Source organism: Anabrus simplex, chromosome 10, assembly GCF_040414725.1.
Source record: "Anabrus simplex isolate iqAnaSimp1 chromosome 10, ASM4041472v1, whole genome shotgun sequence".
NCBI lineage: Eukaryota > Metazoa > Arthropoda > Insecta > Orthoptera > Tettigoniidae > Anabrus > Anabrus simplex.
Genome location: NC_090274.1, coordinates 43,661,675 through 43,905,467, shown reverse-complemented (window position 1 = coordinate 43,905,467; position 243,793 = coordinate 43,661,675). Strand labels below are relative to the sequence as shown.

Here is a 243,793-nt window from a genome sequence, read left to right as displayed (position 1 = left end):
GCCACACTGTGCTGAAAACCTGCAATCTAATATCTTGGAGCTTGAAAAGAGATGCAATAACTACAGTAAAAAAATTAGCATTTACAAGATTAAAGTGATTCCAGTAGGGAAGAAACCTAAGAGGATGGTATGTTAGGTCGGGAACACAAAACTGAAACAGGTGGATCATTTCAAGGATTTAGGTTGTGTGCTCTGCCAGGATGGTAGTGTGTTAAGAGAAACTGAATCGAAGTGAAGCAGTTGAGGTTGCAGTTTTAACAGTATTCTGTAAGAAAGAAGTTGGCTTTTGGATGCTATATTCACCATACTGTATGGGAGTGAAAACTGGATGGACTCAGGATATCTTAATCATAAGTTGGAAGTAACAGACACAAACGTAGAGAGAATGATTGCTGGTACAAACATGTGGGAACAACAGCAGGAGGGAAGAAGCTGCACATATAAACTGGCTTCGATGGTGGAGTGATGCGAGGCTAACAGACTTTGCCAAGGAGGGTAAGAGAAGCAGAGGGAGGTCAAGACGACTATGGTTAGACTCAGATTTTTATGATCTAAAGGTACAATGCAGGTAACTATATAAGGCCAGAGCTAGCTGCAGACAGGAAATTGTGGATGCACTTTGTTAATTCACAGAGGCTTGCAGACTGAATGCTGAAAGGCAAAATAATCTATAATAAAGCTGTACGTTGAAACCACCCCTTGAATAATTCCAGATTTTATGACAAGGAACAACTGCAAAATATACGAGTACATCTACCATGAATGACATTTTATTTATTTATTTATTATCTATTTATTTACTTATTTAACTCCTTCTGGGGCTCAAAATTAGACAGCTAGCTCAGAAGTATGCGAAGGGCATACCAGTATTTGTCTGAAGCAAATGAAAATCTAGCACTGGACTGGATATGAATTACTCAGTCTTAACCTCTGAGTCCATGTACATGCAAGACATACTAAGAACAGCTTTAGAAATTTGCTTGCAAGGTGCTGAAGAAATAATAAATGCCACAACAGACTTTTCCATTCTGTTTATTGTCTCACTGAGAACTACACAGTTAATACATTAGAAAGAATACATACCAATCATATGAAACTATTAATCCCAACAAGAAAAAAGTTTACAATTACAAATGTATTAAAAAATAATAACTTACTTGCCTCAGTGATCTTTTTACATAGCCTGCTTACATGATAGTAAAATAACTGTAAATGACAAAATAAACAATCGCCTGTCTATGAAACAGGGGACATGAAAGTCCAACAGCGGTGAGCTGTGATTGGTTGCTTCAGAACGCAATCGCCTGCCCATTAATGACAGGGGACTACAAGTCCAACAGCACACTGAAAGCTGTGATTGGTTTTCTGTGAACGCAATCGCCTGTCAGAAGAGACAAGGGACTTCGCGAGTCCAACAGCGCTTAAGCTGTGATTGGGTCTCAATGGACACACAATCGCCTGTTAACAAAAACAGGGGACTTGGGCAGTCCAACAGCTTATATGGCTGTGATTGATTTTCCCACCTGCCTGCATTTTATCACCAGAGATACCGAGCGAGTGAGTAAAGAAAGAATGAAAGACAATCGCCTGTCATAATTGACAGGGGACGATAAAAGTCCAACAGCTTTGACGAGCTGTGATTGCTTTGTACTACCTTAGGACCTCAATGGAATGCGTCTTCATAGGTTTACTGTTATTATTATTATTATTTTGCCATCACCACAACTCACTATCAATGCACAATGTAACAATTCACTTAAAAAAGAACAGGGAATAGGAGTTAAGAGATATTAAAGAAGCTTAACTTTCTCACAGCTAGATTGGCAATTATTTTTGTGTGTATGTTTGTGAATCCAGAAAAAGCCAAAGCAGCTTACCTATATACAGGAAGGATCTACTATAGAAAACACAGGCAAATGCTAACACAAGCCCCTCATGTCAAATGATTATTAGCTCAAACCATACCCTTTACTTGGCTTTCTTGCAGTATCAGAAAGTAGTATAAGAAGAAGCAGAATAATAAAATATTGTAATTTTGCAAATACCCAATTCTGAATATTGAACATACTCTTAACTTTCTTATTTACATCACTTTCGAATTATTTATCTGCTCTATAGGTGGGAAGACTTAAGCAGGCAAAAATTCTTATTTTTCTAAATTTTAAAACGTTGAGGAGCTTACGTGAAATATTCAAGAGATGCAAGGATCAACGCATGTGAAGTTGAGAAAATAGTTCTTCAAATGACTTCACATTATCACCGTGGGATTTCTCTTTTAATTATTCTCTTAAAATCTTCATGACTATTAAATTTTACAAGCAAGCTATCTTGTATTACTCACAGCATGTGATTGTAGTTCAGTATGTAGCAACTGTTCGGAAAAAATTGTATGACTTGCTTCCCATATTAAAAGTTGCACTTGCATTAAAAGCAATTCCCCTCCGCCGAGTTTATGAGAAGTAATCTATTTATTTACAATGTCAATTACCAGGGTTGACAGCCATTTTAATAATCCCAACTATTTTATTAATTACAATAACCTAGAAGAAACATGGCCATAGTAATGTCAAGATATTTTCCATGATACTGAGACAACTTCTAGTAAACTATATCCTTCCACCACATTTCCAGTCCTCCTTGTTAAAGATTAGAAACAGACATCTTTAGAATTCACAACCTAAAATGTACCCCATCATCCAGATGTTTTGAACATACAAACAGGTAATATTCCTATTAATCCTGATAGTAATAGAATTACATCTATTCTGAAATAATTTTAGTTAGTTTTACCACTATTTGAGGGTTGCTAACAGGTTCTTGTGCCAATGAACAGAATTAGTTTCACTTCTTTCATCCAAGTACCTTAACTACTACGAGGCTAAGCCAGGGTCGAAACTGCCAACTTGGGCTTAGAAAGCTAGCAATTACAGTAACATCTGAGACACGCAGTATGACCGTCTCAATTCTGTTATAAACAAACTAAAAGCCACATTGCTCATTATACCCATCAATTTGATAAAACTAATTAAAACAGGTTCAGTATGGGATTATGCAAAATCTTGAAATCATACTTCAACCTGTTTGAAAACCTATGCAGAAAGAAAACAATTCCATCTTGGAATGTAAGAATGGGGTTATTCTCTTTGTACTTTCTTCCTTGGTACTACACACTAGTATTATACCTATCTTAATAGCATCTTTAATAGGGAAGAAATGCAAATCTATCTTAATAATGAGTCATTCTTCTTGAAAATTATTTCTAGATCTGAGTATAACCCCACGAAGGTGAGTAAAGCATTATGCTGCTTGGCCTTTACATTTTAAAAGCGAGTCAAACCATTATGAAATGTCATCTACTTTGTAAGTTACAAATAATAGCAAATAGAATTATGAAAGTAATATACATTTTTTTTTACAAATCAGCAATACTTTTCTTTTTTTTGCCTGAAAAGTTTGAGACAGGTGGTCAACATTCTTTTGTATCTAGTAAGTAAACTGATTTAATTTCATTTCAAATATTCCTTACATGTAAGGTATGCAAAATTCTTCCAGTGTAGTTTCTAACTAAACATAAACCTTGCAAGCAACTGCAAAGTTCATTGCTATAACAATACAGGAGAACTAGGTTCAAAAATTTTTTTCTTTTAAAGTGAAGCCTGTAACACAACCAATCTGTTTTCTAATTTTTCCTAATTAAAAACTGATTCCAATTTTTCAACACCTGCACACGTGCATTAATTAAGTTGTGTCTTGCAAGAGCTACACACAGCATACGCCAGAGATCTTAAAATTATGGGTGGTGTCACTATTAAACCTGAAATACTTATTTACTTCCATATATTGTCGTTACTCTATTTAAGGGACGTTGTGCAGTCAGACCCACTTTATGGTGTCTTCAACCACACTTCTTGCATGTTTACTTAAGAAGGCAGATGGTAAAGTAATGGATATTTTTTTAAATTTTTACAAAATATTTAATGAATGAATGAATGAATGAAAGAAAGAAAGAAAGAAAGAAAGAAAGAAAGAAAAAAAATATGTAGTAGTTTTACCTATTTCAATACATGAACCGAATCTCTTGAGACATTTCTCCCATTGTGATACTAACTGGAATATGCTTTGTTCATAGAACTCTGTTCCCGTGAGTAAAGGCATGTGCAGACGACTGATATCACTCCAACATTTCTTCAATGTTTCAAAGAGGTGAATGTTAGAAGGTTCAGGGTCTGGACTGTACTGTATGGTGGATGATCAAGTACCTCCCAGCCACACTGCTCAATTTTTAAAAGAACAGAACCAGGAATGGCGAGGCGAGCAGTCATGAAGAACCAGTGAAAAAATTCCTAGGAGGTCAACACTTTGGTTCAGATGAAGAAGTGAAATCGTTCATACGCAAGTGGCTATACTCTCAGGGAACTTGTACAAAGGAGACATATTTAACTTGGTGTCATGATGGAAGAAATGTCTTGAGAAACTTGGATCATATGTTGAAACAATGTGAATTACTTTTGACCTGCCCTTGTATTTGGGCTGGGATATGAAAATATATCCTGAAGACTTCCAATAAAACTAGCAGGACACAAACAACATACGGTGGAAATATCACTATCACGACAACAAACAAAACTTTATCAACTTTGGCTTTTGAGTCCTCTCGTGCTATATAAAGTTAGCATGCCAGCTAAGAAACTATCACAAAATCGAATAAGTCTCCAGATTTTCTCAGAAATTTTTGTGTAAGTCCCTAGATTTTCTTATAATGGTGTATGAAGTCAAAAAAGGATGTTCCCCCTGTGCCTAAATTACTTTCTTTACACCTTGTGTTACAAGACCAATAATACCAGTATATATGGAAATGACACACTAACACCATCGGAGCAAAACACAAGCAGCAACTCTCTAGACTGCAGAACTGAAATAGGGGAAAGAACTTATTTTATAGCCTGATTTATAATTGCTTGGCAGTGGGAATGCAAGTGACTGGAACAAGTAAGCTTGTTTCAAGTACAACACCCAGGGAATTCAAACAGGAGCAAATTTTTTCTCTGAAGCCATTTCTTTCTAGGTTACAAAATATTTTATTATAATCATCAAGAGTTTATCTACTTTCTGTATTTTTTAGGAACCTGAAATTATCTTGGCAGAGTTCTTTCCCAGGTCCAGTCTTAACCAAATCAAGAAAGTTATATGAGGCAGAGTATTATGTAGTCGAGACCCAATAAACAATATCCAGCTATTAGTGCCATTTGTATATCTGATGTTAAAAAATTCAATAAAAATAGAGACACTAGACTGAAATCTAATTACGACATTCTAGTTCATTAAGTTTGTAAAATATACCCAACTTAAAGCTCCATTTCATGTTCGATAATAATTTATTTCTAAATTCTGTTCCCTCCAAGTGGAGGCTATGTACAACAATGTCCAAAAAGCATCCAGATACAAAAATGAAAATTTAAAAAAATAAAAAAAATTAAATGATAAAAGAATAGTTTTATAAACATAAAACTATCCATGGGACATGATAATCTTTCCTATTGTTAAACATTTCACATTCCCTTAGTTTCTTCTGGTATTATGAACTGATTATCTTGCTGAACATACAGGACATGTGTATGATTATATTTAGGTTTATTATGTAAAACTGTCAATGATGCCCTTGCAACATGCAAATATGCATAAAAATTAATGAATATATAATGATCTGCTCCTCTTCTGTATTAAACACTGTGTGGTGATTTTAAACATTCCTATATTTAATTTATTTGAGGTATGCTCTTATACAAAATGAAAGGATAGAATTTTAATAATTAAGCATTTCAACCAACTGAAATTGTAGTTAAGTAAAAGAAGTAATCAACCCTTTGAGTGCCAATATTGTTTATAATAACGAATGATATCATCTATTTCAAAACCAAGAAATGGACTCAGTCTCTGTGTGTGTGCATGCACAAGTACGTGCTGCCAAAAATGATCACATTCAGACTGTATCTCAGGGGATAAATGCAAATTTTGAAAGATTTTATGTGCTGTGAATTTGGAAAGTGCTTAGTTTCATTCACTTTTTGGACTACCAAGCACAAAAATAAATTTCAGAAGAGAAGGTTTAAAGAAAAAGTAATTACTTACTTGTCCCTCATATTTAGATTTTTGGAATGCTCAAAAATAGAATAGAATGTTAAGACCGGAAAAAAAAAAAAAAGTAAGAAAATGGCTAACTTCAATAACTAAAAAATTAGGTAGGTTTATCCGTTCCTATGAAATTTCATTCAGCTGTCAAATAGTTGAACAAATATTAAAAAGAGGTAAAGGAGGAATATAAGTTGTTACTATGCTTTTCAACACTGGACATATTTTCCTGGGCTTGGAAAGCAACACAAATCAAATTTTTATTCTCATCCCAACTTCCTGCATCACTGCAACTGTGATTACCCAAGTCATACCAAACAAAACAAACATTTTCTTCTTGAAACTACTCTTGCTCCAGGTAAATAGTAAATTAGTCAAAATAGTTCCTTCACTTACACCAAATGACCCAATGCCTGCCTGTAAGTTACCAAAATCAACAGTATCACTACCTATGCCTTCCATTAGTTCCTGACTCGAATATTTCTTGCTGTCACAGCAAAGTGGGAGGAAAATGAAAAACACCAAGACGAAGAACCTACTGTCCAATAACCCAGCCTGACACTGATACGACAACATGAACATGTATAATACCACACATTTGTGATTCATCAATTTACTAACATAACAAATAGGCAGGAGTCTTATACAACTTGTGAAGCAATACGAAATAATGTATCATGCATATAAACATGAAATAATTCCTGCTTTAACATACTTTATAGCTGCTCCACATTCAACATGGTCAAGTCTAAATGCACATCTTTGGATTTCCCCTTCACAAACATGTCAAGAACAGCACTGTACATCAGACATAAATATGATTAGCAAACATCTATACATAACACACCTTATAATGCAACACAATTATTATAGTTTTGCCAAGATTTATGAAAATAACTTTACCATGAAGTAACACAAACTCAGATTCTTTCCGGTGGTACCTAGTCATATAATCGATACTCTTATAAACTTCTACCTAAACCTCCACCCATTATTCAGCTTTTGCTGAGTTTAGCTTTACATGTGAATGTAACTAATTTCGTCTTAACAGAATAAAAGACTGATATAAAAAAGGTTAAATAATTACAGATTCAACTATGACTGACTAAAATAAAGGAAAAAAAGTATTTTTTATGTCATTAAGGAGACAATAATAAGAAATATACAAGTTAAATTATTTCTAGTCCAGATTTCTACCAACCTCATTTATGTAGAATCTGGGAAAACTGGGTGTCTACTCGTGTTGTACATAATCTAATTTGTACTTTAAAAAATCTGACTTTTAGGCTCCAATAAACTGTAGACTATGTATCTTTATTTAAAAAAGTGTTTTACAACACACGTTATTATCCTTGTACTGCAGTCATATTTTAATTAAATTCCAAATACTACCTAAGAGGTGATTAATAAAAATGAGTATTTCATGGCCATGGAGAACTAGACCAGAAAAACGCAAGATCACACAGAATAGCATCGATTTATGAGAGAAGCAAAAAAATTCTTGGCTCACGATAGTCACGAGTGTAACGACTAGAGAGAGATTCTTTAACAGTTAGATGGTTATAATAATGGTGAGATAGAGAGTCAGCGATTCGAACCCTGTGTTATACAGCATAATATCCAATAAACTGGTATACTTGGAAGTAACTTACAACATTAAAATATTAAGACAGTGAGGCATAGACACTGGGAAACAATATGAGTTTCATGATTTACACTATTTGTAAAGTCATTTCCAATGTTTTACTGTAAGAAACAAGAACAAGGCAAAGATTGTGCTGCATTCTTATTGTAAGTATCCAGCTAATAAATATCTACTAAAGCTTTAGCTGTGAGAAAGTTGGGTTCAACCACAATATAGACTATGAGCAACTGTGTTAAAAGAAAAACACAGGCAATTTTTATAGAATATATGTATATACCAACTGAATTGTCAAGCACGAATATAGATGCATTACCTACAGACTGTACAATTAAACAGTTCAACTACTGACGATGAACAGATATAAAATCCGTAATAGTCTTGTTCTGAATTCGAACAGAGCACTTTTTCATATTTTCCACTACACTACGCAACATCACTTTTCCAGTAGAACCCATTATACGAGCACATCCTCACACTCTGATATTTAAAAAGAATATAAATAAATATATTGATCTTCTACATTTTATAAAGCAAGCAGATGATGAAGAATATCCTTGTATGGCTCCACAATACTCGAAGAGTTTTTCTTTAAATTTATTAGTTTACAAGTTCAATGTGATCACTTTGTTTTTATAAGTTTTAATGCTCCAGGATCAAATATGCTAGAAGAAAAAACAACAATAACAGTACCTGATCGAAAAGTGCAAATTATTCACCTGCTGCCTTTATATAATTACACACACACACACACACACGCACTCATTCACACAAGCCTGGGTTAAAAAAACCCAAACAAACACCACTTTGCCTGCAGCAACTTTTAGAGTGTATATTGGGCAAGTATTGGTACACCCATTCAACCTCTACCGATACTCTCAGCATCAATTATGATAACTTATTCATACTAAAAATAATTTTTCACGTCACTAACAGTAAATGAGAAGTCATGAGTTGTACTTGTGAATATTATAAATTCACTTGGAGAAAGAACTTCATGTATCCGCTAGACAAGGGAGGATATTGAAGGCTGCACTCATGCAACTAGACTAACACTAGAATGTGAATCTCAAAGTACCTGTTGACAATGTTATAAAAATGCAAATTCAATGACTGGTTTAGAAAGTAATCTTTTAACATTAATATACGGTGCTACCCAGAATTTCTGAAAATTTGAATATCCCAGATGAACTAGTGATACGTAATTCTGATGCTATGTGTCCATTGGTGTGTGTTTCAACTATTAGTTGCCAAACAGTCCTTGTAAGTGTTTCAGAGTTTTGGTGGTTTTTTTTCTAAACACTGTGTTCTTGTGTTGTTTCTGCATATTTCAAAATGGCTGATGTTAATGACCAAAGAACCCCATTGCTAAACAAGGATTTTAGTGACAAGGCATTAAACAAAGTATGAACATTTTCAAGTACTGTATTAAGTCTGGAATCTGTGGAAGATGACAAATATTTGGGTCGACCATTGACATGCCTAACTCCCAAAAACGATCATGACAATGCGCCTGCACATACCTCGCTTGTTATGAGAGACTTTCTGACAAAACCTAAATTAATGATCAGCCCATTTTACATTCCCGTACTTGCTTGATCTGGTGCTCTGTGACTTCTACCTCTTCCCTCAATGATATTCTGGTTGGCGTTTTGACTCCATTGAAGAGATCCAAGTAGAATCCCAGGAGAAATTGAACACATTGAAGCCAGAAGATTTCCACAAGTGTTTCCAAAAATGGGGACAATCTCTGCATTCACAACTAGTGTGATGGTGGAAATTACAGGATAATGTACGTATTCGTGATTTTATAAGTAAATTCTCCAAAGTTCAGGCTAGCACCTCAGATATCCTTTTTGAAAGCACTGTCTTAATATCAAAGGAAAAAAATTCTACTCTTAACACCAGAGAGACACTATGTTCAAGTAATAGTCTTCAATATTTCCATGCTTAATCTTCCTCCTTTCAGTTTTTAAATAAGAGAAATGAGCAAACAAATATTATTCAATGCAATCTTGACAGATAAATTCAAATCGATGTTGTTCCTATTTATTTTATAAATTTAGTCCCCTTTCTTCAAATTTTAAAAGTCCTAATATTCAAATATAGAGTACCAAAAAGTGTACTTGATTATATTACATTTGGAATTTCTGCCTCATTTATAAAACCTAATTGCACAATATCATACACGAATAAATGAAGTATGTGTTTGGAAAATGTATGTAATAGTTTTGATGTAAGGTGCTTCTATTAGAAAAATTCCCTTGTAGTTACATCAAATTACATCAAATTTTAAAAAGTAATAATTCAAAAGATATTTGATTAATGCGATTTCAAGTCAACTGCTTCAGGAAGAGGAGCTCCTTTAGGTGGGAGCTGGTTCTTCAGGAGAGGAAATGCCACTGAAATCCAGCAGGCAACATTTGTCCTCCAGGCCAGGGGGTGGTTGCAAAAGGCACCTGTTCCCTAGGTCAGGGGTGGCCTCATTAAAACCTGGTAGCAAGGGATAAAATGTGTTTGTGCGTGGTGAGCCCATTATAATAATAGCCTATATGAAGTGCCGAAGTGGATCAGGGCAAGGAGAGGCGAATAGAGGTCAATGATCCACTGCCCGACCTGGGAGCTTCCTGGACAAGGGTGATTGAAGAAGAATAATTCAGAAGACACCCTAAAGGCAGATAATATTTCAACTGTAAGTTGCCTACGAGTCACACCAACCGTAGGTAATAAATTGTCAGGGTAAGAAAGACAGCCATAACTCAAAAATTTTCATTTGTTTCGTGGCTCTATCCTAATCACAAAGAACCAGTGTTCCCAAACTTTTAAAGCTTAAATATCAATAAATCATTATTTATACTTTCATCATACTAGAGTTTGCAGTTACTTCTGTATGCATATACAGGAAGGTGCACCTAACTATCTTCTGTCTAGTTTATGATAGCGATTGGTGGTTTTCACGCCGGGGAAAAACAATAATGGGCACATGAAAGAACTTGTATGTATCCCGGGCTTTAATAACCACCGAGGCAATGATCCTAAGCTGCTTTATCAAAAATGGAACTACACCACTTGTCTCGTACAACCACATTCAGCAATACAATGATTTCCACTGTCAGACATGTGGGACTGTTGAAGAAGTGTGTTAAAGTGCACATAATTTCAAATTTGGTGCCATCAGGAGTTATTACCCATAGGTCAAAAAGACAAGTGGTACGTACAATCATAACTTGTGTTTAGATTGATCCCCTCATGGCTTGTAATTGTAGACATGTTAATAAGAGTACTACTTACTATAGACCAACGGTAAAGCATTTTTCAATCTTCATTATTAGAAAAGTCTTGCTTGTGAACAGACAAGATTTTCTTCTGAAGATGTGAAGCAAAGTTCTCTGTGAAATGTAAATAATTTCACCTTGTTTTTTGACATGGCAAAGTCCAAAAGCTTATTATCATATCTTGTGTTGATATCACAGGGGAGAGTGAATATACAAACAAGCTTTGATGCATCAAATCATCCTGCCTTTAATGTTCAGAATGTTGGTGCCACATCTGAAAAAAGGCATGCACTTCAATATTATTTTTCACCGGTGTTACTCATCTGACTGTGGAAATAACTGCATCCTAGAAAGTGGCAGCGTACGAACAATATGTATACAACAGAAATGTGTACAGTTCCATTTAAAAGAAACCCAACTTGGTACTAATTAAAGCATGAGACATACATTACATATTCTTTCATGTGCCCTTTATTGTTATTCATCTATCGCTATCTTAAACTAGTTGGGGAGACAGATGTGAAATGACATTCAAATTTTTAACTATGGAAAGAAGAGCTGCAGTAAATTATACAAGATTTTAACGTTATTTAAAGCATAGATGAAAGAGAGAAAAATACCTATTTTAAACAGCAAAATTCAGTTGATATCTCCATATTCCCCAACATATAAGAAATATGTCTCGTGATTAATTACTTACTTCCAATTTGGAAAGTAGATGAAGAAATAAATATGACAGAAAGCACCAAATGTGTAAACAATTATGCTGTTAATATCAGCCACACTTCAAATACCTAAGCAGGTGCACTGTGTACAATCCATCCTACTCTAAGAACAAACAAAACAAGAAACAGATTGCTGTGAACAGTTTTCATGTAATCTAAATTCCCAAACATGCAGGCAAAGTGTCAAAATATTAGCTTGAACAGGAAATTATCACACTCCTGGACACAGAAAAATACTGTTTTAACTTGATGGATGCTAAAAAGGATTAATCTTAATTGAAACAAATAAACATCAAGTCATGAATAGAGTGACAAGAACATTAGGAACACAATGACAAGTCAGTATGAGAAAAAGGGGAAAGAGGTGACAGGAATTACTTCCAAATCTTCATATACAGCTGTCTTTACATACAAGGGTTCCCCCACCCATCAATCCCATTCATTCTTAGCCCCGTGATGAGCTCATTTGTGCTTCCCAGCTTCATTAGAAAGGCAGGCTTCAACACTCAATGAGGAGCTATCTTGATAGATTCTTGATATAGGGAGTAAAGGATAACAAGGAAGCCAGATAAATACAGGGAGAGGTAAGAGAGAAAAAATAAAAATGAAGACAGGTGGTTAAAGATAACAAACAAGGACAAACACAGAAGTAGTGTTTGATTATTTCTCTTTTTTCATGTCCCTAGTTTTCTATGCACGACGAACTGTCGCTTGTTTGTCCCTTTTCATTACTTACACTGACAAATTAGGCTCCTTTTCCTCTTCTGTGTTTGTTATTGTCCCCAGTCTATTATTAACAGTGTTCATCATTATCTAGTTCTCTTCCTTTTCATTCTATTTATCTAGCTTTCTCCTTATCATACACTTCCCACAAGATCTGTCAAGATGACTGCGCAATGAGTACTGAAGCCAGTGTTGCTGGGTATCCCAATTTAGACAAGATTCTTCCCACTTTACCAGTGAAAACCTGACTCCCAATTGAAGCGGTTGAAACTGGTAAAAATCCTGATTACCCCAAAGCAGACAATATTTCACAATGTAGTCTACTTTAAATTGTCCATTATAATAATGTGAGGTTTCAAATTAAAAGGTTGTACTGTAAAGGCAACAACTGACAATGATATGAAAATGGGGCTCACAATGCAGTACTTCATCAAGTTCTGTGGTAGTTTGAGAAGAGTGTGACAAACACCTTTCTCGAGGAAGAGGAGAATGTTGCTGATCAAATAAATAATTACGATGTACCCACAAAGTCTTTTTAAAAGACTAAATTCCTAGGAAAATAAAAGCCAAATATATATACACTTGGATGTCAATGTAAGGTAAATTATAATTTTTTAAATAAAATGGCAAAATAAATCTGAAATGAATCGGAGAGGATAAAATGGAAGGTAAGTTAATAAAATAACCTAATTTCTAGAAACAAAATACAGAGGCAAGAAGCAAACAGCACCAAAACATTCCCAAAGAAGTGACGTTACATGAACAGAAACAGATGCTGGCATTCTAAATTCCATATCTAGAATTAGGATCAAACTTTTAAGACCGTTTCCCTCAAATGATGGGTTCTGGTGCTTCCCAATATCAGTGGTGCCAATATCTCTCATGCAGAACAAGGAAAAGAAGTTTTGGGAATAACTACTGCAAGCAGTCCACACCAAAACAATAGACAGGCAAATAAATGTTCCTGTAACTCCACAGCAGAATGTAGATAGGGAAAAGGGAGCAAGCAATAGCAACTATTTGCAAACAAAATATCCAAGATGACAGTCATGAAGATGTTAAAAATCAACCAAGTCTCACCATTTTAAATTAGTTTAATTCAAAACGATGGTCTAATAATAAGAAACTTATTTCCAGTACAAAAAAAAAAAAAGACTAATCACAAATGGGGGTAGGGTTGTTGCACATAACAAAATACAGTTGAACCTCCATATAACAAAGATTAATGTAAAAATAAAGTCTGCATTAAGCAATATTTCTGTAGGGTCTCAGCAAATTTCCTACCATAATAATGTTAGTTGTTAATCATTACAGCGATGAAGCCATTTCAGAAATGCCCTGTTGTAACAATGTGTATCTTGATGTTTTAATGGTCACTGCGGATATACAGGTATGCGTAATGACCCGAGCATGCTGGGAATTTCTATGCATCGCTTGAAAGCGTGAAGTACACAACCTTTAACAATTAGCAGTCTTCCAAGTTATTTTCTAGTGCGTGGAATAATGTAGGTATGGCCTCCATTCAATGCAAGTTTAAATAAAAAATTAGCAGCAATTGAAGATTTAAAGACAGAATGAAACAGTGGTTACAAAAATAAAAAAAATGAAATGTATTTTGACAATATTTAAAATTTAAAAAAAAGTTATGAGTGAAAATTAAATTCTGTGCAAAAGCAATTGAAGATGACATTTTCGGATAATGTGGATAGTGCTAAAATACAACGGTTTAACAAAATGAGGGCTCCAAATGTTCCTGTAGAATTATCTGCCATCAACTTGCCGAACTACTCAGAGGTATGAACTTTTTATCTTTGCTATGGGTTTTACGTTGCACCGACACAAGCAGTTCTTACGGTGACAATGGTATTGGAAAGGGCTAGGAATGGGAAGGAATCAACTGTGGCCTTAATGAAGGTGCAGCCCCAGCATTCTCCTGGTGTGAAAAAGGGGAAAAAATTCTGCCTCCATGGGGTTTGAACCCACCACTACCCAAATGCAAGATCACAGCTACATGACCTAAACCATGCAGCCAACTTACTCGGTGGATAAGAACTCTAAAGCTAGCAATGTCTGTCTACAATGCTTTAAGGACAGACATGACATTGTCTTCAAAGATGATCTGCTTGGGCCCCAAAATATTGTTATACGGAGGTTCAACTGAAATTACAAACTGACAAAAAAGCATTGTGAATGAGTATTAATTCAAATATTCATACAATCACAGAACCTGCCTAGTTTGACCATGTATTAAAACAATGGGAGTAGAATTTAAAAAATCAGCTGAGTTCATCATCATTCAAAAATCACCTAAACAAGTCGAATGAAAACAACATTTCCACTGAATCTAGATATATACACCACAAATAGCTAAGTCTTTTAAAACTACAGCAAGTACTTAAATTTCTACAAAATTTCTTTGGTTCAATTTGAGATTACTGTATTTCCAATAGGCTGACATCATCGAGATACATATTTCTAAATACTGTATTTACTCGCATATATCTCACCATCACATATATCGTGCACCCTAATTTTTGATATGGAATTGAAAGAGAAAAGTAATATCACATTTGTTTTTATCCATGTGTGAATATAAGTATGACAAAGAACACACACACTGATATGCATGCCTTTTCTCAGCTCGAGGTCGAAGAATCTCCCCTTATCTTAGTTGCAACGCTCTCTCCTCTGTTTGGTATAAGGAAGGCAAGTAGTTCTGGATCCTAAGGTATTCCCTAGCCTAAAGAGCTAGACAGAATGTGATACTGGTGAACTGGCTGCAGTGTGTGAAACGTAAGTCATAAGATACCGTTATCTGTTTTCAAACATGGCTTCATTTAGAAGTGATTTATGGAGAAACATTCAAATTTTAAAATTTGAGCGATTTGGTTCGCGGAGAAATAGGGTGATCGTGCCACAGGCCGAGAATTTAATGTGCGCTACTGAAGAAAACAAAATTGCTCTTGAAAACAACAAATCAAGAGCGACAAAGCAGGGTAATAGCCATTCAGAACAGAAGGCGAACTGCAGCTTGAATTCATGAAGAGGAAATTGAAACGGCAAGGGAACATATTCGGCTACAATGTTTTGTACTTTTGTCAATATTCAATAACATTTTACAAAACATAATAAAATGCAATGTATTTGGCAAAATTATGAGGTTTTATTACAGTACTTTTAAAAAGTATTTTAATTCTAATAAAGTTTAAACTCCTAGCATATTTCTCACCCTGATATTTAAGCTTGATTTTTCAGAAAAAGGCAAGATATAGGCGAGTAAATATGGTACTCTCTTAATTTATTACACTAATTCTCTATATAAGGCAGGTATTATTTATTCAACCATAGCCAAATGAAACACTACTGGTATATACAGATCTCTGGGGAGGATAGAAAGATAATGAGAGAGGCATATTTCCCTATACTGAAAAGGAACAACTGTTAGTTCTATTTTCCCTGTTCTTTACAAAATAATCACATTTCTGAATTTTGCCTGTGAAACAGAAAACAAGATTATTTTTACAAATGAATCAAAACTAACTTGGGAAGAAAACCAAGCCCAAGAATAAAGGTGCAGTTTTAAGGAGAAAACTAAGAAGGTGCATGTGGCAGAACACTTCTAGGTTACAGACAACAATCTACTCAATGAAAACATGCTTAACATAAAATTACCTGAACTATTAATCAGAGCAATACCATTTTCAATTTGATCAAATGAGCCTTTCTTAAAAACAAATCTGATTCATACCATTGTAATATCCCATCTACCTCACTGGCCACAGAGGTATTTACAGTTTGAAAAGTGTAAGAACTATGTCAGCATCAGCAAGCCTGAGTCAAAGTGAAAACAAATGTACAATATTGAACACATTTAAGCTCATAAGTCTTTAGGCTTTTTCAATCGTGAAATTACCAGCGTTTCACCCCAGTGTAGCAGTGAATGTACAATATTGTTAAGAACAATTATCCTATTTGTTTCTACCATTGAGAAACTGTCCAATGAAGGTTCACACTTAAGGATGGCCGAGTGTGATTTTAGCACACGGCATTCAGTTGTGCACACAAGACTTACATGTGATCCATTACAAACACTAAAAGCAGCCTTTGAATTCACAGCAGAACTGGAAACTGAACTTGGCTAACCAGGTGGGAGGTTAGTATGCTGAACAAATATGGAGGTTTCCCATTATCACACCAGGCAAATACTGGGGCTGAACCGTAATTAAGGCTATGGTCACTACTTTCCCAATCCCAGCCCTTTCTCATACTTCCATGGCCAAAAACCTTTGCAACATTAAACCATTAGAAAAAAATAAATGTGGAGGTTGTTCATAAGTCATGGCATTTGGGAACATGGGAAGTACAGTATACATATTAACAATTCTGTGTCACTCTACTGATTGCCACCAACAGATGGTATCTGTCTGCTTTAGTGATTAGTTAATAATGCACAGAAAAGTTACTGCGCTACCGGCCGTGCTCCAACGTGTGAATAAAGTTGAACAGCGTCATACGTGAACATTGCTGTTCTCCATGGCAGAAATGCACGTGAGGGTCGTACGGAGCTAAGAGAACAACGTTGGGTGATACATCTTTGCCGTATCAAACTACAGAAGCTTTTATATGTAGACACACAGCAACTGTTTGAACTGTCGCACAGCAGACACCCCGCGGCAGTTATCGAAAAGTGGTTAACAGAAGAGAGGTGTTGGGCTTTCCAACTATTTCTCTGTTAGCCCACCTGGTGGTCCTGATAGTTAAGGCATGAAGTCTATATGGTCTGACACCGTAGTTAGCCAGTTCAAGTCCCGTTGGTGGAAAAAATTGAAATATTGGCTGGGTAGGAGAGGTGGTATACAATTTCTAATCACTGGATTGCATGACAAAAGCCTGGATTAAATTCCAAAGCTCTCCGCAGTGCTCATATGAAGTGAGGGCATATGATGCTGATGATGGTTATTTGTCTGTCAGATGGAGATGTTAAGCCTCGAACACACCCCTTGGTGATATTTGACAGTAGTAAGCCATGTGCTGGCAGTATGTGAAACACACTCCATTCCTACTATCATATAGCCTATCACATCATTCATTTCATCTCATTAACTCCTCTGATGAGGTTGAGTTCAGGTTATAAAAACCGCTACGAAGATTCATCTCATTTCATACCCAACCGCATAGAGAAACGGGGCAAGGGTTGCACATACGGACATATGTACACATATACATACATATAGCTATTTCTCTGTTGAAAGTGTTTGGAATTTTACAACAGGACTTGCAGATGTGCAAGATGTGTGTTCATTTTGTCCACAATAAAACAATGAATTCTATTTACGTATCTTTTGATTGCCTTTTGCCATTAGCTCCTTCACTGGAACTCAATTTTTTGCGAGCACCGAGATGCACATACCAGTGACCTTCAAACGCATTTTACCGAGCTCGATAGCTGCAGTTGCTTAAGTGCGGCCAGTAGGTATCCAGTATTCAGGAGATAGTAGGTTCGAACACCACTGTCGGCAGCCCTGAAAATGGTTTTCCGTGGTTTCCCATTTTCACACCAGGCAAATGCTGGGGCTGTACCTTAATTAAGGCCACGGCCACTTCCTTCCCACTCCTAGCCCTTCCCTGTCCCATCGTCGCCATAAGACCTATCTGTGTCGGTGCGACGTAAAGCAACTAGCAAAAAAAGAAAAGCAAACACATTTAGTGGACTGAAAATGCAACTGCCTTATTGGAAGATCTAATCTACTTGCAATTAATTATAAAATGACCCTCACATACGGTTTCTCCAACTTTTTAAGTCCAAATATAACCTTCCCCTAGATATATAGGCATGTTACTGGAAGTGGCACGTCATTCTACTTTCATCGAAATTTGAACTATAACATAAGAAATTTATGGCAATTATTATAAAATTTATCTTAGAAAATTGTTATTTTGACTAGATGGATATCTTATATTGGACTTGTTCAGTTGTGCACTTCACGCAAAGTGACAAAACACTTATATTTTTATATATTTTTCACGGGCTAGATTCATTCAATTAAAGCATTTTACAATTTGAAAAAAATACAGTATATATAATTGGAATTTTATTGGACGACATATTACAGAGTTTCTTCGACTTGATACCACATACATCACCAGAGATCATTTACAAGCCAATGTACAACAAAATGGATTGTTGAATGGACTTTTCTCTGTCCTTCAAAAATCAAACTATCTCTGTCAGGTTTGAATTAGTGATAATGGGCTCTACAGTTGTCAATATTGAGGTATTCAGGTTTGGAACCCAAAGACTGCTATATGTTTTACTCTAATACCTTACAAAGCCAACGACGTGGCCACACTGAAATACTGGATCCCTTAAGATCTTTGATGTTAAGCAACAATGGACATGGTTGCACATGGATGGGTAGCCATGTGCTCTTGGCTAGAGTGGAAAGGAACTAGCCACTCTACTGCAAGTATACTCTGACTCAGTGTCCATGATCAGGAACCTCTGGCCCAGCTGTGGGCAATGACTAGGGGCATGATTTTTTCGCATTATTTCGCGAAATATGGCTGACCCCATCGCTTTAATTTCGCGTTTATCAATTAATTCGTGAGATTTGTGAATTATTTATGTGAAATATAGGTAAATGAAGAGAAACAATACTGATAATCATTCATTGCTACTTATTTAATCTCGATTAGACTAATATAGCCCTAATCAAGATTACATAACTAATTACCCTTTCAGTCTATATGGCTATCGCTTTTACCCTATATGGCCATACCATTAAGGGATTTTATAGATTAATACGAAGCGATACTTCTGTTGAAATGTGAAATCCTTATTCTGTCTTGTTTCCCATCACGCGCGTGATATTGGAACACAGTTTCAAGATCGTTTTTTCCATGAATTTCACTGCAGTTTTGCATTTATAGCAAAATAAGTAAATTTCACTTTATACTGACCTTGCTGCTTTAATTCACTGTAATTCGTGAAAACAAAATCATTAATTTCTTAACCAGAATCATATGATCCGTTAAGATATCTCAATATCGCTTCAAAATTATTTTTGTCGCGTTTATCGTTAATGCGAAAATATTATGCCTCTAGCAATGACCAACTTATCGAAGTTGGATAAGTCAATTGGTTTTTATTCTTATTTGATGCCTTACAAAGGGGTATGTATTTCTTAAACAACTGTTGTATTTACAATAAAGGATCAATTAACTTCAACAATTTTAAAAGACCATCTATATGAAAGTAAATCATTTAACTGAAAAAGTTTATTCAATCTTGATGCAGACCAAGTCAACTGAATGGGAAATTGAAGACAATGTAGGCATTTTTCCATTGCTAAGGAATAAATCTACAATTTTTTAGAGATGACTACAGGATACAATGGCAAAAAATTGCTTAAATATACAAGCTACACAAAGATGACTCATTTCAAAAAATCAACCACACTTTCGTTGTGAAAAAGACCTAAATGATGATTAGTAGTTCAGGTAGAACATCAAATTAATATCAAGAATCACCAATACCTATGTGTTCCAGAAAGAAATGTGACGTCCTTCAACATACAAACTTCCTTTAAATGCATGTAGCACTCTTGAAATAGCAGTACTAGATCTCTGAACTTTGCAATCTACAAAATAACACTAATACACGCAGAAACACACACCTAACTAGAGAAGAAAAACTTGTGCCGGGCACTAAAGAAAACTTACAAAACCGAAAGTATGTGAAATGCATATGAAAACCACATTACAATTATTCAACACATTTAGCATACATGCTGCTTAAAATGAAATCAACAGGGGGAAAAAAAAACTAAGACAAACAAAAACATTTATGTCATTTTGAATGCAATAGCTTAGCATCACAGCTTTCTTTCAAAACCTTATCCTGATCGGCTAGTCCATCTCCACCCACGGAACAGTAAAATTTTAGGTAAATAGGAAGAGACACATAGCCAATCTTGACATCATTGAGAATGAAGGAATGGTAGGAGAGGAGATAAATGTTTTATAGGACGTGTTTCTTCAGCCTTTTCCTGAACTTTATGAATCCCTGATTAATATTCAGCAAGTTGAATAGCTTAGAGAATCTGTTAATACGCCCATACCAATGAACAGAACCTAAATCTTTCCTTAATACAGAAAGTAACAAAATAGTATGTAGCAAAAGCATTGTATGGTCCTAAGACAGACGCAATAATGAAGACAAATAGTTTCATTGTTTTTGAAAGAGAGAATAATAATAATAATAATAATAATAATAATAATAATAATAATAATAATAATAATAATAATAATAATAATAAAGAATGGTGATACAATATTATTATTTTCCATACAGCAACTGTTTTAAAATAAACAATGATGATACTGCACTACACAAACTAAGTGCTGGGCTACCACTAAAAGTACACACAATGAAAATGAAGATGCTTTGGTGGATAATAGGCATTTCCCTATTTGAGCAGATGAGGAACGACACCATCAGGCAGTGTACTGGCATGGTATTAATCATAGAGAAGTTCCATTAAAGCAAACTTTGCTGGTAAGGACATGTTCAGAGAGCTGCCCTAACAGTGCTGCAAAGACAGTTTACCATCTGCAAGTAAAGGAAACAAGGTCACGAGGATGACCCGAATGAAGATGGCAGGATACAGTAAACCAAGATAAAAAAAACAATCTACAACCAGATAGGGAGATGACCGTGTTAAGTGGTGTAACAGGATCAATAAAGCAGACACTGTACCAGTGGGAAAATGCTGAGGAGGAGGAGGCCGATGATACTGCCAAGAGGTACAATTTGTATGCTGGACAACATACAGGTAACTGAAGACATGGACCACAAGCAAGTAAAACATTACAAATAAGGTTCACAAACAAATGCTACATAACTGATTCTAGTAAGATCCGGAATGGATGAAGAGCCATGTTTGTAAACCGAATTAGGATCGTTTGTTTTCCCCATGAAGATTACAGTCTTGCTACAAGACAGATCTGAGACCTCCCCGTTAAAACTATCTTATAAGTCATGTACTGAAGATTCACCTCGAGATCATTTCTAGCTGACTCTACAGACGATGTGAAACAGAGATTGGAAGGGAATAATTTGGTTTCAGGAAGGGAATGCGTTTAAGAGATGTTTTCTTTACCCTTCAGGTGTTCGCACAAATTTGCTAAGATCAACAGAAGGACATATTCATCAATTTTGTAGATTTCAAGAAAGCCTTCAAATATGCCAAAAATCTTACATTAATAAAAGATCTTAACAACATGGATCTTGACAGTAAAGACTCAAAGCTTTTGAAGAATCTCTATTGGCATCAAACTTCAAAATAAGAGTGGAAGGGACCATGTCACATGAAACTGGTATCCGTAGAGGTGTGCATCAGGGATGTGTTCTGTCTTCTTCTTCTCTTTATTTACTCAGAGGTGATATTAAAGGAGACTAGTGAATGGTGAAATCAACACCAGATATGCTGATAATACAGAAGAGCATCCTGACCAATATATTATGATAGACCAGTCTCAATTTACAACAGCTTATGAACAGCTCGGGACTGAATAACATGTACCGTAATGATCGCCAACCTTCATTAAGGATGAGGTGGAGGAGGAAAGGAGATTAGGTGTTTCTCACTTCTATCCTTGAGATACTAAATGTACACCTTTCATGAAAGACCTGAAAGTCTGGGTGATGTCATGAATTCAGGGAGGAATACACGTCACATGTGCATACCAAAGTTCTACATTTAACTGTAAACATTGACTTCTTACCTTAAGCTGCTAGTCTAAGTTCTACTACTTCCAACTGTGCCTGCAAGCGATTAATGGAAATAGAATTTTGCAAAACATCTTTAACCCTCTACAGCGTCTTGACCTAGCCAGGTCAAAAACCAAGTGCAGACATAAAACTTAAATGGTCTCCAGGCTTTCAGATCTTCAGCAAGAGGTGTACATGCACTCTTCATCGCCATGAATGAATAAATGAATTTTAATATTGGAAGTTTTACACACATTCCCACCGATACACTAATATACAGATTCCAGGGCTACCTCTGCATCTTGCTGTGGCCCGTGCTCAATGTGCGTCTATTTGAAAACAATGATACGGATTACAGCAGGTTCTTGAACACAGGCATACCTGTAACCTCTAGAGCGCACTTCCTCATTAAAAATTATTACATCTTTTAAGGTTTCGAATTTAAAATTAGTATAGAAATCATTTCAGATAAATTGATCTCTTAGCTTAAATGAGACTGAGTGAGAAAGAAAAACCATCACTTGATTTTCTTGAAAAATTGCCAAATATGAGGGCTGGGCATAAGTCATGACAATTGTAAGGTAGGACCATGCACATGTAAGAGAAAAAATAGTTGCCGTATGTCCTGGAATGCATGACACTCACAGAGCAATGGGACTACATTAGTGGGTCAGGCTCCAAGCAGAACAGCTGTTATAGATATTGATTGCCATAGGGAACCTGAAATATTTGTTCTGAATGAGTAAATTCAGAATTTCAATATAAATTTTCCATTATTGGAAATGAAAATTTTTCCAGATAACTCATTCTTGGTTGCCAGCATTTCATCCCAGTGTGCCACTTTGGGCTCATCAGTTGGTAAACAGCACACCTACCAAGATGCATGGCTATTGGCACACTAGGGCAAAACGCTGGCAACCAAGAATGAGTTAGCGGGGGGAGGGGGTTCAATAATGGACAATTTATATTGGAATCAGAATAGCTGTGTCAAGGCAAGAACAGTGAGCGCACATCAAACTAGCTGTTTACTAGGGTTGCAATGCCAAAGAATGTTGTACAGAGTTTGCAGAAGCTGTGAGGAATAATGTCTTTCGTACCGAACTGCTGCGAGATGGGCAGCAGTATTGCAGGATGGACGTGAAACAAGTATTGGCATGGAACGGTCTGGAAGACCTGTTTAAGTGTCCAGACTGATGTGTCATGTGTAATGCATGGATGTGTACAGAAAATGGACACTGCTTGCGTTACAAGCCGAAACAGGCATTGAAAAATGAACCATCCACAGAATTTAAGGGAAGATCATGTGTGAAAAACTGCATCACGGTGGGTGCCTTGTGTACTCACGGACATGCCAAAGCAAACACTGTATACCATGTGCTCTGACCACTTGGTACGCTACCGGCAGGAATGTGAGCAAATGCTGGAGAGAATAGTGACCGTGGATAAATTTTGGGACAAAGTGTATGAGCAAGAATTCAAATGCCAGCCTGCAGAATGGAAAGATGCAGGATCACCATGAAGACAGAAGATCCGGCAAAACCCTTCCCCTGTGAAGCTGATGGTCATTGTGGCTTGCAACATCAGAAGTGTAGTTGCGTACAACTTCATTCCACTGGTCACAATGGTGACAGCAACATGCTACCTTCCTGCTGAGACAGTTACGCAGTTCCATTAGGGATGAATGCCTGACTCTTATCAAAAATGTCCTTTCCATGACAGTGACACACCGCATGCAGCAGAGGCTGTACAGAGGCAACTTCAGCACTGAGGGTGGGTAGTACTGGAACACTCGCCACACATGTCTCTGAGAGATGGTATGGGACAAGAGAAGACATTGCCAATGCTGTGAAACATACGACTGCAAAATTCACTCATGGTGAGGCAACTGGTATCAGTTGTCTCCCACATCATTGGCAATTTCTTGTGTACAATCTAGGGGACTACTCTGAGGGGTTACCATAAAAGTTCTGTACTCTGAAGAAGGAAAAAAAAAAAAAGGGGGGGGGGGGAAGAAAAAGAAAAAAATACGAACAAGAATTTCAAAGCTGATAGTTCCCTCGTTTTGTATCATACACCTGGTAAACCTACTCAGTATTATTCATACATTCAATGGCACCTTACACTCCCCATTCCCATATGTATATTTCTATCTATCTGGTAGATCCTACATACATGCAGAAAAAAGAAAAAAGAAAGGAAATAGTTGCCATGACATGCCCGAACCCTCTTTTATTATATTTTCATGTCAATATTTTGAAACAAAACATAAGTCATGTGACAGTTCCTTCTGAGAATGCTTGTGCGAAATTTTACGAAATTCTCGCCAGTGGTTTAGACGGAGTGTCGTTTCAGAAGTCAGACATCATTTCATTTTTCTTTATAGAGATGCCAACACAGTCTAATATCCCAGAAAAAGATTAAAGCTTGTCAGTTGACATTGGCTGTGAAAACCTCCATCACTGCAGTAGTTACAACCATATTACATTAACAAAAAGTAAAGATAAATAAACGCACAAATCTGCTCTCTAAAAAGCTCGGTTACGAATATACTAATACAATTGGATTTTGAAAAATGAAAATGTGCAAGAAAAGTTAAAAAAGCAATCGTGAAGGAAGATGTGCAGCACATCCTGATCAACGAGGCTCATGCCATAATGCTACACTATCAACTTGAAGTAGAAATAAAGGACAAAAATTAATTTTGAAAGAAGAGATATTGGAATGTTCCCAACAAAGAGTTACAGTGTAAGGAATTTCTTTTCTCTTAAAGCAAATTAAAGAGAGAACACCAACACGATGCACACTAACCCAAAACCATCTGATGTTATTTTAAGATATTCCAACCCTTACCTGACAACTTTTAAACAGGCTCCCGATTTTCAGAATAGTTACGACATGCTGGTTAACACAGTCTTCTCTATGCAAATTCCTTGCATTACAAACTAAACACACACCAAGACTAATGGAAAAAATGAGAGATTCCACTGGTTTCTACCACATTCACAGACTATACAAAAACACCAGCAAAAATAAACACAGCACTGTCGTATAACAACTTACGAGCCACATGACGCAAAGCAACATTTATTTGCCAGTGGTTAGGCAGCAAGGTTACTAGATAAACAACCATAGTCCAAGCCATTCAAATTTTCCTTTACAAATAGGCAGGATATTTAAATTTAAAAGAAAATTGTTGAGATTCCACTCTCATAATAGAATTTCAGATAATTTTCAGTGGGGTGAGGGTGTATAAGGGGGGAAGAAGGGGAATAAGCAATGCAGGATTTTAGGATTATTATTAAAAGATCATACTAGTGAATACATTTCTCCTATTTTAAAGCTGAAGCTTCCATGGTCTGTTGAACTACAAGGCAACTGATGTACCCCTACTTGATCCGAGGGAATCAATCTCCGCAGTAAACTAAAATTATTTACACAGGTATAATTTAAGAGTAAAGACTTCCGCTCACAGGCCGTGGGAATCCCCAAACGAGCACCAAATGGCTTGTATCGAACTTGGCGTGATAAAATGTCCTGACAGCTGATGCAGCAGTTCACTAGTGTTGTGAGGTTATCATCATGATGGTTAAGTGCACTACAGTGCAGATAATATTTTTGGTCGAGTGTTTTTTGCACAAGAAGAAGAAACAAGTTAAAGGTGCCTTCGAAAATTCTGTAGACAGTTTCCCAGTTTTACAGTACCATCAAAACATGACATGCAACAACTTGTTCATAAGTGGCGTAGTACTGGTTCCATCCAAACCAAACCAAACCAAACCAAACCTCATGGCACTACAGCCCTTGAAGGGCCTTGGCCTACCAAGCGACCGCTGCTCAGCCCGAAGGCCTGCAGATTACGAGATGTCGTGTGGTCAGCACGACTAATCCTCTCGGCCGTTATTCTTGGCTTTCTAGACCGGGGCCGCTATCTCACCGTCAGATAGCTCCTCAATTCTAATCACGTAGGCTGAGTGGACTTCGAACCAGCCCTCAGGTCCAGGTAAAAATCCCTGACCTGGCCGGGAATCGAACCCGGGGCCTCCGGGTAAGAGGCAGGCACGCTACCCCTACACCACGGGGCCGGCACTGGTTCCATAATAATAATAATAATAATAATAATAATAATAATAATAATAATAACAATAATAATAATAATAATAAAAAACAGCAAAGGAGAACAGCTATCCTACAGGTGAGGTTAGATGATATACATGCAAAACTGCAAATCAGTCCACGTAAGTCACTTCAGAGAGTAGCTCAGGAAACTGGTATTTCACATTCGTTCCTTGCCCCACCTGATTACCTGATCTTACGCTACTTGACTTTTTCTTCTGGGGTCAATTAAAACAGGCAGTGTATGCCCTAAAGCCTGAAAATCTGGATTACCTTTGACAACTGGTCACCGAGGCATGCTAAACCATTACACCTGACGTTTAAAAATGTCTATGTCTTGCTGAAATCTTGATAAACCAAGGGAATCAACATGTTGAGCATTTGCTGCGCTGAATATTCAGGGTATCCTGCTTCCTACCTACAGGCCACCATGTCACAGTCCAACCTGGCTACACAACATCGGATAAAAATGTTCCTTTCCAGGACCAAATAAAAATTCACTTATTGGACCATGTATACATGAGGCCATATCAATGTATTGTAAGTAGCATAAACTGAGGTGGGGGAAGAAAAAAAGCGGGAAAGAAGAAAGTGTACCAGGCTGCGAACTGAACTTGTTTTTTGACAGCTTGGCTCCACAACAGCAGCAATGCGTGATTTAGCCACCGTAGCTACAAAGAGCTGTGGTGAATGACTGGCATGGATGGAATCTGTTCGTAGTCCTAACAGACACTTCCTATCCAAATGTAAGATAGTGTTATTCGCAGCTGTGACAGTTTTAAATAATCATTATAGTTTGCGCCACTGAAATGACGACACTAATGATTTAATCTATATTCTTATATTCTCGAGCATGAACTCAACGGTATAGTTGTACTCAGGCAACATACGATCAGTTACCAATGTTTTCAGGTTGGCTATTATATACAAGTTCAATGTGTTGTACCATCTAAAAAAATAGTGGTGGTGGGGGCATAGAATGGCTATTACTACCTGTATCAGATAACTAGAACCATGCACACTCTAGAGCTGAAATTCAGTTTGACTGATATTGGCAAGGATAGCATAATAGGGTGCCATGTTCACTATCAACTGTCAGGAAACATTCTCCTAGGAGAGTTCTCTTTTTTTGTTTCTTATAATTTTCTTTATGTTGCACTGACACAGATAGGTCTTATGGCGACGATGGGATAGGAAAGGCCTAGGAGTGGGAAGGAAGCGACCGTGGCCTTAATTAAGGTACAGTCCCAGCATTTGCTTGGTGTGAAAATGGGGAAACCACATAAAACCATCTTCAGGGCAGGGTTCGAACCCACTATCTCCTAGATGCAAGCTCAGCGATGCGCGCCCCTAACTACACGGCCAATTTGCCCGGTGGAGAGTTCTTTAAAACGTCTTCTGATGAAGTCTACTGTAGTGACTGAACTTACAAAATAACAAACAGATGTTATCTTCATTGATCACAAACTAGAAACACTGATATAAATCACTTAACTAAATCTATATCCCCAATTCTGAGCTGCCATTTTGCTGATTTTAATCATGTAAAAAATCCCATGATAATCCCACTCTATAAGTAAAGAAAATGCTCAAATAGGAACATTCAAATATTAAAATAAACCACAAGATGAATTTTTACTACAACTAAAGGCTATTTCCAGTGTAATTCCCTTGTTCATCAAATGAATTCTAATATCAAGCTGAACTTAACTCTCCAGTCACTCTTTCGTTTTTGGTACTTGATTTATGTTGTACCAACACAGACAAGTCTTATAGTTACTTGGGAGAAGGATGAAGAGGTTCTGGGAGGAGAAGAATAAAATGCAATCCATGAAGGAGCTGTCCGTGGTCCTACAGAGGCCGTAACGCAAGAAGAAGAAGAAGAAGTTACTTGGGAGAGAACAGGGCTAGGACTCTGAGGGAAATGACCGTCACCTTAATGTAAGATACAGCATCATCATTTATCTGCTATGAAAATGAGAAACCACAGAAAACTATCTTCAGTGCTGCTGCCAACAGCAGGGTTTGAACCCAGTATCTCCCGTAAGCAAGCTCACAGTTACACTACTCATACCACTTAGTCAATCTCACTCGGTCCAATCTCTATAAAAATCAAAAGAGCAATCTTCAAATAAAAACTTGTGAAAATATCGGTGAAACTTGGAGGAATTCCCCGCTCAGCAATAAGAAGACAAGAATAAAAGTCTTATCCTAATCACCATTTGTAAGACAGGCACATTTTCAAAAGTATCGCTAGAGAAGTGCAACCACCACTTTAATCTGATTTCTAGCACAAGTTTAAAAATGAACATTTGGAAAGCTAAAATATCAAGTTTCTACATGTCAAAATACCTTCCCACATTGCTTTAACAAAATCAATAAGATAAACTTGGAAAATTCTCAAAATAAGAAATATTTTCGAGGGTCTGAAATCTAAAATCTGGGGAACTAGAAAAACACCTAGTTTATATGAAAAGACATCTACCAGGAAATTATGAAACAGAAATCACAGCAAGAAACTGTTGTCCTAATTAGTATTTAAAATAAGAAATAAATCAGAAATTAGTGGTGTTTAGTATGTACAGAAGACCCTCTAAAATCTGACCTCAAGATATCCGATCATCCGCCCATGGATCTAAACGATCATCAAACCATTAGCGCTGTTCTCCAAGCTGATGTTAAAGATGATGATACGGATGATAAAGAAGGAAACAAACTCTATGGCCAAGGAAGGGATTGAGGTCACCCTGAATTACAGTACATCAAACAGCACCCCGGAGCAACTCCTATGGATGTGTTGTGTGTAAAAGAATGGAGGGATGGATACAAAAAATCTAAAATGTCTAATCTGAAAAGAAAAAAATTACAGCCAAGTGAGTTTATTTCTAATTTTCTAAAGTAATTTTTATACAGTACTGTAAATTTTAATATTTTATCAAACACAGTGTAATGGCCTACAGAACTACTCTTTTTTTTTTTGGTGTTCATTAGACATACAAAATTTTTTATGTATGTAACTATTATTTAAGTCGCAGTGTTATGTAACATTTTTTTAAAATATACTGAATAACTGTTTGGCATTCCACTGTGTTAGAATAAAAGTTATTTGCCCCTTGGATTATCAGACTATTTTTGTGTACCAGCCAGGTTCTGTAAGTGACCGATACGAGAGGGTCTACTGTCTACATAAAACTATAAACTAACTTTTAAATTTAGAAAGGAGTTTTAGGTATCATTTCAAATTAGCTATAAAGATCCCATAAAAATGTGCTGACAAAGTCCTGTATCTCTCAGAACACAAGACCTGAGACCTGCTGATCCCCAGTGGAACATTAAAAAAAATTATAATTGAAAAGAAAATACAACGTGCATTCCACAAGTAATGCGACCAATTTTTTCTGACGCAAATGTACACAGCAGCGTGTTCTAACCTGCTGGGCTAGGTGGAAGGGGGTGTTAGCTTCAAACGCTCTTTGACTCATTCGGCAGCGAGCTGCCGGAGAGTCAGGACGTGCGTTTCCGTCAAGCCCGTTTTGAGTTCATGTAACACGGCACAATGAATCGTTCTGTAGAGCAACGGTGCGCTATCAAATTTTGCGTTAAACTTGGGAAGTCCGCCACCGAAACGTTTCCATTACTTCAGTAGGCCTTTGGGACTGATTGCTTGTCCAAATCACAAGTTTTCCGATGGCACAAGTCGTTCATGGAGGACCGAGAGGAGATCACCGACGAACCTCGCAGTGGACGGCCATCAACCTCAAGAGTCGACAAAAATGTGACGCGTGTGCACGATTGTTTGAACTCTGACAGACGGCTGAGCCTTCAATTGATAAGCACAAACTCTAAACATGGCAAAAACAACCGTTTTCCGCATTGTGACTGAAAAGGAGGGTCTCGCGCTGCCGAAGCAACATCAAGGACACGTGGAAGTTCATCACGACAACGCGCCGAGTCACAGCGCCTTCATTGCCAACGACTTGATGGCCAGGACCAACACCCCACTGGCTCCCCAGCCTCCTTACAGTCCTGACCTGGGTTCCGCTGACTTTTTTTGTTTCCTCGGTTAAAAGGAGTCATGAAAGGAAAACATTGGGACACGATTGAAAGAATCCAGGCGCATGTTACATCGGCTCTAAAGGACATTCCGAAAAGGCCTTCCAGGCATGGAAACACCGCCTCCAGACGTGTATCAATGCAAGAGGGTGTTATTTTGAAGATTTTTGGTTATTTGTACAAATATATTCAATAAATGATTTTTTTATGAATTTGGTCGCACTATTTATGGAATGCACCTTGTACAGTATTAAAGCACTAGTCAATGATATAATGCCACATCACAGTACGGGTGAATCATTTAACACCATAATTACAGGGTCCACACCAGAAGACAAATAAGTTTTTTTTTGGAATGGCACACATGGCTCCCAATTATGAAGTTTGTTAACTGTAATTCATTCTCAATTGTAAAACATTTGGTCCCCATCAACAAAGTCTAATCAGACATTTGGTTTCGTCTGAAAGGTCCTTTCCAGGATGTCCCAGCCAGAACGTCCACTCGCCAAGAATGTCCAATCATAAAATGTATCTTATGGTGGTAACACATATTTTTGTTTTAAGAGGAGGTACAACTTGGCAACCATCCTCTCTGAACAAATTAAATGGAAACAAAAATAAAATAAAAATAATTTATTCAACAAACAGATTCGAAAATGAAAAAGTAACACAACAAATATTTTATAAACGTGAAATGGACACAAGTACATCAAAAGGGAACACAAATTCTCGGAGTAACAGAGCTCTAGAAATTGATAAGTGCTTGAATGATCCACACTCACACATAAAGCGAATGACATGATTAGCAGTTTTGTCATTGGCTAGCACGAGTTTGAGCAATTCCTGCAGGTCGAGGTTCCATCTTAGGCCAGAGAGATCATTGCACTCTGTGAGGATGTGAGCCATGGTGAATTCGGCACCATCTGAACACACTGGGAAGGTCTTCCCTCTTTACGAGATAAGAGTGCAAAGATCCTCCTATCCCCTTATCCAGCTCCAGCCAGATCAGGGAATAATAAAGTGAAGAGAATGGCAGCATAGGAGGAGATTACATGAGAAATATCTCAAGGATGTGGACAGCTTTTATGCTAATTACTATTCTGTTACCTGTAAGTACACACTATCAACAATGTTCGATTTACGGCTATCTTTGCATGTTGTTGTTATTAATATTATTATTATGGAATTCCTAATATTGTTTTCATGTAATAAGATATGAATTTCAGTGGCACTGATATATTTTTTTTTTTAATTTCATGTAAATGCAATAAAACATAACATCTGTAAATGACGTTATGGCAGTAAATACGAGGGCAAGTCAATAAGTATCTGCAATCAATTTTTATAATTTATTACAAAAAGAGTACATACTTTTTATTGATATTTTTCAACATCGCTTCACAAGCTTCGATACCCTCTGCCAAAAAGTACTTTGGTTGCTTAGCAAGCCATGTATGTACCTCTTCCTTCACCTGTTGATCGGAGCTGAATCGACAGCCTCTTAGAGCATTTTTAAGTGGACCAAACAGATGATACTCTTGACAGGACGAGATCGGGACAGTGCGCAGGATGCTCCAACACCTCGAAAGGCAACATATGCAACAAAAGAACTCCTTCCAACAATAATTGACCTCTGCGTTTCTTGCGAATTGCAGGTTTCAGCTTGTTTACCAGCTTATCACTGTAACATTCATTGTTTCCCCCTTTTCCTGATAAAGTTCCAGGATTGGCCCTCGAGAGTCCCAAAACACTGTGAGCATCACTTTTCCTGCAGAAGGTTGACTCTTAAATTTCTTTTTGACTGGGGATTTGGGATGCTTCCATTCCATGCTCTGACGCTTACTCTCTGGTTCGAAGTGGTGCATCCATGTTTTATCTCCAGTGGTGATCCGTTTCAGAAACACTTCACCTTCGTTAGCATGACGATCCAGTAGGTGCTGACATATTCTCACACGATCGCACTTCTGTTCTCCATCGCGAACAGATTTTGTGTAAGTTAAGTCTATTATCCACGATTTCATATGCAGAACCATAGCTAATGTGCATATGGTTTTTCACGTCATCAACATTCACTCGTCTGTTATTCAGGATCATATCATGCACTTGTTCAATATTGGCATCAGTTATGGCTGTAAATGGATACCTGGATCTTTCCTCATCCTTCATGCTCGTGCGACCCCTTCTGAAATGTTCAATCCACTGGTAAACACTTCGCTGTGTTAAAACATTGTCCCCGTATGGTGTTGAAAGTCTTCTATTTCTGCTCCTGGTACACCCTCAGAACACAAAAAATGGATTACAGAACGCTGTTCTTCCTTGGTGCAGACAGAGAGTGGTGCTGCCAGCTTTACATTGCAACAGTGCAAGCTGTACTGATCTGATAACGCTAAAACCTACCACAGACGTAGAAAAGTGCCATATAGCGGCTGGTGAGCACACAACGCCATTGAGCCAACCTAAAGACAATTAGAGCAAAATTGCATATACTAACTGAATTGCCTACGTACATTGCAAAAATTATGTTTAAGGTAACCACATTAATCTTTTCCCTAAGTAAATTATGCCTTTTTGCGTGATTCTCCCACTATTAGCCCAAGAGCCACAACTGCTGCTTGCCTCTTCTCCATTTTAAAACAAAATGCCATCAAACCTTGACAAATCTTTCCAAATCTTGCCAAACCTTTAGCAATGTTGAACAATCTTTCACAACATTAGACAATCTTTCCTTGAAGTATTGAATTGAAAGAAAAAATTGATGGTGTACAACAGGCATTAGAGATAAATAGGAAAGCAAGGAGCAAATCAATGCCAAACTTCTAGAGGGTCACATGTAAATTTGTCCCACTTCCAGTAAATATATAGTAGGAATCAACCATTTTGTAGCTGAAACTGTAAGTATGAAAAATGCAGAGAATGGTAATAACATGGAATAATAACTCAAGGTAATAACACAAAAATAAAAACTAACCCTTCAAAAATTCTGGAAGATTTAATTGCTTTTTGAAATCATAATAGTCTTTGATAATAAATTTACTTTATTGAATTCCTTTTATAAATCTTTAATGCTCTAAGAGGAGTAGACATCATGGCCGGAGCCAAATAACCAGGACCTCATCGACAGGACTAAATGTTTGACCGAACATTAGAGACAAGACCAAACAAAACCTTACCGACAGGAGCAATGTATGACCAGACATTTTGGACAGGACCTGAGGCTAAATGTCCGACTGAACATTATGGACAGGACCAAATATCCCCTACCTAAAGCTCATTGTTTCTTGCAACAGCAGCCTATTCTTAAAATGCTTATTAGAACCAGGTATGTTCTAAGACAATCTTCTTCCACTAGTTGACAGAAGGAAGAGGAGAGGAATGTTCTTCCAAGCAGTTTGATCAAGTGTAAGTTGGGATCAGCAAGAAGGAAGAAAATAGGATCATGGAACAACAAAGCTATATTGTGTACATAGGCTTGCTACAGAAGCAACAATGCAAAATAAAAATTATAAAAAATTAACAAAAAAATTAAAAAACATACCCACCCTTTGACAGTGGCTATCTTTATTATATAAAATGCACAGCAACACTCCAGTTTTATATTTCATTTTACAAGCAACATCTTTTAACACACAGTGCATAACAACACCTAGCTACTGTCAATTATTAACAGACATATTTATTGCATAGTTTCAGGAGGGCCTCATAAAGGAGTACCAGCTCAATAAACTACATCTATGTATAATAAGAAAGTTGCTATTACATTAACACGTTCGATGATTCTACCCTTACACATAAATGACTACAGAACTATTAACAAATAACCCTGACGTTCCCAAACATCAATCACTTTGTACTTTGTCCTAATCGTCCAGAGCCGTGTTTGAAAAGTAGAAATAAAACAACTCCCTAAGAATGCTACCGGCAAAACTTATAATAAATGAGAAATATTGAATTGCTAATACCTATAATACCAGCCTACAATTTAACTTTCATAGAATGCAAGTCTACAGAAAATGATCTTAATATTTATGGGAGAAAATTACTTACAGATATACTTGATGGAGAAATCAAACAAGGACTGGAATAATGATTGTTAGAGGAGGATGTTTCTGATGGTCAAGTAATACTACTTGAAGGAGTGAAAAGTTTTTGCTTCATAAATCTAAAGACGCTGCATTGCATTGTCCACTTATGCTAGACTCTTAACCCATATCTTTTTTGGTGTATTTCACAATAGAGTTTTTAATACTCTCATTCCAAAATGCCTACAGGGTTATTTTGAAGAATAACAACGAATTTGGTATTAGTCCTCTGATGGGTGATACCGGTAGCAGGAAGACGAACTACTATTTATAGAGAGCATGACACAATCTTGGTTCGTGCCTTCACCAATTCAGGTCGTGTGTCTGATAGATTGATGACTTCTTGAAAAATATTCCCTATGGAGTGAAAACTGTTGCTAAAAATAAATCAGTGGCCGGCTGACCATTATTGTAAACAGTAGTGCTTGCACCTGTATGTTACTCCGAACCTTGACTGATGTTCCAGTTGTTTAACGATTAGTGAACCTTCTGAAGACAAGTCGTAACAAAGAAATGCCTGGAGAGACTGTACTGAAGCCTGACAGTGTCAGACACAACATTGTGTTACATCGAGCAGGAAGCAGAAGCTATGCTGAGTGACAGTGTAATTATTAAATTAATGTAGTAATGGTCCACCTTAGTTATTCGATGTTTTACATTAGGGCTGAAGATGGCCAGCCCCGGCTGAAACTAGTCGCTAATAAATGTAATTTAGAATATTACATATAGTATTAAAATGTGGACTATTACTACATTAATTTAATAATTATATTGTACTTACAATTCAATACGGATCAGAACAATGAAGTTTATAACCTATGAGTGACAGTGTGCTTCTTACAAGGAAGCCCAACATTGTTGCTCAAAACAGACACTATTTTGAGACAAAAGACTCAGGCCAATTTCTATAAAATTTAAATTAGTGTTTCTTTTCAGTTTGGTAAAACTGGCCCACAGGTACATGCTTTGTCTAACCTTCATTGTCCTTATTTAACATTTATTCATGCAGTACCTTTCGACTGGTTCTATTTTGGTGTAATCCAAGTTAACATCAGCCCAAATTACCTAAAAATTAACAGGATCCTAGTGTGTGTATAAAAATAAGATCTAGATAACAAACAAATGGTTCGTAGTGTGTATTACTGTAGCTAAGAACCATGGGCAACAGCTGAGTGCCCTAGAAAATGGTCCTGAGAGACGAGATACCAGTTTCTACAGAATAGGAGTGTAAGTCATGGCCCTCCTTGTGCTGAGGTAGCTAAGACTATACAAACTACTGGTTGTCACTAACCTGTTAGAGGAGAGATTCTCATTGAGAGCATGTGTGAGTAGGGTAGCATCATGCTTCACAGAATTTTCACCGAGCATGCTCAGAATGTCTTAAGCAAGCCTCACACCTATGGGAGTAATGAGTTCCAATTCCATTTGACAAGTGAAGGCTTCCTTGGAAACAACTTGGCGAACAAAAAGGAATCGCATTGGGAGATCTTAAAAGGTTAATGGACCGAGCTCGACGGCTGCAGTCGCTTAAGTGCGGCCAGTATCCAGTATTCGGGAGATAGTAGGTTCGAACCCCACTGTCGGCAGCCCTGAAAATGGTTTTCCGTGGTTTCCCATTTTTCACACCAGGCAAATGCTGGGGCTGTACCTTAATTAAGGCCACGGCCGCTTCCTTCCCACTCCTAGCCCTTTCCTGTCCCATCGTCACCGTAAGACCTATCTGTGTCGGTGCGACGTAAAACAACTAGCAAAAAAAAAAAAAAAAAAATGGGGCTTATGGAAGAAAGTAGAACTAGCAGAGTCAGCAAAAAGGATGCATGTGGATGTGTTAGGAGTTAATGATATTTGGTTAAGGGTAGAAAAGCGAGGAAGAGATAATAGAGACTATAAAGTGTTCTAAACAAGTGATAAAAAGGGGAAGGACTGTTCATCAGGAATACTACTGCACACAACATAGTTTCCGCCAGGGCAAGTAAATGAGCCAATGATGTGGGTGCATTTTGCTGTTGGAGGAGTTAGGATGAGAAACGTTTCAGTGTAATCACCATGTGAGTGTGCAGATGAGGATGAAGTTGACAAGTTTTATGAAGCGCTGAGTGACATCGTAAACAGGGTCAACAGCAAGGATAGGATAGTGCTAATTGATGATTTTAATGCAAAAGTTGGAAATAGAACTGAAGGATATGAAAAGGTGATGGGTAAAAATGGGGAAGACATGGAAGTTAATAGGGATGGGAAGTGTTTACTGGACTTCTGTACTAGTATGGATTTAGCGGTTACAAATACATTCTTGAAGCATAAGGTTATTCACTAAAACACATGAGAGCATAGGGGCACCACATCCATAACAGACTATATTGTAACTGACTTTGATGATGATGATGATGCTTGTTGTTTAAAGGGGTCTCATCGAGGCCATTGGCCCCTCATGGTACGAAATGAAATGACAAATAAAAAGTCCGAAATCATCCACCGACCAAAATAACAAATGTCATGAAAAATGAATGGATGGATATGAATTTAAAACAATCAGTGGACCCGACCCAAAAACTATCATAAAAATAGTATTACTGACCAAGGGACCACTTCTAAAGTACAATCCTGAATCGAAGATGCTTGTTGTTTAAAGAGGTCCAAAATACAGGTCAACGACCCCTCATAATGGTACTCATCGCAAGTAAAGTAGATCCATGGTATTTGTCATGTTGGGGTACTAATCCAAAGTAGCGTAGACTCACGGTGTTCCACACGATGGTACTACTCACAAGTATTGTACGTCGTACAGGTAACGGAGACCTATGGTGTTTTCTCACATAATGACAACACACACAGGCAACGCAAACCAATTGTGTTCCTCACCTAGGTGTACTAATCACAGGCGCCGGTATTCCCGTGGTGTTCCCCATATAGAAGGCAACACAGGCAACAGGACAAGTGGAAGGAATATTTTGAAAATCTTTCTCAACGTAAAAGGAAATATTTCTGGCAACAATGAATAACCATGCTCATGGGGAGGACAATGCTGTAGATGAAATTATGCTTGAGAAAGTGGAAAGGATGGTAAAAAAAACTCCACTACTATAAAGCAGCAGGAATAAATGAAATTAGACCTGAAATAGTGAAAGAGTGGGAAGGCAGGGATAAAATGGTTTCACAGAGTAATAAGATTAGCATGGAATGTTCTTAAAGTACCTTCTGATTTGACAAAAGCAGTAACTGCACTACACTGATGACCTAGATTTTTTTTGCAAGTTGCTTTACGAGACAGGAGTGCTGCTTTACGTCGCACTGACACAGATAGGTCTTTTGGCGACGATGGGATAGGAAAGGCCTAGGAATGAGAAGGAAGCGGCCGTTGCCTTAATAAAGGTACAGCCCCAGCATTTGCCTGGTGTGAAAATGGGAAACCACAGAAAACTATGCTCAGGTCTGCCAACAGTGGGGTTCAAACACACTATCTCCTGAATACTGGATACTGGCCGCACTTAAGCAACTGCAGCTATCGAGCTCAGTACTCTGTAAGAAAGAAGTCTGTTCCCAAACGAAACTATCTTTACATCGGTCTGTTTTCAGACCAACTTTGCTTTGTGGGAGTGAAAGCTGGGTGGACTCAGGATATCGTACTCATAACTTAGAAGTAGCAGACATGAAAACAGTGAGAATGATTGCTGGTACAAACAGGTGGGAACAATGGCAGGGACAGAGGCTAAGTTAAGAATGAACTCTACTGATGAAGCTTTATGTACAGACTGACTTCAGTGGTGGGTTATGCAAGGCGAATGGAGGAAGACTGATTACCTAGGAGAATAATGGAATCGGTTACGGAGGGTAAGAGAAAGAGACCGCGATTGCTAGACTCAAGTTTCTAATAATTTAAAGATAAGATGTACAGAAGTAAATGAGGCCGCAGAGCTTGCTACAAATACATGATTGTGACGGAGTTAAGACAACACTGAAAGGCGTAACAGTCTATAATGATGTATGTATTTATGTATGTATTCTATGTATATAACATAAATGCTATGTATGTTTTCAATCTATATAACATAAATGCAATTGTCATTATGATTCTTTAAGAAAGTGTCACTGCCTCGTTTTGGAATGATGCAGAATAAAAGTCCAGTATTTATAAAATACAGTAATTATCTTTTCATTTTCTTAATTCTGAACAGACTAATATAAGTTTAGCAAAAAATTAATACAAAAATTGAGAAGATATGGGTTAAGGATGTCCGCTGTCCTGAAATGAACATTTCAAAAACACGAATCAATGTTTTGAAATGTGACGGAGCTGGCAAGGGGGAGAATTTATTTCTACAATCAAACACTGAATAGTTATATGAGATGAAGAAGCTGCTGAATTTAAAACAATTAAGTTCCCAGATAATCATGACTCATCACATATAGCCCATTGTTAGTAACCGTAGATGGGCATGAGGAAGCAGAACACAGACTCTGAAAACCTCTCAGGTTACCAAAATGTATTTGTTTCTACTAATTTATATTTTAATGATGTTCCAGGAGTAGAATGATTTAATTCACTGCATTATGACATCTAATGTTTAGGTGTTGCTTTATAAACAGAAGCACAAACATGAAGGTTTCACAAAAACCTCACTTAAGTTTCATAATTTTCTACTCCCCAATCTCCTATGGGGAACAAGTAAACTGGTGAATGAGAATAGGCAAATTTGATAGAAGTCTATTAGATCTAATAAAATTGAAATAGTCCAGGGAGACAACAGACAGATGGGACTCTTTTTAAAAGCCAAGGAAAAGGCAATATAATAGATAAAATTAGCCCATATCACGATTTACGATACATTAGAACTGCAACTTCTTCCTTCATCTCGTAGTTTTTCTCCTACCAATGTATTTAAAAAATTTCTGAAGGAGCTATAACAGGATTTAGGTACATTCAATCTGAAATGTCTTCCTTCATATTCTAATTTTTCTTCTACCTACGTATTTTAAAAATTTCTAAGTGACATAGAAGGTGGTCACGACTTCTGGAGCAAGATATTCTTTTATAGCAAACAAACTGGCCTACCTTTCCAATCTTATCCTACAAGGAAAAATACGACTAGCAAACTTCCATTCCTCACACAACGTTAAAGATCAATCAATATTAACTTGTTTAGATCTAACTATTACTTTTAATTATATTTATGAGTATGCAAATACAAAGTCAATCAAGACTTACTCATGCAAGCCTTCCTACGTGCAACCCCGATTGGTACCATCATTTACGATGAATCAAGGAGAAGATAAATTAAAAAGAAAAGTAACCAAAAAGTAAATACAATTACAGTACAGTAAAACCCCAATTTGGCAATTTATATAGTTAGACTTCGCTCACAAATGAATGTTAACTGATGAAGGTAAGCTAATACGCAATATCTTACAACATGGTAACCATGGGCCAAACTGAAGATCACATCTTGATTTAACACTGATTTTCAAACTAATATGAGAACTCAAACTTTTTACATGAATAAAATCCTATTTATTACACAATAGCACACAGTCTTTTTCTCTTCTAATTGAACTCCAGCAGTTCTCGAAAAGAAAGCACCTATTAAACAAACACCCCTTTCTAACCATGAACTTCCATAAACGTGATTGTTCTTAATCCTGTTCTACTCAGCGCGCTGATGATTAAGGCAAGAACACCCACAGTGCTGATATATTAGCTCTGTTGTATTCAGCTGTTTCGGTCATTTTTAGGGCTACTAGATGACAACAGTGGGTTTTGACAGTAACTTACCACATTAGTTTGCATGGCACTTTGCCAAGTCCTATGAAATATATTTATTTTCAGCAAATTAATTCTGTTGACCGTCAAAGTCTCTGTTGTGGTGGTTTGAAGTTTGTTGTTATGTGGATCTGCTTTTTCTTGGCTTATGAGTAAGTTAATTTGTTACTTAAGACATGCCTTTAGTCACAGTTTTTCAGTGTTTCACTGATATTTCATGTGCAAGCTGTGTTTCCCAGAACCATAATTTGATATATATAAATAATGAGAATGCAGACCGAGTATGTGGGGCTGGTGGATGACGACGTTACTGGCGGAACAGCGACAGTGAGAGCGAGGAAATTAATAGTGCTAGCGAATTGTTGAAGCTTGTGATAAGGAAGCACCTAGAAGAAGCTGGAAGCTGAGTAACAATGGAACAGGCGTTGAGAATCTGGAAATGGAAACTACTAGTATCTTTGCAGGATTATATGAAGGGTGCAACTGGCGCACACCAGTCATGCTTGAGTGTAACAGTGTTGTGTCGATCGTGAGCGAGTATGAACAGCCAGTCGTGAGTCCGTGAAGAGTCATTCATTAGGAGAGAGTCCTACAGTGAACTGCGTAGGATTCCACGGGGCTTGTGAACTATTCTGGAACACTGCGTCACGAGAAGCCAGTGTACAGTGTGATTGCCCACGATCTTGGGTAGAAACTGTGTCGAATGAAAAACTCAAATGCGAGTGAACTTGTAATTAACTGTACATCATAATTCACCAGAGAGTAACACATGCTAACTCTTTGTGTAGTGATATTCATATTACTCTACTTATGAGCGATTGTGTGTGTGTTTTTCTTTTCAATGGCAAGGCCAAGTTCAAGGCTGAAGGATTCTCAAGTGCTTGAATATTTAGATACCATACTTTAGACAGTGACTATTATTGAAAATGATTACGATTATGGATATACCCCTATAGTCACAGGGTTCACAGTGGGGAAAAAAAAGAGATGGATGAAAATGACTTGAGCAGAGAATTACTAAGCTTCATACTTCTCAAGTGAATTGCAAAACACAAATTACACAGATATCAAATTAATTAGAATTAAATTGTCTTTCTATCAGGTTTAACAGTCAAGAAGTCACAAAAAAGACCGCATGAATTTCTATTGAAAAACGATTTTAATTTTTCAGAAGTTAGTAAATTATTTTGATGTGGTACTTAATACAACCAAGGCTATTTGTATAAAATGCTTATTGTATTAAGTAGGGAATTAGTGATTTCTTTTTACATCTCAATGTGTGTTTGTGTAAGTGACAATTTATAAAATACCTACAAACAAAAAGGGCTGAAATCCTTCCAGAAGACCCCTGCAGATAGACCGAATCCAAGAGGGTTAATATAAGAAAGAGAATTTGCATGGATGACATTAATTCCTTGAAAAACACAAAATTGTTATAAAATTACTTGTAATGCAACAAAATATCATACTGAATGAAGTGAAATATGCTCATGAATATAGAACTTGCAATGATTTTGTAAGCTAAATGGCACTGAAATGAATGTTCTTTCAGTAACAATACTAAAGATTTAAGACTTGTGATTGTGGTGATTTTAAGAGAAAAAAAGAAAATTTTTCAAAGTTGCCGACAGCGAATATTAAATTTTCTGAAGTGAATTTGTAGACTATTCGAATGTTAACAACGAAAGCACTAAGACTAGCATTTTGAGTTATTTTCTCAACAACAACAACAACAACAACAACAACAAAACTTAAATATACGAGAAGCAAAAGAGTTCATATAGAGCACCGATGGAAAGGAAATAAAAGTGAAAATTTTGCACTTTAATCCAAATATTAAAAGTGTCTAACAAGAACTCTCACAATAACCTCAAAACAAGTACAAATTATATTTATATCCACTACGTTCATATTCAACAGTACAATCCATGTACACTCAAACAGCATGAAAAAAGAGATTACCTGCCTCCAACACTAACCTTGAAATGAATAGTTACAATGAAAAAAAAGAGAGAGCCTTCCACATCATTCTACCTTCTATGCGTTGTTTATGTATGCTATGTTATATACTTGTTATGTTCTAATATCAATTAGCTTCATCTTTTTCAAACTAAATCTACCATAGCACCCATGCAACGTGCATCCCAATTTAGACAGAAAACAATGAACTGGGGTTTTACTGAACTTCAGTAATTTTTAAAACTTATACAGGATAAATAACATAAAATAAAGGAAGGATAGGATTTTTTAAAATTACCTGTACCTTTTTTTAATATGTAACATCCAAACAAGTGGGTCCGTAATAATTTCAAAATAAAAATAATAAAAACAATAAAATTACCTGTTCAAGACAAACCTCCCAAATCACACGAGTAGTCTCAAAATTAATACCACCACATGCTAAGTGCATGTAACAAACCATAATATATAATATACTTCATACTCACAATTGACGATAGCACAGTCCATATTTTCTTAGTGTTTACACAATTAAAAAAACTCTGATAAGTAATTTGTGTAGTGAAAAAAATAGGTAAAAAATAATATTTACCTGTGAAACACAATGTCTTGCATTTACGCATTTTGTCGTCACTTCCTGGATAATATGAGGATTTTGTATACTCACAGTGTCCGTACATTTAAAAAAAAATACTGTAGGTTCATTTACTGTTTCGATAAACAGAAAGATATTCTGGCGGCTGATGATCGTAGCTTCTCGCACTCGTCCGATCCAAACAAACAAGAAGAAGTAGTAGAAGTAGAGAGTAGCGTTTGGCATGCTACAAGGTGCACAGGGGGAACAAAGGGTGGGGGGGTGAACCAACCTACGGGCCACCAGACCATAGGAGCCATAGCCCCCCCAACAAACCTGATCATCTGAAGCGAGGATGCATCATCGGCGTCAGCATGGGGGGGCCGTGAGGGAACCCCATGGGTGGACCGGGTGCGTAGTGTGGCATGCCACCTGGCGGCAACGGGCTAATGAGACCTGCAACAGTGAACAGTTTGATTCAATCCTGAGACACTAGCAAATCACAAATAGTACAAATTTTTTAACTAAATATTTTTTACAGAAATAAATACACCAGTCGGAGACAATAAAACCAAATGCATTCAGGCAAGAACATTAGTGATGTAACGACTGCTCGACATAAAACTTCATAATTCTCCAAGTACCAGCATTTCCAGTTGTACAAAAACTGCCCAGGAATAATTACAGCAACTGCGTACATTTATGCTTACTAGATATATCAAGTTTCGTGAACATGTATTATTTACTAAGGTGAGATTTATTTAATACAATAAACACTATTTACAGCTGTAACTTTGCATCTTTTTCAAATATTACCAACATGTCATGAATTCACAATAAAATCTTCAATAGCAAACAGTCTGTCATATTGACAATTATTTCAGAGTCTTGTTACCTGTTTAATTAATGGCATTTCATCATTTATCCCAGTTGATAGTTCCATACTCCAAGGGCAAAGCTTCTTATCATGCAAAGAAACAACTTCATATTTAATAATATTTGTTTTACGTAATACTATCCACTTTTACGCTTTACGGAGATGCAGAGGTGCAAGAATGTTGTCCCAGAAAGTGTTCTTTCATGTACCAATAAATCTACTGGCACGAGACTGACGTATCCGAGCATCTTCAAATACCACCAGGCTGAGCCGGGACCAACCCCGCCAACTTGAACTCGGAAGGCCAGCATTCTACTGCCAGAGCTACTCAGCCTGGCCATACTTAGTTTTCAAAGTTAGTCTTCAGAAGCAATGCACTAATTATGCTGATTAATATAATTATCGATATATGAGAAGCTTATTTCTGAAGGGTCAAAAAGTAAAGTTTTACAGGAGAGAGAGGAAGGGAAAAAAAATTCTCAAAGTGTAAAATTTTACGTGAAAATTCAATTTAGTAGTTTTCTTTCTGTTGAAACTTCTACAGTTTAAGAAATATCCAAGAGAGAGAAAAAAAAAAGGATGGATTTGTTATTTTTTTGGCACAAACAATAAATACTTCTATTTAAAAGTCATACATTTCACTGCAGTCATCAGAAAACTCACTGTATTTAGATATAAAATGATCAAAATGAAATTATTTACAGTGAAGCCACAGATTAGTTACATAACCAAACACTACAATGCAAAATAAACATAATGTTCTGTTACTGCTGGTCATGTGGCCTGGAAAAGGCTCCTCATTGGATCAAGGAATACGTTATGTCTTGGTCAATTCACCCCGAGAGACTTGGTACTTAATGGCATTAAACGTGATTTTCGAGACCTTGTTTAACAATTTGGGCCACTTTCAAGATTTTAAAGAACGAAGAAACAAAATATACACAAACACCGAAAGCATATGAAGCGTAATCAGGAAAAGGATAACTTTTTATGCTTACCTCTTCAGATTGCCAGCTGAAAGAATCCCCTTGGTTGGTGGAGATTCATAAGGATATTTTAATTTATGGAATCACAGAAACATTCACTCAGAGGACCACTCAAACGCAAACTTAAGACAGGTTCATCAAGAAGAAATCCCCACTAAACTGAAAAGGCATGCAAATAGCTGACTCTTGTCAGCACAGTTCAAACCATAGTGAATGAATAATGCTACGAATACCTCCAGTCTATCTTATCAGCCACACTAATATCTAATGTTGCATCGCAATCGTGTGATGTTACATGAAAAGCATCTAATGTTACTTCACTCAGCATGGCCTCCATGGTGCTCATTTGCTCAATTCTGCTTCCAACTGACAACAAAAGGAGCATACGTAGTAGCTTTCATCAAATCAGCCATTACTGATTCGAGATACTTTTTAGAGAAATATGCCTTACAGAACGTCTCTAGTTTCCTGGGTCAGGGGATTGAATAAAAATGGTCTCAAGTCAATATATTTAATGTTTAAGGAGTTACAGAATTTTTCACTTTTTCGGTTAAGTTTTTCCATGAAACCATTTGAGACATCTTGGAATCCAAGCAGCCATAGCTTTTAAATGATGTTAAAGTGAGGTACAAGAAGGCCCTAGTTCAAGAAGTTATTTCTTTCCTCGAAGGAAATGAAACCGAATATACTCCTAGCCATGCATGTTTGTAACACAGCAACTAGTCACAACGGACATAATTCGAAACTGCTTTGGCCAAGCGGGTTTTGGTGCCATTTCAGGAGTTTTTAATGAATAAGACATTACTGATGACATTGATGAAAACTGGGGATTGTATCAAATCAAAGGACACAAGTGCAACAACATCTAAAGAGTTTGTCACTTGCAACGATGATATCCTAAAGTCGGCACCACCAACGGATGTAGAGGACCTTTGTGATGATGCAAAGAAACAAAATACAGAGGCACGAGAGGAAGAAGAGGATCCAGCAGAACCAACTTTTGAGGCAGCAGTGGAGGAACTGGATTTTGCCCACCGGTACTTCTCCTCTAACGTTGATGAAGGCCTCATCAAACTTTCTTCTTTCTGTGAGACATCTGAGCAAGAGGAAGCAAACTACCCTACTGGACTACTTCAGAAGTGAAGGTTAGAATGTTCGTTTTAATGGTTCTCATGGTTTATGTTTTAGAAAATTTTAAAAATCTTTTTAGGCCTATGTTCCTTCAAGTTGCAATTGCATGTCAGTAATATATACTTCCATTTTTCTTACTGCAGGTGGTGCTCCCAATAGTTGACAAAGGAGTTTGTTAATTCTGCTGTTTTGTAAATATTTGCTGTTATTTTTGTGTTAATTTGACTTTTTAACATACATGTTCATTTACTATTTCTTGACAATATGGACATAATATAAGTTAAAGAGACAAATGCATTATTTCTTGTGATATATAGCCCATTTACAATGAACCCCTCTTTAAAAACACCCTTTTTATGAATGTAATTTGTTAAAGGGGCTCTGTTGTATAAAGAAGACTGTTGAATAGAGGAAGGCGATATTGTGCAGAACTAAATATCTCCCCCCCCCAAAATTTTTTTTTTCTGTCCCAAATTTCGCATAGAATGTCCCCAACAAAAAATCAGAACGGCAATGAGCTGTATATTCTCCACTGAATCAATGTTGTTACTAAAAAAATGTGTCTTCTTTCCTTCTCAATACTGGGAAGATAAGTACAATCAAACAAGAGGTGAATATACTGAACTGTTAACTGAAGTTTGAAAGCAATAAAATATAGAATAAAATAAAAATATTTTATCATGCTAAATAAAACGACCAAATGTCTTACCTTAATTATAGAGCAGCTAATTCAAGACTGGCAGGGTTGGCTAGCCTCCCAACATCTTTTCTATTACATTTAACCATGTCATGTGAAGTAATCAGAAAAATAGGAGAAATGTTATGCATAAGTGGGACGCAGAAATATTATAATTGTTTATGCTTGGGTAAGAAAGCTGACAGGAACGAAATTCATATACAGTGAAACCTCGTGAAGACTTTTCTGCAGGGAACAAGGAAAAAGAACGTGTGAAGAGAGAAAACGTACTAATGAATATACAAATAAAAACTATCCAACAGGGATACGGAAACACTAGGTACGATTTTTTCAGACATGACGGCATTTTACATCGTGTAACCACAGGTACACTGAAAAGTACAGGCCTATCTACGATTTCTTTAACCCTCAACTGGTATCATACAATCTTGCAACATAACTGGTATCATGGTGTCCATCAGACTCCAGAAATGTACTACTAAACTATACAGTGTTTTCTTATATTTTGGTCGTTTATTGAACTTAATTACTTGAAACATATGTTTTCAAACATGTCACAATGAAACTTAGGAAAAAAGACATTAACAAATCCAGAAGGAGACACCAACATACTAAAATGCCGAAACTACGGAAACAGTGGATCTTCGTATTTTTCTCAATATTCTAGAAACATAACTTTTATTAAGGATTATGAACTTCATATTGTTGGTCCGTATTGAACTGAGATAACATATAAATAATGCACAGTAGAGTTTTCCACCTATTCAATACTAAGTTGTATTTACAATATTTACATTACATGGGACTAGTTTCAACCCTACTCGGGGTCATCATCAGCCATAAAACATAAACAATATTTGGCGATATCCTAAAACATGTTTTCTAGCAGTAAGAGTCTTATGAAAATATAATTTTACAATATGAAGTGTGGTTGAAATGTTGCAAACGAAAATGAAATACGTGTGATGTACAGTAGGTGAGTAATAATTAATACAAGTACATTATACATGCTAAGAGTTCTGGAACAAAAGTACAAATAAGGTGCTCTGTGTTGTTAAAATTTATAGACTCATGGAATTCAGTAGGTCCTGGTGATACATAACGGTTGTGGACCGAGTGCTATGGCAATAAGAATGAACACAATGTAAACTGACACATATATAAAAATATACAAGTATGTACAATGTCTTAGTAACAAAATGTGTAGTTGATACTCTCTAGAAGAAGAGTCGACTATACACTGTATCAGCTTAAACGGAGAATTTGGCAATTGATGTATTAAGTAACCAAGCAGTGTTGTTGGGCTGCATGGTTGATTGTTGTGCAGAATGTGAAACTTTTTGAATTCTTATTCCGTTCTCCACTGATGAAGGTTGCAGCCTAAAATATTGCACCAATGTCTTTCTTTTGTATGTACTCTATCAACATGTGCTTAGATGACAAATCATTGCTCTTTTTCCGTTTTTGCATTTTTTAAGTAAGTACCATTTTAGTTTCTTTTTTGGTGCAGTTCTATGGTAGAAATGTTAAGCATCCGCAATTGCTATCTTCAACTGTTGATACACCAAATGCAACACTGGGGGCATGGCCAACTTTCAGACAGTGTTCAAAAACAATAGAGCAACCCATCGACTGGGTTCAATGAAGGTTGTCAACATATGCATGACGTCCTACAGAATGGCCGATCATCTGTCGCCACAGAAAATTTGGTGTGTGTCAAACAACAGTGTTTAGAGGAGATGAGACAAGAGTATTCCACATTACTCCTAATTCAAAGTAGTAATCCTTGCAGTGGAGGCATTCATCACCACCAGTGAAGAAGAAATTCAATAGACTGTTTCCAAAAAAGGCATACACAATTGTTAAGGGTCTACCAATTCAATGCACTATTTAATCAGATAAAAGACATTACCTGATAGCAATTATTAGTACATATTTCATCCACCTAGTGGAAATCTTCAACTATAAAATATAAGTACTAAAACATTATTACATTTAGATTATTAAAAAGAGAAAAATGGGAATTAAAACATCGAGAGGGAAACTAATGCATGACCCATTAAAACTGTGGAATGAACAAGCAAATTAAAATACACGAAATAGAAAGTACGAGAGGGGATCAAATATAAACGGGATTTTATTTTAATTAAAATTCATTTATTGAAAAACACAAGGCAATTACAATTTATTTTTCCACATAGTTTTCTGCTTTGGAGATGCATTTGTCCCAGCGTATAGGCAACTTTTTGATGCAATCATCGTAAAAAGAACAGGGTCGTATCACCAGTCAGTGGCGCACAAAGTCTTCCACCCTCTCATCAACTTCAAATCGTCGCCCTCCTACAGCTTCTTTAAGCGGGCCGAACAAATGGAAATCGCAGAGCGATAAGTCCGGGCTGTAAGGAGGATGATCAAGTGTAGTCCAGTGCATTTCCTGTAGCTTGGAGACAGAGCTGCAGTATGGGGCGGTGCATTGTTGAATCGGTTGGTCTCGTCTTTAGCGGCGATATGCAACTCTTGCCTTGTTCAACAACTCACAGCAGTAAGCAGCAATGATTGTGCGAAGCTCATGCAAAAAATTCATCAGAAAAAAGCCTCGCCAATAAATAAAAATTAAAAAACGGTTGCAAGAACCTTGCTAGCTGACAGTTGAGTCTTGGCTTTCACTAGTGCTGCCTCCTCTTTCCTCTGCCACTCCCTTCTGGCTTATTTGGATTCAGGAGTGTAGTGGCGGACCCGTGTTTCGCCGCAGGTGACGATCAGACTCAAAAATGCATCACCTTCTTCCGCAAACCTTGCTGTAAGCATCTGACAGACCTCCAAACGCCTCAACTTCAGATTTTCGGTCAAAAGGGAAGGGATCCATCTGCAACACACTTTACGGAACTGTAGGTCATTTGTGATGATTGCTTGACAGCTCCTATAACTGATTTTGACTTGTTCTGTAATTTCTGATACTGTCGCCTGTCAATCATGTTGCTGATTTCCACACATTCTCATCCTTCCTTCAACCAAGCAAACACATGCGTCCTTGAAAATGTTTGATCACAGAACTGTGCAGTCAATCTTTGGTGAATTTCCGCCGCCGTAACTCCTTCACGAGCAAGAAATTTTATAATGATGCGTTGCGCAGTGGAGGGGTGCACCTGTTGCTCTGACACTGTGATCGTTACTGAAGAAACAGCGGGAAATACCTAACAGCACGCTCTCCCCACTCCTAGTGGTCCCGCCTAAGCATAGCAGAAGCGTGGGGCCAGTCCTACCAACTGTTGATGTTCAGGAACAAAAATCCCTTTTATATTTGATTGACCCTCGTACATCTAGCAAGTTGTAAAAATATCAAATGTGACTGTCAATTTTTTTTTCCTTGGGAAATTAGCATGGAGCAGATTATATTTTTCAAGTTCTGAGCTACAAATGTTACCTGAAATACACAAGCACTCACCTAAAAATGATGTGCCAGGATGCCTTATGATGTGTACTTGCTCGAAGTCAGATGTAAAAAAAACCTGGGATATTCTGCCTAGTATTCATTGAATTTTTTTAATACTATCCACAAGAAAATCATGTAAGTATTTACACTTTTTCAGCCACTACCACTTTTAATACTTGTGGACTCCCAAGCATAACGGGTAGAGTCCCCATTTGCACTATATGCACTGTAAATGGGATCTCTTTTCACTGGTCCACCATCTTTCTTGCTACACATGGCACATCGCTTTAGGTTACAGCCCACAAGTCTTTCAGTAGCGCTCCGGGAGGACTTGGATCTGTCTGATGTGCTGAAGATAAGAGGTTCATTTCTGACATCCACTCATTTTTTAGTTCAAGAATAACGGAAGATGTTACACTTTAACATTGTCATTTTCTTGCTAGAGTTTTCCTTACAGATAATATTCAGCACCATTCTCACGAAAATGGAAAAGACAACCTCCTTTCAAAACATGAGTGTCCAGCGCTCGTCTAGGTAAATGTATTATATCTGAACCATTAACACCCCCATAAATTTGTTGTACTGGTGTATAATTGTTGGTTTTGTTACCTCCTTAGAGGTCTGTTCTTTCTTGGTTTAGTGGTAGTTTTGCTTTCGGCAATGGAATGCGTAGACAAGACCAAAACTAGATGTTTTTTAGATTTTTTCGCTCGGTAGCCAGCTAGCAGGACCTCATCCTTACTGAAGTACCTAGCCTCACCAATAGCAAATTTACCTTTCAATTCTGAAGGGATATCCTTCCTGTTTCGCCAGAGAGTACCTGAGAAGAATGTACCCTTAGGAACAAATGCTGGGCCAGGCTGATCGTAGTAAAGAAATTGTCCGTTACCAAGTGATAGCCCTTTATTAGGTAGTTGCCTATCGCCAGTAATTTAGTCAAGACAAGAAATGCTAGTCCATGTTTCCACTTATTTTTCCTATTGACATTGCTTTTTGCTCCGCGGCAGCTATGTTATATTGAGTCGCATAGCATCCAGAATTTTATCCCCATTTGTGATGTTTTTTGTTTGGAAGATACTGCAACAAAGAAAAATTACATTCTGTTTCAACGAGCGACTCATCTATACTATGTTGGCGGGGAGTGTAATTATGTCTGAACAAATTGTTGGTGTGATCCACCACAAGAGTACTGAAGCGAGCACGTGGGTGATATTTCTCATGGCCTGGGGTAAACAACGAATCATTATTCACAAGGTGGAAGGAATTCAGTACTGTATTAGCTGGAATCTGTTCCTTGAGAACATCTTTCAAACCATGGGATGACTCGAGAATCAGTGTTCCAGTATGAAGACATTGTTAGTCTGCATGCAATTCCCATCTCTAACAATACAGTGATAAAACCTTTAATTTCCTTTAGAGTAACAGGTCGCCGCTGCTTTATGCGAGAATTCGGCTTCAATTGTTGTGCTGACCTCAAGAACTGAGTAACATATCTATTAGTTTCTGTCACCGTTAGCTACCACAGAGCCTGAGTAAAGAAGAGAGAAAAATACAAAATAGGTTTCGCGTTGCAAGGCAGGACATGCTTTGGACCTGGATTTTCCAAGTAGGCAGGTGGAGGGTGATAACAAGTGTCACTTCCTACGGAAAACTCCTAAAAGACAGATTTTTGGGGAGCATTACTATTATCCCTGCCACCACCACCACCACCACCATCCTCCTCACGACCGTCATTTGCCCCATCACTAAGTTCGGAATCCTCCAAGCTCTCAGATATATTCGCAGCACTTACTCGCATGGTTCCCGCCATAACCTCACTATTGTCAATGTCCAAGTCATCATTCTCAAATCACTCCCATTAACAGGGTAAAGTGTTCAAATAATCCACTGACTCATCATCGTTCGCGAACACATCACTGCCAGCCTCATGCCTAACTGCCATTTTCACTAGCTACTCAGCAATACTTCATAAACCATATGCCAAGTTCAAGCACTTATAAAACCCGAACAAGCAAACGTAGTGACAATCTGTATGCAATAATGAAAATGTTGTGTCTTTATTATCCTACAACAAGCTTTTCCATCCATCAATGAAACAATACTCCGTAATTAGTTTTTATTAAGGCACTCGAGAGAAGAGGGGTCAAATCGTGCTACCGGCAATTTTAGCGGGAGTTGGGAGGAGTGTGATAGTGCTCCTCGGCACTCTGTGTTCCAATCCAGGTTTTGTTTATTACACTACTCCTGACAACGTTCAACCAACTTAGTCTGGGACACCTCCTTGGCCCTCCTTCCTTCTATCTGGGTCTCAATCGTCTGTGTTGGTATCCTCCCGCCCTTCCATTCCCTTAACATGTCCAAACTCATTAAGTTTATTTTTCTCCATTCTGTGCCTGTCTCCAATTTGTTTTTTACATCCCCATTTCTTTCTCTATCCTTGTCTTTCCTATCATACTTCTTAAAAGTTTCATTTCACAGGGCTGGATTTTATTCTCTCTTTTTGTCAGTATGATTATTTTCATATATTTCAATTTATATTCTTCCTTCAGCCACACATCTGAGTTTTCGTTAAAGTTAGTAACTGTAGAATCTTCTCATATATCTCATCATCATTTCCCCTATCCTAGCTGACAAAGGTTGGGGGCAAATAGGTTCCTCTACTGTAAAAAACAACACATTATTAAACAAGGAATAAATTAATAAACAAACTAACGGTGTGTATTTTTATTCCTTGTCTAACAATGACCTTTTTTACAGGTATGTTATAGTGTAATATTTATATTCAACTTGTGTGTACGACAGATTGAAATACTATTTAAGTTACATTTAACTATCTAGTTTACAAATGGAAGCCTCCAGTAGACAATATCAAATAGAAATTTCCATTAAATCTTCACAGATGTTCTGCATTAAAAATGTTGATCAAAATGAAGCTGAAGCATCTTAACAAGATCCATTTTACCCCATTACACATCAAAGAGGAAACTAGACTAAGATGTCCAAAATTCTGAACATATACAGTGCCAATTAGCAAAAATATAAATTTATGAGTGAACAGTGGTGAACTGTCAAACAAAATTTTAAAAGCTCATGCAAGGTACTGCAGAGAAGTTTATATGAACAGAAAAATACCTTTTAATTGAAGAATGTGATCAACAAGCAACCAAAATGTGAACCTGGAAGAAGAGAAGAATGTAGGCTACTTACCTGGAGGTAACCCCATGGGGGGAGGTCGCATCATGTTCATGTTACCTCCAATCATGGCAGGGGGGCCGAGAGGCATTGCGTGTCGCACGATGGGAGGCCCTGCCATTGGAGTCATTATAGTGACACTACTGACGGGTGGAGCCATCTGTTGGACAGATACTGGCACGGCAGCAACAGCCATAGGAGGCCTTGGCGGGAATCGGGGCATCATAGATCTTCGATCCTCCTATAATGACAAAAGTATGCAAGCCTTAAACATAATTCGTATCACAAAATGTGCTGCTGATCAACAGTAACATACTTTATTATTTTCAAAGCTTTCATGATAGAAAATTTTAACTTCTGTACTTAAGAGAATATTCTATAACACTACGAGAATTTTTTAAATATTAGTACGGTATTCTTCTGCAATGTAAGTGCAGCAACATTCTATCTTGGTACAAAATGAAAGTGAAATACAGAGCAACATGAAATAGTTATTTTTTCTAATCCAACCTATAAAACAAAGCTGCAGAAAGCGAAAAGTGAACATTTATTATATCATACACGTATTATAATCAAAATGAATACATAATTATCAGATAGTAGTCTCAAAATACAACTGACCGTAAGATGCCTGGATTACATCTGGCTCAGAACATGACAAGTTTTCTTACTGGAACTGCAAACTTTCGCCTTCACCTTGTTTTATAATAGGCTCAGCAACAATACACTGAAACCCAGCATTGCCAAATCCGTATGGAGTGTCATTGGAGCTGTTCACATTGCCTCCTGCTTTTCAGTCCATCTCACACTTGTCAAGTAGCAGTTGTTATGTTAAATATAATACTGTCTTGCACATGATAAATTTCATATTTGAGCCAGTATTGTCAAAAAGGATTAACTTATGAAAATCTTACCAACCTTTACAATACCACAATCGTCTTTATTAACAAGAGTATTTAATAAAGACGATTAAGATACATCCCCAGCATGTGCCACGCGTGAAAATTGGAAATCATGGAAAACCATCTTCAGGGCTGCTGATGGTGGGATACAAACCCACCACTTCCCAAATGCTAGTTCGCAGCTACTCACTTGGTCCACGGAACCTTTTCCCCCTTCTATTGATTCTGTAGTAAAGACCTTTCACTAAATCACTTTCTTCACACTAAAGGGCTTAAGAGTCTTTAATAAAGACAATTTTGGTATTGTAAAGGTGGAACATTTGTTGTTAAGATTTTCACAAGTTAATAATACTGTTTATTGCTATTTTGGGCATGGAGTAGTGGTGAACAAGTAGAAGATTCCCAACCTAGGGCCTTCTAATTCAGTTGAAATACCACAATACTCTCGTCAAAGAACGCCAGCCAACAAGAAAGTGGAAACAGAGTAGCACTGCAATACACGTGTTGCTATGTGGCTCACGAGAATTGTTACTTAGACGAGGGGATGGGAAGAGATTGTCTAGTTCTGAGCCAGACTATACACTTAAAAACATTTTTTTTTTATTAACTTATTAAGAAAAGAATATTCATTAGGACATATTCTCTATGGACTATTGTATGAGTGTTTCCTTGACAACTGCTTTCAATTGTATAAAGAATTTATATATTTTCTCTTGAGTATTTTGGTGATTGGTGATGGTGATTATTGTTTTAAGAGGAAGTACAACTAGGCAACCATCCTAGAAAAAATGGAAGGGGTCCGACACTTCGAAAAATGAAGATATCGGCCAAAGTAAGACAAGGGCCACGAAGGGCATGAAAATGAAAGACTCCCTAGCCCTCGCAAACCTAATAGCGTCGGGGTCGGAAAAGAACAAGAGTTGACCAAGAGAGGTCAGATAGGATAGACGAAAGTGAGGATCCCGGCACAAGTAAGTGGAAGCAATGCCAGGACTCAGCTAAGGACCCCGTGGTCGCCAACCCACGCTCCAAAATTCAGAGCCTATGGGGCCCCTTTTAGTCACCTCTTACGACAGGCAGGGGATACCGTGGGTGTTATTCTACCACCCCCACCCGCAGGGGGGCTTGAGTATTTTGTTTTCAATGTTATCATTTAAATCTTCTTTTTAATTTTAAGGACACTTCCTCTAAAGCATTGATACATTGTCAATATATGAATTTTTCATCTAAACAGTGTTATGTGGCTGAAGATGTTAATATACGAAACATGTACCACTTTTAACCAATAAGTTGCCTTAAGCAATTAATGTATCGACAAGGTGGAAAATAAAAAATTACTTAGTTGTGAATATGCAGCTATCGAGCTCAGTTACATGGATTTCATCACAAAGTATGTAGAACTGTGGGATTCCATGAGCTGGATCCAGTATGTGTATGTAGACACTATGAAAAACTGTGTGGAGAGATACCATGCTGTCCTGTCCTTTTCATGTGACCATACCATTACAATCTCTTCACTTCAAAGCTCTCCAGCAAGCTTATTTCCAATTTAAGCTGGTGACATCCACATTCCTTATTTCATCCATTTTTGTTTTTTGTACACTTGAATGGAGGAACTTAATTTCCGTTGCCTGAAGACGACTTTGCTGATCCAATAAGTGTTACAACTTCCAAACCATACGTAAGTATAGGTAACAGATATATTTTGTACAAACTTATGTTGGAAACTAATGAAAATGTTTCATGAAATAATCCACAGTGTGATAGAATGTGGAAGCTTTCTGTATTCTGTTGCCAATCTCCTGACGTGTGGTATTGTCTACAATATCCATCTCCTCATCTCCAATTCTTAGATAAACAACAATAATGATTATATTATTATTATTATTATTTACAATCAATTAACATCCTATTGTATTTTTAATCTTAAAAAATGCACAAATTAATGTAAAAATAAATCAATACCACGCAAGACTTTTCTTTATGATACCCTGAAAAAGAGAAAGGGGGGAAAAAAAGGCAGAAACTGAAGTTTAAAAGTACTGTATATAATTAGGAAAGGAGCTCCCCCCTATGGATCAGTGGTAGTGTGTCGGCCTCCAGATCCCAAGACAGAGGGTTCAAACCCTGTTGAGGTGGTTGAAATTTTGAAGGGCAGAAAAAAATTAATTTAACACTCATGTAGTACAATGACAGCATGTAAAAGATCTCTAGTGACACGTTCAGTGTTCACCCCACAAAATTCATTAAAACTCGGCCAGAGACGCCCAAGAGATATTCGGTTTACTCCACCATCCAGTAGGGCTTGAGTAAAACTGAATGTCAAAATTGGTAGGCAAGCAGCCAGATAGCATCAAATGATAATGCCTGCACAGGTTAGCTGAGGCCATATGATGATGATGATGATTATTATTATTATGAAAATGGCCCTGCAATCTCTTACCCAGAGGCCCTGGGTTCGATTCCTGGCCCAGTCACGGATTTTTACCTGGACGTGAGGGCTGTTTCAAGATTCTACGCAAGAACAATAGAGGAGCTATCCGACAGTGAGATAGTCACCTGTCTAGAAAGTCAAGACTTACAACTGAGACTACCTGTAGCGCTGACCAGGTATCACCCTGAAATCTACAGGCCTTTGGACAGAGTAGTGGTTGCTTGGCAGATCAAGGCCTATCAAGACTGCAGCATCATGGTGTATGGTTTCAGTATTATTAGGATGATTCATGTTCATGATCATTTGCTCTGGAGCAAATTTCGTTCCTTTCAATTGCAGGAAGAAAACCATAATGGGCCAAATCCATCAACCGTCAAAATTGAGTTAATGCCAATTATCAATTTATTTGTGATTCAACTTTATGTCTTTAACTGGGCTATCTCCATAATGCCAATTATCATTATGTGCTATAAGAATAAAAAATATCAACTAAACTGAACTAGCCGCTGGAGGTAGTGCCGTGTTGGCCAAGTCCTCATGACCATCTCTTGCATCCTCATAAGTCACATGATGTGTAATATCATGGGAGCAGTCAGCCACAAGGAGGATGTGAACAACATTCCTAGTTTAAAACAAAACTATTTCTAGAATCTGGCCATTCATATTTGCCTAATGACGAGAGATTTTACTCCCAATGAAACCTCAGAACCTAAGGTAAATGCACTGTCCATGGTAGAAGAGTATCCAACCTTGGAATGTAGACTAAATAAGCCCTTTAGTGTGAAGAAAGTGATTTAGTGAAGGGAATTTACTACAGAATCAATAGAAGGGGAAAAGGTTCAGTGGAAAAAGTGAGTTGACCATATGGTTTGGGTCACGTAGCTGTGAACTAGCATTTGGGAATTATCTCACCATCGGCAGCCCTGAAGATGGTTCTCCAAGATTTTCCATTTTGACACCAGCCACATGCTGGGGATGTACCTTAATTCATGCCACAGACACTATCTTCGCATTTCCAGCCCATTTCCATAGTTGCATCGACTAAAAGCTTAAGCACTATCTATAGAGGCCATAGATTGTCTGTTTCCTTCTTTTTAAAACACTGCCTTCTGTATTTCGTATTAAGTCTGCACATGTTCTGTACACGTGCTAGTAATGGCCAGCTATATTCGCCTATCCACTATTATTTATTATTTAGCGTATGATGAATACAATATTATTTACAATATATACAACTACCATCTCAAGCTCGTAACTAAAGTTCCATGTCAAAATTTAATAGCCAGAGAAGAGCTTCGTTTGAGACACAGTTTAAGTCCTCAATAGAGCCTCTGTAACTACGCAAAGGACACTCAAATGCAAGGTGTTCCACTGTCTGTTCCCCTTGTCCGCAGTCACATTGCGGTGATGTCTTCCATCCCCATTTGAAGAGAGTGGCTCCACATCTACCTTGGCCGGTCCTAATTCGATTTAGCATCCTCCACTGCCGTCTGGGAAGAGAAAAACCATCTGGGCACTTGCATGGGTTCTCAATGATGTGGTGATGTGGTAATGCGGATTGCTGTTGCCATTGTTCTTTCCAGGCGTCCGATACATTAAAGGAGGTGTCCTGTAAATTCATTGCAGTACGCCAAGAAGGGTGTCTGGATTTCAGTCGTTTAGCTGGGGAAGCTGCTATGTCAGAATGAATAGGAAGGTGAGGATTGTTTTCAATTTTCTTCCACAAGTTAAGCAGTGACTGTGATCTTCTTAGGGATGGAGGTGGTATGTGGCTTAGGGTGGGAAGCCAGTGTGTGTTAGTTGGTCGGATGCATCCTGTAATGATACGCATTGCTTGGTTCAGCTGGGTGTCTACTAATCCAGTGTGAGCACTGTTAAGCCAGGTAGAGCAGCAATATTCAGCGACGGAATAAGAGAGTGCAAGAGCAGTGGATCTCAGGACTTGGGCATTAGCGCCCCAGGATGTACCTGCCAGCTTTTGGAGGATGTTATTTCTGGTCTTGATCTTGGCTGACACATTATAGAGGTGATTCTTGTAGGTCAAGGACCTGTCCAGGGTGACTCCCAGGTATTTTGGGTTACTACAATACTGTAGATTCTCTCCTTTGAATGGTATGGTTGGTTTGTACCCAGCACTTCTATTCCGCAAATGGAAGGTAGACACAACAGTTTTCTTGGGGTTTGGTCTAAGGTTGTTGTGATAAAAGTAACTGTCTAGAATCTTTAAGTCTGATGTAAGCGTCGACTCAGACTCATCGAAGCGTTGATGTTGGGCAACCAATGCGATGTCATCTGCGTAGATGAATTTTCTGGATTTAGTTACAGGAAGGTCATGTGTGTACAGGTTGAATAGAAGAGGGGCCAATACAGAGCCCTGAGGGAGTCCGCCATTTATCTTATGTACTTTACTTCTGGAGTCTTCGGAAAAAATCTGGAAGTACCTATTACTCAGCATGTTACTGAGTAATGTGGAGAGTTTCAGACAAGGGATGATGCTGATAAATTTGAGAAGGAGCTTATCTTGCCACACGGTGTCATATGCAGCTGTCAGATCTAAGAAGACGGCCGTGCTTACCATTTTGTTCTCAAATCCATTTTCAATATGGGTAACTAGTGCTAAAACCTGTTCTTCACATCCTCGTCCAGGTCTAAATCCAGCTTGCTCGACTGGAATATGCTGGTTTATTGTCGCAAAAATCCTGTTATATATCAGCCTTTCCATAAGCTTCATTGTAACACTGAGTAGTGCTACTGGCCGGTAACTCTCAACTTTTGTTGGGTCCTTAGATGTTTTCAATACAGCTATTATTTTTGTTTTCTTGAAGACTGAAGGTAGGTTACCTGTCTCTAGTATGTTTGTGAAGAAGTTAGTAAGCCATTTAGCAGCAGCTGGTCCAAGATGAAGAAGGAACTCTGGATATATACCATCAGCGCCTGCCGCTTTGCCAGGTTTTAGACTTTCTAAGGCCTGCTTAGTTTCTTGTAGTTGAAATGGGGCAGAGAATTCAGAGGATCGTTGAGCCGAATGTTTCTTTTCCTTCAGGAGGTGCTTTACGTGCCTTCTATGATGCTTTTCAACTGAGACCTTTGAGGTACAGATCATATGCCTGGCCATGTCGTCTAGACTGATGCTTGTTTTCGGTCTAATTTTGCTATTTGGTGTGTCCAATTTCCTGATCAGGCTCCAAGCTTCTCTGCTGGAGTGAGTGAAGTCTAGGGACTCTACTGTTTCTTGCCAAATTCTCTTCCTATTTTCATCTAGGGATTGTAACAGTTCCGAAGCTGTATCTGGGTCACCATTGGCCTCAAATTCTTTGAAGAGCCTTTCACTCTCCTCGTTCCAGCCAGGGATGTATTGTTTACGATATCCTCTTGGGATACATCGTTTTGCTGCACTTTTAACCACACCGATGAATCTGCTGTAGTTACTATGAATAGGTCTTATCCATCGCAGGTTGGAGTCAATCTGTTTAGAAAATTTTTCCCAATTGGCTTTTTTAAAATTCCATCTCTTTTTCGGGCAGGAGTGAACGATGGGCACAAGCAATCCAGACTGGATAATTATTGGTCTGTGCTGACTGTGAGGAAATTTGTTGAGCACTGTGCGTCGTATGTTGCTGAGTGGGTGTTGTGACTGCGTTACAAAACAGAGATCCGGGGTGTATTCTTTGTTCCATCGTGCAGAAGAGAAGGAAGCCTTATCCTTGGCATCATAGATAAGCTTAAGGTTTTCAGTTTCCATCCAGTCAGTGAGCTTTTCCCCATTACTGTCATTCTCTTTGTATCCCCATAGTGTGTGATGGCTGTTGAAGTCGCCTGCAATTATACTTGGATTTTGCAGAGATGGAATTGGTGGAGACGGCCAGGGAGTTCCAGGAGGTTTATATACGTTAACTACTGTCAAATCACAAACTTTGATTGAGGTAGTAAATATTTCATTATCTGAGAAGGATGGCAAGACTTGATAGTGGGTAATATCACTCCTCACATAGGTGGCAATCCCATACTTTGCGTGATTAACTGCGGACACTAATTTAAATCCTGGAATTCTCCCTCTGGATTGCAGCTGGAGATCATTTTCCGTGTGGGTTTCTTGAAGCAGGATGATATGAGTCTGGTGTTCTTTGAGAATCTTTGCTAGATGTTCACACTTTGCTCTGCTTATGCCCTCGATGTTAAGCTGGCATATTTTCATTGAAGGGCCAATGTTACGAACTTGAGGGCCCTGAGAAGGGCCTCTAGGTATGATTCTTCTCCATTTTCCTTGACCGGGAGGTCGTATACGACAGTTCGGTCTCATCTTATTCTGATGTTGCTCACTTAGCACCACCCGGGGGACATGTGTAGGGTAATTTAAGGTTAAACCTACGGACATGAGCAACAGTGGCTGATAGGTGGCTTACAAATGTGACTAGAAGTATAAGTACGCTTTATTACGCTATGGGCGGGATGTGCTCTAGTGTTGGATACTGAATGGATGATTCGAAGCAGTGTATCAATTCATTCAAGTGTCCGAGTGAATCGATTCACAGGAACAGCGAGCTCACGGCTGTGTTCGCAGGGAGCTGAGCTTCCGCTGCAGCGAGACAGTGAATCATGGCACACCGAAAGAATCGTGCGCACAACACAGCTCAGTGAGACACAAGATACACACGGCTCCTTACTGGCACACTGACATTGGCGGAGAGCCGAGCTTCCGCTGCAGCGAGTCATACAGTGAGCCATGGCACACCGAAAGAATCGTGTGCAGTCACGGATCAGTGAGACAACACACACATGGTTCATTGCATTCACTGTCCTCTTCTTACAGGGAGGTTTAAATAAGAGATGGATTTATTTGCAGTGTTAAAAAGGTAGTCTAAACACAATTCTGAAGTAGCTAGTAAGTAGGTAGGTGATTAGGTTATACTATTTATTAGTTTAATGAATCTTAGTATTATAACTCAGTTGACATTTGACAATTAATTAAACTCGACTCCAGCCTGCCGTATGGCTACGAGTCATGCTCATGACCACTCAAAAGTACCGGTTTTATATTGGGAAGAAGTATTCTCTAAGTTCGTATGTCACATCGTTGCACAAGACTTCAATAACATGTGGACAGTAAGTGAGCCGAACTTAATCAACAGTATATATGTTTAATGTTGAATCAGAAAACCAGTGGGCTACTGTACATCTCGGGTAGCCTATACAAAATATGACAATTTAAAAATTCCTCTGCTGATAGAAAAATACTTATTTTCAAAAATGACCGAGCGAGTTGGACGTGCGGTTAGTATCGTATAGCAATGCGCTTGCATTCGGGGGAGGGTGGGTTCGAATCCCACCGTCAGCAGCCGTTAAGATGGTTCCGTAGTTTCCCCATTTTTACACCAGGAAATCCTGGGACTGTACCTTAATTAAAGCCATGGCTGCTACCTTCCTAATCCCAGACCTTTCCCATCCTGCGCTGCTGGAAACCTTCGATGTATTAGAATGACTAGCATTTTTATTTCTAAGAAAGAAGTTCATGGTTTGAGGACCAGATGGCAGCAGTGAGCATTGAATGCTGTTGCTGCTGTCTTACCAGTACCTACTACACAGATGCAGTAGGAGCGGTGACTCTAAAGTGCCGTGAATCGGATCACTGTATCAATTCAGTAACGTGAACGGAATCAAATGAATCGATTCAGTAAAATGAAACAAATGTCCCATCACTAATGTGCTCAGCTTCCACAGTATGCACTGCTACACTATAGGCGAAAGAGGGTTAAGACTACCTAGCAGCCAACAGCGTGTGAGATATGGTCAGTTATACGGTTCTTGACAGCAAGGAATATGTCACTGGCAGTGTTTCATCACCAGATCTGTTAAATTTACGGCCCCAATACTATAAGTGATAGAAAAGTCCATAAGTGGGGACGAGTATTCAAGGAAGGCCGGGACAATGACTATCCGGGCGGTCATCCTTAATCAGCGATGATATTGTATGTGAAGCTGACACCATCCTTTGCGCAAACAGTCACAATTTCCCCTCTCACATTTCACTTTCCATATGTTTCAAGGTCAGTTCTCTATAAGATTGGGTCAGAAAAGCTGGACAACAGAAAGTGCGTAATTGGTGGGTTCTGAGGAGGGTGAATGCTTCATATACCGTGGACTGACAGGGTGAGAAACAGAGAGGTGCTGAATTGGACGGGCAAGGAGATGGACGTGCTCTACAGTATCAAGTGGTAGAAACTCCAATATTTAGGCCACGTGACTCAAAACAACAAGTACCCCCTCCAGCAGCTAATCATAGAAGGTAAGATCGAGGATGGCGCAGACCAGGGAGGAGGAAGAGCTCCTGGCTCAAGAATTTGCGGGAATAATTTGACTTTGTGTCTCTGTTTCGAATGGCAGCCTCGAAAGTCAAGGATTGCAATGATGATTGCCAATCTCCAATGCGGAAATGGCACGTGAAAATAAAGAGATGAGCTAGTGCTGTAACATTTTTGACTTGATACTATGATGAAGGTAATGCCTTATTGGAGCACAGCCATAAGGGACAAAATATGGGTGTGTCACATGACCACTGGATCCAAGCCACAATAAATGGAGTAGCAACACAGATTATTTTCAATGAAAGTGAAATCCATGCAGACTTTCTCAACTTGCGAGATTATGGCAAGATTATGTTTTGCTAGTGGACTTCATGCCGCCAGGGACAAAGATCAATGCAGTTGTATATTTTGCGACCTTGATGAAACTTTGCTGTACAAGATGCCGTAGCCCTCTGTCTACCAGAGCATTGTTGCTTCATGACAATGCAAAACCTCACTCTGTACACTGAATTGTTTGGCTGGTAGCAATTCAATCGCCTTTCTTTTAGCCCTGACCTTGTGCCTAATGACTACCACCTCTTACTTCATATGAAAAGATCAAAGGAGCATTTCCATACTAACAAGGAAGTGAAAACAATGGTTCAAACATGGTTCTTATCGCAAGTGGCAGAGTTCTATGACAAGGGTTTACAAAATCTTATTTCACAATATGACAAATGTTTGTACAAAAATGGGGACTCTGTAGCTGAGTGTGTGTATAATTGGATGAAACAAAAATTCCCAAAAATATTCAGTAATTCTCATTTTACTGTAAAACTGTCTTTAGGATTTTAAAAGGCCCTATTTCATTATAAAACTGTCTTTAGTTTTTTTAAAAAGGCCCTAGTATTTATTAGCATTTACAAACCAGATAACCTTTATGTTTTGTTCTGTAGTGAATAATGTATAAGTTAACTGCAATGTACATATGTTGCATTCTTTGTAATCTCTTTCTGTGATTTATAGGAGTTAAGTTTTTATTTAATAGCACATGGCCAACTATGGTTCTGAAACCTTCAATTTTAGTCCATCTTTCTACCATAACCATGTTCCAGTCCAGACTACATTACCATTGCTGTTCACACCAATGTCCATCCACCATATACAGGGTCTTACCAAATCCCTTGATGGTTCAGTGGATCCAAAAACCGGGGGTTCAGATCTGGGAGAGGCGGTCAGAATTTTTAAGGGAAGAAAATAATTCACAGCCACAGGTCACACAACCGAGTTCTAGGGTGAAATCATCAAACATCAAAACTGAATAGATTAAAAGAAAAGGTACCAGAAATTATTAAGTAGAGATTACAAAATGTTCTGTTGTTGTAATAAGCAAAATAGTGATTTTTCCTAGGCATTCTTATTATATCAGAAAAATAAAACATGGAATGTGTACTGATTAAAGTGTTAACATGCAAAAATTGCATATTGTAAAATGTTGCATAAATGGAGAAAGCCGCTATGCGTTTAAGTCTTAGTATTTTAAACTATTGTTCATGTGAAATTATTATGGTTTTAATGAACAAATTATTGCATATAACCGTTTCTTCCTGTACACAAGCACACTTTATCATCCTCTCTATTCTGCAAGAAGGCATTAGCTCAATTTTCTTTGGACAAATAGCTTGAAAAAATGAACTCATTATAAGGGTAGAGCATTGTAGCTCAGTTATAAAACACTATGTACATCTTGTTGCTTATCCGTGGAAAAAAAAAAAAAAAAAAAAAAAAAAAAAAAAAAAAAAAAAAAAAAAAAAAAATCAATATCAATAAAATTCACATTCACTTAAAAGTGTCAAAGCTTTAACTTTACCCCAAAATATCTCGAAAGTAATAAAAACGAGCGAACACCTTCTGCACGAAGATCTTCAATTATCGTACTTACTGTACCACTACATAATATTTGTCCAGAATGGTAAAAATTCCCTCTTCTGTTAGCAAGTAGGTAGGAAAAGAGTAATAACCTAAGTATCAAGTAACTTATATAGTTTTAATTCAATTCTATTATTTCAGAAAACCAGTTATAATATTAGGATATTCCTAAGTGCAGATAGTTCTTCCAAATTTCAACTTCCAACGCCCATTTTTGTTTCTGTTTGGCCGTAGTAATAACCTTTTATAATTAGGATACGCCTGAATGCAGTTCAAAATTAATGTAGTGTAGTTATTACCGTTGCCAAAAGACCTATCAGTGTCGGTGCAACGTAAAGCAAAAAAAGTTATTCTATTAGAAATTAGCATGCATATCTTTTATATTTCAAGGCATTGGCTTTTGCAGACAATGTGGTGATATGGGGTTGCACTGAGGATGAAATACAGCAAAAACTAGATGACTGGAACAACAAATTTAAGGAGTTTGGCTTAAAAATTAGCCCTACAAACACAGTAGCCATGAAGGTTAGCAGGCAAGGAAGTATGAATATTATGCTGGATGGAAAGAAGATAGAAGTTGATCAGTTCCAATACCTTTGCAGCACTGTAACTCAAGATGGCCATTGCTCAGATGAAAACAATAGGATTCAGAAAGGAGCTCATTTGTGCCATCAAGTCAGGAACCTCCTCTAAGAAAGCCAAATTCCTTTAATATCTAAGAAAACTTCGTATCAGGCCTACTTTGTACCAATAACTACATCAACAGAAGGGATAACAGCAGACTCCAGGCTGCAGAAATGAAATTCTCGAGGTCAATGCTGCAGAAAATGAGACGAGATCCGGAATGAAAAGGTCCGCAAAGACACCCAAGCGAAACCAACAAAATTCTAGCAACATCAAAATTGAGATGGTTTGGTCACTTGAAGAGGATGGATCTGAAGAGGGTAAGCACGAAAATGGTTTGACAAAGATCTGGTGGAAAAGTGTTCAAGGGGCAGAGCAAGGACAACGATGGATCTCTCAAATAAAAGATTATTTGCAAGGAAGAGAAGTGGAATTGTTGATGATTATGATTTTATTACTTTAAAATATTTGTCTAAGAGAAATATCTCTCTAGACATTTAGCTCTTACTACAATTCTATTGTAATTAGAATAGGCTTAAATGCAGTTCAGAACTGTAGCATAACTATTCTTATTAGACAGTATCTTGTTTGCCTTTTCTGTCTGCAAGTAGTAGTAGTAGTAGTAGTAGTAGTAGTAGTGTCTATAACTGTACGTATTTAGGTGTAGTTATTAATTTCTGCAATTGGCCTCTTACTCCTAGTATTGCATAATCAAATTGCATTTAACTAGAATAACTGCAGGGTAGTTATTCTATGGATTTATTTCTTGACTGCACTACTGTCGTGAAATCTTAGTGTAGTATAAATTATTTCCTCATGCTGACATATTTACATACGTCTATTCAGAGAATATGTTTATTTTTATTTCTGTAGACATTTTCATATTATTTCACATTTCTTTTGAAGAGATAAAAGAATGGCTGAGAGAGGCAGGTGTAAGGACAGTGGGTGAGAGTGGGAACTAAAGAAGATGAGGGAAGAGATAGAGTTTGAGAGACAGAATTGTAACGTAGCACAGGAATTAAGATAGGTCTCCGTTAATCAACGTACTGGATATAGAATTTAAACAGAAACAAACAAATGTTTATACAATTCTAAATATTTTGAGTGTGATTTGATAGAATCTGATAAACTTTCAAAAAAAAATGTCATTCTATTTTAATTAAGTTGTTTTCTTTTTCAGGTAGCTTGTAAATTTATTAATTCAAAATCAGTTTTTGCAGACTGAAGAACGTAACAGTTATAAATTGACCGAGTCGAAACAGAAAAGAGATGGGCTTCATATATCACAAAAGCTATTAGGCACAGAGAAAGCCTCTAAGCTAGTGTTTTTGTTTCAAGTATTTAACAGTAATGTGACAATGTAAATGTTATACAGAAAAGAAAAGTGAAATAGTGTTTAAACATATAGGTAGTGGCAGGCATGATAAGAATTCTCCACAAAACGTAAAGAATTTCACCTTGTTTTCTTGACATGGCAAAAAGCTCAAAAGCTTATCATGTCTACAGTTATGGGCCATGAAAGCAACATATAGGCAATTATTTAATCTTTTGATGTTTAAATCATTCATAAATCATAAACCAGTAGCGCATTTTAGTTAGAATATTATGTAAAAGTGACTAATTATTTTGTGCTTCGTTTATTAACAGTGTAAAAGCAACATTTCTGTGTGAAATCAGTCATTGGTCACTGGAGTTCTCAAAATAAAATTATTTGTGATTTAGCATTTAATCTCCCAGTAAAACTTGGATAAGAGTGTAACTTATTATTTACCCTTTTTTTTTTTCCCTATTAGCTTTATGTTGCACCGACACAGATAGGTCTTATGGCGACGGTGGGATGGGAAAGGCCTAGGAATGGGAAGGAAGCGGCCGTGGCCTTAATGGCCAGCATTTGCCTGGCGTGAAAATGGGAAACCAAGGAAAACCATCTTCAGCGCTGCCGACAGTGGGGTTCAAATCCACTATCTCCTGGATGTGAGCTCACAGCTGCGTGCCCCAAACCGCACGGCAAACTCGCCCAGTTTACTCATCTTTAAACTGAGAATAAGTGTAATTTCAGTGTGGGCGGCCTCGAAGCCACACCACTCATGTTCGACCCTATGCATAAGGCCGGCCCGCTCTCTATTCGCCTGGGCGAAGCAGCGGTCAAATGGAAATTATGAGACGATTAACCTGGAGTCTTCTGCCTCGCGAGGTTTCTGGATGCATTCACCTCAGATGGTTCTGGAACGATTGGCCCAGGTATATATAACACTAGATTGACTTGCCAGTGAGTTACTTCAGTTTGTGTTGTAAGTTAGCAGTTCAGTTCGAGTAGTTGGAGTCGAGCTCAGTGTTAGCTCAGTCAGTCAGTGAATGAGTGCGAGTCAAGAGCAGCAGTCTGTTGGAAAGTCCGCCTGTAGAACCAAGGACTTGGTCTGATGACTGTCGTCGTGGGTTGTCTCTCTCGTGCCAGCTGCTGTGAGAGGACATCGTGTGTTCTGGTGCAGCATGGAAGGACACAATGGATTTCAGCAGGGGCCTTGAACGATGTTTGACCGGGCGAGCAGACAGCGAACGACATCCTGAATCGCGAAACTGATGTGTGCAGGCTGTGAACTGTGACAGCGGCAACAAAATAACTGCGACAGTGATCTGCCGGCCAACGTTCTGATGGCGACGTTTTTTCAACCAATGGGACTCGAACCGGCTAACCATGGTGTCAGGCCTTTTTTAGACTTGACGCCTTAACGGTCATGGCCACCAGGCAGGTACGATTTGTTCTGGGTGATTTCCGAAAAGTGTGTTATGAAAATGTTGCAAAGTTTGGGCTGGAAACACCTGGGAAAAAGGACACAAGCTGCTCGACTAAGCAGTATGTTGCAAGAAATCAGCATCATTTCCCCTATCAAATCTTATTTACATTAAATCAATAAAAGTAAACTTCCACCTGTTTGATATACAGTATATGTATATATGCACCAGTATGTATATATGCAGTATGTTCCGAGCAGGCAGTGGACAGATGGTGTGGAATAACGTTAGTAGACAAAAAAGGTTGGGTGGTGTTTTTAAAAGTAAGGGAGATCACAATATGAAAATACAGTTGGAATTTAAGAGGACTAATTGTTAAGTCTTGACCTCATTCATCCAGCAAGTTCTTTAAAAAATATTATATTTACATTAGAACAATGCCACACACTGCCAATCAGTTCACGATTGTAATAACGGAAGTTCCTGAGGATTAGTAGTTAACCGACTGGCCAGATGCCCCCCCACTTACATTCCTGTGATTATTACATGTGTGACATGTTGAAAGGAAGTGCACATCCACAACCCTGACACAAGAGAAGTACTACAGGGGAACATTCGGCAAATGGCGCTGCTGCTGTAAAATGGATTTCAAAGTCTATTCTTTTAAGAAACACTCGTAAAACATTATTATGTCTGAATTTTGAAGTTTCATCTGTTTCCACCTATTTGATATCTTACATTCTGACCCGAGGAAAACAAACTATATCTTGGTATCTAGGTTGTTTACATAACTGTCTCTGCAAACGTACAAACAAAATCACTGATGTCACTGTACAGTACTTTCTTTTTTGGAAACTCAGTGGATAATATGCTGGATGGTCTGATTCGAGGCACCACAATCTTAGGAAGTGTAGAAATATTTCCCATTTGTAGTGGAAATTGGCGCAGTTAACGTTGACCGATCGTATCCTGTTGAAAGTAGACCATATTTTCCCAGGAAACTCAAATCCAGGTGGCAGCGACGAACCAATTCATGGCAGAGTTGACTCAGGACTAGTATCCTGTCTTTCCTGCCATTCTTTAGTTGTATTAAGGTTGGTATTCTTCAATTCTATTGCTTCCAAGATGAAAGCCCCTGGGTCTCCCTTTAGTTGCCTTTAACAATAGGTAAGGGATGCAGTTACTGCATTCTACCACCTCCACCCCACAGAGGGAAACTTGAATCCCCATAGTAGTAGTATAAAGAAAACAAACGCAACAAATATATCACGGAACAACACTCAGAAATGGGGGTCACTGTCCTAACCCACTGATACACTTGGACGGATGTGCCCGTCCACCTGTTCAAGAACAGTTGAGCACTTTGAAGGATGTGTTCGTCCCTACACCTGTGTTGTTTCAGTGTATTGTCATTTCGTTACTATGCTACCGAGACTAATTGTTGTATTTTCTTGTTGTTATCGATAGATCGAAGATATGTAATTTGCGCTCTCTAGCGCCTTTTATTCCAAGGATAACTTGGTAAAACAAAACGAAATTTGTAATGTTTTGATGATCCTGTAAACAAACATGGCGGTGGTGAATGAAGTAGATATTCGATTCTGGTTTGACCAAAGTAAAGATGAAAATGATTTGTGGCTTCCGAAAGTGAAGCAAGCACTTGCAATGAATCGGAAAGTTCCAGCGATGATTCTGACAAAGATTCCAGCTCATATACAGTAAAACCTACTAGAAATGGACTTGCATCTCCCACGGGAGCTGTAGCAGTTAGGCCTAATTCAAGTAGCGAGTGGATTTGGACTAATTCCAATAATCAGTCTCCTGATGTGTATAACAATGCTCTCTGCAACATAAATTCTGTCTTCAAAAGATGTCTTGGTGAAAATCCCGGTGAATTAAGAGGTTAGGAACGAATTTCCAACACCCCAGTTTTGGGGTAATGTTATCAATGAGACCAATTCTTATGCTTGTGAATTTCGTGCTGCGAACTCCTGATCTTCCAGAAAGTTAGAAGATGAATGGTTACTAATAACTGCAGATGAACGGAAGGACCATTTTCCTTCCAAAACTGTCATAGTTTATTAGCTTCATTAGCCCCGTATTGATAGTTTAGAGCTGTGATTTCCAAAATTGCATCAACTCAGAAGTAACCAGTTCCTTCAGGGCGCTGCAGGATCTGCACAGCACGTGGCCTTTGCAAAGAGTCATCGTTTGAATGCCACAGATGTGGTGTTGCCCTTCATGTGGAAGAGTGCTTCAAGTTCTACCACGCTCAGATTGACATCTAACTTTATGAAAAGACTGGAAATGGAAAAACTCGTGTGTATATATTTGTTTGTATTCCTCTACAATAAATCTGTATTAGAGTTAAGAATCACTTGAAAAATAATGGTGTTCCTGTAATCATAAAAAAAAGGGGGAGCAAAAGGGTTAAAACACAAGGTGAATGAGTTAACATGCCAGAATCTGAAAACACAGAGTTGTCACATTCAACAGCTTCAAATGCCACCACTCTCAGCCAGGAACAAACCCACTATTTTGGAAACAGAACAACAGACCTTCCCAAAGAAGTCAGCAAATATAAAATGAAATCTCTCAGTTTTCCGCTTCTTTACTATGTGAGCATTTGAACTAGAAACCAGCCACACCATGTTTTTTGCACAGCTTAATGCGAGGGTCATGCGCGCATCTGTCCTGGTAAGCTTGGTAGTGACTCAGTGCCTAGTGAAATACACGTCAGTGAGTTGTGTACTGCTCTGTTTTGTGAAATAAATCATGAAGTGCACTATGGCTCAGTACACAAGAGTTATTCACCCCCACGATGTTACATCAAGACATCAATATTCTCTTTTCATATTTTCAAATGATACTTAAGTGCTATGTTCTTCCGTGGAATTATCTATAACGGAAATACCAACATCAACTTGGTCGTTTTTAAATGGACTTATAGTAATTTCCACTCTAGCACAAAAGATCCTTTCCAAAAGAACAAAGATGACCTAGCCACCATAGATCAACTGGATAGAGCAATACAGTGAAACCTTGTTAGTGCGTTCCTCATTAACATGTTTTCCCGCTTAGCACATCGTAAATTTGAAGTCCTGATTCTCATCGTATTAAATCTACATAAAAATACCTCACATAGCACGTCACAAATTTTTGCTCTTACCGCTTAGTACAATCAAATTTTTCCTAGCCCTGAAAATGTTATTTGTCATCACTTGTAGAAGGAACGAGATTTCCAACTCGGGTAAGAGCCCTTGCTGCAGTTACGTGATAATGGAAAAAGGCCTTGAATTCTTGAACTTCACAGGGTAAATTGCACCTTTGGGGAGCAAGCCATTAGCCTAAGAAATGCTCAGTTTTGCTTGCCGGTTAGCAGTGAAACTGCAGAATTCAGTTGTTGGGACATGAATCTATGTTAATGTAAAGATTCCATTTGTAAAGAAAAATAAATCGTATTGACAAGGTGGACACCTCCAAAAATTGTTTTGAATAAATATTATATGACAGTTCAATACGGACCAAGAACATGAGATTTATAACGTAATAAATCCCATTAAGTCGGAAAAAAATCTTATCTAGTGTTTCCATATCCCTGTTGGAAAGTTTTTCTTTGTGTATTCAGTAGTACGTTTTCTCACTTAACACGTTCTTTTTCCTTGTCCCCCGCAGAATCATCTTGATGAGGCTTCACTGTAGACGTGACAACAGGAGTTCGTAAGTTCAGATTCCACCGGTGTCCGGTTGGCCATTTTCGCTCTGTACTTAACATCTCATCAATATGTACTGAACACGACCTAACAGGTTGAAAGTTTATTTAGAGTACAATGCAGTCGTGAAAATTCAACACACATTATTTCACCAACTACTTGCTGTCAGTTTATCTCATGTTCTGAGTGACTGTGGAAGTGAAGGCATTACAGTTCAGAGGACTATTTCAGTTGAGGACCACTTGCTTCAAGCGATATATGCAGAATTCCATGTGAAGTGATTTTTTTTTTTTTTTTTGCTAGTAGTTTAACATCGCACTAACACATCAAAGGTTTTCGGCAAAAGAGGTACGGGAAAGGGCTAGGACTGGTGGGAAGGTAGAATTAAGGTATAGCCCATCATTTGCCTCGTGTGAAAATGGGAAATCATGGAAAATCATCTTAAGGGCTGCAGACGGTGGGATTTGAACCCACTACCTCCCGAATACAAGCTCACAGCTACAGAAACCTAACCACACGGCCAACACAAGCGGTGATTAACTCAAGTGAAACAGAAGATTTCAGGCGACAGGAGAGAATCGTGGATAGTGTTGTGAATCAGACAGACGGATGGACAAACAAAGATGATAACAGAAGGCTAGAGTACATAATATTGGCCTTACTTATTTGCTAATGACGCCACAATTATCCCGAGATAATAGACCGTTTCATAAGTGACTATTTTTTCAGATTCTTGCACAGAATAGTTTCTGAAACTGTGCATCATAAACCTCAGAGGTACGTAAAATTTGGCAAGGGGTTCGTCATAAACTTTGATTGTTGAAACAGAGATGCATGCCAGAAGACTGAAGGGAGGATCAGACGTACGTACGTACGTTCGTGTGTGTGTGTGTAGAAAGACATGTCGCAATGCAAGGCTTTATGGGAGGTAAATAGCCGACTTCCTTATGACCCGTGATAAGGGAGTATTCTTTGCAGAGCACGTGCACTCCTAGTTCCTCAATGGACTTAGTATTCTTACATGTGCAATTATGTGCCATTTGTTAATTCTTCTCATACCTTTCCAATCTGCTAAAAGCTTTACAGAGATCGTGTTTGAACTTCTGCTGCCTTTTGAATATCTGTCATAGCCCACTGAGTTGGATTTTAAAATAATGTTTCTGCATCGACTACTAAAATCCAAGCACTCTCCTTGGAATGATAAAGCTCCATTCGGAAAATGAACCTACAATCAAACTGCAAAATTGTAATCGTAATAATGTTAAATGTAACAAACAACCCCAAATATAGAAATTCATCGAACTATGAGGTAAGCCTATGAACAATAACTACAGCAACTTTACATTAATTTAAAGTTGTTAAATATTATCTATATTAAAATGGGTTCACTCAATTCAGATCATTGAGAAAGGGTTTTGCGAGTCAGTTGCAAGGCAATCGAATCTGTACATAGCACACCACTGAGAAGTGCTGGTAATAATGGTAAGACCATTCAGCAATTTTCATTCATTTATCTTAATATAAATATATGTTTTGCTCAAGCCTACATCTTCCGCTGAATATGCTCCTCTTGAGCAGTCCGGTCGCTAATATGAAGGTGCCAAAATCAAGGTAGGCCATTTAAGAATGTCCTTTCGTAATGCTGGTAAGGAGCAAACTTCTTAAAGTAGTTCTTGATGCTGTTGTATGGTTCATCAACAATGATGAATTCCGCCAACACATGGCATTAACAGTCGCACCCATCGATAGGAAAGAAACTGTAAAGCTGGTTCTTGGTTCAAATGCTCTCACTGTACTAGAAAACAGGTTAGGTCAAACAAGGTTTCTTGACATTTTACCGTACCCCTCCACTATTTCTCACTCATCACTACATATCAGTCAGGTTCAGCTGTCTCAAGCTCATACTTCCATTCATTGTAATCTTGGTCTTCATTGGTTTCTCATTCCTTTCATTTCCATTATTAAATAATAATATATTACAGGGACAAGAGATGAGAGAGGTCATTAACAAAATTCCCCGATTCACTAAAAAGTCTTCCCTGAAAAGGGAAAAATGACAAAATTGTTTTTAAAACATTAATATATAGCATAACACCATAGAAATCTGTAGCAAAAAAGCCATATAGTCCATATAAACTGCTACTATGTGAACCATTTCAAAACAGATTTCCCAATCATACAACGTAAACAGAGAAAAAAAGAATAAGTACCAGCCAACAATACCCTTCATCCAAAGAACCTACGATGCGAGTAACATCAGCGTAAGAGGTCTGCTTCTGGATGCAAGGGGAACCATCCCCAGAAATTTTGTGGAAAGGCGACAAACGCACAAACTGGAGAGAGATAAGGATCAGATAGTAGCAACCATTATTAAATTCCTGGTAGTAATAATTAGGAATTATTTGTTATGGACAACACAGAACATGTTTTAATGCAACAAATTCATCTCTGTATACATTTTAACTTTATACTAAAAATTATTTATCAACCATTAAATATCAGCTTCCTATCTACAGAGATTTTCATCATTAAACTGTTGTGCCTATCTGCTTCCATTACCTTTAGCATAACATAATGAAAACTCTAGTACAAATACCCCCACCATCTACCGTAGCTCCGCACCTGTTTGCACAAGTAAACTCCCTATCTCTTTCTCCAGACTTTTCTTAAGGTGGTCATATACACAAATTTCTTTTTGCATACATCTACGTATATTTTTGTTAATATTTTATAGTTTCATAACCTACAAACTAACAAAATTTCAGCTTCACTTTAGGCATACATACAGAATATTATGCATTTCACCTTTCAATCAGCAAGTCTGTGAGAATTACCGTATTTACCCAGGTAATTTTCTCGACCCTTAATTTCTTAATGGAAATTTTGAGGGGGAAAAGATGCAAGAATTTTCCCACCATAATTACATCACAGTATTCAGTCATCTATGTGTGGGAGAGTTCAATGTAGATGCAGTTCAAGCCAAGAGGACTCTGATGAAAAATACCAAAATGAAAAAAAGAAAAAAAAAAAACCACATGCACAGTTTTCATCGATATTAAGAAGGCATTTGACAGAGTGCCGAGAGATCAAATTTGGGCAGCATTATGAGCTCAAGGTATTCCAGAATCTTGTGAGAGTTTGATCCAGGATATATAAAAGAAAGCGAAGCACACCCTCATGTGATGCACTGGAGGTATATCAAAATATATTCGCGTCAAAGTTGTCCATCAGGACGAATTCATAGCCCGCAACTTTTTATCACTGTCATGAATTTTCTGATATTGGAAATCGCAAATGTCCCTTCCAAGACACTATTGTAAGTTGATGACGCTACACTGATCAGCGACACTGTGGTGTTGGTTCACAAGGTGAAAGTGCTAGAAGATAATGGAGTGAAAGTCAGCTGCTCAGAGACTGAACATCTTCACTGTACTTCCGAAAATCCTATGGTTTCAATGCCAGATATTTTGCTGCACTCCCATTCACTGCCAATATGCGATAGTTTTAAATACCTTGCCACGTGGTGGAAAAATCCAGGTGGCGATCGAATACTGCAGTGGAGGGACTGTTTGGAAAGCTACTAAATAACTGTTGATTAGTTATGTATACAGTGCTATTACGCTTGTAGTAACCACACAGAAAATACATACTTGGTCTATAACACATACCAGTCTCTGTGCTATTTTTCCATACAGTGTGAACAGTGGTTAGTGATGGGTAAAAAAATCAATAATTACATCACACTGTTTAAATCAACTGTGATGGCATTATAACAGAAAACAACGGTGATCATGCTGCATAATATGAGTTTCGTGTAGAGCCATCAGATGTAAGCTACTGGCTTAAACAAGAGGAACAGTTGCATGCAGAGTCCCCCCCCCCCCAAAAAAAAAAACCAGCCTTATTTCGGGAATCAAAATCAGATTACTATCCAGGAAATGAAAGAACGAACTGAACTGTAAAATATGTAATTGGATTAAGAAACAATGGCTATACAGTTCCGCACGAAATGCTACAGTTAAAGGTACTGGAGATTGCAAAGATGAACAATACAGGAATCTCCTAGTATAAAGCAAGCAGATGGTTGCTCTGCAGATTCATAATGAGGAACATACTTTTCTTCGAAGGAGGACTTCTCTATATCAGCCATTGCCAACGGAGCATACACCAACGCCAGTTTATGCATGCAGCTTCATTCATCTAGTTCATTTAAACTTAGCCTTTATCTCCTCATTCTAAGTACTCTCCTGCCATTGCTTCCAGGTGTTTGTACCAGCAATCCTTCTCCATATTTTCATGTCTGTTATTTCCAAGTTATGATAATATATTCTGAGTCCACCTGGATTTTATGTCCACACACCAAAGTTGGTTTGAAAACAGACCAATATAAAGACAGTTTCTTCTGGGAACTGACTTGATCGTAAACGCGAGCTTATGGCATCGATTAGATTTCACATGGCAAGTAAGATAATGTTTGTACGTCCCACTACCTTCAACAATTTTTGGAGATGTCAAGGTGCCAGAATTTTGACCTGCAGGAGTTCTTTTAAATGCCAGTAGTCTACTGACATGAGGCCAATGTATTTGTGCACCTTCAAATGACATCGCTGTAGGCAAAATCCTCGGTTCAGAATCAGATATGGGTGATAGTGCGCAGAATGGTAATGTGCATGTCACGGCTAATACATTTCGATGGGAAAACGTGTCTAATTACGTGGGTCAATTAGAACAGTTTATAGGGAAGCCAGGACCTCAGTATGAAGCAGTTGCGGAATGTGATGTTGTGAAGGTTTTCAAGATGTTCTTTACGGATGAGTTAGTGGAACTAATAGTTTGTGAAACAAATTCATATGCTGAGCAACGAATCCGATCTAGGGGCTTATTACCACTTTGTTTCAGAATGCGGGATTGGGAATCAGTCACAAAGGACGAGATATATGTTGCGATTGTTCTTTAAATGCTAATGTGTATAATACAAAAGCCTACGCTACGAAGCTATTTTTCTAAAAACTATATTCTGTCTATGCCAATTTTCGGTTCTGTTATTTCAATGGAGAGATTTGAATGAATTAGTAATTTTATGAATTTGAACAACAATGAGGCAGTCGATACATATCAGGAACCCTCCGACTTTTCAAAATTTATCCGATTATGTCCTAATAAAAAATAAGTGCCAATGGTACTATTTTTTGGATTTCAATAATAAAGTTGTGTTGCTTTGAATAAAGCCTTGCACGAATCTGAGAAAGTTTAAACACCACGCTCAGAACTCCTCCCGCAACACAGACGACCAGGCATTTAAATCCACCACACTGAGGGTATATGCTGATTCCCCTTCTTCCTCCGTGACATTTTCTTCTCAAGATGGAGCATTTGCCAGTGTTCACCGCGCCATCTACTACGTCCGGTCTATGGTACCAACAGGTTGTACACCAACATGCAGCGTATCCTCATATTCACAATCTATGCAGTATCTCTTTCAGCATTTTTTGGCCATCCTCTGGATCTCCATCCATCAGGGTTAAATACACGAACTTGCTGTGCAATGGATATTGGATTACTATTAATGCTGAATTATACTGTGAAGTTCTTCATGAACTTGTGGTGCCAATGATGCAAAGTGATATTATTACTTAATCCAACAGGAGCATACACCTCATCACTATGCTACTCATGCAAGGAAAATTTTTAATTGTGGCTTGCCACACAAGTGGTTGGGAAGGGGACGACGAACCAAATGAAAAGCCCACTTGTAAAATCTTACAATCACGTGACTACAATTTGGGGGCTATTTAAAGAAGGTCCATGCTCTGAAAACCATGCTGAAGACTGCAAATGAGGGAGAGCTTTGCGTGCTATTCCAGGACATGTATTGCGAAGCAATGAGCAAATTATCAAAGCGTCGCCAATTCTTCTTATTTGTGAAAGATGAGCACAGTGTGAGGCGATGAAGTGACTTGGATATTTTACGTACAGGGTGTCTGGTTTGAATGTACAATAAAATAACATCCTGAGGAGTAATAGAGATAATCAAAATGTTTCTTTACATACCTAATACACCTCTATATGCACATCGTTAATGGTACAACATGGGGAACATCGTCATTTAGTTGCAGCTGAGACTCCAACCGAAAACGTCGTACAAGCCTAAGAGGCAGCTAGCAGGACACGTGCTGTTGCACAGCCGTCCGAGCTGCCTAACCTTCAAAGAAGACAGATGGGACACTTATCTCGCAGGCCAGCTGTATGTTGGGATGCCTACTTAATTAAAAATTCTCACATTAAATGCAGTTTTCACATTTAAATGAAGCATTTGTGGTAGCTGCTCGAATGCTGCATTTGCAATGCAACGAAACACATGGAGAGGTGGAATACAGTTTCGATGTCTGCCACATCACTGATGGTGCGGTGTGCATATCAAGGTGTATTAGATATGTAAAAAAAAATTCTCTACTTGTAGAACCAAACCACTAATGATTACCTATATTACTTCCCAAGTTATTTATTTTTATAGATTTGCTTGTCCAAAAGTAAAGTCTCATCTCCTGTACCCATAATATTGTCACCATACGAATGATCAAACATGTAGCCATATTTCCAAGTGGAAGGATGATGATTATGATTCATTTAATTAAGTATGAAATATTTATGTTACAGATATAAACCAGACATTTTTGAAAACTCAAGAAATTTTGTATTTAAAAAAAATGAAATTGTGTATATGGTCACCTTAAGTCAGCCATTCATTCATTAAAATTAAGAAAGAGTTTAAACTGCAACTGCTTCAGGGCTCCAACCCAAATCCCCCACTCTCCAGACAAGTGCACGAACCAAATCCACAAACAATAATGTACTAATTTGTTCAAGAATCCAGTCCATCCACTGATGCTATTTCTCTTTGCTTTCTTGACTGTTACTCCAATTTACAATTAATATCCTGAAACTTTTCACCTTATTTCTGGTAGTCTAAACACTATTTTGGTCAGAGAATTTCCTTCTTGCAAAATACACAAAAAACGAAGAGGAAATGAAAGAGTACAGATAAAAAAGAAAGACAGGAAGCCCAAGAACAAAGATAGGAACATACACAAAGGAAAAACATAAAATGAAGTGAGAGAGGGAAGACAGAGTAACAGAAAAGTGAAACAAGGACAAACATGAAAGCAATAAAAGTTTCGTTGCTCAAGTCAAGTTTACTTGAGCAATGACAAATGGTCCACAAGTGCTGAGGTAGAGTTTTAATATTGTGCGCAATATGCTGCACTTGAATAAACTAGATTTGCAGGAAACAGACTTGTATGCTGCTGTGGTCTGTTGACTTCGTTTTCAAAAAAGTTTCTGTGTTTATGTCTAAACGGTGTGGAATATATATGCGAACTGTTTCTTTATTAGTGACAACTATGAATTACAACTGATACAAAAGAGATACCTCTATGAAACGTCTACAGTCCCCAGCAGAACTGTTGTCAGCGCTGTGGAAGTCTTAGCATCCCTTGTAGCAATGCCTGTTCTCTGGATGATACAAATGGAGAGTAGAACTTCAGGAACAGGAGTTCCTTCCTCTTCTGTACCAAATCAAAATCACAGGCACTTAAGTCCAATGAATAAGGTGGAAGATAGAGCACTTCCTTGCCCCGCCGAATATATAAATCAGCCACCTGCAAAATGATGGGAGGTATGTGCAGAAAGTGTCGTTGCTTCTTGCGCGACGCTGGTCGTAGGTAATGTTCCAAAAATGAACAGTAATATGGTGCATCACGGTCTGTCCTTGGTGTGTGGTATGCATTAAGGCAATGCCATCATAGTCGTACACCTCATTCACCATCACCTTCATCATGTTGGGTTCTGAAGCACATTTGACTTGCATGGAGACTAACTGTTCGACCAGTCGTTCACAGTCAACGCTATTCTTCACAGCACAGCGCATTTGTGGAGCGCTGGATGGACTATTCCAGGTACTATGGGGTAGGATGGTTAACACCCTATTTTTTACAATCTCTTTTACTTCGTATCGACACAGATAGGTCTTATGGCAACAATGTCATAGGAAAGGGCTAGGAGTGGAAAGGAAGAGGCCGTGGCCTTAAATAAGGTACGACCCCAGAATTTGCCTGGTGTGAAAATGGGAAGCAACGGAAAACCATCCTTAGGGCTGCCGACAGTGGGGTTCGAACCTGCTATCTTCCGGATGAAAGCTCACAGCTTCGCGCACCTAACCGCACAGCCAACTTGCCCAGAGGTAACACCCTAATGTGTGTGTATATATGAGAGAAACACTGGTTCCTAATGAAATTGTTACAAAGAAAACTCCATCTGTTTCATTAACTAGTTTATTTCAGAATGACCTAATAAATGCGCACACGTGCGTTGCGCGCAACACACACATATATTCATTCTAACACAAACAATTCTAACCAGTTATTAATGGCCACACTTACTAATTACCACTCTATTTACAAATCTCTCTACCTTATGGCGCAGCAAGGGCCCAGTCCGTTCCTGTACCTGGGACACTAATCCTTACTTTCACTTTTCGTCAAGTCCAGTCACCTCCTACAGCCACTGTGCGTACAGAGCTGGATTTGAACACAGCGCCCCTGGCTATACAACACACGACGACTGTTCGTCGGGTCGACTCCAATGATAGTCCAGTACTTCGCACAGTCCCATGCAGTGAACAACTGAACAGCTCAACAGTATTCAACAGCAGGACGATACTCACAACGGCGAACATTAACACAGGTCCCTTTATCCTCGCACTCACGATAGCATGTTTCCTCGCTGGCTCACAGCGATTCACAGTCCACAGAGATACATCATCACACAGTACAGCCTACCGTTCTGTCGCCTCCAGTTACACACCCACTCGTCTCTCCGACACTACAACAGCACCTCCTCGTTCAGACCTCCGCGGGACACTGAAGACAGCAAATACCTCCGTCACCCTCAGCCCAGCCACCAAATCCCAGCTCACTGAGTCCAACTCCGACTGTCCAAGGCTTGCCTCCCTTTTTTATAGCTCGCGTGATTTGATCCATAAATTTCACGATGTCACTACAGGCAGAATATTCCTCTGAATCTCAAAGAAACTCACAGGTAAGCCAGCCGCCGAAAACAATAAACGGAAAGGCCGGCCCCACCCCACAGGCCGGACAGGAGATTCCAGGTCGTCCGAGTTACCGGCCCCTTCCTGAAAGTATGGAAAGGAGCTACCGCAGGGCTGGTATGTAACAATAGTATTTGGTTTATGTCCTGCCCCACTAACTACTTTTACAATTTTTGGAGATGCCAAAGAGCCAGAATTTAGTCCCGCAGTTCTTTAACGTGTCAGTAAATCTACTGGCACGTGGCTGACGTAAGCCCCTTGAAACACCACCGGACTGAGCCAGGATCGAACCTGCCAAGTTGGGGTCAGAAGGCCAGCGCCTCAATCGTCTGAGCCACTCAGCCCAGCAAGAATGGTTCCATTTTTGGTATACAAACAAGTGTTGCCACCGACAAAGAAACAGCCCTTGTTTATCTTCCACTACCCTTACGTGAACATACTGCCGAGCAGTACAGCTTCCATTTGTGACTGGCGTACGTGCCCTGAAGAAATTCTTTCATTTTTGTAAGTGTTCAATTCAGATGTGTACTTTGATAATGGTGACAGTGATGCAGTGAAAGTTGGCAAAATTTGGAAAGTGGAAGTGATTTATAAGTACCATGGTATAAGGACACCTGTGGTCACGAAGTTGAAGTGCCTTTCATAGGGTCAAGTGCCGAGTTTGAGCCAACAGCACACAATTCCTGGACCTGAATCCAGATATGCTAAATACTCTTTTGCGTCCAGAGTCCCCAGAACTGGAGTAACTTGAACTTTTTTTGAGAACAAGATAATTTAATGAATGTTGCAGAAGAAACCAACGGATTTTATAAACAGAGAGTTGACGGTAAGCAAAAAAATCCAGTACTGGGGGCACACGGTCCCATCTGAGAATCCAGCAGTGAAAGAGTTTAAAGGAACCTTACATCTTCGTATGATGCAGTCCTCAAGTAGAATGCTCTATTGTCATTAACATATTCCGGTCTAGACTATGAAATCGGTATTAATCACTCTAGTTTGGGTTTTTTCAAGGTTTATCAAACATTTCCCCCTACAATCAACAGTTATTTGTAAGCTTGTATTTTGCATTAGACTGGACTGACTCTTTACAATAATTTGGTATATGACTGTCAAATACAGTTTGTTAGCATAATTTTCTTATTTTAAAAAATGACCATGTTCACTGTCAAACAATTGGTGTTATACATATTCTTGTTTCAAAAACAGAACAATTTACACAATTAAATGGGGCAGAACATGTTTCTGGTAATGGCAAAAGCTATGAATAAATAATACCAGTGATAATTTAGTAGACTCTGTGGAATTCAAAGAGTGCCAAGGCTTACTTTCAAACATCTCTATGTTGTGCGGTCATGTTTACAGAGATATATCGGAGACAATCTTCTGAGATGGAAGTGCTTGGAAAATATGACACATCTTTGACTTAGGCAGTGATACTGCCATTTAACAAAGTATAACCCAAACTAAAGCTTCGTAGAATCTTTCAGCCTGCATGGTTTGTTCTCGATTTTTGACATCTAGTAAAAGCCTACTGCTGGCTATGCTTGTAGCGCAACCAGAACACCATTACTGCCAACTTAAGGTGAGATACTTTTAATTGGTCAGGTATTTTGATCAGGTTTAAAAAACAAAGTCTCACTTTCAAGCTATTACCACGATTACAGTAACAAGGGCAACGAAAGAAAATCTGGCTCAGAGAGGAAAGCAATGGAAAATCTACAATGACATACTCTTGTGTAGTCAAGTATTTTAACAGATTTTTGAAAATACACACTCATTATCAACTTACCAAAAATTATTACAGTTCCAAGGAAGCCTCCGCAGTAAAGTTCAGTCGGCATTACATTACTAACTACTCTTCAAACGACATAGCCTATTTGCTTACAGGATAAAAGAAATTGTCTTAGGTATTATGATCACAACACTTATTCTCTACTTTACAATACTTTATTTGTATTCATCAACCTTTAAGCATTGCTTCCAATTCTGTAAAAGTAGTCCTCAGAAGTCCACAACTGTGTGGTAGTGCTGGAAGCAAGGTGCGGCGCACAGGGCTACTTTGCAATCTTCACACTCATACCTAGATTCTCGTCTCAGTCCCATTCGGTAACATACAACACACTGCCGAGTAGGGTTTTCCTTGCGTGCTGTTGCAACTATGTATGAGGGATGGTGAGGAAATTGATTCTTGTTGGGGGAGCAGTCTTCGAAGGTCTGCCTGGCTGCGGTCTTGCAAGTTTATTGTACTTCATTATGATATTCTCTTTAAGTCTCATCTAGAATTCTAAACTGGTATCCTGACCTCCTGACTTCTTGTACAAGTAGGCATTTAGGCAACATATGTCCAGCATATGGTAGAAGTGCTTCCAGTAGTACTTCATTATTATTATTATTTTTTTACGAGTACTTCGACAGCTCACAAGATACGCATCACTCAGGTCAACTCCACCCATCTGACAGTTGTAGTCAATAGCTAACTTCGTTTCTTTCCCTCTCTCCCTACACGACATCATGGTATCATCGTGCGTAGTTCTTATGAGGCATGCATCCTTTTTATCCTTCCACTTCATTATCACGAGTTTCCCCTTATAAACTGCCATTTTTTTCCCCCTCCCTTCCTGAATGTGCTGTTTTTTATTTCCGACAGAACACACTGTCGATTTTGACGCAACGCACCTATTGCATCTGTCTCCTTATCACACAGCTTGTTGTACAAACCTGGGCTCGAGAATCGGTTATCCATTGTTACGCGATACCCTTTGTTTAGAAGCGGTGCCATGAGTTGCAAAACAACTTTCGACCGGGCGAGTTGGCCGTGCGCGAAGAGGCGCGCGGCTGTGAGCTTGCATCCGGGAGATAGTAGGTTCGAATCCCACTATCGGCAGCCCTGAAAATGGTTTTCCGTGGTTTCCCATTTTCACACCAGGCAAATGCTGGGGCTGTACCTTAATTAAGGCCACGGCCGCTTCCTTCCAACTCCTAGGCCTTTCCTATCCCATCGTCACCATAAGACCTCTGTGTATCAAACTGGGTGTCTTTTCCTATATACACCAAGAAATTCCACACATAACCACCGACTTAGATTCACACAGTTCAAATGATTTGATACAGAACTTTGACGGTACGAAAACTTTCCACGACAAACATCCCTTCCACAACATAAGAGACTCATCTACAGACACACCGCTTGCGAGTGTGTACACACTTCGGAATCTGCTATTCAAGTGGTCCAGGGTAGGTTTCAATTTGTAGTGTTTCTTCGGACCACATGTGGCTTCATTGTATGCTTCGTTATCGACAAAGTGTAAGAATTTGAGGAGATGAAATCTTCTTTCAGAGGACAGCTCCAAAAATATTGGGGTTTGTAATATCTGCCTACAAGAAAAGTAGCTGATGAATGCCTTGCAAGAGAAAGAATGCAAGTAAAGTCATAATTTCATTTTTATTCGTGTCAGTCCACTTATTCACTCTCGAATATAGTTTCAAGGTTGGTGTGCTTTCTAAAAACTGTTGAGCATACCGGGTGGTTTCCCTACTTATTAATTCCGCTTATTCACGAGTGATAAACAAATGAAAATATTCTAGCGGATTATTTAAGACTTCAATTTGTACATTTAGTCCAGATTGCGCTGTAAATGTAAATCTCGGCCATTCAGATCCTACCTTTGTCTATATACAGAGCTGAATATCACTGCTACAGTCACGTTCACTTTTCACTTTCACCATTGCACTTGCTATCTCCTGACATTTCAACATTAGTCTCACTAACAGATGACACATCGCTCTCCAAATTGTCACAGTGTAATAAATCAAAAAGTTCTTCCCCACGCAGAAGTTTCCGAGCTCCGCTTGCACCTGCCATAATGCACTATCTACCACTCTCAGCAGCATGGCAGGCGGTACTGGCTGGCTGCCAGCTGGATGCGGAAAGAAAACATTTCGCCCGGTCATGTGGTTTTAGGAGAGTGCTGCTGTAGACAAAGCTCAAAACTAACATACACGCACAAAGGAAAGCAATCTCGGATCTTTCGGCAGAAGAAGTCGTCGTACCCATCGCCAAAGGACATTTACAATGTGATGATGGAATATTCCATCATGGCCACTTAGAAAGCCATGGGAGTATGACGATTTATTCCGTCATAACTGCTTGAAAGGTTTAAGTCCTCTGATGAGTTATCTTTCACCAAGAGTTGATTTGATAATATGAATTGCTTTTACATTAAAAAATGATTGTAAGTGGTTCAGTAATTGTTAAGAATGCCCTTGAGTGTGTGACATTAACGATAATGTATCAGTGACAGTAGGGCAAAAGATCTGTCTCAACACATGATCTTTGAGTTGGTGAGAATGTACATAGGGTGTAAGATAGATAATCTTCCTTTCCCTGGCTGCATATTTGCCCACAGTGTGGGTTCTCCTAACTATCACTTTTCTGATCCGTAGACTGTATACTCTCCGCTTCTGTATCTGGGCAACAGATATATCGTTCCTCTGCTAGGTGGTTTCAACGGTTCACCACCACATAGCTCTTGGAGGTCCATGGCCTCTCCTTCGTTCAACAATGGCAACAGTTTTCTGTACAGGATGATCATCATCACGCCACTTGACATGCTCATCCCAGCAGATCTATCTCCCTCCTCGAGTTTCTTACCAATAGTAGTTACTCCTCGCACGTGCTCATTACACACTCGGTCTGTTCGAGAAACACTCATATACCACACTCTGTAGTGTGCATTTGCTGATCGTACTGCTTCTGCCTTGCCCAGCATACAGAGTTATGGGAATCAGTGTGCCTGATAACGAAACCTGTCAGCGATCACATTTCATCCAAATAACATTGATACTTGAGATCGTTTTCAATTCTGGCATCGGTGGTGATAATGGACCTGAGATAACTGAACCTATGTCATCAACAATGGTTCATCAGCTAGGAAGATAGTGTCGGTGCATGCTAAATATTGTCCAATAATCACGGGCCATGAGAGGAGATCGGGACAAAGGTTACCTGAATGAATTGGATCCATGAAATGTTACTGTAATATTTGTCCCAAATGGAAGATAATTGCTTTTACTCAAATAAAGTGTTAAAATCTGCGGTAAAATAAGAAATACTACGAAATATTCTACTTGTAGAGAATAATATGGATACATAATTTACTACCTTACAACTATTTTTTCTGCTACATCGCAGCGCCTCTGTATGTGTTTTGTTTGTCCAACACTTTTGTGTATGATGTCTTTGCTCACTAAAGTTGTTTGAATTAATTAGGTGCCGTTTTCTTCATGTTGCTCATTCGTTTTGTGCCTTAACTCATTCATAAAGTGATATATTTATTGGTCCAGGGATCATGCTATTTTCCTTTCAACAAAAATAATATATTTACTGGTCCAGGAACCATGGTATTTTGCTGTCTGAACTGCCAGCGCTAGTCATATGGACAAAGATAATGAGAATTAACAGATATAGCACTCCCATTCGTCAGTGCTAGCCCTACTCCTCAAGAAAGAAACAAAAGATGGCAAGAGCAGCGGAATGTGACATAAGGGAGTCCTGTCTACGCCCGTAAGTGTGTATACATATTTCTCTAGTAACAACTGTATTTCTTAATTTACCTCAAATTTTACACTTTATTTGAGTAAAAGCAATTATTATCTTCCATTTGGGACAAATATTACAGTGACATTTCATGGATCCAATTCGTTCACATAACCCAATTAAAATGAGGATAAAAACCAACCACTAACTTGCAATCTGCACCCAGAGTCACTGGGGAAAAGTACTAAACTGTAATTTGTCTCTGCATTCTTTCTGCTTAGTCTCAATTTCAACAGCAGTGTACACTAGATCTCTGTTGGGTGAACTACGGCAAAGTTTTAATTAATTTTGTCAAGTAATCACCATGTGTCGCCACAGAACTTTCACACGAGACATCGTACAACATAAGGAGTGTCAAATGGACTCTCTTCTACCCTTCAAATATTCAACTAATTCTGCCAGGTTTGAACCAACGAACTTGGGATCCAGAGGCTGATAATGACAACGATCCATACTGAAGAAAAGGTTTGGACTCTTTTCAACTCATTTGAAGGGATATTTCAGCCAGAGATTTCATTTTTCGGACCATAACACGCTCTTATGGTCCGAAAGTACATAGACATTTGTCTCAGACCGTACAGAAATATACTTGTTATAATACCATGCCTTGCACAAGCTATCCAGTGGAAAATAGCAGTAGGGAGAGGGTGGGAGAGGAAAGAATGCTTTGTTGTCTCAGCTATATTGTTGGGTTGCACACTTGAACAGTGCTGTAATCTACTTTGAGAAGTTGCACAATATCACTTGTTTAAGTGACTTTTTTGTAGTCTAGCATTTATGCTTGAAGTTGTAAAATATGCAAAAGAACACTACAATAAGGCAGGAAGATACTCTGAACCTCACCTACACAAAAATCATTCAGTAAATGTGATATCAACGCTCTTGATGGTACCAAAGATAGTGTATTTTTTGTAGAATTTGACATGGAAGTGAAAATTCGGACAACAGCATTATGAATGCAAATGAAAATGAATATACTGAGACAAATCAGTTGCTGTGATTTCATTTTACCATGTTATAGTTTGTGCCTCTGCTTAAGGTGAAATGTTCCTTGATAAAAATCTGGCCGAGAAATACGTGTATAAATAAATATTTTCCTTAAATTTCCATCGCAAAATCAAGGTGTGTTTATGGCCCGAAAAATACGGTACTTGGCCCCTGGTGAATCTGGATAAAAACACCAAGTTAGAGAAATGTTGCTAATTGCCCTAATTCCCTTTATCACAGCCTGCAATTACTGGACAACATTTTTTGTTGACCCCAAATAAGTTCCTACCTCAACCAGCAATTGCGTAATGCTGATCAGCTTAACCGTAACCAGTCTGACAAAAATTGTACATCAGGTTCTCCACCAAAGATATGTATTTCAGATGAGCCAGCTTCACTAGATTGATCAATATTTACATTAGTGTCAGTGCATATGGGAAGCAGAAAAACATGTTCAGGAACATTAATTGTTCGATTATCAAGCCACCTGAAGATCTAAATAGCTAAAGACTAGCTAGATGTCAGACAAGATAGTTTCTAAGTGACAGAAAAACGGATTGAGCTAACCTATAAAGGAACTATGTGCATTTTTGCCAGCCGTCTCATCCACGCCATATTTCGCTGACCGCCAATACAAAATATATTTAGTCCATAGCAAGGAAGCATTTAATCTTAGTTAATTTTACACTTGTTTCTTCCCAGCTCTTGACAAGTTAGTTTCTGTATCCTAGTTTCATTTGCAGGGTGGGTATACACATTTATGATTCTTTGTTCTTGATGAAGGAAGCACAGGGATAAGGAGAAGACCATACAAACACAAGGGAAAAAAATAGACAAATGAAGTTTACACACCACAGAGGTGGACAGGAGCACAGGACAAACAAGAGAAAAAGAATTCAGCAAGTTAATAAATGTAATGGGAAAGGAACAAACATGAGTGAGAACATAAATCAAAGATACAAAACTAGACATGAGGATACAAGAACACTTTAAAAGTAATCACAATGCTAAATTGTTATTCATTCATACTTTCTTATCTATGATTTATATTCATATAAATATATTATATCATAGGTGACTGCTCAGTGTTGTACCTTTCCTAATCCCCAGTTCAATTTATCTTCTTATATCACCATTCCAGGAGAACAGACAGCCCAAGTACTTAAAATGTAACACTTTTTCAAATTATAAATTTTGTATGTAGCATTCAATTTAACCCCCACCTACGTAACTTAAATTTTCAATAATACCTTATTATTACAAGGGAAAAAAGCATGTGAATAACCATACCAATCAATCTTGCACTTGTGTAATCATTATTGTTCTGTCAAAAGGAACATGACAACTACTTTATGACTAAGTATGCATATATACTGTAGCTTCATTATAGACTCTTAGGTCTTTCTGCATTTAGTCTGTAAGCTTCTGTAAATTTACTTAACACCTCCACAAATCATCTATTTGTAACTAGTTCTATGCTCTGATTGAACTCCTCACCCCTTATCATCAAATAATTCAAAACCCAATCTAAACATCATTGTCTTGGTCTCCCTCTCCTTGGCTTCCATAGCTGAGTCCATTATTCCCTTAATATTCTATCCTTCTCCATTCCCCTCACGTGACACTCAGTATGACTTAAGTATGGATGCTTTAAAAAAATTTAACTTATTTTAAAATTTATATCTCCTGAGTTACGGAAATATCCTCACAAACTATATGTTACTGGCAAAGTATTTTTTTAAAACAGGCATTAAATAAAATACCTAGGAAGAGCAAAGGATAACTGGCAATTTTTGGTACAGTGTAAAATTCTGTTTTTTTTCCCCCACTACGTTTTAACACGTTGAGTGCCAAGCGACCCCATTTGGGTACGTGAGAGTAGTCAAGTTTTTGAACTTCACGTCCGCATATGGGGTCGTACGTTCGTTCTAAATCGAGAACTGTGCGAACCCATTTGGGTGCGCAGTAAGTATGGTGTTTTGAAGCTGCATAAAGTCCCTTCCTGCCATCTGTTGGTAGTCTATTTAAGTACGTTCATAGTCCATCTTCCATTCCTCAATTCCTGATTTGGCGCGACCCTATATGGGTACGTCAAGAGTGTTTTGTAGGATGACAAATTCATTGTCTAACTCGCGCACGGATTTTTTATGTAAGCGTGCAGTGCGGTGAGTTTCCTTTTCTTTTTTAAGTCGTTACAAGTAAATCGAGCAGCAAAAGACTTAGTGCAGATAGTCTGGATGATATATCGAGCAAGTGGGACAATGATGATGTAGATGAAGTATACAGTTACAGTGATTTTGAACCCAGCACAGAGCAACCAGCGATCTCGCATGTTCATCCACAATTGATGATCTACTGTCTTCAGCATACACATCACCACTGTACTCCGGGTTTCCAAGCCAGCTGTTGCAACAATTATGACCCTCTTCCACAATATACAGTAGTCACGGGTTTCCCATTTTGCACAATCATCGCTGCTAGGTTCTCTTACTCAAATTAAAAGTTATACAAACAAAATTATGTACTTGTTCAGTATTCCGTCACTACTAATTCTCCTTATAATGTTATTCTGTTACATCCTAATTTAACAAATTCACATGATTTTCACTACTATATATAACTACATTCTATACAAAAATTACCTAACCTAAAATCGGAAGATCGTCATTTAGAAACATTTCCTGGCCTAAAATGGGGAATGACCGAGCGTCGGGACAGTAACTACTGTATAAGTACGACCCCATATGGGTGCGCGTGTACGTGTACAGTTCGTAATGACCAATACGACCGCATATGGGGTCGCAATATTTTACCTAATATACATAATTAAGTTAGCCTAATATATCATAAATACATCCTCATTTCAGCGATCATTTGCTTGGTTAAGCCTGTGAACGTTTTGGCACCAGAGAGTAACTCGATGTTATTAGTTCACGGCACTAGACGGCAATCCTTTGAAAATCGGTCTGGCACTCAACGAGTTAAACTTCTAGTCTAGGTATTATACAGAATTTTAAAACTTGTTACGGTAAAGTATGAAAGGATACAAATCTTACACTGAAGACAAAAATGTTTAATAATAATACAATAAAAAGATTTAGTTAACAAAAGAATCTGTGAACTAACTAAACTATTCTAAAGGTAACTTACAGTTTTAATTTTTTTATTTCAACTGTCTTCAAATAACAATAATTAAAATAGACAACTTCAAATATTATTAATTTTTTCAAAATTTGTTTTGAAAATATTAAACTTGTAATTTTTAAGGTTATTTTAAAAATACTATGTTTAAAGATGCAAAACTCCTGAAAGATCCTTAAATATTTCAAAATCAGCCTTGAAAATATTCATCTTCAATTTTTCCAAATTTGATATACTACAGTAGAATCTTGATTATACGCTCCCAGAAACTACATTTTGCCGTATTTTTCATTCAAATTACGTGGTCTCGCAAGAATCCTAATTAAATCACGTTGTAAAAATCCCACATTATCCGTTCCTCGAAGGAACGATTTCCCAGATCAACCGTTCAGAAATTTCGGTCCCATCAACGCTAAATCCGCGATTGCGCGTTTTTCAAGAAACTGCATCTCACAAAAGGACGGCTAGAGCATACTTGTGGATCTTGGTGTTAACGTCCCGTCATTGCAGTAATTTGAGGAAGTACTGTACTGGAAAAGCGATCGACAGTGAACTTGCACAAGGGATCATCTTAGCATCGCATTCGGGTGGTATTGTTTAAATAACTCTCGGAAATCACAAAGCAGAGCGTGCCCAAAACAATTGCAAGGAGACAGAGCGCATTTCAACAGATCTATGTGAGGACAGAACGAGTTCAGTCAAATGTTTGTACTTGCAAAACGTCTACATTATGTCCAGGGTTAGATGTTTACTTATTTATTTTTTTACTTTTTTCGAGTGTATCGCCGAACAGATTTTCGACACTTCCCTCAGGGCACTGTATAGTCACTGGGCTTTCAGGCAGGAATAGAAACTGCTCCTTAAGAGCAAATTTAGCATTTTAATATCATATACGATTATGTTATCGAGACTACAACAGATGTTGCACCTTACATACTGTACATAAAGCCATGGGAAGTTTTGGGATTGCATATTACTTTTTTAGTCCTAATATAAAATTGGGAATTTCACATTTTTGTGGTAAAATGTTATAAAAACTGCAGTTGTTTTATTTGAGCATGTTACATTTAAAAACTTTGTATCATTTCGCAGACTTGTACAGCAAGCGTGCTTTCCAGCTGACTCAAGGTCACGAATAACCGTAATTTGGGAAGTGTTAATGACATTTTTTCTTTCCAATTTGATTGTGATTAGTGACGGGCAGAATTGAATATAATGCATTCAACATCTTGAGAATCGATACTTACATTCAAAACAAGACCAACTCTGAAGATGGGAGTTGGTCTTGTTTTGAAACCATATATTCTCGAGTTCAGCATAACCTTTAAAAATCGATGGAGGCCTAATTTACGTGGTACAAGATTTTCACAAACTGATTACGAATAGTATATCGGTGAGCAAATTACAATGGAAGATTAAAAAAAAGGATTTCGCCATCATGTTGGGCGCTTTTGTAACTTAATTTATTAGATTAGAAAATTAAAAACTACTTGTGGTCGATTGTTGTTTGCCTTGGCGTTACGGGTATTAGAGTTTTCAAAGAGTTCGGCTGATCAAAGTGGCTGAACTGAAAGAAGTTTTCAGAGGAAACCGACAAAGTTTTCCCAGTAAAACTAAATGTAAAGTTTTGAGATTTTTAAGTCGCGTACCGGTAATCAAGGTTTGAAGCCGGCCATGCGGTCTAACTTGCCTGCCTCTCACCCGGAGGGCCATGGTTCGATTCCCGGCCAGGTTAGGCATTTTTGCCTGGATATAAGGGCTGGTTCCAGGTTCACTCATTCTACGATTACCTTTGATTGAGGAGCTATTTAATGGTGAGATGGTAAAACCGGTCTAGAGAACCAGGAATAACGGCCGAGAGGATTCGTCACACTGACCATGCGTCACCTCAATCTGCAGGCCTTCGGACCGAGCAGCGGTCACTTGATAGGCGGAAGGCCCTTTGGGGCTGTAGTTTGGCTTGGTTTAGGAGTGTTTGTAAGATTATTAAAAAAACATTTAATTTTTGTGATGTTTAGCCAAATTGTTGATGGTTTATTCGTTCCCGGATTTTCCGTTTTCCTGTGTTGTACGGTTTTTTTCTGGGGTCCATCCAAACACAGAGAATCGAGGTTTCACTGTAATGATTAAATATCCAGGAATCCTCGACACCTGTTTAAAGGCCAACACAAGCGATTTGTTATTACAAGGAAGGAATAAGTTGTCCTTAGAATTTAGCAGCGTTTTATTTATCACACTAAAGTTTTATATACTTCGGCATTTTGTGTCATACATATATCTAATGAATCCTTGACCACCGCCTATAAGAATGAGAAGTGTCTGGAGTGGACAATTTAAGAAAAAAAATATATATATATATATATACAGTAGAATGATACTGGACTGGTCTGAATTGTGTAGGGAGGTGAACCAGTTTGCCACATAACACCACTTTGAATTTGAACACAAAAAAAGGTTGTGAAGTGGAACGGCTTGTTAACACTTCCCCTACTGTGATTCTATCATTCTACAAAATGCCTATGAAATGAGTAAATGAATTTTTATTTTATAGCTTCCAATTCTTTTTTCACTTATACAATTCCTTGTCATTCCATAAACCATCAGTTATAAAACGTTGCCAGTAACATACATATTATTTTCAAATGAACAAACTGATTACATTAACAGCTTTGTCACCTTCACACACCCCAAGCGATTCCGAGGTTGGGCATCAGATTTGAAGGAAGTCTGCAGCCCGAACATTACACTATATTAACTCTTTCTTGCACGACTTTCTTCCCCTGCACCCACAACTTAGCAGCATCCAAATGAAATGAATTATTGTCTCTAATCCTTGTTATCTGATGAAAGATGTATTGAACTGGTTAAACGTTACTTCTTTGAAAACTGTCTCAACTATGTTCTGAACTCTTTAGTTATCACTATTTATCTGTTTATACTTTTCATTATTTTTCACCTTGTCAACCCTCCCACCCAGGTTTTTACAATTGATTTAATGTTTATTACACTACAGTTTTCAATAAAATATAATAACATGCTACTATAATCTAGCTTCTTTGGTAAAATACTGACAAAACTTACTTCCACTTGCGGCTGGGGAGTAGATGTGGACGAATCAACCGTTTTGACCGGAGGTAGACGCTGATACTTTGGAAGTTTTGCTCGAATTTCTTCCTGCAATCAAAAGATCAAACAAGTCTTAGAAGTAAAAAAACAAAACAAAAACATTGTTAACACAGACGGTAAAGTAGATGACGCCCTTTATCAACACAACAGGAAAAAGTTCAGAAAAATACCACCACAAGTAAGTTTTCGCCATCATGTAGATTTAGGCCTGCTTTCTTCCATGGTTAAACATCTACAAACAAGTTGCTAGTTAAAAACGCATAAAAAAATTAATGTGTCGAGTTTCCAAAGTTTCTTCAAACTTTTCCTGAGAAATGTTAGCTATCATGTTAATTCTCATGAGAGTTATAAACAGTGCGAATCTATAGGGAGCAGCAGAACCAAACGGTTTTTGAGCGCGATCCGATGCAATTCTATTCAAATACAGCTGTAAGCCTGTAAAACAGCTAAAAATGGGAAACAGTATTTTACAGACCTCTGTCGTCCTCTCCATGTTGTTCTGTGCCCTAATATTTGCTGTATTATAATGGTTTTGTGGTCTTGTTTCGGGATAAAAATTTTGGGTTCAAAGATACATTCTTGGCATATTTCAGCCGTTCCCTCTATGTGACTGGACTCCCTAAAACACCAGCAAAATGGCACGTTTCGTGTAAGTCATTGATTAATCTTTTGACCTTCTACTGAAGGAAATACTATGGAAGTTACCTTCTTCTGGTGGATACTATCGCTGCAAAAACTCTGCTAACAATTCTCCTAACTAGTTTTTGAAATTCCAGCATTGTCTCCAAACATTATACTAAAAATCATCAGTTGTACACCAAAAAAAGTGTTGCACTTGATGAAAAAGACAACAGTGACAGAGATGAATGGTGATGACTAAATTAAATGGCAGAAAATGTGGGGGCAAGTTTATAATTGAATAAATACAGTAAACACAAATGGGACACATATCAGTCTCTTACGATACTGTTTGGCAACCTTTGTCCTTTGTAGAACTTGAACGATTCATTCATGGTGTATGATTTCCTTTTGCACATGAGTATTCACAGAACTATGGGTTGTATGAAAACTACTGTATTGTAGGCAAAAATACTTACCAAAGAAATATCTTCTTGCGGATGAATTATCTTACTAGAAGCACCAGTTGTATTTATGAGTACAACCTTCTGTGGTGACTCTGCTGATGAAGGTGAAGGAGTTGTTTGGTTACCCTGACTATTCGCCGTACTGTAATCAGAACGAAAGGAAGTAAAATAGTATGAAATAAACATTTTCAATGAAGGACTAGGGAGACGTTTCAATGAATATTATTTACCTGTACGCAGGGAATGTGGGCTTAACTGGACCGATTGGCGCTGATGAAGTGGACGAAATTGGTTTGAAATCAGCTCCAACAGGAGTGGAGGTTGCTGTGGTGGAAGGCTACAAACATTTAAACAAAAAAGAAGGTAGTTTTTCACAAGTGGGCGAGTTAAAAGTTCAATTTATCAACAATGTAACTTACAACACAATTATCTGAAAGACACAAACATAAGCGAGTGCTTACCGTCGCAGCACTTGGAAACAATGGTTTATTTTGTTGTGGATTGTTTCCTCCTTGGTTCATAGGCATGTTCATGGGTGGAGGGCCCATTGGTCCCATCATGGGCATGCTGAAACAAGCGATACATTTAAGGTAGGGAGTTAAGCAAATGCCCAAGACATACGTTCTCCCACGGCCTCATGGTTTAATTTCATTATTTATATATACATGGTTGGAAAAGGAGAGTTACTAACCGTAAATAAAAATTAGTTCCCCTTGGTTCTGAACAAGAAGATACTGAATATTGAATTTTCACGACCGCGTTGTAATCGAAACAGACTTTCAATGTATTAGGTCGTGTTACGTACCACATGTACTACATGTACGTAACACGACCTAATACGTTGAAAGTCTGTTTCGAGAAGAAGATACTGAATTATCACTATTCCTTGTCCCTATATTTATATAATAATAAATATGTTAATAAAAGCACAGCTATTCTTTTTTATCAATACTATTCCTAATAACACCGTCTGCTGAGATTTCGTGATGGATGCAATACTTGGCACAGGCTGGAGCAAAATGTAGCTTCCACCAAAGTCCCTGTCTCATCTGTGATAATGTGGAAGCAGCTGGGGCATGGACGGTGCTGAGTAATGACATTTGTAGAATGACTAGTGTGTCTAGTGTTATGAAAAGTGTTGCTCACAGGTTCAGTCATGCGGCAATAGCACTTTCTGGCTCAGTGAGGAAGGCAACGGCAAATTACCTCACTCCTCATCTTGCCTAGTACACCTCATTTTGGCCCAGCCATCAGTTTTCGTGGTTTCCATATGCCCGTATAAAATTTGATGGTATTATTCGAGGATCCAACCAGCCGCTCGACAGATGACTTAACAGACAAGACATTCCTAATTCCGCTCTTAGAGTGGGAGGGAAAAAAACAGACGGAAAAAAACCTCTAATGAACCTGAACCTCATAATCAAATGTATATGCAAGGAACACAACCCACAAGAGTTTAAAATATTTCAAATACCTCAGTTCAATAATGGAACTGTAACAGTGAAGAGAACATAAACAACCACATAAAGACAAGATAGAGAAAACTAACAGGTATACTGAATGATAAAACAAACACATGTTTGCCTGGGCCAAAAGCAAAAAAAATGAAAACAGTTGTGACAACAATGCTTATGGTTCTGAATGCTAAGCTCTGTAAAAACACCAGGGAATCAAATAATTACAAACCATAGAGATATGGATGCTAAGGTGGAGTAACCTAACTAAACAAAACAGGAACCTTCAAAGTAAGACAACTACCAGACAAGTTGGCAGAGAACCAATCGTGCTGGTGTAAACACGTCATGAGGAGACCAAAATAACACACAACGCACAAGGTGTTTGATACCCTTACAATAGCACATGGAAGAGGTAGAACTTTAGTTGCGTCGAGTGTGATAAAAGAAATACCTGGGGGAAAACACCCAAGTAGATCCAACCACAATGCAAAATAAGTGAACGAGAGAAGAGGGAACCAGGAAAAAGAGGAGGAAGATAAAATAAGGAAGATTAGTTGAAATGTTCATTAACGTGTGATGAATATTACGTATTCAAGTGTACCAATAAGCCACACATGATAAAATAGGCTCCTGATATAATCACTAATATAGCGACATGTCTGGAGTGATGCTAATAGTGTAGTACACCGCATTCCATACAGTTCACGCAGATCCAGAGTGAAATTCCTACTGTAGATTCATTCCATGTCCAAGAATTCACTACACTAAAACATTAATACAGTGAAGCCTCATTAACATGTCTTCCCGCTTAGCACATCGTAATTTGAAGTCCTGATTTTCATTATATTAAATCTATATAAAAATACCTCACTTATCATGTCACAAATTTTCGCTATTGCTCCATAGTACCATCACATTTTTCCTAGCCCTGAAAATGTTATTTGTCATCCTTTGTGAAAGAAATGTAAATTTCAACTTGGGTAAGAGCCGTCGTCATAGTTGCGTGATTACAGGAAAAGGCCTTGAATACCTGAACTTCACAGGATAAGCTGCACCTTCGGGCAGCAAACCGTTAGTCTCAGGAATGTTCAGTTTTGCTTGCCAGTTAGCAGCAAGATTGCTGAATAACACAGTGAGCCTGTTTGTGCTTGTATTTCACATTCCATTCAGAACTTAGAAATTTATTTTGTGTTGAGTGGTACAGTGAAGTATAGCGAATATTTGTCATGTGATAGCCTATATCTGGATTAGGAACATAATTGTGTGAATTTGGCTAGCATGATGCATATTTGTCTTGTGATAGTCTAGTTATGGATACAGAAAAAGTTGTGAAATTTGTTACTAATGAAGACAGAATTAAAATCTGTTAGGAAGTGGACTGGCATCCGCATCTATAAGTGCAGAGGTTGTGAACATTGAAACTCACACTTTTGAGTTTCGACTAAGTCATCGAGTTGGTCAAGTTTTGTCAGATTAAAAATGGCAGCCAAAGCCATCCGCTGCAGTTGCATATGGAGTGTAACCTCCAATTCATTGTCCAAGAGTGTGACCAGAAAATAATGTTTAATAACCCACTGGTCTGAAATAAAAGGCTTCTACTAACATTTATTTTAGAAAGAGCGTGATCTGGAATCATACTTTGATATTTTTAATGGCCTCCTAGCGCATGTTTTCATATTTGTTGTCTGGTGTTTTTCACACCTTTCAGTGTACTGTTATTTTATAAGCCCAGCAGAAAAGGTTTCCACATTTGTTCTCTCATGTTGTTCACACCTTTTAATACTTTCCTCTCATCTTCAGAAATGGCGGATATAGTTTCAGTGTACCTGCGGATAAAAGACGTAAAATCCCTTCATTACATATTATAAATCTCATTTGGACCGTATTGGATATCAAATTTTAAAAACTGTAATTGAAAACAATAATTTAAACCACCTCTCCAATACTTATCAATCCTTATATTTAGTATACAATCATTACAACTGATGTTATAAGTTGAGACATGTTTAGCTTAACTGTCGTAAGCATCTTCAGCCACAATAAACTTAACCTAAACTTTGGTCAGGGTCTCGAACCTGGTGATCTTAAAGTATAGTAGTTCTCTAAAATCTAATATTCACATTAGTGAAGATCAATAATCATAAAACTAGTGTGTAAGCGTATAACAATTTCAAATAATTAAGATAATGAACTAAAAAACACTACATCTGTATTGACAGAGGTTAAAATACATCAAATAATATGAGCTGATAATAAAGTAAGTAAAAATCATATTAGATTTCGCTTTGCTATCAGTCAATCACTAAAATGTTTTTTTTACAATACTATTAAAAATGTTCTTATTTTCGTTGAGTGAAGTCTAAGGTAAATTAGAATAGTCACTAGTTAAATCTTATTCCATTGCACAGAAATGAGAGTTAGGTACAAAAAAATCATTTAATAGTTGGTAGACTAATGGAGTAATTCACATCACAGAATTGCTATTTGCTTTACGTCGCACCGACACAGATACGTCTTATGGCGACAAGGGGATAGGGTAGGCCCAGGAATTGGAAGGAAGCGGCCGTGGCCTTAATTAAGGTACAGCCCCGGCATTTGCCTGGTGTGAAAATGAGAAACCACAGAAAACCATCTTCAGGGCTGCCGACAGTGGGGCTCAAACCCACTATCCCCCGATTACTGGATACTGGCCGCACTTAAGCGACTGCAACTATCAAGCTCGGTCATCACAGAATTGAATCATGCCTGAAACTGCATAAGTATGTAGAGGCAAATGTCCAGATTTCCTTTAATAAAAGGTTAAAACTGAAAACAGGTGCCCTCGAGTTTCTACGGGAGTTCAACGAAGTCTTAGATGAAGAATGAAACGCAATGAGCGTGTATTGAAGTCTAAGACTTTGTTGAACTCCAGTAGAAACCCAAGGACAGTTCTTTTCAGTTTTACCCTTTTATTAAAGGAAATCTGGACATTTGCCTCAACATACTTATGCAGTTTCAGGCATGATTCAATTCTGTGATGTGAACTACTCCATTAGTCAACAAATTATTAAGTGATTTTTCCTACCTGACTCTCACTTCTATGCAACAGAATCAGATTTAACTAGTGACTATTCTAATTTACCTTAGACTTCATTCAACGAAAATAAGAACAATTTTAATAGTACTGTAAAAAAACATTTTAGTGGTCGACTGATAGCAATGTGAAATCTAATATGGTTTTTATTTACTTGATGTATTTTAACATCCGTCAATACGGATGTAGTGTGTTTAGTTCATTATCTTAAAAATTTGAAATTGTTACAAGCTTACACACTAGTTTTATGGTTATTGATCTTCACTAATGTGAACTTTAGATTTTAGAGAACTACTATACTTTGAGATCAGTAGGTTTGGGGCCCTGACCAAACTTTAGGTGAAGTTTATTGTAGCTGAAGATGCTTATGACAGTTAAGTGAAATATGTCTCAACTTATAACACCAGTTGTATTGATTGTATCCTAAATATAAGGATTGATAACTTTGGAGAGGTGGTTTAACTTATTGATTTCAATTACAATTTTTATAAAATCCTTTCATGTCGGAAAAAATCATATCTAGTGTTTCCATCCTGCAGGATAGTTTTTATTCGTATATTCATTAGTATGTTTTCTCACTAACACATTCTTTTTCCTTCTTCCCTGCAGAAACATCTTAACGAGGTTTTATTGTATATTCAAATATTATTATGACATGCATATTTTTATAAAGAAACCTTCTTCCAGGTAATATACAAATCATTCAATTAAAATTTATACAGAATACATTTTAGTAACACAGGCTTCTTACAAATTGGCTATCCTGAACATCTAATGCTTTGACTTTTCAGTCGTCATAGTTTGTACACTATCTATTCACGTTTACTACTATCTACTGTGAAATTTTTAAGCAAATCAGTGGAGTTTACCAAATATACAGTTTAAGATTTTGTTTATATCAAACTGATGTACTAAGAGAACAGATTTTTAGTAAAGTCTTCACTTCTCTGAGGAGCAGTATTGCCAACTTATATTTTCAAGATCCGCTAAAATTCCACCAAGAAATCCGATCTCAAATAATAATAATAATAATAATAATAATAATAATAATAATAATAATAATAATAATAATAATAATAATAATAATCTGAGTAAAATTCTCGTCCCTCGAAAAACAGAAGATGGATAGAGACTGAGGTCACGCAAGGTGACAGGAGAGCTTTCCAACATTGCAGCAGACATCCAAAAAAGACGTCTGAAATTTTATGAACATGTCCGCAGACTGCCGGCAAGTAGACTAACACACAAGAATCTCACCTACATAGAACATCTAAAAAATATTTGATGGGTACTGGAAGTGAAGAAGGATCTGAAAAAACCCCAGATGAACTCAACTGACACCGCGGACAGAAACCTCTATAGGAAAAGAATGAATGGATGGAAAGTGCAACCAGAGAACGAAGTGAAAAAGAAGACTGGAGCAAAGTGGACAGAAGAACGAAAAAGAATCCACGGAGAAAGGATGAGAGCTGTTTGGCAACTCAGAAAACAGAATCGTTAGAGCTTTGCGTGATCCATTGGGTCCATACGCATAATAATAATAATAATAATAATAATAATAATAATAATAATAATAATAATAATAATAATAATAATAATAATAATAATAATAAAAGTAAATGTCTGCACTCACCTGCTCTGTGAGTTTCACTGGGATTAACCCCCTGCCTGCGAGCTAAAACTTGTAGGCGTTTTAGTGCCGGGTGCAACTTAGCTGAATCCCCTACCTCAAGGGCCACACACAAAACAGGCCAGTTTATTAAACATTCTTCCTTCATAGCATAAATATCAATGTTACTCTCCCACAGTTTAATTATCTGTCATCATTCGTCAACCAAGAAATAAGTAAGCCTACCCTTTCCCCACGCATTACAAATTTTATACCATGATCTCATAACATCAGATACAAATAACATGTTTTCCTCATGTAACTGCTAGCTCCTGACTCCTGACAAGAAATACGGAAGATCAGAGAGAGACTGGAATACACATTTTTTAAAAAAAACACAAACCACTAAATTCCACTATAATAAATCTAGAATTCCGCCAAAAAATCTGCTGTCCGCTAAATGATATATTTCTCCGCCGACAATCTTCTAATTCTGCCAAATCTAGCAGAAAATCCGCTAAGTTGGCAACATTGCTGAGGAGGTGTCTGAATTTGTCACACTCGCAACAGGATTTATTTTTAAGTGTGTTGCTCTCAAATACCCCATTCTTCAATGCTGACTAACACTGGATGCTGGTTATTGTAATATATAAAAACAAAAATGTTATTATGAAAGACACTTATTTCTCACACCCTTTCAAAATGTCTTGCACACAACCCTGGAATGACCCTCCACTCTCACCGTTTCCACAGCTAGAAAGGCAGAAGAGACGTATGCCTAGTTACAGAGGAAAAGGTAAACAGATGATGTGGTATTGAAATGCATGTCATTTGGCAGGGAATTAATTTGATTAACCATAACACCAAACACTTTTGATTGTGGATCCCTTTGGATTTGAAAAAAAAATGTGTGGAACTTTAAATAAATCCTTACTTAACACTGTCAATGTGTCTACTACATTAATTACCATGAGTTCATAAATGCTCAGTAGTATTTATGTACTTTTTTTTTTAAAGTAATAAATTACAAGCATAATCATAAAAATCTTATCTTCAAACAGGTATGTGAGGAATGGTGGCATTTCCTTGTCCCAATTTCTTTCAGGTTAAAAGTGTTTGTAGAAAGTTGAAATCTCATATCTGGTGTGATATCCAGGCAGTGACAGAAATCTGATTTTGTTGCTGCATATCCTGAAAATCCTACTTTGCACAGATGTATTGTAGGAAATGGGAGAATTTTCACCACTGCACATTTAGAAATGTCTGAATATTCCTGACATAACTACACCAGAATTCAGTTAGCCCTTTCTAGATCTGAGAATATGTATTCAAACACCACTCCACACATAATCTAAAGGTAATTCACTTTAAACAACTAACTCATCCAGAAAAATACTTGAACTTACACTCACCTACATTAGAATTACTGAACACTTATCTGCAAACGAGCATATATTTTTTCAATGAAACTCACAAACAAGATACTTCTATTGTTGGATCCTCTCACCAGTATCATGTCATATATATATATATATATATATAAAATTAATAAGGATATACATACCCATGACCCATATACGGCGGTCCCATGGGGTGCCCCATGTGTCCCATCATAGGCCCCATGGGAGGACCAAACTGCCCCATGGGCTGCATAGGATGGGGTGGCATTGGACCACCTTGGTTGGGAGGCATCATACCTTGCATCATGCCCCCCGGGCCACCAGGAACTGGCCCATTACCCAGCAACCCTTCTGGCTTACTCTTCTTTGGGGCAGGCTCATCCTCTCCACTACTTGGAGATCCTGGTCGCCCGCCTAGAACATAAACGGCACTTACAGCAAGCACTTTACAACCAACCAACAAATAACTGAAGTTAAAAACGATAAAACTAGGGCTCAGATCTTTACTACCTAAGAACTATGAAAAAATGCTTGTACAATAATATTATGCCCTAAAAGATACCAAAATATGGAATAAAAACTTGGAAATACAGTGCAAAAGAAAATATTTTCCAAAATTTGTTTAACTTTTTATTCATCATTCTAGAAAAATTATTGAAAATATAAACACCAAATCTCTATAACAGACTGTTCTTCCTATAAGAAATATAAAATGTTTGTTTGTCTATCCCTTGTCCCGTTTCTCTACGGGCATAGGTATGAGGTGAGATGAATCTGTCGCAGCAAGCTGGCAACCAGGAATGAAAATTTATAATGTCCAATAACGGACCATTTATATTGGTATTATAAAATTACTCATTCGGGAAAAATATTTCAGGTTCTCTATGGGAATCAACATCTATATCATCTAATGGCCAAGCAGGCATCAATTTTTGGTAATGAGAAATAGTGATGTGGGACATTCGATTCATTTAATTCCGTTCACGTTACTGAATCGATACAGTGATCCGATTCACGGCACATTAGTCACCGCTCCTACTGCATCTGTGTACATGTGCTGGTAGGGCACCAGCAACAGCATTCAGTGCTCACAGCTGCCATCTGGTCTGCATACTATGAACTCCTTTCTTAGAAAAAAATGCTAGTCACTCTAAGACATCAAAGGTTTCCGGCAACGCAGGGTGGGAAATGTTAGGATTAGGAAGGTAGCAGCCATGGCCTGAATTAAGGTACAGTCCCAGGATTTCCTGGTGTGAAAATGGGGAAATTACAGAAAACCACCTTAACAGCTGCCGACGGTGGGATTTGAACCCACCATCCCCCGAATACGAACACATAGCTACGCGATACTTGCCGCACGACAACTTCGTCATTTTTGAAAATATGTATTTTTCTATCAGCAGAGGAATTTTTAAATTGTAATATTTTGTATAGGCTACCCGAGATGTACAGTAGCCCGGTGGTTTTCTGATTCAACATACTGTTGGTTAAGTTATTGTGTCTGCCCACATATGATTGAAGTCTTGTGCAACGATGTGACATATGAACTGACGTGATAAATGATAATAGGAAGGAGAGGATGAGACCCAGTGCAGGCACATAGCCCAGTCCAGTCAAATAGCACCAAGGGGTCTGCTCAAGGCTTTACGAACCCATCCGATGGACGAATCACCATCAACAGCGCCATATGCCCTCACTCCATATGAGCACTGCGGAGAGGTTTGGAATTTCATCCACGCTTCTGGCACACAATCTAGTGATAAGAAATTGTGTACCACGACCTCCCCAATCCTGCTGGCCAACATTGTGATGGTGAAAATTTTTCAACCACCAGGACTCGAACCAGCTAACTACGGTGTCAGACCATTTAGACTTCAACGCCTTAACGATCATGGCTGCCAGGTAGGCTTGCTATAAGAAATATAGAATAAAACCTATTTTTCTTGCAAAAACAAGAAAATGTATTTAAGTGAATTTGCACTTCGCCTCTAAAGAAGACTTAGGAAATCTGAAAAAATTACTAAATTCTTTGCAAAAAAAAAAAAAGAGTGGAAAAAATAATAATCTTATGGCCTCAGTTACCGCGTGCAAGCATTTTAATTTAACTCCATCTGACTACTTGCCAGTCAATTTCGATGTTCCGTTTTACTCTAGGTATAGTAGATGGCAGAGTAAACCAAATCTCTCTTGGGCATCTAAGGCTGAATTTTAATTTTGTCAGATAACCACCAAATGAGTTATCAGAGGTCTTTTACACGGTGACGTCGTATGGACTATTTTTCTGCCCTTCAGAACCCAAACTACCTCTGCCGGGTTTGAACCCGCTATTTTGGGATCTGAAAGCCAACACACTACCACTGATGCACAGATGAATAAGCAATACCACTCACCTTGTTTCTGTCGTTCATGTTCCTTAATATCATCTGGTGGGATTCCTTCCATCCCATAGATCTCAATCTCAATATTAGATCTGTTTGGGAGGGAATTAGGTACCTTGTCTATAGTCTCTTTGTGCACCTAGAAACAGAGTAAGATACTTAAATCTAACTTCTGCCACAATAAATAAGTGTGACTTCAAGAATACTCATATCAGCATGCAATTTAACAAGGATTAACATTACATCTTTGAAAATGTGACCACAATTAAGATATACCAATTCTTTCTTATTTTAAACAAAAGGAATTTTACTATTTCAGATTTAAGTATCTGAGCCTTAATTCAGCAGTTAGGTCAAGGAAGCAGAATACATTAAAAACAAGATAGGTGGAACAAACTGCATGGTCATAGCCTACAACCAAGTTCTAGGTTGCTCAAGAAAAAGAGTAAAAACCAGGAAATGACCCAAAGACAGTTTTATGATTTTGTTCATAGAGCTTAGCTATATAAACCAAATTATCTACAATTTTGTCTACGCACTTCAAAGTTTTACCTCAACATTCGTTTTGACCTCAAATTGGGAGTACAAAAGCCAAAAGTGGGGTCAATTCAATTTTTGTCTGGCGGTTTGTGTAAACACCACAGGAAAATGGCTCTGCAAAATATCTTGAAACTCTGTATTTAAGATCAGGGACAACCGGATAGTGCATTGAACTATATATCACTCTTTATTAGTACACTCAACTCTCGATTAACCGGGATAATGCAAGGTTAAGGCTTCCCGGATAAGTAAAATCGTGGTTAACCAGCAAAAATTTAAAAATAAAACAGGCGTACTGAAAGTACAGTTAAAATGATAAATTATACTATTGAATTTTTTTTACTAATTTACCCAATACGTTGCAGTTAAAGTAGCACTTAGCACAATTAATAAATGGAAGAATAAACAGCACTTTTTGTTGAAACTAATAAGTCAAAGAAGAATATTCAGACTACCTAACTTGACTCTTTCTGAAAACAATCAGTTATTTTTTTCTGCTTTTGTGCCGAGAAAAACTTTCTTTATTTTTCTTCAAGTTTCTCAAAACAAGTTTTTCGGTGATGAGAGCACCATCCTGGCCCTCTATGTACTCCAGCAATAACTCGACATTAGCTATGGCACCCCCGTGCATAACTGTTTCTTGTGCTTGTATTACTGTAACTCCGAACACTCGTACATTTTTAGTATTTTTGATATTGTGGTTAAGCCGCAACGCGGTTGATCCAATTACGGTAAATCGAGAGTTGAGTGTGTACAGTGGCATAGCAAAATTAAGGGGACCTATGCGCGAAACATCAGATTGTTTTATTAATATCAGCAATATCGATAAACTGTAAAAGTTATGTAAAACACTATTTCTGATCTTTTATGTTTTACGCACTTTCCCTTACAAATAGTATGTTTATTAATACTTTTTCAAAAACTGTGAAATATTAAGTCTGGAAATATTTGTTCCATCTAAAATTAAAACATTTAACAAAGTACAGTAAAAGTCCGATAGTCCGGCACGTTCGGGACCGGACCGGTGCCGGATTATCGGAAATGCCCGACTATCGGGCGGTACCTCTTACTACGATATAAGTTAAGGCGTACAGCGAAAACAGCTGTAACACAGAGTTTTTCAGTAAAATGTTGATCAGCAGAATCATTATTAACTGCAAATATTTCTTCAAACTCGTTTTTGTATTTTTCGGCTGAATCTTGGTTTACTAAAAGTGTCTCTCCGGTTACATCAAGTCTTCGAATTCCATGAAACTTAAAGTTTCTGAGCCACCATCAGAATAAAATTGCATTCACTTTCTGCAACACCTAAGTCTTGTCCAAATTTCTTTGAGTTTTCAATAACCATTACCGGCTTTCCTTCGGAGCGTACTGCACTGAACCCTTTGTACAATAAGCTATCAAATCGTTCTAGTTTTGGTTTTTTAAATGTTTGTGTGGAAGCCAATATTTCAGTTGTTACCGATTGAGAAGCAAATTTAATTAGTTCATCTTTTTGTTTTCTTAATATCGTAAATGGTTGAAGAGTCAGTATTAAATTCATATACCTATTCATATTCATACCTATTCATATACCTATTCTCACCTTTCTCCAGGCGTTTGATCATTTCCTGTTTCTGGTTGATGGTCAGAGTTGTTTCTCTCCTTATTTGCAACTTAAAAAACGTTAAAAAAATATATATAATAAAAATCCTGGAATGGTGCCGGACCATTGGGCGTTCCAGACTGTTGGATACTGGACTAATGGAATTCTACTGTAATAGAACCACAATATCGAATCATTTATGTCCCATTCATGATATAACAGAGGTGAGCACAAAATTATTGCTCTACAGCTGTCCAACATTGCCAAACGTCGTCAACAAGGATGTATCAGGCTCCCTGGCTGAATGGGTCCGGGGTTTGATTCCCGGCTGGGTCAGAAATTTTTAACCTTTAATGGTTAATTCCCTTGGCTAAGGAAATGCAACGCACTAACCACACACAACACCATCCTCCACCACAATAACACGCAATTTCCTATACATAGCAGATGCCACCCACCCACCCTCAGTGGAGGGTCTGCTAAGGAAGGAATGCACCAGGCTAGGAACAGTGACGCAATATTTTTATTAACAAGGATGTAACATACGATCGTCACGGTAACAAGTTAAATGCCGAAGATGGTCAATGCTTTCATGATTGTTTTTACAAAGTAAAGAAACTGTACAATCACAAGTCCATATATTGATCAGGAACATAATACGGCGGGGGGGTGTCAGCAAAAATATGACCCGGGCATATGATCGTCATAGGGTTGGTCATACTGATAAGTATTGTGAAAAAAATCATTCAATATCTCGTGCTGTTGTCATTTTATCAGCTGCTGAAGTTAGCCAATCAGATCGCTAAGCGGGCAAATTAAAATGGGCTTTGTGAGGCAGTGTTGTTAAAACTGCACGTGGCTTAAGACCAGCTTGAGAGCACCAATTGTAAAGAAACTTCGCCAGGGAAGGGACTTCAACACACGAACCTCCACGCTGACAGGATCGCACCATAGCGATTACGCTACGTTCACACCGCCTGAAACCCACAGTGTGTTTGATATTGATTTCTCGGCATGACACTCAAGCCTGTCTGTCTTAAGCTGCATGAAGATTTAGCAAACCGACCTCGCAAAGCCCATTTGAATTCGCCTGCAAAGCGATCTGATTGGCTAACTGAAGTAGCTAATAACACTACAACGGCACAAGAAACTGAATTACTTTTTTTTTTTCAAATTATAGATCAGTATTACCAACCCTCTGACATTCATATACCCGGCTCACATTGTTTCTAACCACCCTGTATAACCATCAAATTGTGAAGAATAATGTGGAAAGAAATAAGCGAAAATGGGGTCATAGAGGGAGGTGGAAGTGAAAGAATCCCTTGACCTATTGCAAAGCTGGTAAAAGCTAAATGCACTGACTTACAATGTCTTAAGCCCATAAAAAACTGACCAACAATAACATTACACTGAATGTTGTTAACTGAGCTGTGCTCTCCCTCTTGGACTGCCTCTCAATATCCGCAAGATGGCATCACCACCACAATTGCACAAAAAAATGTGAGGTTTTTTTACAAGTTGCTTTACGTCGCACCGACACAGGAAGGAAGCGGCTGTGGCCTTCATTAAGGTACAGCCCCAGCATTTGCCTGGTGTGAAATTGGGAAACCACGGAAAATCATTTTCAGGGCTGCCGACAGTGGGGTTCGAACCCACTATCTCCCGAATACTGGATACTGGCCGCACTTAAGCGACTGCAGCTATCGAGCTCGATAATGAGAAGTTCAACAGCTATTTTTTTTAAATTAGTGAAGTATAAAATGAAAAGAAGATTATAAATCAATTTATATCACTATGGCCATACTAATAATAATGCTATTTGTTTTACATCATACTGCCTACTATAATATTTTTCTAAGATGCCAGAATTTTGCCCCAAAGGTCATTAATGTGCCAGCAAATCTACCTGCCTGAAGCTGACCTACCTGAGCTCTTTCAAATGCCACCAGACGAGCGAAGATCCAACCCGCCCACCTGGGCTCAGCTCCATATTATTCCTCTTATTAAATCTATCCCTTAAGATGGCCCACAACTGAGTGAAAGGGAGACAGTGAAGTCACATAGCAGACATAACCAAATATGAAGATAATTACTGTATTATTATTATTATTATTATTGAAAATGCACACGTGTCGTGGTGAAAAAAAGCGATTACATTACATTTACATTACTTTTCTTTGCTATAAGCTATGATAGATTTCTGACAATTCCTGCTTTTTATAATATAGTATCTATCACAAAATTCCAAGCACAGCTCGCACACACATTCGTCATTTGGATTTGGTTCGTGAAATAATTTCTTGCAGCAGACCTTGTGGTGAAAACCATGAATCGCCAGTCTTGTCGTCACGTGTCGCATATGATTAGCTTCCATCCAGGTCCTGTCTTGCATTGCAGATGTTGCATAGAAGTCCTCTGGTATGTTGTTTTTCTTCTCATACAGATCTTGTATAAGCTGTTTGATGCTGGTACTAGTTGGAAGTATGAGCTCGCATCTCAGATCCTCTATTAAGAAGGTCTCCCTGGTAAGCTCATACTTAGCATCAATCTTGCATTCTGCGGGACTCCTAAAATTCTGTTCAGGTATCTAGCCTTTACTCGCTCCAATTCTTCCCGCTCTTTGTATGTGAGGTATTCTCCCACTAATTCTAGGCCATACGTCAGAACAGGTAGTATCTTTAACCTGAACAGGTCCATAGCTGTGGTAATCAATAGTTGTGTGATGTTTCTGATTTCATTCATAGCTCTAGATTTCATATGTAACCTGAAACTCTTTCCCGTTGTTTGGATTGTGATACCTAGATATATAAAATTGTTAGCCCTTGAGTATTTTGCCATTGCATTTGACGATCTCTGCTTCAGTGAGTCTTCCTCCTTTCCTAAACACTACCAATTCCGTCTTCTCCTCGTTTACCTGGATGTCCGCTCATTCACATAATGTATTTATCGATACTTGCAGTTTATATCTGTCGCTGCGATAGCTATGTCATCAGCGCATATGTATGTGCTTGTTCCTGCCATTCCTTTGGCGACATCGTTCGTGAGAACATTAAACAGGATAAGGCTGAGTGGATCGCCTTGAAGGTCACTGTCTGTGACAGCCAGTCAGATATGCCTATTCCATCATCTCTATGTGATTTTCAGCCAGTATATTCGATATCAGGGTCATTGTGCTCGTTCTTCCAATTAGTTCCTCCAGTTTATCTATAAATACCTTTCTGTTGACCATATCGAAGGCGTTTGAGTAGTCAACAAAAACCACATATAGTTTTCCTTTTGGTCTTTCTATTGTCTGTTTTATTTGTTCCAACAGGTTTTCTACTGCTAGAGTCATGGACCTTCCCTTTCTAAAACCAAACTGTTCCTCTGGGAAAAGGGGTTCTAAGCTTCTCTGCCAGCCTTTTGCCGAAAATTCCTGTTAGGAGCTTCAGTGATGTAGATTCCAACGCTATACCTCTATACGCGTTTGAGTTCTCTGTGTCGCCTTTTCCCTTGTATAATAGTTTGATTGTTGATTTTCTCCATCTGTTATACTTCCCAATTTTAAACATTTATCTAGAAGAGAGGTCCATATCGGTAGGTATTCTTGTGCTATCTGCTTTAAGTGTTCAATTCTTATTCCATCTACTCCTGGAACTCTGTTATTCTTCATTATTATTATTATTATTATTATCATCATCATCATCAAACTCACAACTTCATTATTGGTTCCAATGGTCATCGACGATTTTGTCAACTAAAGGTGAATTTGCCTGTATCTACCGCACTGGATTTGTGGTAGAGAACCAGCCTCCGGATACCAACATTGTGGGTTCAGACTTGGTTGAGAAAATCAGATTTTTGAAGGGCAACCTAGATGGCATCAAATCAAAACTTCCAATACATGGCACACAAGGATATAACATTCTTATTATTATTATAATTATAGCCAGCCACGTGACGTAAGGGTAGTGTACCTGCCCCTTACCCAGGAACTGGCAAGGTTAGCGATTTTTACCCGAATTAGAGGGCTGGTTCATGGTCCACTCACACTATGTGATTTTTTTTGCTAGTGGCTTTATGTCGCACCAACACAGAAATGTCTTATGGTGACGATGGGATAGGATAGCCCGTGCATTTAAAACTAGCACCTTGTAGAAGGCGTGAAAATGGGAAACCACGGAAAACCATATTCCGGGCTGCCAACAGTGGGATTCAAACCCACTATCTCCCGGATGCAAGCTCACATCTGCGTGCCCCTAACAGCGAGAGGGCAGTCTTGGTCTAGAAAACCCAAGAATAATAGCAGAGAAGACTCGTCGCACTCACTAAGCACCATCTCATCATCTGTAAGTCTTTGTGCTGAGCAGCAGTAGCTTGGTAGGCCAAAGGCCCTTTGGGGCCAGTTGTGATTGTACATACCACCATCCCCACCCCCCTCTGTACTTTTCACAGTGTATTGTTTTATTGGTATTTTAATACAGAAATATCTGAAGTTGGAAGGTCTTGCATATTAGATACAAACAGTTTATTTTGTAGACGTAGTTGGGAAACACAGAGCTATTTCCAAGTTTGGAAGTAAATTCACGTTGGTACCTAAACACGGAAGATCTCTCACTCACGATCGGACAGACATGCCCGAACGATAGTGGACATATTGAGATGGAGTGGGGGAATGACAAGACTATATATGCGTGTGAAGGGCATGCTCCAGGAAACTATTTACTTTTTTTTTTATTTTTACAATTTGCTTTACATCACACCAACACAGATAGGTCTCATTGTGATGATGGGATAGGAAAGGCCTAGGAGTGGGAAGAAAGAGGCCTGGTCTGAAAATGGTAAACCACGGAAAACCACTATCTCCCGGATACAAGCTCACAGCTGCATGCCTCGAACAGCGTGGCCAACATGCCAACTAATGCACTAAGTTTCGAAATCAAAAGTATTACAGATTACTTACTGATTTTTAGACAATTGCTGTTCTAGTGTACTGATGTATTTCCCATACTAGGTCTTCTATGTCTCATAGCAACTTTCATTAATCTATGACCTGGTGTCAAGGCATAGTACCAACAGCATGTGTTTGTGCAAGCAAAAGTATCTCTAAACCAAGTGCATAAAGAAGTACAGTACCAAAGTGTTATATTATGTGTCAATGGTGAGAGTCAGCAATTTGTGTTGATACACAAAAACAGTGAAGGGCAATACATCTGTCCTGTAATCACTGGTCATCAGGCTCTCTACAAATAGTAGTTCAGTCCTCACTGTCATTTCTCACGGCTTTTATTACAGGATTGTTTCATGTACACAGGGAGTCTTCCAGCAGTTGTTAATGTTCTGAGTGTGCATTGTGTATTTTTGTATATTGATGGAAAAATGCTTGTGCACTGATGCAAGTCAATACAATTATTTTAGAATCAGTCGAGAAGTTACTGGAGAACTTCAGTGCAGTTCCTACCTGTTTAATCGTCTTCCGAGCATTATGTAAGGCCTGCAGCAGATGTAGCAATCAGATTTGTGTACACACCCTACAGGGGAGAAGCATCATGCTCTATCAAAATTCGAGTGATCCACTTTGGTGAACTCAGGCGCCCAAATTTCAGTCATTTCAATTAATAATTTTATTTATGTTTATTATATTAAGATTTAAACTAACGCCCAAGTGTGCGGTGAATATTTTATTACTGTTACAAGTGGCACCCAACAGTGGAGTATATTTTATTTATATTAAACAGTAGTACCAGCGGATTTATTACTAATTATTATCATTATTATTATTATTTATTATTTATTAATTAAAAACACCAGTTAGCATTAAGTTTACTATTACGTTCCAATGTATATAGTTTTAATTCTTGACCTTAAGATTTAGTATTAGGCTGATGATGCCCATAACTAGGACGAAACATGTCCCTAACTGGTGTTTTTAATTCATGTAGAATTTAATCACTAAAAATATATATTTGTATTGAAAAGGTGGACAATAATTTTAAACTTGAAAGCGTTTGACTTAAAATAACTAGTGTGAGAACATATCAAGAGTATGAACCTAGAGAGAATGGCCTACAAGATAATAATCAAACCTCTGTGTCTGAGGGAGGTCCACAAAGACTCTGAAGCAGTGGGCGTTGAAGAGGTAGATACAGCAAAGATAAGTATTTAGGAAGAAAATTGCAGAAATGAGGGATGCAACCTAGAAACAATTTGTCAAGCCACCTTATAAGAGAGAATGAAGAAGTCAAAGACTTAAGGACCTTTGGCTAGACTGCGAAGGAGACAAGTCTGAGGGATAAAAGGACAGGTGGCATGTGTAAACATGATCCATATCTGATCATAAGGTCAGAAATAATTAAATTACTGCTTCCATACATATTTCTCTCAATCATATTAGTGTTCAAATCATTCCTTACATCTGTATTTTAATGATCGTATTTATGTGTTTGTGGTGTTTATGTGCTGGCGACTCCAAGAACCGAAACATGTCCACTATTTTTTCATAAATAATATTTTCTGATTATAGTGTCCTGTACTGATTAGGTGGTTAAAACTATATGGACCAATATGAATATTATTATTTGTAATCAATCATCACTTTCCGAGAATTGTCTCACTGACATAGGGTCCCTTTTTTAATTTTATTTTTAGAAATGGCTTTACATCGCACCGACACAGATAGGTCTTACGGCGACGATGGGACAGGAAAGAGCTAAGGACAGGAAGGAAGCAGCCGTGGCCATAATTAAGGTACAGCCCCAGCATTTGCCTGGTGTGAAAATGGAAAACCATCTTCAGGGCTGCCAACAGTGGGGCTCAAACCCACTATCTCCCGGATGCAAGTTCACAGCTGCGCGACCCTAACCGCACGGCCAACTCGCCCGGTCAGGGTCCTTTTTGTGGGTCAAATGAATGAATAAATAAATAAATAAATAAATATCAGATAAGAAGCTTTAGAGTACAAAGGAACAAACAGAGAGCAGGAGGTAAAAAGAAAGATGCCACTACGAAGGAGTTGGGGTTTTTTTGCTTTACTTTTACCAACTTTGGAAGCAAAGATAGCAGAACTGTAAGGGATGAGATATTTGTATTAAAACATGAAGTATTATTTATCTACTTAAGTGGATCACATTTTCAAGTATAAAAACACAAGGAAATACATTAAAACAATGAGTCACAACTAGGTTGGTGTGTCAAACAGATTACCTCCAAAAGTGAGAAACATTAGAATTGAAAGCAGTGCCCAGACAGCCACAGGGATGAATATACAAATTATTACCAGGTGCAAATCTCTTCACAATACCTTGTTAGGATGACTACACTGAATTACAAGTTGCATAGTATCTACCAGAAATGAAGTTATAATTTCTGGTCCAGTCAGCTTTTACAAAGAGCATTTCACCCTAACAAGTCCCTGCATTGTGACACAGTAACATTTCAATCATCATATTAAATACAAGCAACATTTACAACTACTTATTTTCAGCAAAGCAAAAACTTTCTAAGGCTCAAGAGCTATGTAATTTAACTTTTCTCCTATAGAAATTTCCATGGACTGCCTTACTCAAAATGAAGACATTTTCACTGTTCTGTTTAATGATGCCCTGTTCTATCACAAATTAAAATGTAAATACTCCCTTGATACGAGCGCTTTTTAAAGGGGTCGCTGACGATAAAGCCTGTGTGTAACATTGGCAGGCTCCATGTAGTGTATAAAGTGGTTGGATACAGTCCACTCATCAAACGGCATAAATATAGACTTTATAGGTCTCTACCAAAGGCTTGAAAACTTAGTAATTTAATGCCTAAGGTGATAAGACATCCCACTTTAGATGAGTTTAGTCATTTGTCACTAAGATATTGCAGGGGGAATGTCTAAATGCTCCACTATGGCAGATGATTATTTCTTTTCATAAAACACAACCTTAATTTCGAGAGAAACAATCTTGACCCATCAGTCTTCACCTCGACCATTGAGGTCAACTGCCTCACTCCCAGTTGAAGATTAATTACTATGAGTCATTGACGTAGATTCAGATCTGGGTAATTTATGTGAGAAATACAAGGAAAGGCTGCAAAATGTTTTTCTACTGATCTTTGTTTGTTTTTGTCTTTACAAATGTATAAATCTTTAGGTATTGAAGAGGAGAGAGGCCTCAAGCAATGATCTTGTCAATTTTCAAGATCCAGAAAAATTGTCTTTTCTGTCAGGTGAACACTAAACATGTCTGAGGTCTTATATGCTGAAATTGCACAAACTGACTTTTTTCTGTACTTCAAATACCCAACTACCACTCACAGGTCTGTCTGTTAGGCCAGAGGCTGGTTGCATCCACAAGCAGCACCAAAATGAGCCATACTAGGCGAGAAAGGAAGTGGTTTGCCAATGCTTTCCTCACACCTCTCCCAGGTATGAACCCGTAATACTGGACGAGGGGATGACAACTATGACAAACACTGAATCACAGGGGAAGTTCGCACTTGGATTTCCAAGGCTCAACTGTTTTTTAATCTCAGAAATTAAAATCTTAATAGCAGATCTGTCTGGCACAAATTTTACATGCTGTACTGAAGTTCTGAACCAAAGAGTTTAAGCCATTAACAGCTTTTCTGTGATTGTAATAAGTCTTAATTCACGTACAACAGCATTTATTCTTCACGTATCACTTCTCTCCCAACATGTTCACTAAACAAATGCATCACACCCCTGAAAATTATCAGTCAAGCATATAACCTATAGAATATTTGTGATAGCAACACACTTACCAAACAAAACAACATTAACACTCTTCCAACTGGAGACTTATACACAGGTATAGGAGAATTAAAATTGCTGATTAGGGATTTAGCAATAAACATTTAAATTTGTGAATAAATCAGTTATATTACAATACAAATTTATCAGAAATGGTAGACTGGGAATGATTTTCTACAGTTTTGTTTATGCACAATTTTTAGATAGAACTAAGATAACTGGAAATTAATGAAATATGTAATAAGTCACTAATATCTGTGCTGTTATTCCTTGTAAAATAAAAACATATGAAACATAAAGGACTGGAAATTACTATATACACTACTGTGAACAAATTTTTTAATGTATAATTATTACATATTTCCTACATTAGTAGCCCAGCACAAAATTCGCCAATCCCTGAACTCAAATACCAAGTTCCAAGAAATTCTAGTCATTTTCCCATGATGTCATACGAAAAAGACAGATAAAAATTGAACTGGGCCTAATTTCGTCTTTTGAAAACCTAATCTGAAATGAAAATGAAGTACAAAGATGCCTTTCAGTGTTCAGTCTGCAAGCATCTGTGAATAAACTTAACACCACAATTAATTCTGCAGCCTCACTTAGTTCCATACCTTTTATCATTAAATCATTAAAAAAAGGTCCAACCATCGTCGCCCTAGTCTCCCACTACTTCTCTTACCCTCCATGACAGGCTCCACTATTTTCCTAAGTAACCAATCTTCCTCCATTCACCTTGCATGACCCCAACACCAAAGGCGGTTTATTAAAAATAAAAATGATGTATGAGAGAAAAATCTCAGTGTAGCCATAAAATTATAATTTTATTTAGACAGATAACCCATTTCGGGTAAAGAAGCCAATCTTTGCCACTTTCTTTACTGACGCCCTTAAATGCTAATAGATATATTCATTAAGGTACGAGGAACGAATGAAGGTGTGAAGCTATTGCGTTTTTTGCACAATACTACACATGCGTAACAAATATTATTTGAAAATTCACTAGATAAAGAAACTTGTTGGGGGGGGATTTGGTGAAATGCACCCAATATGCTACGAAAATTCAAGGACTTGGTCTGGCGACGATCAAGTTCTTTACCGAACCGATAATCTCAGTGCTTTGCCCCTTAGAATTATAATCACCACAACTAAAAATGTATCATATTTAACAATGATCCAATAATAATGAAGGACTTTAAATTCTACTCATACCTGTTTATAAGAGCATTCCAGCAGGATAAAATAGTACAGCACAGGGTGTACAGAAAATTATAACTACTGGTCTTGATAAAACAGGTAAAATTAGGGTTAAAACTAGACTCACTTGAAGTCAAAACGGGGAAATAGCAGATCATAGTTTTAGGCAACTCTAGGGCTAAATCACAACTGTGAATATTCCTACTACTTATGCTTAGTTGCAGAGGGAGCTATTCTGTAACTAATGCTGCTAGTCCTATGTGACTAAAGAGTTCAACAGACAGTTCCTAATTTTAAGTGCTTTCCTTAGATTTAATAAGACCAATGTTCAGTGAACATTTTCCATACACCTTGTATAACCAAAGTCACCTCATAAGTTGAGTATCATGCTTCCAAAATGCTAATTAAAAATTAAATTATATTAAATGGGATGATTTACAATAAGAAAATTAAAACTGATCAGCAGGTGATTTTCTTATTTCTTTCTTGTAAAAAAAAAAAAGAGAAGATATTATTAAAACATATTCGCCTCAAACCTTAGTGAACATCAGCATGTTATAGTGTGATAATGCCGGGCGGAGTGCCAGATGGCCTTTTAGCCCTGCAAAACAAAGAGCCAAAAGTGAACAGATTCAACTTTGGCATATCACAGCTATCTGAAGATTATTTGCTTTAAAAAACAAAGGTAGAATTTGCACAAGCATTGCAGGTAATCCCATAATATACAGTATGTATCTTACCAACATGAAGATGACATGTTTCTAGGAAAATGTAACTGCTGCATATACAAAGATAATAGTACTATATTTCTTGGTTGAGCTGCTGCTCAAGCCACTACTGAATGAAATGCTTCCTCTTAGAATAAGAATACAAGAATTATGCGTTGAACTCTCTTCAGTTATTATCTGCTTTAAAAACAAAACTTAACAATTAACCCACCTTTGAATTTAAGTACTCTTAGAAGGTAACGGATTGTGTCGGAATTTGTTTTTATAGCCTCCAACACAGAAGGCAACCAACAAACTTTCTCAACCATCAGACAACCAGGGTTCCTTCTGAGAATGAAACTTGTTTCAGCCCTCAGTCCAGAATTAATATCCTTGGACACGATGCAAATCAAAACCAGGGCCCCAAGTTAAAAGATACACACACACACTACCCGTATACCATGGGGCTGGTGTGAATATAACCAAGAAAAATTCAGACATATCTTAGTCCAAATTCAATTCCCAAATAGAAAATTAGCAATGTCTCAGAATGTTACTAGTTCCACAGCAACTACACGCCCATCCTTGCATCACTGAAAACCTGTGTTAGTGCGACATTAAATCACTAACTTAAAAAAAAAATTACAAGCCTGCATTTGAGAGACGGTGGGTTTGAACCCCACCATCGGCACTCCTGAAGAGATGGGTTTGCCATAATCACACCATGCAAAAGCTGAAAGTCATGGCTACTATAGCCATCTTCCCGGTCCTAGCCCTTTCCCATTCCACAATCGCTTTTGTCTCATATTAAAAAACTGATGCCTGCCTGGCCATCAGATGATATATATGTTGATTCCTATGGGAATGCAGTTCCCACCTTTTTTATCATTTTCAGATGCCCGTAGCAGATTCCCATAGGAATGAACCTGTATATCATCTGATGGCCAGACAGGCATCAGTTTTTTAAAATGAGACAGTCTCTCACGGTGCATTGGCACTGCCAGTGGCTCCAAGTAGCCTGCGCAGTGGTTCCACGATATGCATTAGCCATGCGTCTTGGTAGGTGTGCTATTTACCAACTGACGAGCCCAAATTAGCGAAACGCTGCCAACCAGGAATGAGTTAGCTTCAAAATTTATAATATACAATAACGGACCTACTATATTGGTATTATAAATTTACTCATTCTGGACAACCAGGAATGAGTTAGCTTGAAAATTTATAATATCCAATAACGGACCAACTATACTGGTATTACAAATTTACTCATTCTGGGCAAATATTTCAGGTCCCTTAGGGTATCAAGATCTATATCAGATCGTGCTATTTCGGAATATAGATAGCTTATTTTAACTGTGTGGAGAAGTTATTGCAGAACCTAGATGCAATTTCCACACGTTTTACCATTTTCAGAGGCCCGTAGTGGATGTACCAGTAAACAACCTCATGTGTACGCCTTGGGAGGAGTTAATTCATCCTGCACAATCTAAATTTGAGAAATCCATTTGGTGAACTCCAGTGCAGAAAATTATGGATATTTAAAATTATGATTTCAATTTCAAGTCCAAAAACTTTTAATATAAAGTTTTAAACAGCTAAGCAATTAATGAAACTACAACAGCTGAGAGAAGTGGACATACATCAGACCGAAAGCAATTATGTAAGTTCAGAAAAAATTTTCACATTTATTAATGTATACGGAGTATTAAAATAAAATGGTGTTGCACTTGTTCATAATACTCTCTAATTCTTAATTAGTACCATATATACACAATATAAACAATACTGAAATGATACGTGCATGATAGTGATAGATCTGATTATGTTCTTCCAGGAACAAAACATGTCAGAAGTTTATGTAGGCCTTTTTTTTTTTTTGCTAGTTGTTTTACGTCGCACCGACACAGATAGGTCTTACGGCGACGGTAGGCCTATTTATCATATGGCATTTACTGCCAAGTGTCCAAGGTCATGTTCGACTAGCCTGGTATAGGTCTTTCTATTCGACGCCCATGGGCTACCAGTGCAGCTCGACGTGGCATTATGACAATGAGGTATGGAGAGGGTGAAACCCGGTGTTGGCACATAGCCTACTCCTTTCGAATTAAGCCAACCGATCTGCTGAACCTTTAACATCTACTTCTGTTGGATAAATCACCACCAACAGAGTCATACGCACTCACTCCATATGAACCCTGCAGATAGGTTTGAAACTTAATCCAAACTTTTGGCATGCAATCTAGCGATTAGAAATTGTACACCACTACCTCTCCTACCCTACTGGCCAACATTCTGATGGTGATTTTTTTTCCCCCCCACCATCAGGACTCAAACCTGCTAACCACGGTGTCAGACCATTCAGGCTTGACATCTAAGGATCATGGCCACCAAACAGGCTATTCTTGTTAATAACAAGTTTTCTTTTTCATACATTTTATTAAAATATTCTGTTATTAATAAAAATGTTTTCTCTTCCATATATTTACTAGTGTACTTCTTATCTTTCATTAGACACAGACAGACAGACAGACAGGAAAACAAAGGTTATATATTTGTGTCAAAACTGTAAAAAGAAATAGCTTTTACTTAAAATAATGTACAAGACATGGAAGATAAGAATTTACTATTCCTCCTCACTGTCACAAAGGATTCTTCGGTGAGATTAACACGAACGGCAGCAGGACGCGGAAAACATATAACATACATATATTGTAGGATCAATTCGTACTGCACACAAGATCGGATTTTTTTTTCAACAACACCTTTAATACAACATTTATCATTAGCACCTATTTTAACAGAGATATTTGAGAATTAATGTTTACACTTTCCCCAAACTATTATTTCACCCAGTGCGAATAAAATTATTTATGGCTTAGACCAGAGATGCTCAGCTGAGTGCCCATTGAGGCCTGGCTGGCCTGATGGACATGCAGGCAGCTTAAACAGCAAGCATACTTCACAGTAAAGCGAGAGAGCGAACACACTTTGCAGGGAATGGAGCAGTGACATTCGATTGCGATTACGAAAGTATCCTCCACTACTCAGCATAATGCTGATTGGGGTGCAGTATTTTTTTAACCTGCTATAATTGCAAGAAAACCGACCTTCCAAAAATATTCCAGTTTGATTTACACTGCACTCGATATAAACAGTTTTTTCTTATATTTTTTTATATATTTAAAGAAAACATTAGAACTTTTGTGTTACAATTTACAAACGTACAGTGTACAAGCTACGATTTACAACTCCTTGGGTGGGAATGACAGTATTTCCATTTTAAAAAAAGTAAAATTCCTGATATTCATTCAGCAAAAAGTAATATATTTACTAATTCAGCAAGGTTTCTTTTTGCAAGTTGCTTTACGTTGCACCGACACAAGATGGGTCTTACGGCGACGATGGGACAGGAAAGGGCTAGGAATGGGAAGGAAGCGGCCATGGCCTTAGTTAAGGTACAACCCCAGCATTTGCCTGGTGTGAAAATGGGAAACCAAGGTAAACCATCTTCAGGGCTGCCGATAGTGGGGTTCGAACCCACTATCTCCCAAATACTGGATACTGGCCACACTTAAGCGACTGCAGCTATCAAGCTCGGTAATTCAAGTTTACTGCTTGATTTTGCACAGTGCGGTAGTGTTATGTGACTTTCCCTGTTCACTGAATTTCTGAAAATAGTATTTAAAACTTATCACATTACAAGTAACAACTCTCATTATTGTTCCGTATTGAAGATTATTAAATTATCCTTGATATCTTTGCCTAAGGCCAAGCCTCATTCCCTGGCCTTTCAAACTAGTTTGAAATCCTTGCCGGTCGGGTCTGCTGTACTTAGAACTGTGCGATGGACATCGAAGCAGACAATGTCCAGAGGAAAAAAAAAAAAACTGCCGTTGCAGCTGATGGAATGTGCATTTTGCTATACCGGTAGGTTAAATCATGCAAACAGAAAAATCGATCGAAGTGGATGAAATCAAGGATAGGAGAGCAAGACAGCTTTAGTCACGAGTCTGATACAACACCTGAGAGAAAATGAACTAGACGATTACAAGAATTATTTGCGAATGGACCACAGCGATAATGATATGCTGTTAGGTAAGCATGTACCGAGCGAGTTGGCCGTGCGGTCAGGCCACGCAGCTGTGAGCTTGCATTCGGGAGATAGTGGGTTCGAATCCCACTGTCGGCAGCCCTGAAGATGGTTTTCTGTGGTTTCCCATTTTCACACCAGCAAATGCTGGTCGATGTACCTTAATTAAGGCCCCGGCCACTTCCTTCCAACTCCTACGCCTTTCCTATCCTATTGTTGCCATAAGAGATGTGTCGGTGCGACGTAAAGCAACTAGGAAAAAAAAGTAAGCATGAATGGATTTTTCTCGTTATTACGTTAAATGTTTGATCTGCCTCAGTCTCATCCTTGGCTTTGACAATATGAAAGTGACTGAGGTATGAGCGATGCTAGTAATACCATTCCTTATGCAGCCAGTCCCTGGTATGAATGGTATGAAAATATCACTCATAGGGTCAGCTGGTGCGTGCATTTCAGTGGGCTTGGCAGACTGATATGCGAGCAACTTCTGACTTGGTGAGGAAAGCAACGGGAAGCTACCTCACTCCTCATTTCCCTAGTACGCTTCTTCAGTGATGCGTAGGCTATGACAGCTGTTGGCATAGCTGTGGAGGATCAAACCAACCTTCGGGCTGAATACCAAACATACACAACACATACATAATGACTTGTTTACCAGGCGAGTTAGCCGTATGCTTAGGGCGCGCAGCTGTGAGCTTGCATCCGGGAGTAGTGGGTTCAAATCCCACTGTCGGCAGCCCTGAAGATGGTTTTCTGTGGTTTCCCATTTTCACATCAGGCAAATGCTGGGACTGGACCCTAATTAAGGCTACGGCTGCTTCCTTCCAACTCCTAGCCCTTCCCTAACCCATCGTCGCCATAAGACCTATCTGTGTCAGTGCGGCGTAAAGCCACTGGTAAAAAAAGACTTGTTTTGCGTAGCTATTACTGGAGAACAGTCTAATTGAAAGTGTAACTATGGATTTTGTAGCTTTTAAGCTGAAGGAGGAAAGGAGGATACTGAAGAACGCTTGATTGCGACACCTCATGTTTTAATTGTCAGAGACAAGGCCGCTCTTTGTACATTTCAATAAATTTCTCTAGCAGTACCTTTGTCGACTCCATGCTTTCCTTACAAGAGGCTTGATCTGTGAGGTGAGGTTTTTCCGTTGAGGCGCTGACAACAGGTCTTGCCTGTAGCAGATGACGCCTCGAACTGATCTCGCTCACTAACGAGCAGTCCTAGCCTTAATTTCTGTAAAAATATTTTCACTGCCTTGTCAATACTTTATACATTTTATTTTATTTAATTACCGTACATGTACATTAAATAAAATAAAATGTATAAAGTATTGACAAGGCGGTGAAAATATTTTTACAGAAATTTGAATATAAGTCAATACGGACCACATGGTGAAAATAATCAATTCAGTCCTAGCCTGTCGGAACACGTCACAAAAGGCCTCGTCTGTCACAATTCCTTTCCGTGTATGGCCAGCTAATGACTAGGAAATCTTTGCCCAACCTTCATGGCCTGTGATGTAACCGCGTCACTGCGGCTGAACAGTATATGCTAATCGCCTGCCTGCCCGCCCTATTACAGTACTGTACGCCCACGGGACAAAATGCCCAGCGTGAACACTTCTGGCTTAGACTCCAGAGCCTTCTCCCCTGATCTTAAACAGATTTTCACTTAAATTTTATTCAATCGTTTTTCTAATGATGCACAAACATACAATGACTGAAATTTAAAAGTGACTTTCCTTCTTATTCTGAACATGACCGATGCATAAATACTTTTTTTTTAAATTCTGACCAACATACAGACAAAACTATTTTATTTATATAGTTACCCCTTACTCACAAGAAAAGCACCTCATTATGATATAATAATAATATACAACTTTTTTTACGTCGCACTGACACGGATAGGTCTTATGGCAACAATGGGATAGGAAAGGGCTAGGAGTGGGAAGGAAGAAGCCATGTCCTTAATTAAGCCCCAGCATTTGCCTGGTGTGAAAACGGGAAACCACGGAAAACCATCTTCGGGGCTGCCAACAGTAGGGTTTGAACCCACAATCTCCCAAATGCAAGCTCACAGCTGCGTGACCCTGACTGCAGGGTTAACTCGCTCAATAATAATAATAATAATAATAATAATAATAATAATAATAATGAAATGGCGTATGGCTTTTAGTGCCGGGAGTGTCCAAGGACAAGTTCGGCTCACCAGGTGCAGGTCTTTTGAACTGACGTCCGCAGGCGACCTGCACATTGTAATGAGTATGAAATGATGATGAAGACTACACATACACCCATCCCCCGTGCCAGTGAAAATAACCAATGATGGTTAAAATTCCCGACCCTGCCGGGAATCGAACCCGGGACCCCTGTGACCAAAGCCCAGCACGCTAGCCATTTAGCCATGGAGCCAGACGTCAATAAAAATAATAATAATAATAATAATAATAATAATAATAATAATATTCATTCCCACATAAGTTCACATGTGCTCCTTAGTAGGGCATAACGAATTAAAAAAAATAATGGCAACGTTATTAGCAGTAACTCCTTTTCAGTTTTCAGATAGTGAAATTGCCGGATATATTAGTCGCACAAGAGCTTTCTTCTACGTGCAAGTAAACCTACCAGCACAAGCTTGGTGTATCTCAATACCTTCAAATACCACCAGATTGAGCCGTGATTGAATCCATCAACTTAGGCTCCGAGAGAGCATTCTATCATTCGGGCCTGGCTTGTTCCTAAGTATATTTTGAACTGCAATTGTTACATTGGCAAGACATATACTGTATATGAAGGACTATGGCGGACAAATTAAAACAAAACTACAAACAGAAAAACATAATCCAAAACCAAGATTACAATATACAGTACAGTACAAGTTGAAAATACAACAAACAATTCTTTTCAGACTACAGCAATACTTAAATCCTATCTGAAACAAAAAACTCGAGGATTAAAATACTAGGACATCCAATGATAACAGTTGTTTCCATATAATTACATGCCCCTGAATTATTCCACTTTCCAGAAGAAAAATGTACGAACTTTACTGAGTGTATTACTAAATGTTTGTCATTTATACTCTGGAGGCTATCATAGTTTAAATATAATTACCATCATAAGAACACACTCAAGAAAATGTAACTGGAAGAGAACACAAAAACTGATAACACATTGAAAATCAACAAAAATGTGCAGAAAAAGCAAAGACTTCAGACTAAATATTTAAGCCAACAAGTATGCTTCCAGCTGTGCTTTCCTTTTCACGTTTATTCACAGAAAATGATAATGCTATTGGTTTTATGTCCCACTACCTAACTACTTCTACTGTTTTTGGAGACTCCATGTTTAAGAGTATTCATCTCATATATTTACATGATTCTGTTTCTTACATAAAATAGCCATACATCTTTCATTAATATCATTTGTAACCAACCAGTTGTGCAGAAAGAGATCTAAAGAAGGATTTTCCAGTTTTGAGATTTTTGTGATACTAAAATTGGCATAAGATATACTGATTATTTTATAAAAAGTTAATGCTTCTAGGTCCAATACTTCAGAAGATATCAATTATTGGCTGTTGACATGAAGAAAACTGTAGTTTGAGAAAAACTTATTTTCTTAATAATCGTACAAAATTTTTGTGATATTTAGTAACGAAGAATTGAACTTCTTAGTTTGTTATAAACTTTCATAGGTAGCGCAATAAGCCAAAACAAAAATGAACTTTCATGCCCCAGACACACTGTTCAGCTCTGCTGTAAAATTTCCACTGCCAACTTCGGGCCCCCTTCTCCGCAACTGGTTACATTTAGATTATACTTTAAATATACCTTATTATTATTATTATTATTATTATTATTATTATTATTATTAGACGTGAGAATCTTTTGGGTTTTAGCTGTGTTAAACACTTGCATTTGATAAGTTCATTTTAAAACGTAACTGTGTTCTTTGGGTCATCAGACCATAGACTGGCTTGATGCAGCCCTCCATGACACCCTATCCTGTGCTAAACTTAACTGCTGCATTACTTGAATCTGTCATATTCATGCTTTGATCTACCCTTGTCGCAAAAGTGCAAGAATGTAAGAAATGAAATAGAAACTGTTGGACAGCCAAGGAAGAATGGCTGAAAGAGAAGTGCAAGAATGTTGAAGGTTGTGTGGTTTTATAGGGAAGATAGGTGCTGCATATAGGAAAATCAAGGAAACCTTTGGAGAAAGAAACCTAGGTGTATGAATATTGAGAGCTGAGATGAAATATATATTTGACTGAGGATGACCCTATGCCGGGTCGAAACATGTCTATTTAAAATTTCATCTTAATTGGATGTAATGTTGAGTATTGACTAGGAGGATGATAATCAACACACTTTTGCACAATTTTTAAGAAGTTCAACCATCAAAATGGATCTAACATGAGATTTATAGTCTGTAATCGAGTTGATTCAGGATATCAGTAATACCATGTAAGGTGAAACCTTGTGTGTGGTATATAAGAATTTTAACACAAAAGATATGTTAAACAATGTTGCCTGAAATACAAGAATAGTGTGATGGATATGATGAACAGAATATATATTAGAGCATTGAACAGAAAATAAATATGACGACGCAGACAATTCCATTTAGTTATTTCTTCAATAACAGTATTATTGTTCAAAACCATAGGCATCAATTCAAAACATCCTGCTTCAGGTCTCTCCGGAGGCCATACACAATTATTAAAAACACACAAGTTAAGATGTTTCAGACTTACAGGATCAGGCATGGATCTCAGATTTTTAACCAAGATAGCAACAGGCGAAAGCAATGTTGTAGTAAGAGATGTCAACTACTTTCATCCAATCGCAAGAACAAATCACAAACATAATTTTCAGTCCAAATCAGTAGTACCCCACCCCAGCATGCAATTTGTAGCTCATGGGACTTGTCCTGATGTACATTTCAATACTAATAACAAATATTCTCTTTTCATTCCCGTGCATTTAATAACTAATGAATAGGGTAGATCAAGATTTAAATCAGATGATGTAAATCACCAAATGATTATTATTTAAGTAACAAATAGATGTTTTAAATGTCAATCTAAAAAGCACAAACATTAGAGTCAGTTTAAAATTCAAACAAAGTTAACATTTAACAATGTAGAAAGAGGCAGGAAATTTGAGCGAATTGGTTTTGTGATTAAATACTGAAGATTGTCAAGATAACACTGAAGGAAAGATTAAGAAAAAAGTGATTAACATGTCCTTTAAGAGAAATGCATAAGATTTATTTCAGATCTTGAAAACTTCAGCTATAGATGTTGACATTGAAGTAACAGTTGCCCAACTGCAAAATGTATGCTGATTTGGAAAACACGAGGAAATAAAATCTGCTGGTGATGCTTAAGTTGTGAGGAAATACAATTCTAAATATGACATGGCTAAAACTGATGCCATCTGGTAGTTTTCTTTGTGAATCCTTCCATGTTAGTAGCCTAGTTAGCGAAGAGTATAACAAATTAAGTCCAGCTGAACAAATCAAGGATTTATATTACCTTAATAAAAGATCATTTTGAGTCTAAATTGCTCAATGTGTCTCCATTCCAAGTTTATCTACCACTTTTTGAGGGACCAGTATTAAACTATGGTAGAAGGTAGGCTTATAGAAAAGAAAACAAAAGGAAAAATTTAAAAAGGGAGAGTTGGTGGAAGTAAAATTTTAAATAGTTGGCAGTATAATAGCACAAACTGGAAAATATGTGATTTCTATGTCAGCACTGCATCACCAGGTGTGGAAAGTGTTTTTCCTACTTTTGGTGGATTGCACTCACAACTTGTGATATAACTGGGGACAGAGAAAGCTTTCAGACTAGTACTTCCAATGAAACACACAATAATACTCAATATGATGGTATATGTAACCATTTGGTATTAAATTTATAATAATGAATCTCATTAAAAAATGGTTTAATCCTCTTCTATGTTACATAATTTAGTTTTGAAGTAAATTAAGAAATAATTACTTGATTCGCATTTGTTTGTTCACTTTCCATTACTTACAATTTAATCCTAATAGGCCCAGTATTTGTATTGTAACTTTATATTGTGCAAATATTAAAACTTATGTAAAATTATCAATTTAAGACTTTTTTAAATTACAAGCAAGTGGGATTCAATTCACAGGTCAACTTGAAATTTATGATAATCACATTAACAGTAGATAAAAAATGCCCGATTTGATTTTTTAAATCACTTCATATAAACAACCCTGCCGATAAATTTACTGCTAGTTTTCGATCACCATCAATACTGATCATAGAATTTTCATATTCCTTTCCACACGAATAGATATAGGCTACAGCAATTTGGCTAGTATACTAAAGTCAAACCAAGAGAAGAAAAGCACATGAAGCAATCTCTGACCTTTCTGCAGATTATAAATAATTGACACATTTTCCAGTAAGTTAAGCCTTTGATTTTCCCGTTTAGAGTTTTACAATGTTAAATACATACATACTCATTTTAACATAAATTAGACCACCAGTATCCAGCAGAAATAACCTCACAAGAACTTACAGCAATTTGGCTCCTATTCACATTCCAGGCGAGCATTGAACTAGCAATGTTAACAAAGAGCTATTGTCAAGTTTACACCACAAGCATCCTAACAGTGCACAATCCTTATACACAGCTAAATGCCTCAACCTAACAAAAACAGGATGAATCAGGAAGCTGGAATTATTGGAGAGATAAATTCCGATGAACTCAAAGAAGAGAAGATGGATCGTACAAAAAGAAAAGTAACCAAGAACTGTACCTCAAAAAAATAAATCTCTGACCCAAGAAGATTAACCAACCAGATGCTGGGGTTCTTTCAGAATGTCACAAAATCTATGCTGTGTTGAGATCAGGAGATGAAAAGGACCCAGAAGAAAAACAGGGAACTCAAGTCGGAACAGCCTACAAGTCTAGAATCAACAACATCAAGACTTTCCAAGAAGAGATTAGAACCCAGACTCAAGCATCAGGGATGGAGGAAAGGAGAATAATAGAGTAAAAAATGAGGCCGTACTGGGTGCAGATCGAACCCCAGAAGTAGTTGAAATGAATGTGGTCCAGAGTCGACCTAAATGACAAGGAAAAAACAGCAAGAGATGTTAATAACAGAAACAGTATTTCAGTTGGAACTGGCCCATCAAATTTATGTTAGTAGTACGAGAAAGAAAATATAGGTTGTTCCCAAACATGTGAGAAGTAATGGGAGGGTGGGTTGTTTGGTCACTACACCCCAAAACAACATAAAATGTCCCCAATGCCCTACGGTTAATGGTTTAAGAGCTATGCCTCTTTTAGTTATTAACTGGAATCCGGAGATAGCTTGTATTTAGGATTCTATTTGGAGTCAGGTATGCTGTTACGAACATTGCAGTACTTCGCTAGTGTGTGAAACAAGGTTGCCATCTCAATGCCTGGAGTGTTCCCACGTGTTCAACAATCAATGAAGTGGCCTGCTCACGCGCATGATGGACATTTTGAGGACTTTTTGTATTAGAATGCAGTACCCCAGTTGGTACACCAACATGACAACAGTTACTCGACATGGGACGTGCCAGGTAAGCCTATTACCAATACTTCCCAAACAAATTTGGAAAGTCAGTAACTCTTAAACAATAGGGAATATGTCCATAGGGACTTCTTGCATTGTATAGAGGTGTACTATCCACCCTCGATTACTTCCCATATGTTTGGATATACCCTGTATATAAAACAACACTGCAGCTGTATAAATAAAACAATGCACAAAAATATATGAATATATCACAAGTGCAAAATCAATGTGTTTCACAATCTTACAAAATGAAAGAAAAAAACAGATCCATTAGAAAACACTAATATTGCACTTGTACTGTCATATTAAAGAAGTTGCACAGACATTCAATCCGAACATAAATGTTACCACTTACCTGCATGCAGTGAATGGACAATCCCGGTCCAGTATAAAGTTTCTTGTGACATATATGACACTTGAAATGTTTAGCCTTCTGATGTTGGATTAAGATTTTCTCATCATCAAATTCACGGTTGCAATACCTAATATGTTAAGGAAATATCGTGGAAGATAGAAAGCAGATTTATGAAGTACGCATTTATTAATTCAAACAACAATTAATAAAATAATTACTGTATTTACTCATGTATTTACCCCTGGCTTTTCAAAACAAAGAAAATGAAAAAAATAAATCTTGCATACAAGTAATTAGAGAAGAACAACGATACCGCTTCACAGTGGGTACAAGTCTTATTGCAGCTCTGATGACATCTCACAAATTTGTGAATAGTTCGTCCGTACGACCCACGCAATGAAAACACGCACCAAAGTCATGCGGTACTTTTCGTAGTTAAGAAATAGGTGGGTAGTGTAGGCCTACAGCAACTCTGATGAGGTCGCACAAATAGGCGAATAGCTTTGTGTCCAACCCGCGCATTGCAAGCATGCATCAGTCATGCTATGTCTGTGTTTTGTAGTTAAGAATGTCCGCCAGCGTAATAGTTAGCACAATTAGCTGCCGTTATTGTGAGTCTGCGTTTGATTCCCGGTACCGTACTGCCAGAGATTCGAAGGTTGATATGCGGTAAAAATGGTACATGTAACTCCCCTCCACTGGGGGCGTGTCTAAAAAGAGCTGCACCACCTCAGAATTAGGAAACGAGTTTAATTGAGAAATATTCATGGTTGTTGCTATTAATATAACAAGTAAGATCATTAACAAAGTGATCTTCAATATCTCGTAGCTCGGGCCAATACAGGTTTTTTTTTTTTTTTTCGGAAAGAAGCAAGTTTAAAAAGTGATAAAAACTATCCAATTATAACTATTGTTTTACTCGCCAACATACCTAACAACAAATAATAATAATAATACTGATTTTATGTCCAACTTTACCTGCTGCCATTTCTTAATGGATACAGTACTTTTGCATCCATCTCTTGGCACAGGCCAGAGTAAAGTGTAGTTTTCACCGAAGTCCCAGTCTCATCCACGGCTGTGACAATATGGAAGCTGCTGGGGTATGGGTGGTGCTGAGTAATGACATTCAGAGCACGACTAGTGTATCTGAGTGTTATGAAAGGTGTTGCTCATAGGGTCAGTCGTGCTGCAATAGCACTTTCTGATCCAGTGAGGAAAGCAATGGCAAACTACCTCACTCCTCGTCTTGCCTAGTACGCCTCATTTTGGTGCTGCCATTGGTTTTTGCTGTTTCCTTATAACCGCATAACCTTTGGTGGTGCTATTTGAGGATCCAACCAGCCTCCGGGCTGATGATCTAACAGACAGACAGACTTACTTTTTTAATAGGCATGAAATATACTTAAAAATAAGGGTCTGGCTTTCAACAGCCACAGTTATCAAAAGAATGCTTCCAGGCACTATGTATTACATTCGTAAGTACAACTGTAACATACACGAGTTATCAGCTGGTGGTTTGGCACGCTTGCTACAACACGGTTTTATTCAGAAGGAGTGGCTTCTGCTACATATATATCAACTGGGAATATCAGAGACCATCTCCAGAATAATATATAAGTAGTAATAATAATAATAACGTAAATGTTTCCACCTTTTCAATACAATATATTCACAAAATTACAAAATTATACGGTACTAGTTTCGACCCATCTAGGGGTCATCATCAGCCGTATTGGAGCAAAGATCATTTGTGGCGAAATCCTAAGACAATATTATTTTAAAGAATAACAAGTGAAATGAGATGTTATGATAATAGTTAATAATACAAGGAATATACATACTAAGAGGTTTTTAACAAAGAATAAAGTATAAATGGGGTGTTGTAAAAATTATAATCATGGAAATCAGTAAGTTCTTGTATTGAAATGAAATATGGCTTAGGAAGAGGGCTTAAGGTGGGGCTGAAGGGTGCGGGAGAAAGTGTAATTGTCTTGGAAAAGTACCTTTGATTATTTAATCACCTTAAGCCCTCTTCCTAAGCCATATTTCATTTCAATACAAGAACTTACTGATTTCCATGATTATAATTTTTACAACACCCCATTTATACTTTATTCTTTGTTAAAAACCTCTTAGTATGTATATTCCTTGTATTATTAACTATTACCATAACATCTCATTTCACTTGTTATTCTTTAAAATAATATTGTCTTAGGATTTCGCCACAAATGATCTTTGCTCCAATACGGCTGATGATGGCCCCTAGATGGGTCGAAACTAGTACAGTATAATTTTGTAATTTTGTGAATATATTGTATTGAAAAGGTGGAAACATTTACGTTATTATTACTTATATATTATTCTCAGTTCAATACGGACCAAAAACATGAAATTCATAACCATCAACCATCTCCAGAAACCATTTGGGAAGATATTCACATTGTTTGGACTCTACAGTCGGGAACAAAACTTTTTGTAAAAGGTTCAGAAAGACAGGACCTCGAATGCTCTCGATTGTAGTGCACCTGCACGGCTGACAAGATGGCAGTGAAGATGACATCTCTTGGAATGATGACACGCCGATAGCAGGGAAGTTGGCGGGGCAAGACGATAATTCAAATGAAAGAAGTAATCAGGTTTACTCATGTTTACTGTGTGGTAGTACCACTGCTCAACTGACAGAGACAAATGACTGGCAATTAAATTATTTTGTATCAATATTGCACAATATGAAAACAGGACACCCTTAACCCTTTTCTCTCTATGTGGTCGACTACGAAGTGAGATGAATCTTCGTAGTGAGTTTTTACGACCGTATGCCCTTCCTGACGTCAACCTCATCAGAGGAATTAATGAGATGATACGAATGACGTGATATAAGTAACTAAAACTAACTATATTTACTTTATATGTACGCCTAAAAGTCATGTTCACCATTTATTGCCTTTTTTACATTTAGAAATACTGCCTTCCAACAAAAATAGCCAGAATAACTCAAATACATTCATAGGTTTGTTAAAGAATAGTGTAGAATGTTTACATGTACAATTTATAGCTCTTTACAGCCTAGAAGTCATATGTTCACTGCACATAATTTGAGGTTAGCACATATTGGAACCCCCCAATTACTTTTTTTGGCTGTAAAAGTGGGGAAGAAAGGGGTCTAATACACGAGCAAATACAGTAAAACATTATATTTATTAACACAGAGTGTTTTTACATCAATTGCATGACTTGACATTTTATTTTTAATTATATTGTTACTTTCAATGTTTAGCATACCAGGTTGGTGGATGATACACATAATAGTAAAACAATATAAAGACCCAATATTGTGCAAAAAAAAACCCTAATCTTTCCTTATACAGCTTTTGGATAAACTATATTACGTGTCCTTCCATTTGGAATTAAGATGTATAGATGGTTTGCATTTCCAACTTTTGAACAACCCATGTCGATTTGACAATGGGAGTTGATGCTAATAGTGAAAGTCAAGTGAATGGGAAACTGCAGACATTTAAATTGAAACCATACATTCAAAGGGATGATTTGGATTGGAAGAATGAATACTACTTCGCCCACAGCATGTTCAATCATGATGGTGGCTTCAATAACATTCAGCATTAATTACTTGACTGAGAGTCATTTTCCATTGCAGAGAGCAAGAGGATTCAGATTCCTGAGAAGCACAATCAGTGCCCTAATATTCATCCCACGATGTGCGAGGGTACTCCACATAGTTCCAAGTTGTTCAAAAACTCTGCTGTGTAGTTGACAGCCTCATCTGTATTACATGTCATGTTGACAAGACTTGTAAATTTGTAGACCACCCAGCAATTCTTGTAAAAGTTGCTTATTGATGACGTTGACAGCATAATTTCTTAGAGAAATAATTGCTCTTTAGCACAGCCATGCGTGATTGGTGAAAAGCTGCGACACATTTGTAAACACTGCCTCTTTCAGCTGTTGTTGAGGTTGTAAAAATTCTTCCTATGCTTTACATCGCCACATGTCCACCTTGAACATCCGAGGTCACATTTCCTACTTGAAGTACATTATCGCCAAACTGCTCGGCAGAGGGACTGTTCAAATGAACTTGCATGTTTGTTGACAATCTAAGTCTTTCAATGCCATCCCAAATATATGAATATTTGACGCAGGACCGCATTTCATCCGCCCTGGTTCCATGGGGAATAACCGTCAAATGTCGCCAGCCATCACCATAGTGACGCCTTCCATTCTATCATTGTTTCATCCAAGATAACATCCAGTGCCTCAAATGAGGCATGCAATCCTGTAGAACCTTGGCCTTTCTTTGAGTTCTTGAAATGTTACATGTTGGAGTCCCTACGCTTGTCATATTTAAGGATAACTCAAGGCTAAGTAAGATGTCCTCCCTCCTATGGAGTGTCACACTACTGCCTCCCTCCTATGGAGTGTCACACTACTGCCACAGGCAGATTAACCCTTGTCAAGCGGATTACATTTTTGGTTGCGAGCGTAATTAATTTTCGTGATTTTATTTTTTATTGTTAACAAACACGAACAATCCGAACATTTATGTTTTAAACTAGAATTGTTTGCAGTCCTGAACCTGATTTGTGACCTCATTCCATTCTATGCTTTCCTCATCACTATTATTGACTTTGTCAAATTCTGATTATTAATTCTACCAATAATACCTAGGTACTTATCATCTGAATCTGTCCTGTCACATGCTGTTCTCACACTCAGCTGCATCAATTTCACTTTTTCACCCATTATTGCTAATTTTTTAGTATTCATCAACACTATCTAGTAATTATGCTCTATTTCAGACTTTTTTTTAATTCTTCTTTGGGATATAATGTCTATAATAGTTAAAACACAAAAATTTGCAATGTCAACAAACTTGAAAAGAACATCATCGTGGAAATATACAATTCCAGATAAAGCAGTCCTTCGTTCGGGTGGGAGCAGACAAGTCCTGAATAAACATGTGTAATGCTTGGCTAAGGTTAATAGGGAAAGTCTTCCCGGTACCACCTTGAGCATCTAAGGAGAATATGCAACCCCGTTTATCAAAACTGCTCTAGTAATCATGTCAAATAAATGCATGGACTATTTACGATTCATTGTCCTCTACGTATGCAGCAAGCGAATGTGTCATAATTTCTTTCTGTACTTTATTTGGGAGGGCAGAATCCCTGTTTCTAATCATTTGCGGAAGTCCAAAACTTTTCAGGTCCGATCCAACGATATAATCCTATCCTCAATATAGATGAGTACTTTGTTGAAGATGTTCTTACCGAGCACGATAGCTGCAGTCGCTTAAGTGCAGCCAGTATCCAGTATTCGGGAGATAGTGGGTTCGAACCCTACTGTCGGCAGCCCTGAAGATGGTTTTCCGTGGTTTCCCATTTTCACACCAGGAAAATGCTGGGGCTGTACCTTAATTAAGGCCACGGCCGCTTCCTTCCCACTCCTAGCCCTTTCCTGACCCATTGTCGCCGTAAAACCTATCTGTGTCGGTGCAACGTAAAGCAAAAAAAAAAAAAAATTCTTATTGTAGCTTATACTTGTTGCAATATGTCTTTGGACAGACTCTCCTCAGTGTTCGTCTATAACTGCTCTGAATTCGACACGGAGCATGTCTGCAGCATAACAGCAAACGGATTCTGCATAATCTTAAGAGATTGAGATGCAGCTGCTTCTTCCCATGAAGTGATCGTCTTTTCCAGAAGTCCTCTATGCTGGCAAGCCTCTTTGTTAAGTTCCGTAGACCCTTCCATCAAATCATCAAATGATGTTGGACCTCTTACTTCATGCAGTAGCAGTCGCATTGTACCCGAGAACCTTGAAATATCACCGGACTGAGCCGGGATCGAAACCGCTAATCAGCTCGAGAGACAGCTACGCTGGTTATTCAGTTATTTTCCTTTCTAAAGTGATTATCCAGTCATCAGCTGTCCATACTACTACTATTACTACTACTAATTATTATTATTATTATTATTATTCCTACTTTAATTTGATCTGTTCTGCACTGTTCATGTTTTGGTATATCTCTTCTAATCTTATCCTTCAACACATCCTTTCTATGTGATGCATCCAGAAATACCTGACTTCTAATTAATTCCATTACGTTTGTTTTAGATACATTTAAGTTATTTATTTACCGTTTTCATGCATATTTTGCACCTTGTACGTTTTCTCAAAGACCGTGTTCCATACAGCAACTTCCTCATATCCTGTCTAAGATAGATTCAGAGAAAAGAGTTTGCTTTATCTTCAAAAGTCATGGCTACCAGTGATTCAAGTAGATTCAAAGATGGATGTTAGATTAACAGTCCACGTTTTTCATGTCACTGTCACTGTGTAAAGATTCACTGAAGTATAAATGCATGTCAACAGGATATAGGTTGCCTAGTGACATACGGTGCATTCGATTACCGTATCCCAAGACAAGTTTTCCACTAGTTCTTCATCCATAACTTTTGGTACAGCGTTAAAAAAATACTTCACCGGGCGAGTTGGCCGTGCAGTTAGAGGCGCACGGCTGTGAGCTTGCATCCGGGAGATAGTGGGTTTGAATCCCGCTGTCAGCAGCCCTGAAGATGGTTTTCCGTAGTTTCCCATTTTCACACCAAGCAAATTCTGGGGCTGTACTTTATTAAGGCCACGGCTGCTTCCTTCAACTCCTACGTCTTTCCTATACCATCGTCGCCATAAGACCTATCTGTGTCGGTGCGACGTAAAGCCACTAGCAAACTGGAAAAAAAAAAAAAAAAAAAAAAAAACACTTCATGCGTGTTAAGTAATGTTATTTCTGCGTAAAAGTTATGTACATCAACTAAATCCGTTCGTCTTCACTTTTTACTTCTAAAAAGCTGTTTAGTTTCAATTTATAATTGGTACTCGTGCATTAAAGTACCTTTTGAGAGGGGCGAAGTGTCAACTGCAGAACAGCCATTGCAGTATTCAGTATCAGTTCATTTAGCTAACATACAACCCATGTGCTTTCTGTTTGCTGCTGTATTCCGGGTGTTATTGGCGCGCTATTGACTTCCCATACTATTACGATTTTCTTTCGTGCTAATATTTCATTATTCATAAAGTTGGTAGTCGGTCTCTGTCTTTAAGATTTAGGCTAGTTAACGGTTTTAATTTACGTTCACATAACCTTTGTTAAAGTTCCGTGTGGAGTGAAGATGGGCGAGCCTGACCCTCCTCACGTAAAAAATAAGAAGGGAAAAGCACTGAGAAGTGGAGAAAAACAGCGTGGTCTCAACGTTTTTAAGAAGTAGTTTAGTGACTATACTCGAAAATGTGACGAGGGTAGTAGCCGCTACTACTGGCATTTCTAGAACTAGTATTTATCGAGTTAGAAAGGAACTTAAAACTGTAGGAACAGTCGGAATAAAACGAAGTTAGTGGACAAGTATGATTAGTTCACTAAGAACGCAATTCTTGATTTATGAATTTCATTTTCCGTATTGACATTTACCAATCTTCATAAAAGGAAAGAAAAATTCCACCTAATCAATACATTTATTTTCTTGTAAACTATTACAATCTAGGACCGGTTTCGACCCTTCATAGGTCATCCTCAGCTATATCAGAATCACATTTGCATTTCTATCTTATACCTCTGAAAGACCTTCATGATGTATTGTTTCATAATATTTCAGTGAAAACTTATCTAAAAACTTACAAATTTCTAAGCGTTGTGTTAAAATTAAAATTAAAATTACAAAACTTTGTCTATTATATACATGCCCTTGGGCTGACAGAATGCATCCTTGGGTTGATTAAGCACATATCTTAAGTATTGCTTATTCTGTTGAATCGAAACCCCTTTTATACTTATGTACAATCGTGAATAGTAAAATTTGATAAATAAAGCTTGCGTGATAATTATAGTAAAATATCATGTTACATCTTTATACCTTATTGCTGAAGTGATATTTTAGGCAAAATATAAGTGCGTGTTAACCTCTATAAAATATTTTTACATAAACACACTAATGTACATTAAAGTCTAATCATTGTACTTTAAAGTCTAAAATACTTATTGCATGAATCTTGCGTTGTTATGTGGTAAAATATTATAACAATTTGTCTTGTATAACATCAGATATTGATAATGTTTGAATGTTTAAAAGCCAACCATACACGGCATATTCAAACATTATCAATATCTGATGTTATACAAGACAAATTGTTATAATATTTTACCACATAACAACGCAAGATTCAAGCAATAAGTATTTTAGACTTTAAAGTACAATGATTAGACTTTAATGTACATTAGTGTGTTTATGTAAAAATATTTTATAGAGGTTAACACGCACTTATATTTTGCCTAAAATAATATCACTTCAGCAATAAGGTATAAAGATGTAACATGATATTTTACTATAATTATCACGCAAGCTTTATTTATCAAATTTTACTATTCACGATTGTACATAAGTATAAAAGGGTTTCGATTCAACAGAATAAGCAATACTTAAGATATGTGCTTAATCAACCCAAGGATGCATTCTGTCAGCCCAAGGGCATGTATATAATAGACAAAGTTTTGTAATTTTAATTTTAATTTTAACACAACGCTTAGAAATTTGTAAGTTTTTAGATAAGTTTTCACTGAAATATTATGAAACAATACATCATGAAGGTCTTTCAGAGGTATAAGATAGAAATGCAAATGTGATTCTGATATAGCTGAGGATGACCTATGAAGGGTCGAAACCGGTCCTAGATTGTAATAGTTTACAAGAAAATAAATGTATTGATTAGGTGGAATTTTTCTTTCCTTTTATGAAGAACGCAATTCGGCAAAAAGTTCACGAGTTTCTCTTTAGAAGTGAAATACCAACAATCAACAAAATCTTAGTCTGTGAAGAGTGATGAAACATTGCCTTTGTTTTTGCGTGCAACGCTTCATAGGCTTTTAAAAAACTTTAAATTTCAAGTTAATGTCACGTAGGGAGGAAATAGTTCTGTGGCAAAGACGTTATAAATGTGACAGTGATGACGACAACATGGAGGGGGCCGAGTAACCTATCTTAATTGTACTGAATATCATCCTGTGGCAAAAGTTGACACCGTGCAGCCCAAAGTTTGTGACAATATAAGGAAGTGAAAATAAAGCAAATCTTACTTGGAATTCCTTTTAGAGGAAAGAGGTGTTCATTGTAATGTCTAGGAACCAACCACCCCACCCCCAGAAGTAAATTTACTTTTATAACTTAATAAAGAGTAGCAACTGCCATTGTCCATGGGTAAAGTAGCTACTTGCATTCCTATTGGCCAACTTGAACAGAATGTGATGTCATTGCCATCAATGCTGATAATTAAATTGCATTACCAACCCCGGCTGAATAAAAGCGCAAAGAAAAAACACCATGTAAAGGAAACAATCGCTTTGTCACTAGCCGGACCTAATCAATCCAGACCAATCGATTTTTTACTGACGCAAAATATAAGTTAATTCACCTTTTGCACACTGTCCAACATAGAATGTGCGCTGCTATCGCCCTACAGAATGCTAGAGACCTAAAAGCTGCTTTGCGGACCTAACCCCAGACCCCCTTCGCTTGATCACAGTCCAATGGTTTTGTCACTAACCGGACCTAACCAATCCAGACCAATGGTTTTAAATTAATTCAGCTTTTCCACACTGTCCAATACAGACTGCGCTGCAACCACTTTGCTTAGCACTAGTCTTAGTTCAAAAATAAAGAGGTTGGCAGCATCGTTAGACCAGCCGAGCATGTACTCACGTCCTTAGAGAGAAAACCGCGAGAAACAAACAAACGACAGTCATTCTGCGCGCAGCTGAATGTAGCGAGTATTGTGCTGCACGGGGTCAACTATTGATCGTTGTAGATCTCGCGGTTTCTTGACTGATGTTTTTATGCGACTAGTACTGCAACGCGTACATGGCCAGACTTGTTATTCTTATCTCCCAGGGAATTTGAGATAGGGTATAGTTGAAACGTCGTATGGCTTTTAATGCCGGAATATCCAGGGACGGGTTCGGCTCGCCAGGTGCAGGTCTTTCTATTTGACGCCCGAGGCGACCTGCGCGTCGTGATGAGGATGAAATGATGATGAAGACAACACGTACACCCAGCCCCCGTGCCATTGGAATTAACCAATTAAGGTTAAAATCCCCAACCCGGCCGGAAATCGAACCCGGGACCCTCTGAACCAAAGGCCAGGACGCTGACCGTTCAGCCAACGAGTCGGACAGGGTATAGTTAATCTACTGACACAAGTCTCACATTTAACCAACTGCTAGACAAATCCAATATGATGGTGGGTAAGCATGACATCCACCACTTGTGCATCATGCTCTTCAACATCACAAACTAACATTTTTGTATTAACAAAATAGTGTATTAAATTAAGTCAGAATTGATGGGATAGGGACACAACTTGGTGAAACTGACCTTTCAAAAGTACGAACAATACAAGAATAACTTGTGAATGAGCAAATCCAAGACTGTTCACAAACTATTTAATCTATTCCCACACAGTGACAGGTAAACCCATCATGACTGGCTTGTTCATTAAGATACGACGGGTATAAAAGTCATGGTGTATGCAAGTCATAACTGCATGTCCCCAACTAACGATTTCTGTCAGCAACAAATTCTAGTGTGGTATTAGGCTCTACGTCAGCACTAGTGTGTTTTACAGGCTATACCATTATCCAAAAGGCCATTTCTTCAATATTTAATTTCTAAATTATGTCATCTTGATCACGAAAAGGACCATTATGAGAAATATGTCTCAAACATTACGAAAAGGATGGAACTAGTTTCTTTGTGACAGTGATGACGTTAATGACTCACAAGTGTCAGGTAATTTAGGTGCCATGCTGATATGGGGGCGCAACTGTGAGCATGCATTCGGAAGATAGTGGGTTCGCACCCAGCCATCGACAACCCTGAAGATGGTTTTTGTACTTTCCCGTTTTCACACTACACAAATGCTGGAGCTATACCTCATTTAAAGCCAATGCCCCTTTGTTCCCACTCCAAGCCCTTTCCTGTCCCATCGTCGCCAAAAGACCTATCTATGTCGGTGTGACATGAAGCCAATTGTAAAATATATATATATATATATTACTATTTAAGTTCTGATGAATCAGAGTACAGTGAGTACAGTGATTCGACACCTGAAAGTGAAAGTAACGAAAGATATATCTACAATTATAAACTCAACACAGCATGGGAACTGAACACATGGAATCGGGATTGCACAAGTAGGCCTAATGAATGTACAGACATTGGGGAACTAAATGCAATAATCACGAGGCGTCTTTGCGATAATCCTACAGAACATCCAGTCACAAGCCCCTTCCTTACGAACAGGGAATAGACTTTACTCATTCAGAATCGATGTAGGTGAGCAAATACTAGAAGAGATAAAAAGAAATAATTTCTTCCATTCCCCAGTACTTCCTCTAGCAAAAATAACTGTATTACAATGGGTTTAAGATACATCAGCCATAAGTCACATCACTGCGCAGCAAGAATTAAAATGGTTAAGAAAAGTGTAAATCAATATATATTATACACGTCAGGTTATATTGCCTATAAGACAACCAACAACTTAGCTAGCAGAGAAATAACAGAATAATGAACACATTATTCATATCACTACAGCAACTGTCCAAAAAAAGATACATAACTGAAATGCACCAAAGACAATATTTAATGCCCTTAAAAGAACAGTATAATTGCCCATGCACCGAGTGCTCATCGGCTTTGAAATAACTAAATCTAACAATACCTTTAGTTATCAAACAATGAATATAAAAAGTCAATATCTAATGCCGAGACATGCAGAATTTGTAGGCCTAATGAAATTTGCATCAAGTTATTCCTACACACAAAGAATTTAAAAAACAGCACGACCATTCATTTGAATACCACGCCCGTAACTATTCAGAGAATTAAATAAAATACAATTTTCTACCTCGATTATTAATCACTGCGAAGTAACCCAATCATCTCAAATACCTAAAATTAGTTCAAATTGATAATCTTGTGTTAGGTAACATCGACCCAAACTGAGCCGAACCATTCAAAAGGATACCAGCACCAAGGTTTTGACTGCTTCTTCTTCTTACGTCCCATTTCTCAGACGAAAATATACAATAATTCCAAAACAATCACAGCAACACCCACTGCTACACTAGTTTACAAAATAAATCTAGGTAATACAATTTTAGACGGTGAAGACTAAACGTAATGGCGTTAGCAAAAGGCTCTAAAGAAAAGCACTGCCTCCGCAATCATGTTGCATTTTCCATTATCACATCACATTACCGAGGCATCCCCCAGATGACTAAATCGACGATCATGGAATAAATATCACTGCAAAAATTCTATTTGCTTTTCGATGCCTTCGTAAAAATAATCGATACGCACGAACTTTCTCTACTTTCAATTTAAAATGAATTTCAAATTCAGTTATTATTACAAATGCTGCAGTAGAAGTAAAAATGTTTTGTCTGACGACAAAGACATTTCTTTCTATCTGTCTTGATCACAGAACTGTTTTTACAATGGCGGAAATCGAGAATGTCGCCGGGGATGTACTGTCACCACATTATCCTATTATGTTTCATATTGCAACCGGTATTTCAGCATAGTAACATGATTCCTAATACCCTAGAAACTTATGAATGGCATATGTAAACTAAATGTAGAGGAGCGCTTGAAAACGCTTCTACTTGTTCTTGAAATTTAGGATATGCCATGTTATAATACATGTAAACACTCGAATAATGAATTTTTCATTTGACGTGAACGAAATTTTTTGCCATAATTTATCGCTAGTGGACAAAAGTCTTCTACCTAAAGGTTTTTTAGGTAATTACCAAACTTCATTGATATTCACCTCCAGAATATCAGAGATTTTGAATAAAATGGGCCAAGCATCTGCAAAAGCTCAGTCTTTACGAAGTGCTATTACTACTGCTGATCGTATTCGTAAGTTTGACCATAGGGTTTATTTCTTGACTGATCCAATTGACAACAGTGGGAAGGGTAGTGTTGTTGGTTTGCTGAAAGTTGGCAGAAAGAAACTGTTTATATTTGACAGTAGGGGTTTTCACCATGAAACTGAACCACTATGTGTCCTCGACTTCTATGTGCATGAATCAAGACAAAGGAAGGGACTGGGCAAGCAGCTGTTTAGGTTTATGCTACAGGAAGAAAATGTAAAACCAGAACATCTGGCTATTGATAGACCCTCATCAAAATTTCTAGGTTTTCTAAAGAAACACTATGCTCTTGAGAAAATAATTCCTCAACCTAATCATTTTGTAATATTCGAATCCTTCTTTGGACATAATTCTGGAATATCCAATACCAGGATAGAACAGAAGCAGGTATATGGTTGCATACCAACATACAGAGAAACAACTGCACCTTCCTCATCTGTATTTTCAAAAGAACAAAAAAGAGCTGGTTCAAAATTCACCATCACTGAGCCATCACAATTTGACCGATATATTGCCCCTAAACCTGCATCAACTATTGGCCTGTTACTTCGGGACCCTGAGAGTTGGTAAGTTACCAATTAGATCAGCATTTACAATGAGATTGTAATTCTCAGGAAAGACTGACTAATAGAGTACACCTGTAATATTTTTACTTATCTTGACTTGCTAATAAATGTAATAATGACCATTAGTACTTGTCGATTTTGAATATTTATGATTGTATAGCCTAATTTCTACTCGTGGATAATTTAATCAACAGTGTGTACGGTAAGTAAAAATAGTACGGCTTCATGCATTAACATTTATTTCTAGACTTCTTCTGAGCCGATTATAACACTTTTCAATGTCATTCAAGAACTCTTACTGAATGGATTCCAAAATTAGACTTACAATGGTGGGATTTTCAGAAAACCCATCAGAAACTTTTTTTAAATTTCATTCCCCACCCCAGAGTAGTAGAGATATTTTGTGTCAAAACATCAATTCTGTGAACTTAATTCAGTCCATAATGACTTATTGAATAATGTGCACTTTCAGTTGGCAGCAGAACCGAACATCACAAAGGCTAGATCGTTGGAAGCAACATCGCATGACTGTAACTTAACGTCATGTGTTAAGAATACCTATTATTCTGTTTGAGTTGCATTTAAGGAGGATGCAGTTTACTTTCAGATTGGGAAGACCAGATGGAATAATGCTTGACATCTCTTTCCAAATTATAAAAACCTGTTGCATTTAGAGCCTGTTGTATTTTTCCATACAACAGGCTTATTACCTGTTATAGGATGACATTGTACTGTATCGTGTAATAAATAAATTACAGGATTGTGAGCAGTTGTAAAAAGACCTTGACAGAGTTCTTAGATGGACAGCAGACAGTGGTATGATGGTAAACAGGGTGAAAAGTCAGGTTGTAAGTTTCATCAAGAGGAAAAGTCCTCTCAGTTTTAATTACTGTGTTAATTACTGTACTGGTGAGTTAACAGTAACTCATGTGGATCACTGTAAGTATTTAGGTGTTAATACAGTATAAGGAAAGATCTTCATTGGGGTAATCACGTACAGTGTTTGAAGAATGAGGATGACAAGAAGAGGATAAACAACAAGCACAGAAGCTCCTCAAGCTGAGCACCACCCTCCCTCCAGCCATTCGATGTGATCTGTGCGACGTATGTTTCATGCCAAGATTAGGCTACTAAGTCATATGAAATGTATTCACAAAACACTGTGAGTGTGAAAATGTAAACTGCTGAAGAATATGTTCAACTCAGATGTTAGTTACAACCGACGATGACCATATTAGAAACCTATATATATATATTTTTTTTTTTTTTTTTTTTTGCTATGGGCTTTAAGGCGCACCGACACAGATAGGTCTTATGGCGACGATGGGATAGGAAAGGCCTAGGAGTTGGAAGGAAGCAGCCGTGGCCTTAATTAAGGTACAGCCCCAGCATTTGCCTGGTGTGAAAATGGGAAACCACAGAAAACCATTTTCAGGGCTGCCGATAGTGGGATTTGAACCTACCATCACCCGGATGCAAGCTCACAGCCGCGCGCCTCTATGCGCACGGCCAACTCGCCCGGTAGAAACCTATATTAGTGGTGTTTTAAGAAACACACATTTTTTTTATAATATTGCAAGAAATATTGCAGATTAAGTAGATTGTGTTCCCTAGAATTACTGGTAAAGAATTATGAATCTATACATTTTCAAAAGGTGCTAGAATCTACATACTGTAGATTAGTCTTTTCTTAAATGATTTCAAAGAAGTAGGAAAATTATTGAACATTTCCCTTTGTAAATTATTCCTATACCTAAGTCCTCTTCCTATAAACAAATACAGTATTTGTCCCAATTTCTTCTCTTGAATTCCAACATTATCTTCACGTTACGGGTTTTCACTACTTTTAAAAACTCCACTCAAGCTTTATTCTACCACTAATGTTATTACACACTAACTCTCCACCGACAACATGGGATATACAGCTTATAATACCAATATAAATGGTCCGTTATTGGTCATTATAAATTTTCCAGCTAACTCACTCCTGGCTGCCAGCACCTCGCCCCAGTGTGCCAACTTTACAATGGCGAAAAATGAAAGTATCCTCCTATTCAATACATCATATATTCCGTCATTAGACGGAGTAAACAAGTTCAGACATGTTTCGGCTCGTTTGAGCCATCTTCGGTGAAAAAATTAGGGGGGTTGGAATAATTTACATAATATGAGTTGAAAAAATGCTAAAAAACATAATGAAAGCGCAAATGAAAAAACAAACAAAAGAGAGCCTAGACGGAAACAAAATAGCACAAATATACAATATTTACATCAATATGCAGAGCATGTTTTCTCATTCCCTTGTTTCTTAGGTTAACGCAGTTCTTTAGTATCAATTATTATTTCAAAAACTCCTGTTTCACTGAATTTTGTTGCAATAAGTTGTTTTTTGCTCTGCATATTGATGTAAATATTGTATATTTGTGCTATTTTGTTTCCGTCTAGGCTCTCTTTTGTTTGTTTTTTCATTTGCGCTTTCATTATGTTTTTTAGCATTTTTTCAACTCATATTATGTAAATTATTCCAACCCCCCTAATTTTTTCACTGAAGATGGCTCAAACGAGCCGAAACATGTCTGAACTTGTTTACTCCGTCTAATGACGGAATATATGATGTATTGAATAGGAGGATACTTTCATTTTTCGCCATTGTAAAGTGAAAACCGTCAATACGGAATGATTCTAATATCTTGTAACCAGTGTGCCAAGTTGGGCTCATCAGTTGGCAAATAGCACACCCACCAAGAAGCATGGTCAGTGCATACTGTGGAGGCCACTGCGTAGGCTACCTGCAGCCACCGGCAGTGCCAATGCACTATGAGAGACTTTGTCTCATCACCAAAAAATTGATTTCATATATGTTAATCCTCCTCGTGTAACATCCATCGTCCTTCAAAATTCTAGAAACAGAAGAGCTTTCTTCTAGCATCTTACTTCGCATGATATAGATGTTGATTCCCATAGGGAACCTGAAACACCTGTCTCGAATGAGTAAATTTATAATACCAATATAAATGGTCCCTTATTGGACATTATATATTTTCCAGCTAACTCACTCCTGGCTGCCAGCGCCTCGCCCCACTGTGCCAAGTTGGGCTCATCAGTTGGCAAATAGCACAACCACCAAGACGCATGGCCAGTGCATTAAATAAAATAAGTTTCATAATGATAGATCCATACTGAACTGTGATTACAATAGAGTAAATTAATGTATTATTTGGGTCCACCTTTTCAATACAAAATGTAAAGAGTTTATATTACATAAATGATTAGGGACTAGTTTTGACTTAGTACTAGGTCATCGTCAGCCTAAAGTAAAATTAAAACACAAATACCGAAAAAATTAAACAATGTAAAGACACGTAAGGTCTCATAAAAGTACATACCATGTGAGACATTGTGCAGCACTATGTTAAAAAAATAACTCTATGAAAGAGATTCATAAAAAGTTCAGTGAACATTAAAAAGATGTTATAGATAGGAATCCTTGAGTTGCTGGATAAGGAGATTAAAATATGCTGGCTCCTTTAAGATGCAGGTATCCAATTGAAGAACCACTGAGCCGAAGTCATGTCGTTTATTTCCGGTGTATATAGGGTAAAATGCAACAGCTGCAATTTTTCTTATATTGGACAAATAGGAAGAAGCTTTAAAATATGATACTTGAAACATGTCAATACCCTTAAACATAATACATTTTCAGCAGTTGGTCAACACATGACTGATTATAACCATAAATTTACAGACATTAAACATGATATGGTAATTCTTAAAATTATGAATAAAGGACCCCTCCTTAACATAACAGAGAATTGCTTTATACATCTAGACCAATATTTTAATCCAAACTTCAATCTTAATGGCATTTCCAAAAAATCAAACATTCCTTTTGACCTGCTCATTCAGCTTTTCAGACAATCAAAATCAAATATTAAAGGTCCGATTTTTCATTCTATTTACAGTACTTTTCTTAAACAATTTTCCATATTCCCACATCCCTCAGCCCCGCCTTAATATCCTCTCCCCCTCCCCCTTTTTCTCCTTTCGTTCTTTTTCTCCCTTCATATCCTCAAGATTTCCTTTGAACCTCACCTACCCCCATTTCTCTCTTCAGCTTATTACAACTCGCATTAATTCCCTTATGACATATTTTATTTAAATATTTTCTTCCACCTGACCAAATTTCTTTCTTTCTTTCTTTCTTTCCTTGCTGTCATTTATTCAGAGTCAAATGTATGGTCCGCATTGAACTGCTAATTTCTATCCACCTTTATTTAACTCCATATATGTTAATCCTCCTCGCGTAACATCCATCGTCCTTCAAGATTCTAGAAACAGAAGAGCTTTCTTCTAGCATCTTACTTCGCATTGACATTTATTTCAAGTTTATAAACATCTTGAGAAGACAATGTTACTGTAATTTCAATTGATCTCTGAATGAACAGCAGCATCGCTTGAAAACCAACCTTTTTGGATTTCCATGACCAACAACTTAAGGATTACTTTTACAACTTGTTACTTTTATATGGCGCACTGAACCTTTTTATGGATCTCTATTTTTTAACATAATCTAGCGCATCTCTGGATTCTTAAGCCTCCACACGCAACAATTGCCTTCCTTCAAGTTCCAAAAAACTGAAGAGCCTTTCCAGCATCCATGTGTTTTTACGTCTACGAACATCTTAAAAAACGACGTAACTTTGTCTCAGCTGTTCTTCGAATATACAGCAGCACATTTAAGAAGCCAGCATATGTTGAATTCCTTGACCCACAACTGAAAAATTTCCATCCCTATCAACTTTTTAATGCCATACGGCGCACTGGACTTTAATCATAAATAAACGACGTGACTTTGGCTCAGTGGTTCTTCAATTGGATACCAGCATCTTAAAGGAGCCAGCATACTTTAATCTCGTTATCCAGCAACTCAAGGATTCCTATCTATAACATCTTTTTAATGTTCACTGGACTTTTTATGAATCTCTTTCATAGAGTTATTTTTTAACATAGTGCTGCACAACGTCTCACATGGTATGTACTTTTACGAGACCTTACGTGTCTTTACATTGTTTAATTTCTTTAATTTATTTGTGTTTAAATTTTGCTTTAGGCTGGCGATGACCTAGTATTAGGTCAAAACTAGCCCCTAAACATTTATGTAATTTAAACTCTTTACATTTTGTATTGAAAAGGTGGACCCAAATAATACATTAATTTACTCTATTGTGGCCAGTGCATACCATAGAGGACACTGCGTAGGCTACCTGCAGCCACCGGCAGTGCCAATGTACAATGAGAGACTTTGTCTCATTACCAAAAATTGATGCCTGCCTGGCCATCAGATGATATAGATGTTGATTCTCATAGGGAACCTGAAACACTTGACCTGTAATGTTCTCGAATGAAGTAACCCTGGTAAGTCCCATAAACTGGAACCTAATACTGGTGACTTATTGGCCCTTTCCTTAAATCCTTACTACAAACCATATGAAAGAATCTGTAAATTTTATTTCATATGATTACCCATTGAAGATCTTTTCTTTTATTAAAAGCTAAGTACTTAATCCCCATGAGGTGCTTTCACTCCATTAACACTGTTATTCAAATTGTGAGAACTTTTCCTATTAGTGAAACTTACAACCTAACTTTTCACCCCGTTTACCATCACACCATTGTCTGCTATCCATCTCACAGCTTTGTTGAGGTTGTTTCACAGTTGCTCACATTCCTGTACCTTAATTTATTACTCTATACAGTATAACATCATCCAAAAAAAAAAAAAAAAAAAAAAGAAAGCAAGCAGATTGTACCATCATTTTGCCTGCAAAAACTACTATGCGATGATGGTGATGTCAGAGAAATACTGGCCCGCTGCATGTATACCATTAAGAACAAAAATTCTTTGATATTAACTCGTACAATGGAGCTTGCATGGCTCAGGTGGCAGTGCACCAGCCTCTCGCCGCTGGGTTCTATGGTTCATATCCCGATCACTCCACGTGAGATTTGTGCTCTCCAATATCAAAAGCAAAAAGGAAAGAAAATTATGAAGGTGGCAATCATTTTCATGTCACTGACTGGAAAGTGAGAAGAGGTGATTGATTTCATGGTGAAGGAGAATATAGCTATGATGAGTTTGAGTGAAGTTAAGTGGAGAGGAAAACAAAATAAGAAGTTGACAAAGGGATACAGTCAGTACTGGAGTACATAAGGTAGAGAATGGAATGGGGATAATAAGCAACAAGATCTTGATTGAAGTATGTAGTTAAAGTGAACTACATAAGTGATGGAATAATACAGATACAGTCAAGGACAGAGAATGTAATGAAGGATTCCATCCGAGTGTATGAACCTCAGACTGAATGCAAAGAAGATGATATGGACAAATCTCTGAAGACACTGGAGAGAGAAATAAAATATGGGGAAATGACTGTCATGGGAAAATCTAATGCAATGGTGGGATGTAACAGAAAAGGAATGGAAGAAGTAATTTGACCTTTTGGATATGGAAAGAGGAATGAAGAGGGAGAGAACCTGGTGGATTTTTATCTGAGAAATAGGTCAATTGTAGGCAATAAACAGTTGAGGAAGAAGAATAGTAGATTCAGTTACCTGCAGACATGCCAGGCAGCTTTCTATACTCTGCAAGGAAAACGAAGGGGCTTGGACTGGGGAAGGCAGAATGGGAGGCACCACTTCAACGTTTTAACAGCTATCACTTACTAGAGAAGGCTGGTAAGGAGTAATAACATCATTGCACAATCTGGTAGAGGAGAGAGAGAACTGTGTGTTTGCAGACTTGACCTAAGAAATGCAGATAACACTCAACTTGTAGAACTTAGCACAAGGAAGTTAAGAGAAATGCTGAGGGAAAAAGAGTATAGCAAACGGTGTGCATTAAGAACTCACGGTAAGGGAGCCATCCTCTATCAGAAATACACACTGGCTAACTGATGGATCGATACCCTAAATGGACTCTCCGGATCAGAGTGTAAAGACGTGCTGTGGTTCCTGTAGGACCCTCTCTGGAGTAGCCGGGATGGAGTCCACTGCAGACACTGCAGTGAGCCTGAAACCCTAGCTCATGTTCTTGGTCTGACGATGGAAGCAACCAGAGAATAGATATAATCACAATTGACTGAGAAAAGGACTTTGCATATATTCTGGACGTTGACTCAAGAGGTAGACGCAGGGAAGCGAGCCATCTATGAACCAACCATCATCAGCTACTTCAAAGAATCATATAACATCTCCTGTACAAGGGTTATAGGACTTTTCATCAGAGCAAGAGGAACCATACCAAAATTCTTAGTTGAGTTTTTCATAAGTATGGGCATTTTAAGAATTTGTACTGTGATTTAGCCATCTTGGTCATTAAAGGCTCTGCCCAAATTATTAGAAATCACCTCTATAATACTGCATACGAGAAGGATTAACTCCAGAAAACTCTTCATGGTTAAACATTCATTCATTATTTAAGTGTTATGGTATACTTTGTGAGATTTCGACAGACAACACATCACACGAATTCAACATACATATATCACACGAGTGGACATACTCTCCGCCGTCTCAACTTCCAATTTTTGCTCGGCCGGGCAGCCTTCATCTCTACCTGCCACCTAGCCAACCCTAATCAGCATATAGGTTGACGCCTCGTTGGCTGTTGATCTCCCCACGACCATAGCCTATTGTATCATCCCTGGAGTGGATTCAGACATCTCCGAAGAAGATATCATCGATGACCTACTCACCGCTGACTTCCCGGTACATAACGCCTACGGACTGACAGTTGGCCACACCTCTACACCCTCTACGCAGATTCTAGTGCATCTCAGCAGAGAGGACGTCCTCCGCCGCCTCTTCGCTTCCGGCGCGATGATTCATTGTAAGAACTATGCAGTGGTGCCAACCCCTCCGGACATTCAAGCCCAACTCTTCGAATCACCAACACTTGTCCCAGTTGTTCACGAGCCCTCATCCTGGATGACGCTTCAGCCATCAACACCCTCCTTCCCAACAACCACCACCATTACCACCACCACCACCACGTCCGCTAGTTCTCTTCCTGTCACAACAATTACCACTTGTCACCCATCACCTGTTATGTTGTCATCTCTCCCAATTTCTTCGTCCACTGCCCTTCAGCAACTCCCTGCTAGCACGCCAGACTCAACTATTGCCACTTCGCCATCGATATCTTCGCCAGCCAACACCGCAGCAGCCGCCGTCCAGACATCATCGACCCAGTCATCTTCACAGTCCCCTCCAGCTGTGTATAGCTGTGTACTACGTGGAATTCCACCTGAAATTTCCGATAGGGACGTTCTACAAGAACTTCGTGCAGCGGGCATTCCGGTCTGACGTGCTATCCGGATTCGGAATGCCCATGGCCCAACATTTCTGGTTCGGCTCCAACTGTCTACATCTGAGGCGGTCCTCCAGCTCATCACCACCGGTGCCAGTGTTCACGGCCAACATTATTGAGTGGAACCCTCTCATTCCCCACCCTCACCCGGTCGCCAACCCCCTGATCAAACGTCTCGTCGCCCCCGGCCAGTTCCTCCTCCTGTTTACCTTTCTCCACCAGTGTGTCCACCCCTTCCTCCAACTGGTTTCATCCCTCCACCCCTCCCAACATTTGAACTCCTTCATCTTCTCATCGCTTCCCTCAATCATATGACAGCCACCCTCCATCTCCTCACCTTGCACCTTTACCCCGGCACTTCCTTCCAAACTTCATCTCCCCCACCTTGAACAACACCTTTTCCCTCACACCCTTCCGTAAATCATCTATGTGCTTTACTATGTACTTATGAACTAAATAAAGCGTTTGTTCAATCCCTAGGCATAGACATAATTCCTATCCCATCTCCTCCTTCTTCACATCCTTTACCCACCTCCTTCTTCCATCACATCTCCCCAACCTGCCCGCATCTCTTGGCCAGAGAGAGGGCGTTACCCTCTAGGTGGCCCGCCCCACTCCTTCAGGGTGGGGAATGAAAGCATTGTTAGTAGTAGTAGTTGTGAGATTTAGGTAGCCTATCATTGTAGGAAGTACAAATAAATTTAAAAAATTACAAGATATGGATGCAGAAACAGATAGACAAAGACAGTAATTGGTTACTTCTTGGTGGAAAGAGCAAATTGTGGACAGTTGTTTGATTTACCATAACAGCCTTGCTAGAAGTAGCCTTTGATGGAGACCATAGAGTAGTGGCAGAAAAATTGAAAGTAGTAAAAATTTGGAAATGAAAGAAATAAGAAAGGAGAAAATAAAAATATGGACATTAAAAGATATAGAAGTGAAAGGGAATTCCAGTACAAATTGAAACAACACATACCCAGAACTGAGGTGGAGAGTGTGGAAGTGAAATGGGACATGTTCAAGAAGGCATTTGTATGGTGTGCGGAGAGTGCTTGTGGTGGAATAGCTGAAAGAGTGACAGATAAGGAGACCCCATTGTTGAATGAGAGAATAAAGGAAGCAGTGAAACTTAAGAAGAAAGCGTGGCAAGTATGGAATAGATATAAAAGAGAAAAAAATATCAGGAAATGAAAAGAAGGTGCAAAAACGTAGTGAAGAAAAGAAGAAAAGGCTGGAAAGGATTTACATGAGAGATTGAAGAGGATGCTATAGAAACTTGTAAGAAGGAAGAGTTTACATAAAGCAGGTAAAGGGAGAGAGAGAGAGAGGGGGGGGTGGTGTAAATAATAATATTCAGTCAAAGGATATAAGGAGAAGATGGAAGGATTACCTTCATGCACTCCTGAATGTGAGAAGGGTGTAGACGAGATGATAGAGGTGTAGAGTGTGAGGAGACAGAATCCAAGAGTGAAATCACAATGGAGGAGTTGGAAACTGCTATCAAGCAAATGAATGTGGGAAAAGCAGTGGAAATGGATGAATTGTGCATGGAAATGATAACAGCAGCAGGATCCATTGGTCATTAATGGCTGTATAGGCTATTGAGATGTATTTGGAAATGAAACTTGGTATCAAATGACTGGCACATGTGGAGAGAACAGAGTGGTTTAGGAATGAAACTGGCCTAAGACAAGGAAGTATGCTGTCACCACTGTCATTCATAATGGTAATGGATGATATTTTGAAGGAGATAAAGGTAAAATATGAGTACAGGGAGCTCAAGATAATGCTGTTTGTAGATGATGTGCTGTGGGGGACAAACAGAAAGGAAGTACAATGGCAGCTCAACATCTTGAGTGAAATTATTGAAAAACTATGGAATGAAAAATCAGCGTGGAAAAGAGTAAGATTTCTTTTTCTTCTTCATGATATGCTTCTGCTTATGCAGGTCATTCAGAGAGCCTCTTCCAGTCTTCTCTTTTTTTTCCACATTGTATTGTTCATCACTGTCTGCCACTGTAGTCCTCTCCGATTTACGTTATCCTCCACCTGATCCCTCCGTCTTGTTCGTGGTCTTCCAATTGGTCTTCTTCTTGGTAATCTTTCTTGTCCCATTATTTTGATGTGGCTGAACCATTTCAGCCTATTTCTCTCCATAGTTTCTTTTAGAGGGCTGATCTGTATTGTGTTTCATATGGTTTCATTTCTTATCTTGTCCCTCCTTGTTTTACCCAAGATCCCACGCAGAAAGCACGTCTCTGTCACTTGTAATGTACTCAGATCTTTTTTGTCTAGGCCCAACATTCTGTTCCATAGGTCAATATTGGCAAATAATATGATTTTTATATCATGATTTTTGCTTTGATAGGTACTTTCCAATTTCTAATTATGTCTGATACACAGTAATAAAATTTTGACCAATTTCCTATCCTCTCCAGAATTTCTTCTTTGATGTTTCCTTTTCCAGTTAGCTTACTTCCTAGGTATTTAAAAGTATCTACTTCTTTAAGAATTTTTCCATTACACCTAACATCCTTCATTTTTTTGTTTTCTCTACTCATTTTCATTACCTCACATTTTGTTAAACTTATTTCCATGCCTGCTTCTTCAATTGCCCTCTGCCAGGTATTTATTATCCGCGCACTTTTTAGTGATAGATTTACACCCTAGTGCTGAAGCGGTCGACTTTGGTTATCTTCGAGATTCGTATTGGCAACCTTTGAAACACAAACTAAGAATCGCTTATCATCGCTGTGCGCCATCTGGCGTATACTTTAAGTACTCGTACTGTTGTTGTTTACACAGCAAAGCCAAACCATAGAATTCATGCTAGGAACAAGTTTCGCAACGGGAAATGTTATATAGTATTAAATATTGTGTGTGTGACACAGTTGTTTGCTTAAAATAATAAAGGTTTATAAAATTCATATCGATCGATCATATTATCGATTCAATTCAGATTTCATTTCCATTCAGTTGGCAGTATTGACGGAACCCTTCTTACTTCTCCAACGAGTACAAAAATCTATCACTAAAAAGTGCGCGGATAATAGTTGTTCTTCCAATTTCTGTTCATTTTCTTCCCATATCATTACATCATCTGCATATGCTATGACTTTCATATCATTTGCTGTTGACCCTTGGCAAACTTTCCCCATATTGTTGTCCGTCACTATATTAAAGTGCATGAAAAAAAGAGTAAGGCGATGGTATTAATTAGAGGAGAAAGGGAAGGTAAAGGAATTATAAAAATAAAGGTACAGAACTTGAAATTGTAGAGATTCAAGTACAGTAGAATCCAGTAACTTAAGGGTGTCAAAGCTTGCCCACTGTAAGCACTGTACCCATGTTAGAAATATTGCGCATGAGGACGCAAGTCTCTTCTACTCACTCAGCTTGTACTTCCCCACATTGCTGACTCAGGGTTGTGCACGCCTACCGGTGATAGACTCCAGTGACTTGTTTTAGTCTACAAGTAATGGTTGAAATATTCAGTTTCCTAAGCATTAACAAAGTAATTTTGTTAGTTTGTGTTTGTGTACTTTTGTATCAACATGGTTGCTTGAAGAGATGTTATTTTTATCATAGCATACTTTCTTTTGTTTAAGTTTATAAAAGCATGATGTTTTGCTACAGAAGCAATATTGTAGCAGCATAGTATTCGGTATTCTTCTGCTTCTTAAATGTTCATAGGAGTGTTGAGCATTTTAAGCCCCTAAAATATAAATGCCTTTCATTTTGTACTTCATTGCTTATGGCAACCTTTAAAGTATTTCTTTTATTTTCCTGGTACTCAATGATTACAAAGCATGTTGTTCGGCATATTTTATACAAACGCCGTACTGAACACATTTAATTATGTTCGTCCTTACAGGAATTAATACATGCATGTATTGTAATGAGTACCATAGTTATGAAAGTATAATGTACACCCCTCTAGGCTTGCTCTCTGATAATGTCCTGGGCTAGCACTCGTTACAGCTGTTTCTCGTACATGCAGAGCTGTCAGTCAGCTTGTGACCTTAACATGCCTGCACTAACTCGACTCCCAATAACTCAACATTCTGTTCGTTTGACAACTTAATGAGCATTATTTTTTCTTTTCCTTTTGTTTAATTGCTAAGTTGTTTTCTTTGGTCAAACAGAAAATTATCTTTGAAATAATATGGTATGTTAGTAACTAGACTGTAATACTCTAGCCTATTTTCTAACATCACCTAAACAGGTCAAACAGTATATGTGCATTTTAGTTACAGGGCTGTATTTTTGTAAATACAGTAGGTCTACTATTGTACATACTGTATTTATATCTGATTATCTGCATGTTTTCCTGTTCTGTTAAGAGATTTGTAACGGTATTCACTTTATATCCTTTTCCCTTTGTGATACTAATTCATGGAACTGTTATAAAAATTGATGACAGGTTCTGTTCTTTTCGTAGACATTGCACTCTACTCCATTCTCCCTTCCAGAGTTGCTGGTGGTGAAAGGTAGGTAGCCCCTGTCAATCAACACTCACATTCCTTTCTATTCTTGTTAGCCATCAGCAGGCTTGACTGAAGACTGTTCCTATTGTAACCTAAACTTTGAGTTCATTGTCGGTACAATTTCTCAGTTTACATCCAGGCTTACAAGTGTTGTGTTGTGTGTGTGTGCAATTGAAAATGTCGAACGAGAAGAAAGGAAAACAAATTAACGTGACAATGGAAATTATATTGGATGCCTTACAGAGTCCGGACAAAGGGGAAGCCATAGATTTAAGTGTTGGATGAACTTCTATAAAAGGGTGGAAAAAAGAAGAGGTCCAAAATCCAGTCTTAATGTGTGAAAAGAGCATGTACTGATAGTTTAAATGAGATGTGGCAAATATGAGAAAGTGAGTGAAGCTCTTTATTTGTGGTTTAGGTAGCAAAGGGAAAAAGGAGTACCCATTTTAGGACCTATTTTGCAAGTGAGAAAATTCAACCTAGGATCGCTGCCCTAATACCAGGGAAAGCACAAAGATTCGGCCTACTCATTAATCCATAAGGACAATAAGAAAAAATACATTTAATTAATTTTAATTGGAATATTTTAAAATTTTGCAATACTTATTAATTTACTGCTAGTGATGGCTGACTTGACAGGTGGAAGAAGCACTATGGCATCAGACAATTAAATGTTTGTGGTGAAAAACTATCTGTTGACTTGGAAAATGTTAATAAAGGCATCCAAATCAAATTGCTTGAGTTTCAAAACTTTTTTGGGGAAACTGCAACTTAAACTGGTCCAAGCATATAAAAAAATATAACTACTAAAATCACACCAGCTGTGCCCAGACTTTGTCATAAAAACTTACACCCATCCTTAAGAAAATCCATTTACACTTAAGAAAATGGAAAATGCAACACCATGAAGGCATTGGTAACTAGTACTGTCTTCTTTGAGTTTGGTGAATATCAAACCTAGGGATTTTCATGTTTTTTGCTAACATACCCGTGGTCTTTATTAGTGGTTTCAGGTTCGTTTTAACTAGAGACAGGTAGTGATCAGAGTCAATGTTGGCTCCTCGTATCACCTTGACATTCATAATATCCCTGTGGTGCAGCTTGTCTATTGCTACATGGTCGATTTGAAATTCACCCATCATGCTATTTGGGCATCGCCATGTCATTGCCTTTCTGGGAAGGTGTTTGAAAGCTGTAGACATCAAAAGTAATCCATACTTGGGCAGACACTGATTAAGCATTCCCCATTGGTGTTGGTTCTCTAATGGGCAGGATATCTTCCGACAATCTTCCAGTATTTCTGTTCTCTACCGATCTGGGCATTGAAATCTCCTAACAATATAGTCATATGGTGATTTGGTACATTGTCTAGGGTTTCCTCAAGGTTTGTCTTTCTGGGTTTTTCCTGTTAGAGTCATTGGTAGGAGCGTGGAAGTTAATCATAGAGTATTCCCTATTCTTGCATCTGAAGGAAAGCACCGATGTTCTATCGTTTGGTGATGAAAAGTCAAGTATGCTTTTAACCAGTCGATGGTGTATTGCAAACCCAGTCCCAAGGAATGGTACATTTTCCATTACCCTATTACCAGGTTTCCCTTTATATATTCTATATCCTTGAGACTCTATGGCTTCTTCGTCCGGAAACCTAGTCTCTTGGAGAGCTGCTATACTGATGTTCTTGTCATTCAGTACATCAAGTGTATGCTTAAGCTTTCCGGTCTTGATCAAGGAGTTTATATTGATTGTGGCTAGATACGTAATATTTCGTTTCAAGTTTTCAGTACCGGTTTCGGCTTTTATAATAGGCCATCATCAGCTGCTAAAGAACCTTTATCTTTGTTAAAATAACATACAATGTTAAACACTGCCTATTCCAAGTTTAGGGTGACTTATTTCTAAGTTTAAATGATACATTGTTGTGATAAAACATGTGTCAATGAGAACTGTTAAAGTCTAAAATTATCTAATAGTTTGTTGTGAAGTGTCACTGGTCTTGATGTTCCTTTAGCACACTCTTTTGATTTCTATATTACAGAGTTAGACACTACTTATTCTAAGCTTAAGGCAGCTTAGTTCGAAATTTAAATAATACAATTTTGTGGTAAAACTTGCATCAGTAGAAAGTCTAAAATTTTCTAAAAGTTTGTTTATGAAGTATCACTGATCTTGATATTTTATTGACACACTTAAGTTTAATGCCCCATGTTTTGGAGTAATATGGTGAGTGTTCCTTCATTTGTAATTTGTAATCTGTTGGAAATTTGTGATAGCTGTGTCAGAATATCTAAATGGAAGAAAGAAAGAAAGAAAAAGGTTTTCTGTTAGAGAATGTCTACGATATGTATTGTGAAATATACTGTAAGTGTATGATGGGGGCTGGCTTTTGTGGCAGTGGAGTGGAAAGGGGGTGGAGCAGAGGGGAGGGCTTGAGGAGGGGCTGCGGCAGGAAGGGGTGTGTCCTGTGGAGTATTAGTCGTGTGCTACTGTTTCTGTTTATTAACCCTCTTTAAATAAATATTCTTTAAGAGGAGAATGGCGGCACTGAAAAGGATGTTGGTTTTTTTTCCCTGTTATTTTGTTGGGATTAAAATTTGGGTTGGCAAATTGGTCCATGTTGATACAGAATTCCTCAAAGATTGATTAGTCGGGGAAATCCAGCCTTATAATTGAGATGGGGCTATATCGATGCTAGCAACATCAAATGTGACTGTGGCAAAGAACAAACTGTGCAACATATGCTGCACTCTTCATTGTGTCCATCTTCCTGCACCGAAGATGATCTTTTTCATCGAACACAGAATGCACTTGAGGTTCAAATCAAATCAAAATACTTTATTTGCAAATGAGAAAGAAGGAAGAAAGAAAGAAAGAAAGAAAGAAAGAAAGAAAGAAAGAAAGAAAGAAAGAAAGAAAGAAAGAAAATTTTGATAATTATTATATGATTAATCTTAAATATGGTTTCTAATTTTAAGGTAGTTGAGGCCATACAATTATTACTATTTTAATTTTACAAAATTAATTAAAACTCAGCCATAGAGCACCCATTAGGGATCTAATTTACTCTGCCATCTGGTGAAGTAAAATGGAACATCACAATTGACTTGCAAGCAGCCTGGACGAAGTCTTGGGTGATCAGCATTTTGATCAAAATCAGCCAGGAGGTAGGCAGGTTTAAGTCGGTCGATTGAAATATTCGCCTGTTTTCCCTTGATGCTCAAAGTGAAATACTTCTCAGCCCGGTTAATAACTGAATACGGACCATCATACGGCCTTTCGAGGGATGACTTAACTCGATCAACTCGAACAAATACGTGACAGGTTTCGTGGAGATCCTTGTGGATGAATACTGTTCTCTTATTCTTTTGAAGCTGTTTCACCAATTTTAAAGTGTTCATTCTTTGGCGAAGTTGGTTAACAATCTATTACTTTTTCTGAACCACTGCCGATGTCTACAATCCACCGTACACACTGCTGAAGCTGGTTCCATGATAGAGGACTGTTCGGTTGAACTGTTTGTAACTTCAAGTAGATGTCACTATTTGTGTATACACCTTCTGTGTAGTATTATGCATGGCCTGTTGTTCTTTTTGTTTCTTTCTGTTAATATGTTAAGAAAATAAATGCACCATATACTTTCTTTTCACAAACTTCAAGTAAGATATCACATTGAAAGGTAAACTCATGTCCTCATGGAGATGAGCTGCATGTACCATTTCAACCACATACCAGTTCTCCTGACAATTTTAAATTTCTGGCAGTACCGGGAATCGAACCCGGGCCCCCGAGGACGGCAGCTAATAAGACTAGCCGTTACGCTGCGGCCTCCGCAGGGGGACTGGTATGTGGTTGAAATGGTACACACAGCTGCACCACCTCGGGATGAGGACACGACTTTACATTTCACATTGAAAGGGCAGTTAAATATGAATGTCCATCAGGCTTAGGTATGATCACCAAGGGTGAACCCCAGTCACTTGTGGCTACAGGAGTAATGATGTCCGTGTGCTCTAATGCATCTAGTTCCTTCTCGACACGTTCTCTGAGTACATACGGTACATCTCGTTCTCTTGTAAAAACTGGCTTTGCGTCCTTTCGAAGAGTCAAAGATATTTGAAAATTTGGAACACATCCAATAATATTTATATAATAATATTTATTCTTCCCCAAATGACTGAGGCTTCCAAACTGACAAAGAATACCGTACAATATAAATTTAGTACAGAGTAAAATACAGTCGTTCTATTGATAGTGTACCATACAGAGAACAAAGAGGCAGCAGATAAATTACTTTAATTGATTTAATTAAGTGGATGGAGCGTAGAGGTGATGCCTCAAGATCGTTATCAAGGCTTTCAGTGTTTGTATGCTCCAACTCATGGTGGTCTCTTTCGGTACACCAAAGCATTGTAAGTAGGTGGAATACTGTTGGGAATTCATGCAATACATCCTCTACTCTAAGCACAGAGTCGAAGTCTGATTTAGAGCCTTTCGGAGAATTGTTCTGCCCACCAAAGTTCTTTGAGTTTATCAAAGGGTAGTGTCCTGTTCTCCATATATTGAAGGAGAGTGTTGTAAAAAACTGTTTGCAGACTCTGTGAATTCTTTCAATCTTTAATCTTGTAACTGTTCTTTTATTTATTTTTTTAATAGTGGCTTTACATCGCACCTACACAGATTTTCTTCTTATGGCAATGATGGGAGAGGAAATGCCTAGGAGTTGGAAGGAAGCAGCCGTGGCCTTAATTAAGGTACAGCCCCAGCATTTGCCTGGTGTGAAAATGGGAAACCACGGAAAACCATCATCAGGGCTGCCGACAGTGGGATTCAAAGGCCATGGCTGCTTCCTTCCCAGTCCTAGCCCATTCCTGTCCCATCATCGCCATCTGTGTTGGTGCGACGTAAAGCCAATAGCAAAAAAAAAAAAAAAAAAAAAGCAATAGGTAAAATATCTATACTTGTCTTGATAGTGCTCTATATAACGTGGGCAGCCCAACCTAATCCAAAAATGTTATCATTTATCCCCTGTCTCAACTTGAAAACATATTGTTGGTACCTTTTCTTCCCATCTCACTGAAGTTGGTGTTGCGGTTATCACCACTCTTCTCTCTCAGTCATGGATAACCACCAACTTGGGAGGGAGTTTCATGAATTTCTTACATTGTCACCATTTATATTTTGTGGAAATCCATGAAACAGTTCCTATCTGAATTAAAACACTGGAAAACTTCACAGTCAGAACAACGCATTCTCATTCAATGTTGTTTTGAACAGGAATTCCATGAGGTACCGGTAGCCTGTAAAATTGGTTCTTTTTCCTGCCGAATTGTGGAATGGAGTAGGTATTGTGTTTCATATGCCACCACCGATTCTCAATATTTTGAGTGTGCAAGGATGGCCTATCATGGCTCAAGGCTCCCTTTATTGCTTGCCCTTGGGTCCATTTTTTCACTAGCTGGACCTAATCAATCCAGACCTATGACCAGCATGATCCGGCATACTTCATTAATGAATTCATTATTGATACTATCAAACATAGAATGCTTGCTGCTGTCGCCCTAGGTAATGCTACAAGCTTGTTGGCCGCTTCACGGATGTAACCTGGGGGCTTACACCCGCAGACACCCTTTGTTTTCCCCAACACAGTGTTTTTGTCCTTACTTGGACCTAACAGTGCAAACCAATGGTCTTGTCCCTTGTTCGTAAGTTGGCAGTCTTGTGCAGACCACAGTCATGTTTTCCAAAAGAAATAAAAGACTGTCATACTGTGCCTAGTTGCCTCTGCATCAAGTGGTGCCTGCTGTATTAATGTTGTGTAAAGCATAGTAATTTTTTAAAAAATTAACCGAGTTGAAACTGAAAATAAATGGCTTCAGATATCACAACCATTGAAATGAACATTCAGGGCGGGTATAAACACATGCCATCTGTATTATCTTTATTTTATGTTTCTTGCCTTTTCCACCGGGTGAGTTGGCCATGTGGTTAGGAGCATGCAGCTGTGAGCTTGCATCCGAGAGATAGTTGGTTCAAGCCCCACTGTCAGCAGTCCTGAAGATGGTTTTCTGTGGTTTCCCATTTTCACACCAGGCAAATGCCTGCCACACTGACCTGCCATTGTGTTTGTCCTATTATGTGTTCCTTTTTTTTCTTATTCCTGTCTGTCTATATATGTCTTAATAATAATAATTGTACCGGGCGGTACACCTCCACGCCGCTAATTTAAAATGTGCGCCAGTTGAAACTCCTCTGCTGGAGGAAGTCTGAACTTTATCTACGGTATTAATTTTCCACTTTCTCAGAAGATGTCACTACCTGGAAATTTTGGAGTTTTTGAACTGTGTCATTTTCGACGTATTTTTGTTTGCTTGTAGTAAGAAGTGTGAAATTTCTCTTCTAGAGGACACTACTGAAGATCAACAATAGTGCACCCTAGTGCGGAGTGAAAGAACTGTTTTTTTTGGAGAAATTTTGAATTCATAAGTTTGTTCTTTGTTAAATTTCTTTCAGTCATTGTTTAAGTTGGCTGTATACCCCTCTCTTTCCCCTTGTTCTGTATTTAGCCAATCCCGAATTTCTTTTATTAATTTCTGACCAATCTGATGTATCTTCCCCCAACTTGAATATGTTGCTGTATCCTACCCAATAAAGTGATTGTGGGCGGGTGTTTTCTTCCCCAAACGCCTCGAACTTTCCGCGAGAGTATATAAACTGCTGATTTTAGGGTCTCCGAGCCACTTCTGTTCCATCTTTCAGTGTGTAAAGTACATAGCAGGGGGCGGGAAGCGCCTCTTTCTTCGGCGGCAGTCAACAACCAGGTAATGGCCGATTAATTACTTCTTTTCTTGCTTGCTCAGCAGTTTAACTCTCGGGGCGGGTCCGAAGTTTTTCCATTATGTAACCTTCCTTAAAATGTAAAGAAACTTGTATCTATTCCATCTTTTAAACTGCATATCGGGATAGAGAGTGCTTAACCCTCTCGAGCTCCCAATCATTTTGTTTTGAGGTGAACTTATTTGTCTCAACCTATTCTTCGTTAACGTAAAGCAAATTGTTCTTTTCTTAAGTCACCTCTTTAGTATGGGATTAGCCCTTGTATTAGTGGCCTAGAGCCAGATTAGGTTTTAAAAACAAATACATTAGGAGTGCAGATCGCCTCCTCTCAAATTGTTATTTTAGAGGTCATGTAATTAACCTTTTTCACTTAATAGACCTCAGTAGGTTGGGTATTTTACCCCTGTGTCTATGTCCTGAGAGGACAACTTGAAGGTGGAGTTTGGTGTGGCCTTTGAGAGGCTTAAAGTTTGAGAGCGAGTAGCTCTTTCTTGAAAATTGAGTGTTGTATGCCTCGAGGAGGCTTTTCTGTGTAATTTGGAGCAAGTGCTCCTGATCATGAATGGGGTTTTCTGCCCCTCTGGTAAAACTTATTTTGGAGTAAAGTTGGGCTAATTGCCCTAGAAGTGTGAATTCGGGGCTCGAAGCCCAAATACTGTAAATACTGTAATTGTATTTTTATTGCCTTGCTACTCTGTACCTGCCATGATTGTTATTTCGTTATTTGGAAAAGAAAATATAACCTTGTTAATTTTACATTCACTACAATTTCGTAGCTTGAGACCCGTTCACACCCGCACCTTCTTTCACGCATAACTACCGCAAAAACACGGTAACAAGTGGTAGCAGAGCGTGGTTGAATGGGTCTCATTTTAGCCCCTTTTGACGGCTAAACATTGTTTTGTTCTGAACTCTAACCATTTTCTCAGTTGCTGGAATTTTTTGAGTTTTTCAAAATTGTTCTGTCATCATGCCCGGCCCTCGCGATGTTCTCCATCTTAACTATTTGCGCAAAGAGGAGTTGATCTATGAGTTAACTATCAGAAATGTGCAATCTGGAGGCATGGTTGCGATAGACACCAACAAGCTTAGAGAGTCCCTTGATTTGCCCATTTCCATCCCCAATTTGGGAGAGAAAGAAATTGACGACTCTCTTTCCACGATCACCGAGAATACTACTGGGCTAGCATCGGTAGTTAGTTTTTTTGACGAAAATGATCCTTCTCCTAATCAAATTAAGCGTGTGCAAGCCAGGCTATATCATTTTTCAAATAGAGTTAACGATCTGTTGTCTCTGAAGTTGAATGACGTTCAGAGGAAGGAAGCTAGTACGTTGCTTGAAAGTATTTCTGAATTATCTAGCAAGGTCACTCAATTGTTAACTGGGGAAGTTCCTCCCAAAATTGATCAACCCACCACGATGAATGTAGGTAGCGAGGAAGAGCCTCCTAAGGGAGAAGCCAATAGGATAACCGTTGCCGCTCAAACTATCTCTGCCCCATTGGACAACGAGTCTGAACGCCGTGCATCGTTGAGTAATATACGTTCTGAATTAACTTCCTTGCCATTGAAACCTTTACCTACTATGTCACCCGGGTTTAGCAGCTTGCCTCATCCATTGGCAATGTTGCTCAGAGGTATCTCTAAGTTTTCCGTTAATACCACCAGTGACGTAATTTCATTTTTAAGATTTTTAGTTGAATTTCAGGATCATGCCCTTGTTTTTTCTCTTTCCCCATGTCAGATTTTGCAAATCATCTATCCCTATGCAATTGGGATTCTCTCCGACAAAATAGTACGAGCCATTGCCGAGCAATCATCTATTGAGGATTTCCACGCCCACTTGCTAGCTAACTTCATCCCGGCTAGGGCCAGGTCCTCCCTTATTCAGAAGTACTATTATCGTGTACAGCGTTTGGATGAAAACTTAGCAGACTTCATCCAAGATATTAAATTCTATACTAGGGTGTTTGCCCTTCATTTTCCTGAAAATCAAATTGTACAGGCTATTGTAGAAGGAATTTCACCATCCTATAGGTCATATTTGTGTTTCGCGGCGTGCCCGCAAACCTTCTCTGAACTTGAAGCATTGGCCGTCTCAGCGGAAGGAGTTAGATACGCCGACTCTTTGCGTGTCGCGAAAGAACCCCCACCTTCCTTTAGTAATACTCGGCCTCCACCTCGCCGACCAGTCACACCCCGTAAATGTTATGCTTGCGGGTCGCCCGACCATCTGCGCAATAAGTGTCCACTGATCAAGTCGAGTGGGACAAGGAATGGGGCTGGTTCATCACAAGGCTGTTTTAAATGTGGGGCTTTCTCACATATCGCCAAAAATTGCCCAAATTCAAATAGCACCCCCTCCTGCTCAACTTCTGGTGCAAATTCCACCAATGCCAATAATAAAATGTGACTAGCGGCTTCGGCTGAGTCGACTAATTCTGCTTCCCAAGGCTCAGCCCCTGGCAAAAAGGTCGTGAATTCAGGGAACGTTCAATTTGCAAATCCATCTTTTGAATGCCCCAAAGAGTGTCTTAGGATTGCGGCGGATACCCCCGCACCTGTTCCTTTTCTTAAGATTGAGGTAAATAACGAACCTATAACAGCTCTATTAGATTCAGGCAGTGTTTGTTCAATTATTTCGGACCAATGGTATTCAAAATTGAAATCTGTTTGTAAACTACCTGACTATATCTCATCTCCTGTTCAATATGTTTCGGCTAATTCATCTCCATTGGAAATCCTAGGTTCTGTAAATGTCAAAATTCGTATATTTAAATTTACATGGAAAATCAAATTGTTTGTGGCTAAGCACCTGTCTTGCCCCATCATATTGGGAGCTGACTTCATTTCTCACACTGGTCTTGTGCTCGATCTTCAGAGTAAGTTGTGCACATTCAAATTTGCGTCCAATTGTAAAATTCCCTTGTTAAAGTGTAATTCTGTATCATGTTCATCTATTTCGCCTACCCAGGATGAGATGTTGTTAGACTTTAGACATCAACCTGAGGAGCAGGCTGATAGTATTCGTAAATTATGTCAGTCATTTCCAGAGGTGTTCTCTGATACTCTTGGTGTTACTGACCTTATTGAATACAAAATTGAGGTCACGGATTCAATTCCTGTCCGTTTTCCACCTTATAGGCTATCTCCACCTAAAATGAAGGCTCTGAAAGAAATCATCGATCAGATGTTGAAGGATGGTATTATTAGGCCCTCTAAGTCGGCGTATTCGTCACCTATTTTTCTAGTCCCGAAACACCAAGGGGGCTTCAGGCCTGTCATTGATTATAGGGCTCTCAATCGGAAGGTGGTGTTACAATCTGTGCCCCTTCCCGACCTTCATTCTTGTTTTTCATGGTTCCGTAAGGACAAGTTCTTCACCATCTTGGATTTGAATCAAGCCTACAATCAAATTCCCCTTGCGGAAGAGTCTAAACATCTTACAGCGTTTGCCACGGACTGGAATTTATACGAATACAACCGCGTGCCTTTCGGGCTCCCCACGGGAGCAGCTGTACTCACTAGGCTGCTAGATAGGGTCTTCTCCGACATCAAATTTGAGTACTTGTATCACTACTTGGATGATGTCGTCGTATTTTCGGAGACCTTTGAAGAACATCTAGATCATCTGCAAGAAGTCCTCAATCGCCTTCGTAAGGCTGGGTTAACTGTTAAGTTGTCCAAGGTTGCCTTTGCTAAGCCCTCTATGTCATTCCTAGGGCATATTGTGTCACCTGATGGTGTTGCAGTCGATCATTCTAGAACACAGGCCATCCGTGATTTTAAACCTCCCAAGGACATCAAAGGTATCGCCAGGTTCATTGGTATGGTGAATTTCTTCAGGAAGTTCATTCCTAACTTTGCTAATAGAGCGGCGCCCTTGAACCTTCTTCGTAGGAAAGGCATCAAATTCGAGTGGGGACCTTCTCAACAAGCCGCTTTTGAAGATCTTAAATTAGCTCTCTGTAATGCCCCTGTACTTGCTATGCCTGATTTCTCGAAGAAATTCATCGTCCAAACCGACGCGTCGTCGTCAGCAGTAGCTGCAGTCCTTTTTCAAGAGACTGAACTAGGGAGGCGACCCATCGCCTATGCATCTAGGACTCTATCGGCTCAAGAAGCCAAGTATTCTATCTATGAGCTCGAAGGGTTGGCAGTCTTATTTGCCTTAGAGAAGTTCCGTCTCTATCTGGAACATGTCAAATTCGACCTGGAGACAGATAATCAAGCCTTAAGCTGGGTCTTAGGTAGGCCGTGTCGTACTGGTTGTATAGCCCGTTGGGCCATCCGTATTTCTGCCTTCCAATTCGATGTCCGGCATATTAGAGGTACTGAAAATGTTGTTGCTGATGGACTCAGCCGAATGTTTTCCAACGACGTTGAGAACCATGAACCGGTCGATAGTTCATCTCCTCCCGAGTCCATGCTATCTGATGTTAATGCCATCTTAACAGATGCTCCCATGCTCTTTAGGGATATCGAGAAATACCAACGTGAAGATCCGACGCTGGCTCCGATAATGGAAACCCTTTCTTCTGGGGAACATGTCCCTTATGTTCTGAGGAATGGTGTTCTATGTTGCCCTTCGAGGCATGATAAGATGATGAAGGTTGTCGTTCCAGCTGTTCTTGTGCCTATGATCTTCAAATACTATCATGAGACCCCATTAGGAGGGCATCTTGGAATCTTTAAAACTCGTGAAAAGATTCGTGAAAGGTTCATCTGGAAAGGTATGGACGGTGAAATCCGTGAACTGGTAAAAGCTTGTAAATCTTGTTTGCTTAGTAAACCAACCATGTCCACCAAGGTAGGCCTTTTGTCTTCGCATCAAGCGTCGCGCCCCATGGAACGCCTGTATATTGATTATGTAGGACCCTTCCCCCAGTCAAAGGGAAATGCCAACAAGTTCATCTTTGTATGCGTAGATGGTTTTACAAGATTTTCCTGGTTATTTCCGACTAAGCTGGCTACCGCTCAGTCCACCATTACTTGCCTAAATTCTATTTTTGCTTCTTTTGGTCCGTGCCAATATATTGTGTCTGATAATGCTAAGGCGTTCACATCAAATCTTTTTCGTAAATTCTGTTTTGACTTGTCCATCTCTCATGTAACTACTTCTGCTTATTACCCTCAACCATCTCTGGCTGAACGGGTTAACCGTAATCTCAGGTCCGCGCTTATTGCCTATCATCATGAAGATCATTCCAGGTGGGACACGTCCCTGCATTGGTTAGCTTTTGCTTTGAATTCGGCGGTTCATGAATCACATAAATTTACTCCAGCCTCTTTGATGTTCAAGTTTGTTCCCAACACGCCGCTCTCTAACCTCTGGTCCCTGAGTGACATTCTACCTGAGACAATAGATCCGGACAATGTTAAAGATCTTTGGAAGAAGGCTAAAGCCAATCTCACAGTGTCTCATGAAAAGGTTAGGGAAAGGTATGATCATGGACGGAGACCCACCCCTTTGAAGGTAGGTGACCAAGTAATGGTCAAGAATTTTGTTCCCGCGGGCAAGCTTGCCCCCAGATTCCATGGGCCGTGTGTCATTCTCGATTTCCTTACGCCGGTTACGTTGTTATTAAGCAATCCAGCCACCGAGAGGATATTTAGGGTTCACCTGTCACAGGTGAAACCGGTGTAATTTCTGGGTTAACTTGCTTCATATAATCGTGAAAGGAATATGAAGGTTATATTTTTTTTGAGTTTCACTTTTAAGGCTTTCTGCCCTTTCTCTAGTATTTTGTTTTATATGTAAGCATTTTTGTGAAACCTGCCCCGAACCATTAAACTGCCATCCTGTCCTTGCCACGGCCATTACCACGCTCCCGTCTCCTGCTCCACTACACACAGTGGCTCGCATCTGAAATGAATTTCTGCACACCGCTGGCCCCTCCACCTCTCCACAAAGCCTGTGCCCTCAAAAAATGATGATGGTCCAATAATTCTGCCACCTAGCTTTAATGTTTCAGTGCCCCCGCAGCCACGCGGCGCCGTGCTGCGACTGGGTTAGAGGAAGGGCCCCCTCGGCCCCAGTGAGGACGACATGTGCACGGCGAGCCGGAGCCCTCCTCCCAGCCAAGGCTGATGTGCGGCGCACGACCTGCTACTTGCCCGCAGCCTGTATATGTTCACCGCGGGCGCGGCGTGCTTCAACACCTCTGCTCCCCTCATAGTGCGGGCGAGCGGTATCTCAGGGTACTTGTGGGGTCCGAGCGGCCGCCTTTGGACGCAAGCTGCAATGGCCAGTCTGGCCATCCAACTTAATCAACATCAACTACATGGACAGTTACTATCAGCAATTACTACACTTGGGAATTCAATAGCAATATTTGGCGGACCTTGCAAAATTTTTCTTTACTTTCAAGTATTAAAAGTTTATCTTCTGAATTCAACTTCTACAAACATAAAGACTTTACTTCACCAGCCACAACAAAAATTTTGAAACTGAATCAAACCACATTAAGAAAATCCTATAAATACTTCTGCAATTAATCTCCATATCAACATCAAAACTTGGACCTTGTTTCCAAACAAATTGCATGTGTCACCCCTGGAGGAACTTTTGGGGGGGGAGGTTTGTACCGGGCGGTACACCTCCACGCCGCTAATTTGAAATGTGCCCCAGTTGAAACTCCTCTGCTGGAGGAAGTCTGAACTTTATCTACGGTATTAATTTTCCACTTTCTCAGAAGATGTCACTACCTGGAAATTTTGGAGTTTTTGAACTGTGTCATTTTCGACGTATTTTTGTTTGCTTGTAGTAAGAAGTGTGAACTTTCTCTTCTAGAGGACACTACTGAAGATCAACAATAGTGCACCCTAGTGCGGAGTGAAAGAACTGTTTTTTTGGAGAAATTTTGAATTCATAAGTTTGTTCTTTGTTAAATTTCTTTCAGTCATTGTTTAAGTTGGCTGTATACCCCTCTCTTTCCCCTTGTTCTGTATTTAGCCAATCCCGAATTTCTTTTATTAATTTCTGACCAATCTGGTGTATCTTCCCCCAACTTGAATATGTTGCTGTATCCTACCCAATAAAGTGATTGTGGGCGGGTGTTTTCTTCCCCAAACGCCTCGAACTTTCCGCGAGAGTATATAAACTGCTGATTTTAGGGTCTCCGAGCCACTTCTGTTCCATCTTTCAGTGTGTAAAGTACATAGCAGGGGGCGGGAAGCGCCTCTTTCTTCGGCGGCAGTCAACAACCAGGTAATGGCCGATTAATTACTTCTTTTCTTGCTTGCTCAGCAGTTTAACTCTCGGGGCGGGTCCGAAGTTTTTCCATTATGTAACCTTCCTTAAAATGTAAAGAAACTTGTATCTATTCCATCTTTTAAACTGCATATCGGGATAGAGAGTGCTTAACCCTCTCGAGCTCCCAATCATTTTGTTTTGAGGTGAACTTATTTGTCTCAACCTATTCTTCGTTAACGTAAAGCAAATTGTTCTTTTCTTAAGTCACCTCTTTAGTATGGGATTAGCCCTTGTATTAGTGGCCTAGAGCCAGATTAGGTTTTAAAAACAAATACATTAGGAGTGCAGATCGCCTCCTCTCAAATTGTTATTTTAGAGGTCATGTAATTAACCTTTTTCACTTAATAGACCTCAGTAGGTTGGGTATTTTACCCCTGTGTCTATGTCCTGAGAGGACAACTTGAAGGTGGAGTTTGGTGTGGCCTTTGAGAGGCTTAAAGTTTGAGAGCGAGTAGCTCTTTCTTGAAAATTGAGTGTTGTATGCCTCGAGGAGGCTTTTCTGTGTAATTTGGAGCAAGTGCTCCTGATCATGAATGGGGTTTTCTGCCCCTCTGGTAAAACTTATTTTGGAGTAAAGTTGGGCTAATTGCCCTAGAAGTGTGAATTCGGGGCTCGAAGCCCAAATACTGTAAATACTGTAATTGTATTTTTATTGCCTTGCTACTCTGTACCTGCCATGATTGTTATTTCGTTATTTGGAAAAGAAAATATAACCTTGTTAATTTTACATTCACTACAATTTCGTAGCTTGAGACCCGTTCACACCCGCACCTTCTTTCACGCATAACTACCGCAAAAACACGGTAACACCTCAGCTACCATGTGCAGACATTTCAATTTGACGCCATCTGGCTGTCTGCTCGTCAATTTTGACGTTCCCATTTACTCTAGGCCCACTAGATGGCAGACCGAGTAAACCGAAACTCTCTTGGGCGTCTATGGCTGAGATTTAATGAATTTTGTCGGGTAAACACCAAATGTGTCACCAGAAATCTTTTACATGCCGACATCGTAAGACATGGAGTGTCTAATGGAATTTTTTTAGCCCTTCAAAAATCCGACTACCTCTGTCGGGTTTGAACCCGCTATCTTGGGATCCGGAGGCCGACACTTTACCAACTGATCCGCAGAGGCAGCTTATATATGTCTTGATTTGATACTAGTTCATTCCTTTCCAATACAGTACTCAGATCACATAGAAAGAATGGATCTCCAAAGGCTGACATATTAAATCCACAATAGACTATCCTAAAGACTTCTTATTATTATTCTCCTCCTTCTCCTCCTCCCTAAGGTTGGTAGGTAACATGCATGTCTTCCAAACATTTCCGTTAGATTCATGAATCAAAGACAGATTCATGCTAAACAAATATACCGTCATACAGTACATTTGGTTGAGGTTATAGGTGACAATTTGCGTCTTGTGATGAATAATTTTCCATTGTTCCCTGCTAAAATAATAATAATAATAATAATAATAATAATAATAATAATAATAATAATAATAATAATCGTATGGCCTCAGCTACCATGTGCAGACATTTCGATTTGACGCCATCTGGCTGTCTGCTTGTCAATTTCGACGTTCCGTTTTACTCTAGGTCCGCTAGATGGCAGACAGAGTAAACCGGATCTCTCTTGGGCGTCTATGGCTGAGATTTAATTAATTTTGTTGGGTAAATACCAAATGTATCACCAGAGATCTTTTACATGCCGACATCAACTTTTTTCCGCCCTTCAAAAATCCGACTACCTCTGCCGTGTTTGAACCCGCTATCTTGGGATCCGGAGGCCGACACTCTACCACAGATCCCTGCTGATCAAATATTAATTATGATACCCTTTAATACTAATGAGTTCTATCATATTTGTGTATGTGACTGCATTTGTGTCCTTAAAAGCACTGGTGCCAGTAACCGAGTATAATAGATAATTACACATTTATCGTAGTAGGCCTACTGCATTGGCAGTGAGCATATACTTCACGTGGGATTGTTTTCAATTAACTATATTACATTATAAGGAACTAACAGGTTATATATGTTAATTACCCGAAATTTATCATTATACTGTGGTCAATGTTCATATTTTGGAATAACAAGGAATAGATATGGTATATTTATAAGGTCCAGTGCAAACTGGATCATGCGTGATGTGCTGCTGGTGTGCATATTTAATTTGAAATCCTTAAACAATGTCAAATTCTTCTGATTGTCCTTAAACACTAAGAAACCCACGCCTGCAAGAACTACCAATTTCTCTCTGCATGGCAAAGAGAGTATAATAGGAGCTGCATGGAAAGCTCAGATACGATGCATTACTTGTGCGCATGCGCCTGATAGTCTAGGGAACACATCTAATACACAAAAACAAAGCAGTGCAAGGGGCGGCATCTAGTGTGTATGAAACTTGATCGAGCCAATAGTTAACAGCTCGATAAGTTAGCTGCTATTACGCTGTGCAACACAGCAAAGCTTTATTGAGTCGCAACTGTAACAAATCAATAGGTATAGGACAGATACGTCACCATTCCAGAAATGAGCATTAATATATCAGTTCTCTTAAGTAGGTAATAATCACAATCTTCGGCTGTAACTCGTTCTGAATATATAAAACTCCTTCCTGCATAAAGTGAGTAGTTCACCTCAGTTTGTGGGAGTGTTTGTGATGACTAAACAGACCAATCCTGGCATAAAATATATGCCCACACAAATCACACTGAATGTATGCACGAGGGCAGTGTTGTAATTGATAGAGTTTTCTTGCTTGTCGCTTGGCCTCTTGATGTCTGCGACATTCTCTTTCAAACAAGTTGACAGCAGTGGATGTAGTGTTCCGCCACAGTGAATGGTCCACGGCACATTCTTCCCACGTCTTCATGATGTGTTTCGGCTGGTCCTTAAAACGCTTAAGAGGAGCTCCATGAGGTCTACTGCTGAAGCCAAGTTCACCATAACGATTTTGGCGGGGAATCCTGGTATCACTCATGCAGTGAACATGGCCTAAGCATCTCAGCTGATTAGCAATGATTGTTGCCTCAATGCTATTTAGCTGCGCTTTGTCAAGAACTGCAGTGTCGGTCACATAGTCCTCCCACTTTATATTCAAGATGTATCTCATTTTTTGTTGGTGGACGTGCACAATGTTTTTGATATCACGGCGATAGTGTGTCCAAGTTTCACAGCCATACAGTAACGTGAAATGACAATATGAGTTTGGTATGTAGTTTTAGGTCGTTATTCATGAAGACTCTGTGCATTAACTGCCTGAATGCTGCATGAGCAGTCCCAATTCTTTTATCAACATCTTGTTCAGACAATGCTTCCAAAATATGAATAGCAATCAGTCTGCTCCAGTGTTGTGTCTAAGATGGAGATACTAAACTCAGGAAGAGTTAATCCAGGGGCAGGTTGTGCAAGCACCTTATTTCTAAGGTTTTTTAAGAGAAATGAATAATCACAATAGGTCATATATAAGATGGTAAAAAAAATAATTTGTTTAGCGCATTATTTTATTCACAGTTCAGTTTTATGTTTCTTGTAAAAACTTGGGGGGAAAAATGACTTAGTTCCTTTCTCCACTGACCAATTCAATTATAATATTAATTGAAAACAGGTGTGCTCATTATAGTCATTTTATTACTTTTAGTTGTATACAAAAAATTTGGTAGACATTAATCTTTCTTTTAACATTTATATACATATCAAAACTTAACGAAGCACAATACACATTTTCTTTTACCCTGCATTCTGCTACATCCCTCTGTTTGTTGGTTGGTCGGTTGGTTGAAGATTGGAAATAGAACACACATTTATGAGATCTTATTTGGTTTCATTTAATAACCTCTTTCTTTTTTAAATATAGTCTACTTCAAACCAAAACACATACAAAACAATTTTCCTTTCTTTAATATGTTATGTTACACGATGTAGTACCGTTCTATTCACACAGTAATACCATTATATATATATTATAATCAGGGAAGAATATTTACCGAAAAATTGGTATACAATCATTTGATTTTGTTAGTGACATAATCAAATCAAATAAACTTATTTCAAGAGTATAATCAAAAAGGCAAAAATAAATCCATACATATAACATATATATTGCATAATATTACAGACAATTAACAGACATAGTACAAATTAATATTCTTTAAATGGACATTTATAGAGATTTGCTGTTGTTGTTATTATCATTAATATATTACAGATAAATGTAGTAAAAACAGACCCACTTATAAAAATATCACATTTTGTATACAAACAGATATTAAAATAAGATGAATTATTTAAGGTACCATACACTATGTACCTATCTCATTCTGGAATGTCTTGCACATCACACAAACTGTTCATTTCACAGACATTAAGGATTGCACATCTAGATATACCCTGAAGGTATTGCTATACTTCCACATCTCTGAGATCTATTGGTAAAGGAAAGGTAGTTTGGTACTTTCAAAACAAATGCACCAAAAATAATAATTATAATACTATTACTAGTGATCATTTCATCACGGAATGTCATCCAATCTACGTCGGCATTGCTGCTATGAAGTACGATGTTGCTCTAAGGAAGGTCGTAACGTGAGGCATCCTTCGACCCAGAAGTTTGGCCGTTCTAACATGCTCTGCCACAGAGTCACTTCTTTTCCCGTAGCATCCATCCAGTCTACCCCTTTTCCATAGTGTTTTCCTAAACAATACAAAGTATAATACATGAGAACATGAGCTGATCTAGAAGAATATTTTCCTATATGGCTTACATATTATGATATAAAGAAAAACATTAAGGAAACATTGGGTGAACTCAATGCAGTAAACTTTGCTAATATTGTCATGATTTGGGGAGAAACAGAAGACAAAGTGCAGTTAAGACTCAACACATAGAAGACCAGGTTAAAGGAGTTCAGCCTCAAGATGATGATGATGATGATGATGATGACGACGACGACGACGACGACGACGACGACGACGACGATGATGACAATGAAGTGGCTTGAACTGAGTGTAAGATGTATTAGAGTTGAATGTTAATGAATTCCTTTATATAAAATATAACAAGGAAATCAATTAAATAAAAGAAAAAATCAAACAAGAATGTTCCTGTTACAAAATTTTGCTTGAGTGCCCAAAGGGTTAAAATTGAAATAATAAATAAAGAGGTTCAACCTGTTCAATACAAAAGAATAAGAAATGCAGTGATTATATTCTTATTTAATAATAAGTAGAAGTGGTACCGGTTTCGACCCTAGTCCAGGTCGTCATCATCCGATTAAAACATGAAAAACAATGCATAGGAAAAAGAAAATAAAAGATCAAGTTCACTCTGGATCAGTAGAAGAGGCGATCTAAAAATGACGGGGGTAGACACTGTAAAATTCAGAAGAAGTAAAATGTAAGTCACTTAAAAGAAACAGTGCGTAATTTTCTGAACAGCAGTATGGCACATGCAGTGTTAGGCAAAGTCTTATAATGTTTATGAAAAGCAGAGAACGGTTAAATGAGCTAGCTTGTATACACTGTCAGGCACAAAGTCATAACACAATCGAACACATATGAAGATCCATAATCGTACTGAAGCTGAAGATGAGTAGATCAATTGAAGTAACTTGCCAGCTCCCGGTGATCAGCGCGATATATTCAATATCAGGCACTGTGGTTTCAAACGCCAATGTAAAATGAAGAATAGCTTAATGATCCAGTGTTTGCTTCGGTCGCGGGAATGTAAGTATATATAGATACATATAATATAATTCAATATAACTGAATAAGTAATTATGATCCTGTAGAATTTTTGGAACAGTTGACGTGAAAAAAAAACCATTATAAGACTTTGCCTAACACTGCGTGTGCCATACTGCCGTTCAGAAAATTACGCACTGTTTCTTTTAAGTGACTTACATTTTACTTCTGAATTTTACAGTGTCTACCCCCGTCATTTTTAGATCACCTCTTCTACTGATCCGGAGTGATCTTTTATTTTCCTTTTCCTATGCATTGTTTTTCATGTTTTAATCAGCTGATGATGACCTGGACTAGGGTCGAAAATATTTGAGATCTGGCTGATGTGAGACAATATATCTTTCAAGCAGTTGAACTTATCTGTAATGTTACTTAAAAACAGGTGGTAAGAGCTTGAAATATGATTTAATACAGTGCCCACTTATAACTGTTTTTCTGGATAATGAGAAAGCATGTGACCATGTACCACGCAGGCATATATGGAAATGTTTGACACATAAGAAAGTACCCGATGACATCATAGCACGAGTACGATTATATGACACCAAGTGTTGTGTCCAGGTCCAGGATGGACGGTCAGGTTGGTTTGAAACAAAGAATGGAGTCTAGCAAGGAAGTTGTCTTTCACCACTTCTCTTCATTATCATAATGGATGAAGTTTTAAGCGGTTAAAAGAAAGGATCCAACAACCACTGTCCTGGTTTTTGCTGATGATGTAATGGCATGGGGCGAGACAGAAGTGGAAGCACAAACTAGACTAGATCTCTGGCATGAAGCTTTTACAACCTTAGGTCTCAAAATCAGCAAAACGAAGATAGTTGGCTTGGTGATGAGTAGAAACTCTCCAATTGTTCATTTAAGAATTGGAGATGAGGAGATGGATATTGTAGACAACTTCCATTATTTAGGAAGTGTTCTGTCATCAGACAATACCATAAATCAAGAGATTAGCAACAGAATACAGAAAGCTTCCAAATTCTATCACGCTGTACGTCAAATACTTTGGGATGAAACGTTTCCGTTAGTTTCCAAGATCAGCTTGTACAAAATATATCTAATACCTAGATTGACGTACGGTCTGGAAGCAGCAACACTTACTGGACCAACAAAGAGTTGTCTTCAGGCAACAGAAATAAAGTTCCTCTGTTCTTGTCTACAAAAAACAAAAATGGATAAATTAAGGAATGTAGATATCTGGAACAAACAAGTTCCCTTAAGATCAAAGCAGATTCTATTCCAATCATACTTCACCCCCATACTAACATATGGCCTAGAAACCTGCACAACAACCCAACAAGTGGATAGCAAACTACAAGCCGCAGAAATGAAGTTCCTACGTACTATGGTACAGAAGACAAAAAGGGACAGGGTAAGGAATGAAAGAATAAGGGAGGAAGCTGGTGTGTACACATCCCTGAATGAAAAAGTGACAAGGGCCCGTTTGAAATGGTTTGGCCATGTCAAACGATTGGATGATGGAAGACAGCAAAACAATGGCTACACACAGTTGTGGCCGGAAAATGACCGGTAGGAAGACCTAGGAAGAGATGGCTGGACCAAGTGAAAGAGGACATAGGAACAAGAGGAGTCAGCTGGGATGTCGTCTTGAGAGAAGAGTGGTACATGGACAGACAGAAGTGGAGAGTGCTCGTAAACCACACCCGGGCAACTGGAGTGGAAAACTGATGATGATGATGAGATATCCGGCAACAGCTTGGATTGGAAAGAAGCTTGCTGGAGACTCTAGAAGTGAAGAGATTGCAATGGTGTGGTCACATGAAAAGAATGGACCCTCACAAGGCTCCTAGACATACTTTGACCACAATGTTCTTGGGAAGAGAACAAGAGGAAGACTTGGTGATGTTTGGGAAAAACAGATACTGAAGGATCTTGAAATTAGAGATATGAACTGGCGTCACATATATGAGCAGCATCTGTGGATGGATAGGACAAACCGGAGGCGGTTCGTACACAATCGCACTCGGCTTGCTGGAGCGAAGAAACGATGATGATGATTATGACAGTGCCCACAATGAAGGGCACCATCATGCGTAAAATAAGTTTTGAGTTGCTCTTTAAAATGTTGGACAAATAAATTCAATACATCTTACGGGTTCTAACATATAAGCACATGTTTTTTAATACCTCTCACCAAACACACTGTATAACAGATGGCAGAGTGATCTTTGAATGGGGAAGACAGACACATACATTTCTTCAAATCTGATCTGGAGCAAGGATGTCTGTATTACATATCATACCTATTATGTTTCAATACTAGCCTTTGTATCAGAGACTTAGGTAATGAATGGAAAAGATGTTAGTCGAGAGCAGGTGAGTGAAATTCAATTCTTGCAGAGTAGAAGTTACAACAAGAGACAGGAGGGGAGGGAAGTACTGAAGGAGGAACCCTTACAAGAGAGGATAGAGAAATGTCAACTTAACATCGGCATGTCAAACAAATAGATGGTCCAAGGATACCCAAAAGAATGTACGAGATGAAAGTAGGTGGCCAAACAATGTTTCGGTAGATAATTTTTATTTATTTTAAGAATCTGTTTTACGTTGCACTAACACAGATAGATCTTATGGAGACAATGGGTTGGGAAGGAAGCGACCGTGGCCTTAATGAAGGTACAGCCCCAGCATTTGCCTGGTGTGAAAATGGGAAACCATAGAAAACTATATTCAGGGCTACCGGCAGTGGGGTTTGAACCCACTATCTCCTGGATCCAAGCTCACAGCTGCGCGCCCCTAACCGCACGGCCAACCAGCCCGGTTTTCGGCAGAGAGCTGGTGGAATGACTGGAAATTATAGAGAGGCTTATATTCCAAATGGACCCAGCGAGCGACTGTGAACTGTGCTAGATGTTGATGACAACAGAGAACAAAGGAAAAAAAGAAAAGTGAAAAATAAACAACAGAACGATGAAATGAAATGGTCAAAATAATCTCAACTTGATAGCATAAGAAAGAAATACAAGTACGAACCTGTGCCAAGGTTAAACCGCAGACCTCCTAGGAACTCGTTGCTGGCTAACCGGTCGTGGTCCCAAACAGTCAACTCAAGACTTCTCTCTGAAAGTTCTTGAAGGCTGACGTCTTCATACACAAAGGTGCAATTCCAAACAGGATTACAATTACGTCGCAGCACGGGTGTTTTCTGCTTTGAACTACGACCTTTGTCAGGTAGGAGATAACTGAAAGAAAGAGACATGAATATAAGTAAATTCTCCAAATTTTCTCTTTATGTTAGGGACCAGGTTTGTGGAAAGATCAGAAAATATAACAAATTGTAGCAGACCCTTGAACATCCTGCTTGCACTCATGGAATAATAAGGGTGTTCATTTTGTCAGACCATGTGAAAACCATCAAACTCACATCAGATATAACTGATTTTGGCATAAGATTTCAGTAGCTATATTTAAGCATTATAATAAAAATGTTAAATATGCAAACTCTGCAGCAATTTCTATACTTAAAGATAATTTAAGATAGTATATCAGAGTTACTTATGTACACAGATGTAATATTTAAGAGTCTGTACTATGACAGTCAGATAAATGTGGGATTCAAATTTATGCGTCAGACTGCACATTTAGGTATCCAGAAGTTGGGTTGAAAATGCGTACTCCAGCATTTGTTTATATGCAATCGTCATCAGTTTACAGTTCCAGTTTCCTGGGTACTGTTTTTAACCCTCAGCACTTGAATAATGTTGTTTAGTTATATAACTCTCCTTGTATTCATTATTTTGAAAAAGTATAGGTGGAGTGCTATCTATTCTTACATCAAAAACTGAAATAAATTTCTTTACATGATTCCGTAAATCTCGAAATGAAAACTTTGTAGGTATACCTCCATTGTTTCCTCTGTATAACTCATATCGAAGCAAACATCTTGATGGAGGCCTGTAGACATTGCAAGGATTTTGAAGAATATGGGGGGTTTCTCTTCACCTTTCTTTGTTCTGTGTATTACCACACTTAACACAGTCCTTCGTACTATTCCGAGTATGTGTGTAAACTGGTACTTTATAGACGTGATAGCCTACTGTCCAAGAGTTGGTGAAAGCTTAAATGATGTCGTTAACTCACACTGTTCTTGGACTAAACATATGTCAGAACATATCCGACAGGAGTGCAAAGGGTTAATCTGGAAGATTATTCTCCAGTTTAGCTATGCCAAAGATGGAATGGCAGTCGAAGCTTTTATCTGGGACTCTGCTGTAAGAATCAAGATAGCTGCACATTGTGATGAATCTGCATCTGCACGATGCTACATGAAAAATAAGTTATTATTACGTAATCTAGGCATATATTTATAAAATATATCATGCTTCCTGTCCAGTTATCACAAAGTTTTTAAAGACTCCCCGAGCTAGCAAGTTGTTGCCACTAACTATACAAGCTGCATGACAAGCTTTCTTGGTAGCCATGGTCATTACAGCATCATTGCTTGATGATGTCACGCCATTATTTATCAGTTCGAGTCCCATTAGTTGAATAATTTTTTACCTTGTAAATGTAAATCGGTAGGGTACTAGAGGCAGTGGTATACAATCCTAATCACTAGAATGCACGTCAAAAGCTTGGGTTCTATTCCAAACCTCTCCACGGCGCTCATATGGAGTAAGGGCATATGGCGTTCATGGTGATTCGTCCATCGGATGGGGTCATTAAGGAGGTTATATTTCCTTGACCTCATAACATATTGAAGTAAGATAAATGCATGCCAGTTATTATTCTAACATTGTCTTGGAAAATTAACTACTTATTAAATTACTAACAATAAATTGAATAATTAATAACAAAATTGGTGGCATTGATGATTATAAACTTTTGCTTTTGCCGTAACATGTATCCTCATAATCAGTATTAGAGAAAAAACAAAGTTATATTGTGTAGTAGGAAATATTTGATGCTAAGATACATACGATAACCTGAATTAAACCTTTTGCGTCCATGAAACAGTTTCAGTCTTTTTATTTTCTACAACAATTTCTGTGTTTTGTTACATATTTAATTTATTTTAAAATTTCTTCATATGTGTAGTTTTCAGTCCGAATTCTTTTCTTGGCTGGAACTTCCATGTTATAACCTAAAAGAGTCTAATACTGGACTCTAGCAATATAATTTGAAAAGAAATAGCGCTAAACAAATAAATGCCCAGGACTACTGACCTAAATTTTACTACATTTTCAGTAATCTAATAAGATTGTCCGGATAGCAATACCATATAATAAATATAATATAATCATTGTACTTGTAGAAATATAATTGTATTGACTAGATGGACAACTAATCTTTTTTTTAAATATTGTAAATAGTGAATACGCAACCATGATAAAATTTATTACACGGAAGAATACAGTAATTAAAATCCGTTGGTAGTTCCCAAGAAAATATTTTAACTTCCAGTTTGCAAAACTGTAGCCTACGTATCTGGCTGTTTATCTGACAGACTTAGTGCAGGCCCTTAGAAAAATCTCACACTTCATAGCAGGTGGATAGGCAGATGGAGCTATCTGATAAATTATGACAATGAAAAATGATTTAATTTTAATATCAAGTATTTATGGCTTTGAAAATAAAAAGACAAACTGTTACCTGGATGCAAAAGGTAAGATTCAAGTTATGTATCTTATCAAATAATTCTTACCACATAATATAATTTTGTTGTTGGAGAGAATAATAGAAGAGGATGAGAGGAAGGGTTCAAAGAAATTTAGAAAAGCATTACGGATTTTGACAGGGCAGGTCTATGATAGACTCTATATTTACCATGAGATTACTGATGGGAAAACAGTGGGAATATGGAAAAGCTCTGGTGATGGTACTCTTTGATCTAGGAAAGGCATACAGTAGTGTTAGTAGAGGAAAGGTGTGGGAAACCCTGGAAAGAAAAGGATGTGCACGGCAATCACGGGAACTAGTGAAAGCAATGTATAAGAATTGTGCTAGTTGTGTCCAGACTCGAGTGGGGAGAACAGATTGGTTTAGAAACCAAACTGGACTAAGACAGTGAGTTGTATTGTCTCCACTTATATTTATAATAGTTATGGATGAAATTCTGAAGGAAAAACAGACAGCATATGGAAGGGATATGAAAATAGTGTTGTTCGTGGATGACATTTTGATCTGGCGAGTCAGTAATACAGAAGTGCAAATCCAACTGGAGACTTTAAATGACAATATTGAGAAATAATCATCATCATCATCATCATCATCATCGATTTTCTGCTCTAGCAAGCCGGGTGCGGGTGTTTACGAGCCTTTCCAGTTTGTCCTGTCCATTCACAGCTGATGTTCTACCTTTTGCTGCCAATTTACATCACGTTTGGCAAGGTCTTTAAAAATTTGCTTTTCCCAACCATCACGAGGCCTCCCTCTGGGCCTCTTACCAACAACAATCCTTTCATAGTATGATCTTAGGGTCCTTATTGGAGTCATCCTTCTTATATGTCCGTACCATTGTAATCTGCTTAATTCTAAGGTTTCCAACAGGCTCCTGGCCAATCCAAGTTGTTGCCTAATACTTTCATTCCTTATTTTGTCTCTCCTTGTCTTTTGGAGACATGATCGAAGGAACTTCATTTCAGTGGCTTGTAGGTGACTGTACAGATCTATTCAACATTGCTGCTTCCAGTCCTTATGTTAAAACTGGTACAAGATATGTTTTGTACAGCATGAGCTTGCAAGCTTGGGGAAATGAGTCATCCCAAAGTAATTGACAAACAGAGTGGTAGAATTTTGATGCAGCTTGTATTCTATTTCCTATTTCTTGGTTTATGGTATTGTCAGAAGAATCAAAGGTCCCAAGTATTTGAAATTATTGATAATGTCTACTTCTTCATTTTGCACACGCAGGTGGACTGCTTCAGGATTTCGACTCATCAATAAAACGACAGGTTTAGTTCGGCTAATGATCATTCCCATTCTTTCAAATTCTTCTTGCCAAAGATCTAGTTTAGCTTGAACTTCGGCTTCTGTCTCACCCCATAGCATAACATCATCAGCAAATACAAATGCATTTGTTGTCTGATCCTTCATTCAATGCTTATACAACCTCATCCATTATCGTAATTTTCAACTGTTGCCAAGTGGACCAGCGAGTTTAAATTTGGTCGGGGGAGCTTGGATGATGATCTGCGTAGTGGACAGCCAAAAAGTGTTACGAAGAGAAGTGGTGATACGCAACTTCCTTGTTGGACTCCGCTCTTGGTTTCAAAACAGTGTGACTTGCCTCCTTGAATTTGCACACAGCTCTTTGTCTCTCGATATAGTTGTTTCACTCTAGCTATAATCTCATCTGGCACTTCTTTACATCTCAGACATTCCCATATGTGCTTATGTGGAACATGATCATATGACTTCTCAATATCCAAGAATACAACTCTACCCATTCTATTCTTATCCCAGTATTTTTCAAAGAGCACTCTTGTCGAAAAATGAGGTCTAGCGTTGATCTGTTCACTCTAAATCCATGTTGTTCTTCCTCAAGTTTAGGTTCAACAAATTTTCTGAATTTTCTCTCCAGGACTGTCTCATATATTTTTAACACATGAGATAGTTGTTACACTTCTTTTGGTCACCTTTCTTAAATAGTGGAATAGTCACTCCTAGCCTCCAATCACTAGGGATTTCATTTTCTTCCCAAATTTTATTTAGTACTCTGTACAACCATTGTATTGCAGGTTCTCCAAGTGCTTTGATCATGTCCACATGGAACTCATCCAATCCTGCAGACTTGTTGTTTTTCATTTTTTATATTGCTGTTTCCACTTCCAGCCAGCTCAAACTTTCTACATTATAATTTATAGGGTTTAGAAGGCCAGCATGTGTGTTGTCGGTTGTATTACAGTTCAGTAAGTGATTGAAATATCTATCGAATTCCTGTAATATTTCATTTTCACTTCTAGTTACCTCTCCGTTTGGATGATGATAGGATGGAGGAGGGAAGACTACCACAACAAGTGTTGGAGGCTAAGATAAAGGGAAAGAGGAAGGCCCAGAGCTACATGGATAGACTCTGTCAAGAACCTTATAAGAAAAAGAAGACTGGGATGGAATATAATTGCTAAAGAGGAGTGGTGGAAGGAGAGGCAACCGTGGAGAAGTACAGTACCATCAACACTCAGACCTGGCAGGAGCTGAACAAGGGGAAATGAAAATGATGATGATGATGATGATGATGATGATGATGATGATGATGATGATGATGATGATGATGATGATGGCTTTGATTGTTTGAAGTAATTTTACTTCACACCAACTTCAGTAACATAGGTATAAACTGCTGGAAAATAATATATCAGAATAATTGAAAGGACTATGTCAATTTTGATCTGATGAAAGCATATGCCACCTGGGGGATAGATGATGTTCCGCATCACATCTACGCTTTAAAAGAGAATGTCCGCTGCCATAACATTCAGTTTGTTGTAAACGTGTAGAGCAAATAGACACCATGCCATGAAGATGTACACACACTTCCTATAGCCAACAGAGCAAGTCTGAGAGGGGTCAGAAAATTGTGGTCTTTCGAGTGAAGGGATGGTCCTTTTGGAGGAATGCCACAGAATTAGCTGTGCTGTGTTGGTTGTGCAGCGATGGTGGCAACAGTGGACAAATGAACATTCCCATACTTGTAGACAAGGTTCTGGACATCCACGCAGCACAAACACCTGCCAAAATCGTCGTATAGTAAGGGCAGCAATGGCAAATAAACTCTTGGTAATTGGTTACTGGTAGTGGGTCTACAGCACATATATCTCAAGCCCGTCTTCCACTCAAGCCATAGCATCGACGTGTATGGCTCAAATGACCGTCAGAGGATCACCTGGAGGATGGAATGGTGCACCGTAGCCTTCTGCAATGAAAGCAGATTCTGCCCGAAGATAGTGATAGTCGCTCACACATATTACGTTGAACTGGTGAGTGCCTTCTTATATAGTGCATTCATCCACCAAAACACACTGGTCCCAAACCACGCCTTATAGTTTCGGGTGCGATAAGCTACAACACTTGTTCACCTTTGGTGCTTGTGGAGGGAACGCTAACTACAACTTGGTACATGCAAAATGTTGTTCTACCTGTTATTCTACCATTATTGCAAAAGGAATATGATGTGCTGTTCTAACACGCTAATGGTCACTCACACACTGACCATTCAACTCAACATACTCTGCAAGACATGCACCAACATCTCTGGCCACCAGACTATCTCCAGTTGAGCACATGTAGGACATGATGGGATGATAAGTGACTCGTTTACCCACAACTTTTACAGAGTTATGCGAACTGGTCAAGCAGGTGTGGAATGAGGGAGTGAGTTAACAAGGGGAGAGAAAGTGAGTTGATAAGGTTAGAGACAGAAGTGGAAGTACAGGACAAACCAACTTCAGTCAAAACTGGTTAAGACTTCCCTCTCCAGTGCATTTCCCTGGTTATTATGTCATTCCAAAGTCCCAGTCCATGTCCTATTAAATACATGCTAAAGAAACAGGGACAGCACATTTATGTCATTCTTTAGTACGTTTGTAACTCCCAGCATAAGAAATTTAAATTAGCATTCCCAGCCACATTGCGCGCATGTTGCACCAGCAACAACTATCCTGGGTAAGGATTTGGCAGAGAACTTAATTTCATGGCCGTAATGTGTCAGCTTACAGCTGCAGGGAGCGTCAGTCTCAAGCCAGTCTTTGTTGTTTGGATCGTGCAACAGTAGCTCGTGTGATGTGTTGGTGCTTAATTTTACGTTCGTAAGTGAATTTTGTATCAACGTTCATAAATTAGGCCTACAGTACGTACGTATACAGCTGACGTGTTGGTGCTTAATTTTATGTTCATAAGTGAATTGTGTAACAACATTCGTTAATTAGGCCTACTGTACTTACGCTTAGAGGTTTGCAGGACATTCAATTATGGAGAAGAAGAAAGCTAGACAGTTTACAAATGATGGAAAATTAAAGTTTATTGAGAAAGCGGATGCTGTCACACAAGAAACATGTGCAAATCGCCCACATGTTGCACATTCGTATGATAACTTTAAACATAATTGTAAGCAACCTGTATAGTTCGTGTCTCTGAGAACATTTTTCCTTGATGTTTTACTATGGTGGTGTGCTTAAAATGTATTATTTATTTAATTAATTATAATTGTAAACACTTATTTCTTTGTTTTCATTGTAATTATTTCTACGTTCAAACTTAACCTTAAATTTAATAGCGTAATTGTTTTTCATTTTTTAGCACAGTCCCTGTTTATGACATTTATTTTTGGTCCCCACAAAAATGTCCTAACCAGTTTTGGCTGTATTTGGTATAACAATCTGAAAGAATTTGAACTAAAAGTGAGCAAAACAAAGACTGTAGACTGGTGTTTTGAAAATACTGTCTTGTGACTAATACATGTTTAGCTCTGGCTTTTGAATTATTCCCATCAAGAGATAGTGGGTTCGAATAAAAGAGGAACAAATACATACATTTATTTGGAGGGAAATAAATTCAAATCAGTTTCCCACTTCAAGTACCTCAGAAACATAATATCAAAATACAACATAGGCAAGCAGAAAATACTCAAAAGGACTAAGATCCTACTTCGCGACACCAAAGTACCCGAGAAAACCAAAATAGCTATGTACGAGGATGGTTTGAAAAGTTCTCGGAATCACCGCTAGATGTCATTGCTAGAGCAACGAGGTTCCCGTGCAATAATCACACATCCTTTGTGAGTGAACACGTGACGCGTCAGTGCTCTAGCTGCAGGAGTGTGGTAGTGACGACTCTTTGTTGTTGTTCCCGCGTAGTGATTTGTGACAATGGACAAACTGAGATTCGAGCAGTGATTAAATACTTTGTAAAGAAAGGTATGAAAGCAAAGGAAATTCATGCCGACTTTCAGAACACACTGGGGGACTCTGCTCCTTCATTTTCAACTGTTGCCAAGTGGACCAGCGAGTTTAAATTTGGTCGGGGGAGCTTGGATGATGATCCGCGTAGTGGACGGCCAAAGAGTGTATGTCCCCAGAATTTATCGCAAAAGTGCATAAAATGGTCATGGAAGATCGTCGACTGAAAGTGCGGGAGATTGCTGAAGCTGTAGGGATGTCTTCTGAATGGGTATGTTATATTTTAACCGAAGAATTGGGTACGAAAAAATTATCCGCAAGATGGGTGCCGCGGCTCTTGACATTGGACAATAAACGCACCAGATTGGAAATGTCCGAACAAAGTCTGGCCCGTTTTCAGTGCAACCAACAAGATTTTTTGCACCAGTTTGTGACTACAGATGAAATTTGGGTCCACTACTATACCCCAGAGACAAAACAGCAGTCAAAGCAGTGGAAACATGCTGATTCACCACCACCAAAGAAAGCAAAGGCCGGAAAGGTCATGGCCTCAGTTTTCTGGGATGCAAAAGGCATTCTGCTGATAGATTATCTTCCTACTGGCCGAACAATTACGGGGCAATATTATGCAAACCTCCTAGACCAACTACAGGAAAAGATACGTGAAACAAGGCCTGGTTTGGCAAGGGAAAAGGTCATATTTCATCAGGACAATGCTCCGCCGCACACAAGTGTTATTGCCATGGCAAAACTTCATGAACTGGGGTACGAATTGTTGTCACATCCACCTTATTCACCTGATTTGGCACCATCAGACTTTCATCTATTCCCCAAGCTGAAAATTTTCCTCGGTGGACGGAGATTTTCTACAAGGGAAGAACTGACAGCCGAATTGGAGAGGTATTTTGCAGGCCTGGAGGAATCTCATTTTCAAGATGGGATCAAGGCATTGGAACAACGCTGGACCAAATGCATTAGTCTACAGGGAGACTAGGTTGAAAAATAAAAGCAGTTCCACCGAGGTAAGATACTTAATTCTAGTACATTCCGAGAACTTTTCAAAGCACCTACGTATTGCAACTAATTTGTACCAATCTAATAAGGTGAAAGTTTATTTTGAGAGAGAGAACGAGACTTTCCAATAAACTTTTGTCTTACCTTTTACAAAACGGATCTGATGTTCCATTTGCCTTCACTGCTATCAGATTCTTTGCTTCCTTGACCAGCACATGTAGAGACCCTCGAGATCGCTTGCCCTTCTTCTGTACCGTCACATCTGGTGGGACGAACTTGAGGCCAATGATTATATCCCCTTTGTAGCTGAGGAGGTCATCAAACGGTTCCGTCTGGATAAAAGAGTTCTGTGTTTAATAGTTTTGAATAACACTTCCAAAATTAGATACAAATCAACGAGATTATCATTCTCAATACCACTTAATATTTTGTCTTATTTAAGGGGGGGAGACTCAGCTTAACAGAGGAAAAGAAAAAAGGCCAATATTCATTCAACTGTTAAATATGCTATAAATATTGTCGACAAATGCTACACATATCCCAGTATTGCCATGCTTCCTGGCAAACAGAAGCAACTTCAATAATGTCAAAATTCTAATTATAACATTTTAAAATAAAATGTTCAAAATTTCCTGCCTTTTTAACAATATATCACTGTCTCCCTTATACATTCCAAGTTTTTAAGAATTTTTGTACTTTCCCTTTTCTAAAGTGTGAATCAAGCCTCCACTTACAAAATAAACCTCAATCACTAACATACACTGTGATTTAGATATTTTTTATAGAGTTTTTATTCTGTGCACTGGAAAATTAGTTTTTGTAAATAAATATATTACATAAAATCTAATATAAATCCTATTGGCCTGAATGAAATATAGATTGTAGTACAACACTACAGGAGGAAACTCTGAAAAAATCATAATTATCTGAGGAACAGTAAAAGACTTATGAAGGAAACAGTGATATATTGTTACAAAGATGGGAAATTTTGTTATAATTACAATTTTGGTATTACTGAAGTTGCTTCTGGTTGCCAGGAAGCATGCTAATACTGGGATATGTGCAGCATTTGTCAACAACATTTGTAGCATATTTAACAATCAAATGAATATTGGCCTTTTTGTCTTCCTCTGTTAAGAAGGGTCTCCCCCCTTAAGAAGGGTGACATTTATGCATTAAAATCGATCAGCATGATGTGTATTTTTTTATATATACAGTATATATTGTCTTTGTGACTATACGGCAAATTATATATACTTATTTATTTATTTAGCGCATGCATTTTAGTGCCAGGAGTGTCCGAGGACATGTTTGGCTCACCTGATAAAAGTGTTTCTATTTGATGCCCATGCATGACCTGCTGTGAGATGATTATGAGAATGAGGTCAGGAGAGGGTGAAACCCAGTGTTGCCACATAACCTACATCAATTTTAATGAACTCATGTGTAACCATAACATGTTTTATCAATGTTTCAAGACATGCCAATAGTGTTATATTAGGTGTTGATGTTTGCAAGTTACACGTAATGTTCTTTTCCACTTATAATTTAAGGCTCAAGATGACCCAATACAAGGGTCAAAGCTAGTCCCAAAGTAATAAATAATATTAACATATTATATACAGTATTGAACAGGTGGACCTTTTCATTCTTTTTTGATATGGACCAAAATTAAATTCATTTCATATTACGTTTTGGCCCTTTCAATATATTTACACTTTTTATTTTACAATAGGCCTTTCTACACCTTTCTTTTGATGTTTTATTGGTGTTTTGAAAATACTGTCTTGTGACCAATACATGTTTAACTCTGGCTTTTGAATTATTCCCATCAAGAGATAGTGGGTTCGAATCCCACTGTTGGCAGCCCTGAAGAGGTTTACAGTGGTTCCCCATTTTCACACCAGGCAAATGGTGGGGTTGTACCTTAATTAAGGTCACTGCCTCTTCCTTTCCACTTCTAACCCTTTCCAGTCCCATCATTGCCATAAGACCTATCTGTATCAAAGCAACGTACAGCATCTTGTAAAAAAAAATTTTTTTAAATGAAGAAAATGCAATAAACTGCCAAATTTCACAAGAGTTGCATCTTTCCAAAATGCCCCCTTGTATGTGGATATTTTTTTTACAAGTTTTTCAATGCATTTTTTAGCATACAAATTAGTTTCGATCACTAACAAGCTGTCCGCTTCTGTAGCGTAACGGTTAGTGTTATTAGCTGCCGTCCGCGGGGGCCCGGGTTCGATTCCCGGTACTGCTAGAAATTTAAGAATGGCAGGAGGGCTGGTATGTGGTTCAAATGGTACATGCAGCTCACCTCCAATGGGGGTGTGCCTGAAAAGAGCTGCACCACCTTGGGATGAGGACACGAGTTTACTTTACTTTACTAACAGGCTTACACCACCATCCATTAGAAATAGTTACAGACAATCAATAGCAGTCATCTCAGGTAATAAACAAACCGTTGAGCCACTCAGTCCAGCACTTATTGTTTTTGTTGCAAAGTTTTTAATTTAAGACTTATATGTTTGTTCTTTAGAATCCTTTTCTGTTCTGTATTTGCAATGTGTTGTACTGTAATAAACAACTCTTCTAAATCATTTTGGACTTCTTTAAACTAATTTTTTGTTTGTTTTACTTTTCCAAAAGTACTTAAATAGTTGTTTCAATAGTTTCATCTAAACATGATATGCGACAGGAAAAGGCAATTCTCCCTTTTCTCATTTTGTCTATTATTGACTCACTTTCCTGGTATATCGCTGCATTAGGCAACATTCTCCATTGTCCATCAACCTGGTGCTTTTTATTAATGAACCTAGTATATTACTATTCTTAGAGAGCATAAAGCAAACTGCATGGTAATGATTCAGTGCCTTACAGAGGATGGAAGTAATAGTTATGTTCATAGAGGCATGTGCAGTCTTAGAGAAGAAAAAGAAAGAAAACACTTGAACGTACCCTCTCCTGTAGGGGATACCACTGAGGAGTTGGGTCATCAAACACTTTGTTCTCGAGCGGCATCATAACTTCACCCAGGAAGTCGTTGCGACCAAACATATCAGAATGCCACACTGTCAACCAGAGTGTCCTCGTCTCCAAGCCATGGAGAGTCATATGGAACTGTAACAGAACACATGTTTATTAATACATCACAGTAAATAAAATATAATGAAAAGAATGAACTACAATTCTGCAAAGTCTTAAACCATCTTATATTACAGACCTTACATTGCTGAACATTGATTAAAAACTTTATTAATACATAGAAAAAAAGAAGAAACTTAAGATGTAGGTTGCAATGAAACTTTAAGAAAGTGACACTTCTTCAGATACCACACACGGGAAACTGGAGCTGGAAAATGATGATTATGATGATGATGATGATGATGATGATACTTCTTTGGAACCGACTGTAAACAATAGTTGATAAACAGGTTTTGTATTTGTTCTCGAATTGACTTGTCTAAAGCTATTAAAAACTATTTAAAATAGAGAAAATTCATTTATGTTTTAAAACGTTTATAAATTGATCTTGCTAAAAAAAAATGCTTTGAATCGAGTTTGACTGAAATAATGACAGATGAGAACCCATTGTATAAACTAGTATTCAATCATTTAAGGAAGAAAAAAAAAAAAAAAAAGAAGGAAAAGGTAAGACTTGAAGATCTTAGGAAGTGAGTCTCATTCAACATCATCTAAATATTACAATTTAATAATAATTTTCCTAATATACCACTACTGATATGGTGAATTATGATATAATAGTTCTTTATAATTTGGGCCAAACAAAGAAAGTGTTATATTGTTTTTGTTCTTTGATATCTGTAAATAAGTTGAACTTTAATAATCACTGATGAAGGGAATGTATTATTTTCCTGAAACAAGTTTGAATAAATGATTTGCTATAATAATAATAATAATTCCGTGTGGCTATTTCTAGCCGAGTGCAGCCCTTGTAAGGCAGACCCTCCGACGAGGGTGGGCTGCATCTGCCATGTGTAGGTAACTGCGTGTTATTGTGGTGGAGGATAGTGTTATGTGTGTTGTGTGAGTTGCAGGGATGTTGGGGACAGCAGAAACACCCAGTCCCCGGGCCATTGGAATTAACCAATGAAGGTTAAAATCCCCGACCCGGCCGGGAATCGAACCCGGGACCCTCTGTACCGAAGGCCAGTACTCTGTCTATTCAGCCAACGAGTCGGACATGATTTGCTATGATAAAAGTGTATTGACAAGTTGGACGGAGCATATACTGTTTTAAATATAGTTTTTTAATACCACAGCTGTAAACAGTAGTTTCAGTTCAGTATTACACTAATAAAGGGTGAGATTGCTTGAGACACACATTTCCAATTTCAATGTCTTTTCCAGATTTCCAGGTACAATACATAGATACATAAAATAAAAGATGTTTCACACTCCTATTAAAGTGTGGTAGAACTTTAATACTGACATCACAAATTAAGCTTATATATATATAGTTATACACAATAAATCTCATGATGATTCTGAATTGACTTACAAGTCATTAAAAATTAACTCGTAAAAGAAAATGATATTTTTCCACCTTTCAATACACCATTAAGAAAGACTTTGCACTATTAACAAATAATGACACGACATTTTTTTTTAACATCGGAACATGTTTTGGTCCCCATTGATCCATCATCAGCTTGGCTAACAATTAAATTAACAAGAGACATTCTAAACCATTACTAAAAAAATATGATACATAAAAGAGATGGTGTGTTATGAAAATTAAAAGTTCATTAAAGTATAATGCAATGATTTTAAAAGTCCATTTGTAAGTCTTAGTGCTAAATACACACTGCATTATTACAAAATATTATCATGACAAAATATAGAGCGACAATTTTAAAAATCCACCTGTTGTGACTCTTAGTGCAAAATATACACTCTGTTGTAACACATATAAAAATGAAGTCGTCTTCTTACATTCTTGCTGTCATGTTAAAACGAATTGTTATTACTCTGTTGGTGAAATGGACTTCTCTTGTTTCATCTGTGGTGGACTCTCATTTAACACAGGACAGAGCTTGTATGGTAGTGTGCCTAATACGGAAAAGTCACTTGTTCAGATTGACTTATTTTTATAGTCGGTAGGAGTCGAGGAAGGACAAGCTTTGTAAATTAGTGAGAAAATATTTCACCAACAGAACAATAACAATTTCTTTTAACATGACAACAAGAATGTAACAAGATGACTTCATTTTCATATACCAGCATGTAACAACACAGTGGGTTTTTAAAATTGTCGTGCTTAGGAAAAGTTACTCCACTGAAGCTCAATTTGCAGGATTCTAGCAAGATATAACAGATATTTTACATACAGGAGGTCAAATCGATTGTATCACAATTGACTTATTTTAGGCTTTTGATAGGGTAGATCATGGGAAACTATTTAAAAAATTTAGCACAATTGGACCAGACAAAAGAGTGACTGAATTGTCTTTGCCTGGTATACTTATGTTTTAGATATCACATGATTTGTTTAATTTTTATTTGGCTGAAGATGGCCACTAAGTAGCTGAAACTAGTCCCAAGACTTATGTAATATCATTTACTTGATATATTGTATTGGAAAGATGGATGCTCTTGTCAATTTATTCTTATAGCCCGTCTATAGGCGGGTGTAGCACTTATCGAGTTAAGGTAGTGATTTTATCAAACATCAATTAACTGGGAGGTTATACCATCTGATGGGTTCACGTGGTGACTTAATGTTGGTGGGGGGCTCATACAAGTTTGAACAACAAAATGAATACATGAGTCTGATAAAACAAATCATTTAAAAGAGCGAGAAAATCAGACAAGAACTGACCACTAGATTCCGTAACAAAAAGGAGCTTTGGTAGATTTAAAGTGTTAGCTTTGCGGCAGAGTTTGTGGTCTTTCACTCATCTAAAATCCAATAATTGACAACACTGATGTACTAAGAAGACATCTGTTATACTCACAAGCCTTTGATGATGATGATGATGATGATGATGATGATGAAAAACAAGAAGACTGATCAGGACTAAACATAATGCATCAATTGTCAGCAAGACCTTGCTGCAGCAATAACGAACTGTGCAAGATGATAGGCAGAGAGAATGACCACCAAGATACAAGCTTTATTGGCAAATTTATTCTTAAGAAATAGTGTTTGTTTATTATTTTGTAAAATTTGAAGAAGAAGAAGAAAGGGCAGGAAATTTACCTTCAATGTCTCGTCAAAGACAGGGTTGAGTGTATGCTTCTTAACTTTGGTCTTGCGTTTACCACTCTTCGACTTGTCTGGCAAGAGGTAGACTTTAACATAACTGTAATAAAATAAAAGAACATCATTAGAACAATTAGGAAAAGGTAGGAAAATGTTAGGGTGTCCCCTATCAAAGAAAGTGGAGTGGATCCATATTTTCCCCTACCTGGCTACAGCTGGATAAAGGGAATTGATGATGATGATGATGATGATAAGTTTTTAAACTGTTATACTATCAGAATATTCCTTCCCTCCCCCACTCAGAATAATGTATTAATTACTGTTTTGATTAATGCTTTCACAGCCCAAAATACTAGACATAGTCTAGCAAGTTTGTGCTGTGTGAAATGAGAAACTGTAAGAGAACTTTTGCTGACATTATTAAAAAAGTCATGAGAACTTGTTGGTTTGCTTCCTCTGAAGTGAACCACATCTTCAAGAAATGTCAAACTTCCCTTGAACCACTGGGTTCCCCTCAGTCTATATTTACAGTACATTCTTCTTTATCTTTTTCTTTCTTCCCGTTTCCTGTATTTACTTGGCTTTCCTTTATATCCTACACTTCTCAGGATTAAAAGATGGCTCCTCAACACGTGTCTATGCATGCCCTCTTGATGAAGCTAACAAGCAGAAAAGAGCTCATTAGGAGGGGGATTTGAGATGAAATGAATGTAGAATAGAATAAGAATAGAGTACCCGCCTTCCCCAGTTCCGAGTTGCCAGAAACTGAGGAGAATATTCATTTTATTGGCAATTAGGCATATACTTATTACAGCTAAAACAAACAAACAAACAAACAAACAAACAAACAAACAAACAAACAAACAAACAAACAAACAAACAAACAAACAAACAAACAAACAAACAAACAAACAAACATAATTAGGAAGGAAAAACCATTTATATTTAAAATTCTTTGTTCAGAAACTTTCCACATTTATTAAGATAATGAATACAGAATTTTAATGTTAATGATTTTACACTTGTTCATAATAACTTATTCTTTAAGAAAGAGTATGATGTTCCTTCAAGAATAAAACACGCAACTTTTCAATTAATTATTTTCTTTTTCAGGTCATCTCCAGTATTTATTAATCTTGCATAAGTTCTGAAAGACTGAAAAACTTACAAGATACATATTGCCTGCCAAGGCTCTGGGTTTATTTGGATTTTGTATTAAAGAATATGTCATATACATCTAAGACATTCTAATCAATGGCTTTAACAGAATAGTTTTTTATAAGAAAGGGCTGGGAACAGATCAGTGAATATGAACACGAGACATGCTGTAAGTTGTGCGGCATTATAATGGAGGAGTTTTAAAGTGTTCCTTCAAAGACCCTGGTAGTTCAGTATATAGACAAGCTGTAGGTCTCTCAAGTCGTATACAGGGTTTAACATAACTCATCATCATCATCATCATCATCATCATCATCATCATCATCATCATCATCATCATCATCATCATCATCATCATCATCATCATCATAATTTCCCTTTATCCAGCTGTAGCTGGGTAGGGGCAAATATGGTTCCTTTCCACTTTCTTTGGTCTTTCCACCACTCCTCCTCCAACACTGTGTCCCAGTCCAGGTTTCTTTCTATAATGCTGCGTTGGATGGTATCCTTCCATCTCAATCGTGGTCATCCACGGCCTCTCCTTCCTTGGATTTGCATTTCCATCACCTTTTTTGGCATTCTTTCGTCGCTCATCGCTTTATGTGCGCAAACCATCTTAGTCGGCTCTTCTCTATTCTTATGGACAAAGCAGATTTAACATAACTATACCGACAAAAATAAAATCAGGGATGCTCTTCATGTTATGTTAAGAACGAGAGTGCAATCGGATTGGAGGGGGAAAATGAAAATATTGACACTTACGGATCTGAGCGGTTCCTCTTGAGATCAACAGGTGCCAAGTCTTTGCACTGTTTCACCAATATCTCCAATGCACCAGCTTTGTAATTGTACTGGAGGCCGAATTCCACTTCTCCTCTCACTTCAACAGTGCCATATCGTCCCTCGCCAGCACCAGAGTACACACTCGCCAGGGAGTCGCTTCGGGGCTGTATTGGACATTACACTTCATTAGAAATAACCAGTGACAGGAAACAGAACACTGCAAACCAGATAGGAAGAAGGAAACTTAGGAGTATTGAGATGAAAGTTTTTCTTTAAAATGATGATTATGATGATAGGATCCTTGAGAAGAACATCCAACCCCTAACTCCTGTAGGTTAACAACTTTTGGACATCTTATCTATTTCTAATTATATGTACTTGAATCCCATCTTTATTGCTCATCTTCCCTTGATAATTAGTATAGTTCATTTTTATTAAATTTAAGTTTAGTTTTCCCCTCAGTCCCCCTTTACGTTACCCTTACCTTTCATTCCCTGATGATTTAATATTCAAATTCCTCCTTTTCCTTCTTTAAACATGTTCAAAAGATCTTACTGTTAATGTCTCCTGAGTAAATTTTCGAACAGAAGAGTCAAAACATCACAAAACAAAACAAACAAACAAATTCTTATTAAAAAAGTTTTCCAGCAAATTACAGCATACCAATTTTCCCCTTAAAAGTATTGTTTTATGTCTTTAATTCATTTAATCCAGCCCAATGGTTTAAGTGTAGTAAACCTACTGCTACTAGAGGCCCCGGGTTTGATTCTTGGCCAGGTTGGAGATATTTATCTGGATCTGAAAGCTGAGATATCAACCCTGGTCTAGAAGGACAATAATGACCAAGAAAATTCTTCGCCACACATTACCCTATAATCTGTGGACCTATGGGATAAGCAGCGGTTCTTCAAAAGCGAAGCCCATGAGAACTATAATGACACTGGGTCTGTTAAAAGAAATAAAAAATTAATGCACTTAATTTAATCTAATACAGCAAAAAATAAAAATCATGGTTTGGGAACCAAGACAAATCTGCAGCCAGTCTCTGTGATCTAATTGTTACTGTTCAAACTCTCTGGGCTCTATTTTTCTCAGATTAGTAGGATTGGAGACGTCCCTTACCAGATGTGGCAGTGTACCGACTGGTCCATTCAATTTTTTATGGCAAAGGTAATTCTGTAAGTTCATTACAAACACAGCTTTGAGTTACAGCGTGTGGTAACTTCAGGCTACCATCTTAACAATTTGCGAACATCTTTCTGACAGAAACTGGCAATGCTATTTTAAAACTACTATGTTTTCAAGAGGATGTTTTAAAATGAGGGGTGTTTACTGAAACTGCTGTTTTTCTCTCCATTTTTGGTACTAAAAATTACTGCTTATATAAATTTAATTGTTTTCCAATAAAAGTTGTACATAATGGAGCATTTGTTGGGGGATGGGGCGAAATTCTTTCAAAAACATTAATCAAGCAAAACAAACTAACAGTTTGCACCTATGCAAAATCTATAAGTTTATTGTGACATTTTAAAGCCAAAATTTGCCCATTATTTCAAGAAAGATTTCAATATGACATGATTACATACTAAGTTGAAGGAGAACCCTAGTGAAAATCCCCCCTTTACATTTGCAACATGACTAAATATCAAAATAACAAACAAAGCAAGATGAAATGATAGCCCATTTTTATGTGACACAACTAATCACTCTTGCTCTAATTATTTAGCTACTTTCTCCAAAAAATATGATGCCTCTTGAATGACTTTTTTCCTGCATAGGCTTACAATATACCACCGGTATATTATTATCCTACTTCTCTACAAATGGGTTTATCTAATATTATGCCTTTTGCTGGAAACTTTTTAATAATATGGTAATGAATACATATTTATAAACCTTAATTAAAACAAACTTTCCCTTGCATTCTGCCTCCACCAAACTGCAATATCATTACTAACCAGGAGGTATTTTCCAATGTTCCATCACCAAGTTAAGAGACTTTGTTAATAAGGAATGAATTCTTATGGATTTATGTCCCTTCTTCCTCAATAATCCCAACACATTCAGTTCAAATTACCCTCTATTCTTAAATCTGACAATATCATGATAGAAAAGATGTGAAAATAACAGTAAGAATGGTGAATGATTATGGGAAAGATTAATACAGAACAGAGTTGGCAAGATGAAGAATAATAAACACCACACAATTATGAAAAAAATAATCATTTACATGCTGGAACTTTCCGACTTGTAGGTTCAAATTAGGCTATACAATTGGTAGTATTGTGCCGTGAAATTCAGTTTCATCCACTGAAGTTTATGATATCTTTCCAGTGAAGTCAAGTCTAGTGTATTTCTTAGGTATCTTCTTATTAATGAAAAGCTGTTTTTACTTACTGACACTGATTCCTACCCAACGGTCCAGCCACAAGCTAGAAGGATTAACCAAATGTGGCTAAAATTCCTGGCCTGGCTGGGAATCTAACCCAGGCTTATCTGAACCGAAGTCGACTCAGCCAAGGAGCCAGCTTCAGTTCAGAGTAAGCAAAGTTTGATTTCCAGGTAAGCTGAAGATTTTAGTCACATCTGGTCAGCTCTCATGGCACGGGGATTAAGTATGTGTGTTTGTCATTTATACACAACACACTACTAACCACCATAGAAACACGTAATAGTGAATACATCATTCACTGGGCGAGTTGGCCATGAGGTTAGGGGCGCACAGCTGTGAGCTTGCATGTGGGAGGTAGTGGGTTCGAACCCCACTGTAGGCAGCCCCGAATATGGTTTTCCGTGGTTTCCCATTTTCACACCATGTAAATGCTGGGGCTGAACCTTAATTAAGGCCATGGTCGCTTCCTTCCCACTCCTAGTCCTTTCGTATTCTATCGCCACCATAAGACCTCTGTGTTGGTGCGACATTAAGCAAATTATAAACAAGCCACGAAGAACTCCGAAAGAGAAAATATGACAACTCGTGTACTGTACCTCAGAAGGGAAAAATAAAGAGTTGTCCACTTTCAAGAATATACGCCGGCAAATATATATTAATAAACATGACAGTTTGAGCAGCACTGAATGGAGAGAAACAATAAAAGTGCAGGCTAATATATGTGTGGTAAGATCCATACCAGACAGATCTCAAGACTGTAACTGCTGTAGGTAATGCCTCAATGAGACAGAAACCCTCGCCCATATGGTGAAAACCTGTGTAGTACAAGACACCACCCCTAGATCCTTCATTGTCCGCCCCCACGGTGTAGGGGGCAACGCGTCCACCTGTCACCTGGCGGACCCGGGTTTGATTCCCAACCGGGTCAAGGGTTTTTACTTGTACATGATTAATATCCCTGGCCTGGTGTTTGTGTCATCCTTTATGTTCCTTTCCTCACTTCCGCAATTTCCAAATACACACAGGTTCATAACATATGATACAAAGTAGGAGCAAAAGATCTTCTTAGGTCAACGTCCCGAATAACATTTTTATAAAAAGATCTTTCATTGCTTCCTCCCTTTAACAAAAGATCTAACAGTACATGAAGAAGTTCATGGAAGCATTTGCTGTATCGACATATGGCAATCGCACCAGAAACAAAGAATGCAACAATTATTGATCCCACCGTGTGTTCCAAGACCCTTAATGGACAATGAACTAAAGTGAACTGCAACAAGAGACTGAGCTACTCTCTTACAGTTCTTTATTACAAGAACAAGTACCAAATGTCTGAAACATCCATCAACAGTATACTGACAGCAGCTAGAGGAAAGATCTGACATATTTGTGTCTTTGGTGTACTTTGTGTCATGGCAACCCATGCCTTTGTAAAGTTGTTTTACATGAATAAATACCAAAAAAATGCATTCAGTGGATGAAAGTCCTTTAACCAATCTTCATATTCCTGTACACTTGTTTAAATAACAATGACTTAAGAAAGAAAAGAGTCAGAAAGTTCGTTTTAATGTTAGAAAGAAATAATACCCTTGTGACCAGTGTTGAAAGTGTTTGAAGAAAGTGCCAAAGCACTTCAGTTGAAACGTTAATTGGTGTACCAGACACCGTATCATAGAGCAGTTTGTTGTGTACAGTAAAATCTGTGTATGAAGTCACAAATGTGAGCAACTTTACTACTGTATTTCAATTGATAATTCGCTCTAGTAGGAAACCTTTTTTAAGTAAGGCAATGTGTTATGAGGTAAGTTCAGGTAAATTGTGTCGTACTGACAAGATAAAAGTTTACTTCAGAGCACAATTTCTAGCTCACATGTTATTTGACCTCTTTGACATTTTATTCTAGCCCAGCCTATCTCATTGCTTTCAAACTCCTTGCTCGGAATGTCTTTCTGCCATTAAACTAGCCCGTAGAACGCGCAGTTGTCTAGGGTGTATTGCGAGTGAAATAGTGCGAGGGACTGAGTGTATCAGAGAGAAGCATCCATTAATTGTGTATGTACACGCACTACCTAAAATGGCGCACATCTACACTAATGAAGAATGGTAATGCTTCTGCTGCTGTCGAAGAATACCGCTGGCGCTTTCCAACATGTCAAATTCCTGATCGTAGAGTGTTTACCAGAGTTTTCAGCACATTGCGTGAAACAAGTATTCTTGCAAGTTCCCATTTTTCTTCTGAACGTGTAGTTCAACAACCTGCGCAGGAACAGCGACACTTTGTTGAAATGGTGCAGCGTAGTCCTACTACCAGCAAGCAGCGACTGTCTGAGCGTATCAATGTCCCACGAACGTGTGTACAGCGAACATTACATGCAGAAAACACATACGTGCTCGCCAGTAGCCCCAAAACAAATGTACATTCAAGGTGTTCTATCTCGGAATAGGGCATATGTCCATGTGAAGTTTTTTTGCTTCAAATGATCATTCCTGTCATATCCCTGAATATCAACCATTCCTCCTGGGGCACCTTGTATAATGTTTGTTTCCTAGCTTCAAACTTGGTGGTTAACCTTAGGAATGTCAATGGAATAATTTATAGTATCATGTTTGTTATTACCGGTAATTAAAAGCTTATATTTTAATAACATTTTTGTTTATATAAGTGGCAGTGTATCCATAAGCCTTGGTTCATTGTATTTTTGTAAGTTTTCAACTATTTCACGAAATGGATGAATAATATATAGGCTCATATCCATGCAAAGTTTGAAGCAACTCATGTTAAAATTGGTTTGTCTGAAGCAATCTGAATGACAGAAAAATTTACTTTAGAGACATGGCAAAGCTGAGCAAGCATACCCAGTTATAGGAACAGGCCTGATTTAAATTTCTCTGCAAGATTTCAAAAATGGTCAACTAGAAACAAATCTTATTTAAGTTATTTTCTTCCTTTCTTTGCCAAAAATCTCAGTAGGGTCCTATCTAAATGAAGGGAGCAAGTCAAGTCATGAGCTGATTTCTTGTTGGTTTTTTATTTTAGTAAAAATGTTATTGGTTGACATTGAAAAGCCGGAAGTTTGTTCTGCAGGAGATTTCTTTTATGTGCTGGTAAATTTACAGACACGAGGTTGGTGAATCATTTTTAATTTTCATCCTTGTCTCTCCTTTTTGTTGGTTCCTCTACCTCCTTTTCCTTCCCTGTGGATGAGGGTGGTAAAATAACACCACGGTAAGAGCTTACTAAAAGGGACCCCAGTGAGTCTGAACTTTGCTGCGTGGGTTAGCGACCACGGGGCCCTCTGCTGAGTCCTGGCACTGCTTCCACTTACTTGTGACAGGCTCCTTACTTTCAGCTATCCTTTCCAACCTCCCCTGATCAACTCTTGTTCTTTTCCGACCCTGACGGTATTAGGCTGCGAGGCCTGGGGAGTCTTTCACTTTCATGCCCTTCGTGGCCCTTGTCTTTCTTTGGCTGATACCTTCATTTTTAAATTGTCGGACCCCTTCCATTTTTTCTCTCTGATTAGTGTTAATAGAGGATGGTTACCTAGTTTACTTCCTCTTAAAAGAATAACCACCACCAACACCTCTACCCTCTTTGTAATTATCCTTGGATGAAGAGTTCTCGGAGAAATATTCTTCGTAAAACACTATTTTCCAGTTACTGTTGTGTTACATCTTCTCTAATTTTTGTGTTATTGAGCTCGATAGCTGCAATCGCTTAAGTGTGGCCAGGATTCGGTATTTGAGAGATAGTGGGTTCGAACCCCACTGTCGGTAGCCCTGAAGATGATTTTCCGTGGTTTCCCATTTTCACACTAGGCAAATGCTGGGGCTGTACCTTAATAATAAAGGCCACGGCCACTTCCTTTCCACTCCTAGCTCTTTCCTAACTATCATGGCCATAGGACCTATCTGTGTCGGTGTGATGTAGAACAAATTGTAATTTTTGACTTATAAGTACTGTAGTTGATAGAGAACGATATGATCATTACACAGGTTTTACTGTACACTGCCAGCTGAAACATCACATGAAGAGATCTTGCTATTCTGCCACAAAACATTAAAAATAATTCTAAGTGTAGAAATTTTGCCATTGGAGAGTAACATACAGGAGCAGAGCTCCTCCTGCTAAATATATGACGGAGCTCAGCTCCAGTGCTCTCCGGTTCACTTTCAGCACTGGTGGGGACCGCTCTAGGCAGCGTGGGAGTGCTTTCACTCAGCGGCTCAGGAGATGCATTCTGAAAAACGGAAATCTTCATTAAAACACCAACATTATATGAACTATACTATACAAAAAAAAAAAAAAAAAAAAAAAAAAAAAGTTGTTGATTTCTGGTGTAAATTTTGGGAAAAGGATGAGAGGAAAAAAATAAAGACTCTCTGGCTGAAGTTGAAATCCTTGTCAAATGTACTCTGCAATCACAAAATGCCAATAAGAGTGAAAAGTGAAGTTTACCAAACTGCCACAAGACCTGCTCTGATGTATGAAGCAGAATACTGGACTGGCAAAAAAAGGTGAATGTACAATGATAGCACATAAATAAAATGAAAATGCTTAGATGGTCAGGGAGTGTCACTCAAATCAACAAGATCCAGAATGAATACATGAGAGGTTCCTTTACAGAGAAATTCTGAGAGTGCCACATGAAATGGTATGGTCTTGTAACGAGGATGGGTGATTCCTACGTCGTCCAAGTACTTGGCAAACTAAACCCACCCAGGGGAGAAGGGATGTCGTAGACGAACATAGAGAAAGAAATCAGAGTTGGCAGAAGATGATGAGAGTAAAGTCTTATGTGCCAGTAAATCTACCAATGCAAATGGAAGGTGGAGAGAAACTGACTGAAGAAATATTACAAGGATGACTGAAAAAAGGAAACCTTGGAATTTCAAAAAAACAAAAAGTGAGAAAGGCCCAAATTACAATGAATTGACTTTGTCAAGAATTGCATAGGAAACAGAACCTGGATTGGAACATGGATGATGGATGAGGAGTGGTACAGCATGCTGAGAAAAGTGAACAGGAAGCATAAGTGAATAAATTTAGCATATATGGATGAGGTACAATGTAACATGGGTTTTGTTCATCCAATCATAAATGTATAGAGTGATCACATGGTTTTGTGAGAGATTTTAATAAAACAAATATTACATATACTCCCTTAAAATGATCATTATGGTACCGAGCGAGCTGGCCGTGCGGTTAGGGTTGGAGCTTGTATCCGGGAGATAGTGGGTTCGAACCCCATTGTCGGCAGCCCTGAAGATCGTTTTCCGTGGTTTTCCATGTTCACTCCGGGCAAATTGTACAAAAGAAAGAAGATAATTCATTTAATAGGACTGGTGCATAGGGAGTCCTGTGTTATAAGGTGATTCAAAAGAGAACCTCTTTAAACTGCCCATTACACCGTAGAAGAGAACACATTTCCAGGTGTATAAAAATTATCTTCTGTAAGGGAGGACACAGCATTAATTTGGGCTAATATTAGGAAATAAGCTAATGCTGCCATTATTCTAGGTGCTATCCTAACACTCATCCCATACTGAACTGAAAACACAACTTCTACGATAGTGAAGGACGGGCATTTAAATTGTTTTGGAACTCATTTTGATTTTCCGAGGCTGAGTTGACCTCATTCTACTCCCTCACATCCATGGCATGGCCGGGAATACAAGCCGAACAAGATGGGCATGAAGCAACCCCACTGTTTCCTTAAAAAGTAAAACACTGTTGTTTTCCAGCGGTAGAATAACACCCACAGAATCCCCGGCCTGGTGTAAGAGATGACTAAAAGGAGCCTCATAGGCTCAGAACTTGGGAGCGTGGGTTGGCGACCACGGGGCCCTTAGGTGAGTCCTGGCATTGCTTCCACTTATTTGTACCACACTCCTCACTTTCATCTGCCCTATCTGGTCTCCCTTGGTCGACTCTTGTTCTTTTCCGACCCCGACGCTATTACGTTCCGAGGGGTAGGGAGTCGTTCATTTTCACGCCCTTCATCTTTCTTTGGCCGTTATCTTCATTTTTCGAAGAGTCGGATCCCTTTCATTTTTTCCTCTGTTTAGTGTTAAGAAAGGACAGTTGCCCAGTTGTACTTCCTCTTAAAACAATAATCCCACCACCATCAGCTTCAGATTTATTATTATTATTATTATTATTATTATTATTATTATTATTATTATTATTATTATTATTATTTAATTACTTTTGGAATAATAAATCAAAAAAGAATTGGTTTAAAGAAGTCCAAAGTGATTTGGAGGAGTTGAATATTACCATGCAAATCATAGAAAACAGAGGCGAGAAAAGTATTTTGAAGAATAAATGCATCAGGCTTCCTCTGACCACTGTACAGAGGAAACAATATGTTATAACGGATGCGGAGAGGGCAGCCAGGTCAACCAGACTCAAGACTTTTTGGGAGAAGAAAAGGAAGACAAATTTGTTGCAGTCTGATTTAAGAGCTCCAATGTGGGGCGTAAATAAATAAATAAATAAATAAATAAATAAATAAATAAATAAATAAATAAATAATCGTCCGTTTTAACCGCTAATGATTTTAACAGTACGTGCTTGAAGCCAATGATACGATGACGTATTTAAACACCTTCAAGCGCCACTCATCTCGGCTAGGATCGAATCCATGCCACCGAGTTCAGTTTCACAAAAGATATACAATCTAATAAGTTATACTTCAGGATAATAAATTATTATTATGTGGAGCCTCCGTGGCTCAGGCGGCAGCGCGCTGGCATCTCACCGCTGGGTTCCGTGGTTCAAATCCCGGTCACTCCATGTGAGATTTGTGCTTGACAAAGAGGAGGCGGGACAGGAATTTCTCCGGGTACTACGGTTTTCCTTGTCATCTTTCATTCCAGCAACACTCTCCAATATAATTTCATTTCATTAATCATTGTCTCAGAGGAATGCGACAGGCTTCGGCAGCCGGCACAATTCCCATCCTCGGCGCTAGATGGGGGCTTCATTTATTCCATTCCTGACCCGGTCAGATGACTGGAAACAGGTTGTGGATTATCATTTTCATTATTATGTGAATTCTATTATTTTCTGATAGGTAAATGTATCTACCAAATTAAAATAGCTGTCCTGTTGGACAAATCAGTTGAATAAAAATAATACATAGTGAACATCTGCAGTGTGAAGAAAGAAGTAAGAAAAGTGAAACTTACTCCGAGTGACGACAGGCTTGGTCGCGATTGGTGGATGGTTACCAGGAGATCCTCTTCAGGACCTGGAGGCCAATCACCACTGCTCACACTACCACCAGAAGTTTTACGGGTATTAACCACTGGAGACGGACTTGCACTCTTGCTAAGCGGCGACTGGCTGGGCAGTGCCACTGGTGATAGTTCTTCAGAGATGCTGGTGTCATCTGGAAACGAAAAAAATATGATGGTCATATTGTTGTTTATATAGGTTAACCTTCTAACAACAATAACAGTGCTCAGAATATAAAGCTTATCCTCAGACATTACAAAAAAAATTTCGTTTTTATAATTTTTGCAGTAACCTACAAAGGGCAATGCTCTCTATCCTTTGACACTAACAAGGTAAGTCATTTCGTCATAATAATGAAGAAATAGTCAAATTTGACATCCAGATTATTAAAAAATACGAAACAGTCCCCATTTAGAACCAGATAAGTTGAGTTATCTTGTTAATAGTCTGAATATCTATATACCGTATATAAAATAAGAGTTTTGTCTGTACATTACTCAGAATTTACAAAGAATGGTATTTCTGTATCGGTCGTGGCCACAGTAACGAGGAAATGCACTTCTTTACTTACCGTCATGTCTGTCTGTATGTGCATTACAAGAGAATGGCTGAAAAGAATTTAATGAAAATCGGTATCTGAAGTCGGAGAATAAAGCACTACAGTCTAGGCTATAAACAACTATTCTCGCTGGATGAAAAGGCAGTTTAGAGAAGGCGCCTAAAATTTAATTTTTAAGTACCTATGTTATTATGCAATGTAATAAAATCTTATTCACAACGTGTGTACGACTCCATCTAGACTTTTGTATGGAATGCAGAATTCCGTAGCGAAGCACGGGTATACCAGCTAGTTGTTAATAAAAGTCAGTTTGTCTTACGCCGAACATATTTTGTGGTTATTGTGGACATGGACATTAAGTATTACCTTATACATGAATTACTGGCAGTGAATTTATACAGCTGCTTCTGTTAAAGAGAACTATTAAATTTTACTAGCTAACAATACTCAACTGTGACTTACACGCTTCATTTTTTACTGGCCCAGAAAAAATATAATGCCTCGCCAATATGGGATAAGTCAGTTTCATTCGCGATACACAGCAGATTCTTCATTCATGTTTTTAATTAAACAAAATCCAACCAAAATCATTATTTATAAAGCTGTTTCGTACAACGCAGAATGGTTTGACATGTGGCGAATCGGTGATCTGTAGTCGGCACATTCACTGACTCCAGAAACACATTTCATTTAGCGGATCTAAAAACGAGTTACAAAATACTTAAAGGAAAACGAGAGAATTCAGCGGGCTGTGGCCCAGCAGCCCCTCACAGCCTCTTCAACTGGTCATGCAAAAACACCACTCAACCAAAATATCTAAAACAAAAGTGCAGTTTCGGGTACACAAAACAAAGACATAACATACTATATTTGGAATTTAATCCATGCTTTTGGATCATACACGCTAAACATGGAAAATATTTGGCGAAACATTACCGCAATATCACAAGGAAAATTTGTTGTTTGTTCAACCCGTTTGTCCCGTTTCCCTACGGGGTCGGATATGAGGTGAGATGAATATGTATCGTCGTGGCGGGTTTTTATGACCGTACGCCCTTCCTGACGTCAACCTCATCAGAGGAGTTAATGAGATGAAATGAATGACGTTATATATGACAGTAGGGAGAGGGTGAAACCCAGTGCCGGTACATAGCCTACTCCTATCGAATAGCACCAAGGAGTCTGCTCAAGGCTTAACGTCGCCATTCGACGGACGAATCACCAATCACTCACCATCACAGCCCTCACTCCATATGAGCACTGCGGAGAGGTTTGGAATTTAATCCATGATTTTGGCACGCAATCTAGAGATTAGAAATTGTATACCACCACCTCCCCTACCCTGCCGGCCAACATTCTAATGGTGAATTTTTTTTCGACCAACGGGACTCGAACCAGCTAACCTCGGTGTCAGACTGTTTAGACTTCAGCACCTTAACGATCATGGCCACCAGGCGGGCTAATATCATAAGGAAAATTATAGGCCGAAAACTCACAGAACAACAAAGAGACTGAAAAAAAAAAGACACAGTGACATTAAAAAACACAGTTTTATGTTCATATCAACATAATGAGCCCGAACGAACGAACGAACAAACAAACAAACAAACAAACAAACAAACAAACAAACAAACAAACAAACAAACAAACAAACAAACAAACAAACAAAAACAGTCGCATTCTATGAAAACAGGAATGAAGATAAAACAGATACCAAGAAATGGATGGTGAAATCAAGATCTTAAATTGACAGGAGTCGCACAAGAAAACTTCTACAACAGGGAAATATACATAATAAATATAATACATAAATATAAATCTCTAATTACAAGTCTGGACCGTCACAAGCACATGCGACTTCTGTGTCTACGTGTATAAAAGAAAGAACGGGCGATAGATAGAGCCCTGCACGGATGCGGATATCCGCGAAGTTAGTGTCTTGGCGGATACAAATTGTATGGCAGTGCGGATAATTTTGCAGATCATTTCTAAATAATGACGTTTATTGATTTCCACTTAGTTATACTCTTATTTGTGATTAGGCGACCCCTGGCAGTGGTATGGGAGAATAGTGATGTATAAAGAGCCTTGAGGCCATAAAGCCGTAAATCTGACCTGAGCCTACCTGCCCGCAATTAATGGAAGGAACAAAGGTCAATACGTCGGTAGTTGTCGCAAGAGAAAATTTATCATAAACCCGTGACTGTAGGGGTTCTGGTACCAGGTGTCAGGCCTATTGTATTATGTTAACAGATCTATCTGTTTCAATACATTGAGTGTAATATACTGTAGTTAAATATTTACTATATCCGCGGATAACAATTCGCGGATGCGGATGAAGGAAGCGCGGATGCGGAGCGGATATTACTGTATTTTGTATATCCGCGCAAGGCTCTAGCGATAGAAGGGTGTGAACAAGTGATATCATCATCATCTTGGCCTTTTTCCAACTACATGGGATCGGCATCACATGTGGATTAAGCTCCGTTTTACGGCCGGATACTTTTCCTGATGCCAACCCTATACGGAGAGATATATTCGCATGCACTACATGTTTCTGTGGTGGTTTTGTAGTGCAATATGCTGTACGAAAATGAAGATTTCTATTTAAATGAACACAAACACCTAGCCCCCAGCACAAGGAATTAAACACGGACCGGCTGGGAATCGAACCCGGTGCACTATGAACCGAAGGTTAGTAACGGAGCCGGACTAGCAGCGACAAAAATAATTGTACATGCAAATGAAACATTTTACAGGTAATTACTAGGCTTTCTAAACAACTGAACATAATTCAACAAATGGCAAAGAATGCATGTTAAGCTTGCAAAATTTTGTTTTTTATAATTGAAGGGTTTATTTCCAAAGTAACGCAACTCCAGTTTTTTCGGACTTCAAGCTGAGCGTGCAAATGCGTTCCCACAAGAGTACTTTATCGGTGGAAACGCATTTATTTCCAAAGTAGAGTATAAGTTGTATTTTATTCCCAAAGTGATGAAACTCCTGGATGTTTTTTTTCTTTTTCTTTTTCAAAGTACTGTAATTCCACACAACAAATAGCCCAGCGCGCGCATTATCATGTGACCGCTTACTGGTTGTGGCGGGACTAAACTTTTATCGCTCATGGTTTTGTCCCGTCTCTTTTGAAAAGAGATAGGAAATTACTGTTTCTTGAAGTGCAACAAGTACCGCTGGACAATGTATTGAAAGAAGACAAAGTGAAGGATGTTAAGACCTACCTCGATAAACGGGGTGTTCGTGAAGGACATCCTGCTATGCTTTCTTCTACTTGTATTGCTGAATATTGAAACAAAAAAAAAAAGTTTTTAACTCGAATGTGATAGAGACTGTTTTCATGTTTTATTTTGTGAGTTGAACGTGTGAAGTGTATTGATCAATAGTTCTTTCCAAACGCCCCCCCCCCCCGAAATTTTGTGTGTTCAGGAATATGTGTTATAACTCGAGAGAATCAGCTTTATGTTTGTTTCCAGTCATATGTTAGGTTTTACTAAATTACGTTATTTTGCACTGCAGGCATTTTTATTTTATATTCATATTATATGAATTCTGAAATTCTTAAATTGTGAATAAATACAGCATTTGCGTAGTTTGAGCAACTACAAAGTAACCAAGCCTACACCGTTCTGCATAATTCGCATTTCAAGCCCCTCTTTACTTCCAAAGTGACGAAAATCCACGACACCACCCCATTTTGGTGATATTCTTTGCACTTGAATTTAAGCCACCATGACGAGCAGATTTGGTTTGCTGTGATGTGGCTTCACGAACTCCCTATTTTATTAGGAAATCCATTTATTAAAGATAACGCTTCCTGAAATATTTCACATCTTGGAGATGAGTCACTTTGGAAAGAAGCCCTTCAATTGGTGAGTTATAAAACAATCAATTTGTTACATTTAAGTCAATGAAAGGTGTATCTTCGCACTTAAGCGTGTTCCAGGTAGGTTATAATAACTATTCTACGTGCAGACAACAGTGTGATGCCATTCAGACTAGCGTCCGATAATGTTTTTTTTAATACAACGGCTTATCCAAAGGTTTGAATATTCCAATTATAATACCACGGACAATATCGTCAAATATCGAATATCAAATGGAAAATGCTCGACTGGATGCTGAGATTAGTAAAAGGATTCAAGCTGGAAGTTGTTTCTATCATAGTGTAAGAAACATGTTATGGGACAAAGATGTGCCAACGGAAGCAAAGGATATTATGTACAAGATGTATTACGTACCCATAACAACTTACGGAGCAGAAACTTGGACAATGGCAAAGAAGGATGAGAGTCGAATACAGGCAGCCGAAATGAAGTTCTTGAGGAGTATGATACAGAAGAGTAGAAGAGACAAAATAAGGAATGAGAAAATCCGGGAAGAAATTGGAGTGGAAAATATGAATGATAAAATAGAGAAGAGCCGACTAAGATGGTTTGCGCACATAAAGCGAATGAGCGACGAAAGAATGCCAAAAAAGGTGATGGAAATGCAAATCCAAGGAAGGAGAGGCCGTGGACGACCACGATTGAGATGGAAGGATACCATCCAACGTAGCATTATAGAACGAAACCTGGACTGGGACACAGTGTTGGAGGAGGAGTGGTGGAAAGACCGAAGAAAGTGGAGAGGAACCATATTTGCCCCTACCCGGCTACAGCTGGATAAAGGGAAATGATGATGATGATGATCGTCCGAATATCCTGGGTAGAAAGGAAAACTACAGAAGTTATTTCATGGATGACCACCATCAAAGACAGGAAGCTCCAGTATTCAACGACATGACTTGTCAATACATGACATGCATAATAAAATAATTACAATTTAAAACATCTCTGGACATATTCAGTTGTCTGAGTGAGGAATTTCGGATTTCCTGCGTAAGCATGTATAGAACATTCCTGAGTGATTTGCTGAACAGTATGTCTATCAACCCCACATTCACACTGTGAAGAAGAAATTTTCTTCCATTTGGCCGTAGGAAGTTCCAGTACGTTGGACACATAACGTTATGGACTTCTCCTACCCATTACTGAGGGAAAATCGAAGAAATACGAACTGTGGGAAGACGCAGGACCTGAACCGTTCATTTAGATAAACATCTTCCGGAATCTTCAGAGAAAGACGCATCCTAAGAAGATCAACGACCAGACGCCCTAATATTTTTTTGAACGCTACAAGTCTACAAAACGATGGTAAATATCTACGAAAGAGAACTACCACTCAGAAAGTGAACTGACCTAAGCTCTCTGAGGAGAATCAACCAATCCAATGGCGCTATAGCTCTGGCGAGCCTTGGCATACTGCCAAGCGGCCGCTGCGGGTGACGCGTGGCAAGAGCGGCTTTCTAGACCGTGGCCGCTATCTTATCATCAGACAGCTTCTCAGTTACTCTCACGGAGGTTGAATGGACCTCGAGCAAATCCTAAAATCCAGGTAAAAATCCCTGACCAGGTCGGGAATCGATCCTGGAGAAAGTAGCAGGCACACTATCTCTAGATCACGGGGCCGGCCTTATTTTGAGAAGAAAGTAAAATTTGGAACAATTCACACACTATGTAATAGAAATCATTCCGTTTTCCAAGAAACTACCAATTATTATTAGATAAATAGCCATGGTGTCCAGCAAGAGGCAGGGTTATTTTATTAAAATATACTTCTACATGTATATTCTTTCCAGCAAGGATACTGCAGAAAAAGAAATAGTGAACATAGTGGCTGACAGTTCCAACTTCTACCACCTCGTAAGACATTTCCTTTGGGATAATGAAGTGCCCATTCTCGCATACAGTCCAGAAACATGTACACTCTCTCCAAAAATCACACAAGGACCATGTAAGGAACGACGACATCAGAATGGAACTGGAAGTGGACTCGACAGAAAAGAAGCTAAGGAATTGGAGACTAATATGGTATGGACACGTAAAGCAAATGCCTGGCACAAGAACACATACATGCCTAGAAGAAAGGATTAAAGAAAGAAGGCCAGTGGGAAGACCCTGGAAGAGTTAGCTATACCAACTGAGAGACAATGTGGAGAGAACAGGAGGGAATTGGGAGTCAGTGATGAGGGAGAAGGCATTTCTGAACGGACAACGATGGCGAAGACTCGGTCAGCACCACCCGACCCAGCAGGCTGTAGGGGTTCTATGATGATGATGATGATGATGATGCTTTTGTAACTCTAGTGTTCACAGTGAGTACAATGTGTGTAGAATTTACGGTATATCGAAAGTCTCAACTGTTACGCTCTCCGAGAAGTTCGTGAAATGTCAGCACAAAGAACAATTCAAGGATTTCACCAAGTAGACATATAAGAAATATATATATATATCGATTTCCCCTCAGCGAGTGTTTTTATAGGGTCAAATGATCGCTATTACTAAAAATAAGCTATTAAAACAATTTATGAAAACAAATTAATTAATTAATTAATTAATTAATTCGATATCACTCTAAATACCTGAAACATCCTTTGAGCTGTGCTTCACTGGTAAGGTTACATTCATGACGTCAGCAAATGATCGGCAGTGTTCAGACAGCTTAGATGGTAGACTAGTGCTATGAGTTCGAGCCAATGTACGTTTCACTCCACGTTTATCAGAACTCCCAACGACCTTACTTAAATCACTATTTGATACACTAGGAAAGTAATAGATCTTAGTAACGGTAATAAGTTTATTCGCGGAGCGTTTTGAGATTTTCCCTTCACATCCGGTCACAACTCGTTTCAACGAAATAGGATCATATTCGTAACTATTGCTGTTAGCTTCATCCCCACATTGTTCCGGTATTTTAGGATCAGAACTATAAGCACTATCACTACAAGCACGATCTGATAAATTGCAATCACGTTTCTTGTGGTAACCATTGACACTAGCAACTTCACTCACAAAAGGAACCATATTATCCCCATAACCATTGCATTTAACATTTTCGCTTCCACTTAGAAATCTTTCTAGTGAATAAGGAACAGTGTCATCACCACCACCACAAGCACTATTATCATTACTAGCAGCTTCCGTCACAACTCGTTCCGACAATTCGAGGCAATTCTCTTGATCATAAATACTGCTATATTCAGAGTTGACATCGTTACTGTCTTCTTTCTGGGACCTCGGTCCAAATTCGTTATTGCCGTTTAATATTCCATTCACGTATCCGTCCTGAGTTTTTATGTAAAACATATCATAATTGCTGATAGTCCTATTCTGTAGCTTAGGATCAAACTCATGATCATATTCACCACTTGAGTCACCGGAAACTTCGTTCAAAGCTTGTTCATCACCTTCATTAAAGCTATGGACACTGAGAACCTCATTCACAGTTTGCTCCTGCAGTGTAGGATCAAGTTCGTCATGAAAATCTGCGTTATTATCACTCAGAACTACGGCGGTTGTTTTACTAGGCAAAACAAGAACATTACCAACCTCCCTCGAAACATTATTTTTACCAAGCTCATTACTACGACCATTACCCTTATTGTCCCCTAATCCTTCATTCAAAACCTGCTCCTGTAATTTAAGATAAATTTCATCACTGTCATTGTTTCTCAGCACTTCATTCACATCCTGTTCCATGGATCTGAAGTAAAGTTCATCACTTTTATTGTCCTCCAATACTTCATTCACACCATGTGGTTTAAGATAAAGTGCATTACCATTAATGTCCCCCAATACGTCATCCACATCCCGTTTTTGTGCCTTGAGACGACATTCATCATTGTTCCCTGATATTTCATGTACACCCCATTCTTGTGATCCGAGACGACATTCATCACCACGACCATCACTATTATTGTTCCCCGATACTTCATTTACATACCATTCTTGTGATTTGAGACGACATTCATCACCACGACCGTCACTATTATTGATCCTTAATACTTCCTTCACATCCCGTTCCTCTGATTTAAGACGAAGCCCATGACCACGACTGTCACTATTATTGTTCCCTGATACCTCAGTAACATCCTGTGGTTTGAGATGAAGTGCATCACTATTACTGTCCCCCAATATTTCATCCACACCCTGTTCCTTTGATTCGAGACGAAGTTCATCACTGTTATTGATACCCAGTAATTCAGCAACAACCTGTTCCTGTGATTTAAGAAACAGTTCTTCACTATTATGGTACACTTCTTTTAAATCCTGATATTCTGACCCGAGATAAAACTCATCACCATGACTCTCACTATTATTGTTCCCCACTACTTTAATTACATCCTGTGGTTTGAGACCAACTTCGACATTGTTCCTAAATAATTCATCCGCATTCTGTGTCTGTGATTTAAGATAAACTTCACTACTCTTATTTTCCCCAGGTACTGCACTCACATCTTGCTCCTGTGATTTTGATCGAAGTTCATCATCACTGTTTTCACCGTCTTTATTACCTACTATCCCATTCACACTCTGAGACCATGTTTTTGGACAAAGTTCATCACTACTATCATCACTGTTAATGTCACTGACAACTATATCTTTCAGTGTCTTTGGATCAGGCTTGTCATCATAATATTTCTCACTGAGATTCGCAAACTCTTTCACCCCTCGTTCTGATAGATGCGGAAAAGTTTCAGCAAACACTTCATTAACAACTCGTTCCTGGATTTTAGAAATATCATCATCCTCTTCACTACTGGTCTCGCCACTGCTTTCTAGCTTCTTGTGATTAACTACTTTATACACACCATATTCTATCGAAATTGGATCACTTTCATTGTTCTTTATAACACTGAACCACAATCCATAACTCCAAGGGTAGTACTGTACACCACGGACACAAAACCACGGAAATAGCTGCGTTTGCCGTCTGAATATAGCTATATGTCGAAAGATGCCCTTGATCTTGAAGCTGTCCATTGTAAACATATCGTTAAAGTGCGAGTAATTTACTGAACTGGAGCTGATCTTACACGTGAACATGCGAAATCGGCAATTCTCTGGCAGAGTTCCTATCTTGCAGCATTATCGATGGCGTAAGCTTACAAAGTCCGCAAGACTGAATGACTCCTAAGAAAAACAATGATTATAACTGAACTACGAGAGAGACCAATAGGCATTGCTATAAAAGTGTCAATAAACACGTATAACCACAGAGGTGATTCTCAATACAATAAATGTGGCACGAGCACTAGTTTAAATTAAATTAGTTGTCAATCAACACGACGAATAGCAACGTAATCACTCAGTCGCCTGAAAAGGTAAGACAGAAAGGTTTATAATCACTGAATAAATTCCCCATAAAAATTCACTAATTAGATGGCTAAACACTATGATCCCTGAAAATTCCGAAAAGAGAAAAAACAATTCTGAATTGATAACACCAGGAGCAGAACACCTGATATCACTCGTAACATCGAGAATGGCACAATAGTTACTAACGTAAGTATTCTTTCTCTGATAATAATCAAGATAGGCTTTGTGAACTTTGATCACATAAAGTCGTACCAATCAATAATTCTTAAACTGATTACACTTGTAACTAAAGTTTATCCTCCCAAGTGACGATGGAACGACAGGAAATGAGTAACCGACTGAAGCACTAAGAATTTGTCTGTGAAGCATATTTTATTTATGCGGATACAACTGTAAAGCTTTAAATTTGTAGTAACTGAGAGGACACTAAAACAAAGGCTTCCTTCTTAACAAATTAATTATGTTGGGCGGTTTGGGCTACGTAACTATCAATTTGCATTCGGGAGATAGTAAGTTCGAACCCCACTGTCGGCAGCCCTCGAATGGTTTTTCCATGGTGTCCCATTTCACACCAGGGGATGTACATTAATTAAGGCCACGGTCGCGCTTCCTTCCCATTCCTAGCCCTTTCCTATCCCATCGTCTCTATAATACCTATTCGTGTCGGTGCAACGTAAAGCAAATTGTAAAAAAAATAAGTCTTTTAACAGGTTTATCCATATATTTCTTGTGAGAGTTATTATAAAGAAATAATACTGGAAACAGAGAAAAGTCAAGACACCGTAGCTAACAGTGCGGGAACTGAGAGCGACATCACAGACTGATCACCCTGCAAAGGAGGTTCCTCGTAAGAAGACAGGCACCCTCCGGACGAAGGAGAGAAATGAACAGCATACCCAGAATATGGGTAGTAAACATGAAAGACTAGTTGAATGTTGTGGTCCCTAGCTGAACCATTCGGAAGAAGAATAATTTTCGAAGTGTAATAGAACAGAAGCATTCAACTTGGACTTCCGATGCTCTTACCGTGCTGAAGAGTTGGAGTCAAAGTTGTCCGACATGGTTTAACAAAATATCTGAAGAGTTCTTGCACGATCCGGTTGAAATCTAGACGTCCGCCAGTTAAGTTCGCTCAGAAGCTTACAGAAGACAATTTCAACCCCTATGCCCAATGGAAAGATGATTGGATCTCAAAAACAGGTGAACATCTCTGGCCTTTCTTCCCACCTAATTCGAGGTCTGATCTCCCAAGAACTTGGACCATCCTTAATAGGATTCGATGTGGTCATGGTGTCTGTGCTGCATCCCTATATAAATGGGGAAAGATACAATCCCCCGAGTGTGACTGTGGTGCTCCTTTTCAAACCATCGAACACATTGTAAAGGAGTGTAGCAGAAGAGCCTACCCTGGAGATTGGTTTGATTTTCTAGAGGCCAATACAGAGGCTCTAGAATGGATAACAACTTTGGACATTAAAATATAATGTACTTGCTTTCTTGTTTCTGTATATATGCCATACGATAAATAATAATAATAATAAATAATCTCGCACGATTACGGTATGTCTTGAATATATTACTCTGACAGTCTTTAGAAGGCATCGCTAGTTAGAAAACGAAAAAAAGATCCGTTGCAAGTACTGTCAAAAAAGAAGTTTGACCAAATTAATGAAAACTTAAAAGCAGTGTATGGCTCCTTGGCTGAATGGTCAGCATTCTGACCTTCAGTTCAGAGGGATTCGGGTTCGAGTACTGACTGGGCAGCTAATAACACTACGGAAGCGGGCGGAAGTGGCACTGAAAAGCTACCAAATGACAGGAAGAAAGGGATTAAGGAACACGTAACTGAAAAAATAGAATAGCTTGTTGTCTCAGCTACTCAATATGGTATGATAAATACCTACGCGGCAGGATTCAAAAGTACTGTCCTCTACCGCCTGTGTGTGCTGTATTAGAGGCTCGAACCTACGACCACCGAGCTCGATAGCTGCAGTCGCTTAAGTGCAACTAGTATTCAGTACTCGTTAGATGGTGGGTTCGAACCCCACTGTCGGCAGCTCTGAAGATGGTTTTCCGTGGTTTCCCATTTTCAAACTAAGCAATGAATGTACATTAATTAAGGCCACGGCCACTTCCTTCCCACTACTAGCACTTTTCTATCCCATCGTCGTTATAAGACCTATATGTGTCGGTGCGACGTAAAGCAACTTGCAAAAAAAAAAAAAAAAAAACACGTACTATCCAGGCACAGTACGAATATGCGAGACAGTGATAAGACCTATCTTGGCATATACAAGAGAAACAAGAAATGAAACAAAACAACTGGAGATTGGCGAAATGAGGATTCTGTGGAAAATGACACACCATACATTACTAGTCAGAGAGAAAAATGAGAACATTACTGCAGAAAATTCTGGCAAATTAAGCCAGTCACTCAACGGTTACCTTCTCGAAAGAGAGGGAGGAATGAGCTCTCCCCAGACTATCAGTCCCTACCCTCAAGGGAGGGTTAATTTACCGGACCCTGTGTAGAAGGTGCTTCTCTTCCGGCGCTGTTCGATACAGGCGTAGGTAGGGTTTCCTGTGAAGCACTATTTTACCCCAGTCTCTACAGAATGCACGAGGACAGGGTTGTAAAAGTAGCAAGGGACGCAGGCTCAAAAGGAAAGACACAAGCTGCTTTACGTCGCACCGTCACAGATAGGTCTTATGCCGACGATGAGATAGGAAAGGGCTAGTAGTGGGAAGGAAGTGGCCGTGGCTTTAATTAATCTACAGCCCCAGCATTTGCTCGGTTTGAAAACGGAGAAACCACAGAAAACCATCTTCAGGGCTGCCGACAGTGGGGTCCAAGAAGGAAAGAGAAGGGCTGCGAGATCAATGCGAACATGGAACGATGTTTGGTAAAAGTACCAAAAAATAAATAATTTGACTGAATACATTTACCTGAGAAATGTTTTACTCATTTATAACTAATTACTTTTTTCAATACTTAATCAGTGAAATTACTGTACTTCAGAGAATGACAGTATTAAGCATATGACTGACTCCTTTTTACGCATTACCAAAGTTTAGCAAGGAAAAAATATATTCCGCCATTTTCTGTGTCTGTACGTTTACAATGCTGTTGTAATTCCTACTCTTATTTATGGTTGCGAGACCTGGACAACCTACAGGAGAAACCTAAAATGCCTGGGAAAATACCATCAACGATGCTTGCGGAGAATACTGAAAGTTAAATGCCAAGATCGTCGAACGAACATTAGCATCCTCGAGGAAGCCAACACTACAAGCATAGAGGCAAAGAGTCAGGCATCAGCTACGCTGGGCTGGTCATATCGTCCGCATGCCAGATACACGCCTCCCAAGGGAAATCTTCTACTCCCAACTAAAGAATGGCCAGCGTAACCATGGAGGGCAGCTTAAACGATATAAGGATGTTCTAAAGTATAATCTTAAAAGATGTCATATTGATACAATCAACTGGGAATCTACAGCCGAGGATAGGCCCAAATGGCGTAGCATTGTATACAATGGAGTTGAACATCTAGAAAAAGATAGGAGAAGATTAGAAGCTGAGAGGAGGAACCGCAGGAAAGAACGAGCGAATGCGAAGGATGGCATTCTTGCACAACCATCTGCTACAACTACTAGTGTGTGCTGTCACTGCAATAAAATATGTGCATCCAGAATCGGACTGTTCAACCATCTGAGACGACACAATTAATATGTCCAAATGACATTGTATTTATATACTACATATTCGTTGACGAATAAATGCCTATGATGATGATGATGATGATGATGATGATGTGTTTGTATGATTTTTTTTTTTTTAGAAACGTTAAGTGACTATCATCATTAAGTGAGACTAAACATGATACTTTCGAACTTTTCCGTATTTTTACTTTACTTAGTGACTTTTAGTAATTCAGATAATTTGCCATTTACGTTACAAATAATTGCTTCGTGAAATTGTGATCACTACTAGCCTCGACCTCTTGGGGTAAAATCTATATTTGGCATTTGCTGAAAAAAAAAAAAAAAAAAAAGCTCATACAAGGGCACTTGAAGGAATACATGTGTTTCCCCGAAGTGACTGATGATATTCTTTATAACTCTGCTGGCTGTCTAGGAAATAACGCTTTTCCTGTCACAGCACACATTCCAGAGCAACCGCTGTTCGGCTGGGTTCTCGCCCCAGGTGAACTGACTGCTAATATAATGTACAAAGAGGCCTTTGGAAACTAGTTCACAGAGTTGATGACTAAACTCACTTCGTTATCAGTGACTTAAAAATGACAACGTACACGTTAACGTTGGGTAGAAGCAGAAATCTGAAACATCGTTAACTATCGGCCCGTTAATAACGAGTACGTTCTGCTAATTATTTATATTTATTCTCCTGTTCGTAATGTTTATCTAATGAATCCGCTTATAATAATACAGTTCTGAAGGTTTTATTGGCCTTTAATTCGTTACTTCGAATGTGGCATTCCAACGTACCTACGTATCCTAGGCGTTACGCCTTAGGAGTGCTGGGGGTCTAACGTTGCCAAACTCTCGAAGCGAAGTAAATCTATTACTAGAATATAACCAGGGGCGTAGCCGGGGGCGTTACTGGGGATTAGAACCCTTCCCCCCCATGGAACTTTTACAAAAAGAAAAACAGAAACTGACAATAAACTAAACAAACAGTCAGAGACATAACTGTAAAACCAACAGATCTATTGAATCTAATTTCTAAGAAGCCTCGAAAATTGGATTTTAGACTGTAAAATGAACATACCATTCACTGTAAAACTGTTGACCTCGATCGTATTCTTCTTGTTCTGTATTTTAATATAAGATTTTGTAGTGTACTGCAATATGAATATCAATATAATTCACTTGTATCAGAGTCCTTATAGTAACACGTATTGCATGCGCGCCCATACACGCACCTTCATTATGTTCTATTAGCATTTTGGAACTATAGCCCCATCCATCGGCCGATCCTGGCTACGCTTCTGAATATAACTACTATAATTTTCTTCCAGGAAATAAGTTACAAAGAAAAATTACAACCGGCGATAAGTATTCGCTACAAGTAGTTCGATTACTATTACTCAATCACTCACAACTCTACCCAGGGCTTATAAGAATAAATTGTATATCGACTCGAAGTGTATTCATACAAATGTTCTTCTTTTATCGATTTTGGCCAGCTGTGGACCACGTAAATAACTCCTCATAATTTAAATTTTCTTTGGCGCCAGTACTCTTTCATTCTCCTGCTTGCTGCTTCTTTCCATTCAGCCGTCCATTGTTGTTTCTTCTTGGTCGCTGTTTCTGGCTCTAGGAAACCCTTAAATGTGTGTAATCGTCACCATAAGACCTATCTGTGTCGGTGCGACGTAAAGCAAAGTGTGTAACTTTTTTCTCAAGGTGGTTCTATTGTGGATGTCTTGATGTGTGATGTTCCTCATCACTTGCGGGATGAAGCCCCGGGCTTGGGAACGGCACTAGCGGAGTTCATACAAATGTTAATAATAATGTTATGGATTTTACGTTCCACTAACTACTGTTTACGATTTTCGGAGTCGCCGAGGTGCTGGAATGTTGTCCTTCCGGAGTTCTTTTACGTAAATCGATGATGATGATGATGATGATGATGATGATGATGATGATGATGATGCTTGTTGTTTAAAGGGGCCTAACATCGAGGTCATCGGCCCCTAATGGTACGAAATGAAACGACAAAGTAAAAGTTCAAAATCATCCAAAAATAAAAAAATGTCATGAAGAATGAATGAATGAATGAACATGAATTTAAAACAATCAGTGGATCCGTCTCAAAAAACTATCATAGTTAAAAGTAGTACAGACCAAGGGACCACTTCCAAAGCACAATCCTGAATCGAGAATGCTTGGTGTCTAAATGGGTCCAAAATACAGATCAAAGGCCCCTCAGAATGATACTTATCGCTTGTAATGTAGAACCATGGTATCCGTCCTGTTGCGGTACTAATCAAAAGTAGCAGAGACTTGCGGTATTCCACACATTATTGTACTACTCAGAGGTTATGAAATTCGACGTATAATACAGACCTATGTTTTTCTCACTTTGCGGCGCCATTTACAGGCAACGCAAACCTATGGTGTTCATCACATGAGAGTACTAACCACAGGGACCTCTCCCTATCCCGTGGTGTTCCTCATATAGTGGGTACTAATCATAGGCAAGGCAGAACCATGGTAGCTATCATCCCATGGTTCTGCTCATATCGTGGTACTAATCAAAGGTACTCCAAAAGCCGACCGCGCGGTGCTCCTGTGTGCTACTAATCATAAACCTATTTCGTACCTAATATAGTGGTACTACGCACAAGTAAAAGCGACCCTTGGTGTTCTCCGCGTGGTGGTACTAAGCACATGTAGTTTCATGGTTCGAATGCAATCATCCCTTGGTCGCCCCTTTTAGTCGCCTCTCACGACAGGCAGGGGATACCGTGGGTGTATTATTCGTCCGCCTCCCCCACCCACAGGGGGTGTGTGTTTGGTCCGCGAGAGGTATTTTATTTCCCTCAAGTCCGCCGGCAAGCCGGTTAGGACCCCCCTATCCGCCACCTGGGACGCGCCACGTGGGAGTATCACCTCTCCCCCTGCTACGCCTGCGTAGCAAGTTCGTGGTTTACGTAAATCTACCGACGTATTAACCACCTTAAGATATCACTGGACTGACCCGGGATTGAACTTGCCAACCTGAGCTCACTCAGGCCGGTAATTAAAAAGTTAAACCGTTCTCTAAATGTAAGTGGGTGCGAATATCCTGGATTCGAAAAGTCTGTCTGAGTTACTTCAAATGTCCATATAAAGATGTATCCGTTGAATGAAGATGTCCGTTTGGTGATGTTCCATTCCATATTGAAATGACCATACCTCAAAATGTAACAGCTAACATGATCGATAGGCATAAAAATATGCTATGAATAAGGAGAAGCAAAGAAGCCACCGGAATATTGATCAGGGAACTGGCAAAATGTTTATGACCAACATGTAACCTTCAGCAGTGTTTACGGAATGGTGAGCTAACATATTACTCAGCCGTTGTAGGTTCAGAGCAACATAAATAATTACTCAGTACTGAACATACACCACATTTCTAGCACTCTACCAATAGGAAGAAGCAAGTCTTTAGAATGATATTCGTGTATTATCGGAACAATCGTGGTTCACTTCGGAGGAAAGGGAGCACAGTTTTCGCGAAACGTTTAAGTTTCCATGCAAATCGTCTCAGCCCAACATACTATGTCTATTCTAGTTTCTTGGAATATCTTATTTTTTTAAAAAAACTCTGATCAAATTTTAAGTGTCAACAGAACGAAAAAATAATAAATGACTGAAGGCGAAGCAAATACCTCTATCTTTCAACTTCAAGGTGTTACATATTCTATGAGATGTAGTGTGTCCTTAAATCCCGTATCATAGCACAAAGGGAAACAAATATTCCAATTCTTTCTTTCAGGTAAGCGATGTTAAAGCCAGGGGAGCGTACCGAGATCATTTTACTCTGCAGGCGTGAAGAATGGTCACAGAGACAGGTGAGGGGTGAATTAATCACTGCACTGATTCATTAATTATCTTTCAAGATAGACTGGTTTTTGGGGACAGTGGGATAGGAAAGGACTAAAATAGTGGAGGAAAGAGTGTGGCCTTAATTTAAGTACAGCTCTAGCATGTGCCTGGTGTGAACATAGGAAACTACGTAAACCTATATTCAGGGCTGCCGATAACTGGGGTGAACCCACTATACTATCTCCAAACAGCTAGGCGGCCCGAGAAGCGCAGCAAACTTGCTCGGTCAGTAACATTGATATTTGGTCTCTTGAAGTGGTAGCAGTGATCGCGTGGTTTTGACTACGCTGGTTGCCGTGGCTACCAAAGTGAGCAGCATTTCACATTGAGAAATGAGTATCACTGAAATTCAGTAAATGGTGGTATGCTGCATTACTTTCCTGAGTTCCATCAGTGTGCTTTCCTTGCATATCCTTTGTAGAGCAATTCAATGAAATTAACTGTTTACATTTTTACTTATTTGTGTGGTTGGCCTGGTGCTTTCTTTTCATTCTGACACTTGTGTTTAATATTTACTTGGAGGAAATTATTTGTGAATGCTTGGATGGTAAAAGAGGTGTCAACGTTGGAGGTAAAAGAACTGAATGTATAAGATTTGCTGATGATATGGCAGTAATAGCTGAAAATGTGAAGGACCTCCGCAAAATACTGAGAGAATTAAACAAAAAGTGAAGAATATGGAATGAGCATAAACAAAAAAAAAGGTAAGGGTGAAAAAGCGACAATCAACATAGGGGGTGTGGCCCGATAGAGAAAGAACTGAGGAAGAGACTTACAAGGTGTTACGTATGGAGTATTGCTCTATATGGCGCTGAAACATGGACATTAAGGAAGGAAGAACAGAGAAGAATAGAGGCATTTGAGATGTGGATTTGGCGAAGAATTGAAGGAGTAAAGTGGGAAGATAAAATATCAAATAAGGAAGTCCTGAAGAGAGGGGGGGGGGGGGGGGGAAGTGAGGAGCATGCTGACCTTAATCCAAACTAGGAAGAAAAATTGGATAGGGCATAATCTAAGATACAAGACTTTATTACGAGTAGCAATTGAAGGGATGATAAAAGGAAAACAAGGAAGGGGAAGGAGTCGATATCAGTTATTAGACAGCGTTAGAAAAACAAAGGAAGATTATGCAGAAGTGAAGAAAAGGGCACAAGATCGAGAGATATGGAGGTCACGGCCATGATTGGACCTGCCGGATAGCAGAACAACCTATGATGATGATGATGATGATGATGATGATGAACAACAGTTATCATTATAAAACAAGTGAATGAACTTCTGGGCTGAAATTGACAAGTTCTGTATTTTGTACGGGAAGTTATACATTCTTCATGCTTCTTGATCAGAGCGTGACATAGGAAGCACAGAAAGTATTCGCGAAATGCTATGCGGCACAGCAAACGATTGGAACCACTGTATACTTTTAAAGCTACCAAGTCGAGTGTGGGGAGAACATAGTATCGCGACTCATTACTTTCACACAAATTCCTCAACTCTATGACTGGGAACATTGGCATACGACTTTCTACGCATCAGGATTATATGACATGGTAAGTTGGGTTGCTCTTTCTCGTTAAACAACATTTACCACCATTCTATACAGTATTATGGGCAATTAGAAATTAAGGAAGGAAGTGGAAAATAAAGAGCAATATATATACGAATCGAGATCTATTCTATAAATTATTGTTCAAATTGCAAAGAATGAACCTCATTACGGCTCCGCATTGACTCACAGATTCTTAGTTTCCATTCTTACGAATTTTAATTTTTCGGCTCTACCTTTCAATACTCACTCGACATGCTGTGGTTAATTGTATTTGGCTGATAGGCTAATGAATTGCGTGTTAATCTAGGGAAGTATTGAAAGGAGGACCCGAAAAATTAAAATTCGTAAGAACTGTAACTAAGACACTGTTCACATAGCAAGCTTGTGGTCTTACGTGATTTTTGGGGGGCCGATGACCTAGCTGTTAGGCCCCATTAAACAACAAACATCATCATCATCAACGTGATTTGTGATATCATGATTAGCCCATACTTACGGAAACTAGGCTACAGTTTTAAGTGGAATTGGAATACATGCACGCGATTTTCTATTTCAAAAATCCCTCCACACATTGGCCAGATTCGATCCGCGGTCACCTTGGAGAAATATCAGGAACGATGCCAGTCGACTCCACAACCCTGAACTATACTTCTTATACAGTCGGAATATAGAGAGTATCGTGGATCCAATTCAAGTCCTAATACAAAAGAAACTTGCGTGGTTCCTGACAACTTCATGGACTCTTCTCTTCAAAGTTACAACTCGTATTGCTGTTACAAGATCAAGATGATGAAGATCATGATATGTCATTTAGGCTCTGGGAAAAACATTGCATATGCACACAGCCTAACAACCCAAAAGCTTGGTTCTACTGCGGTGGCCGTCGGAATAATAATGTTAGTGGTTTTATGTGTCGGTAGTTCTTTAAATACCACCGGACGGAGCCGGGATCGAACCCGTCAACGTAGGCTCAGAAAGCCAATGCGTCTACTATTTGAGCTAGTCGGCCCGGCAAGGCTGGAGAAGACTAGGCAGGACTGTGTCGCGGAAGACCTTAGGCAAAGAGGAAAGTCCGGCAATGAATACCAGAACAGAATTGTAGACTGGGTGCTTGTGTTGATTCCAACACGCTCTTCTCCATACGCATAAACCACACTACCAATCGCCGTATAAATACAACGAATAGTTAATACATCCCATCACTCCACATACGGTTGGCGCCAGGAAGGACATCCGGTCGTAAAACAGAGCCAAGTCCACATGCGTGACAATTCACAGGGCGTGAGGAAAGAGGTGGAAGAACAAAGAAAGAAAGAAAGAAAGAAAGAAAGAAAGAAAGAAAGAAAAAGGATCTACACACTTCATCCGACAGACTGACGTGCAATAAGTACAGAGGGCAGTTGATCACTACGGTGAGACTGTCGGTACCTTAAGCAAAGGCAACAATCACCTCCATCTAGTTCGCATTGATATTCAATTGAACATTTATAAATAACTTTCGAAAAATCAAATTTTATTACAACTTATTCATCACAACCACCGTCCGGCTCGATGGCTAAACGGTTAGCGTGCTGGCTTTTGGTCACAGGGGTTCCGGGTTCGATTCCCGGCAGGATCGAGAATTTTAACCATAACTGGTTAATTTCGCTGGCACAGGGGCTGGGCGTATGTATCGTCATCTTCATCATTTCATTATCATTTCATCCTCATCACGATGCGCGGGTCGCCTACGGTCCTCACTTCAAAAGACCTGCACATGGCGAGCCGAACTTGTCCTCGGACACTCCCGGCACTAAAAGCCATACGCCATTTAATTTTTTTTTATCACAACCACCACCATTATTTATGAAATCAATACACTTTATTAAAAATTTGCAATCTCCATCTCCTTTAAAAGCAGTGTTTTGACGAATTACTTTTTCCTTTTCTTTTAACAATATGCTTCATGTGGCACCGGCACAGATAGGTTTTATGGCGACGACGGGATAGAGAAGAGCTAGGAATGGGAAGGAAGTGACCGTGGCCTTAATTAAGGTACAACCCCAGCATTTTCCTGTTGTGAAAATGGGAAACCACGGAAAACCATTTTCAGAGCTGCCAACAGTGGGGTTCGAACCCACTATCTCCCGAATACAAGCCACGCAGCCACTTGTTCGGTACGAATTATTATCTTCAAGCACATAAACTCCTTCAGGACATACGCTCTGCCTATTTAGGCGACTGTTGGCTACACAGATGACCTGCAGATATTAAAATGTCACGTGGTTAGCGTGTTTCCTGTACCAGCCTTCTTTCTTGTCTGGGCTTCTCATATCACACTGTCCCTCAGATAACCTCACCAGGCTTCCCGTGTCTCCAGTCCTCGATTCAGGTTTAAAATCGAACACGAGACCTTCAGGTAAAAGGCTGTCACGTTACCCCCACACCATAGGGCGGGCCACATCCTCTCTAGTAGACCGCCATTCAATTTATTGACTTGCATTCCAAACCCACTCGCTTCGCGCTTTACATAACCCTAGAGACAGTGTGTTCATTACTGAGCTCCTACCTACTACATTGTAACACGTCAACATCATTTTCTTGGTCCGTTAATACAAACATTTTAAAGAAATTACCATTAATTTGAATTGTCACGGTAATAATAATATTAATTTTTAAAGTTGCTCAGTAAAACAGAATCGACAAAATCCTAAAAGTAGAAAAAAGAATAACTAGAACATGCATAAATAAAAAGTATTAAACAGATGAACAATGGTGAACAGTGCGGAATGAAGTTGGTGTACAGAGAACTGGAACCCTTCAAAGATACCATACGGAAGGGAAGGATCTTATTTAGGTCACGTTATGAGAACACCAGAAACCAGATTACCAAGAAAATTTATAGAGAAACTTTGGAATCTGAAGCAACAAGTAGGATGCATTACTATACGCAAACCTTTTCTTGAGCCCTGAGCTATCTAGTGCTGAATCGGTAGACCTCGGTTATTCATCGCTGTGCGACATCTGGCGCACACTCTACAAACTAGTACTGTTGTTTACACAGCAAAGCCAAACTATATAATTCTTGCTAGTAACAAGATTCACATCTAGAAATGTTAAATAATGTAGGCCTACAGTATGTGTGATACAGTTGTTGACGTAAGATAATTTTTTTTTGCTAGGGGCTTTACGTCGCACCGACACAGACAGGTCTTATGGCGACGATGGGATAAGAAAGGCCTAGGAGTTGGAAGTAAGCGGCCGTGACCTTAATTAAGGTACAGCCCCAGCATTTGCCTGGTGTGAAAATAGGAAACCACGGAAAACCATCTTCAGGGCTGCCGATAGTGGGATTCGAACCTACTATCTCCCGGATGCAAGCTCACAGCCGCGCGCCTCTATGCGCACGGCCAACTCGCCCGGCCGTAAGATAATAAATGTTTAGAAAAATCATATCGATCGATCATATTATCGATTCAATTCAGATTTCATTTCCATCCAGTTGGCAGTATAACCGGAACCGGCAGCGCTTCCTCCTTACTCCTCACCCCGTAAAAATCGGGCTCAAGAAAAGGTTCGCGTATAGTAAGGAAATTAGAGAGGATATGGAAGAATTAGAAATAACTCGAGACAATTTGCAAAACAAAACAGAAAATTTAAAGAAACTCAAAAACATAAAACTGATTAGATTTAAACCAAATATGCAGTGAAAAGGGTAATTTACAGATGAGGAACGCCAGAAAAGATCAGAACGAATGAAAAGCTACTGGGCCTACCATACAATGATTGTTTTACATGGCGACATCGGACGACATGGAGTGTCGAATGGACTTTCTGCCGGCCTTCAAAAATCCGACCACCTCTGCCGGGTTTGAACCAGCTATATTGGGATCTGGAGGCCGGTGGTGGTGGTGGTGGTGGTGGTGGCGAATATAATAAAATTCGATTTTTTGAAGGCTGCTTGCATATTTTCAATTGAATTTCAATGCGAAGTAGATGGAGATGATTGCTACCTTTACCGGGCGAGTTGGCCGAGCGGTTAGGAGCCCGCAGCTGTGAGCTCGCATCCGGGAGATAGTGGATTCGAACCCCACTGTCGGCAGCCCTGAAAATTGTTTTCCGTGGTTTCCCATTTTCACACCAGGCAAATGTTGGGGCTGTACCTTAAGTTCTTTTTTTTTTTTTGCTAGGGGCTTTACGTCGCACCGACACAGGTAGGTCTTATGGCGACGAGTACCTTAATTAAGGCCACGGCCGCTTCCTTCCCATTCCTAGACCTTTTCTGCCTCATCGTCGCCATAAGATCTATCTGTGTCAGTGCGACGTAAAGCAAATAGCACCAGCACTATTGTTACCTTTGCTTAAGGTATGACTTTACTACGGGAGTGGAGTTGCAGAAATCATTGCATATTTGCCTTGTTCGGCATCTTTAAATAAATCCGATTCACTCCAATTACTGTGAATTCCCAAGGGGTATTTCTACACAAGCAGTCACTAGAAATATCGTGTGCATCAGAGATAGACAGTCGGTTTCCAGATCCCAAGACTGTGAGTTCAAATCTAGCAGTCGAATTTTTGAAGGACGGTAAAACGTCCATTCGGCACTCCATGTCACAGGCCTGCCATACATCTGGTGTTTAATCGACCAAATTATTTAAAACTCAGCCGTAGATAACCCAACAGAGATCTAGTCTATTCTACTATCTGGTAGAGTAAAAAAGGGAAATCGGAATTGAAACGCAGGTAGCGAAATGATGTAAAAAAATGTATGTACATGGTAGCTGAGGTCATACGATCATCATCATCATCATCATCATCATCATCATCATTAACATCGCCACCATCATCATCAGGCTCCTTGGCCGAATGGTCAGTATATTGGTCTTCGGATCTGAGGGTCCCAGGTTCGAGGCCTGGGTGGGTTTTTCTACTTGTCTAACGTCGCACTAACACATCGAATGTAGCGGTCGTGGCCGTAGGGTACAGTCCTAGTATTTACCTGGTGTGAAAACTGGAAACCTATCTTCAGGGCTGCCGATGGTGAGATTCGAACCCACTATCACTCGAATGCAAGCTCTCAGCTGCGCGAACCTAAGGCTGGTATTACATTATCAAAGAAATTCGTCGAAGACCTTTTGAAAATATATTTTTTTAAAATAATTATATGGCAGTGTAATGGAGGAATATTTTATAAAATGTCCTTTTATAAAATAAAAGTATAAAAGGTGGTGTAACATGATATATTTTGCAAAATATTTGACTTGTTAAATTCAAAATGGTGGATCGTAAGTTCAAAACTGCTTATTTCAGAGTATGACATGTTAGGGTCCCATGACTATTAATTAAATAGCTGAAGAGTGATTTTTACATACCGGTACTGATACAGCTACAGCACACAAATCAGTATCATTTGTATTACAGAGGGTCATTCCAAACTTAGGCCGTCATAGTGCAGAGCTTCTTTCATGAACAGGAGTACGGTAGTTATTTCTGGAAGAATGTGGGTTTCCCAACGTGTTCCAATAATAACCATCACTTGATACATTCACAACAATCAACAAGTCTTTGAAGTAATTAGCCAGTTCTGAGAATCCAGTAGTCAGCGAAGATGCGATAACAAAGACTTCTCCTTTTCTAAACTCTAAATACTAAAGTTTCCAGCCTGTTTATAACTCTCGGCAGTCAGTGTAGCTAAGTAGGCCTATGATGGACGGTTGAGTTGTAAATGATTTGGTCCTAGGAAAGAGATTATTCCTTAATATTGTAATGGTCAGCGTGTTTTGGTCACTATAATTGGAATATGCATTTCTTCTGTGTATGTGTTCGTGCCATTAAGTGTATTATTTTAATTCATTCGGATTCAGAAACTAAATGTAGTTATTAAATTATGTCCGGCTTCAACGATATTTCCTAATCCGCCTCCCAACACTCTTTAACGATATTAATGGGGGACAAGAGCTTGATATAGCGTCAAATAAAAGCATATTCGAGAGGAGTGTAAATAGTCTCTTAAAGATAAGTTGATGTGAAGGGATTATACCGTCATCTTGACCCACGACGACTTGGCTATGAATATGGACATTCTCATGGTTTTCGATCTGGACAGTTGTTATTAGTAGGCTGTGTACCTGATCTTGTTATATTTTATTTATTTATTATTTATTTACATAGTTTACGCCCACATTGGAGCACTTAAATCAAACCCAAATACATTTACGTTAACAAAGAATTAACTGAAGATTTAGCTTGCATCATCTTCTTCCTTTCCCAAAACCTCTTCATTCTGGCTGACCTGGCTGCCCTTTCTTCATCAGATATGACATATTGTTTGTGTTGTACAGTTTTTAATGACTTCTTATATTTTATTATGAAAGTTTACGTTTGTTAAATAGTCTGTTGACAGTGCAAGTGAAATTTGCTCAGTGTAGCTGCATCTTGTGCTTCGTAAATAAATAAATAAATAAATAAATAAATAAATAAATAAATAAATAAATAAATAAATAAATAAACAAATAAATAAATAAATAAATAAATGGCTGGCCTTTGATCACCGGGCTCAATTCCTCAGGCACGGGGACTGGTTGTGTGTGTCGTCTTCACCATCATTTCATCCTCATCACGACGCGCAGGTCGCGTACGGTGTCAAATCAAAAGACCTGCATCTGGCGAGCCGAAGTCCTCTGACACCTCTCGGCACTAAAAGCCATACGCCATTATTATTATTATTATTATTATTATTATTATTATTATTATTATTATTATTATTATTATTATTATTATTATCATCGTTGCGTCATTATTGTTCATTGTAATAATATACAACCCTGTACTACGAAATTAACTTGTAACTTTCCTTATCAGGAAACGAGGCGCCCATTTTTTAATTATTGCGGGGGGAGGGGAAGGGCGAGCTTCTTAGCGCCGCTACTGACACCATAATTTTAAGACAGCAAGTGTATTTAAACACAGCGGAGGCGATAAATATGGATGCACAGATTTGAACGTGTAAAGGACATTTCTTCCATTCATGTAATTTTGATTATTGTAAGCAATTTCTTACCATTTTACCATTTTGTACACAGGGGTATCTATTACCCATACTACTGGGCCTTCGTGGAAAGAAGAACTTCAAAACGTGTAGTATGAACAAGCAGACAGGTGTAGATCGTGTGGTGTACTCTCCTGTGATGATTCAGTTCAAAGCATACCGGTACATTTTATGAGAACTTTTGTCGTTAACAATACAAGTGAAAGCTAATAGTAGCCAAACATGCACACTACTGTCCTTCATTTTTGCTGAACTATGATAAAATATTTTATGTAGTGTAATGGTGCAATGGCTGTATGTTATAATCTTTTACGAAAGTTAACCTGCACAACATATTTTACAAAAGATCTTTGACAGATATATTTGATAGTGTAATACCAGATTAACCACACCGTCAACTTGTTCAGTGCCGGGGTGTTTGTCTCAATACTCATATCCATCTATACACAACGTATCACACTAGAAACCAGCACAGAAACAAGCAACTGTGAACTCATCCTCCTCGTGAGTTAGGTCTGGAGACAGAAACGGCATCCGGCCGTAAAACTACAAAGTGCCGACCCCATGTAACTTGAAAAAAGGCGAAGATTATAATAATAATAAATATACCATACGTGTAGAATAAAGGAGCCCACAATACGAGTTGTTGACGATTCACAAAAATTAAAATGATTTTGCCAAGGTCTAAAACTGTGCCACTGAACTTAAATGACGAAATACAACGAAAAAGAAAACTACCGTCAAATCAGTAACACTTCATAACGTAAATATATTCCAAAGAAAAGGGAAAGCAACGGGAAACTACCTCACTCCTCATTTCCCTAGTACGCCTCTTCAGTGACGCCTAGGCTATTTATGACAGCTGTTGGTGGAGCTGCAAAGGATCAAACCAGCCTTCGGGCTGAATACCCAACATATATACCTTAAAATGTTGTTCTATAAAAGACGTACCCTAAATCAATCGTGATGACTCGGAATAATAAATTATTACAAAGCTCACAAGTGCACACGACTCACACCATATCTTTTAAAAAAAACTATATCTAGATGTTATTACTAGCTACCTTCGTGATCTCCTTCATCATCCGATGGTTTCTGCACCTCGACGGAGGGTACATTCATCTGAGTGAGGGGTGGTTGCCGGTAATCCGACACTTTCCTGGGCACTGGGGTATTATACACTTCAAGCACGGTAAGTTCCAATCTGCTGGCATCAACCTCCTCTTCTTCACCACTGACAACTTCTTTCACATCACGTTTCGGTGTATTAATATCGGGGACACCATCCCTTGCTCCACCAGACCACAAACCACAACACCAGGGGAACAACTGAATACCTGGAGTAAATATTGCCAGGTATCCCGACGTTTTCTTTCCCCCCGTTCGCTTGCTCTTCGGGCGACCCATCTGATACAGATTACACAGATCTTCTCTATGCAGTCAGCTAAAGTGAGTCACATCAGATACACAAACACAAGTGATAAATACGACCTTTCAACCTTCAAATATTGAAAATCTAAAGCTGGAGTTACACCGAATTCACACACTGAATGAAAATAGCACAGCAGTTGGGCTTCAACAAACAATAAACGGATCATGCATACTTCTCACGCACGGAAAATCCTAATTCTAGGAGATAACTGTTGGATTTTAAATCAGCGTTAAGAGTAAATCGATGACAAAGTTGTTGTAATGCTCAAAATACAAAACAATACTCGACAGTGTAAAATAAATTTGCTATACGCACTGAAGACACTGAAGTAGATTAATAAAATAACGATGAAACAACCAAAATTAGAAAATGTTCCACCACGAAATAAGCCACTATCAAATCGTAAACTCAAAGAAACGAAACAACTGAACAAGCTAAGCACTTGAAAAGGCCTTAGTTAAAACTGATCATGTTCAACAATCACATAAATGATGAACTTATGCTCGAAACTTCAACATCATTTCTTGACAAATGCAGGCATGCAACGCGCACAGTTTCACATGAAATTAAATTTGTTTCTAGTCATTTCACAAAGTTGTCTTGCTTGTTTATTCTGACACAGATGAAAACTTCATTTAAACTATAGTTTCCTTCGCAAAAGGTACACAGGAATTAACAGGTATAGCTGTAATTATGTTCCTCTCCAAGGAAATTGTCGAAAGTCTTGGCTGTTCAGCAACTAAGCAAGAGATTCATAAGTAAACGTTCGTTTTCAGTGAAAATACTTTCCGTTAATAAGACCACACACACAATCTCGCTGAACACTGTGATAATGCCGTAAGTTAATCTAAAATTACTTCACTTGTGCTACAATAATGATAGTATCTTATATGACGAAAGGCACTTGCATCACGGAACGATATTTTCATTCAGACTGAAATGAAAAGGAATAATTATTTCTGTTTATGTTCAACACCAAGATTTGCCTATTCGTTGCCGATCGAGAGCTCTATCTTGTCCATGGTCTCCTAAATCGTATATAAATAAGAGTATAGCAGGCAAACTTTTCATGCTCTGATAGTCGGCACTCTACTAACGTCCAGCTAAAATATCAGATCGTGGCATCGAAAGCGACAGGAAGCCTGATTGCATAAACATTTCCGTTCCAGCTTGGAATGGGAAGTGGGAAAGAACCATAAAACACATACACGTAGACCGCAAATCTGTACTGTAAATCCATACGGCTCTAATGACGACGACGACGACGATGATGATAATGATAATGATTGTTGTTTAAAGGGGCCTAAACACCTAGGTCATCGGCTCCTTCTAGTGCCGGGAGCGTCCGAGATCAAGTTCGGCTCGCCAGATGAAACTATTTCGATTTGACACCCGTAGGCAACCTGCGCGTTGTGATGAGGATGAAATTATTATGAAGACGACACATGCACCCAGCCCTCGTGCCAGTGGAATTAACCAATTATGGTTAAAACTCCAGACCCTGTCGGGAATCGAATCCGGGACTCCTGTGACCAAAGGTCAACATGTTAACCATTCAGCCATGGAGTTGGACAACAAAATAGAGATTACCGAGCTCGATAGCTGCAGTCGCTTAAGTGCGGCCAGTATCCAGTATTCGGGAGATCGTGGGTTCGAACCCTACTGTCGGCAGCCCTGAAGATGGTTTTCCGTGGTTTCCCATTTTCACATTAGGCAAATGGTGGGGCTGTACCTTAATTAAGGCCACGGCCGCTTCCTTCCCACTCCTAGCCCTTTCCTCCCTCATCGTCGCATAAGACCTATCCGTGTCGGTGCGACGTAAAGCAAATAACAACAACAAAAAATAGAGATTGCTTGGGATAAACTCACAAATGAACGACCTTAGAACGCTAGAAAAGGAACGCTTTCTAAAGATATCCCTTGGCGTTTCTAGATATACAAGCTCAAGACTGGTATACGAACTCGCCGTGGAACCTTTCCTAATTGAAACACAGAGATTTAAGCTACATCTACCCTCTATGGAGAGTTGGAAGAAGCTACTGCAGGAAAACGAAGCGAAAAAAAAAAAAAGCAGAATTCTACGCTACAGAGGCTATGGTGGACAAGTCATAGATGGACACAAACCAGGAGCTGCGACCCTTCATGACTTTAAATGGCAGTACGCGGATATCACCACTGGGCTCGCAGGTTAAAATCCTTCCACGATCCAGACGACAAGTGCGAGTGTGAACTCTGTGATAATGTCTGCAAACGCTACCACGCCGTGAAAAAAAAAAAAAACCCTACCCAAGTCTATAATAGAGTTCTGTACGAGCACCGAGTGAAACTCTCGATATCACACAGTGATTCTCTCTAACAATTTGTTTGCTTTGTTACTATTAAATTCATATGGCAATGGGAAACATACTGCCGCTGTACATACAAACTTTACAGGTTTGATGATCCAGTTATTTTACCGCTTGAAAATAATAATAATAATAATAATAATAATAATAATAATAATAATAATAATAATAATAATTACTCCTTCAAATACCTTGGAGAAACAATAGGGCCAACATAGAAGGAGCAACCAAACTCCATAAGGCGTACAGACTAACGTGGAATTACTACAACAAGAGAGTCATATCGCGTAATGCAAAATTACGACATTACAAATTACGACATTTTGCCGAAAGCTTACTCTAAAATTATAGAAATTGAAACATAAGAAAATAAAATTCTTCGGAAAATTCATGGTCCCACGAGAGAAAATGGAATGTGGATTAAGAGAACAGCGGACCTCTATTCATTAACTGACAGGTTCACTGATGCCGTACGCAAGAAACGCCCGAAATTCTATGGCCATATCTAATAGAATGGACAACGACAGACTCGCCAAAAGATTATTTAAAATAATCAACTCAAAAAAGGTCAACATAAACTGGTAGAAGAAACTTATCTTTTTTTTTTTTTTTTTTTTTTTTGCAAGTTGCTTTACGTCGCACCGACACAGATAGGTCTTATGGCGACGATGGGATAGGAAAGGCCTAGGAATGGGAAGGAAGCGGCCGTGGCCTTAATTAAGGTACAGCTCCGGCATTTGCCTGGTGTGAAAATAGGAAACCACGGAAAACCATCTTCAGGGCTGCCGACAGTGGGGTTCGAACCCACTATCTCCCGATTACTGGATACTGGCCGCACTTAAGCGACTGCAGCTATAGAGCTCGGTAGTAGAAGAAACTAAGGTCGACCTCCAAGAAATGAACATCACAGGCGACATCATAGAAGATCGGGGACCTTTTAGCACAATAGTAGCCAAGCAAAACTTTGTGGAGAAATCTAAAATGAAAACTGGTAGGAAGTGATCCGCTGAACGCAAGGTGTAAACACAGAGCATTCATGAAGAGATTTCGGGAGGATAAGAAGGCGAAAACCATCAGGCTAACGAACAAATTCAAAGGCGCTCTTAGAATGGGCATAACGAATGAAGAAGAAGAAGAAAAGAATGATCAAAGAAAAGAACAACACATAAATAATAATAATAATAATAATAATCATCATCATCATCATCATGTACTATTCTTAAATGTGAAGCCTCCACGATATGTAGAGTTATTCTTTTCTTCTTCCGGGTTGAACCATGTTGTTGTTTTCTGTACATTTGTCGTACAGTTTGCCGACGTTTCGAATTCATTGTAGTATTCTAATAGATTAGCACCTGGGCGATTGATTACCTCGGATCGAGTAGGGGTATTTCGGTCGCCTTGACTGCCGTACTGCAACATACACCAATCCAAGAATTTGTTCCAGTGGAAAGCGTGATCGCAAATCGAAAGAGGCACCTTGGATTGTTTTTTTTAATAGCTGGAGGTAGGTCCAGAAGAAAACTTACCAAGCAAATTAAGATTTTCAAACTAGTGAATTAAAATACGGATTTCTTCTTTGTCATCATACAATTTTGTCCATATGCCTGATTTATGCCAAAATGAGGGCAGTTTGTTGCAACCCACTTAATATTAAACGGCAGGGTGGTATGACATCCGGGATTTGTCATGTCCTGAATTAGGTTATACCACGTGAAAAATTTGGGACTACAGCGCTGAAGATAAGTTACCTGGGAGAATAATGGACTCGACAATGGAGAGGGAGACCAAGATGATTATTTTAAAGTAGGCCTAAGATTTTAATGATAAGAGACGTATAACTAAACGAGGGCCACGGGGCTAGTTGAAGATGTATATGATATCGCAAGTTGAGGAAAAATATTTTATTCTCGAGTATCCGAAGACGAGGCCCAACAAAATATATGTTCATTCTGAGACATTGTAGGCCAGAAAACGGTGGATTTTATTTGTCCTTTTTTGCCTTTTTCGACGTTTTTGGTTTCTTGGTCCTTTTCTAGCCTTTATTTTGGGTCTTAACGGCTTTTCTTGCAACTTCACCTTTCGACTACATTTTTACTGCCCATTCTATATTCGAATCATCATTAATTCATCCATCACTACTGCAGTAAATACATATATTTGAACCATATCTGAAAAGAATTTTAAATGAAATGGAAAGAAATGTTTAAAACATGTAACTAGAGCTTGAAAATCCAGGAGTATCAAATTATGTGCAAGATAAGTGAAATACTGACAGAAGAAAATTTTGATGTGTTTTTGAAGAATATCTCACTTGATTCAAGTATGAGCCCTTAAAATCTGTTGATGTGGAGAGAAGTTGCACGATGTTTCGCAACGTGCTGTCTGTAAACCGACGGACCTTTACACGTAAAAAGCTGGAGATGATTATTTTGATATAATACAAAGCAAACTGAGGTAAGGTTTCTGAATTCCAATTTCTGAAATCCTAGTGTGGTTAAGCCAAATATGATTCCAGTTATACTAATTTCAATTTCTTTCTCCAGGATGTTCATTGTGGGTTCGCTGAATTCATTCTAGGTGGAAAAAGAATATTTCATTCTAAATTCTGCAAGTACTTTCTAGTCAAACACGAAATTCCCTTTTTTTAAATTATGTTAATCTAAAAATGAACTGCTAACTGCAGAAAGGCAACTAGTCCTCAAAATTCACACATTCACTTTTCAGCACAGATCAGTTTTAAATGGGTGGACACACTGTTTACTGCTAAAGGGGAACGTCTGCCATCATTTTTATAGGTATGGCAAGAGTATGAATTTTGCTTTTACTGCAGATAGGAAACACGTCCGGGACTTGTTCCTCTTGTGCTGTAAACAATAGTTATAAATCACTGTTTACTGTTCTAAACACCAGTGGCGCTAGTGGCAGCTACTCTCAGCAAGGTCAGTCTAGACAGACCTTGACTCTCAGCTGATAAATGATTAAATTTTCTCTCATTATTTCTGCCAAGCTTAAAGGTTCAAATGAAGTATGCTTATGTGGTACATACAAAACCAAATTTCAGATGAAGTTAAAACTTGTCACCTTTTTGGAGACAACTGTGCTGTTCAAAACAAGAATCACACCCTTGTTAGACTTATGACTGTTTGTGAAGCTAAGAGATATGACAAAATAAATTTGGTGTTTCCTGTTGGAGGACATTCGTTTATGCCTAATGACCATGACTTTGGAATTATAAGGAGAAAACTAAGAAAAGTAGTGAGATATTATGAAACTGATGAAGTAATTGATGTGATTCCTGGAAAGAAAATGTAACTTGAAGATTTCATTGACTATTGGGCTTGGTGGCGCAAATTTTACAAGAGAACATGCTTAAGCAACGACTCTTATGGAAAAACGTAGTAAAACCTAACGAAATAAAGTTTTTAATCTGAAAATACTGTGAGATGTAAGTTTCTTCTGATGAACCAGGGGAGAATGAATGCAGTATGCATATTGCTGGATTGACACGTGATATTTTTCTCCTACGAAACACTATAGGGGACTTGGAACTACCGAATAATAAAGCCTATTCAGCTGTATTACTCATCAACCACTCAAAAATTGTGGTTATAAAGAAAACTTTGGTTTATATTCCGGATGAAAAGCTCAGATTTTGGAACGAAATAACGCCATGGGCTGTAACTACTGTGTCCATTAAAAAGATCAACCATCTGAATAAACGAAGCTCTTAAGTAGTATTTTGCATTAGTTATTGTGATATGAAAACAACAAAATAGCATTATGACGATAGTGTTCCATTAATAAAGCATTTTTCAAGATTTTTGCTACCTTTTTTTTAAAAAAAGTGTCAAAACAGTTTTTTGTCATTCCTGTAAAATCTTTGTGGACTTGTTGCCTTTCTGCAGTTAGCGATTCAAATATACACTGTCTGAAAGAGGAAGTATTTCACTCATATATGTTTGCACTGTATGTTTCATAACAGAACCTCCGTGGCTCAGGCGGCACCGCTGGATACCGTGGTTCAAATCCCGGTCACTCCATATGAGATTTGTGCTGGACAAAGCGGAGGCGGGACAGGATTTTCTCTGGGTACTGCGGTTTTCCTTGTCATCTTTCATTCCAGCAACACTCTCCATTAACATTTCATTTCATCTGTCAGTCATTTATCATTGCCGGCACATTTCCTATCCTCGCCGCTAATGGGGGCTTCATTCATTCCAAACCTGACCCAGTTGAATGACTGGAAACAGGCTGTGGATTTTCATTCATGTTTCATAACACCAGAATTTTGCATTTTTAAACATTATATTCCTTCGTTAAATATGTCATTAAAACTAAATTATGAATGAATTTGGATCGAATTTTTAAGTCCTTTTTTTGGTAGTTTTGTCTTTTTGGATATCTCTTACGTCTTTTTTTAAGCAATTTATAGATCTTCAACTTCCGAGCCCTTATGATAACGTGTTTATTTACATTCTAGCTAACTCGTACGTTGTAACCGAGCTCGATAGCTGCAGTCGCTTAAGTGCGGCCAGTGTCCAGTATTCGGGAGATAGTAGGTTCGAATCCCACTGTCGTCAGCCCTGGAAATGGTTTTCCGTGGTTTCCCATTTTCACACCATGCAAATGCTGGGGCTGTACCTTAATTAAGGCCACGGCCGCTTCCTTCCCACTCCTAGCCCTTTCCTGTCCCATCGTCACCATAAGACCTATCTGTGTCGGTGCGACGTAAAGCAACTAGCAAAAAACGTACGTTGTAAACAAAATATAATACATGCGTTAACAGTAGCTGTACTTTAGACAACCCTGGAGTCAAAGTTGAGTAGAACACTGGTATAGGAGGGAGCTGTCGTAAGTCGCAGGGTAAGGAAATGAAAGTAATGTCCCTTCACCCATAGCTAATCTGCCTAATGGACTCCGATGACGTCATATTGGGCGTGGTCTCCTGCCATTCTCCCCCATCAGTAGGTAAACAGCACGTGCCAACAACTCCTGACGATAAACTTTGTATGAGTAGGCCTATCCTTGGGTATCGTGTAAAGATGGTAACAACGATTTCGACCTGATTTTTCTGTAAAAGATAAACAAGAATTCTTTTGCACCAAAAAATTTAGTTAAGGACCGGTTATAGCCTACTATCTACTGGTAAAAGAGTTACCTGCTTAGAATTGCCATAATTCTCTTTCACGAAATCGGAACAGAACTTGTCCGACTCATTGGCTGAATGCTCAGCGTTGAGGCCTTCGGTTCAGAGGGCTCCGGGTTCGATTCCTGGTCGACTCGGAGATTTTATTGGCCTCTGATTAATTCTTCTGGCCTGGGGACTGTGTGTTTTTGTTTTTCCCAACGCTTTCCTCTTGATATTCACACAACACACTACACTATCAACCACTACAGAAACACGCAATAGTGATTACATCCCTCCATATAGGGCTGGCGTCAGGAAGGGCATCCGGCCGTAAAACAGGTATGGGAGAGAGAGAGAGAGAGAGAGAGAGAGAAAGAGAGAAAGAAAGAATGAAAGAAACCGGAACAGAACTTTAAAAGAAGACTGATTATCGACAAAAGACATTTATTTACAACATATAGGCCTATTATCAACAAACCTCTTTCACGCTGAATACATCAACAAAACAAAAAAAAAAAACCTTTTACGAGTTACAGACTTCCCAACGTCGTGTTGGAAGTACAGGAAATCAAAATTATTTTAAAACAATTCTTAGTATTATACATACAGTATGGCAAGAGGGTCCATAAAAAACCACCATACCTAAAGGAATTAAATACTGCATACAAACAAACAAGCCTTCCCCTGCTGCATCCTAAACAACTTGGCATCGCCACGGCAATATAGTCTATACTGTACAACAGGCTGCTGGACCAAAGCTCTGCTTGAGGATATTCCAGCAATTTAGAGGGTACACTTTAATTCAAATTATTATTATTATTATTATTATTATTATTATTATTATTATTATTATTATTATTATTATTATTATTGTTGTTGTTGTTGTTTTTGTTGTCGTCCGGCTTCTTGGTTGAATGCTCAAGGTACTTGCCTGCGGTTCAGAGGGTCCCGGGTTCTATTTCCCGCTGTGCCAGAGATTTTAATCGTGCATGGTTATAATTTCTACGGCTTGGGGACTAGGTGTTTGTGTTAGTATCAACACATTTCTCTTCATCTTCACACAACGCATTACATTACTAAACGCCACAGAAACACGCAATAGTGAATACATCCCTCCGTATAGGGTTGACGTCGGGCATCCGACCGTAAAACTGGGCCAGATTCACGTGTACGATACGGTTTACACCCGCGACCCGGAGGCCCCGGGTTCGATTCCCGGCCAGATCCGGAATTTTTACCTGGATCTAAGGGCTGGTTCGAGGTCCACTCAGCCTACGCGATTAGAATTGAGGAGCTATCTGACGGTGATATAGCGGCCCCGGTCTAGAAAGCCAAGAATAACGGCCGAGAGGATTCGTCGTGCTGACCACACGACACCTCGTAATCTGCAGACCTTCAGGCTGAGGATTGGTCGCTTGGTAGGCCAGGGCCCTTCAAGGGCTGTAGTGCCATGGGGTTTGGTTTGGTTTCGTTTCGTGTTAATAGAGGATGGTCGCCCAATTGTACTTCCTCTTAAAACAATAATCACAATTACCACCTTACGGCAGGCAGGGGATACTGTGAATGTATTCTCCCGCCCTCTCCAACAGAAGGATCAGCACGGATAAACACCACACGTTTTGCCAGAGATCTTTAACCCGCCGCCATGGAGTGTTGAATGGACTTTTTTCCCTACTCTTCAAATATCCGAGTACTTTTGCTGGGTTTGAATCAGCTGTCTTCTGGAGATGCCTTTGCTGGTAAGACCTAGTGTTTACAGTGCACTATGTCTTCTGGCATGGGCTAGAACAATTTTGTTACTTTTATTGATCTGTCAATCTTATCCTTGGCCTAGAGCCTAGACTATATGAAAGCGACTGAGGTATGAGCGATGCTAGTAATGCCATTCCTTAGGCAGCCAGTCCCTGCTATGAATGGTGTAATGATGCTTGTTGTTTAAAGAGGTCTAACATCTAGGTCATCGGCCCCTAATGGTACGAAATGTAATGACAGTTTAAAAGTTAAAAGTCATCCACTGACCAGAATAAAGAAATGTGACGAAGAATGAATGGATGGATATGAATTTAAAACAGTCAGTGAATCCGACCCAGAAACGATCAAACAATAGTGTATACTGACCAAGGGACTGCTTCTAAAGCACAATTCTGCTGAATCGAGGATGCTTGTTGTCTACAGGGGTCCAAAATCGAGGTCAACGGCCCCTCATAATGGTACTTATCGCTAGTAAAGTAGAACCATGGTATTTGTGATGTTGCGCTACTAATCAAAAGTAGCGTAGACTCACGGTATTACACACATTATGGTACTACTCACAGGTACTATGTAGCACAGGTAACGCAGACCTATTATATGGGGTTTCTCACGTAATGGAGCCACTCATAGGCAACGCAAACCCATGGAGTTCCTCACTTAGGTGTACTAATCACGGGCACCGGTATTCCCGTTGTGTTCCTCATACAGTGGGTAGTAATCACAGGCAACGCAGACCCACAGTGTCGTTCATAGTGGTACTAATCACAGACAACGCAGACCCACAGTGAACTACGCTCTGCTACTACTAACATACTAACATAGTGGTACTACTCGCTAGTAAAGGCGAGCCATGGTGTTCCCCGCGTGATGGTACTAATTGCAAGTAGTTTCATGGTTCTAATACAGTCATCACTTGGTCGTCCCTTTTAGTCGCCTCTTACGACAGGCAGGGGATACTGTGGGTGTATTCTTCGTCTGCGTCCCCCACCCACAGGGGGTGAATGGTGTAAAAATGTTGCTCATAGGGTCGGTTGGAGCATGCATTTTATTGGGCTTGGCAGACTAAAGTGTAATAGGAACTTCTGGCTCAGTGAGAAAAGCAACGGGAAACTACCTCCTTCCTCATGTCCCTCTCTTCAATGATGCCTAGGCCATCTCTGACAGCTAATAGTGGAGCTGATGAGGATCCAACCAGCCTTCGGGTTAAGGACTGAACATACATCTTCTGAAGGCTGTCACTCCACTGCTGATCCACAGATGGTGCTAATATCAGTTATAGCTACAACGACCGGAAGTAAATGAGAAAGTTACTTTCATAGCAATAAAATTGAACGGTTAGTGACTTCAGCGCCGTTCTGTATTAAATCCTGGCCTAGAAATTATATCAACGAGTCCAAGGTTGTTTAGAAAGGCTCGTCTAGTCATAGAACACCAACAAGCAGGAAGAATCTGCGCTACACTTTTTTATTCCTACTTTGCCCGTAACGTGATAGAATGTGCTCTCTTTTGTTTTTCCTACCATCTTCATTTGAGCGGCAACGACCTCGATTCCAAAGCTCAAGGCCGAAGAGAGATTGCCAGACAGACAGCATGGTCTCCCTAATTTTGATCACATCACGAACCTAGAGAGAAATCTGCTAAAGAATGTGAAAGTACTAACGAGATTCACTACGTTAGCATACGACAATTTTTTACGCATTACACACTGACACAGATAACTTCCT

At 38.5% G+C, this 243,793-nt stretch overlaps 2 protein-coding genes across 4 annotated transcripts in view; both read right to left on the bottom strand.

Moving 5' to 3' along the window:
• Positions 1-1,016: 1,016 nt before the first annotated feature.
• Positions 1,017-141,770, bottom strand: BuGZ (Bub3 interacting GLEBS and Zinc finger domain protein). 3 transcript variants are annotated; one of them, XR_010861151.2, is made up of 12 exons: positions 141,604-141,770; positions 129,508-129,634; positions 104,705-104,831; positions 102,479-102,728; positions 95,237-95,342; positions 95,006-95,112; positions 94,788-94,917; positions 93,646-93,738; positions 73,945-74,067; positions 53,131-53,356; positions 42,818-43,255; positions 1,017-8,436 (listed from the first exon to the last, which is right to left on the bottom strand). XR_010861151.2 is itself a non-coding variant. In XM_067154989.2 (11 exons), exons 1-11 carry the CDS (start codon positions 141,642-141,644, stop codon positions 43,140-43,142), a joined length of 1,446 nt encoding a protein of 481 aa, XP_067011090.1. In that variant the 5' UTR covers positions 141,645-141,770; the 3' UTR covers positions 42,076-43,139. The 3 variants fall into 3 exon arrangements, 2 of the variants coding, with proteins under 2 accessions (XP_067011090.1, XP_067011091.1); XM_067154989.2 differs by lacking the exon at positions 1,017-8,436 and having other exon boundaries at positions 42,076-43,255; XM_067154990.2 differs by lacking the exons at positions 1,017-8,436; positions 73,945-74,067 and having other exon boundaries at positions 42,076-43,255.
• Positions 141,771-173,644: 31,874 nt separating this feature from the next.
• The window catches only part of LOC136881791 (uncharacterized), a 954,543-nt gene continuing 884,394 nt past the window's right edge, over positions 173,645-243,793 (bottom strand). The window contains exons 7-13 of the mRNA XM_068229324.1: positions 205,394-205,596; positions 195,787-195,971; positions 193,864-193,966; positions 190,599-190,760; positions 187,785-187,972; positions 178,765-178,973; positions 173,645-174,724 (exon numbers count right to left, since the gene is read on the bottom strand). Of these exons, the coding sequence (XP_068085425.1) occupies positions 174,579-174,724; positions 178,765-178,973; positions 187,785-187,972; positions 190,599-190,760; positions 193,864-193,966; positions 195,787-195,971; positions 205,394-205,596 (1,196 nt within the window). The 3' untranslated portion in view covers positions 173,645-174,578. The remainder of the gene's footprint in view (positions 174,725-178,764; positions 178,974-187,784; positions 187,973-190,598; positions 190,761-193,863; positions 193,967-195,786; positions 195,972-205,393; positions 205,597-243,793) is intronic.

Coding starts and splice junctions, on each gene's coding strand:
- BuGZ (XM_067154989.2), bottom strand. CDS start 141,644: ATGGGACGTAAGAAGAAGAAGCAGTCAAAACCTTGGTGCTG. Junction 129,635..141,603: donor CAGTCAAAACCTTGGTGCTG/GTATCCTTTTGA, acceptor TTAACATATTAG/GTATTGCAACCGTGAATTTG. Junction 43,256..53,130: donor CCCCATGGGGTTACCTCCAG/GTAAGTAGCCTA, acceptor TCACTGTTGCAG/GTCTCATTAGCCCGTTGCCG.